Source organism: Rana temporaria, chromosome 8 (assembly GCF_905171775.1).
Source record: "Rana temporaria chromosome 8, aRanTem1.1, whole genome shotgun sequence".
NCBI lineage: Eukaryota > Metazoa > Chordata > Amphibia > Anura > Ranidae > Rana > Rana temporaria.
In genome coordinates this window covers 60,307,040-60,585,413 of record NC_053496.1, presented here as the reverse complement: position 1 = coordinate 60,585,413, position 278,374 = coordinate 60,307,040, and the positions used below count along the sequence as shown (strand labels likewise).

The 278,374-nt window shown below is 43.6% G+C and overlaps 2 protein-coding genes across 4 annotated transcripts; one reads left to right on the top strand and one right to left on the bottom strand.

The window, feature by feature from the left end:
* Positions 1-46,248: 46,248 nt before the first annotated feature.
* Positions 46,249-63,067, bottom strand: INA (internexin neuronal intermediate filament protein alpha). Its single transcript, XM_040361876.1, has 3 exons — positions 61,854-63,067; positions 51,921-52,045; positions 46,249-47,942 (listed from the first exon to the last, which is right to left on the bottom strand). The coding sequence occupies exons 1-3, from the start codon at positions 62,895-62,897 to the stop codon at positions 47,654-47,656; spliced, it is 1,458 nt and encodes a 485-aa protein (XP_040217810.1). The 5' UTR covers positions 62,898-63,067; the 3' UTR covers positions 46,249-47,653.
* Positions 63,068-114,768: 51,701 nt separating this feature from the next.
* Positions 114,769-269,899, top strand: NT5C2 (5'-nucleotidase, cytosolic II). Of its 3 annotated transcripts, none has more exons than XM_040361874.1 (18): positions 114,769-114,883; positions 157,193-157,314; positions 180,361-180,434; positions 195,465-195,582; positions 198,128-198,223; positions 206,403-206,494; positions 213,474-213,531; positions 217,894-217,987; positions 220,862-220,915; positions 224,440-224,523; positions 243,256-243,297; positions 244,474-244,581; positions 250,105-250,171; positions 250,862-251,032; positions 255,715-255,766; positions 262,853-262,913; positions 263,330-263,506; positions 266,868-269,899. In XM_040361874.1, the coding sequence occupies exons 2-18, from the start codon at positions 157,214-157,216 to the stop codon at positions 267,105-267,107; spliced, it is 1,689 nt and encodes a 562-aa protein (XP_040217808.1). In that variant the 5' UTR covers positions 114,769-114,883; positions 157,193-157,213; the 3' UTR covers positions 267,108-269,899. The 3 variants fall into 3 exon arrangements, with proteins under 3 accessions (XP_040217808.1, XP_040217807.1, XP_040217809.1); XM_040361873.1 differs by lacking the exon at positions 114,769-114,883 and adding an exon at positions 151,321-151,444; XM_040361875.1 differs by lacking the exons at positions 114,769-114,883; positions 157,193-157,314 and adding an exon at positions 158,458-158,706.
* The last annotated feature ends 8,475 nt before the right edge of the window (positions 269,900-278,374 follow it).

Below are 278,374 nucleotides of genomic sequence, written 5' to 3'. Positions count from 1 at the left end.
ACGTGGAAGAAAGGTGCTCTGGTTAGATGAGATTGAAATTGAGTTTGGCCTAAAAGCAAAACGCTATGTGTGGCAGAAAACTAACACTGCCCATCATCCTGAACACACCATCCCCACCGAGAATCTGACAGAACTTGAGCTACTTTGCTAAGAATGGGCAAAGATTCAAAGATTTCACTCTCTAGATGTCCAAAGCTGCGAAAGGTGATTCTACAAAGTACTGGGGGGGCTGAAAACAAATGTATGCCACACCTCTCAGATATTTATTTGTAAAAATAATTAAAACCATTCATCATTTTCCTTCCACTTTGCAATTATGTGTGACTTTGTGCTGGTCTACCACATAAAATCCCAATATAATATATTTACGTTTTTGGTTGTAACCTGGCAAAATGTGGAAAGTTTTTCAAGGGGTATAAATATTTTTTCAAGGCACTGTATGTTTGTCTATGGAGGCTCAGTGGCTGTACAGACACGGCTGCTCATCCATATGTGAAAGGCATCCAGGGGTGGGTAAGTGACCCCAAATGCAGACTATGGGGGTTTATTTACTAAAGCTGTAGTGTGCAAAATCAGGCTCATTTCTGCATTGAAGCCACCAATCAGCTTCTAACCTCAGCTTGTTTAAGCTTTGGCAATAAAACCTGGAAGCTGATTGGTTTCTATACAGAAGCGAGACTGATCTTGCACTCTCCAGCTTTAGTAAATAAACCCTTATGTGTATTCAGGGCTACTCACCCGCCCCTGCACACCTTTCACATTATGTGTCCCCCATAGAGCAGCATGGGCTGCTGGAACACGGCTCCCTGATGGCGGCAGAAACACCATCTATAACCAGTAGCATGTGGATAAAGGTAAACTCCATCCAGATATCTTAACCACTTCTTCAATACAGGTCACTTCCCCCCTCCTTCCCAGGCCAATTTTCGGGCACTAATGAGGTGGCCATAGGTGTGCAGACCCCCCCCCATCAGGAGGGCAGCTGATCATCTCTCCGCAACCCGTACCTTATCTGCATGAATAGAGGAACAGCCGATAAACGTTACTTCCTGTCTATGATGTGACCAGCTGTGATTGAATGGAGATGCAACGTGTCAGACTGACGCACACCACCCCCCGGCTTATCCTGCTGGACCTCGTATGACGTCCAGTCAGGATAGTGAAACCACTTTATGACCGTCGTATTGCTATATGGCAGACGGCAAGTGGTTAAACATTTAAAATACCGTATGTAGATGGTTTTATCTTTTTAAATGTTTTGTAATTTTGGCCAGATGACATTGGGTTCTCTGTTAGATTGGTCTGGACTCATCTCCCACACCCCAACCAACAGTGTTCTCACATGACATGCTAGTTGTTTATCCTCCTCTCCGGCCCAGGGTGGTCCTCCACTGATGCAGACAGCAGCACAAAATTGGTTAGTGTTGCTATCGTATTAAATATACTTTCTCTTATCGTCCATGGACGGACACAGCTCCTTAAATCTTGACAAGTGGGTTATGTTCCCTGTTTACAGGAGAGGACTAGGCAGAAACATGTTAAATAGTTAAATACATGTTACATTAACAGAGTTGAACAGCCCCGCCCAGGGGGCGGTCCCTCCAGACATAACCCTCCTCACTGCAGCTTGCAGCCCCAGTTTCGTTCTGCCTAGCAAAGGAGAAGGACGTATGGCTCCCTTTGGGCCCAGCGCCCTGAGGAGAAATTTTATTTTATTTTACTTTACTTTTTCTTGAAGAATCTTCTTTCAACTGTTGGCTGAGAGACAGGCTGGATATTATAGATCCTTGTAGTCTACTCAGTCCGACCAGCAAGCGTGGGCACACCTTTGCAAAGAGGCTTGGTCTGCCACGCCATACCTCATGACTCCTGGGGTGGCCGGTGAGCTTTGCTCCGAGGTCCACATATGACTGAGCTGTGGTGTTGTCTCAATCACAGTGGACCGGGCCGACAGCTACCTCCATTGCGGTTGTAGGTCTGTCAGGAATGCGTCAGCGAGTCCTCGCTCGGACGGGTAAGTACAGTCCCTCCTGCTTCGGTGGGTTGGTACAGCTGGGCATTCCTGGGGTTCGGGGGTCCCTTCCCCTTACTTCCCTGCTCCTTTCCCTTGCTGCATTGCTAACATTGCCGCTGTCAGGGGGGGAGGGGGCCTTCCTGAGGGGACTGTGTTATCTGGCCTGTGTTTTTTCTTTTTTGTATTGGGCTTTCCTGTGAGGTAAAAAGCCCTGTGATGAGCACAGATGTTTATGATTATACTTCAGCAGACGCTGACTGATTGGTGACACCTGTAATGGTTTTGCTTTTTATGCTGTATCTGTGACTTGTCCTTAAATAAAACAGCCCTATGAGGCTTTTCCTGTTTAAACACAGGTCCCTGCAAAAGTTACCTCACGGTTCTTTTCCTCACAGGCAGCGCTGGGCAGTCTCCTCCTGAGGGAGTCCCCTGGTTACCCCTGGTCAGCGCAGCAAGTGGGTGAGAGGCCCTGAATAGGGCTCTAGGAGCCTTTGTCTATTTGTATGGACAGGTGTGCATATTATAATACACATTATATGTAAATATTGGAGTCAGTATCTGGGTCCTTCCCCACATGCTGGTGGTGGCAGCAGGTGTTAGCACCTGTGATTCCCACAGAGTTTTTGTTAGTCCTGGACACAGTTTGTGCCAGGGTGGGGGTGGACTGCGGGCGGGCGGTAAAAGAGTGCCCCCTTCCCCCGTTATCCCCTGGGGAATGCTCTGTTATGGAGCCATGGACTAGGTACCTAGTTAAAAAAAAAAAAAAAAAAAAAAGGCAGAATAAGGCATTTATGGGTGCGCTTTTTACTGCTGCAAGGGACTCTCCTAAGCTGCATAGTGCAGCTGGGTTTCCGCCGAGGGCTCGGTCTTTTTTGGATCACACAAATCAGACCGCTGTGTAGGTTTTTTCCTTCTGTGCCCTTCTTTGATAATTTCTGAGATGCGGAATGAGAAAAGCCACTGAGGGCTTTTGTAGTCCCTCACCGCCGGGCGGGAACCCCTACTTGTATGGATCTGACTGATAGAAGATCCGAAGTACTGACCCGTTCCATGTTTACCATGCTGGGGTCTGGCTTGCGGCCTATTGTGGCCACTACACTGGGGTCTCAGTGGTCGCTGGCGCTATTTTTTTGGGAGATTTTTCAATTACATTGAAAACTCCCATTGGCGCCCATTTTGTCGTAGCCACGCTATGGCGCAGCTTACATTGTGCTGGCCTTTTTCCTGTGGCCGCGTTCTGAACGCTCGGCGGCCATCTTGGAGTAGTCCTGACCCCTAGTGCTGTATACAACTCAGAGTGAGCATTTTGCACCAGACAGTGGAGGAGCACCGACTCTCTCCTGAGGTTATTAGCCTAGCGGACCAGCTGGTCCAGGGCCTCATATAGGTCTGTGATGCTTCATTGAATGCTGCGCCCTTGTTATCCAGGGCGTCTGTTTCAGAATGGTTTTATGCACACGGTGGTGTAGTGCTTAACTCCATTACTTGGCAGCAAAAGAGTCATTGGTTCAAATCTGCACACTGACGCCAATCTGCCTGGAGCTTGCATTGTCGCTCCCTGTGTCTGTGTGGGTTTCCTCCGGGTACTCCGGTTTCCTCCAAAGACATGTGTGCATACACCTACATAATATACATACACACTATGTGTGTGTATTATTTAGGGGCAACCCTCCCAGGCCGTCAAAGGCCCAGCTGGGGGACTAATCTGTCCCTGGGTGCATAAGCCGATCACGCCGGCACCCAAATCCTGCCAATGTATATAGCCTTCCCTCCCTGTCTCTAGGTGGGAGGGGCGGCTTGCAGGTTCACAATTCAGTGAAACCTCCCTGCTCTCCGACTAGTGGGTCTGCGAGGTGGTCTCTTCGGAGTACTAGATAGGGTTTCCTCCTATCCACAGAACAAAGTTCTGTCCTTGTGTCTTCCCCTCCCGGCACGTCGGTCTGCCTTGGGCAGTGTGGGATTTGCTAAGCTGCAAGGTAATTTTACCTTTCCTGCAGGACGAGAGTTTTGGGGTTTTCTATGGGCCTCAGGCCCTAAATACCTTTGTGAACGTCGGGTAGTTCCGCATGGAATCCATTTGTTCGGTGGTAGCTGCGCTTCATCCGGGGGATGTCCTGACGTCCTCGGACATCAGGGACGCATACATGCATGTCCCGTTTTGCACATGTCACAGTTTTTTTTCTGTGCTTCGTGATGAGAGAAGGGTCTCTGTCAGCCTGTGGCCCTCCCTTTTGACCTGGCGTCAGCACCATGGGTTTTCAGCTAGGAGCTCGCACTTATTTGAATTTTGTTGGGACAGCGAGGCTTTGCCTCATTGGCTACTTTGACGACTTTCTTCTGAGAGCAGCTTCTGTCTCCGACCTAGTGGATGGGTTATTCCCATTCAGACCCTCCGAAGATTCGGGTGGATGTTAAACGTTTAGGCCAGAAAGTGTAGCTCAGTGGCAGCAAGCCTGCCCTCCATGTGTGCGACCCAGGGTTCAAATTATGGGCATGCTAGGTTCCGACTCAGCGTTGGAGTATCTAGTGTTGATCCAGACTCCTCAGTGGCAAAGGTCCTTCTTCCCCTGGAGAAATTGCAGACTCTTCAGTCTGCGGAGAAGGTATTGGCATCACGCAATCGGTCTTCTCTCCGGGCGCCTGCTGGTTCAGGGTCTGTGGGTAGCCTCCTTCAAGGTGGTACTGTATGCCCAGTTCCACACCCTGGTTTTCCAGTGGAACTACTGTCCAGGTGGTAAAAATCTCTTGTCTCTGAAATCATTAGATTCCTGTGCGCCACCTAGTCAGAGTCTCTCTGAGTTGGTGACAGAGATTCCCGACTCTTCGGTCCGGGAAGTTGTTCCTTCCTTCCAGTGGTCGGTGTTTACGACGAATGCCAGCTCACGGGTTGTGAACCTGGAGGTTCACAAAACTGGGGGGTCCAGTCGGCCCTGAGTCGCTGGACTTGCGTGGACCTATGACCACACCTCCTTGAATGTGTCTGGTCTCGGTAGCTACCCAGGGTCGGGCCTGGCTAGTGCCTGGTGGAAGACCGCCTGGGAATACCAGGTGCTGTCTACTGTTCATTGTCCTACTATTTTAGGCGATCAGGCTATGCTTCTCCTTGTGGTCGACCAATCTGGTTTCAGCCGGACAACGCCACGGCCGTGGCTTCAGTCTACCATCAGGTATGCCGGCAGGCAGACTACTGGAGTCGCCAGATGCTGGACCAGGGCGACTGGTCTTTGTGCTTGGGGTGTTTCGGCTCCCTTGCAGGAGGTGAGCCTCACATGGCATGGATCTCCTGGCAGCTTGTCTCCGCCGCAAGGGTGTCAGTTAGTGGCCAGGTCTAGTGATCTTGTACAGACGCGTCAGTCGCGCTGGTGGCCCTGTGTTGTCTGTATCGGTGATTTTTTGCCATTCCTCCATGGTAGTTGCTTCCTCGGCCGCTCCACAGAGTGGATGCTGAGGAGATCCCGATGATTCTAATCGCTCCAGATTACTCTCGGCGTCCTTGGTACGCTGATATCGGGCGCCTGGTAGCGGAGGCACCCTGGCGATTGCCAGGGCAGGAGGTTCCTGTCTCAAGGTCCCATACTTCCTCCTGTTGTACAGTCACTGACTTGCTTAACATGGTTATTGGAAGCCAGACTTTAGGTGACCAGGGTCTGTCTGACTCGGTCATCTCAACAGGGCACCGTAGTCTTCTTCCGGAGGATCTACCGTCGCACCTCTCTTGGTGCGAAGGGATGGAGTGACGTCCACGGGCGTACTTTCAATGTCCAGGGTCCTGCTGTTCTTAAAGCTTGGATTGGATCTAAAAATTGCTTAAAGCACCGTTTGGGGGCAGATTTCAGCCTTGGCTGTGTTCTTTTAGTGGCCTTTTTGCGGCCCGTTCCCTGGTGGGTCCCCTTTTTTTGTGTGCAAGGGGTTTGTCATATACTTTCCCCTCTTGGCCCATCTCTTCCCCCATGAGTTTTGACTCTGGTGCTCTCGGTTCTTCAGGAACCTTCCTTTTGGAAACATCAGAGAGATTTTCTCTTGACACTATCTCAGAAGGTGGCCCCTTTAGTGGCCTTTACCTCTGTTAGAGGGGTTTCTGAGTTGGCGGTCTTGTCTTGCAAGCCGCCATGCTTGATCCCCCATAAGGATTAGGTGATGGTGCGCCCGCGACCTTCCCTTCTTCCGAAGGAGGTTTCGGCCTTTCATACTTTAGGCGTGGTACGCGCTTTGCGGGTATACCAGCCTACTACGGCTCCATTTCGGAGCTTCTGACTCTCTTTTGTGTCGGTGTCTGGTCCACAAAAGGGCCTGGCGGTCTCGTCGACCACCATTTCTCGGTGGATCGGGCAGGCCGTCATACAGGCCTATGCTCCTAAGGGCGGGCCCCCCTTTCCGGTCACGGCACTTTTGACCAGGGCAATTGGTGCTTCCTGGGTTTTTTTTTTTTTTTTTTTTTTTTTTCCCGACATCATGCGTCGGTCTCACAGGTGTGCGAGGCGGCGATTTGCTCGTCCGTTCACGCTTTTTCCAGAATTTACATGGTTGCTGTGAGTGCATCTTATGATGTTTTTTTCAGCCGCTAGTTTTTGCCGGCGGCTGTTTAAAGTTGCACCTCCTCCGTTGAGGAGCTCTGCTTGTTTTGGGGTGAAGTTAAAATTGTTTTTACTGATATATTTCCCACCCCTCGTTTTTTGACACTGCTTGGGGACGTCCCACTTGTCAAGATTTAAGGAGCTGTGTCCGTCCATGGACGATAAGAGAAAATAGGATTTTTTGTACTCACCGTAAAATCCTTTTCTCTGAAGTCCATGGACGGACACAGCTCCCACCCCTCCTTTTTAGGTTTGTACTGCTTGTTACGAACTGAGGCTGCAAGCTGCAGTGAGGAGGGTTATGTCTGGAGGGACCGCCCCCTGGGCGGGGCTGTTCAACTCTGTTAATGTAACATGTATTTAACTATTTAACATGTTTCTGCCTAGTCCTCTCCTGTAAACAGGGAACATAACCCACTTGTCAAGATTTAAGGAGCTGTGTCCGTCCATGGACTTCAGAGAAAAGGATTTTACGGTGAGTACAAAAAATCCTATTTTTCAGGGCACAGTGGCAAAAATCTCTGCAATATGACTGAAGGACACAGTGGTGACCATCCATTTATTCATTGTTAGTATAGCCTCAGTCTTTGGGATTTGAGTATTGATACTGTGACAACAGATGCCAATATATATTAATAGTATGTCCTTGTTCTTCAGCGTTGAATGATGCAGAAGTCTGCTTCTCCCAACGGTCTGACATGCTTCTTTCTGGTGCTGCACATGAAGCAATGAACATTACTGGGTGGAACCCTGGGCAAGAAGTGTGTTGGGCTGCTTTAGATCAGGAAAATCGCACTTTGTGTTGCACAGCTCAGTTGCTGGGCTACCGGGATCATGCTGGGAAGCCTGTTTTTTGAGGACAGGTGGGGAGGGAGGTTTTTTTACTGACAGGATTGACTTGTCAAAAAAATAAAGTATAATGGCTGAAAAAAACAATACACAGCCACCACTTTTATGGTTAGATGCAATAATTCAGCATTTTTATTCTTGGGTTTACATGCACATTGTGTATTCAACACTTAATAGCCTTTGACAAATATTATATCAGTGTATGCAAGGTGTGAATTCTATATTTGCTTTATGAGGTCTAAACTGTGCAGTAACCTTGCTCTGTGTTCCAGACAGAGGATGTATCGTAGGAGGCTGTTTGGTCCGCTCATTAGTTAAATCTCTTCATGGATAACGGCAAGGACACATCCAGTATAATTTTCCTTAATGGCAACATTACTAATACCTTTTCTAATTAACACCTGCTCAGCTTTTCTTTTTTTCTTATCTTGATGCTACATAAAATTAGTTTGATTAAAATCTCTAGCAAAAAAAAAAACCCAGCTCTGCCATAGCTTTAAGCAATGAGGCAGCAACTTCATTTATATGTTTACCGCCAGTGCAGCAAGCAAACAGGACAATTGCACTTGAGTATTAAAAAATAATATAAATCCTTTACAGTCCTTTCTAATGTAATGTTGCAGAAATGTTATTTTAAATTTCAGCCTGCTAATTTAAACTGCGGCATTCCTACTTATCTGCTGTCGCTTGTTCAGCAATGGCAACGGTACTTTGAAAAAAGGTGTTCCCAGAATTTTTATTGAGCTGATTTTACCTTTGGTTTGTTTTTCTAAATGTGAGATGCATTTGAAAGCATTTATGGTAAGTGTCCTTGGGAATACTGTACTACTCCTATAGGCTACACAGTGTATCATTTATCAAAAAGTCTGAAAGAGACATATGTCATTCTCCCATAATCTACAGTAGTTTGTACTAAAACTGTGTTTTTTGTTTTTTTTAATTTATTTTTTTGGGGCAAAATAGAATGACCTTCAAATATGGATGTAATGGAAAATTGTATGAAATATTTACTGTTAAATTTCCTTTCCTGATGCCGATCCATGGCAGCATACATGTGGTAGTAGCCCCGTCTAGTTCTGCCCACAGGACCAGTGCTAAGCCATAAAATGATGATACCCACACAACAGCCCATTGCCAGTACAATACTAGGATTGAACTTAGGTGGGTTTAGTATGCTACCATAGTTTGACACCATGAAAGGAAAATTAAGGTAAGTATTTGATACACTTTTTTTCTGTTTTCCTGGCACCAACTTGGCAGCATACATTTAATAGAACAATAACTTGCTACCAGGGTGGGAAGCTTAAAGCTAATTTCCAGCTGTTGGTTAAGTTTAAATAGTTTGTGTGGACCAAAACTCCCTCTGATTGGCGGAGGTGGAGAGGCAGGCTGATGATGTCAATATCCCCAACTCAGCCAATCAAAGTAAGTTTTTTTTTTTTTATCCATTCATAAAATACAAAGCTTCCTGTGACATGCTGAGCGCTGCTCAGCCCAACTCCGTTTTGTTGCAGGAGTTGGGACTGAAATATCACAGGTGGAGCACAGTGCTGTATTTTGTATGTACTGTAGCTGAGGCCACATATAACTTATAAAGTGCACGCAGTTGCTGCATCTCTGTGTGAAGTAAGCCAAACAAATCATTTAAACTTCACTAAAAGCTGGAGATGAGCTTTAAGCAAATTTTATTTTTCAAGCAAGTGAGGAATGGGTGGTTTGGGCATAAACCCCCTTCTAGCTATAGACATGTATGCTTTAATTCAGGAAAAGAGGCTTGGTGGACTAAAAAAATGATGTATTGCGGGTGAAATCTGTCTCATTCAGCATAGGTGACCAGTACTGTTACTATTACAATTGATAAAATAAAAAACTGAGCATTAATTGGCAATACGCAGACAAATGCAGGAGTGCATGCGTTTCAGAATCTTGTGCTGACTGTTTGTCATTTCTTTGAGAAACCGTGTTTAAGTTGTTCCCTTGCCTAGACTCTGCGATGGAAGATTCCGCCAACGTATAATGAATGGCCCTATTGAGGCCAAATTACAGCAGTTGGATGGTGACATAGCAGATGGCTTCTTTTCCATCCAGCATTTTCAGCAGCTATGAAAGTGATGATACTATAATAGTTGATGAAATGTTTACTGCACCAAAATTGAAATGAACAAAGTTGTGGTAACAATAGCTAGCACTAGTCGCATGGTACACTGCTGTGTATTGGGACTGTATGATCAGAGAATTGGGAATTGACAGTCGCAAGTTGACGTGTAAATCCTCCTGTGCAGCATAATCTTCTATGACGTCCAGCTCAACCCAGATTAGGAACAATGATGCTTGTATTGATTCATTTAAAGCGGAGTTCCACCCATAAATGGAACTTCTGCTGAACCGGTTCCTTCCCCCCTCCGGTATCACTTTTTAGCAGGGAGCAGATACCTGTTTAACACAGGTATTTGCTCCCACTTACGGTATAAGATTGCTGCAGTATACGTTGCGATCTATGCCATTTCCAGCCCCTCCTCTGTCCCCCTCACTGTCTTCTGGGAGACACACAGGTCCCAGAAGACAGCAGAGACCATTCAGAATGGGCAGCATGACTTTCACATGTGCAGTAGGGAACCATCCTGCTCCTTTAAATTTTCTGGACACCACTAACAAATGGAAAATGGAACAAATGTTCCAAAAACGTAAACTGTCAAAAGAAATTCTGCTAATATAGTTTTTCCCTTGCCTATGTAATGTTTGAAGGCGGAGGGGAGTTGTGTTTGTCATAATTAACCCTTTTTGTACTGTGCTGGCATTTTCATTAGATTTGCAGGACTATCTGTCCTAACAAAAGGTTAAAAGTCTCTAGACACCAAATGTTCATTGTCTCAGGGACTTGCTCCCAGCCTGTGCCTTATCTCCACATTGCCATCTTTTCAGGGCAGTGGAAGCTGCTTATAGAATCCTATTTATAACCCTGCTGCAAAGAGACCGTTAAAAAGGTAAGGACTTTTATTTATTTATTTATTTATATATATATATATAATATATATATACGCACACTGGGTAAAATAAGTATTGAACATGTCACCATTTTTCTAGGGGAATATATTTCTAAAGGTGCTATTGACCTTAAATTTTCAACACATGTCGGTTAACAACCCATGCAATCCATACATACAAAACAAATAAAACAAAACAAATAAGTTCAGAAATTAATTTATGTGTAATAAAATTGATTGACATAGGGATAAAGGATTGAACACGCTGACTTAAATGTATTTAATACTTTGTCAGAATCTTTTGTTGGTAATGACCGCTTCAAGATGCCTGCTTTATGGAGAAACTAGTCGGGTGCATTGCTCAGATGTGATTTTGGCCAATTCTTCCACACAAACGTTCTTCAGATCTTGAAGGTTCCGCAGGCCTCTTCTATGAACTGTGATCTTTAGTTCTTTTCATAGATTTTCTATTGGACTCAAGTCAGGTGATTGGCTGGGCCATTCTATCGGCTTTATTTTCTCTCTTTGAAACCAATTGAGAGTTTCCTTGACTTTGTGTTTGGGATAATTTTTTTGCTGAAATGTCCACTCTCATTTCATCATCATCTTGGTAGATGGCAGCACATTTTTATCAAGCATGTCTTGGTGCATTTTTGCATTTATTTATCCTTCAACGATATGAGGTTGTACTGTATGCTGAAAAACAGCCCCACACCATGATGGTTCTAACCTCCAAACTTCACTGTTGGTATGGGGGTGTTTTTGGGGTGATGTATAGTGCCATTTGACTGCAAAACACGGTGTGTGTTATGGCATCCAAAGTGTTCAAGTTTGGTCTCATCAAACTAGATGTTGTGCAGCAAACTTTAAAGGAGCTTCAACATGCTTTTTCTTCAGCAATGTGTGGTGAGCATGCATACAGGCCATGGCAGTTGAGTGCATTACTTATTGTTTTCTTCAAAACAATTGCACTTGCTATGCATGGCCCAAGTGGTCCTGGGCTCTTAGTCTGGGATTACACTGATGCAACTTGCTCTCAATAGAGCCAGTTTACACAGCTTTGAGGCGGCAACGGAGCACAGTGGAAAATGGTCCTGTGCGTCTTTGGCTCAGTTTCAGGTGCGATTTCAGCCAAAAATCAATACCTCAAATGGTGTACAGGGACGCACTGGACCCTTGCTGTGAACCGTGGCCACAGCTAATGTGAACCCAGCCTTAAAGAACTTTTCTGGTGTAAAGTGGGGTTGATGGGGAAAGCAGTGTGCAGCTGAAGACGCAGATTACAACACTGCATGATCAGGAATACGGATGAGCTATGGCATGGTGGGATTTTCATGAGAACTCATCTGAATGAGCATGCCAGGAAGTTGTTACTGTACTCGGCCAATCAAAAGAGGATTGGACATGCGCCTTTTTGTATCTACAGGTATACACACTTTGTATACATACGGCTGTAGGGTGTTGAATGCCCCCGGGCTTAGATAATTGGACCAGTACAGATGACAGCCTCCTGATAGGCTCGCTCAGATGGTGTGGGCAAGGATCCAAAAATGCTTGAGCACAACACTAATCAGGAAGTGGAAAGGGGCCAATTTAGTGCAGAGCATATTTCATACATACTGGTTTTAATTAGCTATGCTCAGGCACATTTTATTATAATTTTTCCCTTTTACTGCACTCATGTGTACAGTACACATATCAATAAAACCAGAGCTGCTTGAAAATATATTGTCATTAGATTTTTCACAATTCGCGACAATCGTTTTTGTTTCTAATAAACTTTCACAAGCCACTTGTGAATTCCCAGAGGCTCATTACAAAAAGGTCTTACTAGAGGGCTAACCATTTCCGCAATCTACTTAACACTCACTAGACATCCACTAATTCCCTTCCCTGTGCTGGTTGTTGCCAATATCCTGCAGCTCTTCTGGGAAATCCAAGTGGTGTTCCTTCCTTAACATAATTACAATTGAGCTGAGCATGTAGTGTAGACAGAATATTATGATAATTCTGTCTTATCATGACTTCCTAGCACGTATTGTTTAATATGTGCAATGATTTTCTGAAATAGCTTAGGCTCTAGGTAGATACCTACAGTCCCACTAATAACACTGCATCTGCTAATGCATTTTTACAGCAAACACCAATCTAAAAGTCACTACAAGGACACCCTTTATTCTGCATGATGTACTAATACAAACTACATAATAAAACCCTAAAGTCTGGAATTCTACCTTTCACTTCCAGGTTTACGGATTCCAGTACAGCTGTGAAAAGAACCTTGTGCTGCGTTTCCATTACTGACCTAAAATTGCCTAGCTGTCTTACCGATCTTCTAACTCCAATACTTGAGTCGTTGACCTGGAACAGGCATGTGAAATGTGAATTTGTAATTCTTTTTTTGCCATGGTAAGGCATTTTGAAGGCTGTAGATCAGCATTATAAATGGGAAACTATTGCTTACAGCAGGGGCATCCCCCAAACCCACAATGCTGTGTTTTCCATAAACAGAGAAGGTCCATTCACATTAAAATATGCAACTTATGGGATAGTATATGATTGATAATAGGATACAAACGCCCTGGGTAACCTCTATCACTGCTGCGCCAATGAAAAAATTTGAAATAAACTACAGCTGCTGCTTAGTAAATAAATATTTAAACAGAAAAAACGTAACCTAAATAGGTGTAAGAAAATTGCAGCGCTAATTAATATAATACTAAATAAATAAATAACATATAAACTTAATAACACCATGTGACAAGTGATATAAAGTCCAGAAAAAATTGATGAACAAATTCGATGAGAAAATTCCTTATTCTGTGAATCTTCCACCTCACCACCGTGCTGTGATAACTCCCCACTCACCAGACGGATTTGCCTTTCACTCTCGTGTTAGGCTAAATCACTTGTGTATGATCCCACAAATGGATAAACGAATCTCAGCTGGACCACCGTGATAATCACTCAATGATGTACTGTACATGAAAACAGAAGAAGTGCTCCAATAGTGTAAAATTGTACCACCAGTTTAATTCAAAATCACAGCAACACTTCATTCATTAAACTCACATGTAAAAAATTAAAAGTCAGCTTCAAACAAATCACAGCAAACATCAGTGTTTAGTAGGCTCTGCAGTGCTAGGCAGTCACGGCGGACCTGGGGTGTGTGCTCAGTTGGTATAGGCTCATCACACTCCAGATTCCCGGCTTCCAGTAGCGGCAAGTTGTCTAAACAGCAGCGGCATCTCTAGTCAGTGAAGCTAGTAAAACTGTAGCTACATTCCCGACATGTTTCGCAGTAAATGCTTAGTCATGGGACTGGCTAAAGGAAGTGGGGGGAGCTCAGTAGCCAATCCCATGACTGAGCATTTACTGCGAAACATGTCGTACATTAAACTGGTGGTACAGTTTTACACTACTGGAGCACTTCTTTTGTTTTCATGTACATCATTGAGTGATTATCACGGTGGTCCAGCTGAGATATTTGTTTATTCATTTGTGGGATCATACACCAGTGATTTAGCCTAACACGAGAGTGAAAGGCAAATCCGTCTGGTGAGTGCGTTTTTCAGAGGGGAGTTATCACAGCACGGTGGTGAGGTGGAAGATTCACAGAATAAGGAATTTTCTCATCGAATTTGATCATCAATTTTTTATGGACTTTATATCACGTGTCACGTGGTGTTATTGAGTTTATATGTTATTGTTTATTTAGTATTATATTAATTAGCGCTGCAATTTTCTTACACCTATTTAGGTTGAACTTATGGGATAGGCAAAAATTTTAACAAATATTACCATAATCATGAATGGCCTGTTTTTTTTTTTCCTCCCTCCTTTTGTTTTTACAGCAGGGGCACTTCATCTATCATGTAGGTCCCAGTAACTGTCCATTTGCTGTTACAAAGTTTAAAGGGGGCAGTTACAACTTCAGAAATACACCCCCTCTTTCTGTCCCTCCTCCACTGGGAGATGTGTCAAGGCATACTGAACAGTAAACACATTCAGGCCTTGTGTTATTCCCGTGCATAATGGAAAATGCAGAAGTGGTATAGACATGGCTGAATCTAGGGAAAGATGTTAGCGATCGGTCACAGGAGCTGAAGAACGGGGAAGGTGAGTGATAACAAACCTTCCCCGTTCTTCACAGTGGCAATGTCACTGATCGTCTGTTCCCTGATATAGGGAAAGGTGATCAGTGACGTCACACGTCCAGCCCCGCCCCCCTACAGTTAGAAACACATATGAGGTCACACATAACCCCTACAGCGCCCCCTATTGGTTAACTCCTAAACTGCAATTGTCATTTTCACAGTAAACAATGCATTTTTGTAGCAATTTTTGCTGTGAAAATGACAATGGTCCCAAAAATTTGTCAAAATTGTCCGATGTGTCTGCCATAATGCCGCAGTCACGAAAAAAATCGCTGATCGCCGCCATTAGTAGTAAAAAACAAAATATTATTAAAAATGACAAAAAACTATCCCCTATTTTGTAAACGCTATACATTTTGCGCAAACCAATCGTTAAACGCTTATTGCGTTTTTTTTTTTTTTTTACCAAAAATATGTACAAGAATACGTATCGGCCTAAACTGATAAAAACATTTTTTTAATATCTTTTTTGGGGGTATTTATTATAGCAAAAAGTAAAAAATATAGATTTTTTTTCAAAATTGTCGCTCTATTTTTGTTTATAGCGCAAAAAATAAAAACCGCAGAGGTAATTAAATACCACCAAAAGAAATCTCTATTTGTGGGAAAAAAAGGACGCCAATTTTGTTTGGGAGTCGCATCGCACGACCGTGCACTTGTCAGTTAAAGCGACGCAGTGCCGAATCGCAAAAACTAGCCAGGTCCTTTACCTGCGTAATGGTCCGGGTCTTAAGTGGTTAAAAAGGGGTCATGCAAGTTTTTCCATGCATTGGGCGCATTAAATAGGATGCCTTTAGCGCAATACACATTAATCCATGCCATAATACTAGTGAAAAATCTGTATAGCAGGCACACTAGTTGCCAGTTAGAGAATCCACTGTTCTCAGGAGGTTGAAGTAGACTGACAGAGAAATAATAAAAGCACAGTGATTGGTCAGTACTTCTAAGCAGGAAGTGCAGCCGACATGCAGCATGGTTGTTAACCCGCATCACAGATGCAGCACACTTCACCTGTGGCTTTCCTGCAGGTTAGCTGCACTTTGCCATAGACTTCTATTATATCCTGTAGGTGTGGTGCACTTTCAGAAATCACACCAAACTCACAGGTAATAGAAGTCTATGGCTCAGTGCAGGTAACCCACAGCCACAGGGGCACTTCTCTGCACCTGTGGATCAGTTTGAAAGCAGCCCAGTAACCACTGCAGAATGGATATGCCCATATATACACTGATTTTTTCAGTAATAAACTTACCTTTAATAACAGTATTCTATTTTATTCCATCCCAGAGCAGGAGGTCGCGGGCCACTGGTTGGGCACCCCTGCCCAAGAGCAAGGGTCTCCAAACTATGGCCCTCCAGTTGTTCAGGAACTACAATTCCCATCATGCCTCATGGGATGTGTAGTTCTGCGAATAAAAATGTTATATTGCCACATATCAATTCTTAGGTGTGACCGCTACATTTGATTTGCTTTTTCCGATTTTATTATCCCCTCTTTATTTTTACCAGGTGATCCTGCCAGTAACACGCCTCTTAGAATGACAAGGCCTACTCACTGTACTGTACCAGTGGAAGAGCAGCATTTTGACCCCAAGACAAGAAGTGTGTTAGAACTACAAAACTCCTCACCCACCTCTTACCTCCAAAACATAAAGAGGAGGTGTTCTGCAGTTCACAGTGGAAAACTAGGAAGAGCTAAAACACTGCACCATACACGGAAAGATGGGAAGGAATGCCACTGCTGACGAGTTGTGTTGATCTCGGATCCACCTCTTATAAATTCATATTTAATCAGGTGGGTATCCCTAGGATCAATAGGCTGAGGAAGAAGCTTGAAAATGCATCCCTGTATCCTACTGTGCATGTGACCATCAGCTACGCCGGGCGGCCACCACTTACAGGGCCATGCATCGGTGACCTTGTTCCTTCAGTGACAGCGGCTTTATTCCATCACAAGTGCATTCAACAAGAGGTCCTGGTTCACACCTCATCACTCCCAGCAGCCCAGGCTGTTAAGCCTGGCACATGCTATCCTTGTGTATGCATTTTTATCCATTTAAAAATAGCTTTCTTTCTGCATTTCTTGTGAAAAAAAAAATATATAGCTTTCTGCTGTATACACTTGACTACACTATTGGGCTTTTTTTTGGGCTGCCCACATTTTTTTTTTTCATGCTATTGCTAGCTCTTTATTAAATTAATCTATTGACCTCAGGATCGTAAGTAGCATATGGCTGATATTGTTTTCTTTTATTGTTATTGAATATTTATTTTGTTTGTTGGTTTGGTCAATTGCTGTGAGCATTTTGATGCATTAAGAGCTGGGTAAGTTAAGCCTCATACACACGATCGGACTTCCATCGGACAAATCTGTGAATTTATGTCCAAAGGGCGTTGGCCGTGAACTTCTGCATACAGACGGCAGAACTTTTTCAGCCAACATACACAAAACTATGTGTTTTTTTTCTTTTCTTTAGCGCCACCCTTTGGGCAACTTCTGCTAATGTTGTCTGATGGTTACCATTGGTTCGAAGCATGCGTGTTTGTACTTTTGGATTTTAGTCCGACGGATTTGTGTACACACAATCGGATAATCCGACGGGACACATTTGTTGTCGGACAATTTGAGAGCATGACCAGCCAACATTTGTTGTCGGAAATTCTGACAACAATTATCTGATGAAGCATGCAGACGGTCGGATTATACATCAAAACACGTCCATCGGACAATTGTTGTCGGAATATCCGATCGTGTGTACGGGCCTGAAGACTGGTGTTGAGCCCTGTGGGTTTTTTAGGGGTCCTTCAAAGCCCAATTAATTTAGTTACATATACAGTATATTAATAACCACTTTGTGGGGGTCATTACAGAGAATCAAGCAGAATGAGAACTATTGGTCAAGGTAGTGTAAACTCTGGAGCTCTGGCCGGAAGATATGGTAAGCTAGCTTATTTCTTTACATATACAGCTGTGAAAACCAGTTTGTAAACCTTCATTACTTATCTGGATTTTTGTATGAATAACTGCTAAAATATCATCTGATCTTGATTTAATGCTGACCATAGAGCAAGAATGATGGGTGGTAAGACATTATTCTTATTTATGTCATAATAAACTCTCTTAATGGCCAGAAACAATATATATCAACTCCCAGTGGAATCCTTACATGCTCATCGATTTATATTAAGCCATTAAATCAGCACAGTGTTATACTGTGCATGGCTCCCCTAAGTCATATTATTACATTAAAACAACTGTATGGAAGAAACCGCAACAACACATCTTCTGTTGGCAAACATTTTTTGAGCATGCATTTCAGTCAACCAAGGTTATTGATAAAAACAAAAGCTATGTATTACTGAGATAATGACATCTTGGGGAAAAAAGTAATTGGGTTCAAGCATGAGTAAGTGATGAAATGCATTTAATCAACTCGTGGGTTTGACTCCGTATACTAACACAAAATCACAATTGTGTGCATCTGTTCTTCACAACTTTATATTGCTGATTCTGCGTTAGGCCTTTTTTTTCTGCAACCAATAAACTCCCCAGCATGTTATCCCATATTTCCATGCACACACATAGGATTTTATCAGTGTTTTTTGTCAGGGGTGTTCTCTGGCTGAACACCCCTATAACCCCATAAGCTTTTATGGGGTTATAGTTTTGCTAAAAAAAAAAAAGCAACAAAACTTGTGTTTTAAATTATTACTATACAGGATTTATAGAGCGTCAACAGTTTGAACAACGCTTTACAACATGGGGGCAGACAGTACAGTTAGAATACAATTTAATACAGGAGGGATCAGAGGGCCCTGCTTGTTTTTAATGCAGTGTTATACAGCTAAAGCTAGTGGCGTTTATATAACGTCCACTGAGCATTAGGCCTTAAAAGAGTTATAAAGCCTTCTGTGCTGCAGCAGCCCCCCCCCCCCCTTTTTCTTACCTGCACCCAATTGTTCCAGCGTCAAGGAGGAGCCCAGCTGCTCCAGCCACTGTCTCAGATTCTCATTGGATATGTTCATAGCAGCAGGAGCCATTGCTGTCAATCAAGTCCAGTGACACAGGGACGGGGCTGAGTCCTGTCCAAGTGCCCCCATGGAAATTGGCACACTCTGTGAAGAGGAGGGGCCAGGGGCACTGCCAAGGCACCCCAGAAAAGGAGGATCGGGGCCGCTCTGTGCAAAACCCTTGCACAGAGCAGGTAAGTATGACATGTTTGTTATTTTAAGGGAGAAAAAAAAAACTTTACAATCACTTTATGGTCCAAATGAGGTTTTAGAGGACTGGAAGGGCTACAAAGGATTCCTAATGACTTGGGTCTCTACCAGTGCCCAATCAAGCAGACTGTTTACAAAGAGAGGGAACTTTTTATTGCTACTCTTCCTAGGAAAGGGACCCTACAAAAATCTAAAAGCATGCCATACATTCTCCAGTAGATGAAAGAGAACTAGGGCAACAGCTAAGGGTCTGCAGGGATCTTTTGTACTCAATAACAACTGTGCTTATGAGCCTACCAAAAAAACATAAGTGTGATGTTAATAAGAGGTGACTACAGAGAACACCACTACCCTTAAAAAAATTGCTTTTCAAACACATTTTCTTCTCTCTTCCTCTCCTTTCTCTGTTCCTTGAATGTACAGCTGAACTGGAGATGACAGCGATGCTTGCAGCTAATAACGCAGTTTGATCTTCTGGTTACAGAAGGCCATTCTCCATGGCAGCTGATCCCCAAAGGACTGATCAGCAGCTCAGTAACAACACTCCTCAGTACTAGCCCATACCGCAGCACATCCACTGGTCTACCTGCTGTTCTCTGGTGAATAAATCTCTTCATTTGTGTCAATAAAGAAGACAAGTGGCACAGAACATTTATATTTGTCTTTGACTTGCTGAGCTGCAAGAATAAAATCAAGAATACTGTGTTTTCATTTTATAAACTCCATCTGCTTCAGACTGAAGCCACTGAGAGATGACACAATGTATTTAAGGTGCTGGGTTATTTTGATATTTTCCAATGTATGCTTACATTACCTGAAGAACATTCTGCTCCTGGTTGCCTCTTGCATAAAGACCAAGGCATTTGATCATGTGATCTCTTCTGAAAAGGAGGTTCAGCCAGTTTAATCTACTGTATAATTCTCCCTTTCAATGCATATCTCTTGACCAATTGATTAGGCCTTCACATACATGGCCAGCATAGCAGGGCGCCTAAAGCAGCATTTTCTCCAGGAAAGGGTATTTTCTATCTGTGAGGCCCCGTACACACGACCAAACATGTATGCTGAAACTGGTCTGCGGGCCAGTTTCAGCATACATGTTCGGTCGTGTGTAGGCGCGAGGGGGCCGAATTCCAGCAAACATTTGCCCGCCGGGCCTTTTCCCAGCAGACAAATATTCCTGGACGTGTTTTAAAACCGTCCGCTGGAATCCTGCCCGCTCGGACATGTACGGTCGTCAGTACAGACCTACCGTACATGTCCGAGCGCCCGCCGTCCCTCGCATGCGTCGAATGACTTTGACGCATGCATGGAAGCCTTTAAATGGCAGGCCCGCCCACGTCGCCGCGTCATCATCGCGGCGACGACGCGGACACGCCCCGCGTAATGTTTACGCGCGGACTTCTGTACGATGGTTAGTACAACCATCGTACAGAAGCCCTCTGGCAGGCATGTACGGTGGAAACGGTCCGACGGACCGGTTTCACCGTACATGTTTGATCGTTCGTACCCGGCCTTACTCTTCATTTCTTTTTTTCAACAAGACATAACATAAAAAAAATTGATGTTACTATTTGAGTATACAGTGGGTCCACTCTAACGTGTATGTAACCCCTAAGTAAATTTTTTCAGTTTGCCATCTTACTATAAAGTTTTCCTAAGCAAATTGTTGTGAATCTATGCCAGCCACTGCCTTGAAATTATCAGCAGTGTTTTCAGTTTGTCATGCAAGCTCAGTGGGTTGTTGGACTACAAGACCCGGTGTAAAAATAACACATGGCATGGTGACAATGCTACTGTTAATGTGGTTGTATACCCAAATTTTACACTTTTACCTACAGGTAAGCCTATAATCAGCGGTGCATGCACTTTGAATGCCCGGCTGCTGGACCTTGCCGGGAAGAAAACTCCACTCAGTGTCGGAGCCTCGAACCCACAATACACGTAGAGGACAAGATGTCGGCTCCCTCGGCGTGGACCGGCTCCCATATGGGGGCTTCGTTCTAAGCTGCATACCAGCTCATTATGTCTTTGCCTTTCATTTTTTTTTATTATTATTTTTTTTTATTATTGTGTGGGTTGACTACCGCTTTAAAAAAGAACTACATTTAAAACATTTTCTTTTTAATTAATTTTGGGTAGAGTAATTTTTGCAATCTGTGTTCTATTGGGGTGATTTCCCTTTACTTCTTGTCCCATAAGCAAAACGGGAAATTCCTGCAAATTAAGGGAATCCCTTGTGGCCCCCAGGTTACTAGAACTAGTGTCCTTATTAGAAGATTTCCCTTCTATTACTTTTCTGGGGACAACCCAAAATGTATGATTTTATTTTACTTTCAATGATAATGGTAAGAGTAGAGAGTAAATCTCCCTAATGATGGGGGCACAGACAGCACTAAAAACCTAATTGATGTCCTAAACCAGTGGTCTCAAAGTACCGGCCCGCGGGCCATTTGCGGCCCGCGGACCAGTTATAAATGGCCCTCAGGCAGGGTGGAAGTGAGGGGAGCAAAAAAAAAAAAAAAAAAATTTTTTTTTTTTTTTTTTGAGGTGGTGCCATCTGGTGGTGAGCCGTTGGTATTACAAGTTATTACCACCAGATGTGAGCTGGCGCCATCTGGTGGTGGCCGTTGGTATTACAAGTTAAGCATTACAAGTTAAACAGCAATTCTAATGTCATTTTACACTATTTTCACTGCCATATTCTTCCCTCCAATTAGAACCCCCAAACATTATATATATTTTTTATCCTAACACCCTAGAGAATAAAATAGCGATCATTGCAATACTTTCTGTTACGCCGTATTTGCGCAGCGGTCTTACAAGCGCACTTTTTTGGGAAAAAATTACACTTTTTTAAATAAAAAAATAAGACAACAGTAAAGTTATCCCCATTTTTTTTAATATTATGAAAGATAATGTTACACCGAGTAAATTCATACCCAACATGTCACGCTTCAAAATTGTGTCCGCTTGTGGAATGCCGACAAACTTTTTTACCCTTTAAAATCTTCATAGGCGACGTTTAAAAAAATCTACATGTTGCATGTTTTAAGTTACAGAGGAGCTAGAATTATTGCTCTCACTCTACCAATCGCGGCGATACCTCACATGTGTGGTTTGAACACCGTTTACATATGCGGGCGCTGCTCGCGTATGTGTTCGCTTCTGCGCGCAAGCTCTTCGGTACGGGGTGCGTTTTCTGGCTCCTAACTTTTTTAGCTGGCTCCTAGATTACAAGCAAATTTGTCAAACCCTGACTTACACCAGTGCAGGTGGTAATAATGCGCTCGCTGACACCAGTGCTGGTGGTAATAATGCGCTCGCTGACACCAGTGCTGGGGGTTAATAATGTGTTCGCTGACACCAGTACTGTTGTTTTTGAAGTTTGAAAGTTTGCATGCGGCCCCCCATGGCATATGAAAACTTGTCTTGTGGCCCTCAGGTAATTTGAGTTTGAGACCCCTGTCCTAAACTATCTTCACTGTCAAAAACAAAAAAAAAAAGATTTGCTATTAGGTATTCTTTAATTGCAAGGCAGTGACTTAGCATTGTCAGCATGACACATGAAGTGCTGATCCTGGTAGGAACTCCAGATAAGAAACTTTGCAATCAATTCACAAAAATCTGAAAACTGCATATAGTGAGTCATAATGTCAAACATACCAAAAAAAAATATTTGATATGTACTAGGGATGCACAGATATATCAGCCACCGAAGATCATCGCCTGAATATAGGGTTATCTTTTTGCCAATAGAAAAACAAAACAAAAACATGCATTTTTGCAGCGTTAGCAATGCATTTCAATGCTTTTCTTGCGCTTTTTTTTAATGCAAAAGCGCTTCAAAAACTATTAACTAAAAAGTCAAACTTAATACAAATATATATATAATATATATATATATATATATATATATATTTTTTTTTTTTAAAACTGTCCATATTGATTTTGGTTTTCAGTGCATCCTGAATTTTCAGTTTCGGCACAGAATTTTTATTTCAGTGCACCACTAATATGTACATAGGGCCAGATTCATGTAGACTTACGACAGGCGTATCAGTAGATACGCCGTCGTAAGTCTGAATCCCCGCCGTCGTATATTTAAGCGTATTCTCAAACTGAGATACGCTTAAATATTGCTAAGATATGGCCGGCGTAAGTCTCCTACGCCGTCGTATCTTAACTGCATATTTACGCTGGCCGCTAGGGGCATGTACGCTGATTTACGCCTAGAATATGTAAATCAGCTAGATACGCCTATTCACGAACGTACGCCCGGCCTTCGCAGTAAAAATACTCCGTTTACGTAAGGTGTTTTCAGGCGTAACGATAAAGCACAAAAAAGATGGCGCAGCCAATGTTAAGTATGGACGTCGAAACCGCGTTGAATTTTTCACGTTTTACGTTGTTTGCGTAAGTCGTCCGTGAATGGGGCTGGGCGTAAATTACGTTCACGTCGAAACCAATGAGTCTTTGCGACGTAATTTGGAGCATGCGCACTGGGATACGTCCACGGATGGCGCATGCGCCGTTCGTTAGAAACGTCAAATACGTGGGGTCAACAGTATTTAGCATAGAAAACGCCCCAACCAGCCTATTTTGAATTAGGCGGGCTTACGCCGGCCCAGTTACACTACGCCGCCGTACGTTGGAGCGCAACTTCTTTGTGAATACAGGACCTGCTGCTCTAACTTACGGCGGCGGCCTAGTGTATCTGAGATACGCTACGCCCGCCGAAATCTTTCTGAATCTAGCCCAAACTCTTTTAGCTAAGAATTCCATAAGGCCCATCAGCTTGTACACACGTGGTGCTTTCCAACCCTTGCCCAGCACTAACCTGTACCTGGTGGGCAAAAACGGTGTAAAGTTGAATAGCTCAAACACAGCTGTATTTGGTTGCAGAGAACAACATAGCAAAGAAGCTATTTTTTTCAGGTATTGTCAGCCCTATAATTACTAAGCCATGGAAAACACCAATTGGATTTTATGAACAGCCGCAGAAGAATTTTTCTTGTTGGTGATTTTTTTTTATAAATTTTTAAATTACAATTATACACTGGCAATGAGCTTCTGAGTGGCTGTTTATTCTATTACTACATGCATCTATCTTTCCTTCTGTATACTAGTTTCCATATTGAAATTGATATCATATAACCCTTAATTTTTTACCCCCATATCTTGGGATCTCTGGGTTGTTGATCTGTAAGATCAGGTTTTTATAGTTCATTGTTATTTTTTATCTGACTACACCTTGTGACATCCTTCTCTTGTCTTGAATGGACAACACGTGTCTTCTGTTCAATAATCCTTTACTTTGTTCTAGATATGTTCTGTTATGTTCATGAGGCTGGGTTCACAAAAGTGCGATGCTGGAACCCTGCAAATCCATTGTGGGTTCCCGAATCGCACCTGACTCGCACAGCAGGTCACACTGCCATATACGAACTACTCGGGAGTGTCATACAACATTAACGACACCCCCATTTCAGCTCACATATCGCGCTGCGAACTGAAAGTTCGGAAATCAATCAGATGGCATGGGTGATCCGATTTTGGTGCAGACCAAAAAAAGGGTCCTGTGTGCGTGTTTGGTCCGAATGCGGTTCGATATCAGCCATACTATCTGTATGGCTGAAATGAAATCGCATTCCACGGACATCGCATGGGATTTTCACTGCAATGCGGTACAAATCACATGCGATCTCTCAGTGTGAACCCAGCCTGACTTTTTTTTTTGTGACCAAAAGCTACAATAAAATGGATTAACATAACATTTTTAAAATAAAAATCACATTCTGAAATGATATACTCAGCTACTGCTAGGCTCCATCATCTAAGTGTGGAATTTCACTGATAATACTAGATATGGAACTTACTATTGGAAAAAAACGCTGCCATGTGACCTTTGGCTACATGTCCTTTAAAACATGTATAATTTATAAGACGCCAAACTCATTCCAACAATCACACTGCAGTGGTCCTATGGGATTCATTTATCAGTTTTTACTGGCAAGAAAGTCATAGGTCATTAATGTGTTTGTGACAACATTATTGAAAATGTGAAAAAAGAGATGCCAAAGCCTGCAAGGAAATCCCTGGATGAATGATGGTAAAAATTCAGCAGATTTTAATATTCCGCGCTGCACCAGCATTGTGTGCCAACGTCATAAAAATATTGCAGAGCATTGTCTGTTTTTCTTCCTACAGTATGATAGCAAAGCCTCTGAAAATTGAAGGATAAAATCCAAACTAATTCAAAAGAAGAACTGCCTTATGAGCAGAAAAAAAATGGGTAGGGATTTTAATGCATTTGGGTGTAACCATTTTTTTTTTCCTACAAAAAAGTCTCCTATGTAATAATTTTTTGCTGTCAGGTTCACTTTAATGAGACACCAATGGGTCTAAAAGATCCCTAATGTGTCACATGTCCTCCAGTGAATCTAATGCAGTGAAGCCCACACTGCATTCGATTCTTAACCAGCCATACAGGCTGGGGTACCTGACACAGGGACCTGGAAGTGATGTTTTACACGTCACTTCTGGGTCAGCAAGAAGAAGGGGACGAGAGCGGATTCAAGTCTGCTCAGCACTCTCCTCTCTACCCAGCAGTGGCACCTTTCATGCCAGTCCTGGGCCCTCTGGTGGATGCATTGAGCCCTGAGGTAGGGTGGGCATAGACCGGCATTACTGTGGGTATGTGAAAGCGATTGGGTGGCTGTGCAGCTGCTGGATCGCCTTCATCTAGCAGCCACAGTTGGTTTGTGTAAAACCTCCGGCTGCCAGGTCTGTACAACGTATGGACCTGGCAGTAAGGGGTTAACTCCACTTTCATGGGAAAGAAATGTATTAAATAAAAAAATATATTATAACATATACAATTGTCAAATTAGTCATATTGTAATTTAACCACTTCCCGACTGCCGCCTGTACATATACATTGTCAGAATGGCACGGCTGCGCAAAGCAACGTATCTCTATGTTAAAAACAAATAAGCGTGACCTCCTAAGTGAAAGTGAAGGTCTGGCCCAAATGCCAGACAAACTAACGTGATAAGGTATGTGTCCAAACAATTCCAAGTCCAAAAGAAAACACAAATAGTCCTGAATAATGTGAAATACGTGTCACAGTTCTTTAAAGTAAAGTAATGTAATGTATCAAAACAAATCTTCTCCAGATGATCCTCCTAATGATTAATGCTCACAGAGCGCTTACCTCACACCAGAGTACACTGAGCCTGTGTAATCTCCCAAACATCCAAGGGAACCACGGCTGGCCGTCTCCACATCCGTCCACTCTCCCGGGAGCTCGAATGGGGCTCCCCAATGGCCATGGTAGTGTTAACAAGATAACAACGTGGGCAAGTCTCCCAATATGTGGCTCTCTCCTGTCAGCAGATCAATGATCTTCTTGGTTACTTCTAGAATCTTCCACTTGTGGTGCCTCTTAAGAGTCAGAGAGTGAAGTGATGGTCACCAGCCTTCTTGACAACAGGAAAACTCCCCTCTGCTGCCAGTTCCAGCAATGTCTCCTCTCTACTTTCTCCCAACTCCCGTACCTGTATGTTGCTTTGAATTTGCTCCCGTGCAGGCGCGCGCTCCGTAAAAGTGCCCGTGGGTCCCATGGATTCGATGTCTGCCAGGTGCCCGCGATCGTCTCACGGAGAGGCAGAACGAGGAGATGCCTATGTAAACAAGGCATTTCCCTGTCCTGCCTAGTGACAGGACAGTGATCTACTGCTCCCTGTCATCAGGAGCAGTGATCACTGTCGTGTCACTTGTAGCTCAGCCCTCTCACGGTTAGAATCACTCCCTAGGACACACTTAACCCTCTCATCGCCCCTAGTGTTTAACCCCTTCCCTGCCAGTGTCATTTACACAGTAATCAGTGCATTTTTATAGCACTGATTGCTATATAAATGACAATGGTCACAAAATAGTGTCCGATGTGTCCGCCATAATGTCACAGTCCCAATAAAAATCGCAGATCGCCGCCATTGCCAGTAAAAAATAATAATAATAAAAATGCTATATAACTATCCCCTATTTTGTAGCTGCTCTAACTTTTGCCTAAACCAATCAATATACACTTATTCGTTTTTTTTTTAACCAAAAATATGTGTAAGAATACAGCTCTGTGAGCCCGACCGCGGGTCCAACGGACTCGATCGTCGCAGGGATACCCGCGATTGTCTCACGGTAAGGAAGAACAGGGAGATGCTGATGTAAACAAGCATCTCCCCGCTCTGCCTAGTGACAATGACAGTGATCACCGCTTCCTGTAATCGGAAGCGGTGATCACTGTCTTGTCACGTGTAGCTCATCCCCCCTACAGTAAGAAGCACTCCATAGGGCACACTTAACCCCTACAGCGCTACCTAGTGGTTAACTCATTCACTGCCAGTGTTATTTTCACAGTAATTTGTGCATTTTTATAGCACTGATCACTGTAAAAATGACAATGGTCCCAAAAATGTGTCAAAAGTGTCCGCCATAATGTCGCAGTCACGATAAAAATCGCTGATCGCCACCATTACTAGTTAAAAGAAAAATTATTAATAAAAATGCCATAAAACTATCCCCTATTTTGTAGACACTATAACTTTTTTGCAAACCGATCAATAAACGCTTATTGTGATTTATTTTTTACCAAAATATGTATCGGCCTAAACTGAGGAAAAACATTTTTTTGATATTTTTTGGGGATATTTATTATAGCAAAAAGTAAAAAATATTGAATTTTTTTTCAAAATTGTCGCTCTATTTATGCTTATAGCGCAAAAAATAAAAACCGCAGAGGTGATCAAATACCACCAAAAGAAAGCTCTATCTGTGGGGAAAAAAGGACGTCAATTTTGGTTGGGAGCCACGTCGCACGACCGTGCAATTGTCAGTGATGAATTGCAAAAAGTGGCCCGGTCATTTGGCTGCATAATGGTCCAGGGCTGAAGTGGTTAAACTGAAAATGTTATCATGCTTTCTTAACCCTATGGCTCACTCTCCCTCACCTTTCTCAGGCATGTGACATGGAGAAAGGCAATATCTATTGAACCTTGATGTTGCTTTATCAATCATGCATGATCAAATATTTAATTTAAAGAATCACAGCTTGTAAAATTGTCTGTCTGCCTTTGCACCAAGTGTATATATAACCTGCATAATTGTATTTAGGATCTATACCATTTCAGGACATAGGATTTTTTTTAAATTCACTTTCTGAGAAAGCCCCCCAGATCTACCAACCCATCAATCTGTTTAATCACATGGGATTCCACGTACAACTCATTTGGATTCAAAGCATGTACACATGACTTTCTGCAATGCTCTTACTGTGCGGTATTAAACACAAAAACAAACATTTATTATATTGCAGCTTACCAATTCTTAGGTGTGGTGACTGCATTACTTTACTTGTTTAGGCTTTCTTTCCTTTATTTTCATTTAATAAGCCTGCCAGTGAAGCCCTGTACACACGGGCCAGAATCTCGTCAGGAAAAAAACTGTGTTTTTCCTGACGAGATTCTTGGCAAGAATCTCTTGCCGCCCGAGTGTACAGACACTCCATTCAAAAGAACCGCAGTTCTTTTGAATGGCAAGAACGCTGTGACGTCATTGCGTACGACGAGCATGCGCTCGTCACATTTGATGCCGTCGCCGCCATCTTGCTGCATCCTACCTATGCCTTGGAGGCTACCGCGCATGCGTCAAAGTCATTTCAAACATGTGCGGGTTTCCACGGTGACAGGTAAGTATACACACTTTCGGGTTTCTCGGCAGGAAAACACTGCCGAGAATCATGATGAGAAAATAAAGAGCAGGTTCTCTATTTTTCTCGTCAAGATTTTGGGCAGTTTTCTTGATGAGAAACCCGAAAGCCTCGTACACACGCACGGTGTACTCTGCCAGCAGTTTTCTTGCTGGTTCTTGCCGAGTAAACCGCGCATGTGTACGAGGCTTGAGTCTGTTGTTTTTCAAAAGAGCAAGTATTCCTGCAGATGTATCCACTAGAATGTTGAGACAAACCATTTGCGTATAATGATCAGTTTTTATTTATTTATGTAAAACGTTTATCCCTAAAGGAAAAAAACTGTTTGCTTTAACTGCTTATAAAGTGTGAATTTTAGTTTGGCTTCAATTTGTTAGTGTAGCTATGATATGATATGTAAACTGACTGCCTCAAAATGTATCTGGATGTGTTTTTGGCATGTTAATGTTCAGTAGCACCATTCAGCATGCAGGCTTAGTGGTTAGCAGTGCTGCCTTGCAGTGCAGGAGTGTTGGTTTTAGCTCCCAGCATTGATGCAGTCTGCATGGAGTTTGTATGTTCTGTCTGTATTTAAAAAAACATTTGGTAGGTTAACTGACTTCTGACTTCTAAAGTGTGTTTATGTGTTGGAATGATGGGGCATGGAGACTGCGTGCCAGGCCTTCTGTACCTGACCTCACAAACACGCTTCTGGAAGAATGGTCAAACATTCTCATAGACACACTCCTAAACCTTGTGGACAACCTCATGGGCGGCAGCTGAAATTTTTTCAGGGGGGGGGGGGCGCTTCCGCAGCGGCAATACACAGTCACATTTAACCCTTTCTTCAAACGCTAGCAGGGGTTAAAAGCACCCTGCTAGCAGCCAAATAAAACGATGGTAAAGCGGCGCTTTACCGATAACGCAGCCAGCTGGTAGTGTGAAATAGCTCTTGAGATAATTCAGCTTCACTCCATGCCCATATAAATATAGCATAGAGAATGTACAGACCCCCCTTCAGCACAGAACCCTCATACTGCACAGACCCCTCCATTCAGCACAGATGGACCCCTGCTTCAGCACAGCCCCCCATTCTGCACAGACCCCCCCTTCAGCACAGATGGACCCCCATTCAGCACAAACCCCCCCTTCAGCACAGACGGACCGCCCCCCATCCCATTCAGTACCTCAGATCAGCCATCAGCACGGCATGGGCACAGCAGGTTCCCTGTGTACACAAACACTGAAGGGGGAGGTGGCTTCACTATGCTCGCTGTGTCTGTGTGACATCCGGCCCGGGACTGCTCAGACAGCCCACAGCCGCGAGACTCTTCAACACCTTCTTGATTTTCCAGGGGGGGTCAATTGCCCCCCCCCCTTGCCCTATGGAGCAGACGCCCATGGACAACCTTACCAGAAGAGTTGAAGCGGTTATAGCTGCAAAGGGTGGGCCAACTCAATATTGAACCCTACGGACTAAGTCTGGGATGCCATTAAAGGGCATGGGCATGTAAAGGCAGTCGTCCCAATACTTTTGACAATATAATGCTACTAGAACTATAGGTATATCAAAATAAAAAAAATAAAAAGGCTCACAATTATATTGAACGATGCATTGTTACTGTTCGTACAGGAATCAAGTAAGTGGTTTAGCCGTATTTTATATTTGCTTATCCAGAGGACATCATAGGGAGAACTATTGTATGCTTCAAAATGATCAGCATCAATGAGAGGTAGCTGTACCGCTGGAACCATGGTAGCCATGCAAGCCAGTGTGGATGTGTGCAGCACATTAGAATGTTTTTTTGATGTATACAGAAAACTTCACCTTGTTAGTCAATGAACTTATTCTTTCATCATGGGCCACCTCTGGCAGTGGGGATTAAAAAAAGTAATTTATAGAAACAATCCCAAATTGCTTTTTCGTCTGTACAGATGATGAGAAGTGTGATTTATGCAGAGATCAATCTGAAAAGATAAATCTTTGTGCCCTTGGGCAGTGTGGAGGTGAAAGGCTGTGCAGCCGATCAATACTCATTATTCACAGCTTTTCAAGATTTCTCGTAAAGATTTGGATGTCAAGAAGCAAAGATTTTAGTTAGGTAACACCTCAGCTGACTGATGAGACTGATGTGCTTCTTGTGCTATTTATGTGTTCATTGATCGAGAGCACTGTGTTTATTATTAGTCGTGTTTTTGTTCCTCTTCTCCTCTCCCTCATTGTCTCCTCCTTCCATCACCCCCCTCCCCCTCCTTTCCCCCTCTCCTGGTCCTTTTTTCTTTCTCTTTTTCCTCTTTTTCCTCCCCCTCCTCCCTCTTTTTCTCTCTCTCCCCTCTTCTTTCCCTCTTTCCCCCCCCTCTCTGCCTGTTTCTTCCTTTTCTGTTCCTTCCCTCCCTCTTTCCCTCCTACTACATTCCCCCTTTCTCCCCCAATTACCTTCCCGGGCCCCCCACAAACCCCCCCCCCCCTCCTTTCTTTTCTTTCTCTCTTTCTTTCTTTTCTTTCCCTTGGTTGGCCCGCACATCCCATTTCCAGATGCACATGGTGTCCCATTAGTATTTTGGGTGTATAATTTTCTTAAAGTGGGAGTTCACCCAATGATGTTTTTTTTTCTCTTTTACCCTTGGATGTATGCTCATTTAGTCTAGGGGAATCGGCTAGTTGTTTTAAAATCCGAACATTACTTACCGTTGTAGAGGGCGATCTTCTCCGCCACTTCCGGGTATGGGTCTTCGGGAGTGGGCGTTCCTTCTTGATTGACAGTCTTCCGACAGGCTTCCGAAAGGCTTCTGACGGTCGCATCCATCACGTCACGAGTAGCCGAAACAAGCCGAACGTCGGTGCGGCTCTATACTGCGCCTGCGTACCGACGTTCGGCTACTTTCGGAAAATCGTGACGCGATGGATGCGACCGTCGGAAGCCTTTTGGAAGCCTGTCGGAAGACTGTCAATCAAGAAGGAACGCCCAGTCCCGCAGCCCATACCCGGAAGTGGCGGAGAAGATCGCCCTCTACAACGGTAAGTAATGCTCGGATTTTAAAACAACTAGCCGATTCCCCTAGACTAAATGAGCATACATCCAATGCCGGTACAAGGCAGGGGCGGGCGGGGCGAGTGCCCTGGGCGCTACCATTCCGTATAGGAGGGGGGCGCAATTCTGACAAACAGGCAGCCGCGACCGCCGCCCGCCAGACCAGTACACTTGTGTGTCTAGTACTAGCAGTAAGCGCGGGCAGCGGCTGCCGAGTGCGCTCCTCACCTCCTGGCTCCCTTTAATCTTTGTTTACTAACTCCCCCTATGGAGTCAGTTGGTCCATTCCAGCGTCGTAAGCCGCGTGACGTCACGGCCGGAGGCGGGCTGAGAGAGGGAGGACTCGGAGCAGCACTGCGCAGGGAGCTGTGTCTGCTGAGCTGGCTGGCAGCAAGGACTAGTCACGAGGAGCCAGAGCGTGCCTAGGAACCTAGCAGCAGTGTGCTACGCTACAGTACTGCAAAGGAGACTTATTGACTACTAAAAAGTAAGCAGAACAGCACTTGTTAAAGCAAGTAATTAAATGACTGTATTGAGGGGGGGGGGGGGGGTAAGCTGACTGACTGAGGTGATCAGCACTTTGTGTTATTTTGAACCATGCCTTCTCTGACTAGCAAAAAAAAAATCATCAATTGCAGCCTCACTATGCCACCAAACGCAGCCACTGTACCATCACATGCAGCCACTGTGCCAACACACGCAGCCACTGTGCCATCAATTGTCGCCACTGTGCCAATCACACGCAGCCACTGTGCCATCAATTGTCGCCACTGTGCCCATCACACGCAGCCACTGTGCCCATCAAACGCAGCCACTGTGCCCATCAAACACAGCCACTCAGCTGTGCCATCAAACACAGCCACTGAGTGGCTGTGTTTGATGGCACAGTGGCTGCGTTTTATGGGCATACTGGCGGCAATGGATAGGGCAAACTGGCAACAATTGATGGTTACAGACTGTGTGCTGCCAGTGTGCCCATCAATTGCAATCAACGCAGCCACTGTGCCCATTACACGCAGCCACTGTGCCCATCACACGCAGCCAGTGTGCCGATCAAACGCAGCCACTGTGCCATCAAACACAGCCGCTGAGTGGCTGTGTTTGATGGCACAGTGACTGCGTTTGATCGGCACACTGGCGGCAATTGATGGGGCAAACTGGCAACAATTAATGGTTACAGACTGTAACCATCAATTACTGCCAGTTTGCCCCATCAATTTCCACCAGTGTGCTGCCAGTGTGCCCATCAATTGCCGCCAGTGTGCCCATCAATTGCAATCAGCGCAGCCACTGTGCCCATCACACACAGCCACTGTGCCCATCACACGCAGCCACTGTGCCCATCAAACGCAGCCACTGTGCCCATCAAACGCAGCCACTGTGCCATCAAACACAGCCACTGTGCCATCAAACACAGCCACTCAGCTGTGCCATCAAACACAGCCACTGAGTGGCTGTGTTTGATGGCACAGTGGCTGCGTTTTATGGGCATACTGTACTGGCAGCACACTGGCGGCAATTGATGGGGCAAACTGGCAACAATTGATGGTTACAGACTGTGTGCTGCCAGTGTGCCCATCAATTGCCGCCAGTGTGCTGCCAGTTTGCCCCATCAATTGCCACCAGTGTGCTGGTGGAGGAGGCTGACTGAGGTGACCAGCACTTTGTTAATAAAAATGGCAGATAAAAAACGGGGGGGGGGGGGGGCGCAGTTTGCCATCTTCGCCCTGGGCACCAAATGGCCTTGTCCCAGCACTGCATACATCTAAGGGTAAAAACAGCATTTTACCGGCGAACCTCCGCTTTAAGTAAAATAAATATTATCATTATTATCCTATTAGAGTTTTACCTACCTTGGTTTCCCCCCTGTTCGCCACGGGGGACCCTGGTCAGTGAAGTTGCGCTGCGGTCCTCAACTCCTGGTAAGCAGCCCTGTGGTTTGGTTTGCAATTTTTTGATCCCTCCAAGTGTTTTATTAGTTGTTGTTCTGATGTTTTATGTTTGCTAGTTTTTGATATTATATCATCTATTGTACAGACTACCTCCTGAAGAAGCGGTCACCCGCGAAACCGGTAGAGGTTCTCCTATGACTCCTCCTCACAACCCCAGATACCCCACGGTTTTCCGTTTGTAATAACAATTCTGTATCTTAAGTGAGGTTGTTAGTCCTAGTCCTGTTTTATATATAGAAAACTGTATGTTTATATGTATAATAAATGAATTTTTTACTACATTGACTCATGTTATCAGTACCGAGAAAGTCCATTGATACACTTTTGTCTGGGTAATAGTTTGTGTGAGTTTGCGGTACTAGCAGCCGCTATCCCTCTATTCCCGGTCCCCCTTTTTTTCCTAACTAATTTCGGATGATGGTACATTTTGATCTAATTAATTCAATCTGATGCTATACTCAAATTTTATGCATACTTTTTAGAGTAGTGTGACCCTAAATTATATTGGTCATTACAATGGTATTCAGCCCCTGTTTGGCAAATGCTTAATTTGCAACATTTAGATTTTTAATCTAAGACCATTAAATGATAAGTATTAAAAAATATTCTGTATAGCTGAACCTCCAAGAATATTTGGTGGAGGGATTGTCAATGTAAGCATCTAAGGGCCCTTTCACACGGGGCAGATCAGTAATGATCCGCCTCCGTGTGTCCCTAAAGCTCAGCGGGGATCCTCCGTAAAATCGCCGCTGAGCCGTCGGCTGACAGCGCGGTCCCCGCACACTGTGCAGGGACCGCCCTGTCTTTCCTCCGCTCTCCCCTATGGGGGGATCGGATGAACACGGACCGTATGTCCCTGTTCACCCGATCCGCCAGACGAAAGAAAAATAGGATTTTCTTCCGTCCGAAAAATCGGAGCTTTGCGGAGGCGGGTGATTACGTGTGTCAGCGGATGGTCATCCGCTGACACCCGTAATCATATAGGGACCAATGTATGTCCCGTTTTCATCCGCAACGGATGGATGAAAATGCGGACATACGGTCCGCACATGTGAAAGGGGCCTAATACATTTCTTCTGAGTTTCTTTGGTGGTTTTTGTACCAAAAAGAAGAAACTTAAAACTTCAGGTGTTCTCCGTAGCATGCAGGTTCTTTTATGCATTGAAAAAAAATGTTAGGAAATTTTAATGTTTTTATTATTATTTTCAGCATTTAAAAAAAAAATGCAAACATTATCTTGAAACACATACAATGAAAAAAAAAAAGTCAGGGGGGGGTTAATGGCTTTTAAGAGCAAGCCTCCATTTTACTTCCTCCCATTTTTCACATCAGAGAAGATGGGAAGCATGCGAAGATTGCATTTAATTATCTAAGAAAGCAACCTTGATGACTTGCCAGGTTTCAAGGGAATTTTCCTTGACAGTAAGGCTTTTTAAGGCTGTATTATAGTGGAATACAGCCAAGACTCCTTTTGACTTTGGAAATCTTTGAGAGAGCATGGACTTCTGTTTTGTATTTACGGCTGTCTGGCCACATTGGGGAGATTCCTTGGCTCTTGCCCTGATGGCAAACGTCAGTAGTGGTATTTTCTCTCACCTTCTGATTAAAGGGGGTTGTAAAGGTAAATTTTTTTTTCCTAAATAGATTCCTTTACCAGAGTGCAGTCCTCCTTCACTTACCTCATCCTTCCATTTTGCTTTTAAATGTCCTTATTTCTTCAGAGAAATCCTCACTTCCTGTTCCTCTGTCTATAACTTCACACAGTAATGCAAGGCTTTCTTCCTGGTGTGGAGTGTCATGCTCACCCCCTCCCTTGGACTACAGAGGAGTCAGGACGCCCACTAACACACAGCTTCTTTTTTCTATCTGCAACGTAGAGAGTGTCCTGACTCTCCTGTAGTCCAAGGGAGGGGGCGAGCAAGACACTCCACATTAGGGAGAAAGCCTTGCATTACTGTGTGGAGTTACAGACAGAAGAACAGGAAGTGAGGATTTCTCAGAAGAAATAAGGACATTTAAAAGTAAAATGGAAGGATGAGATATGTGAAGGAGGACTGCACTAAGGTAAAGGAAGCTATTTAGGAAAAAAAATTGTACCTTTACAACCCCTTTAAACTACAACTATAACTGGGACATGAACTGAATGTATTTTGGGGGTATAGCAACCAATATAATGTGATATACATTCTAATAATCACCTTTAGCCCAAGCCAAATAAAATGTAAAATCATATAATCATGAATGTTATTCATTTTTTTGCCTTTTAACAATCAATAACCTTATTAACATGGACCTGTCGTTTTGTAATAATTGTTGTGCTGCATTTATAGTTTTCCAGATTTGAAAAGGTGGGAAGCTTTGCCTCTTGTGCCATTTTTGTTCCATTTCTCTGCTGTGATAATAGTCAGAGAAGAGAACCACAAAGGACTATGAACTTCATAAATAATTCATGATCTGAGTTCAGTGCCTACCTCCCTACTCTCCTCCTTAATAGCATTACGTTCAATACTAACATATGGGGGGAGGGGGGAAGGGCTTTTGTTTAGACCAGTGGAAAAAATAACTTTAACCTGAGGTTTTAAAAATGTGATTCTTAGGTTATTCCTTGACCAAAAAAATGACATTTACTAATAGGACTTATGCCAACCCTTAGTAGCAGTAGCCTATTTGTTTCTGCCATACAGTATGTGACTAATCAGTTGCCTAATAAAAGGGTCTTATTTTTTACTATGTACTGTACCTCCTGCTCTTGTTTCCTTTCAGATCCAAGAATAAATGTTTATCCACAGCCCCACCCCTCTACATTTTGATCACTCAAGAAAACTTCAAGAAAAATACAAAATGCAATAAGAAATATTTACTTTTAATTTATATTCACCATTATATTCACCTCTGTCTGCATTTTTTGTTCTTAGGCAGTATCTGAAATAAAAAATGGTATTGACTATAGCAGTGGATCTCAACCACCGGGTTAAGATCACTGCCTGGCTGTGGTCTCCCTCCTCTGGGGCCTATAGCTAGCTGCAGATCCCCTAACCTTCCGCATTGCCTCCCAGCTCCCATAGATGCATCCAACCTCCCATAGTGGACTGCAGTGCCCCCAGATCCCCCAAAAGCCCTCAGTCCCCACAGTGCCCTCCAGCCCTTGCAATAGCCCCTACCATGCTGCCCCTAACTGTGTCACACAGTGCCCCTTAGCCCCCACAGTGCCCTCCAGACTTCTATATTGGCCCTGCAAAATCCCCAGCCTCCTGGAGAGATCCCCACCCTCCTTCTGGACCCAATCTCCCACAGTTGCCCTCACTCCCTTTAGAAACCTCATCCCCTACAGGGACACCTAAACCCTCTAGCACCTTCATGCCACCACAGTGACACCAGTGTCCTCCAGAATTTTAACACGTATTTTGTATTCCCATACATTTATTGTGTGAGTATAATCTTTACTGGGCCCTGACCTCAATAAGGTTGAGAACCATTGGACTATATAAATCTGTCTGTAGCTGGAAGTGAAGCTTTAGTCCAACCACATTCTTCTGTGAGTTCTGAACCATCCATTAACCATAGAATGCACATTGATTCAACGCTGATTAGCTAATTTGTCTATTACAAGGTACAGTTGTGCTCATAAGTTTACATACCCTTGCAGAATTTTGGGATTTCTTGGACATTTTTCAGAGAATATGAATGATGACACAAAAACTTCTTTCGCTCATGGTTGGTGTTTGGCTGAAGCCATTTATTATCAATCAACTGTGTTTACTCTTTTTAAATCATAATAGCAACAGAAACTACCCAAATTACACTGATCAAAAGTTTACATACCCTGGTGATTTTGGCCTGAAAACATGCACACAAGTTGACACAAAGGGGTTTGAATGGCTATTAAAGGTAACCATCCTTCTAGAATCCTGCAAGGCTGTCTCACCCAAACTCTCAGACAGATTGACTCAAATTTACATTATCCATCAGGCATATCTCACCCCCCTTTGGGTGGCCAGATATAGAAACACCCAATCTACACTTTGTCAGATGTGTGGGAGGGAGGTGGGTACATTCTTTCACTTACTGCGGTCATGTCCCAAGATGCAGGGCCTGTGGGCGCAAGTCGTAACCTTCCTACATGACCCCATGGGTTCTCCGGTCACACCAGACCCGAAACCATGCCTACTTGGGGTGTTCCCGGATACCATAGACAAGTACACAAAGACGTTCTTGCATGAGACATTGTTCTCGGTGCGGAAGGTAATTGCCCGACAGTGGATGTGGCACGTGCCCCCTGGGTTGGTGGAGTGGAAGATGGAGGTCAATAATAATTTACTGTATAAATAGGTTATATACATTAACAGGGAATGCCCAACCAAATATGACAAAATATGGAATCGTTGGCTACAAGACTCTGATTCTTGCACGTAGGGCACTTTGGGTCTGTATTGCCCCAAGAGTGGCCTGCCCCTGGCCGGGTATACTGTTACGGGTCGGGGGGACCCCCACGGTTGGCTTCAGATGCTGCTCTTTCTTCTTCTGTTATTTTTTATTCTTGTTTTCATAGGTTTGTTATTCAGGACGCCAGCCTTGAACTGTATGTATTCTGATTGCTGCACACCCTCATGTTATCGGTTACACTGTGGTTGTATGGAATGACATGTATGCACCTTTTGTTATAATAAATTTGTTTTAAGAGAAAGGTAACCATCCTCACCTGGGATCTGTTTGTATGTAATCGTGTGTGTTTAAAAGGTCAATGAGTTTCTGGACTCCTGACAGACCCTTGCATCCTTCATCCAGTGCTGCACTGATGTTTCTGGAGTCATGGGGAAAGCAAAAGAATTGTCAAAGGGTCTGTGGGAAAAGGTAGTTGAACTGTATAAAACAGGAAAGGGATATAAAAAGATATCCAAATAATTGAGAATGCCAATCAGCAGTGTTCAAACTCTAATCAAGAAGTGGAAAATGAGGGGTTCTGTTGAACTCAAACCAAAGTCAGGTAGACCAACTAAAATGTCAGCCACAACTACCAGGAAAATTGTTAGGGATAAAAAGAAAAACCCACAAATAACTTCAGGGGAAATACAGGACTCTCTGAAACCATGTGGTGTGGCTGTTTCAAGATGCACAATAAGGAGGCACTTGAAGAAAGATGGGCTGCATGGTCGAGTCGCCAGAGGAAAGCCATTACTATGCAAATGCCACACACTAACCATGAGTGAAAGAAAAGTTTTGGTGTCATCATTCATATTCTCTGAAAAAAGGCCAAGAAATCATAAATTCTCCCAGGGTATGTAAACTTGTAAGCACAACTGTATACAGTAAAACCTTGGATTGCGAGCATAATTCGTTCCAGAAGCATGCTTGTATTCCAAAGCACTTGTATATCAAAGCAAATTTCCCCATACAAAATAATGGAAACTCAAATGATTCCTTCCACAACCATTTATTTATAGGTCCTTTAATTTATAGTCCATATAAAAAGATTATAGCAATGTGACCAGGTTGTGTTACCATAAAATGTCCATCCACAAATGGAAACCTCCACAAGGGGATTAGAAGCAAAATCCAGCAGGAGCTACAGATTACTAACAGTTGCACCTCTACGTGTAGCAATATGTTGCTAAATGTTGTACCTTCATTAAATGTAACCATATTGCTACTAGTGATGAGCGGAACACCCCCCCCTGTTCGACGTTCGCGCGAACATTTAGAACCCCATTGAAGTCTATGGGACTCGAACGTTCGAATTTAACTACTTGCCGTCGCCGCACCGTCATAATACGTCCACAAGGTGGCTCTCCTAGGCGAGATCACGTATTATGACGTCCTACCCTTTAGCCGCCACTAGGGGCGCACGCGCGCCGCCGGAGGCGCGCGCACGCGCCCCCCGCTCGCCCCCGACTCCCGTGCGTGTGCCCGGCGGGCGCGATCGCCGCCGGGCACACGCGATCGCTCGGTACAGAGCGGGGAACGGGAGCTGTGTGTGTAAACACACAGCTCTCGTTCCTGTCAGCAGGGGAAATGCTTTTCTTCGGTTCATACACTGTATGAACCGAGGATCAGTGTTTCCCCTAGTGAGGCCACCCCCCCCCCCCCACAGTAAGAACACACCCAGGCATACTTAACCCCTTCCCCGCCCCCTAGTGTTAACCCCTTCACTGCCAGTGGCATTTTTATAGTAATCTAATGCATTTTTATAGCACTGATCGCTATAAAAATGCCAATGGTCCCAAAAATGTGTCAAAAATGTCCGAAGTGTCCGCCATAATGTCGCAATACCAAAAAAAAAAATCGCTGATCGCCGCCATTACTAGTAAAAAAAATATTAATAAAAATGCCATAAAAATACCCCCTATTTTGCAAACGCTATAACTTTTGCGCAAACCAATCAATAAACGCTTATTGCGATTTTTTTTTACGAAAAATATGTAGAAGAATACGTATCGGCCTAAACTGAGGAAAAAAAATGTTTTTTTATATATTTTTGGGGGATATTTATTACAGCAAAAAGTAAAAAATATTCATTTTTTTCAAAATTGTCGTTCTATTTTTGTTTATAGCGCAAAAAATAAAAACCGCAGAGGTGATCAAATACCACCAAAAGAAAGCTCTATTTGTGGGAAAAAAAGGACGCCAATTTTGTTTGGGAGCCACGTCGCACGACCGCGCAATTGTCTGTTAAAGCGACGCAGTCCCGAATCGCAAAAAGTACTCTGGTCTTTGGGCAGCAATATGGTCCGGGGGGTAAGTGGTTAAAAGTGCTAATTTTAAAGCATAATATGCAAGTTATTTTCGTAAAACGTCTTTGAGAACCCGGGTCTTGCCCCAGGGAACATGTATCAATGGAAAAAAAGTTTTAAAAATGGTTGTTTTTTCTGGAGCAGTGATTTTAATGATGCTTAAAGTGAAAGAAAAAAAAATTTAAAATTCCTTTAAATATCGTACCTGCTGGGTGTCTATAGTATGCCTGTGAAGTCGCAAGTGTTTAGAACTGTCCCTGCACAAAATGAGATTACTATAAGAAAAAAGTAATTTAAAACGTTGGTCCCTGCAATATGGATGAAAATCATTGAGAAAAATAGCACAGACACAGACAGTACACACACCACGTAGCTTTAGGTGCACACTGCAGAGGACACGGGCAGTACACACCACTTACCTACCTTTAGGTGCACACTGCAGAGGACACAGGCAGTACACACCACGTAGCTTTAGGTGCACACTGCAGAGCACCAGGGCAGTATACACACCATGTAGCTTTAGGTGCACACTGCAGAGGACACGGGCAGTACACACCACGTAGCTTTAGGTGAACACTGCAGAGGACACGGGCAGTACACACCACGTAGCTTTAGGTGCACACTGCAGAGGACACAGGCAGTACACACACCATGTAGCTTTAGGTGCACACTGCAGAGGACACAGAGAGTACACACCACGTACCTTTAGGTGCACACTGCAGAGGACACAGGCAGTACACACCACATAGCTTTAGGTGCACACTGCAGAGGGAGGATACAGGCAGTACACACCACGTAGCTTTAGGTGCACACTGCAGAGGACACAGGCAGTACACACACCACGTAGCTTTAGGTGCACACTGCAGAGGACACAGGCAGTACACACCATGTAGCTTTAGGTGCAAACTGCAGAGGACACAGGCAGTACACACCACGTAGCTTTAGGTGCACACTGCAGAGGACACAGGCAGTACACACCACGTAGCTTTAGGTGCAAACTGCAGAGGACACAGGCAGTACACACCACGTAGCTTTAGGTGCACACTGCAGAGGACACAGGCAGTACACACCATGTAGCTTTAGGTGCAAACTGCAGAGGACACAGAGGACACAGGCAATACACACCACGTAGCTTTAGGTGCACACTGCAGAGGACACAGGCAGTACACACCACGTAGCTTTAGGTGCAAACTGCAGAGGACACAGGCAGTACACCACGTGAGAATACTGCAGCTAGCACAATCACCTGCCTGCCAGTAAATTAGGAAATGCAGATCTAGCTAAACTATACAGTGTATAAATATATATACAACACCTGGGATGCATATATATTCTCTACACACTGTAACTTTAACTGACTAGTCTGCCTGCCTGCTCTATCTACCTACTAAAAATTACACTCTCTCTATCTCTCTGTCTTCTCTCTTTTAACCACTGCAACACACTACACAAGGCCGACCTGCAGGTGGCCTTTTATAGTGTGGGGCGTGTACTAAACCTCCTGAGCCATAATTGGCCAAAGCCACCCTGGCTTTGGCCAATTATGGCTCTCTGTTTATTGCAAGCTGTGATTGGCCAAGCATGCGGGTCATAGTGCATGCTTGGCCAATCATCAGCCAGCAATGCACTGCGATGCCGCAGCGAATTATGGGCCTTGAAACGCAACTCGAATTTGGCGCGAATGGCCCAAAATGTTCGTAATCCGACGAACGATCGAACATACGATGTTCGAGTCGAACATGATTTCGACTCGAATACGACGCTCATCCCTAATTGCTACACTGCTCTTCTCTTTTATACCCAGTTGTGAGATGACGCTACTTGTATATCAAGACATCGCTGGTATATGAATTCAAAATGTTGCTTGTCTTGCAAAATGGTCTCAAACCAAGTTACTCTCAAACCAAGGTTTTACTGTATTTGTCTTTGTAATCATGCATAGAAACTTGGTGCGTATTTCTTTGGCATACTTTTAACAGTTTACATTGGTGTTATTTATTTCAACTAGTCAAGGCAGACGGTGTAGTCTTCTGTTTTGGCAGAAGGTGGTTGCTGATTGGTCTGATAAGGAGAAAAAATATATATTGACAGACACCCAAGAGAATGTGCCAGACATCCTCCTGCTGGCCTTCTCCGCCTCCTCAATTCAGACTGGGGGCCGACTCCAGATTTCTCTATGCTCAAATCTCCAGGCAACAGCTGCACTGTGTCATTTTCTCATTAAACACCAGTGATTCCCATCTGAATACAGAACAAGAGCTGATGTAAAAGGTGTTATTGGGAGACAAGAGAGCGTCCAGCCCAAGTCAGGCATCAATAATTAGCTAATTTGTGTGAAACCCTTCTGTGACCTTGTATGTAAAGCTCTAAAACTGTTTAAGCTGCTGTGCTTTACATAATAGTTTTATGATTAAAAAAAAAATGACATTGCCCTTTTGTTAGTAGTAGTAGTATGTTTTTGGAGAGCTGTAAAATTGGTGACCTTATCACTTTACATGTGGAGTTTAATTTTCATTGTTTTAGGTGTTGGTGTTTTCCATTGCCTTTACTTAAAAAAAAAACTTGACCATTCTTGCATAAGCTGAGTTATAGGTTGTTGTTGTTTTTTATACAACATTGTACATGGTTCCAGAATAATAGGTGAATTAAAGGTTTTGTAGGTTTAGCCCAGGTTCACACTGGGTACGATTTGGTACGATTTGAGATGCGATTTGACATGTCAAATCGCATCTCAAATCGGCGGCATTTGCCGGCAATTGTCGGCAATGACACTGTCCTAATCTGTGCCGCTGCACCGATTTCAAAAAGTAGTTCCTGTACTACTTTTTGCGATTTCGGGCCGCGATTTAAATTGACATCTGTGCAGAAACCTGCACAGATGTCTCTGAAATCGTGGCCGAAATCGGGACTGCCAGCGGGAGTGAAATCGTGCGAGTTCAGCTGAACTCGCACGGCTTCACTCCCGCAGCCCAGTGTGAACCTGGGCTCACTCTCTATTCTACAGCCATGAGCTGCATAAAAATGCAAAGGGTTAACAAGGTCTATCAAGGGTTGCCAGTAAAATGAAATGGGGTTTAGGGTGAAGGAGAAGCCTTTGCAGAAGAAAAACACACCCCTAATTAGGATGCCTAACCTCCTGCTGCCCATATAACCCATATGTGCAATGGCAAAAGGGGTATGCTTTACCACCTAGAACGTGGCCCCCTGTAAGCTCGGCAGACTATGCACCCACCCGGAGGATGCGGGGGGGGGGGGGACATGTGGCGGCGTTGGGATCACTGAACAACTACAATCCTGTAATGCTGGTCTTTGTGACACATCTTCATGTCTTCATCCACACATAGGTAAATATACCTCTATGTGTATGGAGATACAATTTTGCCCAATTCGAAATGTTATACCTACATTTCCTATATTGTTCAAAGTCTTTAATTAGATATTTGGCTTTTTTTCCCAGAATATAAATCCCCCTGAAGAAACCGGAAATCGCAAGGGACGAAATGCATCAGGGTTTTTCATGTGGATATATATATCATAATTACAATTGGCAAACCATGCTTGTACATAGGATGTTTTTTGCTATGGGTGATGTTCCATGTTTGTTTTTGTGTCGCACCACCTACATGTATGCTTCATTATTGTTCATTTGAAATTATTATTGTCTGAAAAATAAATGAATTTTTACATCTACTATTTCTATACAAATTCTCTAATGCTAAAAAAAAACCCTGGGAAAATGTCCTGTTCTTTGTATGCATTTGGGTTATGCAGCTTTGGGGGGCTCCTCTATTGCGTTTTTTCTTTTTTCTGCTTTACCACTCATATGTCACACATAAGCATCCATGGGCAGCATAGGTTTCTGTACTGAGAGCATGCTCATTGCACCCTCCCAGCACTGTGACAGAGCTGTCAAAGACAGCTTACAGTCTCTTCTGGTCACATGATCCTTCCTGCCCCCTCAAGTGTAAGTGGCTTTGTTAAAGGGAAGCTTGGCCTTAGCAGGAAGGGATTAAAGTGTATATGATGCCACATTTTTTTAGCTTTAAATAGATGGAGGAGGGGTTATAGAACCACTGTTAGATTTGTTTTGTTGCTGTCTGTGACCCCACTGGGAAGATTCAAACTTTCTCTATGTCCTGGTGGCAATCTCCAGGCATAAAAGTGAGGAAGAATTTAATATTTTAAGCTGGCATTGGATCAGGAATAGAGAAGAAACCTTCTTTTAGGGACACCTGTTCCAGTTACAACTGGCTAAGAGGGGATTTACCTGATTTGGGAGAGATCTATTCTCACTTTATGACAAAAAAGCGGAATGGGACACATACAGCAACAACAACAAAAAAAAGTGTCTTAATTATTCCTTACTCTATCCAAAACTAAACTAAAATAAGTTTTATACCATCCTATTCTTTTAAGAGTAATGAATTCATGAAAACATGCAAAACAAGCAATTCTCCTCAGTTAGGGCTTGCCATGGTTTTACTATCCCTCTGACCTCCACCTAAACATAGACATGCAGCCACTAAGAGCTTTACATATGCCTTGGCCACAATGCTTTTCTTCACGGCCATGGCAAACATTAAACCCCCTATTGCAGGGTTATGCAATTAGCGGACCTCCAGATGTTGCAAAACTACAAGTCCCATCATGCCTCTGCCTCTGGGTGTCATGCTTGTGGCTGTCAGTGTCTTGCTATGCCTCATGGGACTTGTAGTTCTGTAACAGCTGGAGGTCCGCTAATTGCATATCCTGCCTAATGCGTTTGACAGGCAGTATTGCTATTAAAGTGAATAGGGATACACCACAACAGCCCTTCAACTGCGTGCAATGCAACACCTTCTAAGGGTCCTTATACATGTTACAATGTGAGTGTATAATCTTCCTTACATCTACCAACAACTATGTTGTGCAAGGGCCTCCCAGACTAGATATACAGATTGATTGTTTTTTTCGTAGGTCTTAAAAGTTTTGTTAAATCTAAACTTGATTGTACAGAGATTGTTTGGTCTGATTTGTAACGTGCATAGTAACCCTAATAACTAATGTATCTTCAGCTTATATTCCCACTAGACTATTTCTACCATCATCCAGACAGTTTCCAGGACTCACTGGGCTGTAGATCAAGCTCCGCTGCTGGTCCGTGCCTCCCGTTGAGTTCATAATAAGCTGATGTCTACCATCTTCCTGTAAGTGAACATTACTTGTGTAAAAGTGACTTTATACTACTACACTTTAGGTCTTTGTGTGTTTGTCTATTCTTGTCTTTCATTTTTACATTTACTACAATATAATACTATAATTTAAAACTGATTTCTTTCATATCAATATTTCATATGCCCTTTGCAGCCAGCAGACGATGGGTGTGAGTTTGGTACGCCTGAGTTTCAGATAACCGGTTGACTGCTGTGCTGAAAATACGGCACTGGATAGAAGATCTCATGAATTACATACAGCTCAATGATTCAGTTAGTTGACTCAGAGGAGGGTCACACCCTAATCTGTGTAGAAATTATGCCCCCTGGATCTCCAGTTTGCAGAAGCAGTCAAGAATTGAAGACATGGTACTTGGCTTTCTTTTTAGAAATCCCAGCAGACTCTGCACACTGAAGCATGTATTAAATATTTATGGATAAAATATTTTTTTTTAATGTACAGAAAATAAAAAAATAGGAATACCTTATTGTTTAGGGACTGAGCTCTGAGACTGGGTTCATTGGTGTTTGATAATTTCACAAAAATGTTGTCAGTAAATTTATAGTGAGTTAAGAGGTTTTGAATGGTGAGCTGTGGCACAACACAAGCAAAATAGACAACTTTCCTTGCAAGCTGCCTTGTGGCAAGGTTGCTCCATTCCAGGAATACACACACACACACACACACACACTCTACATGTAACATCAAAGAGGGCAATCAATTTCTTTGCCTGTGGATCCTCTGATTCACACCCACCACTAGCTCCGGATACTCTACCAACCCAAATAAGACAAGACAGTTATTAATATATTAGTCTTTATTTGTTGTTCATGTCTGATGGTGTAGTTTTCTGTTTCATTGCATTATCAATGAATAAAACATCTCATAGTATAACGTGTACACATACCATAATGCATTGGTTGTTACACATTACTGGAGGTATTTTGATAATAATAAGGCATTTTAAGATGTACTAGGGCCCTAACCTTGACACACCTCAATGAAGAGAAAAATGCCTCCTATATTGACCAGTCAAAGGTCAAGTGTGAAACTACCACCAGTAAAGAGTGTTTCTAGTGTGTATTAACCTCCGTTTTCAGCACCTAAATGATGAATGTGGTATATCTTGTTATGTAACTGCTGTGCTATCATCACTACTGTATGTTTAAGGAAACAAAGTGACTTTTCAATGTGCTTATTTTAGCTGTGTGTTCACATTTGTTATGGTACCAAGTAGTTGTACAGAAGCCCATTAGTAAACAATTCTGAAAACCTAAGATGAACTGTGAAATGTGTAGACTGATCAGCCTTAGACAGCTAAGACATTAAATGTGCTTGAAAGTTAACATGGTCCCTGTGTCACCATTGGTATTGGATACAATTTTGTTGCTATATCTAAGAACTAAGTGTTAAAATGTATTACTATCAAGAGTGGTATATGAAAAAATGAAGTGCTCTGAATGAATGGCTGCAACAATACACTATGTTCAATGCCTGATGTTTGAAATTGTGCATCATGCATCTAGCATGGTCATACAATGGAAACAGGTGCAGAAGAGTCAAACTTTTCATCAATTTGTTGTACGGTCTAAAAAATAAAGAGCTTTTGGCTGGTTTTATATTGTAACGGCAAATCCTTTTATTGCTTGAGTATGCTATATCATTCAGAAACCTCCATGTAAAGGGACTGTCAACCTCCAGAGGTTACATCTACTGATTAGTAAATTTTATTATAAACTTATGCCAAATTTTGTGTGTATATGCATTATTACCTTTGAACATTGTAAAACTTGGTTGGTTCTTAAAATTCGAAACATATTGCAATTTCCTTAAAGCAGTAAGAGTGATATGGGTAAATTACTGAAATGTGGAAAGCTGGAATAAAACCAACAATCTTGTAAAAGGGATAAGCAGGGCTGGAATAAGGTAGAAAAACACCACATGAAGTGGACAATCCCTTTAATTTGTCAAAATCCCTTCTTTCAACAATGACTCTCTGTAAATGGCCTTGTTAACCTGTGACCCTCCAACGGTTGTGGAACTAGATGGTCTTGTGATATTAAGTATTACTGCATCCTCCTAAAGAAAATGTAATGACCATGTAGAAAACTAACATTAAAGCTATCGTTCTAAGAGTGAATGGAAAAATGGCAAAGTAGAAATTCTAACTTCTAACTAATTTGTAAAGTACTAGTTTTCTTTGTTTAAGATTTCCCATTAATTCCCTCATTCTGCTCTGGCTTTTCTATTATTTTGGTTGACACTACAGTTTCCTCAATGATTTCCTCATAAGTCTCCCCTTTGCGAGCTGATGATTTAGAGATGGTTTTGGAGGCGGAATCAGCTTCGTCTTTCTTGGATGCTGCAGGTGTACCCCTGGAAGAGGAGGAACTATGAATGCGAGACTGGTAAGAATAGCTTTGAGAATGATTTGGAGGCATGATGCTTATTCCGCTTGTGCTAAACCTGGTCTCTTCACCTTCCAGCAGTTTCCTGGAGATAGTGACATTCAGAATTAGTAATGTTAATAAGAATACAATATTATTCATCTGACTTGAAAGAACATTAGTAACATAAGAAACATATGAATTGACCATAAACCTTACTTTTTCCTTCATCAATCTAATGTTACTTGAAACAAATAAAAATGACTAATGCATTCCACAAACATTGCCACCCACCATTCAGTTCTTTCAGTTTAGCTCTAGGCCCCTTTTACGCATGCGGATCGTTCATTTCATCAGTTTAGTCACATCTTTTCAAAGAAAAAACAGATGATGTTTTCATCAGTTTTTTTCATCAGCTGCTCATCAGTTTTTTTTACAATCAGTACTAATGCAAAAACGGATGGAAAAACTGACTGTCAGTTTACATCCGTTTCTCATCTGATCCGTTTTTTTCAACTGGAGAAAAATAGAGCTTTGATCCGTTTAAAAAAAACAGATGTTGACGGATGCAGGTGTAAACTGATGATCATCCATTTACATCCGTTTTTCAACAGAGATGCATTGATGTCCATTTTTCAGCTGTCAACGGATGCATGAAACACAGACAAACGGTCTGCATGTATGAAAAGGGGCCTTAAGGTACATACAGTGGGGATCAAAAGTTTGGGCACCCCAGGTAAAAATTTGTATTAATGTGCATAACGAAGCCAAGGAAAGATGGAAAAATCTCTAAAAGGCATCAAATTACAGATTAGACATTCTTATAATATGTAAAAAAAAGTTAATTTTATTTCCATCATTTACACTTTCAAAAAAATGGCGTCTGCAAAAGTTTGGGCACCCTGCAGAGTTAATATTTTGTACTGCACCCTTTGGCAAGTATCACAGCTTGTAAATGCTTTTTGTAGCCAGCCAAGAGTCTTTCAATTCTTGTTTGAGGTATCTTTGCCAATTCTTCCTTACAAAAGTCTTCCAGTTCTTTGAAATATCTGGGCTGTCTGTCACGCACTGCTCTTTTAAGATCTATCCATAGATTTTCAATTATGTTGAGGTCAGGAGATTGTGAAGGCCATGGCAAAACCTTCAGTTTACGCCTCTTGATGTAATCCCCCAAGGATTTTGAGGTGTGTTTAGGATCATTATCCATTTGTAGAAGCCATCCTCTCTTTAACTTCAGCTTTTTCACAGATGGCATCAAGTTACCATCCAAAATTTGCTGAAATTTTATTGAATCCATTTTTCCTTCTACTCGTGAAATGTTCCCTGTGCCACTGACTGCAATACAACCCCAAAGCATGATTGATCCACCTCCATGCTTAACAGTTGGACAGAGGTTCTTTTCATTAAGTTCTGTGCCCTTTCTTCTCCAAACGTACCTTTGCTCATTCTGGGCAAAAAGTTATATTTTAACCTAATCGGTCCACAGAACTTGTTTCCAAAATGCATCAGGCTTGTCTATATGTTCATTTGCAAAGTTCAAACGCTGATTTTTGTGGTGAGGACGTAGAAGAGGTTTTCTTCTGATAACTCTTCCATGAAGACCATATTTGTACAAGTATCTCTTTATAGTGGAATAGTGTACCACAACTCCAGTGTCTGCCAGATCTTTCTGGAGGGATCGTGTAGTCAAACGTGGGTTTTGAATTGCTTTTCTCACAATTCTGCAAGCTGTTCTGTCTGATATTTTTCTTGGTATTCCAGATCTTGCTTTAACTTCCACTGTTCCTGATGGCTGCCATTTCTTAATTACATTCCGAACAGAGGATATTGACATCTGAAAACACTTTGCTATCTTCTTATAGCCTTCTCCAGCTTTGTGAGCATCAACTATATTCAGTTTCAGTTTTCTACACAACTGCTTAGAAGAACCCATGGTGCTGATTGTTGGGGCAAGGTCAGATGAGTCTGGGCATTTAAAACCTTTGAGATTGAAATCACCTGGTCTTCCCAGACGATGATTGAGAACAATCCATGACACTGGCAGGTCTCAGCTTTGCAAAGGGGGCAGTGCATGCTATAAATTCTGCAGGGTGCCCAAACTTTTGCAGATGCCATTTTTTTGTTTTCTGTAATTTTGAAAGTGTAAATGATGGAAATAAAATCAAACTTTTTTTGACATATTATAAGAATGTCTAATATGTAATTTGATGCCTTGTGGAGATTTTTCCATCTTTCCTTGGCTTCGCTATGCACATTAATACAAATTTTTACCTGGGGTGCCCAAACTTTCGATCCCCACTGTACATTGTTCATAAACCAGTGCATCTAAAGTGGTTTTGGGAAAGATTTTGTTCAAGCAATAGGTGCTGAAATACTGTCAATCGTGAGAGCTAATACAACTCACTGCAAGCAATGCTACCAGAATGCATCCAGGACTGCATTAAGGACATTGATATTTGGTTTTTATTGATCAGAAGACCGCTTTATACTTGGTGGTCCTAGAGAGTTTCATAATTAGAATGGGTGCACATAGTAACTGCAAGGCTTTAATGTTCATTTTTTTCTAGGCTACTGTTAAAAGGCAGCTGACACTCTTCCCTTCAACACACCAGGTCGTGGGCTGTCCCTCTGCGGCCTCACTTTACAGTGCAGGACTGTTGGTCCTGCATTGTACATAATGATATCAGAGTGGACCTGACAGACGGAGAGCGGAAGAGAAGTGGCTTTGGGGAACTGGTCACATGGAAAGGAGACAAGTTATGGGAGTGAGAGATACGATAAGTAAAACTACGGCTGAAGGTACCCAAGATAAAAATGGGCATTTAATAGGGCAAAAAGGGAGGGAGAGGAGACCATGAATGTCTTCCATTCAGAAACTCACTATGGGAAGGCATTAAAAATGAGCTTGTAGGATTATGCAATCTCCACTCAACTCTATGTATGCAGGGATTTTATAGTATTACTTGCTGTAAACAGCTTTCCACGCCCTGTATTGCTAAATGTATATTGTGATTGCTTTTGTGGGTGCCCCTTGAGAGTTAAAAAAAAATTAAAATCCTAAACAGATCATGATGTAATTTCTGATAAACAGCAATACATTAAAATGTGACTTTTTTTATAGTTTCAATCACTTTCGGGATATTTAATTTATTCATTTTTTTGTTACATTTATTAATTTTTTCACTAGATGTTTTTATCGATTTGCATGCACAAGATAATCTAAATTAATAAACACACTAACTCCGTTCAAAGAATTGTCTTGGTGTCTTTGTTTGAGTAGTGAGCTCAAATAAATATGGCAATATATATATATATGAAGAAAATGAAAAGGAGATTGTGGATATTTTATATAATTTATTTACCTTCCATTTAAATAGTGGATTTTACACCTAACACACACTGTATATATGTAAACTATGTTTTAAGACTACATATCCCAAGATGCATAGCACCTTCCTCCATCATAGCAATGTGTTGTAGCATTATGCTGTTACTGGGTGCATTGCTTAGCACGTCATGCTTCAGTAATGCCCACGCATTACATTGCCAATGTGCTGACGCCATACATTAGAGACACTGGAGTTGTTTCTTTGATGGCCTCTGTGGCCAAGAAGAGGCTACTTGACTCTGGGTGTCCCAGAAATGGGAAAAAAGGTGCCACCTACTGAGCTCCAGGAGACGCACAGGATTGAGAGAAACTGAATGGCATGAACTATAGAGTAGCATATCTTTAGATGAGGCTGGAGTTTGTCTTTAAAGCTCATGCTAAATGCAGGCCCATGCAGATGCAAATTTGGAATAATCTGCATCAACAGACATGAGCTCTCAGCTCCAAACTAAAGTCGGCATGGGTTGCCATTCCCATTGACTTGAAGCTGAAGCTTACTTTACCTTCACTGTCTTCAATCATAAGCCCTGGTGCAGACCTTGCAAAGCCCTAAAGTTCAACATCATATTTTGGTCTCTTTTGTAGATAATGGTACATTATTACAAATTTAAGCAGTGTTTTTCACAAAAATATTTCTCTGTGTTATATTTTAATGCCAACATGAATGTATTAAAAAAATACAAGCTATATAGTTACCTGTATGCAGCAATCTCAATGTCTAGGGCCATCTTGACATTCAGCAGATCCTGATACTCTCTCAGATGACGGGCCATCTCTCCTTTTGTGCTCCTCAGTTCATCCTCTAGCTGATTGATAGCATCCTGTAATTAGGAAGGAAAGGTCTTTAGTTAACATGTCAAATACATCTAGACGTTCATTGATTTAGGCTGCTGTACATTCCCATGGTTGTAATTCTTTTTATAATGGGAACTGTAACCTTCATTATTTATCTGTAACTGATGTGGTCACGACTATCAGTATTTTCATGGTTTTATCCACAGCATAGTTACAGAGACAATTCACCATAATATTGCTTTTATTTTTAAAGTTTTGTAGTGAAATCTCAGGATGAAACCTTAGTGTTCATGTGTTCTTAATGTACATACAATGTTTCAGGGGAGTGACTATAAATCAGAGGCCTACATAAGGCAACATGGTTTCCAACCTTATCCTTAACAGAAGTCTCCCTACGGACACCTCTTCGGTTTTAAACCAATAGTTAGCACTGTAGAATACTGATTAATATTATAGCAGCTTCCATGAAGCGCCTACAGCATGTATCTATTAATTTTGTCTGAAAGTAATTTCCATTGTTGCCTGGAGTAATCATTAGTTAGCCAGGTTGTACAGGCTCCCTATGCTGTCATGGCTGTAGTTATACCCCCGGAGGGATTACTACCCCAAATCAAGGCCATGCCAATTAGTTATTGTGTCTCTACCTTAATTGGTCTTACTGCATATTGCAGCTTTTCTCAACCAGGGTTCTGTGGAACATTAGTGTGTCTCTAGAGGTTTCCAGTGGTTCCTTGAGCAATGAGCAATTTCTTCCTCCCAGCTAAGCTGCCACTGACATAAACAAGCTATCTATAAGGAAGGCAATTCTTCCCACTGACCACCAGTGTAAGGAGCATGCTTTCCACTGATCACAAGTGTACTAGGGACCTTCAGTGACAACCAGTGTAAGGGGGCACTTCTTCCCTGACCGTCAAGGGTCACATTTCCAAAGACCATCATTTTGAGGGAGCACTACAATTTTTACTCGGTTCATTGTTAATTTTTTTACTTAATTTAATTGGTCATACTAAAAATAATATTTTCACATAGAGTTGCCCTGGCTGTCAAATATGATTTCTGGTAAGCTTGCCATGCATACAGACTGTCATTCAAAAGAACTGCCGTTCTTTTGAATAACAAGAACACGGTGACGTCATCGACAACGACGAGCCTGCACTCGTCACATTCAATGCTGTCGCCGCCATCTTGCTTCACCCCACAGCAAACTTATATGCTACCGCGCATGTGTCGAACTCTTATCGAGCATGCGCGGGTTTCTAATGGAACAGGTAAGCATACAGCTGACCGGTTTTCTCGACAGGAAACACTCTGACTGGAAAATTAAGAGCAGGTTCTCTATTTTTCCCGGGGAGTTTTCCTGTCGGGAAAACTGCTAGGGAGCATACACACGGCCAGGATTCCCGGGCCAAATGCTCTTGTGGCAGTTTTCCTGCCGGGAAAACCGGTCGCGTGTACGAGGCTTGAGACCTGAAAGTTAATATGGTTCCTCCCTGTTAAAAAGATTAAAAAAGATGAGAAAGGCTGGTGTATAGGAACACTCCTTGATAATTCTCCTTGTGGCCAAGTCCAATTGCATGACTGTGTACAGTGTTTCCTGAGCGAGGATAATATTTACTGCACAGTGAAGACAGAGCCAAAGAACTAGATAGTATAGATAATACAGTACAATATTGGGGACAGGAAGGTGTCATATAGGTTGAAGGAGTTGTGAAATAAAACAATTTATGTTTATTAAAGAAAATGACAATTTGATATAAAACAGCCATAAGTAAGAAGTAAGTAATAATAATAATAATAAGTAAGAAGAAGAAGAAGCCATAAGAAGGGATCCAGAGGATAAAGTGCCCCTTTTTAAAACAATCCAAAGTTCCAGTTCAATCTGCTATAATGCTATGGTGCTTTATCTCAATGTTATGTTATTAATATTTAAGTGGCTGGGCACACCCTAATCGCCCCCTGCCAGACAGAACTATTTTCTGCTCTGCCAATGGACACTCACTGGCAGTGACAGAGCTACGAGTGGAATTATTTTGGTAATTATTTTACAATTTTTTAATATATAATTTGACCTATGAGGACTACAGCAGCGGAGTAAGCGGGCAGCCAGCCGCATTTTCTGATGCTGCCTCTATGGATCCGGCAGCAGATACCTTACTGTAGGTGGCGGAGTGATATAGCTGCACTCCGCCTGCCATCCCGTGCCTCTTCTGCTTTCACCAGAGCCAAGGTCAGCAGCACCTAGAGGGGAGCATGGCCGAATCTCGGAGGGTGGATTTTACATGTGCCCCCCTGGCAACCCCCCTCCAGCAGAGTTTGCCAACCATCCATATATGTAGAAGCTAGAGCTGCTGTCTGCACCTGTGTGCATCTGTGAATGTGACACAGTGCCGACTGACCAGCAATCAAAATCCCACTTCCGAGGGCTCCTCCCACCCCCATTCTTAGTGTCTACCCCACCCACACTGCAATCCTAGTGTGCAAAAAATGGATGTGTGGGGGGAGATTTGAGGTTCAGCAGATGGAAGATCTGTGGTGGCTGCAAGATACGAGTCTGGTGAGTGAGCAGTCCCCCCTCTCCCTCATCTGTCCCCTCCAACCCACTTCCAGAAGCTGCCCAGTCGATTTCTTCTCCAGCTAGCACTTAGGGACAACCTGGCTATTGGTGTAAGGGGGGACTCTGCCATGGATTCTGGTGTAAGGGGGGACTCTGCCAGGGATTCTGGTGTGAGGGGGGACTCTGCCAGGGATTCTGGTGTGAGGGGGGACTCTTCCAGGGATTCTGGTGTGAGGGGGGACTCTGCCAGGGATTCTGGTGTAAGGGGGGACTCTGCCAGGAATTCTAGTGTAACGAATCCTGCTGATTTAGTTCAACCTTTTTTTGCCCATACACAATTGCGTGGTCAGACAACTCTGTACACAAATTATATTTATATAATTTTTTTCCACACAAATAGATTTTTCTTTTGTTGGAATTTGATCACCTGTTTTTTTTTTTAAATAAATATATATAAAATATTTTACAAAATATGAAAAAAGACCAAAACGTTTGAAAAAAAGCCCCATAAATGTCTTCATATAATTAGACCAAACTGTATTTTCTACATGTCTTTGTTAAAAAAAATCCTGTTAAGTGTATTTGAATTGGTTTGTGTGAAAGTTAGTGTCTACAAACTGTGGTATATATACTGGAATTTAAGCAGCTATGACACTATACTGGCAATGGCGGTGACCAGCGACTTATAATGGGACTGTTATAGGGTGGCAGGCAATTTGGTGATGACGCTGGCTGGGAGGGTTGCGAACTGACACTGACGCCATTAGTGATGACATCAATACAGTGAATGGTGATAATACTGTACACCGTACTAATGACACTGGCTGGAAAGGGGCTAACTGTTCGCCTAACGTGTACTGTGTGCTGCTTTTACTTACTATTCTGGCTATTTTCTCTCCCTGATTTTCAGGGAGAAGAGCCAGATCACTGTCCATTGGACACAGAGCTCTGTGTGTGTGTGTGTGTGTGTGTGTGTGTGTGTATATATATATATATATATATATACACACACACACACACACACACACACACACACATGTGTATTTGATGTTCTGTTTGTGGTGCACACCCTAATGCAATAGGCTGCGCACGCCTATGTATGTATCACTAAATTGTCAAGGTGGTGTGGAAAAATGCAATAACTTTATGGCACTGAAAATCGCAATGTCTGTTGTTTAATGCAGTACATACATACAATACTCTTCAGCCCCCTTAATTCCCTTCTTCAAATGTAATCACATTCAAGCCACAATGTGCACAAGCATTAGGCCCCATACACACAATAGAATCCATCCGCAGATAAATCCCAGCAAATGGGTTTCTGCGGATAGATCCTATGGTGTGTACACGCCAGCGGATCTGTTTCCGCGGAGAAATCTCCTCTGGGATGGATTCCAGCAGATCGGATATTTGCTGACATGCACAACAAATCCATCTGCTGGAATCCATTCCAACGGATGGATCCGCTCGTCTGTACAGACTTACCGGATCCATCCGTCCAAAGGGATTCCCCGCACGCGTCGTAATGATTTGACGCATGCGTGGAATTCCTTATATGACAGCGTCGCGCCCGTCGCCGCGTCATAATAGCGGCGACGGCGCGACACGTCATCGCCAGAGGATTTCAGCGCGGATTTCAATGCGATGGTGTGTACACGCCATCGCATAGAAATCTTCTGAAATCCTCGAGAGGATTTATCCGCGGATACGGTCCGCTGGACCGTATCTGCGGATAAATCCTCTCGTGTGTATGGGGCCTTATTGTGTGTATCTTGTATCTTTCACAGATTGGGGTCTCCTCCATATAGATCCAGTCTGGTAATAAATATTAATCAGTTCAGCTGTGAAGTACCATTCACAATGCATCATAAGAGATGTATATTGAAATCGTACCAATAAATATCTCAGCTCTACTAAATAAACGCTCAGATGATATTCTTTTTTTTTTTTCAGATTTCCCAGACCTCTATGCTTTAGAAACAGAGAGTAATTTGCTTTTACTTTTAAGACCATCTATATGTTACTGTGGTTTGAACACACTTTTTACACTGTTTAGTTGCATAATGTGGAATGCTCAGCACAACTTAATTTTTTATTTATTTATTTATTGATACCTGCTCATGCTGGCCATACAGTATACCATTTCCCTATTCAATTTCCTTTTAGATTTACCTTCAACTATGTAGTGCAAGGGCCTGCCTGACTGCATTCAAATTGAAGGAGTTTAGGTTTGACCTCGTATTATATGGTTTTGGTAAATCTAAAGGAAAATTGTATAATGTATGGTCAGCCTTCATGTAGATAGATATACTATGTATAAGATAGATAGATAGAGAATCGAGCCAAAGTGATGTTTATAAACTGCTACTGGTTCATTTTTCAGTAGTCAATAGTATCAGCAATCATCTATGTACTAAGCAAACAATTTCTACCTTCCACATCTTTTGCATGTGCCCCAACAGTCAGGTTTTGAAGAGCAAAAGCTCAAAGTCAATAACATTAAAGGGGTTGTAAAGGTTCATTTTTTTTATTTTCTAAATAGGTTCCTTTAAGCTAGTGCATTGTTGGTTCACTTACCTTTTCTTTGGATTTCCCTTCTAAATGTTTTTTTTTCTTTGTCTGAATGTCTCACTTCCAGTTCCTCCTCAGTAAGCTTGCCCCCATCATCCATGGGGGTTAGTCAGCCGGAACAGGAAGTGAGAAATTCAGACAAATAAAATAAACATTTAGAAGGAAAAGGTACGTGAACCAACAATGTACTAGCTTAAAGTAACATATTTAAAAAATAAAAAATTTACCTTTACAACCCCTTTAATGGGCCCCTTGCTGTGTACTGCTGAAACTCACATCATCTGTCATATCTTGTAATTTATATACTTAATTACTTCTACATCTTCTGCTATTGAATGTAATGTAACAGTGGGGTTGATTTATTAAAGAAAAATGGACTGTTCACTTTACAAAATACAGTTGCACTCTGCAAGATCAGTTTCTCCAGAGTTTAGTGAATGAGCAGAAGCTCTGCTGACTTTCCATCCACTCATGTGCAAGCAAAAAATGCAGTTTATTTTTTTATTTTCCTTGCACGTGATTGGGTACGCTTTGCAAAGTCAAGCTTTACATCATTTACTAAGCTATGGAGCAACTGCACTTGCAGAGTACAAATGCACTTTACAAAGTGCACAGTCTATTATAAAGACAGATGATCGTTATTGTTACACGGTGTCTAAATCTGTCCATTGGATAGGTGTGTACTGCCATCGCAACCTTCTAAATGGCATAATAGGCAGGTGAATTCATTACTGGTAAATCTACAAACAAGCATAAGTTATGTTTTTTCCTTATACTTGGAAATGAGATTACATTTATTATGAGAGCTCTTTAGTATTTGATGCTCTAATAAACTTCAGATGAACAAGGTGCCACTCCCTAGTTAAAGATGGCGATTGAAGTTAAAATGGGCGGATCCCAGTTCTTGATTAGACTGCTTCAAATATAATCTCCCTTCCAAAGGAAATAAACATGATCTGTGGGATACTGTTGTCCTTAACTTAATATTATAAATACATGTATATTGTAGTAATCATTCTCGAGTTTATTATTTTACTTTTGTATACACATTTTCCATAAAATCCTACAAACTTTAGTGTGTGATGTTTTGGACTTCCTTTTTTTACATTTTAACAATTCTAAAGATCTGTCACTTTTAATCCTAACTTTCTGGCCTAATATTAAAGCCATCTGAGTTTTCTGTCCTTGCAACCTCACTTATGTATCTGTGTGCATATAATTCTGGATTACGCTTGGTGCATTGATTGTATTACTTTCTTAATTGCTTAACACCATGTAAAATATCCTAATAATTCTTATGTTGAAACAGCTAGGCTAATTTATTATTATCCTTCCTCCAACATACAGTACAATAAAGATGCCATTAAAAGCCTGTCACTTTAAAAGCGTATTACACTAATCAGTCTTCAGTGCCCATTCTAGTTTGTATGGTTTGGAAAGCTCCCTTGATAGTTGGATGAAGTGTCTTTGTTAGAGTCGCCACTCCCTATTCCCCCTCCCCCCCTTCTCCTTGGAGATATTTACTTTCCCTGTACCACAAAGTGCTTTAATGAAACTGTTACATAAGATGCTCATATATAATGCATCAAATGTGCCTCCCATTGCCTTTCATTGTTATATTAAAAAAGGACTTTAATTATATAGGACTTTATTATAGTAATAAAATATAGTAAAATGTAAGGTGTGTATATATATATATATATATATATATATATATATATATATATATATATATATATATGTTATCAATATTTATAATAAATACGTTATAAAGCACTGCACAATCTGTTGGCGCTATTTAAATCCTGTATAATAATAATATTGTGTGTTTGGTAATGTAGTTGTAGCTCTTTGATATATAAATCCTGTATAATAATAATAATATTGTGTGTTTGTTAATGTAGTTGTAGCCCTTTGATATATAAATCCTGTATAATAATAATAATAATAATAATAATAATAATAATAATATTGTGTGTTTGGTAATGTAGTTGTAGCTCTTTGATATATAAATCCTGTATAATAATAATAATAATAATAATAATAATAATAATATTGTGTGTTTGTTAATGTAGTTGTAGCCCTTTGATATATAAATCCTGTATAATAATAATAATAATAATAATAATAATAATAATAATAATATTGTGTGTTTGGTAATGTAGTTGTAGCTCTTTGATATATAAATCCTGTATAATAATAATAATAATAATAATAATAATAATAATATTGTGTGTTTGTTAATGTAGTAGTAGCTCTGTGATATATAAATCCTGTATAATAATAATAATAATAATAATAATAATAATGTGTGATTGTAGTTGTAGCTCTGTGATTAGGATCACCCATAGCCTGGATGTGAAGGGAGTCAGTTTCAGCACCATGGCCAGGGACCAGCATCCCAGCGCCTTATGGACAAAGGAATATACACCAGGATGTTTGGTAACACAAATCCAGATAACTCCACACTGAATTTAAAGTGTTACTTAACAATAAATGTATTTGCTCCCATCTGGTCTGTTACATACACCACCGTTAAAAAGTGTTTTATTATATCTGCAAAAATAATAGCTGTTCATCTAGCCAGAAATCTGATAACTCCCTGTGCTTACTGTTAACAGTTAGCATTGTTCCCTGCTATTCCCTGGACTACAAAACCCCACCCCCCTCTTGCGGAAAGGAGAGGGAGGTGTTATGTAGTCCAACACGCTCCCTGTCCTAAGGTGACAATGCTACTTGTCACCCTAGGACAGGAAGTGAGTTAATGGCAGGGTAATCAGGTTAAAGAAAAGAAGTGTGAAAATAGATAATGTATGCAGCTATCGCATTTAAAGACCTTTGAGCTGCAATGCTGACGCTTTGCTTGGGTTTAGATAAACTTAAGGGCTCATTTACACCATATGCATGCAAACACATTTTTTTTTTAAATGCAGTACAAATGCAAAAATAAATTAAAAATTGATGAGCCTAGTTTACATCACTGCAGTGATTTCACGTGCGTTAGAAAAAAAAAAGAAGTACAGTATGCGGCATTTCTCACACGTGAATACACTAGAATGCAAAAAAAAAAGCAGAAAACAAATGTAAATGCAAAAAAAGGGCTAATACCGCGTACACACGATCATTTTTAGGCATGAAAAAAAATTTGTTTTTCAAAAACGTCATTTAAAATGACCGTGTGTGGGCTTCACATAATTTTTCAGGTTCTGAAAAACGACAAAAAAAAAAATTCGAACATGCTGCATTTTTTAACGTCGTTTTAAACTATACTATACACCTTTAGATTAAGCAGCTTCAGTAACGTCTACCCTTTTTCACCTATTTTTCGCTCCAACACTCGTAGTAGCGCAATAGACCTTTTTTCACATATTTCGTTTTAAATTATGTTGTAAAAAATGATCGTGTATGGGCTAAAACGACGTAAAAAACCTGCGCATGCTCAGAAGCAAGTTATGAGACGGGAGCGCTCGTTCTGGTAAAACTAATTTTTTTTTTCATGCTGAAAAATGATCGTGTGTACGCGGCATAAGGCTGGAGACACACCTATGCATTTTTAATGCTTTTTGCAGATTTGTTCTTCAGAACGTCTTCTATAGGAAACCATGGTAAATGGACTGTAGTGCAAAATGCAAAAAGCACTAAAAATGCATAGGTGTGAATCAGGCCTAAGGGACCTTTCACACTGAAGGCAGCTGGCTGCATTTTGAACTGCACAATCACTGCATAGACAGCCCAAAATCAAGGTAATCCTATGGGCACAGTTCACATCATTGCAGTGCAGGTAAAAAAAAAAAAAAAGTAGAGCATGCTGCATTTTTCTGCACCGCAAATGCAGGGGACGCGCTACACCTGCACTGCACCCCTTTAAGCCAAGCCCAAAAATGTATTGCAAATGCGATACTAACGCGGCACAAAATGAATTCAAGCGTGCGTCCATGGCATGTTACGCCTGAATCAAATGCATGTAAACATGCAGTTAAAAACGCAGTTACCACCACCACCAAAAGATAAACAGGGGAGCAAAATAGTTTTTATGTGCAGTTTCTGTTGTGAATGGGCCCTAAGCCACACACTAAACACAGGGGTTGTGGGGTAAATGAGCCCCTAAGGGTGGTCTACCTGATAAGCATAGGTGTGCGCAGCCTATTGCATTAGGGTGTGCACCCCAAAGCTCAAACACACATGTATGTTTGTATATATAGCAGTATTGCAATGGTCAGTATGGTTTCAGTAGATTATTTGTATTATCTTTTTCTTTTACAATTCTTTTCTTTTTTTTTTTATTCTTTTTTACAATTTTTTTTTACAATAATTTTTTCTTTTTTACAATTTTTTTAGGAGCCCCATTGGGGGGTTTGGTGAAATTTTAGGGGCTTAAATACACCCCCAATGTCTCACTTCTGAGACAAAGAAAGGGAGTGAGGACAGAGTTTCCCCCATCCCTTATTCTGCAGCCAGGAAGCATAGGGAATCCGCGTAGCACAGGGTGATTAGGGTGTGCCCAGGCACACCTGGCACACCCTGTGCGCACACCTATGCTGATAAGGAAATAACTAGTGATCATGTCTTAGCCTGGATTCACACCTATGCATTTTTAGTGCATTTTGCAGATTTGTTCATTTAACATGATTTCCTATGGAACATGTTCTGTAGTGCAAATCTGCAAAAAGCACAAGAAATGCCTAAATGGTGCAAAGTATAGATTTTACCTGCATTCCAGAAGCCTCTGATATGTGCCTTTCCTCCATCTCCTGGAGCTGCCTTTCCAGCGATTCGTTGGTTCCTCTCAGACTTTCTATTTCGATAGTCTTGGACTGGAGTTGTCTCCTGTAGTCATTGAGCTCCTCTCTGCTGGCTCTGATCACCTCTGAGCTGCGGGACGCCTGCTCGTTGAGGTTGGCGAACTTGGACTTGTACCACTCATCGGCAGAATGCAGGTTCTTGGCCGCCAGAGACTCGTACTGAGATCGGATGTCTTTCAGAGCAGAGGTGAGGTCGGGCTTGGCCATCTCCACCTCCACCGAGACCTGAGAAGCTTGCACCATGGCCATCAGCTCTGTGATCTCCTCTTCATGGACCTTCCTCATAAAGTTGATCTCATCCAGCAGAGATTCCACCTTCTTCTCCAGGTCTAGCCTGGCCAAGGTGGCATCATCCACATCTTTCTTGTGTGCCTTCAAGGCGTATTCCGTTTCTTCTCTCATCCTGATCTCATCCTCATACTTGCCATTTAGCTTCTGCAGGTCATCCTCCAGGCTGTCCCTTTCAATGATCAGCTGGGCTTTGTCATTGCTCAGGTCCTGCAGCTGGGAGCGGAGATCTTTGAGCTCCTGATGGTAGAGCTCCCCCAGCCTGGAGGGTTCGGACTGCCTTTGTCTGAAGGCGACCAGCTCGGTCTCCAGCACCTTGTTCTGCTGCTCCAAGTTATGGACCTTCTCTATGAACATGGCGAAGCGGTCATTGAGCCCCTGCATCTGCTCCTTCTCATTGGTGCGGATGATCTTGTACTCGTTGTTCACCACGGTAGTTTGGGTCAGGTCTACGTTATCTCCATAGACAGCGGCGGATCTAGGAGACCTCCTGTTGTAGGAGGACAGTGAGGAGACATTGCTGCGGGACTGGGGCCGGTACCCTGCAGATTGGCCGGTCCTAGAAGAAGCAGAGCTTCCCCCGATGCGGGTGGCAGACCGAGGAGAGTCCCCGAAGATCTTCCTGTAGGAGGAGGACAGGTAATGGTCTGAACTGAAGCTCATGTTGGAAGGCAGATGAGGGAGGGACACCTCCGCCCAGCCTTTTATAGTGCCAGGCACGATCACTAGAGAAACAAAAACCTTCACTCTGCTGGGGGGGTCCCGGGGGGTTAACCTCTTCCTGGCCGCAAAGCTGGCATTTTACCATGGGCTGGAGATGCCTTTGTGACCCTCCAAGCCATGGAGATCAGGAGACAAGTCCAGACTTTAATGTTCTCAGATGGAACTGTCCATTTTGCCGCAGTGCTGATGTCAGCGATCCTGCGATTCCCTGTGCCTTGTATAGGGGGGTCTACCTCTAAATTCTAAAGACAGCAAAGCGTTAAATATAAATCTGCATCATAATAAAGCAAGACACCAATCCCTGGGGGTTACATAAGCAGACCTCACTGACTTTAATCTCATAATTCTTTTTTTTTTTTTTCAAACTCCAGCAGAAATTCTCTTGTAAGCGTCTATCTGGTGATAAATCCAGATGGGAGGGAATCCTCTGCCAAGTGATGGCTTACAGAGTATTATATCAGTCTGTCCATTTCCAGCACATTGGGTCTGAGCTCCTTGTAATGGCCCATTGCTTTAAAGGGAAAGTAGTGGCGGTGCGTCCATAGTGGGCGCAGGAGTGCTGCCCCCTTTCTCGCCTGCACCTCCACTGAAGTCAACAATACATAGATTTATGCATTGCAAATATTTATTGTCGCCGGCCCCCTGGTGAGCTCCGGCCATCTGAATAACAGCAGTTGGTTGGTTTTTGAAAGTGTCTATCAGAACCAGCGGCTCTGATAGGCTTCCCGATTAGAGCCTATTGGCTCTAATCGGCTTCCAAATAGTTATCCAGAGGACGCACAGGGTGTGCGTTCCCTGGTTTACACTGACACTCGTCTCAGCCAATCAGGTTCACCGGGTCTGGTTACCAGCAACTTGATTGGCTGAAGCGACATCGAGGGCGGGAGAAGACATCGAGGGATCGTGGAGGGAGGATGGCTGACCCAAGAAAGGTAAGTGCCAGATGGGGGGCAATCTGCTGGCATTTTAAGGGTCAATCTGGCGGCATTTTAAGGGGAAATCTGGCAGCAATTGATGGGCACAGTGGCGACAATGGCATGGCACAGTGGCTGCATTTGGCATTGCACAGTGGCGACAATGGCATGGCACAGTGGCGACAATTGATGGGCACAGTGGCGACAATTGATGGGCACAGTGGTGATGATGGCATGGCACAGTGGCTGCGTTTGGCATGGCACAGTGGCGACAATTGATGGCACAGTGGCCAAAATTGATGGCACAGTGGCTGCGTTTGGCATGGCACAGTGGCAACAATGGCATGGCACAGTGGCGACAAATGATGGCACAGTGGCTGCGTTTGGCATGGCACAGTGGCGACAATTGATGGGCACAGTGGTGACAATGGCATGGCACAGTGGCGACAATTGATGGCATGGCACAGTGGCGACAATTGATGGGCACAGTGGCGACAATTGATGGCACAGTGGCTGCGTTTGATGGCATGGCACAGTGGCGACAATTTTATGGCACAGTGGCTGCGTTTGATGGGCACAGTGGCTGCGTTTGATGGGCATAGTAGCGGCAATTGATGGGCACCGTGGCTGCGTTTGATGGGCACAGTGAGGCTGCAATTGATGTTTTTGTTTTGTTTGTTTGCGCCCCCCCCCCCCCAAAATTTTGAGCACCAGCCGCCACTGCGAGGAGAGGAGGGGAGGGGATCCTCTGCCAAGTGATGGCTTACAGAGTATTGTATCAGTCTTTCCATCTCCAGCACATTGGGTCTGAGCTCTTTGTTATGGCCCATTGTTTTAAAGGGAAAGTAAAGCATATGCAAAGCTCCCAACTGTCCCTGATTTCGAGGGACTGTCCCTGATTTGGAACAATGTCCCTCTGTCCCTCATTCCTCCTCATTTGTCCCTCATTTTGGTCTGATCCATATAGTTGTATTTCCAGAGATAAACCTTTCATCTGATTTTTAGATTGCTGCAGTTGTAAGCCAATTTGTTTCCAAAAGCCAATATAAAGTAATAGTAGTGGAAAAAAAAAACACTTGGGGGTTTAACCAATCTTTTTTTTTTTATAATTCTCCTTTAATCGCTTAAGGACCGCCGCATGACGATCTACGTCGACAGAATAGTACGGCTGAGCACAAGGGGTGTACAGGTACGTCCCCTTTAAGAGGGACGAGCGCTCGCGACCCGGTCCTGAGCTCCGTGACCGTGGGACCCAAGGACCCGATCGCTGCTGGTGTCCCGCGATCGAGTCAGAGAGCTGAAGAACGGGGAGAGGTGTAAACAAACCTTTCCCTGTTCTTCCTAGTGAGAGTGTCACTGATCGTCTGTTCCCTGTCATAGGGAGAGACGATCAGTGACGTCACACGCCAAGCCACGCCCCCTACAGTAAGAATCACACATTAGGGAACACTTGACCCCTTTAGCGCCCCCTACAGGTTAATCTCTTCACTGCCAGTGTAATTTTCATAGTAATCCAGTGCATTTTTATAGCACAATGACAATGGTAATTTTTATAGCACAATGACAATGGTCCCAAAATAGTGTCAAAAGTGTTCGATGTGTCCGCCATAATGTCGCAGTCATGATAAAAATCACTAATCGCCACCATTACTAGAAAAAGAAAAATATTAATAAAAATGCAATAAACTATCCCCTATTTTGTAGTCGCTATAACTTTTGCACAAACCAATCAATAAACGCTTATTGCAATTTTTTTTTACCAAAAATATGTAGAAGAATACGTATCGGCCTAAACTGAAGAAAAATAATTTTTTTTATATATTTTTTGGGCTATTTATTATAGCAAAAAGTAAAAAATATTGCTTTTTTTTCAAAATTGTCGCTCTATTTTTGTTTATAGCGCAAAAAATAAAAACCGCAGAGGTGATCAAATACCACCAAAAGGAAGCTGTATTTGTGGGGAAAACAGGACACCAATTTTGTTTTGGAGCCACGTCGCACGACTGCGTAATTGTCAGTTAAATTGACGCAGTGCCGAATCGCAAAAAGGGGCCTGGTCCTTTAGCTACAAAATGGTCCGGGGCTTAAGTAGTTAAGGGGGCGTGGCAAGGGGTGTGTCCTATGCCTGCATACATTTGCTGATAGATGTCCCTCATTCCCATCTCAAAAAGTTGGGAGGTATGGTGTATGTGTTGCGAGCAGATCGTTTGCATGATTTACAGTATCTTAACCACTTCCTGCCGGCCGTACGACATCCACAGTGTGGATTCCAATCGGGAGGCCGTCTATAGACCGCCTCCAGCCACTGGGGGGCGCGCGTGCGCCGCCGCATCACTGAGATGCCGATGCGCGTGCCTGGTGGCCACAATGTCCGCCAGGCACCCGCGATTGGCGGTTACACAGACAAGAACGTGGACCTGTCAGGGAGAGAGGAGACCGATGCGGTGTCCTTTGTACATAGGGACACAGATCGGTTACCTCCCCCAGTCAGTCCCCTCCCCCTACAGTTAGAACATTCACTAGGCTACACATTTAACCCCTTCGTCACCCCCTAGTGTTAACCCCTTCCCTGCCAGTCACATTTATACAGTAATTAGTGCATATTTATAGCACTGATCGCTGTATAAATGTGAATGGTGCCAAAAATGTGTGAAAGGTGTCCGACGTGTCCGCCATAATGTCGCAGTCCCAATAAAAATCGCAGATCGCCGTCATTACTAGTAAAAAAAAAAAATAATAATTCTGTCCCCTATTTTGTAGGCGCTATAACTTTTGCGCAAACCAGTCGCTTATTGCGATTTTTTTTTACCAAAAATATGTTGAAGAATACGTATCGGCCTAAACTGAGAAAATGTTATTTATTTATTTTTTTTTAAAATTGGGATATTTATTATAGCAACAAGTAAAAAATATTGATTTTTTTTTCAAAATTGACGCTCTTTTTTTGTTTATAGCGCAAAAAATAAAAACCACAGAGGCGATCAAACACTACCAAAAGAAAGCTCTATTTGTGGGGAAAAAAGGACGTCAATTTTGTTTGGGAGCCACGACGCACGACTGCGCAATTGTCAGTTAAAGCGACACAGTGCCGGAAGCTGAAATTTCGTCTGGGCAGGAGGGGGGTATATGTGCCCAGTAAGCAAGTGGTTAAAGAAAAAAAATAAAGGAAAAACTTTTTTGCCTTTTTTGGATAGATAATCCCTGTCAGAATTTTTGCAATTTTTCCCATTGGGGAGATTTGTTTTCCCTTCCTGTCCCACTGGCAAAATAGGAATTGAGGGAGATCTCTCCAAAGTGTTCCCATTGGAAGATTCACCCTCTATTCTTTATGTGACAACCTATAATGTGAACTTTTCTTTCACTCTCTTAACAGCAAACATGACAAATAAAAGGCGTAAATCTTCTTAACCACTTAAGCCCCGGACCATTTAGCTGGCCAAAGACCAGGCCACGTTTTGCAATTCGACACTGGCTCGCTTTAACTGACAATTGCGCGGTCGTGCGACGTTGCTCCCAAACAAAATTGACGTCCCTTTTTCCCCACAAATGGAGCTTTCTTTTGGCGGTGTTTGATCACCTCTGCAGTTTTTATTTTTTGCGCTATAAACAAAAAAAAATTGGAAAAAAATGCATTCTTTTTTACTTTTTGCTATAATTAATATTTCCCAAAAATATCCCCCAAAAATATATAAAGAAACATTTATTTTCCTCAGTTTAGGCCAATATGTATCGTATTCTTCTACACGTGTCCACAATGCTGATTTTTACAGGGGACTTAAAAATAATTGTCCTTTTGCGCAGCCGTGCCATTCTGTCAACATATTTAGTGCGTCTGTCGGCAAGGGGTTAAAGTGGAAGTTAAGTCTCCTTAAAGTGACATTAAAGGTTAATTTAAAAAAAATCATACTTACCTGCTCTGTGCAATGGTTTTGCACAGAGCAGCTCCAATCCTCTTTCAGGGGAGTGCCGCTTGTGCTGTGATTAGTCACAGCACAAGCTGATCAGCGGGTGCCAGCCAATGGATAGCTGCCGGCACCCGCTGTTTGGCGAGGAGGAGGACAGGACTGAACTCTGTCTATGTAAACAAGACAGAGCTCTGTCCTGTCAGCACGAATGAGCTGGTTTTTGTTTCCCTGCAAAAAACTGTCACTTCCCTTAGTGAAAGCAGCTTACATTACACACATAAACACTGGTTAGGCACACATTGAAATTTTTGATTGCCCTAGATGTTTAATCCCTTCCCAGGCAGTGTCATTAGTACAGTGACAGTGCATATTTTTAGCACTGAGCACTAAGCTGGTGCCATGACCGCTGCTCCAGGCAATGGCGTAGCGTAGGGGGGGCAGCTGGTCCACTCGCCCCAGGCGCAACATTTAGAGGGGCGTAGAATTGCTGGGTGACATTGCACAGACTCGGACAGTACAGCTCAGGGAGAAAGGTGGCAGCGGTGGTGCAGTGAAAAGGAGGTGGGGCTGGGGAGGTCATAATCTCTAGCAGCGGAGGACACCTGTCATAGAGGGTTCCATTCCTCCATTAACAGCTATGCCATTCTGGACATCATGATTTCACTACACTGCACAGCATACCTCCACTAAAAGGCAGGTCTCCACTTCTACAGCCAGGATCCCTGCAGGAGAGGGCATGCTACACACACATACACAATACACACTACACTAGGGACGAAACATCTAATCGATTAATCGACAACTATTCGATAATGAAAATAGTTGTCAACTATTTTCATAATTGATTAATCGGCCAGACGATTAGTTGGACTGCATACAGAATGCATTATTTGTTTACATTTCAGGAAGTACAGTGCAGCACACCGTCCATACATGTCAGTAAGTGCCTGAGAACTTGATAAGGTGTGAGGAGCAATGCCTCATGGGACATGTAGTCCTGGGCAGAAAGTGAGTGGTTTTAAAGGCTGTTTTTTTTACTTTACTATAGGGGCACTCTATACTATGATTTGTAGCTTGAAGGCAAGAATATGGACCCCCAGAAAAGAAGAATCAGGGCTGCACTGTGCAAACCATCGCACAGAGCAGGTAAGTATAACATGTTTGTTTAAAAAAATAAAAATAAATTAAAAAGTCTGTGCAGGAAAGATCAGCATCTGAACCCAAAGAAAGTGGAGGCTGATAGTCTGGGGGTAATATAAGGCATTACAATTACATTTTTACCAGTATTGTGCATTATATTTAAAATGATCATATCCATGAAAAAAAAAAAAAAGTCTCAACTTTTAGTACTACTTTAATATTTGTGTATTTGGAAATGGTTTAAGGACTTTTTTTCAACACAAAACTGTGCTTTTTTTGGGTCAATGGAGAAGCTGCAGAAAAGCATGTAGTGCGTTGTTGTCGCGATTTGTATTTTCTCTGCCCAACAACAAAATGGCCAAAAACAACCCATATAAAATGCAAATCGCCGCAAAATCACGTGTGCAAAAAGCACTGTAGAAACGGATCAAAAGCAAACTGCATAGGTGTGAACCCGAGCCTTATGCTGGTCATACTCAAAAGATTTTCGTACGATAATATTCATTACGAAAAATCTTTGTACATTCGCTGAATGAAAGAATGTTGTTTGAAAATTTCACTTGCTTTTAACATTTAGTTTTAAAATGAATATAATAACTAAACAAAAACTGCACAAATTTTCCAGTCACTGTGGTCGAAAACGACCGTCGATTTGACCCCACTAATGATTAGAAAATGAAACAAACGTTCTTAGAATATTTTTTTTTTTTTGAAGAAAGACATAGGGGTAGATTCAGGTAGATGAGCGCATCCTTATGCCTGCGTAGCGTATTTCATATGCGCTACGCCGGCGTAATCGTGTAAGGTTACCACATGATTCAGGATGCCTTTTTGCGTAACTTTGCGCCGGCGTAAGGTAAATTTGAGGGCGCAAGTGAAAGTGGGTGTGCCCCTATGCAAATGATGGGCTGACCTATCAGCAGTGGCTTACGCCCGGCGTATCCTCGACGGAGCATGCGCAGATCGATCGCTTCCATGTGCGCATGCGCGCAACTACGCCCGTCCTACTTCCTGGCATACGCCGGGCCACCTGCTTACGCTGAGCACATAAATAGGCGCAGACATGCGCCCGTCCAGCGCAAAATTACATCCGGCTTTTTTCACCCCTCAGCACGGTAATTTTGCCCAAAAATTGTCATGGCACCTCCTCAGAGGGTGAAAAAGCGCAAACACAACTTTAATGAAGCGGAGATGGAGGTCATGTTGGTGGCACTGACCAAATATGACGCCGCCCTGCATGGTGCCCAGCGAAAGAACACCAGCACGGCACAGAGAAGGGCAATATATGAGACCATCACCCTGGATATCAATGCCATTGGCAATGAAGAGAGGACTTGGGATGATATTCAGAAAAAAATGAATGATATGCGGCATCGGGTCCGGGACAAATTAGTCATTATGCGAAAACATGCCAGTGGCACGGGAGGAGGACCAGCCTGCCCATTGCACTTAACTCCGGAGGAGGAGATAATTGCGCAGTGTTTGGCGAAGGAGCAGGTGGAGGGCGTCCCAGGATACGACTCCACTGTTGAGGACTTGGGGACAGGTAAGTGTTTTTTATCTCCTATTTGGTGTGTATCATGGGAGGGGGTAGAAAGGAACACGTGACAAGTGTGTGGCTCCACCAACATGTGTTTTTTTGTGTCATCCACAGATGTTGAGGATGAAGCTGGGCCGTCGTCGGCTGCAGGGCGACCCACGCCATCCCCACAACATCATGTGGTCCAGTCGGCCCCCATGGAAATCCTGGGCATGTTGGTGGAGGAGAGCGCCCATAGGCCATCTATGGAGGTTGTTGTGGAGGAGTCGATTGACCTCCACCAGGAGGACTCCATATATCTCGAGGATTCTACCATCCCTGAACTCCCCACCACCTCCCCGACCATCAGGGCAACCCCCTCCAGGGCAGCCCCCTCCAGGGCAAGCCCCTCCAGTGTGGCCCCCTCCAGTGTCCCTCCCACCAGTGTCGCCCCCTCCAGGGCAGCCCCCTCCCCGTCTTCTCCATCAACACGGGCCCCAGCCTCTCCTCCCAGGAAGGCTCTTTCTAAGACGAGGGGTGTACCCTCAGGCCTCCAAGAAGGGCTGCAGGAGGAGCAGGGCCGGCAGACCCGCCATATAGGGGCTATGGTGGGAGACTTGTGGCGGACAGCCTGGCCTCCTCTACCAAGTCACAGGCTGCATGCGCAGCATCAGTGCAGCAGGCCCTCACCCTGCATGCTGAGCTGGGCAAGAAAAATTCTGAGAGCCTGCAGGAAGTCAGCTGCAATACTGTGGCGATGGTCACCTGTATGGTGGAGCAGCAGGTGGCCACAGCAGTGCTCACAGCAGAGGTGAGCAGGTTGGCAGGGGCGGTAGAGGCCAACACTGCTGCTGTGCGTGAGGAGGGGAGACAAACCCCGCGGCACCAGCAGCAGAACACCACACGGCAGCTTCGGATGCTGGCGCAGACGAACTCTGTGCTCACCCGCCTGGCCAACGCCATGGAGGGCAGGCAGGCACCACCTGCCAGGAGTGAGCAAGTAGGGGATGATGCCCCCCCCCCTCCATCCCCACCCCAGGCTCCATCACACCAACTGAGGAGCCGGGGCACCCGTGGCACCAGCCTGGTCAAAAGAAAAAGATGAAGATTTTTCTGTGGCTCAGAATATGATTTTTGTTGGAATATTTATGCTCAGATTATGAGCTTGTTTCTTTAATATTTATGCTCAGATTATGAGCTTGTTTCTTTAATATTTATGCTCAGATTATGAGCGTGTTTCTTTTATATTTATGCTCAGATTATGAGCGTGTTTCTTTTATATTTATGCTCAGATTAGGAGCTTGTTTCTTTTATAATTATGCTCAAAGTTTGAGTTTTCTTGTTTATTTTGTAGTCCCTACACACGGTGAGGAGTGTAAACTACTGTGTGACTGGTGTGTGAATGGGGGGGGGGGGTGTCACTCCTGCTGGCAAAGGGGTGTCACCCTCTGCCGTGTGAAAGGTGTATGAATGTACAGCGACATAATTGGAGCCTTGGCGTGGCGTTGCTGCTCCCTAGTACTGTGCAGTATCCTTGGGTCTAATCCAATTTTTGGTGGATGTGGGGTGTGTGTGCTAGGGACCACAGTGGTGTGCATGCGTGCATTCTCCTTGTGACATGATTAATGTGTGTTTAACGTGCAAAGATACGTTCCACGAGACCACTCCTGACTGCTCTTCCCTCAGCAGACCGGGTAGAGTTGGTTAGGGGGAAATTGCGTGGTTCGGGGGTCAGGTCATCACGTATGTCAATCTCCAGGCCCTTTCTCATGGCGAAGTTGTGCAGAATGCAACATGCCCCGATGATCTGGCACACAAAGTTTGGGGAATACAACAGGGTACCCCCGGACTTATCCAGGCATCGGAAACATGACTTCAGGAGGCCAAAGGTGCGTTCCACCACTGCACGGGTACGTGCGTGTGCTTCATTGTAACTTTCCTCTCCAGGGGTTTGGGGGTTCCGGAATGGAGTCATGAGATGGGGTCTAAGTGCTTATGCCGCATCACCTGGAAGGGAAAAGACAGGAGGATGTTAATCATGCATGTGCCCCTAGTGATGTCTGCATCATGGGGGGGGACAGTCATACCTGACACCCATGTCACTCACCAACCAGCCAGCTGTCCCCATACACGTTCTGTTCAAATTCTGTGGAGATGGGGCTTTGACGGTAAATGAAGCTGTCATGGCTGGACCCGGGGTGTTTGGCACGGACGTGCCATATGAGGCCTTGGGCATCGACTATCACCTGTACATTGATTGAATGCCAATGCTTCCGATTGCAGTATATGTGCTCTATGTCACGGGGGGGCCGTAGTGCCACATGGGTGCAATCAATGGCCCCCACGGTGCGTGGGAATCTGGCAATTTGATAGAAATCTGTCATTGCCTTCTGCCGCAGGTCCTCCTGGGTGGGTTTGATGAAGTGGTGGGACATGCGTCTGAGGATTGCGGGGACAACCTGGTGCACACATCTGCTCATGCTGGTTTGTGACATCCCAGCCACAATTCTACTTGTACGCTGAAAAGATCCACTTGCCAGGAAATGCAGTGTTGCCAGTACCTTGACCAGTGGCTGCACTGCATGTCCACGATGTGTCTTGCTGGTGATGTCATCATGCAGGGTTGTGGCTAATTCTAGGATGACTTCAGGGCTGAATCTAAACATGCGAAACACCTCCGAATCCCCCATGGCAATGACGTTCCTGCGCACTCGGTATATCCTCTCCTGTGCCCTCCTACGAGTCGGTTCACTCAGTAGTATTGCTAGGACCATGGCTGCCCCTGGCATGTTGGCACACAGATGTGATGTCCTGCAAGTGTGGGTGCTCTGCTTGCTCAGCTCGTCCGTTTTGGTGCTGCTGTAGTTGCTCTCTAGCTGACCTGTGGACTTCTGTTGCTAAGTTGCCCCTGCTTTTATGAGGAGCAAGTTTGCGCTGGCCGTACAACTTGCGCGATTTGCGCGCAGACTGCAGCTGACACGCGCAGGTTTGTGAATCAGCGTATCTTCCTCATTTGCATATTTGCTGAGGAAAACAGTGGGAGCGCAAGATGCGCACAGCGGAAAAGTGCGCATTTAATATGCCGGCGGAGAAAAGTTACGTCCGTAGGAGATAGCCTAATTTCAGGCGTATCTCTTTTTCTGGGTCATCCGCAGAGTTGCGTCAGCGCAAATTCTTACTTACGCGGCGCATATCGAGATATGTCGGCGCAAGTCCTACCTGAATCTACCCCATTGTTTTTGTATGGCCAGCATAAGTGACAGCAGGCGCAGGGAGCTTTTGTCAAGCCACCTGCCTATGACAATGGAGTCTGTCATATATAATATGTTACACTTCTGTCTGAAAATCGACAAAACTGTCTTTAATTTTTTTTTTCTTTAAATAAAAAATTTGCTCTCTGAGTCTGATATTTACCAGATTCAACCTCTAAGGCCTTGTACAGACGACCAGACATGTCCGATGAAAACGGTCTGATGTGTGTACACACCATCAGACCAAATTCCCCGTGGTCAGAATACGCGGTGACGTCGGGGCAACGTGGCGGCGACGATGACGCGACGTCGTGCGCGACCCAGGAAGTTCAATGCTTCCACGCATGCGTCGAATCACTTTGACGCATGCACGGGATTTCGGCCGAGCGGACATGTCCGATGAGTCGTACTAACCATCGGACATGTCCAACGGACATGGTTCCATCGGACATGTTTCTTAGCATGCTAAGAAACATTTGTCCGCTGGAAACCTGTCCGCTAGCCAAGGAATCCGGTCCGCTAGGCTGTACACACGGTCGGACAAGTCCGCGGAAACTGGTCCGCGGACCAGTTTCAGCAGACATGTTCGGTCGTGTGTACGAGGCCTAATAGTATATAACAGTATGTCTCTTCTGTCTGTTATTCCCAGAGTGGATTTGAGATTTTGCTCCCTATCCATATAGCTGGTTATTTATATTTATCACTGCATAGAGATATTTAAAGTGGAGTTTCACCCATTTTTTTATGTTTGTCTGTGCTGCATGCCCTAATCTCATAGTGTTCAGAATGGACAATTTTTATTTATTTTGTTGCTTGTAAATACCTTTATTTTGTAGTCCTTCATTACTTCCTCCTCCTTATTAGCCTAGGCTATTAAAGTGGAGTTCCACCCATAAATATAACATTACATCAGTAGTTTTAAAAAAATGTCATTAGTCCTTTACGAAAATTTTTTTTTTTTTTAGATGCCTTCAAAGTGTTGTTGCTAGGCAGAATAGTTAATCTTCCCACTTCCTGCACCTAGGTGCTTAATGCTTCCTAACCTACACCGCACAGACTCCTGGGAATGTAGTGGGTGTAACTTTCCAGGAGTCTGTGCACTCCCCAGTCTCAAAGAATCATGTGACTTGGACAGCACAGGTGCTGAAACCTGATCTGAAACCTATTGCACTGCTTGTGCAGCACTGAGCATGTGCAAGATCTGCAAGGCTGAAATCCAGGAAGTCATACAGTCTGGCTTCATGATGCCCACACTTAAGATGGCCCCAGTCAATTTCTATTTTATAAAGTGTCTAAATGCTGTAACAACCTAACAAAATGGACCTTAGTTTACAGACTAACTTTACTAGAATACATTAAGCTTGTGTATTACAGGGGTATTTATATTTAAAAAGTGAAATTGTGTCCAGAACTCCGCTTTAAGTCACAAGGCTATTCGCAAGGGTTTCTGGGATAGGCATCATGTATCCCAGTAGTCCTTGCAAATAGCCTATTTGCATAGAGAAGGGGCGGCAACTTCCTCTGACACTCCCGTTGCTATGGAAACCTGACTGAAACCTATTACATCGCTTGTGCAGCACTGAGCATGTGCGAGATCTGCAAGGCTGAAATCCAGGAAGTCATACAGTCTGGCTTCATGATTGCCACACTTAAGATGGCCACGGTCTATTTCTAGATTATAAACTAACTAAATGCTCTAACAACCTAACAAAACGGACCTTAGTTTACAGACTAACTTTACTAGACTACATTAAGCTTGTGTATTACAGGGGTATTTATATTTAAAAAGTGAAATTGTGGATGGAACTCCGCTTTAAGAAGAAATTTCCTTTTATTTTAAACTTTACATTATAACTAAATTATAGACCGCACTTTCTTAATCGGTTATTATCCGATTAATCGATTAATCTAAACAATAATCAGCCAACTAATTGATTATGAAAATAATTGTTGCAGCCCTACACTACACACACACAACACACATATACAATTCACACACACTGTACACACCCTGTACTCTAACACACACAATCCACACACTGTACACACACAAACTGTACATACACAATGCATACACTGTACACACACACTGTACAGAATACACACACTGTACACACAGTATACACACACTGTACACACAGTATACACTACACACAATACACACACTGTACTCGCACACAATACACACACTGTACACACACAATACATACACAACGCACACACTGCACACACACTCTGGACCAGTACAGCTGTATTGTTGGGGCTATGGCAAAGGCACATTGCATTCCCCCTCCCCCAAAGACAATCACTCATTGGGTGTAAATACATATATACAGGGCTCAAAATTTCAAGTCCTGAGCTACTAGCCAGGTCTCAGGGCTTACTCGCCACCAGTTGCCCCGCCTAACCCCTACCATGCCCCGCCCCTAATCCCATCCCTTAACCCACCCTCATAAATTATCTCATGAAATTACACTACATTTATGTTTTGTTTTGAATAACTTAATTCTGTTTTATGCAGAATTAAATTATAAAAATATTAACAACTTTATCCATGCCCACCAATGCCGTCTGCCTGTGCCCGCCAATGCAGCCTGTATCCGCCAATGCAGCCCGTGCCCAGCAATGCAGCCCGTGTCCACCATGCAGGGGGAGAGGATAGGGGGAGGAGAGGGGGAGAGGATAGAGAGAGGTAGGGGGGAGAGGATAGAGAGAGGTAGGGGGGAGAGGATAGAGAGAGGTAGGGGGGAGAGGAAAGAGAGAGGGAGGGGGAGAGGAAAGAGAGAGGGAGGGGGAGAGGAAAGAGAGAGGGAGGGGGAGAGGAAAGAGAGAGGGAGGGGGAGAGGAAAGAGAGAGGGAGGGGGAGAGGAAAGAGAGAGGGAGGGGGAGAGGAAAGAGAGAGGTAGGGGGAGAGGAAAGAGAGAGGGAGGGGAGATGATAGAGAGAGGGGGAGAGGATAGAGAGAGGGAGGGGGAGAGGAACGTTTGAGGGGGAGAGGATGGAGGAGGAGAGAATAGAGAGAGGGAGGATATAGAGAGGGAGGATCGAAGGAGAGAGGGGGAGAGAGGGGGAGAGGAGGAAGAGAGGGAGAGAGGGGGAGAGGAGGAAGGAGAGGGGGAGAGGAGGAAGAGAGGAAGGAGAGAGGGAGAGGGAGGGGGAGAGGATAGAGAGAGGGAGGGAGGGGAGAGGATAGAGAGAGGGAGGGGGGAGAGGATAGAGAGAGGGAGGGGGCAGAGGATAGAGAGAGGTAGGGGGGAGAGGAAAGAGGAAAGAGGGAGAGTAAAATGTGGACAGAGGGAGGGCGGAGAGAGGACAGAGGGCGGAGAGAGGACAGAGGGGGGGGAGAGTACATAGGGGGAAGGGAGGAGAGGGGACATGGGAGGGGGGGTTGATGGAGAGAGAGGAGGGAAAGGAGAGGGGGAGGGGCTGATGTGATAATTAGAATATGTGGGCAGTGCCGTCCACGACCTGACGGGATGGGGGGGGTTGATTTGCGGGTGCTGGCAGGGGTGGATTGTTTGCCACACACCCCCAAACAAAATACCAGCCACCACTGATTGCAGATTTATATATAGGGGTGTTCTGAGATACTCCTCCTGCCACCCAGACACATGTGATCTCACCTACATTGCAAGTGAGACTTATACACCATGCTTTCACCTCCAGCCTAATACTAAGTGCTTCTCCTCCATAGACATTGCTGGGAATTGTAGTCCTCCTCTATCGCACAGCCTCTACTCACCGTGCGTGTACTTCTTCCAGGGCTCCCGAGTCCTGCTACCTCCGCCCGGCGCCCGCAGGTCTTGTTCCGTTTTTATCAGCAGCACTTGATGTGATGTGTCGGGCAGTCTGGGCAGAGAAGAAGACTCCGCCTGACACAAGACTTTGACAGAGACAAGGCTGCGGGGAACAACTACAGGAACCATAACCTGTATCTGAGACTGTGTCTGTCCAGCAGGAGGGGGGGGCATCCGCAGGTGGCAGGGCTTTCAGCTGCTGGACGGATACAGATACAGGGCATGGTTCCAGTAATTGTTCCCCGCTGCAGCGATCCCCCTTACCTGTTCAGTGCAGGCAGTGCAGTTAGAAGTGTCCCGATTCCCGCGGCTGGTTGAGAAATCGAACCCAGGAACAGCGCGGGTCCACCAGCTGCCCACGCTACGCCAGTGCTCCAGTTCTTTGAGTAGGCAAATTAATTCCCTGCTCTGATCGTCCCCTCTGATTGGCGGTGCTCGCCCCCCCGGGCTACCTGGCAGCCCTTCTAGCCAGCCCTCAAAATCCACTCGCAAAATGACGAGTGGGCGAGTGGATTTTTTGAGGGCTGCATATATATATATATATATATATATATATATATATATATATGTATATATATATGTATGTATATAAATACATATAGCTGTAAATATATACAGTGCATTTGTGTGTGTATCTATCTATCTATCTATCTATCTATCTATCTATCTATCTATCTATCTATCTATCTATCGTAGCCAGGGTCAGATATTATACTCATCATTTGGTGACATTTTCTGTTTTGTTAATGTGGGGTTGGCTCCCTCTAGTGTTTGCTGGATGTAGAGCAAAGCATCATGGGACATGTAGTTCAGAATGCTGAAGTGCCAGTGCCAGCAGGACTGATCTGAACTACAAGGAACAGAATGCTGAGTGGACAGAACAGACTGCTGGGAGAGGATATAAAACGGGTTGGCGCAGCCTAGATCACCCTCTCTGGACACCATTTTGACTTTGCCAGCAGAAGGTCTGTGTGACAGGGAGTTTGCTGATGGTTCAAGGCTTACACAGCGGGGAGCCGGACAATTATATCCAGATGGATCTCTGCGGACAGCTTGGCTTCAGTGCAGGGGACCCTAGGGTGTTCCAGGTCATCCAGAGGTGCCTCATCATCTGCATCTAATCCACCTGAGTTCCAGAGTGGTGAGTGGGCATAGCCCATGTTATAGTTAAGGACATGGGCGTCCGCTCCATAGGGCAAAGGGGGGCAATTGACCCCCCCTGGAAAATCGAGAAGGTGTTGAAGAGTCTCGCGGCTGTGGGCTGTGTGAGCAGTCCCGGGCCGGATGTCACACAGACACAGCAAGCAGAGTGAAGCCGCCTCCCCCTCCAGTGTTTATGTGAACACAGGGGGAGGGAACCTGCTGTGCCCTTGCCCATGCCGTGCTGATGGCTGATCTGAGGTACTGAATGGGATGGGGGAGGGGGGTCCGTCTGTGCTGAAGGGGTGGTTTGTGATGAATGGGGGTCCATCTGTGCTGAAGGGGGGGTCTGTGTTGAATGGGGGGCTGTGCTGAAGGGGGGTCCATCTGTGATGAATGGAGGGGTTTGTGCAGAATGGGGGGTCTGTGCTGAAGGGGGGGTCCATCTGTGCTTATATGGTCATGGAGTGAAGCTGAATTATCTCAAGAGCAATTTCACACTGCCAGCTGGCCGCGTTATCGGTAAAGCGCCGCTTTACCATTGTTTTAGCTGCGCTATTGGGCCGCTAGCAGGGTGCTTTTAACCCCTGCTAGCGTTTGAAGAAAGGGTTAAATGTGACTGTGTATTGCCACTGCGGAAGCGCCCCCCCCCCCCCATAAAAAATTTCAGCGGACGCCCATGGTTAAGGACACTGCTGTTAAATATCACCCACACAGTTTAGCTGGTGGTACTTGTAGTCCCACAGAAGTTAAAGCGGGGGTTCACCCAAAAAACACATTTTTAACATTAGATTGAGGCTAATTGTGGGAAGCACAATCGGGTGTTTTTTTTTTAAAACAATGCAGTACATACCGTTTTAGAGATAGATGTTCTCCGCGGCTTCCGGGTATGGACTGCGGGACTGGGCGTTCCTATTTGATTGACAGGCTTCTGACCGTCGCATACAGCATGTAACGTCGGTGCGCAGGCGCCGTATAGAGCCGCACCGACTTTCGGCTTCTTTCGGCAACTCGTGACGCGTTATATGCGACGGTCGGAAGCCTGTCAATCAAATAGGAACGCCCAGTCCCACAGATCATACCCGGAAGCCGCGGAGAACATCTATCTCTAAAACGGTATGTACTGCATTGATTTAAAAAAAAAAACACCCGATTGTGCTTCCCACAATTAGCCTCAATCTAATGTTAAAAAAAAAATTCGGGTGAACCCCCGCTTTAAATCCTATTCTATAATGGACATAGCAAGTAGATACCTATGCTCAGTACATATTACTGGTTTCAGTAGCCACATCAGATGACATCTTTAGGATCATAAAATAAGGAAGTTATAGTACTACCAGGATAAATTACAGTTTTGCCAACTTTGCTACACCTTGCCATTTTGAATTACTTTAATTACAACTTAAAGAGGCTAGCTGAAGATATCTGGATTTCAAGGAATATCCTTTGTTCACCTTTTTATCATCTTCTCCCCTCATCTGCTCTAATTGCATTGAACTGCTAAAGGGAGCAATACTATTGAATATAATATCGTTTATACTGTTTCTCCACATTGTGCAGAATTTGCTGGTCTATGAGTTGAGGAGGCAAAATGGAGAGATCTGACACATAAGATAAAGTGTCGGGTGTCTAATCTCATGTTAACCTGTTCACATAGGTTTCTGTGATTGAGTTAATATTTGTGTTCATTCACAACTAAGGGGACTTTACACCAATATTTTGGGGGTTATTTGCGAAAGGCAAATCCACTTTGCACTGCAAATGCACTTGGAAGTACAGTCGCTGTAGATCCGAGGGGGACATGCAAGGAAAATAAAAAACAGAATTTCCCCTCATTTCAGATCTTCCCCCCCAGATCTACAATGACTGCACTTCCAAGTGCACTTGTAGTGCAAAGTGGATTTGCCTTTTCGCAAATAACCCCCATTGTGTTTATTTGATAAGTTTGAGATAAAGGGTGGTGTATACAGGAGTTGCTGAAAAAGTTGATAGACAGTAAAACCTTGGTTCGCCAGCATAATTTGTTCCAGAAACATGCTTGTAATCCAAAGCACTTGTATATCAAAGCATTTTTTTACAAGGAATAAAAGAGAAGAGAGGCACCTCTAAGTGTAGCAATACGTTGCTAAATGTTGTACCTTCATTAAATGTAACCATATTGTTACACTTGGATGCTCCTCTCTTCTTTTTTATACTCAGTTGTGACATGACGCTACTCTTATATCAAGACATCGCTTGTATATCAAGACAAAATGTATTAAAAAATCTTGCTTGTCCAGTTGGGGTAGACTGGTCTAGGTCATCAAGGCCCGTACCATGTTTACAAGCACAGCCTTTACAGATCTGATTATATCTCTGCTGTTTTGTTTGTACTGCAACTCTGTCATTTATGCTTTTGCTGTATGTATGTACTATTTTATTGATATAATAAAAAATCTTGCTTGTCTTGCAAAACGCTCTCAAACCAAGTTACTGTCAAACCAAGGTTTTACTGTATACATGTACAGTATTGTGTGTTTTAATAATACAGTAAACATATTTGAACTGTTTCCTTAATACTGTGTGAGTCTCTATTTACTATCACAGCTGATGACATGATGGAACCCAGGGTGTCAGAGGTAAGGGAGGATTTGCAGAGTCGAGGTAATTAGTGGGGTACAGAGTCTTTTCGCAGCCCTTCTGGGGGTACTGCTACACTATCTATCTATCTATAGTGTATGGTTACTATTTTATTCAAAAATGCAATAAATGGTCATGTTGCCATTCACTTCCCAGAGAGAAAGAGCAAAGGGGTGGGGAAAAGGAGATAAGAGAGAAGGAATAAAAATATAGAATACATGGAAGAGAGAGGAGAAGAGGGGGAGGGGGAGAGGAACAAAGAAAAGGGGAGAGAAAGAACAAAGAAAGACTGATAGAGAGAGCAAAGGGAAAGATAGGAGAGATGGAAAAAAAAAGAAGAAAAAGAAAATAGGATAGAATGAGAAAAAGGGGAAAGAAAGGAGAGCAAAGAGAAAGATGGTACATCTTAGAAGGTACACACAGGGTAGCACCGCTCTAACTGTGAAAACCTCCAAATAGGCATTTTGGTTACTGGTACTTTCTCTCCAGGTGCCAGGTTCAGACGACCTCCTACTCGTCACAAACTCGGAATATGGATATATGAAAAGAACCCGCACTTTAAAATCCATGCAAATACTTTATTCAATAATCACCAAAGTACAGAGTAACTACTAACATGTTTCAGCGAAGGGGTGTGCAGTGCAAGTCCCACAACCAGAGAAACCCAGTAAAGCCCAAGTTATTTCAGTGCAGACCTGCTGCACCTCCAGACTTCCGCCCAATAGTTAAGTTCCGCATCCTTTACCGCTGTAATTTGACATACAGCCAGGGCTCAAGTCCTGCGGGAACGCGTGGGAACGGAGTTCCTGCACTTTTTTCACAGCAGGAACTCGGTTCCCTTTGCAGGACGAGAGCAGCCGAGCCACCCGAGCCAATCCTTCACTGAGCGGCGATGCCCAGCTCGAGTCACTGTCGGGCAGGCGAACCTTGGTAATCCTTTATGTTACTGGCCGCTTCCTGTATATGGATTCATCGGGTAGTGTGCGGGTATTCCGTCACTTCCTCGATGCCGCAATATCTCCTGGGAGCTTTTGTCATTGTTCCCAGGAGACATTGCGGAGGTCTGCCGCAAGTTATCACGGGATTTAGAAAGAACTTGCATGCAGTCAAGTAATTATGCATATGAGCGTATCTTTATTTTTTTTGGTGGGTGAGGGGATCTTGGGTGGGAGTTCCCACACTTTTTTTCCCAGGACTTGACCCCTGCATACAGCGGCATGGGAGCCAGGAAGTGCAGTAGGTCTCCACTAAAGCCAGCCCTTCATAGGAGCACTACATCGGTAATATAAACTGATCTACAGGGGAAATAGAAGGAGGTGCAGGGAGACTGATAGAGAAAAAAATGTGCTGGGGGAGGGGGCTTTGATGGAGGGCACTAATGTAGGGGGGGTGGCTCGGATGAAGTGTGCAGGGGGGGGCTCTGATGGGGATACAAGTGTGCAAAGGGGGACTCTAAAGTGGGACACAAGTGTGGGAGCTCTGATGGGGACACAAGTGTGAGGAGACTCTGATGGGGAAGAGGGGACTCCGATGTGGGACAGAAGTGTGCAGGGGGGACTCCAATGCGGGACAGAAGTGTGCAGGGGACTCTGATGGGGAACACAAGTATGGGGGGTCCTCTGATGGGGGAAGCAAGGGTGCAGGGGGGCCTCTGATGAAGACAGAAGTGTGCAGAGGGGACTCTGATGTGGGACAGAAGTGTGCAGAGGGGACTCTGATGCGGGACAGAAGTGTGCAGGGGGGACTCTGATGCGGGATAGAAGTGTGCAGGGGGGACTCTGATGCGGGACAGAAGTGTGCAGGGGGGACTCTGATGCGGGAAAGAAGTGTGCAGGGGGGGACTCATGTGGAAGCTCTAAAGGGGACACAAGTGTGAAAGGGGGGCTCTGATGGGGACACAATAGCACAACAGGGGAGATTGCTGTACTGCATCTATCTTTTTTTTTTCCATTCAGCTTGCTGGGTTGAACGAAAAAAAAAACGTATAGTGTGTACCAGGCTTTAGGTTCAGATCTAGGCTACTGGGAAAGGGACTGCGACTGGTCCCCTGCAGTTGCCTCTGTAAGTTGAGACTGGCCATGGTTGCACTCCAACCTCCCCAATGTACAATACAGTGTTAGAGAGAAAGTAAACCCTCTGAAAATTTCCCCCCAAAAAAAACCTGCAAGAGGAAGGCATAATGAGCTAGTATGCATAGCATACTAGCTCATTATGAATTACTTAATTGAGATCGAAGCCCCCGCAGCGACCCTCGTTCCTCTCCTCCGCCGCCGCCATGATACCCGGAGTGACTTTTGGATATCGCTGCTCCGGCGCTGTGAGTGGCCGGAGCAGCGATGACGTCACTACCGCGCATGCGCGTGGGAGCCATCAGGGAAGGCATGGTCCCATTCATTAACGGCACACTTAGTGCGCATGCACCGTAGACATTGATGCAGACTTTTCTGCAAATATCTCCTTAACCGTGTAGGTTAAGGAGATATTTAAGCACCTACAGGTAAGCCATAATATAGGCTTACCTGTAGGGCCAAGTGGTCTGTAAGGGTTTACAACCACTTTAATGCCCCTGTGCCAAAGTGCTAGAGCTGGCTCGAGCAGGGAGGCAGGTAAGTAGCACAGTACCCCCGTAGACATTATCAGTATCTACTGCAAGAGTAAATTTTTTGATATTTTTAGTTAGGCCTTCAGCCTCTTCTCTGGATAGTAAAAGAGGACTACAGAATTAAAACAAGCGAATTGTGTAGCACTATTTCCTAGCAAAGTATATGTAATTAGCAAACCAACATTTCGTTTTTATCTATCAAATCCCTCTATAGTCTCATCCTAAATGATTGAGCCCTTGAGAATATCCATAGGATTAAACAAGCCAAGTAGAGCGTCATTACTGGGGTTACTAGAACACATCCATGTTTGATTCCTCCGCAGTTTGGCCAAACAGGCTAACATTTAGCAAAAACCCCAAACCTGAATCAGAACACTAATGAGGTCAATGGTGACGGAATTTGGGTTAGCTGAACACGCCGCATTCCCGTCACTCGTGACACATTCCTGGCTGAGGTAATACTGTGGCAATTTTGGTTGATATCAATGACCAAAAATGAGCGAGGGTGTTCGATTTGCGCCTTTTCAGGTGCTCCCATTTAACACTATAGGGGCAAACATGCCCAATTCTGCCTAGAAGTAGATGTGTGTAGCTTCTGAAGTGTCAAGTATCGAGCTACAGGCACCTGAGTGCTCATATGTGAATGACCACCATTGAAATCTATGGGATATTGGATGTTGAGCATTATGGAGCCCTGAGCTACAAAACACTCAGGTGTGAATGGTTCCAAAGGGGGAAAACGTCTTAGAGGAGCCTTAACCACTTAAGACCCGGACCAAAATGCAGGTAAAGGACCAGGCCCCTTTTTGCGATTCGTCACTGCGTCGCTTTAACTGACAATTGCGCGGTCGTGCAATGTGGCTCCCAAACAAAATTGGCGTCCTTTTTTTCCCCACAAATAGAGCTTTCTTTCAGTGGTTTTCGATCACCTCTGCGGTTTTTATTTTTTGCGCTATAAACAAAAATAGAGCGACAATTTTGAAAAAAATGCAATATTTAAAAATTTTTGCTATAATAAATATCCCCCAAAAATATATAAAAAAAAAAATTTCCTCAGTTTAGGCTGATACGTATTCTTCTACCTATTTTTGGTAAAAAAAAAACGCAATAAGCGTTTATCGGTTGGTTTGCGCAAAATTTATAGCGTTTACAAAATAGGGGATAGTTTTATTGCATTTTTATACATTTTTTTTTTTTTTACTACTAATGGCGGTGATCAGCGATTTTTTTCATGACTGCGACAGGCGGACACTTCGGACAATTTTGACACATTTTTGGGACCATTGTCATTTTCACAGCAAAACATGCATTTAAAATGCATTGTTTATTGTGGAAATGACAGTTGCAGTTTGGGAGTTAACCACAGGGGGCGCTGATGGGGTTATGTGTGACCTCATGTGTGTTTACAACTGTAGGGGTGTGTGGCTGTAGGTGTGACGTCATCGATTGTGTCCCCCTATAAAAGGGTTGACACGATCGATGTCAGCGCCACAGTGAAGAACGGGGAAGCCGTGTTTACACACAGCTCTCCCTGTTCTTCAGCTCCGGGGACCGATCGCAGGACTCCAGCGGCGATCGGGTCCGCGAGTCCCGCGGTCCTGGAGCTTCGGACCTGGTCGCGCGAGCGTGCCCGTGACCCACGGCTGGGTACTAGTACAGGACGTAATTGTACGTGGATGTGCCAAGCCGTGCCATTCTGCCGACGTATATGTGCAGGAGGCGGTCCTTAAGTGGTTAATGCAGCAAAGTAGCTTTACATATGTTTGCTAATATATGCAACTTTCCATCCTCAAAGATGGCCAGATATAGATGAAATGCGTTGGAAAGGGCTATTGGTCTGTGACGTCATATCCGCCTGCGTCACTTCCATTGCCTGGAACTACAGGAAGTCAGGAGGTGCAAGGCATTCCTTCTATCACTGGTGAACATACAAATATATTTAAGCTTGGCATAGTTTTACAATCGTGAGTGCTCACTTTGTGGAGTGATTTTAATATTTTTAAATAAACATTACAGCACAATATATTCTTTCTTATTGCTATTTATTTCCTCAGGATGGTGATGTTGGGGATGGAGTATGCTACAGTCCTGAATATAAGTGTAACATGTTACGGAAGGTGAACTTATCCTTTAAGAAAGGGTATCTTAGAAGTTGAGTAATACTCTCTAAGATCAGTAGGTGTCACTGTAGCTGCCTGTAACACAACTGCGGGACCTACAAATGAGACATGCACAATGTTCAGTTTTCCCCATCTGTGTTGTTTACTTTGTATATTTAAAGTGATACTAAATTCTGGTTTACACAAATATCCCTTCTAGTATGTATTCTTAAAGCGGTATTAAACCCAAAAGCAAACCGCAGCAATACCCTCCGCAATGCGCCTCTGCAGAGGCGCATTGCGGGCGGTATTAACCCTTTATCGGCCGCTAGCGGGGGTTAACCACTTCATTACTGGGCACTTAAACCCCCTTCGTGCCCAGACCAATTTTCAGCTTTCAGCGCTGACGCATTTTGAATGACAATTGCTCGGTCATACAACACTGTACCCAAATTATATTTTTATCATTTTTTCCCCCACAAATAGAGCTTTCTTTTGGTGGTATTTGATCATCTCTGCGATTTTTTTTTTGCGCTATAAACATAAAAAGACAGAAAATTTGGAAAAAATAACACAATATTTTTTACTTTTTGTTATAATAATATCCCAATTAAAAAAAAAAAAAAAAAAATCCCTTGGTTTAGGCCGATACGTATTCTTCTACATATTTTTGTTAAAAAAAAATCGCAAACGTATATTGATTGGTTTGCGCAAAAGTTATAGCGCATACAAAATAGGGGATAGATTTATGATTTTTTTTTTTTTTTTTTTTACTATCAATGGTGGTATTGGCGTATAACATGCACACAATATTTGCAACCGATTTGCAGGGTAAAAAAGTGAGTGTTATACGCCAATAAATACAGTAAACACTATGGGCCGGATTCACAAAGGACTTACACCGACGTATCTCGAGATACGCCGCGTAAGTGTAAATATGCGCCGTCGTATCTATGCGCTGGACTCTGAAACCAAGATACGCCTGAAAATAGGCTTCATCCGACCGACGTAACTTTCCTATGCCGGCGTATCGTGGGCGCATATTTACGCTGGCGCTCCCATTGATTTTCGATTCAAATATGCAAATGAGTGAAATACGGCGATTCACGAACGTAGATGCGCCCGGCGCATAATATACGCGGTTTGCATAAGACTTACGTCCGGCGTAAAGTTATTCCCCATATAGGAGGCGCAACTCATGCAAAGGTATGGACCAGGGAACACAGCCGTCGTATTTTACGTCGTTTACGTAGTACGTGAATATGGCTAGGCGTAGGTTACGTTCACGTCGTAGGCAGTTATTCGACGTATCTTAGGCAGTTGTTTCGACGTGATTCTGAGCATGCGCACTGGGAAGCATCCACGGGACGGCGCATGCGCCGTACGTTATTCGTATCTTTATGACACTCAGTCCATCATTTACATGGGGTCACGCCTCATTAGCATGGCTCACGCCCACTTCCACCTACGCTGGCTTACGCCGAGGAAACCCAACGTAGATTTGAGAGCGAGTGGGGGCGAGTGCTTTGTGAATACTGTGCTTGCCTCTCTGCGCTGCGTCGGCGTAGCGTATATTCGATACGCTACGCCGGCATAAATATGCGCCGATGTATGTGAATCCGGGCCCTTATTTATACCAGGGTCATGTGTTTTCTCCATTGAATCTTGATGAGCTTGAAGTTTTTCTTTCCAGGACCTTCTTGTGTCACTGCGGGTCCGGGATCAGCAAAAATTGTCCAAATACAAGAGTCATGTGAATTCCTTCTGGAATCTTGGTGTGTTTTGTGTGTTTCTTCCAGATCTGTGCAGTAATGCAGTGTGAAACTTTGGCCTTGTGCATGAACTTCCTGTAATGAAGACCGGTCATTGCTGCTCTCTCCTTGTACAGGGTGACCGGTCTTGTCTCCGCCCCCTCCTGTAGATTTCTGAAGGCAGCCTGTAATGGGTGGGGCCTTCTGGGTACCTCCCACATCTCTAATATCTGCACAGTTCTTTTACAAAGTGATACCTGAGTTTGTAAAGGTATTTGGTGCACGCTGAGTGAATTAATATCCTTGTGGCTATTGAGGAAAATATTTAACTGAAAACTTTAAAAAATTTTGCTCAGTTTAGCTTTAAAGGCATAGACTACCTTTGGGGCCATGTTTCATGGTATTCCCATATCTAGATAAATATATAAAACAGACTGGCTAATTCCTCCCACTGACACCAACTGTGAGGCACAATTCCTTCCATTGATGCCAAAGATGGGGCACAATTCCTTCTATTGACACCAACAATGGGGCACAATTCCTTCCATGGACACCAATGATAGGGCTCAATTACCTCCATTGACACCAATGATGGGGCGCAATTCCGTCCATTAACACCAACAATGTAGCATAATTCCTTCCATTGATACCAACAATGGGCTACTATTCCTCCCACTGACACCAACAATTGGTCACTACTGCTGCCACTGACACTAATGAAAGGGCACAATTCCTCCCATTTTCACCAACAATGGGGAAGAATTTCTCACACTGACACCAACAATGGGGCAGAATTTCTTCCATTGACACCAATGATGGGACACTATTCCTCCAGCTGACACCAACAATGGGGCACTATTCCTTCTACTGACAACAACGATGGGGCTCTAGTCTTCCCACTGACACCAAAGATAGGGAATTGTTTACTCCCACTGGACACCAGGACATTTTCAACTCCCACTGATCTTTGTCCGACCCCCATAAAGTCTGAAAAATAGTTAACTGGTCCCTTGTTTAGAAAGTTTAGAGACCCCTGGTCTATAGCAATGGGAGCAACACTGGCCATTGGGATGAATCGCCAGCAACATGATCACTGACAGCAAAGTTAACCACGTGTCTTCAGCCTAAAGGCTCCTGTATGACAGTGTAAACAAGAGCCAATTTCACGATACAAAGCCCCAGGCTGCACACTGTGTAATCACAACTTGAAAGTATGGGTTTCAGCTACTATGTTACACATGCAGTGTATAACGAAATACGGGTTTCAGCTATTATATTACACATGCAGTGTCTGTTTGCCTATAATTTTGTCCCTACCTTACGCCGTAGCTAGGGGATGTTGTGTGGTGTTAGTCCCACCCTTCTTCATGCTTTAGCCTCCATTCCCAACATGTACTGTATTCTGCTGGAGCTAGACCAGTGTTTCTCAACTCCAGTCCTCAAGGCGCACCAACAGGTCTTGTTTTCAGGCTTTCCATTATTTTGCACAGGTGATTTTATCAGTTTCACTGCCTTAGTAATTACCACAGCAGTTTCATCTGAGGGAAATCCTGAAAACATGACCTGTTGGTGCGCCCTGAGGACTGGAGTTGAGAAACACTGAGCTAGACACACTATAATTTTTTGAGCTATTTGATGTTCACCTGTTGTGATCTGCACATGTTTTTCAATTAAAGCTTCCTATTAAATGCAGGATGTCACTTGGATCGGGTCATTGTCTGCTAATTCTACTGAGACTGTAAGGTCGCGTACACACGGTCGGACAAAACCGATGAGAATGGACCGAGGTTCAGTTTCATCGGTCCAAACTGAAAACCGTGTGTATAGCCCATCGGTCTATTGTCCTTCAGTCCAAAATTTTAAAACATGCTTTAAAATCGACCCGATGGAGCGCTGCCCGATCGGTCCAAACCGATGGTTAGTACAGAAAGCATCGGTTCAAAACCCGCGCATGCTCAGAATCAAGTCGACGCATGCTTGGAAGCCTTGAACTTCGTTTTATTCAGCACGTCGTGTGTTTGACATCACCGCGTTCTGACCCGATCGGTTTTTGGAACGATGGTGTGTACGCACATCAGACCATCAGGCCACTTCAGCGGTGAACCGATGGAAATGGCCCGTGTGTACGCGGCCTAAGTTACAGCTATTTTGCCACAACTGGATCAGTTCTAGAGATCACACTTGCAGTGCTTAGAACACGCCCCTCGGATGCGCTTCACTTATATTGGGCTTAATCAATGTTTTAACCCAATCTGGGTGAAACACTTTAGGGGGGCATGGCCAACGGGGGAAGACTGCAGCTGAAGCCTGTACATGAATTTAAAGATTTGGTTGTTACACAGAGTGTGTGGCCTGGGGCTTTGTATCATTGTGCATGGATGGAGTGGGACATGCTCCTTAACCAGCATCTGCAGTGGAGAGAGGGCTGACAGGATTATATGCAGAAGGCTTTGAGCAGCGCTGTATCATGAAATTTGAGCTAGGCACATATATCTGCAGTGTTTTGTTATCTCTTTTCAAAGCACTATGTCCCATAGCTGTCTCCTGCTCCGTTCCTCTGTTTTCATCCCACTGTAGTGCAAGCAGCCTATATGAGAGTGAGAACTCTGCTTGTAATTCAGGAGCAGTGCAGCATTGTTGCCACACCATCTCAGGAAGTTGCTTCAGGTAGACTTCACTGGCAGGATCAACAGGTATTTGTGGGAATTTTCAAGGGACTAAGAGAAATCTGAAAGAGCAGTTGTACTTAATAAAGAGGTATCATTAAAAATGTATTTTTCATTATTCTGTACACTGAGACAAAGTACAAAGTAGTACTTTCTGTTAAGTGCTTCCTAAGTGCAGGTATAAGGGCTGACTGCGAACCCCCCCCCCTTTTCACCCACAACAACATAGCTGGTGGTGGCGGCAAGGGGAATGCATAGGGAGAGGGGTCATGCGATCCTTCATTTTGGAGGGATTTTCTCTCCTTTCCTGTTGTGGCTATGGGAAAGGAAGTGAAGAGAAATCTCCCCTATGGAACACCGATGGCAAAAATAAAACTGACAGGGGTTATAACCCTCCCTTACTCTATCTAATATGAAAAAAGGGGAGGGCCTTCAGTTCTTCTTTCAAGTTTATACTGTAATAAAAATAGAGAAAACAAAGTATTTAAAAGATGACAAATGCTGCACTGCAAGAGACAAACACTACCATAATAACTTAAAATTTGTGCTCACTAAAATATGCAGACTAGAAGTTTAAAGTTCCTCTATGTTTTTGATCTGGGGTTCCCACAAGAGAAGATTGCCGGAGAACTAGTTTGTCTATGCAGATGAATCTCTGCTTACTAGGTAAGCATATTTGAGATAAAGGCCCGGATTCAGGTAGATCGGCGCATCTTTAGAGCGGCGTAGCGCATCTCATATGCGATACGTCGACGTAACTCTGAGAGGCAAGAGCATTATTCACAAAGCACTCGCCCCCTACGTTGCGCCAGTGTAACGTAAATTGGCCGGCGTAAGCCCGCCTAATTCAAAGTAGGAAGGAAGTGGGCGTAATCCATTTAAAAGAAGCTTGACCCCATGCAAATGATGGGCCGAACGAACGGCGCATGCGCGCGCATGCTCAGAATCACATCGAATTTACGCCCTAAGATACGACGGCTCTATGCCTACGCCCAGCCCCATTCACGTTTGACTTACGTAAACGACGTAAAATTCGACGGCTGTTCTGTCGTCCATACCTTTGCATGGGTTGCGCCTCCCTATAGGTGTTTTATCTTTACGCCGGACGTACGCCTTACGTAAACGGCGCAAGTACGTTTTTTTCAATTACTTTTATCTGTATTGCCGGGACCCGACAATTCATTATAGCCACGAGTAGTTTTAAATGACTTTTTTTCCCTTTAGAAATGTTATTTTGTGCAGAGACTGTTCTAAACGCGGGGAAAATGTGCCACTTTACAGGCATACTATAGACACCCCCCAGGTACGAAACTTAAAGAAATATTTCACTTTTATTGTATCACTTTAAGCATTATTAAAATCACTGCCTTTGCGATGGTATCTCCCTTAACCGTCACCCACGCTTCCCTGCTGGGTCCCTAGCTTGGCACTTCAGATACCTTCAAGCTTTACCCCTGCTGACCAGCTCGGTCCCTAGCTTGGCACACAAGGCTGCTCTGCAAGCATCACCTCTGCTGGTTGGGTCCCTGACTTGATCACCTCCTGAAGTTTCCAGATTCTCCACTGTGCCGGTTCAATGAGACTACTGCTCCGATACTTGCTTCAGTTACTCACTGTGGTCCCTAGTAATGGTGATTGGTCCCTTAGTGGCGACAGATTCCCTTCTACCTTTGACCACGACAGGTTTCCCGGCCGGCAGAACTATCACCTCTGGTTGGACTGCAAGCCGCAGTCCCAACCCTGCGCTGCCCTCTTACTTCTGGATAGGCCCTCACACAGCCTGGCAGCCTGATGGCCTTGGGATAGCCCCAATCTCCGGCCTAGCAGCCTGGGGCATACGATTTGTGATCACCCAGACGGCGGTCCGGGTGGCACACAAGAACCTGGATCACCTGACCTCATCCGAATATATAGGCCCTCCCAGCAGGCCAAGGGATTAAACAAAATCCCTACCCATTGGCTGAGATACCCTACATACCCATAGCCTGACCTTGAGTTGTCCTTCTCAACCTAATACCTCCAAGTGCCTGGCCACCTGGTGGTAGAAGAGGAAAAAACTGGCCAAACAGGGAGAAGTCAATGGATCCCCAATAATTAACTACAGTAGCTGCTCCTGACAAGAAATTTGGCGAGGAACTCCCTGACTAAACCCCAGGGCTCAACACGAATTACAGAATTTCTCCAAAAGGTACTCACCCCAGGCCTCCCCCATCCCTGCATGTCATTGTGAAGCTGGTCACACATGTTACAGTCTGATTGGATGACTCTCTTTAGATTTACTGACAGCTATGTAGTACAAGGTCCTGGTCGATTGTATAGCAATTGAATGGATTATTCAGGTCAGGGGTCTCAAAACTGCATCCTGCTGCAAGATTATTGCGGCCCTCTGATGTAAGAGAGGATTCTGATAGGGACCCTGATTTAAGGTGAAACTCTGATGGGGACTGTCGTGTAATGAGGAACTCTGATGTAAGGGGGTCGCTGATGTGAGAGATATTTTTGATGGGGACTCTGATGTAAGTGGGGTCTGATGGGCTCAAGTTTATTGTTTATTTACAATGCCTTTGCTTTGTTTTACTGAAGTATTTTTATTCTGTTGTTCAAAATCAAATGCTTATTACAAAAAAACTCTAAGTAAATGATATCCATTTATTACTTTTGATTCATACATTTATTAAAAAAAAAAAAATTCTTTCCTGTAAATATTTAGAAAATAAACAATGTGACCCTCATACTGAAAATTTTGGAGACCCCTGGTTTAAATCATCCTTCAGATTCCATAGCTTTAGTGAATTAGTAAGAGATTGTACAATATGACTGCATTGCACAGTATATGCTTACAGAGAAGTTATTGGGACTAGTGGGTGGTCTGATGAGTTTGTACAACTGTGAGCAGTATTCCTTACAGCTTATGTACTGCAATCTGGAGGAAAGGGAGAGAAGCAAAAAACCCTCCGGGACTTGGATTGCCAATGAGATGTGTATGTGTGATCTAGCTTTGCTTTACCAAGGCATTTATTTCTGTTATAAGGCATCTAGTAGTAAAGGTTGATTTTCTCAAAGCATTGCCCCTGATTCATTCCTGGGACAAAGGTGGCTCTGTTTATTCTGCATGGCAACAGGTGTGTGCCTCAGTTCCCTGACTTCCTGGCAACCTAATCAATACAATAGTATTCCAGTGCTATCATGTTTTTGGTGAGAACAATAAATAGTCTGTGAGGCCCAAGCAGAAAAACGAATGCCTTGCACAGTCCGACGGAAAGAAAGAGAACAGGTTCTCTATCTAAGGTCCGTCGGACTTCCGATTTTTTTTTTATCACGATCGTGTGTTTGCAAGGCTGGCTTGAGAGGAATTACGTTGAAAGTCTTGTGTATGCGGCATAAGTCTTAGGCCCCGTACACACGACCGGATCTATCCGCTGAAACTGGTCCGACAGACCAATTCTAGCGGACAGTTTGCAGCGGACAAAAATTGCTTAGCATGCTAAGCAATCTGTCCGCTGGAAACCTGTCCGTCGGACGTGTTCGGTCGTCTGTACAGACTCGCCGGACACGTCCGACCGACCGACATCCCTCGCATGCGTCGTACTGATTCAACGCATGCGTGGAAGCTTTGACCTTCCAGGGCCACCCACGTCGCCGCGTCATCGTCGCGACGACAGCGCGGCCACGCCCCGCGTATTGTTTACGCGTGGATTTCTGTCTGATGGTGTGTACAACCATCAGACAGAAATCCGCCAGCGGACGCAGCGCATCTGTCCGCTGAAAACGGTCCGGCGGACCGTTTTCAGCGGACAGATCCGATGGTGTGTACGCCGCCTTAGCCTTATAAATCCACTGGGTTTCCAATTTAGACGCCTCCCTAATCACATTGCAGACACCTCTCCAATTACTGGTGAATCTATCTATGGCCAGAAACACAGTTCCCTCAGAATTTCAGTTATGATGTGTGTCATAGTGTTTGGATAGGCTATATTTAGGGAAGCCCCTTTTTATATTTGCCACATGTTCATTTAGCCTGGTCTGAAGTTTACAGATAGTGTGGCCAATATACTCCAGGCCACATGGACACCAAATAAGATGAATCATGTTCTTAGATGTGCAAGTTATAGAATGCTTACTGGGGAAATGTTCGTGGGTAGAGTTAGACTCAAAAGAGTCAATCCTCCTACACCTCTGAGCATGAAACTTACAAATTGGACAATTTCTACAAGGACAGAAACCACCCAAATTTAGATTTGTATTTTATCCTTTTGGGAGGCTCTATTACATTGGGTGCTACCTGTAGAAAACCGCAGTTAACTCAGTGTATGGGGGTCCCAAGATCCTATGATTCCATAGACTTTTCTCCTGTGGGGAGAAGTGCTTCTTCCTCTTATCCTTCCTAGAGGCTGGAGCAGGCATGGCACAAAGCAAAAGTACTTACACCACAAACAAACAAACGGGTGTACTTTTGCACTCGACGGGCGCATGTCTGGGAGTATTTATGCCCTGGGCGTAGGCGGTGGGCCGGCGTGTCTCAGGGGTTACGCTGGGCGTAGTTGTGAGCATGCGCAGAGGGGTGCGGGACATACGTCCACGTCACAGCGCATGCGCCGATCGTTCGGCCCTTTATTTGCATGGGGTCACTCTTCATTTAAATTCCTTCCTACTTTGAATTATGCCGGCTTACGCCAACGAATTTACGTTACACCGGCACAAGGTTGGGAGCATTTGCTCTGAGAATACGGTGCTTGCCTCTCTAAGTTACGTCGCCGTAGCGCATATGAGATGCGCTACGCCGGCATAAAGATGCGCCGATCTACGTGAATCTGGGCCAAGGACTCTTTTTAGTAATCAAAATTAAAACCAATTCGTAACCATCCTTTTTTGTTTCATTTGCTGCAGGTGTTTTAAAGCTGAAATCTGATTGCTGTAGGGGTTAATGCATGCTATTCTTCTTTACACTCATTGAATAATCCTGCAAGATCCAGCTCTGGAGAAATTTCGATCCATCTGCTCCTTGGTCTCAAGGTCAGGCTAAATGGATCAGTGAAGGAAGACAAGCTACAGCATGAAGCTGAAAATTGAGAATCTATTATGCCCCATACACACGATCGGAACTTCCGATGGATTTTTTCCATCGGATATTCAGAGGAATTCCGTCGGAGTTTCGATAGAAAACATGTTCTCTTTTGGAATTCCGATGTGAGTTTGGTCGGGCAAAAGCCTGATTCGTGTGTACGGGGCATTAGAAGAAACTATTTGTGCAGCTGATTCACTAAAAAAGAAATTGGTTTTCTAAACAGATTTAATTTAAAAAATGAAATAGAATGAAATGCTTCTGACAATTCTTGCTCTAGTTTGTATAGCAAAACACCTAAAAAATTTGAATTACAAATTAACCAAGCAACACCTTCATACCACCTCTAAAGAAATATGTAAAAATCAGTTAACAACTAGCACAAAAAGGCAATATCTACATACCTTTAACAGACAACCCAAAAAACACAGCGCTATCATAAACTTAAAGATAAAACTGTAATACAATATACAATCTAGCTAATAAAACTAGAATGAATCCAATGTTAAATGTTACAAACATAGGGGCAGATCCACAAAGAAATTACGCCGGCGTATATATTGATACGCCGGCGTAATTTCAAAATTCCCGCGTTGTATCTTTGTTTTGAATCCTCAAAACAAGATACAACGGCATCTCGGCTAGATCCGACAGGCGTACGTCTTAGTACGCCGTCGGATCTAAGCTGCAATTTTTCGGCGGCCGCTAGGTGGCATTTCCGTTGAATTTCGCGTTGAGTATGCAAATTAGCTATTTACGGCGATCCACAAACGTACGTCCGGCCGGCGCATTTTTTTACGTCGTTTGCGTTCGGCTTTTTCCGGCGTATAGTTAAAGCTGCTATTATGAGGCGTACTCAATGTTAAGTATGGCCGTCGTTCCCGCGTACAATTTTTGATTTTTTTTACGTTGTTTGCGTAAGTCGTTCGCGAATAGGAATTTGCGAAGAATGACGTCACCGTCGCAAGCATTGGCTGGTTCCGGTTTAATTTTGAGCATGCGCACTGGGATACCCCCACAGACGGCGCATGCGCAGTACAAAAAAAACTTAGTTTACGTCGGGTCACAACATATTTACATAAAACACACCTCCATTACATCCATTTGAATTCCGCGCCCTTACGCCGCAAGAGATACACTACGCCGTCGTAACTTACGGCGCAGATTCTTTGTGGATTAAAAAAAAAAAGATAAGTAACGGCGGCGTAGCGTATCTTAGATACGCTGCGCCCGGCGCAAAGGTACGAGGATCTGCCCCAGTATATGTAAGTGCACACAATCATAAAGTCCCATTAAGGTGCATGAGTTACTGTTATATATAGAGGGCTAGATTCAGTAACACTTACGACGGGCGTATCAGTAGATACGCCGTCGTAAGTCCGAATCCGCGCCGTCGCAACTTTAAGCGTATGCTCAAATTGACATACGCTTAAATGTTGCTAAGATACGACCGGCGTAAGTCTCCTACGCCGTCATATCTTAGGGTGCATATTTACGCTGGCCGCTAGGTGGCGCTTCCGTTGATTTCAGCGTAGAATATGCAAATGAGCTAGATACGCCGATTCAGAAACGTACGTGCGCCCGGCGGATTTTTTTACGTCGTTTACGTAAGGCTTTTTCCGGCGTAAAGTTATGCCTGCTATATGAGGCATAAAAAATGTTAAGTATGGACGTCAGGACCGCGTCGAATTTTACGTCGATTACGTTGTTTGTGTAAGTCGTTCGCGAATAGGGCTGTGCGTAATTTACGTTCACGTCGAAAGCATTGAATTTTTTGCGGGTTAATTTGGAGCATGCGCACTGGGATACTTTCACGGATGGCGCATGCGTTGTTCGTTAGAAACGTCATTTACGTGGGGTCATGTTTTATTTACATAAAACACGCCGACAGATTTATGCTACGCCGCCGTAACTTAGGGCGCAGGTTCTTTGTGAATACAGAACCTGCCTCACTAAGTTACGGCGGCGTAGCATATCTGAGATACGCTACGCCCGCACAAAGTTACGGCGGGCTATCTGAATCTAGCTCTATGTGTGTAACATTTAAATTTGAATTCATTTGTGTTGTATTCACTTAATTGTATATTGTATTACAGTTTTATATGTTGGTTTATGTTAGCGCTACACTATTTGGGTTATTTGTTTTCCTAAAAAATGTCTCCACTAAATCTTAGTGACAAGGAGAGGTAAACTTTGGGGATATTTACATTTGAATTCAGTTTTAAGCAGAACTCTAAGTAGATCCAAGAGACACTTCAACCCTTAAAATGCCGCACCACCGCGCTGCAACTGTGTGGATTGCATGTGGTTTCAGGGTGGTCCTTTCACTTGAATGGGTCACATTCTGTGGCAGTATCACTGGCCGAAAGCCGCATGCCATTTAACTTTTGCTGTGGTATGTCTTAAGCCCTGAGTGGCTGTCCAGGTGGGCAGTCGGGGGGCAGTAAAACCTCAGCTCAAACCCCCTGTTGTTTGTGTGAATGAGCCCTTAGAGTGGTTAAAGATTTTTGCAACGTGCAAAAATTAAATCTTTAGTGATGACACCTCTGAGTGTGCTATCAGCTCACCTCACGGCTGTTTGGGGGACATACAGCCGTGAGGTGAGCTGATAGCACACTCAGAGGTGTCATCACTGAAGATTTCATTTTTGCACGTTGCATCTAGGGTGGAGGTGTTTCATCTAAACACTGTTCCGTGGAGGAATTACTGGATTTCTAGATCTGACCTTTATTTATGGACAGGACTTTATCACATGTGTGATTTTTGACAGTTTTGCCACTTATTTTATACTAGTTTCGGTGTTTGTATATGAAGTAGCAATTTTAGGGCCACTGCAGTCAGCGGCGCATTGCGAGGGGAATATCTCCTAAACCTTACAGGTTTAGGAGATATTCTTTATACCTACAGGTAAGCCTTATTATAGGCTTACCTGTAGGTTAAAGTGGTAGTACAGAGTTTACTACCACTTTAATAGTGTTTCTTCATAAATAAAGTACATTGAATGTGCATTGTCTCCTTTAGGACAGGATATGTGTTACTGCCAGCACCAAGTGAAAATAGCTAGAAAAAAAAAACCTAATGAAGCCATATCTAAAAACTGGTAAGCTGCAAAATATTTTATTTTGTTTTTTGGAAATAGAAACATGTTGATCAATGTAGGAAACAGAACCATCTTATCTATTGAACAAATATGGTTGTTGTTTTTTTATTAACACTCAATTAAAGGGGTGTTCCAGCCTTTTTTTAAGTTTATTAAAAGTCAGCAGCTACAAAAAGTGTAGCTGCTGACTTTTAATAAACAGACACTTACCTGCTCCACGGCTCCAGCGACGCGCCGGCCGGGGCTCCGCTCCTTGCCCCCCCTCGCCGGCCGGCGTCTTCATTCTTAGTGTGGGCACCCGGCAGTGACAGCTTTCGGCTTCACGGCCGGGCACCCACTGCACATGCGCGAGCAGCACTGCGCATGCGCGAGCAGCACTGCGCATGCGCGAGCGGCGCGGCGCCGTCCGATTGGACAGGCGCTCGCCTACAGGGAGGGGCTGTGAAAAGGCGATTAAGCTAACCACCTTTTCAGCCCCTCGGCGGAAGGAGGAAGTGGGACAGGAAGTCCCCTTCTTCTGAAGCCCCCACTCCCCCCCAAAAAAATTACATGCCAAATGTGGCATGTAAGGGGGCGAGGAGTGGGTTAAGCGGAAGTTCCATTTTTAGGTGGAACTCCGCTTTAACTCTCAATGATAGTATTATTATTATTATTATTACACAGGATTTATATAGCATCACAATTTGCAAAACACTTTACAAAATGGAGAGAGACAGTACAGTTACAATACAATTAAATACAGGAGAGATCAGAGGCCTTGCTCATTACAGCTTACAATTTAAAATTAACATCGAGTTGATCTCTTTTATTCATACAGCAAAGAAATGAGTATGAAAAGACAATGCTTGGCCTTTAGGCATATAGCCTTATTACTAGTTGGGATGGTAATGACGCCAATAGACCTTCTTCTTATATCCCATATGTTTGGGTAATCTATAAATGTCACATTGGCAGACTTCCAGTATTCCATCTGATAGCTACTGAGAATGTGCTGCTTTTTCCAAGCCAATAGATTAGCAGCCAGGAAAAAAAATAAAGGTCTGTTTTATCTTTTCTTCTTCTAAGGTTCAAACTTCCCTTGGTTCAATATAATCTGCTGAGTTGGACCAATCACAGAGAGCATTTGAAGCAGTGCAAGGGATCAGGGACAAATCTCACTATCCTGGCAAATGAACACAGACTCAGTTTTCTAGATATTACTATCTCTTCCGAAATAATTGACAGCACTAGTTCCAGGAAATAGGCTATCAGTAGATCTTGCCTATGTAAGTTATTACGCTTTATCTCAGTGCTCCTCAGTGTGGTTTACACTTCCCCCCTTCTGGGTTTATTTATTATATTTTTTTCATAATTTGTAGATAATTGGTCATCTTGTTCCCCCTGTGACCACCTGGCACGACTTGATGGTTTGGGCGTGAGTTGCCGCTTTTGGGGGGGCAGCTGCCTGGGCTGGCCATAGCAGGGAGAGGTAAGGGGCTGCACTTGCGGGGGTGGGTATGACGCATGCATAGAATTAGATTGATGTTAATTGTGGCACATTTTCTTCTTCTTTTTCTGTATCTTGATGCACTTATATTTGTTTTGTATTTTCTAGGTTTGTACCATTCACTGGACAATTTCCCTTTGAAGAAGCCCGATCTGTGGGCAAAAACATGTCGGAAATATATTCCATTTGACTGTCCTATCAACTGTTATTTTGTACTTGCACTCTCCATCCAGTATTATCCCTTTTTTATTTTGATGTTCAAAATATTTTTTTTTCCAATAATTTATTTGATATATTGCTTTTGTGCACCCTAAAAATCCCATTATCTCCTCCTTTTCAAATGAACACAGCATTGCAAACAGACACCTCAAGTGTCAAGATCATGGGATCATTTTCATTGAGTACATAAACTATTTCATATGTGGTGGTTCATTGAAACCAATATGTTTTAAGCCTCCTTACTTCAATTGAAAATCATACTACAAAAATCTTTTTTTTTAACCATTTCTATACCGGGCCTATTCTGACAATCCTCTCCTACATGTAAAAATCATATTTTTTTTGCTAGAAAATTACTCAGAACCCCCAAACATTATATATATATATATAAAATATTTTAGCAGACACCCATAGGGAATAAAATGGTGGTCGTTGCAACTTTTTATGTTACACCGTATTTGCGCCACAAATTTTCAAACACTTTTTATTTGGGAAACAAAAACAGTTTCATGTATTAAAAAATAACAAACCGGTAAAGTTAGCCCAATTTTGTAGTATAATGTGAAAGATAATGTTATGCCAAGTAAATTAATACCCAACATGTCACGCTTTAAAATTGCGCACACTTTTGGAACGGTACCAAACTTTGGTACTTGAAAATCTCTATAGGTGACGCTTGAATTTTTTTTTTTTTACAGGTTACCAGTTTTGAGTTACAGAGAAGGTTTTAGTGCTAGAATTGTTGCTCTTGCTCTAACACACGCAGCGATACTTCACATGTGTGGTTTGAACAGCATTTAGATATGTGGGTGGGACTTACATGTGCATTTGCTTCTGTGCACAAGCACATGGGGACGGGGGTGCTTTAATTATTATTATTTTTTTATTGTTTATTTTACTTTAATTCTTTTATTTTTACACTTTCTCTTAAAAAAAATGTATCACTTTTATTGCTATTATTGTAATAGGAATGTTGTGTGACAGGTCCTCTTTATGGAGAGATGTGGGGTCTATAACTATAAGACCCCACATCTCTCCTCCAAGCTAATAAGGATCAGATCTCCCAAAAAAAAAAAAGACAGATCTGATGCTTTCCAACCAAGATCTTGACTCTGTTTACATCCGCAGCCTGGACGTGACATTATAATGTCGTGCCCATTCCTCCGACAGTCATAGAGATTAAATCTCTATGCTCTTCATCCAGTGGCGGTGGATTTCTTCTCCGGGTCCCCGATCGCACGGGAGAGCCCAGAGAAGCACCGGTGGGCTGCGGGAGGAGACGGGGGATGTCCCCTTCTGCCGCCTGTAAGAACGATCAAGCAGCTAAACTGCCACTATGATCATTCTTACGGTGCACAGAATCGCCGGCTGAAAAAGAAGATGTCTAAATGATGCCTGTAGCTGCTGGCATTATTCAGATATCACCACTGAAAGTCAAAGACATCATATGACGTCCTTGGGCTGGAAGTGGTTTTTAATCATGTTGGCATAAACACAGGAATGGATGCTCTTACATGGTTCACAAATGTAAACAAATTATGAAAATGAAAATTAGGGAAATAATGTTTTACAATCAGACAAGATAGTGTTGCCCTCTAAGGATCTAATCTCCGGGGATCACTTCTTAGAGAGCGTTTGACAGTAGGCTGGAAGGTGTTTTGTCACGGGTCCTCTGCCAAGTGGCTACCCCACTGCACCTGACCACAGGGGCTTGCTTGCTTAGCACCGCCACCATTCACAGAACACCTGTTTATTTTTCATTCAATACAATATATTACCTGACTAGATGAGGTGAAGACGAGGGGTTTTGACATCATGATCTCCACCTCTCTCCACCCAATCAGAGGACACCTTGTGTATTCAATGAAAGATTTTAAGGAGTTAGGCTTCATGTACACTGCTGCCGATAAACGGACATTTAGGACTAGTTGGGCATTTTTTTCAGCTGCCCCTGAACTCTCCTCTGTTATCTTATTAGTACATGTACACAGGGTCGTTTATAGTCGTTTCTAGGCAGTTGAGTTTAGAGGCATTTTTTGGCATTCAGGACAGATGTTCAGAGGCATTTGAAGCGCCAAACACCTGTAACAGCTTGTAAACGCGGTAACTCACATTTAGCCGCGTTTCATTTACAGCCATTTTTAATTTTGGACTATATAAAAAAAAGTGTTTCCAAACGCGGCTAAACGCGGCATGTAAACACATCAAAACTGACGTTTTTAAATGTTGGTTACTATCTGTCAAGTTAATTAGATCAGGAGAGGTTGTAAAATGTCCCGTGTACATTAAGCCTAATGCCGCATACACACGGTCGGACTTTCATGTCACTGTGTTCTTGACGGTCAGAATTTTGTGTGTCCGTGTGTATGCAACACAAGTTTTAGCCAACATTCCGTTGGAAAAAAATCCACGGTTTCCTTGTCGGAATTTCTGATCATGTGTACGTGGCATAAGGGTTCAGAATGGTGGTGGTGGTGAGTGACTGCTTGTTATTAAGATCATATCTGGAATCAGGGCTGCCATCAGGGGGGTTCAGGTATTACACCTGTAAGGGGCCCAGCTGGGCCCCCTCCGTTTTTTTTTTACATTACACCTGTAAGGGACCCGATGGTCCCCAGGGCCCCTTACAGCTGGCTGGCTGGCTCCCCTTCCGTTTTATTTTTTATTTTTTACATTACACCGATGGGCCCCTTACAGGTCCGGCTGGCTCCCCTCCCATTTTTTATTTTTTTGAATTTATTTTTGCATTACACCTGTAAGGCCGTGTACACACGGGCAAACATGTACGATGAAACCGGTCCGCCGGTCTGCCCGGGGCTTTCTGTTCGATGGCTGTACTAACCATCTTACAGAAAGCCGCGCGTAAACAATATGCGGGGCGACGTGGGCGGGCCTGCCAGTTAAATGCTTCCACGCATGCGTCAAAGTCATTCGACGCATGCGAGGGATGGCGGGCGCTCGGACATGTACGGTAGGTCTGTACAGACGACCGAACATGTCCGAGCGGGCAGGATTCCAGCGGACTGTTTTAAAACAAGTCCAGGAATATTTGCCCGCTGGGAAAAGGCCCGGCGGGCAAATGTTTGCTGGAATCCTGCACGCTCGGGCCTACACACAACCGAACATGTCTGCTGAAACTGGCCCGGGGACCAGTTTCAGAAGACATGTTTGGTCGTGTGTACGGGGCCTAAGGGGCCCGATGGTTCCGATGGGTTCTCTGCTCCAGGGGGGCCCTGCCTAAAGCTGTGTAAGGGGCCCAAAATTTGTGATGGCTGCCCTGCCCAGAATTCAGCTTTAAAGCTGAACTCCTGGGTTGGCAAATATCCAATCCAAGAGCCATGTGTATTCTAGGTGTTAACCTATCCTAAAGCCCACCTTGGGACAATTTTTTATTTTACATTTTTTTACTTTTGGACGGAGTTGAGAAAGTATACAAAACCCTGTGGAGTTTTTACTGCAGCCTTTGTCTCCGGAGAGATTTTCTTTTATTTCCTGTTGGGGGAGGAAGTGATGGGAAATCTCTTCAATTGGGACATCTGTTCAAAACACATCTGTTTCAGTAAAATTGGAAATAGTAGGCTGGCTATAGACAGCAAATTTCCCCATCAACACAGACAGTGTTGCCAGGGGAATCCCTCCTGCGAAGCCATTGTCCTCTTCCCACTACACTTGCTACAGGAAAATAGGGAGGGGGGTCTATGCTGACATTGGCCAGGAAAGGAAATTTACGGTAAGTAGTGAATAACAATTTTCTGCTTTCCTGATCTCCTCCTGTCAACATACTGTGGGATATAGCTAGAAATGAAACCAAAAGGGTGGGAATGCAAAACCGCTACCGGACCTACCAAACATAGAAAAAGGTAGATACAACAGGTAGATGCTCAGGAAAAAAATGGATTCAGAAGAATGAGAGGCTTGTGAAACATCTGAAAAAGAGGCCCTGGCCAATACATCCACCAGATGATAAACACTTGTAGCCAACTCCAGTTGACACCTTTACAGAGTTCTTCAAACAAGACCTTGGCAAAGGAAGCCCATGACACCAACATCCCTGAAGAGCCTATAAAAAGAAAAAATGATGAAACCCAGAGAAAACATAAAAGTCTTTGAGTGAGGATAACAAAAGAACAATGTGTGGGGGACTAGGCTAAAATTTAGAGGCCTATCAGTGGCCCTATAGGGGGTAAGAGGGCAGAGATGACCCAGTTTGCTGACATGAGGAGGCAGGAAAAATATTTTGGTCTCAGTTGGTTTTTAAGGTATAAATGTTAAACCAAGGACACACAGGTTAGGCATTAGATCAAGCCACGTTCACAGTTAGGCATGACCTTCATGTCAATGTGTATAGATACAGTATCTTACAAAAGTGAGTACACCCCTCACATTTTTGTAAATATTTTATTATATCTTTTCATGTGACAACATGGAAGAATTTACACTTTGCTACAATGTAAAGTAGTGAGTGTACAGCTTGTATAACAGTGAAAATTGATGTCCCTTCAAAATAACTCAACACAGCCATTAATGTCTAAACCACTGGCAACAAAAGTGAGTACACCCCTAAGTGAAAATGTCCAAATTGGGCCCAATTAGCCATTTTCCCTCCCTGATGTCATGTGACTCGTTAGTGTTCCAAGGTCTCAGGTGTGAATGGGGAGCAAGTGTGTTAAATTTGGTGTTATCGCTCTCACTCTCTCATACTGGTCACTGGAAGTTGAACATGGCACCTCATGGCAAAGAACTCTCAGAGGATCTGAAAAAAATAATTGTTGCTCTACATAAAGATGGCCTAGGCCAGTGATGGCGAACGCGTGCCGCTCCCGGCACGGCATGCTGTTTTGTGAGCACGCCATGACAATGCAGAAATGTCAAAGAAAAAAATACTGAAATCGTCAAACCGCAACTAGAAACTACATTTCGCACACTTCCCTGTGCTAGCGGTGACGTGTCCGAGTGGGCGTAACATAGAATGAGCACCCGGCGGTCACGTGCTAGCTTGCTACCCAATGAAAGCTCTCAGATCATCCACACTGCCTGACGTGCTGGGCGTGACTGGGAGCATGAGGAGAAGACGCGCGGCAGGAAAGAGCTGCAAGACTCGTGAAGCCATCTTTCTTCTTCATTGCGCAGTATTGACGTTTGATTCAGCTGCAGATGAGACAAAAGTAAGAATACTTATTACTCGAATACTATTTAGACATGGGATACCTGGGTGTTTTCATGACGTTTATTATGGGTTGCCCTGCCAACATCACCCAATCTAAACTGTAAAATGTTGCTTAACAATGACTTCAGCTAATCTCCTGCAATCGCTGGTGGGTGTTCTGACAGTTGCTGATGCTGACTGACTTGGGAAACATTGTTGTTCATGTATCATTACCCCCCTCATTGCTGTTATTGGGCCTAGGTGTCATTTGCAAACATATTACCCCCCTCATTGCAAATGACACCTAGGCCCAATAACAGCAATGAGGGGGGTAATATGTTTGCAAATGACACCTAGGCCCAATAACAGCAATGAGGGGGGTAATATGTTTGCAAATGACACCTAGGCCCAATAACAGCAATGAGGGGGGTAATATGTTTGCAAATGACACCTAGGCCCAATAACAGCAATGAGGGGGGTAATATGTTTGTAAATGACACCTAGGCCCAATAAAAGCAATGAGGGGGGTAATATGTTTGCTGTTATTGGGCCTAGGTGTCATTGGGAAACATATTACCCCCCTCATTGCTGTAATTGGGCCTAGGTGTCATTTGCAAACATATTACCAGCCAGGGCATCTTTACCAATGCCCAGCCAAGGCATCTTTAAAAATGCCCAGCAATGGCATCTTTAATAATGCCCAGCCAAGGCATCTTTACCAATGCCCAGCCAAGGCATCTTTAAAAATGCCCAGCAATGGCATCTTTAATAATGCCCAGCCAAGGCATCTTTACCAATGCCCAGCCAAGGCATCTTTACCAATGCCCAGCCAAGGCATCTTTACCAATGCCTAGCCAAGGCATCTTTACCAATGCCCAGCCAAGGCATCTTTACCAATGCCCAGCCAAGGCATCTTTACCAATGCCCAGCCAAGGCATCTTTAAAAATGCCCAGCAATGGCATCTTTAATAATGCCCAGCCAAGGCATCTTTATCAATGCCCAGCCAAGGCATCTTTACCAATGCCCAGACAAGGCATCTTTGAAAATGCCCAGCAAAGCCATCTTTGGAAATGCCCAGCAAAGCCATCTTTGAAAATGCCCAGCAAAGCCATCTTTGAAAATGCCCAGCAAAGCCATCTTTGGAAATGCCCAGCCAAGCCATCTTTGGAAATGCCCAGCAAAGCCATCTTTGAAAATGCCCAGCAAAGCCATCTTTGGAAATGCCCAGCAAAGCCATATTTGGAAATACCCAGCAAAGCCATCTTTGAAAATGCCCAGCAAAGCCATCTTTGAAAATGCCCAGCAAAGCCATCTTTGAAAATGCCTAACAAAGCCATCTTTACCAGCGATCAGCAAAGGCATCTTTACCAGCGATCAGCAAATGTATCCTTATCCAAAAAAATACATGCACAAGTACAGTTGTTGAGAAAAAATTGTTTAATAGAAAGCTCTGTTATTGTGTTTTTCTTTTAAAACAAAAGCTGTTAATTAGTTTGGACAAGTGTACGAGTTGATTTTTCTAAACGAAAACCTTGGTATTCATGTTTAATTGCAGTGTTGGCACTTCAAAAAAAATTATGGTTTTGTGTTGCAGTTTGGGCACTCGGGCTCAAAAAGGTTTGCCATCACTGGCCTAGGCTATAAGAAGAGAAAATCATGAAAGAGAAACTAGATTGAGCTTCGGTTAATCCTGAGACTTGCTGCCACATCCCAAACTAATTTGAGAAAACAGAAAGAACCCCAAGGGATAGTGGGGGCAGGAAGCCAAAACAGGATACTGTGAAAGAGTACAAAAAGTATGTAAAACTATAGATTTTATTTGATTATAAAACAGATACATATTTTAAAGCAATTGTGGAACAGCATAATTCAAAATATAGGTACAGCTACTCGATTGCCGCAACTCACAATTGTACTGCTAGACATAAGTCAAAAAAACAGATTGTGATTGCAGTACCAACTAGGCTATAAGAAGATTACATAGACCTTGAATCTGAGCTGCAGCATGGTGACCAAGGCCATACTGTGCTTTAACAGGACAGGTTCCACTCAGAACAGGCCTCGCCATGGTCGACCAAAGAAGTTGAGTGCACATGCTCAGCATCATATCCAGAGGTTGTCTTTGGGAAATAGACGTATGAGTACTGCCAGCATTGCTGCAGAGTTTGAAGGGGTGGGTGGGGGGGGGTCAGCCTGTCAGTGCTCAGACCATACACTGCACACTGCATCAAATTGTTCTGCATGGCTGTCGTCCCAGAAGGAAGCCTCCTCTAAAGATGATGCATAAGAAAGCCCAGACAGTTTGCTGAAGACAAGCAGACTAAGGACATGGGTTACTGGAATGGATGTCCTGTGGTCTGATGAGATCAAGATAAACTTATTTGGTTCAGATGGTGTCAAGCGTGTGTGGCAGCAACCAGGTGAGGAGTACAAAGACAAGTATGTCTTGCCTACAGTCAAGCATGGTGGTGGGAGTGTCATGGTCTGGGGCTGCATGAGTGCTGCCGTAACTGGGGAGCTACAGTTCATTGAAGAAACCATGAATATACTGTGACATACTGAAGCATACTCAAGCAGAGCATGATCCCCTCCCTTTGATAACGACCCCAACACACACCTCCAAGATGACCACTGCCTTGCTAAAGAAGCTGAGGGTAAAGTTGATGGACTGGCCAATCATGTCTCCAGACCTAAATCCTATTGAGCATCTGTGGGTGAGTGAGTAACTTACAGTATATAGCGCTGCAAATGTGAACTAAATCGCCTCAAGTGGCTTCGCATCCAGTGTCGTCCTGATCCTTCAGAAGAGGTGGGTCTTAATATTTTCCTTAAGGCCCGATTGGTTTTCTTCCATGCGGATGTTCGTGGGTAGAGCGTTCCATAGCCGTGGTTCTTGGACTGCAAATCTTCATTCTCCCTTAGATTTGTAGCGGGTCTTGGGGATGTGGAGGAGGATTTGGTTAGTTGACCAGAGTGAGCGACTAGTGTGTAGTTTTTTATTTTCTTGCATAGGTATTGAGGAGCGTTTCCTTGTGTGCATTTGTGAGTGAGGCAGAGGGTCTTGAATGTAACCCGATGCTTTACGGCTAGCCAATTTAGGGACCTCAGGGACGGGGTGATTGATTCCCAGGGTTTTTTCCCATTACCAGTCTGGCTGCTGTGTTCTGGACGACTTGTAGACGCAAAATCTGGTATTTGGGTAGTCCGAGGTAGAGGGAGTTTGCGTAGTCGTGTCGGAAATTAATGATTGTTCCAACTACACTGCTGTGTCCTCTGATGAAGGTGATGAGTCTACGCAGCAGGCGTAGAAGATGGTGAGATCCGCTGACTACTGATCCTATTTGCGTGTCCATAGTCATGTCAGAGTCAAAAATTACTCTGAGGCTTTTGACTTTGGTGGAAGGTGGAGGAGCTCAAGGTCTCTTAGGCCCCGTACACACGACCAAACATGTATGCTGAAACTGGTCCGCGGGCCAGTTTCAGCATACATGTTCGGTCGTGTGTAGGCGCGAGCGGGCCGAATTCCAGCAAACATTTGCCCGCCGGGCCTTTTCCCAGCAGACAAATATTCCTGGACGTGTTTTAAAACCGTCCGCTGGAATCCTGCCCGCTCGGACATGTACAATCGTCAGTACAGACCTACCGTACATGTCCGAGCGCCCGCCGTCCCTCGCATGCGTCGAATGACTTCGACGCATGCGTGGAAGCCTTTAAATGGCAGGCCCGCCCACGTCGCCGCGTCATCGCCGCGTCGACGGCGCGGACACGCCCCGCGTAGTGTTTACGCGCGGAGTTCTGTACGATGGTTAGTACAACCATCGTACAGAAGCCCTCTGGCAGGCATGTACGGTGAAAACGGTCCGACGGACCGCTTTTATCGTACATGTTTGCTCGTGTGTACCGGGCCTAACATTCACCAGCTCTGTGATGTCGTCATGGAGGAGTGGAAGAGGACTCCAGTGGCAACCTGTGAAGTTCTGGTGAACTCCATGACCAAGAGGGTTAAGGCAGTGCTGGGAAATAATGGTGGCCACACAAAATATTGACACTTTGGGCCCAATTTGAACAATTTCACTTAGGGGTGTACTCACTTTTGTTGCCAGCGGTTTAGACATTAATGGCTGTGTGTTGGCTGTTGAGTTTTTTTGAGGGGACAACAAATTACACTGTTATACAAGCTGTACACTCACTTCTTAAAGGAGTTGTAAAGGAAAAAAATGTTTTGCCTAAAATTAATGTCTGCAAGGTACACAGACAGAATAGTGTAATGATTCTGTTAAAAAACGAGTAAATGCCTATTAAATCCCTTCATCTATATCACCTCCGGCGTTCTAGTTTCTGTTCTCTCATTCACTTCCTGGTTTGCATCGCTCGTTCATGTAAGAACTACATTTCCCAGTATGAATTGCGGCACGCCCAGTAATTCACACCTCCTTGAAGTCTCTAACACGTAGAAAGCGTCCTGCCGCACAGAGGTAGTTCCCAGGTGGGGGCGAGCATGTTACTGACCACCGCAGTAAAGCCTCCCTTCACGGTGGTCAGTAAAATCAGACAAGCGAAGTGAAAAGAGGAATGTCTGCAGGTAAAGGATGCTTATTATGAAAAAAAAAAATCCTTTACAACCCCTTTAAGGCTGGGTTCACACCTATGCGAATTTGATGCCAATTATACCGCATCCAATTTGCATGACATTTTAAACTAAGTTTATTTGAATGAGGCTGGTTCACATATCAGCAGTGTATTCACACTCCGCATTGCACAAAAAAAGTGTGCATTTTCTAGGCAGTGCGGTCCGGCTCAGGTGGAAATTCAGGCCCATTATCTTCTATGAGAACGCATCTGATTCGCAGATACGTTCTGTTGTGAATATGAATTCTCTTCCCCTCCTCACTACACCTCCCCCTCTCCCTGCTCAGCCGATCCGCAGCTACAATGGAGATGCACCGATGAACAGCTGCCTTTCCTCTTCGCACAAAGAACGGAGCTGGTTATTCGCACCGGACCCGTGTGAATCCAGCCTTACATTGTAGCAAAGTGTAATTTCTTTAGTGCTGTCACATAAAAAAATATAATAAATATTTACAAAAATGTGAGGGGTGTACTCACTTTTGTGAGATACTGTATATACTCAAAGGCCACTTTATTAGGTACATCTGTTCAATTGCTTGGTAGCACAAATTGTTGATCAGCCAATCACACGGCAGCAACTCAATGCATTTAGGCATCTAGACATGGAAATGACGACTTGATGAAGTTTAAACCGAGCATTAGAATGGGGAAAAGAAAGGATTTAAAGGGTTTGAGAATGGAGGGCTGTACTCTGACCATCTGACTATCCCACTCTCTGTGGTCAGTGCAGAGAGTGGGATACGGGAAGTGGCAGGTTTAGGAAGTTTTTTTACAGTCTAGAGGGGGGCATATTACATAGCACTAGCACTGTGCTGTTTAATCTGCTTTAGGGGGCCAGGATATGATTTTTATTTATTTTTTTGGAGGTTAACAAACGCTTTAAAGGGGGTTGTAAATAGGTTCCTTTAAGCTGGGGCATTGTTGGTTCACTTACCTTTTCCTTCGATTTCCCTTCTAAATGTTTTTTTTCTTTGTCTGAATTTCTCACTTCCTGTTCCTTCTCAGTAAGCTTGCCCCCATCATCCAAGCTGTTCTGGCTGGGGGTTAGTCAGCCAGAACAGCTTACTGAGGAGCAACAGGAAGTGAGAAATTCAGACAAAGAAAACAAAGAAAAAAAACATTTAGAAGGGAAATCGAAGGAAAAGGTTAGTGAACCAACAATACACTAGCTTAAAAGAACCTATTTAGAAAATAAAAAACAAACCTTTACAACCCCTTTAACTACTTCCATACCAGGCACTTTCCCCCCTTCCTGCCCAGGACAATTTTTAGCTTTCAGCGCTGTCGCACTTTGAATGATAATTGCGTGGTTATGCTACATTGTACCCAAACTAAATTTTTGTTATTTTCTTCCCACAAGTAGAGCTTTCTTTTGGTGGTATTTGATCATCTCTGCGGTTTTTAGTTTTTGCGCTATAAACAAAAAAAGACAGTCAATTTAAAGAAAAAAAACTGATGGGCACTGATAGGTGGCACTGACGGCACTGATAGGCGGCACTGATAGGCAGCACTGATGGGCACTGATAGGGGGCACTGGTTTGGCAGCATTGATGAGGAGCTACTGACAGGCATTACTGAGTGGCACTGATTGGCACTTTGATGGGGCACTGACAGGCATTACTGATAGGGCACTGATTGGCACTGACAGGCTTTTATTGGGGGACAGTTGGCAGGTTTTGGGCAGTGATTTACAACTGATGATGGGGGCTGTGCTGATAATCAATGTGCTGATTATCAGCACAGACCCCCCCCCAACAGGGGGAGCCACCGATCGGCTCTTCCTGTCAGCGTGAACCGAGGAGAGCCGTTTACTGGCACTTTCTGGTTCACGCTGTGATCAGCTGTGATTGGTCACAGCTGATCACGTGGTAAGAAGCCTCTGTCAGAGGCTCCATACCACGATCGGAGTTGATGTGTGTCAGACTGACACACAGCACCTCCGATTGGCGCGCGCCGGCTGTGATATCCTGATCAATGTAAAAAACATAGTTATTGCATATATTCCAGCATGGTAAACAGTATAAAAAGTATTGTATATGGATAACTACATACTCCCTAAATAACATGGACAACAATTGTGAGAAAAGGTGATTGAAATAAAACACCTCCCCCAAAAAGAGGATGGCGTAAGTAGATGATAAATATAGATGATGGTGGTAACATCGCATCGTGAATGGGCTCAACGCGTTTTGTGGACACCTCCACTCAACAGGAGCCAATGCGGAATACATCTGAAAATAAAATGCATGGCCAAAAAGGTCCAATGCTCAGCCATGAATGGAAGGGAGGAAGGGAATGGGGGAGAACTAAACATCCAATGTAAATCACCTTTGAGAATTCCCAAGGAACACCGGGAGCCCAGGGCATGGCAGGGTGGTCACCCCCAGGAGCTGTGGTAGTGGGGTCCTGCTGCGCCCCCAAGCCCACCCTTTATTTAAGCCTATTAGAGCCTCTGGCTCTAATCACATGCTTAATCCCCCCCTCCATTTGGAATACATGCGCCGGGCGCCCTGTATGTAGATTAGGGGGCCAGACGCAGAATTAGGGGGGAGGTGGCTCCTAATAGACGGGCCACCACTGCAACCAAGGTATGCAAATTACCTTCTCTGAACGCACAACACATCGGACCTTGAAGCAGATGGGCTACAGCACACGCTCACCAAAAATAGACAATAGGAGATTGGAAAAACATTGCGTGGTCTCCATTTCAGCTGCCACATTCAGATGAGATGGTAGGGTCAGAATTTGGCGTAAACAACATGGAAGCATGGATTCATTTCTGCGTTGTATCAGGGGTTCAGGCTGGTGGTGTAATGGTGTGAGAGATATTTTCTTGGCACACTTGGGGCCCCTTAGTACCAACTAAGCATCGTTTAACCACTTCCATACCAGGTACTTACGCAGCTTCCCGCCCAAGCCAATTTTCAGCTTTCAGCACTGTCGCACTTTGAATGGCAATTGCGCGGTCATGCTACACTGTACCCAAACAAAATTGGCGTCCTTTTTCCCCCACAAATAGAGCTTTCTTTTGGTGGTATTCGATCACCTCTGCGATTTTTTTTTTTTGCGCAACAACTAAAAAAAGGCTGAAAATTTGGAAAAAAATTTACGTTTTTATTTTTTTCTGTTAATTTTTTTGTAAATAAGTTTTCTCTTTCAATTACGGGCACTGATATAGCGGCACTAATGGGCACCGATGAGATGGCACTGATGGACATCGATGAGGTAGTACTGACGGGCACAGATGAGGTGGCACTGATTGGCGGCGCTGGTATGCGACACTGATGGGCACACATAGGCGGCACTGATGGGCACACATAGGCGGCACTGATGGGCACACATAGGCGGCACTGATGGGCACACATAGGCGGCACTGATGGGCACACATAGGCGGCACTGATGGGCACACATAGGCGGCACTGGGCACTCATGGGCGGCACAGATGGGCACTCATAAGCGGCACAGATGGGCGGCACTGATGGATACTTATGGGTGGCACAGATGGGCACTGATAGGTGGGCACTGGGCATGGATGGGCACTGTGGGGTGGCACTGATGGACACTGGGGTGGCGCTGATGGACACTGGGGTGGCAGCACTTATTTTTGCCAGGTTGCCAGTCAGTGCCCATTTGTGGGCACTGACTGGCATCTTTTTTCTTTATGCTTTTTTTTTTTTTTTTTGCCATTTTTTTTTTGCCCACCCTGGTGCTCCAGGGTGGGCATCCCTGGTGGACCAGTGTGGCGATCCGAGGGGGGGCTGCGCTGATAAACAATCAGCGCTAACCCCCCCTGTCAGGAGAGCCGCCGATCGGCTATCCTCTACTCGCGTCTGTCAGACGCAAGTGAGGAAGAGCCATCGACGGCTCTTCCTGTTTACATCGTGATCAGCCGTGGTTGGACACGGCTGATCACGTGGTAAAGAGTCTCCGCCGGAGGCTCTTTACCGAGATCGGAGATGCAGGGTGTCAGACTGACACCCCGCATCACCGATCGCCGCGATGCGCGCCCCCACGGGCACGCGCGGCATGAAATCCTGCAGGACGTTCTAGAACGTCCTGTCAGGATTTCATAACCACTTCCCGGACGTAAATCGGCCATAGGCCGGGCGGGAAGTGGTTAAACACCACAGCCTACCTGAGTATTGTTGCTGACCATGCCCATCCCCTTATGACTACAGTGTGCCCATCTTCTGATGGCTACTTGAAGAATAAGCCCTTGGTACTGGCACGAAGTTCTGAAGTTTCGGCACGGTATGTCGGACAATCAGAGTGCATGCGCCGGGGGTGTCACTGGTATGCAGGGTGAATATCTCATAAGCGGTGCACGTTTAGGAGATATTAAATTTACCTACAGGTAAGTCTTATTATAGACCGACCTGTAGGTAAAAATAACAAAGCGGGCATTACTACTGCTTTCATTTGCAGGTATCTCCATTCACTTCCTGTTTTGGCTGTAGGACAGGAAGTGAAGGTAAATCTCCCCAACAGGACACAGATGTCGAAAATAAATATGATAGGGGCTATAACCCCCTTATACTATCCAAAATGAAGAAATACGTTTTGCCTATAACTTTACTTGAATCTTCCAGTTTTCCTGCAAAGAGATAGACTGAAGGAGAGAAGCGAGTGATCTTTTATTTTGTCCTATTTTCTACGTAATGCCATGCATTCTGTATACACACTACATGCAGTGCACTGCTATGGAGAGGGGGTGGGCTTCGGGGATCGCAGCAGTGACGTGTAGCGATGACGTTGTGTAGAAAGTGTACGAGCTCTTCGTTTTCTAGAAGAGTGGAAAGTTGTCTCCCAACCCTGAGCTTCGGGGATTGGCGCATGCGTAGTGTGGCTTCTATTGCAGTTTGCGGTGGCAGAAGCGGAAGGTGAGTGAGTGACGGGCACTGTATTACTGAACCGGGGATGGCGGGCACCGGGCATTGTGTGTGGCCGGGGTACTGCACGGGCACTGTCACCCTGGGGGCATGATATGGTTAATATACAGAGCCACATACATGGGTGTACACGACTATGTGGAGGACTGGACACTGTGGTAGATATACATTCATGTACCCGTCACAGGAGTGTACAAAGGGCTCTATATACATTATATACCTCACAGGTGCGTACACAGGGCACTATATACCTCACAGGAGTGTACACAGGGCTCTGTATATCTTATATACCCCAGAGGAGCGTACACAGGGCTCTGTATACATTATATACCCCAGAGGAGCGTACACAGGGCTCTGTATACCTTATATACCCCAGAGGAGCGTACACAGGGCTCTGTATACATTATATACCCCAGAGGAGCGTACACAGGGCTCTGTATACCTTATATACCCCAGAGGAGCGTACACAGTGCTCTGTATACATTATATACCCCAGAGGAGCGTACACAGGGCTCTGTATACATTATATACCCCAGAGGAGCGTACACAGGGCTCTGTATACCTTATATACCCCAGAGGAGCGTACACAGGGCTCTGTATACATTATATACCCCACAGGAGCGTACACAGGGCTCTGTATACGTTATATACCCCACAGGAGCCTACACAGGGCTCTGTATATATTATATACCCCAGAGGAGCCTACACAGGGCTCTGTATATATTATATACCCCAGAGGAGTGTACACAGGGCTCTGTATACATTATATACCCCAGAGGAGCGTACACAGGGCTCTGTATACCTTATATACCCCAGAGGAGCGTACACAGGGCTCTGTATACCTTATATACCCCAGAGGAGCGTACACAGGGCTCTGTATACCTTATATACCCCACAGGAGCGTACACAGGGCTCTGTATACATTATATACCCCAGAGGAGCGTACACAGGGCTCTGTATACATTATATACCCCACAGGAGTGTACACAGGGTTGTATATACATTATACACCTCATAGGAGTGTACACAGCTATGTATAGGACTACATACATGGATGAAGATAGATGGACGAACATGCTATGTATCAGACTGGACACAGGGGTATAACAGGTGTGTACATACACAGCTACAGTATCTCACAAAATTGAGTACACCCCTCACATTTTTGTAAATATTGTATTCTATCTTTTCATGTGACAACACTGAAGAAATGACACTTTGCTACGGTGTGCTTGCAGGACGGGAAAAAAAAGTCCTGCAAGCAGCATCTTTAGGGCAGTGCGGTAGCGCCGCGGTGTATACACCGCCCCTGCCCATTGAAATGAATGCACGCTGCTTTCAAAGTGCCTTTAAAAGCAGAGATGAGCGGGCACTTTTAACCCCTTCTGGGTAGTTAAAAGCACCCAGCTAGCAGCGCCAAAGCACCGCTATAACAGAGTTAAAGCGTCGCTAACGCCTGCACCCCAGTGTGAAAGTGGTCTTACAAAAGTGAGTACACCCCCAAGTGAAAATTTCCAATTTGGGCTCAATTGGCCATTTTCCCTCCCCGGTGTCATGTGACTAGTTAGTGTTACAAGGTCTCAGGTGTGGATGAGTAGACTGTACGCAGTTGTGCTTCAGAGTTTTCATGGTCCAGTAAATGTCATTATATAGGCTTTGCATGCTGTATGGCCATAGATTGTATATTGGCCTGCCTGCTTAAGTGGTAGAGGCGGCATAAAGGGGAATATTTATAAAGCAGTGCACTGGGGTAGATTCACTAATATTTATTGCATGCGATAAAGGTATCTTGTTAATCATTTACATAAATTTATCGAATGCGGTAAGCTAAGTCTAATTCAGAAAAAAAAAAAGATTTTGCGATATTTACCGGGGAAATAAATAAATAAATGTGCCGGTATATATCTCAATTCACAAACGCACCAGAGCGTTAAAAAGCATGCGATAATTACCCCCAGAGTTAAGCTGGTGGTATTTGTCCAAAAAAACAGCCTGGGATTTCGGGGGACTTCCAGGCTGTTTTTTAACCAGTTAAAGACCGGCTCACGCACATCGGCAGAACGGCACGGCTGGGCAAAGTGACGTATATAAATACATCACTTTGAATTTGCGGGCACGTGTGCCCCTGCCGTGAGCTCCGTGCCCGCAGGACCCACGGACTCTATGTCCGCCGGTGTCCCGCGATCGGGTCACAGAGCTGCAGAACGGGGAGAGGTAAGTGTAAACAAGTATCTCCCTGTTCTGCCTAGTGACACTGTCACTGATCGTATGCTCCCTCTCATCGGGAGCAGCTATTAGTGACGTGTCACTCGTAGCCACGCCCCCTAACAGTTAGAATCCCTCCCTAGGACACACTTAACCCTTTCCTAGCCCCCTAGTGGTTAACACCTTCACTGCCAGTCACATTTATACAGTAATCGGTGCATTTTTATAGCACTGACGCTGTATAAATGTGGTCCCAAAATAGCGTCAAAAATGTCCTCCACGGAAAAAAACGCTGATCGACACCATTACTAGTAAAAAAAAGAAAAAGAAAAAAAGATTAATAAAAATGCCATAAAACTATTTCCTATTATGTAGATGCTATAACTTTTGCGCAAACCAATCAATAAACGCTTTTTTTAAAACAAATTTTTTAACAAAATTATGTAGAAGAATACGTATCATCGGTTGTTAAGGATGCACCGTCAACTTCCCGGCCTGCTCCTTAGTAACCAGCTCAATGCAGTGAATTAAAAGGATGCACAGACAGAATTCTCACCGCTCCAGGTGAGCCTCGTGATGATCAGGGGTTGTTGAACCACCAGGGTGCTGGCAATGCGGTAATGGCAAAAAACAAAAGAACAAAAGCTGGACAGCCGCACTCCAAAATTTTCTTTAAAGGAGATGTCTTTATTTTCAACTGTGCATACAGTCACTGCAAGCCCACAAAAATCAGTATGGCCAACGTTTTGCACTGGCGTCAGTGCTTAGTCATGGCCATGACTAAGCACTGACGCCAGTGCGAAACGTTGGCCATACTGATTTTTGTGGGCTTGCAGTGACTGTATGCACAGTTGAAAATAAAGACATCTCTTTTAAAGAAAATTTTGGAGTGCGGCTGTCCAGCTTTTGTTCTTTTGTTTTTTGCAATTAAAAGGATGCGCCGTCAACTTCCCGGCCTGCTCCTTAGTAACCAGCTCAATGCAGTAAATTTAACTAATGCGGTAATTATTGCTAAATCGAACAAATACCGCATTCGATATTTAACTACAATTTCTTAGTGAATTACACAATTGTTACCCCATGCATTATCTTACCGCATAAGATTAGCCGTTATTTAACTCTTAGTGAATCTACCCCACTGTCGCCAAGCTCTCACTGGTGGTAAATCTGTCATTAAATGATGCTTTTTATTTTACATCTATAGCAAATAAGGGCTCGTGTACGCATGTATAATATACTAATATCTATGCAGGATCTTGCTGGCAGAAAGATCCCATGTAAAAAAAAAACACGTTACTGTATTTTACTTAGACATGCAAACATTCATAAAACAATCGCATCTGAAAATTCCTTCTATTTTTCTAGTTCAGTTTTCAGTCCCATTATTATGTATTTACAAAACCTAAAATATACAGAAATACTCTAAATTACCATAGCACAGCATGTGTGGGCCCATAATATACAATACTGTCTTCAGATCTGTTAAAAACAAAACAAAAAAACAAACACAAAAAATATATACCCTGTATGTATATAAACGCAATGCTTTTAACAGGCCCTGATTAAAATTATACACCCATGAATATGCAACAGTGTCTGTTACAGAATTGTGAAAATCTGATCATAGAACATAGCCAGGTACAGAAGTGTACACTCCTTAGTATGTACCTTCATACACATGTAGCCAACTGCAGAAGTGTAATGTGTAGGTAGACGGGAGGTTATACGTTTTTGACTACAGGTAAGTAAAGAATATACATAGTTTAATTTAGATTAGGGGTGTCAAACTCAATTTCATCGTGGGCCACATCAGCATTATGATTGCCCTCAAAAGGGTCGGTTGTATCTGTAAGATTAGATGTCCAGCGCATTCCCCTCCCCTTACATTAGATGTCAAGAGCCACCCCACCATCAGAAGTTGAGCCCCCCACTCTCCCTTACATCACAGTGCACCCCCCTTTCCTTATGCTGCTGCTGGGAGAAAGCTGGATGCATTGCTTAAAAGCAGAAAGTAAGGGGCTGAAGGTGCGAGGGCCACATAAAATGGCCAGGATTTGCGGGCCTTGTGTTTGACACCTATGATATAGATCATCATGTAGTAGTATTATGTTCAGGCATAAATAATAATATTGATGAACCGATCTCCATCTTTCTAAAACCAAACTGTTTTTTTCCATCAAGATCAATAATACGATTATCAGTCTCTCCCCTCACGCCAGGATACTAGATGTAATTCTAGACCCTAACCTGGGGAAAGGCAACCTCGGCTTTCCAGCTGTGGTGAAACTACAAGTCCAATGAAATATTACAAGACCCTGACAATCGCGGCTCCTAGAGGCATGATGGGATTTGTAGTTTCACCACAGCTGGAGTGCCGAGGTTGCCTACCCCTGCTCTAACCTGTCCCGCGGCCCCAAATCTAATTGCTGTTAAAGGGGTGGTTCTCCCTAAAAACTACATTTTCTTATTCCACTGCCCCCCCACATTACAATCCGATTCAGGCTCTTATTATTTTTTTCATGCTGTACATACCTTAGTACAGCATATTCACCCGTGCATCCGGGTTGCGAGTCCCGCGGGAGTGGGCGTTCCTCACATGCCGGTGATTGACGTTTTGCCCAAAATGTCAATCACACACATGTGAGGAACGCCCACTCCCGCGGGACTCGCAACCCGGATGCACGGGTGAATATGCTGTACTAAGGTATGTACAGCAGGAAAAAAATAATAAGAGCCTGAATCGGATTGTAATGTGGGGGGGCAGTGGAATAAGAAAATGTAGTTTTTAGGGTGAACCACCGCTTTAAGCTTGTAGGTTTCACCCACATAACATCTCTAAAATGTGCCCCTTTTTAACTAATAAAGCCACCAAACTACCCATTCACTCCCTTGACTATTCCAACTCTCTTCTAATAGGCCTGCCTCTTCCTTAGTCTGCTGCCAGACTTCACTAACTTACCTACTGCTCAGTGTCTGCCAATCGGCGGCTGTTCCAGCACAGTCCCACCGCAAGGGAAGGCAAAATGCCTGGTAGTGTGCGCTGAAAAATGTACTGCATGTGCTACCCTCCCCCCCCTTTTTTTTTTTGGTGCAGCGCAACGCAGTTCACTCCCTCACTGCGGCCAATAGAACACCATTGGCTATATTGTAATGCAGCTGCTGGAGGGAACCAGCCCTTAATTGGTCACTAACATAAAGTCCATTTAAAACTACATGTTTATCAAAACCTACGCAGCAATGCCACCTTGTTAAAGAAAGTGAGAAAATAAAGTAGCCTCTGGTATGGTCAAAAGATCATAAAACTATTATACAGGGTAGGGTTGTCCCGATACCACTTTTTTAGGACCGAGTACAAGTACCGATACTTTTTTTCAAGTAGTCGCCGATACCGAATACCGATACTTTTTTTAAATGTGTCCCCAAATGCAGCCATGTCCCCCACATATGCAGCCATGTCCCTCACATATGCAGCCATGTCCCTCTAGCCATGTCCCTCACATATGCAGCCATGTCCCTCACATATGCAGCCATGTCCCTCTAGCCATGTCCCTCACATATGCAGCCATGTCCCTCTAGCCATGTCCCTCACATATGCAGCCATGTCCCTCTAGCCATGTCCCTCACATATGCAGCCATGTCCCTCTAGCCATGTCCCTCACATATGCAGCCATGTCCCTCTAGCCATGTCCCTCACATATGCAGCCATGTCCCTCTAGCCATGTCCCTCACATATGCAGCCATGTCCCTCTAGCCATGTCCCTCACATATGCAGCCATGTCCCTCTAGCCATGTCCCTCACATATGCAGCCATGTCCCTCTAGCCATGTCCCTCACATATGCAGCCATGTCCCTCTAGCCATGTCCCTCACATATGCAGCCATGTCCCTCTAGCCATGTCCCTCACATATGCAGCCATGTCCCTCTAGCCATGTCCCTCACATATGCAGCCATGTCCCTCACATATGCAGCAATGTCCCTCTAGCCATGTCCCTTACATATGCAGCAATGTCCCTCTAGCCATGTCCCTCGATGCGGCGGCGCGATGCGGCGGCAGCGGCGGGGGGGGAAAGGGGGGGGAAAGTATTCTATTTAGGTATCGGGGGTATTTGCGCGAGTACGAGTACTCCCGCAAATACTCGGTATCGGTCCCGATACCGATACTGGTATCGGTATCTGGACAACCCTAATACAGGGGTAGCAGAAAAACAAAATGTTAATGCGAGTGTCAGATTGTATCACATATGCCACTTTTGATTTTACTTATGGATGCACTTTAACACTGGAACATACTATACAAATATGGAAGAGGACCAATATAAACTCTAAATCATTTGGTGGAGGGGGGATTATGGTGTGGGGTTGTTTTTCAGGGGTTGGGCTTGTGAAGGGAACTCTTAAGGTGTCAGCATGCCAAGACATTTTGGACAATGTCATGCTCCCAACTTTGTGGGAACAGTTTTGGGATGACCCCTTTCTGTTCCAACATGACTGCACACCAGTGCACAAAGCAAGGTCCATAAAGACATGGATGAGCGAGTTTGGGGTGGGGGTGGAGGAATTTGACTGGCCTGCACAGTCCTGACCTCAACCCAATAGAACACCTTTTGGGATATTTTAGAGTGGAGGCTGCGAGCCAGGCCTTCTCGTCCAACATCGGTGCCTGACCTCAAGAATGGTCAAACCTTTCAATAGACACACTCCTAAACCTTGTGGACAGCCTTCCCAGAAGAGTTGAAGCTGGTATAGCTGCAAAGGGCAGGTCAACTTGAACCCTAGGGACAAAGACTGGCGTGCCAATACAGTTTGGGGGGGTATACACACTTTACCTTGGTAACAAAAGTGCTAAAACTTAAGGCGGTTGGTCTTTTACATGAAGCTAGGCTCTCTGAACTAAGTAATTGAATACAGAATTGGGATATACACTTTTCTAGCACGAGGGACATGAAACACATTGGTTGGATATGCCATGCTGGGCATACAAAAAATCCACTAACATTTGTAAAGCTTTACATTCACACTGGAGTGGGGGTCCACAGGTGGTAAAGCACTGTTAGTTTTAGTGGCGCTTTAGCATAGTTTTAGTAGCGATTTTTCGACCGCTAGCGGGGCCCTTTTAACCCCCGCTAGCGGCTTAAAAAGAAGTTAAAGCGGATGTCCGCTGAAAAAAAAAATAATAAAAGTCAGCAGCTACAAATACTGCAGCTGCTGACTTTTAATATCTGCACACTTACCTGTCCTGGAGTCCAGCGCTGTCCGCAGCAGAAGACGAGCGATCGCTCGTCACTCTGCTGCCCCCCCGCCATCCTCGGTGAGGGAACCAGGAAGTGAAGCGCTCCGGCTTCACTGCCCGGTTCCCTGCGGCGCATGCGCGAGTTGTGCTACGCCTGCTGATTGGCTTCCGCTGTGCTCTGGGAGCCGAGTGTTCCCAGAGCACAATGGGGGGGGGGGGAGGATGGGAGGTGACGTCCTGCCTGCAGACTGTGGCCGGAAGTGGGTGCAAATACCTGTCTTTAGACAGGTATCTGCACCCCCCTCCCCCTGAAAGGTGTCAAATGTGACACCGGAGGGGGGGAGGGTTCTGATCAGCGGGAGTTCCATTTTAGGGTGGAGCTCCGCTTTAAAAGCACCTGTGTTGCGGCACTGCCAAAGCACTTTAGCAGCGCTACCCATTAATTTCAATGGGCAAGGGCGTTATGGGAGCGGTGTATATACGGCTCCCAAAGATGCTCCTTTTTTTTTTTTTTTCATCCTGCAAGTGCACCGCCCCAGTGTGAAAGCACTTGGGCTTTCACACTGGGGAGGCATGAGAGGTGTGTTTTTATTTTTTTTTGCGCTAAAACACTTGAAAAGCACCTCAGTGTGAAAGGGTCTAACTGAATTTATTATTTTTTTTTTTTTAATAGTGACTGCGACATTATGGTGTGTTAGGGGAGCAGACGTACAGGCTCGCTCTCGAGCCAGGCTGTGTGTATCCATAGCCTAGACACATAGCACAGCTCAGGCCGTCCCCCTCACATAATTTGACTCACAACAGCAGGCACCAATGGCTGTGAGAGCTGGGGCAGAGGATCCGAAGTCGAGCACAGTACTGGATCGATATAGGACTGCCATTGAAGGGTTTCATTTTTTTTTTTGTTTTTACTTTTTTACTTTAATGCATTAAGGCAGGGCTCGACAAATCCCGGGCGCCAGGTCGCCATGGCGACTAGAAATAGGGTCCTGGCGACTTGGCTTGGAAGGGGGGGGCAAAAAAAAAAAAATATTTTTTTTATTTTTTTATTTCTTTATTTTTTTTTTGTGAGCTGGCGCCATCTGGTGATGAGCCGTTGGTATTACAAGTTATTACCACCAGATGTGTAAGCTGGCGCCATCTGGTGGTGGCCGTTGGTATTACAAGTTAAGCATTACAGCAATTCTAATGTAATTTTTCACTATTCTCACTGCCATCTTCTTCCCTCTAATTAGAACCCCCAAACATTATATATATTTTTTTTATCCTAACACCCTAGAGAATAAAATGGCGAAAAATACTTTCTATCACGCTGTATTTGCGCAGCGGTCTTACAAGCGCACTTTTTTGGGAAAAAATTTCACTTTTTTTAATTAAAAAATAAGACAACAGTAAAGTTATCCCCATTGTTTTATATTATGAAAGATAATGTTACGCCAAGTAAATTGATACCCAGCATGTCACGCTTCAAAATTACGTCCGCTCGTGGAATGGCGACAAACTTTTACCCTTTAAAATCTCCATAGGCAACATTTAAAAAAATCTACAGCTTGCATGTTTTGAGTTACAGAGGAGGTCTAGGGCTAGAATTATTGCTCTCGCTCTACCAATCGCGGCGATACCTCACATGTGTGGTTTGAACACCGTTTACATATGCGGTCGCTGCTCACGTATGTGTTCGCTTTTGCGCGCAAGCTCGTCGGGAAGGGGTGCGTTTTCTGGCTCCTAACTTTTTTAGCTGGCTCCTAGATTCCAAGCAAATTTGTCTACCCCTGCATTAAGGTAAATAAACCTTTTTCCTTTGCAACCACTTTAATGCAACTTTTTTTTTTTTTTGAGTCTCTCCATAACATTGTTTTTATATCTGTTCTGTCAGTACATAAGTAATTTTCCAGTTCCTGTAACAGAATGACAACACTGTCCGCTCTGTGCCATAAAATCACTGCAGTGTTGTCACACTGTGGGTACTTTTTAAAGTGATTGTAAAGTCTTGTTTTTACCTGCTCTGTTGCAGTGGATTCTCTTCTGTGCTTCAGACTCCTCCTTCGTTCTGAGTGGCCATTCAGACATGGAGCTGCAGTTCAGCCCCGCCCCCTTTCTCTCTCTAGATGTGCTAACTGACTTTTGACAGCAGTGGGACCCAATGCTGTGTCCAAGCCAATCAGGAGGGAGAGTCCCGGACGGCCGAGATGCTCATGAACAGAGATGGGGCTCAGGGAAGTATTAGGGGGACTTTATCTTAATGCATAGGATGCAGTAATATAAAAGACCTTCTGACTTTACAACCCCTTTAAGCTCGCCATATACTGATAGAAATCTTTGAAGCAGCCACATTTTGATCTATGTGTGTGTGTGTGTATGGGTGTGGACTCTCCCACTCGACCAGAGGACAATTTGTATATTATTTTTTTATCAATCAGCTACAACCAATCGCCTGCAGCTGCTGATCAATGTATTCTGACAGCTGCAGGTTGATATTTTCAGAATATAATGGTAGGGCTGAAAACTATCAGTGTTGTGCCAGCTTTAGACATGTATTTTTTTCTTTTTGATCCTGCTTCCAGGCAGTCATGTTTTTCCAACACATGCACATGGTGAGTTGCATCATCCAGGCACTTGCTCTCTTCTACCATAAGTACTATACCTACTTTTTCACTGAAAAAGTGTCTAAGCCCAGCTGCCGCTTTAATCAGTCAATGCAACACAGAGTGGTCGTTCATTCTGTACAGAGCTCTGTGTTTTATTGTCAACACAAGGCTCTGGGCTGTGATTGGACACAGCTGATCAGTAGGTCCCGGCCATGCATCATTTGCTAGGACCCAAAGACAAACTCCCGCTGTTTACAATCACGGGGGGGGGGGGGAGGGGATTGGCGCCCGCTCTAAACACAAACGGGGAGTGACTATACCAGTATGCACCTCTTGTTCACAGTACATTGCGGGGGGGGGGGTGGATCGGGAGCGGTTAAAAGAATGATAATAATTCTAGAGTTTAGGTAAATAGGAGGTTGGGGATTGTGACCATGTTTCATGTGAAACATGGTCACAAAGGTAGAATTGGCCTATAATGTGCTGCTGTTTCAATTTTTTAAATCCTAGTCTTGAAAGTAAAAAAATAAATAAAGATGCATGAGTAGTAGTCGAATCCTGTATGTTTTCTACATCTGTGTTTTTTTATTTTTTTTTATTAAACTGATGTTGAAATGTCTATTGTTCAGTAAAACTATGTATGAACAACAAATGAGACAATACATAGATGTACAAATAGTCCAGGGAAGGGGGAGCACACTAATGTAAACAAGATGATGGTGTGTGTGGTTCTAGAATAAACTCTGATGTACAAGGTATTGCACTACCGTTCACACAACTAGGTGTCAGGATGAGTACAAATGTTACTCAGCAAAGTTTGAAAAGGTATGAGTATCTGCGAGAAAGTACTTTAATCTGCAATGAAGTATATATGGCCATACATGCAAAAGGATACAGAACTAAACATAACAGTCCCTGCTGTGCAGAGATCTAAGTGTAATAACTCGCCGACATTAAGTGCCATATATTGAGAGGAAACGTATGTATTGATTTGGAGGGAGAGAGACGAGGAAATGTGGACAGTGATCAGCTGAACGCTTGTGTAAATAGAAAAGTGTATTTTCTTTGGCAGTCCTAGTCGTAGATCTTCTTGATTGATTTTTTTTTTTTATGAAAAATACTTTTATTAAACAATGCAATACAACAGATACAAGGTATCAGGATGCACATGGATACATACATGGATACATAATTTTGCTTCTTGATAAAGCTGAGAAGCGAGTTAGAGCCATATATAGGGATGTGAACATATAATGTATACAGCTGAACCGTCTGATAGAAACTCATTCTAATGTACTCAGCATGTTGGTAAAACAGTAAAACCTTGGTTTGAGAGTGTTTTGCAAGACAAGCAAAATGTTTTAATACATTTTGCCTTGATATACAAGCAATGTCTTGATATAAGAGTAGCGTCATGTCCTAACTGAGTATAAAAAAAGAAGAGAGGAGCCTCTAAGTGTAGCAATATGGTTACATTTAATGAAGGTACAACATTTAGCAACTTATTGCTACACTTAGAGGTGCCTCTCTTCTCTTTTATACTCTGTAAAACAAAATGCTTTGATATACAAGTGCTTTGGATTCAAGCATGTTTCTGGAACGAATTATGCTCGCAAACCGAGGTTTTACTGTATTCACAATGCTGGGCACCAATTTATTCATATTGACAAATTAGGGGGACGGCTAGTAAAAACATGTAATTGAGGACATTCTGTAAAAAAACAAAAAAACTTGTGCGATAATACACCGATGGAAGATGATATTCTGCAAATCTTGTGCCACATACTAGTTCTTAGGCCATGCCTCAGTAAATAAGTAGGTTATCGCCAATGTTCTGAAGGTTATATGAGTCACACAAGTCCGGGAACAGCTGTTTCCAGCAGAGACCTTTTATACAGGTATTATGCTTCGTGACAAACCTTTCCTTTAGTATGAAATGTGTTGTGTACAGCCTGGCCTAGGTGTAGAGCTGTAAAATGAAATCTATCAGAGCCTGGAATTTACTGTTAACCCACCTTAAAAGATTTCAGTTTGTTTTTTTTCAAATGAGTTTCAAATGAGTTGTACAGTTTGTAGGTCAAATTTAAAGGTGGAAAAAGTTATGAAATGATTGATCTTTTCTCCTTTTTTTATTTTTTTTTTTATTTTTATTTTCTTGTGTGTAGAATAGACTTTTTTTATAGCCACTGTAGGGTGGGTGGTTGGGACGGTAAAACACCAATTGTAGAGCAGTGTCATACACAACACTGGCCCAGACAGTGCTAATTGTTCAGCTAAACCATCACTCAACACTGAGGGGCAATGTCGTCCTCCTGTAATGTTTACAAGCAGCTGCAGATACTGTAGATCACACAGCTCATGCAATGCTAAATGAACAAGAAGTGCTGTTGGGGCTGTGTGATAGACCTGCCGGTTCAATGTACATTTACTAACAGCCAGCAGCTATACAGTATCTTACCCTGCAGCACAGTTTATTCATAATAGTATAACACTCCTTTATTTCTGAAAAGTACAGGCAATATAGAATCATCTGGGAAAAGGAGTCCTGGAAGTGATGGTTTGGCCCCCACAGAGCCCTGATATCAACATCGATGTGTCTGTTTGGGATTACATGAAGAGATGGAAGCATATATGACGGAGATAATCCACCAAATATTGATTTAATTTAGTTTGATTATGAATATTGTAGGTTGCTATAAAACTATTACAATATTTTGAAAGCATCCTTACTTTACAGCGTTTTTTACACAAGTGCCTAAAGCATTTGCACAGCTTTTTATTACAGTGAGGTCACACATTAATGTGGTGTTTTTTTACATTGCTCACAGACAAAAGTACGTCACAGTTTTTTAACACTGCATGAAAAAGCACCAGTACGTTTTCTGCTTTGTGGAGTTTAAATGCACGCACTTTTTATGTTGGGACTCCTGTTGGCATTACATTTTGCCAAGTGTGGGCTCTAGTTGCCTAATGATGTTAGCTCTGGTTTATATTGATACTACTTTGAAATTGTGCTACTTCCTTTGCAGGTGCTACTTGAAAGACATCTGTGCGCCTTCATGCACAGATGTCTATTGAAGTCGCACCTGAAATCGGCAATCTGCTAAATTACACCGGTTGGAACCTGTTAAATCGCATGACAAATCGTTCCAACGTGAATGAGAGCTCACCGTGGAAGGTGTACTGTGGATTGATGGAAGATCACCATCTATTCGCTCTGTAGATTGGTGGGGGATTAAATAAACTCTTCTCACAATGGAGAACATGAGTTTCTATTCCATGGTCATTGGAGCTGGGAGATGGCATCCTAGGACCCTGCCTGCCTGCCTCCATAAGTCAGAAGTAGCCGCACCTTGTACCCCTCGGTTGCTCCAATAGTGCTGCTTTCCTGACATGCACAAAGCGCTCCCCGATGTGTTGATGCACATTGATCATGTTGAGCTAAATATCTCAATACTAGTTGTTGGTGTGTAGTCAGTAAAGGGTTTTGCTCTCTTGGTTGTATGCCGCATCAAAATGAACGTACGCTGCAGTAAATCTGTATTGACATTGCAGTCCTTGTTTGTCACTAGATCCCTTGGGTGACCAGGAAAGTGTTACATTGCACTTCATCACTTAAGGAAAAATCTGCTGCGTGTTATGCAGTTATATTGAGTTGCCTAATGCTAGCTTTAAAGGAGTTCTCTGACCTAAAAGTTTTAACCCCCGCTGTGCCCGGGCTGTAAAAAAATAGAAAATAAACTGTCGCTTACCTGCCTACGATCCCCCGTTGTTCCGATATCGCCGTCCCGTTCTCCGGTCCCGGGCCCCTTCCGCTTCCTGTGTGTCGGTGACTCATAGTGCGCTCAGCCTATCAGCGGCCGCAGCAATGTCCCGTCACGGCCACTGATAGGCTGAGCGCACTATGAGTCACCGACACACAGGAAGCGGAAGAGACCGGGACCGGAGAACGGGACGGCGATATCGGAACAACGGGGGATCGTAGGCAGGTAAGTGACAGTTTATTTTCTATTTTTTTACAGCCCGGGCACAGCGGGGGTTAAAACTTTTAGGTCAGAGAACTCCTTTAGAAAATAAATCTCTGATTACCAGTTAGCAATGGACATTTAAACCCCTGTTCATTATACATCATGGGGGAGATTTACTAAAACTTGAGCGTGCACAATCGGCCTCCAGGTTTTATCGTTGAAGCTTAATTGAACAAGCTGAGGTTAGAAGCCGATTGGCTACCATGCAGAGCTGCACCAGATTCTGCGTGCTCCAGTTTTAGTAAATCTCCCCCATTGTCTTATTGCAGTACACAGAAAAATGTGCTTTTGTTTGTTTGTTTGTTTCCTCTATCTATCGGTATAATGTGTTTATAGATGTTGATTAGGAGTTGCAGCCCCTGTTGCAATGTGCTGATGTCAGTGTCCTTGTGTAATTGCCTATTTCAGCTTGTTACACACAGATAAATTAAGATAGGTGCCACCCTTCTCATTTTACATGCATCAACGAGTGGTGACACCCCTTGTAAGTTTCAGGAAGAGCACTGGAGTTTTATAATGCAGTAATCAATGAAGGCTGATACACAACCATTCCTGTTTTCCATGTGTACTTCTGCATGTGCAATTTTGATGCATTTAAAGGAGTTGTAAAGGAAAACATTTTTTTTTTTTGCTGAAATTACTGTTTACAGGGTATAGAGACATAATAGTTAACTGATTCCTTTTAAAAATAGATAAAAATCAATCATATAGTGTACCTGTAGTTTCAGTTTTGTGTATGCTTCTGTGAAGTACAGAGACACAGAGCCAATAGAGGGCAGTGATGGTTTGTAAAACGAAAGTGATTGGTTCTGACGGGTTTAAGACACACAGTAATCGCACCTCCTTGATTAGTGCCACAGAGAGAAAGCTCCCATGACTTTTTTCATCAGGAAACAGACTGTTCAGAACAGAGAAGGATTACAGCAATATCATAGCAAAAACTAACAATGAGGACATAAACAGGACTGCAGTAAGGTAAAGGAAGCTATTTAGCTAAAAAAAAAAATTCCTTTAGTGACCCTTTAAGTATGTCCTTTCTTTTTTTCCTCATTATCTCAATTAAGGACATATGCATTTGTATGTGGCCCAGTGCGTTTCTGATGCATCTTGCCACTTTCCAGATGTGTTAAATTCAGAAAAAGTGCCGCATGTAATACTTTTGTTGACTGCACTGCACTAGTGTGCGCAAGGGCCATTGGAATCCATATAAATCACCATCCATGGTGTGTGTTTGTGGTTTGTGTGTTTTTTTGTTTTTTTTATTTTTTTTATGCAGAATAACTGGCCTGCATCTAGAGTAAACTAAAAGCAAAACTCTATTTTTTTTTTTGTTTTTGATTAGGGAGGGTTATAACTTTTGCTGGGTTTTATTTTGCCATCTTTGTCCCATTTGGGAGATTTTCCTTTTACTTCGTGTCCCATAGACAAACAGGAAGAGAGAGGAAATCAGTCTAAAGTCAGGGAATCCCTAGTGGACACCAGTGTTGCTAGAACTCATGACCCTATTGGAAGATTCTATCTTACTGTTCTTATCGCAACCCCAAATTTTAGGATTTTCACTTACTTTTGGTGATAATGATAAACAGGACAAATAAAGCGGGTAAATTTCCTTCATAGGGGCAAAGGCAGCAATAAAAACCTGACAGATGTCCTAGTCCCTCTCCATTCTACCCAAAACAAAACAAAAAAGGTTTAGCCTTTCATTGTATCTGTAAATATACCCAACACTGATATCAAGCAAGAAGCCCAGCGGGATGTGAGGTGGTGAGTAAGACTTCTCTTGAAGATGTTGACAGCTTCACCCTAAAAAGTCTGGTATCTTCTCTGCTTCACAGATGTTTACGAATCATCATCACATACATAATTAGTGTAACTGTGAGTCATCCCAGCATGTTTCATAATAGTTGATTTTGTCCTATTTGTTTCCAACTGAATTACTTTTAAATAACATCAGCTCCATAGGGCTGCACTCACACCGATGTGGATTAAATGCGGCTTACTACGCATCCAATTCGCAGAACATTTTAAAATCTAATACTTTCAATCAGTCTGGTTCGCATATGTGCGTTGCGTTTGCACTTTGCATTACCAAAAAAAGGAGTGCGTTTTCTAGGCAGTGCTGTGCAAATTGCAGGCACATATTCTTCTATGGGAACGCATCTGATTTGCGTTCCGTTGTGAACATACATTATCTCCCCATCCTCACTACACCTCCCCCTCTACCTGCTCAGCTGATCCCCCAGCTACAACGGGGAGGAAGCGCTGAACAGCAGCTTTTTCTCTTTGCACAGAGAACGGAGCTGGAATTCACACTGGACTGGTGTGAATCCAGCCTAAGCGTCTGATCAATTTTCCTATTGCACACGTTCCTGGTAAAAATGGCTTATAAAAATGGTGGGTGCTGCAGGGATTACCAGTTGGGTCTTGGAAACATCAAGCAAGTGTACATATTCGCCAGCACACCAAGGATCGTCAAACTATGTCCAAAAAAGTTTTAGGCATGGTTCACACTGGTACGATTTGAGATGTCAAATCGCATCTCAAATCGTCGGCAATGACACCGTCCTAATTGGTGCGATGCCGCATCTGCGGCGCTGTTCCGATTTCAAAAAGTAGTTCCTGTATTTGTGTGTCCTGCTGTTTGGTGCTTCCCCGTTCCTCACAGTGGCAATGTCACTGATCGTCCGTTTCCTGATATAGGGAAAGGCGATTAGTGACGTCACACGTCCAGCCCCGCCCCCTACAGTTAGAAACACATATGAGGTCACACAACTCCTACAGCGCCCCCTAGTGGTTAACTCCTAAACGGCAATTGTCATTTTCACAGTAAACAATGCATTTTTATAGTACTTTTTGCTGTGAAAATGACAATGGTCCCAAAAATGTGTCAAAATTGGCCGATGTGTCCGCCATAATGCCGCAGTCACGAAAAAATCCCAATCGTTAAACACTTATTGCGATTTTTTTTTTTTTTTTTTTTTTAGCAAAAATAGGTAGAAGAATACGTATCGGCCTAAACCTGAGAATTTTTTTTTTTTTATATATCTTTTTTGAGGGTATTTATTATAGCAAAAAGTAAAAAATATATTTATTTATTTTATTTTTTTCAAAATTGTCGCTCTATTTTTGTTCATAGCGCAAAAAATAAAAACCGCAGAGGTGATCAAATACCACCAAAAGAAATTATTTGTGGGGAAAAAAAGGACGCCAATTTTGTTTGGGAGCCACATCGCACGACCGCGCAATTGTCAGTTAAAGCGACGCAGTGCCGAATCGCAAAAACTGGCCAGGTCCTTTACCTGCATAATGGTCTGGTCTTAAGTGGTTAAGTGGGATACACACTTAGAAAATTGGGTGAACGTTTGTCTGTTTTTTTTTTTCCCTCTGTTTTTATAGCAAATAAATATTCTCGGACGGAAAATGCTTTTTGTTTATTGTTTCTGATCATGCGCAGTCTTTCTTTTCTGATTTTTCTTGTACGAAAACTGTACACATTAAATGAAAATTGTTCGGTCTGTTCCTGTATGAGAATTTTTGTAGTTCGTCTCTTCGGCTGTCCAATGTTGTGTACGCACTGTATGAAAATTCTTTGGATGAAAATGTTCGCCCGATTTTCGTATAGTGTGTGTGTGTGTGTGTGTGTGTGTGTGTGTGTGTGTGTGTGTGTGTGTGTGTGTGTGTGTGTGTGTGTACGGCGAGAGTTGCTTCCACCACCAAGATCATATTAGTGAAGTAAGGCCCAGTTCACTATTCCATCCAATACATATTGCAACAAAACAGTTCAAATTCAACAACCAAGTAAAACTCCTCCATTTTATTTTATTTAATTTTTTTTGTTAGAGTATGTGATCAAAAAAACTATTACTTCTGTATTTGAAACCAAAACAACAACATGGCCTACATTCTTTGTGTCATGTTGGCAGGGCATGTCTGTTGTAGACTATTACTGTCGTATGTCATTAAAAGTAGTATTGTCACATTAGTTTGTGTCTTGTAAATGAGAAAGCAGGCCTATACATGATTTAAACCTATGTACTCATAGACATGTAGCACAAAACGGTGGTATCGGGTTATGTTTTGCATGAGGAAGCAGGTAATGCTGTCTGACAATTCTAACTGCTGGAGCCAACAGTTATTCCTGGTGCAATGAGATTCCCTGTGTCCCCGCTGATAAGCTGACCTCTGACTTGTCTGTCAGTGACTGTGTATACTGCCTCCATAGCATAAACATGCTGGTCCAGCTGAGTCTATGGCTGGTATCCTCCCTGTAAATGATGTGTCTGTCCTCAAATGACTTTTACCAACACTGATACGAATTCTCTGCTGCCTGTAACGCGTGTGATACTTGCGATTCTTCACTATCCAAGTGTACTTCTAGGGACAGTTTCCAAATGTTAGAACAACAACATTATTTTAAGGACTTGTGGCTTGAGTCTGTTCATTTTATACTTGAGTGTTAGATTGTGTTCTATAGTAATATGGCACCCATCAAATATTGTCTAATGGCCTGTACACACAATCTGAAAATCAGACGAAAAATACTGCTTTCAAAGCAATCGTACGATAATTGGGTTGTTGGAACAGAGATTTCAAGAGCCGGTCACGGCACATTATTAGATCGGACAAGTGCAAAAAAAATACTTGTATGTCCATATCGTATGATTTTCGTTTAATCAGTACAGTTGTCCGAAAATACAAAAGAAATGCACTACAACACATGACCTCACTTCTGATTTTTTTTTTTTTTTTTTATTTATTTCTGTCGTACTAGAATTTTCGTAACGTTGGTAACCTCTCCATTTTTGATATACGACTAGCATGCAAACAAAAATGGACGATCTGTTGTCCGATTTTCGGTGTAGACGGTCATATAACTTCCAGAGGCATGATGTGATTTGTATTTAGACCACAGCTGGAGTGCCCGGGTTGGGAAGCGTATTAGAAATGTTGGAAGGCTCTGAGCAGTGCTGCCGATGTTCACTATTGTAACACTTTAGGAAGAGTGTAAATGCAGCCAAGGGATGTTCTTTGGCTTAGTATGCAAAAGATATAAATTATTTCTGACTGAGATTCCAAAGTCGCTTAGCTAACTTGCACTTCTGTCAAGCGCGAACATTTTGAAACTAGGTCAGGCTCTTTCATTTATTCTGCTAAGTCCTGGAGAGTTATAAGAACAGACTATATATCTTTCTGGAATATTCTGACTAGCAATTCTAGATTTGTTTTGGAAGCTCGAGGTGCCCTTGGACATATTTGAACTGTAACCCTGCCTTCCCACTGGGTAAACACACAAACTATCCTCAAGTGATTTCTTCAGCTTGCTCTTTAGCTATGTTGGGTTTGGCCTTAAAAATAGTTTTGTTTTTATACAATTGCATGGGGCTTTATCTGAGGGTAGATGTAGTGCTGAGATATACTATAGAAGGTGTTAAACAAATTTGTATTTAATGTGCTGTAATGTAGGAAAAAAGACCAATAAACCTTTCAACATTCAAAATGGAAAACAAATAAATGTTTTCAGTCTGCTCAAATGTAGTATACTACATGTTGGTGCATACATTTTCAATTTTCTTCCTAGGTTTCTGTTTGTATCCTAAGAGGGTGGTTGGGGGGGGGGATTTTTGTTATGGTAAAGGCTTTTAGGGCCCTGGTGGAAAAGTGTATGCTCAAAAAAAAAAAAAAAAAAACGATGCAGGCAGAACATGTCTTCCATTATACCTGGAAACAAAAAATTGCCCTTTTTACTTACATTTATGCACCCTTATGTGGGTCAGTACAATTATGGGCCAATTATGAGCTGAATAGAAAAGATATGGTAGGAGGTGTTCCTTCGTTGTAAACACAATTTTCCCTCCCCTAGGCCTAAAGGAGTATATATCGATGCTAAAGGAACAAATAAGTACAGTTATCAATAGACAGTTAACAGACACCTTAAGTGGACCCCCCCACCAACATGACAAATGTCTGGTGCATTAAGCTGTGCATGCTGTTCTTCAACTGTCCCCTTTTTTTTTGTTATTGTTTTTACATTGCCATGGCTTTAGCAATATGAGTGTTGGGTAGCATAATGCCACTTTGCTGTAGCCATGGAAGTGTATCATTGTAACAAACAAGGCTACAGCACATGCATGAGATCTGGTGCTGATGTCATCTGTGGGCATATGCGAGTAATTAACATTTTACTAATTACTTTTCTGTGATAATGGTGGCAGGTTCCTTTTTGGGGGGGTGTGCGCTTTAAGCAGAAGGATGCAGCCTTACCTACAGTATTAGCTTTTGACATTATGTGACTTCAGACATCGGAGGAAGTTGTTCTGTTGGATGAATCCTAGAGCAATTGATTTGCCAAGACGATTGGGCTCCATTCACACTTGTACGACTTTGGAGTTCATTTTTGGAGTTGACCACTGATAATGAACAACTGTTGCACTGTGACTGTATTACATTCAGATAGGTCTTTCATGCAACTTGAGGGCCATAGACTTTAATGTTAACCCTCAAAAGTTGCATGAAAGTCAGATCAAAGTAGTGCATGAACTACTTTGAAGTTGCTGCAACTTTAAGTCACACATATATAAATGGCTATCATTGGAAAACATGGGAAATTACTTGTCATGCGACTTTGATGTCCAAAGTTGATTGATAAGTCAAACACGTGTGAATCGAGCCTAAACGGTGACTAGTGCACACAGTACACACAGGTGTGTTAGCATTGTGTTTTTAAAAATGAAGCAGCATAATGCTTTCAGGGGGTGTTTCTGTTTGTTCGCCATGCGCGGGAGTGACGTCACGGCACATATGTGTGAAGAAACCGCACGAAGGTCCGTTTTCTTTACAGCGCATGCATCGATGACATTGGTGCAGTGTACAGGAAATATCTCCTAAACGGCACACGTTTAGGAGATATTTCCACTACCTACAGGTAAGCCTTTTCTCCTCAATCACTCTGGCACAGGCAGTATGGGGTAAGGCAAGTAAAAGTGGCTGTGGGGCTGGCATTGGCTATAGATTTAACCTGTTGCTTTGTCAAGCCATGATGTCGGGTCTTCTTCAGTTTAAGGTGTAATATTCTGCGTCCTCTATTAGCAGCAGTAAAGAATTGGTGAAGAATTTTCTTACCTTTTTTTTTATAAGTACATAAAATAATGTTAAGACCACCAGCTTTATGGCTATCCTCAGAACTAGGAAGCTTGTGAACTGCCCAACAGATTTGGCTGTAACAAATATGACAGCTATGTTAGGTAATTTATAGATTCCAAATTCATTATTATTTCTACCCTCACAGAAATTTGCTTGCAAATGGAGAAAAACACGATTAGTAAAGGAAGGTTGGTTTGTTTGTCCTCCACCATGGGAACATTGGTCAGCCATCAGTTGTGCACCACTGGTGTAAACAGTTGTATTCAATAATTCAGAAGGCATAGTGCAGAAATAATTAGCCATTATTTTGGATAAATGATACTGGTGAACTCCCTTTGATCCTGTAATCCAGACATGTTAATTGGACTTGGCAGAGCAAATGTCACATCATTTATACAAGCAAAATTTAGAGCTGCACAGCATTAACCCACAAGCGCCTCAACAATGTGACTTGCTATGATGACGGAAATGAGTTTCTATAATGTTACCAACCCTGGCATTCAGGCAGAACATTCTTTTGTCACTACTGTCAGTGCAGTAATCTAAAATATATGTGATCAGGTGATGGTTTTAGGGTGGGACATGTTGCATAACTATGCAGTAATGATAACCATTTCTTTCGGTTTTTGTCCTGGATAAAGAGCAGTCCGACCTGTTTTATAGGTGAGACAAGTTAGGCTTTGTTCCCACTATTGCAACCCCAAAGTCACGCGGCATTGGAGTACGACTTTGATGCGATTGAGCGCATGATTTGATCCCATTTTACTCTCTGGATCAAAGTTGCATTAAGTAGTACAGGAACCTTTTCAAAGTTGCTGCAACTTTAAGTCGCACAGATGGGAACGGGTGCCAGTGGTATCAATGGGCTGTGACTTGTCATGGAACTTTGTGTCCAAAGTCCCATGACAAGTCTCACTAGTGGAAACTGAGCCTTCCTCTTCAAAAACTGATTGACCTGGGCGATATCGGGGAGAAGTTCATGAGCATAGTCTGCAATTCTAGGTGTTTTCAGCATAATCTTAAAACCATCGACCACTAGGAATATCCAATTAAGCCTTCTGAGATTCGTGTTCACAACGACCACACATAATTTCACTAAAGCCTGTTGGTCTTCCAACCCTTCAATCACACACGAACAGCAACTGCCAAGTCAGAAAATGGCCTCCATCCTCAAGGGTTGCATACAAATATTTAAACGAGTTTGGACTCTTTTGGGCGATCACTGGGGTTGATTTACTAAAACTAGAGTGCAAAATATGGTGCAGCTGTGCATGGTAGCCAATCGGCTTCTAGTGTCAGCTTGTTCAATTAAGGCTGGCCATACACGTACAATTTTTCTTTTAGATAAATTATAATATTAGGTCAAAACTAAACAACACTTTCAATTGTATCCAATTAGGCAGGCCCTATTGAGAATGTTTGCTGCATTTCGACTCTTCCTTAATGGGATAATAATGAAACTGATTTGTTGGTGATACCAATGTAGTTATGCCAAACATATTTTAAAAGGCATTTGGTTTGTACAATCCTCAAGCGAATCAACGCTCGCCAAACTTTTACTAACCCTATATTAGCAGAAGAGGCCCAAAGAGTGGCGCTTGAGAAATTACCTTCCTCTTTATATTCTCGTAGTACGTCACTACATTCGTGTTTGTCAAACGACAATTTACGGAGAGTTGGTATGGTAGACAAAATCCTGCACGCGCTTTTGACAAAAATCAGGCGCTCGGTCATACAACAATCAAACCGTGTGTACGAGGCCTTAGTCCATTCTACTTAATGTAATGTTGCAAACTCTAAAAATGTCAGAAACCTTCATTCGCTGCTGAAAAATTATATCGCTGCTACAGCCTGAGTGGAAAATAGGTTTGAGATTGGTATACCACAGGCAGATCTGGAATAATAAAAATGGTAAAAAGTTTCTCATTCAACCTCCTTTTTTTTTTTTTTTTTTTACAAAGAGATGATGTTGGAGCATACCAATATTTTTGCATTTCTTGTTTTCTAGTACCAACAGTAGCTGCTCATTCTATAAAGATTGTCAGGGGTATTCACCATTTCAGTAACAGTTGTGAATGGCCATTTCTGACTGTTTTTTATAAATGTGCAGGGCCCAGGTCCTTGCTTTCCTATTTAGTGAGCCACTGAGGCATGCATCCACTGATGTGTGAACCGGCCCTATATATATTATATATACATATCTCTGCAACTAACGATTATTTTCATAATCGATTAGTTGGCCCAATTTTTGTTTCGAATTAATCGAATAATAGCCTTAAAAAAAACACAAATTGCTTTTCTGCAGCTTCTGCATTGAAGTATATTGAACCAAAAAAAACAATAGCACCGTTTTGCGTTAAGTCCTTGCCCTTTCCAAATACGCAGCAGCTGAAAAAAAATCATGGATGTGAACGTGTCCCATAGGAAAACATGTAAATGAACTGTAGTGTGTTTCTACAAAAAGCACCAAAAAACAGAGGTGTGAACCCAGGCCTGAGATGTTTAATAACATAATGGGGTTAAAAAAAACAAAAATAAGTACAAAAAGAGCAAATAATCGCTACTGTAAGGGGTTCATTCTTTTACTGTGGGACAGTGAAAGTAATATTTTTACAGTAGCGATTTGCTTTTTTGTATTTTTTTTTTTTTTGTACTATAAAGTTAGTTTTTTTTTTAACCCCATTATGAAAATTGTAATCTATTAATTTCATAACCGATTAGTTGTTTCGGATATATATGTGTGTGTGTGTGTGTGTGTGTGTGTAAATAAATTAGAGGGCATTTCTTTTCATTGGTTCACTAATGGTGTTTTAGTAGGTCATAGCAGGCATTTTAATTAGCCTGCCTGACTGCAACAGTTGTCTTGCTATATTTGTACCCTAAATAAAAATGACTTCCTCTGTGTGCTGGTGACAAATATATCTGTGTTTGTGTTCTAAAACAAAATCTTTTAAACCTTACACAAAAGCCCTGCCACAACATCAAGTCATTTCAGAGGCTTATACAGCACAAGCTTATAAGACTGGAGCTAGTCCAATGATTGTCTCCTCAGATCTCCAAAATCTTTTATGTGGTTACAAGATAAACCGGTAATCTCTGTACCTTTTTTAGTTATATGTTTGGGGCCAGTAGAGTACATATCTAAAGCCAGCCCTTTATTCCTGTTTTGGTGGGAACTCAAAATGTTGGGTTTTCCCCTTAGGTTTGGTCCTAGGTGTCAAACGTCACCAAGACGCATATATAGTGTGAATCTTCCAGTTCTCTTAGGAGGCTTTAGCAGTAATAATAAACCTGGGATTTTCTGCTTACTTTAAAAAAATGTATGTTTGTTTCATTGGTAAGAATAGGTAGCGTTTGATAACAATTCTTTAAAGTGGAAGAAAAACCTAAAGCTGGCCATACAGTGATTGAAATATGGCCAGTTCAGCAGGGAATGGCCAAATTTTGATTTATGTATGGGCACTGTGGTTTAACACAAGCTGATCTAGCGATCAAATTCTGTTCAACCAACCTGTTGGGAAATTTCCTCCTCGATCATTGCTGCAGGTAATACGCTAACCAGTGTATGGATAGATTCTACCATCCACCTCCAGTGTGTGTTGATGGGGCAATCGGGTCAATTTTGTACCGTTCAACCCGCTGGTTGAATGAACAGAAAACTGACTCGTCTATGGCCAGCCTAATGCTAACTGTTCTCAAGAACATTTCCTTCCCCCATCCTACCTTGAATAATCTGTGTAAAATAAAAATAAAAGATAATCTGTGTACTTGCAGTGCATAGAAAAGGTATTCATACCCCTTGAACAATTTTCACATTTTGTCATGATCCAGCCAAAAACGTAAATGTATTTATTGGGATTTTATGTGATAGACCAACACAAAGTGGCACATCATTTTGAAGTGCAAGGAAAATCATAAATGGTTTTTAATTTTTTTAAATATGTAAAAAGTGTGGCATGTATTTGAGTCCATACTTTTGTAGAATCACCTTTCGCTGCTATTATAGCTGCAAGTCTTTGGGGATGTCTCTACCAGCTTTACAACTCTAGAGAGTGACATTTTTGCCCATTCTTTGCTCAAGTTCTGTCAGATTGGATGGAGAGCATCTGTGAACAGCAATTTTCAAGTCTTGTCACAGATTCTCAATTAGATTTAGGTCTGGACCTTGCCTGGGCCATTCTAACATATGCATATACTTTGATCTAAACCATTCCATTGTATCTGTATGTTTAGGGTCGTTGTCCTGCTGGAAGGTGAACCTCTGCCACAGTCTCAAGTCTTTTGCAGACTCTAACATGTTTTCTTCTAAGATTGCCCTGTATTTGGCTCCATCCATCTACTCTGACCAGCTTCCCTGCTGAAGAAAAGCATCCCCACAACATAAAGCTGCCACCACCATGGTTCACAGTGAGGATGGTGTATTCAGGGTGATGTGCATTGTCCACCACACATATCGTTTTGCTTTTAGGCCAAAGAGTTACATTTTTGTCTCATCTGACCAGAGCACCTTCTTCCACATGTTTGCGGTCTCCCCCACATGGCTTCTCGCAAACTGCAAACGGGACTACTTATGCCTTTCTTTTAACAATGGCTTTCTTCTTGCCACTCTTCCATATAGCCCAGATTTGTGGAGTGCATGACTAATAGTTGCCCTGTGGACAGATTCTCCCACTTGAGCTGTGGATCTCTGTAGCGCCTCTTGGCTGCTTCTCTGATTTAATGCTCCTTGCCCAGCTTGTCAGTTTGGGTGGATAACCATGTCTTGTTAGGCTTTCATTTGTGCCATACTCTTTCCATTTTCAGATAATGGATTAAACAGTGCTCCGTGAGATGTTCAAAACTTGGGATTTTGTTTTGTAACCTAATCCTGCTTTAAACTTCTCCATAACTTCATCCCTGACCTGTCTGGTGTGTTCCTTGGCCTTCATGATGCTGTTTGTTCAGGGTTCATTAGGGTTCTCTAATCTCAGTATAAATACTGCTGTTCTGTGAACCCCTTAGAGGTTTGTTAAATTGCACACAGGTGGACTCTATTTACTAATTAGGTGACTTCTAAAGGGAATTGGTTCCACTCGATCAGGGCTTGACAGATTTGCTTGGAACCTAGGAGCCAGCTAAAAAAGTTAGGAGCCAGGAACGCGCCCCATCCCGCGCAGAATCGAACGCATTCGTGAGTAGAAAGCGGTGTTCAAACCACACATGAGGTGTCGCCGCAATGGGTAGAGCGAGAGCAATATTTCTAGCCCTAGACATCCTCTGTAACCTCTGTATAATTTTTTAAACGTTGCCTATGGAGATTTTAAAGGGTAAAAGTTTGTCACCATTCCACAAGCTGATGCAATTTTGAAGCGCGACATGTTGGGTATCAATTTACCCAGCGTAACATTATCTTTCACAGTATAAAAAAAAATTGTGCTAACTTTACTGGTGTCTTATTTTTTCCCAAAAAGGTGCGCTTATAAGACCGCTGCGCAAATTAGGTGTAACAAAGTATTACCACGACTGCCATTTTATTCTCTAGGGTGTTAGAATAAAAAAATATATATTATGTTTGGGGGCTGTAATTGGAGGGAAGGAGATGGCAGTGAAAACACAGGGGAAGCTCCATTAGCATTGCTGGTTGTCTTGTCATACCAACAGCCACCACAAGGTGGCACCAGATCACAGAAGGAAGCATAGGCCTGCAGAAGGCCACAAAGCCGCGGCCTCAATTACCGGCTGGAGCGGCCCGACGCGATCGCTCAGTGAGGGAGGTCGGGGCGTACGGAGACACAGGATACCCCAGCTGTGCCGCGCCAGGTCGCTAATTCTAGTCGCAATTGCGACCTGGCTCCCGGGGTTTGTCGAACCCTGCACTAGATTTTAGTTAGGGGTGCCAGAGTAAACTAACTTTCAATTATGGTCAACTTCGCAAAACCAACATTAAACGGACCGCAAATCTTTCTTGATTGGGTAAGCATTTCCAAACATTGAGCATGTTAAAGTGGTTGTAAAGCTGTAAGGTTTTTTATCTTAATGCATTCTGTGCATTAAGATATGAGCCTTGTGTGTGCAGCAGCCCCCCTAATACTTACCTGAGCCCCATCTCTGTCCATCGATGTCCACAAGTGTCTCAGCCGTCCAGGACTCTCCCTCCCGAATCCCGATTGACTCTCGCTGTGGTCAAAGTCGGTTAGCCAATTAAGAGGGAGAGAGGACAGGGCCGAACCACAGCTCTGTGTCTGAAAGGATACATGGAGCTCCAGCTTGGCTTGGGTGCCCCCATAGCTGCTTGCTGTGGGAGCACTCAACAGGAGGAAGGGGCCAGGAGCACAGAAGAGGCACCTGAGAAGAGGAGGATGCGGGCTGCTCTGTGCAAATCCACTGCACGAGCAGGCAAATATAACATGTATTTATTTTTTTCTATTAAAAAAAAATAGGAAAAAAATTAGACTTTCCAATCGCTTTTAAGGCTTCAGAACATCAAGTGTGCAAATGTCCAGAAAAGACCATAGGATGCATTCAAATACATTTACAAAGGTTTGCTTTGTGGATCTCAATGCTCCATTTGTGCATGAGGATGAGGCCTTGATGGGAGCCTAAGCCAGCCTGTTTCTAGGGAGAAGAGTAAGGTTTTACTGTAGCATAGGCTTTTGTAAACCAGTAGTAGTTCACATCTTACATGGCAATCGAGTTAACGTTCTGGTGGCCAAACGTGTCCTGAAATACTGGTGTACAGAACAGATAGAGCCTGAATATAGAGCATGGCTTTAGCTGTTTCAACCTTTTTTTTTTTTTTTTTGTCAACCACGCAATAAAGGGTAGGCTGATTTTATGGTCCTGGGTAGTATAATAGGATTTAGTGATAATGGGTGTAGTAGTTTGTCAATATGCCTATGTTGATGTAGCCAGTGGTTGGATGGGTTGGTTAAACTGGGTAAAACAAGATGCTGTCAGAGGTGGGGGCTTTTGATAATGTTCAAGCTTACCTGTCCCTACCAGAAGTGTGGAAGCATTGACTGACTGTCAGAATGGCCTGACATATATTTTTTTAAGCCAAAAAGGGAGTGTTTTACATAACTTTGGTATTTTAAGTTTACAGACACTTTAATACTTTCCGAGCCTCTAACCTGGAGCAAATGGGGAGAGGCAGAAAAGGCATTGTAAAATATAAACACCTAAACGCCAGTTCCTATGAATGGCTCATTATTGGGAGTAACCGGTGTTTTAAAAACTGCACATAAATTCTTTACAAATGTCCTCTACAAATGCAGAGAGATTACGGACACTGTCCGATGGCAAAAACAGGCAGTTTAGGTCTTTTTTTTTTTTTTTTTTTTTCTCAGCTGGCTGTCAAAAGACTTTTCAAGCAGGCATGCAGTAGACTGTATATGTCTTCCTGGTAACCGCTGCCAAGCTGCTTCTGAAGATCTGCTGAGGATCACAAATCGGAAGCGAGGTCCATGTGAAGCGGTCTAAGGGCTTGTTCATCCCATCTCTGTTGAGCTGTGTTTTTCTGCACACCACCATATATGTATGGTGTGAAAAGGACACCTAGAAACACTGTTACAAATAGGCTTCTTTAAAAATAAACTTGTATTCAGGGACATTCCCCATTCTGACCTTCTGACTAGACTGTGTAACCATCTCAAGTTTAAGGTAGTTTTTGGGGGATATCCACATAGGATTATGGTCCACAGTGAAAAAAAATACATTGTACTGAACGTTCCTTATCTGTCTTGTTCACCATACAAAGGTTCAGCTTGCGTGTTCCCTGTGGAAAAGGGAATACATCCTCTATCATAAAAGACTTTCATCAATGCAGGGATATGCCTTTGGTTGACCCTGCACTGTGGAGCTACCCAGTACCCGTATGTTATGCTATTGCTCAAAGCTATACTAACTTCAGTCATATCCTTTTGTGATTATTGCTTAGTTAGGACTGCCCAATAAAGTTCCTACTGCTACAAAAAAAAACGGATTTTCACTGGAGAGTTAGGACTATCTTTATATTCAAAGTGGTTGTAAACCCTTTACAACCATTTTTTACTACAGGTAAGCCTATAATGAGGCTTACCTGTAGCTACCTCGTATATCTCCTAAACCGTTTAGGAGATATCCCCTGTATCTGCATGTGCCGACATCATCGGAACATGCGCACTGAAGCAACAGCTCGTACTTGCCGTTGATTCAGTTAGTGTGCTCTGGCCAATCACAGCGCCAGAACCCGCGATACCCAGAAGTAACTCCGGGAGCGCTGTTGCTGGCCGGAGCGGGGGCTTCGATATGAGGTAGGTAATTCATAATGAGTTAGTATACTATTCATACTAGCTCATTATGTCTTTTGTCTTGCAGTTTTTTTTTTGTTTAGTGGGTTTCCAACCACTTTTTAAAGGATTAAAAAAACAAAACCATAACAAACATGTTATACTTACCTGCACAGTTTTGCACAAAGCAGCCCCGATCCTCCTCTTTTCAGGTTCTCTGTCTGCAATTCTGAGTCCTTCCTCTTGCTGGGTGCTCCCATAGCGAGCAGCTTGTGCTCGCTCCTGAGCCCCACTGTGTTTTTTGACACACAGAAGAGGGCTCAGCCCTGTCCCCTGCTCCCGCCTCATTGACTGGGATTAACAGCAGTGGAAGCCAATGGTTGTGTCTGAGCCAATGGGGAGGGAGAGAGTCATTGCTCTTGTACACATTGCTTGTTCCAGATTGGGCTCAGGTAAGTGTGAGGGGCAGGGGAACTGCACATAGGTTTTTACCTTCCTCCATAGAATGCATGAGTTTTTCTTCACACTGATGCGACCTGGATGCGGTAAAAAGTCTGCATCCAATTCGCAAGACAGGAAGGAGCCCGTTCACAGAGCTCTGGGGTGGCTGCGGTACGAATTGCAGGGTCCTGCGTGTCTTCTGGTCCGTTTCAGGTGCAAATTCAGGCCTGAAAATGTGAACAGACATGCCCTGGCACCCCCTGCTGTAAGCTGTGGCCGCAAGGGTGATCCCAGCCTTAAGGTAAAAAAACTTTTTGAACCCCTTCAATACCAAGTATAGGTCTGACATTTGAAAAGCAAGTGCTCCAATCAATATTTAAAACCTAATCCGGGGGGCTGTCATCCTAACCCTAGCTCCGTAATTAGTACTTAAAAAAACCAAAAAAAAAAACCTGTCTTTCTGCATATTTATTCAAGGGTCACCCAATTGGGTATTAAATAAAGAGGTAAGATGGTAATCCTTTTGGCATGCAGCTTTAAAGCAGGGTCAGCAATTGCAGCACCCATATTCCTATCTTCACAGGTCCACTTTAGAGCCAATAGGTCAAACTGATCATGTACAGTGCCTTGAAAAAGTATTCACACTCCTTGACATTTTCTACATTTTGTCATGTTTCAACCAAAAACATAAATGTATTTTATGTGATAGGCCAACACAAAGTGGCACATAATTGTGAAGTGTAAGGAAAATAATGAACGATTTTCAAAAATGTTTACAAATATCTTAAAAGTGTGGTGTGCATTTGAATTTAATCTCCGTTTACTCTGATACCCCTAACTAAAATCTGGTGGAACCAATTGCCTTCAGAAGTCACCTAATTAGTAAATCGAGTCCACCTGCATGTAGTTTTAATCTTGGCTGTTTTGTGAAGCCCTCTGAAGTTTATTAGAGAACCTTAGTGAACAAACCGCATCATAAAGGCCAAGTAACACACCAGGCAGGTCATGGAAAAAAGTTGTGGAGAAGTTTAAAGCAGGGTTAGGTTATTAAAAAATATCTCAAGCTTTGAATGTCTCACGGAGCTCTGTTCAATCCATCATGAGATGGAGAGCATGGCACAACTGCAAACCTAGCATAACATGGCCATCCACCTAAACTGACAGGCCGGGTAAGTATGTATTTTTTTTTTTTTTTTTCAGCATTTAAAAAAAAAAAAGCTATCCTTGGTGGATCTCCGCTTTAAGAAACGCTGACAGTAGCTTGTTCGCATATAGGCTTCTCTGACATGATGATCTTGCTATACAGTTGTAGGCAGATGTTCTGTATCACTCCTCCTTTGTTTTTGCTGAAACTAATGTGATGGAAAATGTAACCACAGTTACCAGGTGCTGGTAAAGAACTGCAAGGAAGTAAGAACCTTTCAATGAAAAGTCTAATAAAATATTGAATTTTAATGTTCTATTCCTTCTCGGATGATAACATAGGCTACAAATTATATTATTACACACACACACTATATCTAGCAACTTACTAGTTGCAGTGTACAGTGACCTTTTATTTTTATAAACTGTGTGCAAAACATACGGACGGAGGGCACAGGACTAGTCACTATTCGGGCCCTCCACACCTGTACGTTTTCGGCACGCTACAGTGCGTCTACTCAGTGCTTCCAAAGCGCATGAGAAATGGTTCCCTTTCAATGATATGATACTGTTCACATCTATGCACTGCGTATGAACTGCATGCTTTTTTACTTTTGAACAGTCCTACTTGCTTAATCTTGAGTGTTTGCCTAAAAACGCACCTTACATTAGTCAATGGTAGCACACCAGCAATGCAACACTTTTGTGTGTTTTTTTTTGTGTGTTTTTGAGTCCCATGTCCATTTTTCTTAGGTGGCTGAGGGAGCAAGACTGCACCATGCACGGTCTTGATTTTAATGCAATGGACATTAAAGCACAATAAAAACATGACGTGCATTATTAATTAAATAATAAAATAAACACGCATATCGTGTGGCTGCGCTGCTCTCAATCTATTCAATAAAGAACCGAGAAGCCTGGGCAATGATCGAACGCGTTCGTGATGCAGGACTTTCCAGGGCTCAGGTAAGTAAAATGGGGAGGGGGGGGGGGCTGGGTTGGCCTGGTAATCATCGGATGTTTTTTCACCTTAATGCATAGAATGCATTAAAGTGGAGTTCCACCCATAAATATAACATTACATCAGTAGTTTTAAAAAAATGTCATTAGTCCTTTTTATGAATTTTTTTTTTTTTTTTTTAGATGCCTTCAAAGTGTTGTTGCTAGGCAGAATAGTTAATCTTCCCACTTCCTGCACCTAGGTGCTTAATGCTTCCTAACCTACACCGCACAGACTCCTGGGAATGTAGTGGGTGTAACTTTCCAGGAGTCTGTGCACTCCCCAGTCTCAAAGAATCTTTCAGCACCTGTGACTTGGACAGCACAGGTGCTGAAACCTGATCTGACACTGCTTGTGCAGCACTGAGCATGTGCGAGGTCTGCAAGGCTGAAATCCAGGAAGTCATACAGTCTGGCTTCATGATGCCCACACTTAAGATGGCCCCAGTCAATTTCTATTTTATAAAGTGTCTAAATGCTATAACAACCTAACAAAACGGACCTTAGTTTACAGGCCAACTTTACTAGAATACATTAAGCTTGTGTATTACAGGGGTATTTATATTTAAAAAGTGAAATTGTGGCCGGAACTCCGCTTTAAGGTGAAAAGACATGAACCTTTGCAAACCCTTTAAGTATTCTCACATACCAGGAAGTGCACTGCTGTGTTTCAGGGGGGATAAAAACGTTTTTTTTGAGGCCCACTTATAGCTGAGCTCCAGGAATGTTATGTATTGCATAGTTATAATGGTCCAGCATGGCACAATGTTTGTATGGATATATTGTACTTGATGGACCACTGGGGAGGCTGAAAATAACTAGTAGTTGACTTTACTACTGTGATGGCTGCAATGTTCTTGAGTTCTGTTTAAGGCTGGGTTCACACTACTACACTACTTTCATCCTACTTTGCTCTGCTACATTGGTCCTACATTGGTCCTACATCCATCCTACTTTCATGAACAGGATACTACTTTGGTCCGACTTCAATGATATTCAATGGGCCTGAAGTAGGATCAATGTAGGACCAAAAGTAGTACAGGGAGCATTTTCAAAGTTGGACCGACTTGTGTAGGACGCTACAAGACGCTCTCATAGGGAAACATTGAACACAGAGCAAAGTAGGATGAAAGTAGTGTAGTAGTGTGAACCCAGCCTAAGGGAATTCCCCCTATGCACACTGACCACAGGGGGTTATTTTCTCTGGACCCCTTCCATTCATAGAACTCCTTGTATTTTCAAATAAAATGATGTACTCTGGAGGAGGTGATGATTGTGACATCGCTGCCCCTCCTCTCTGCCTTGTCCAATAAAATAATACTTTGTAACATAAGGTGGTCTGTGAATGGCAGTGGTGCTCCTATTGCTGTCAGAATAACTGAACACTGACTGACAGTCTTCCAGCTCATCAAAGTTTATTAAACATGGTGATGCCAACAGGGCCCCCCATGGTTCAAATTTTCAACATCATATAGCATACCATAATGATGTTGTAGTTGAAAGGATTATGTACAGTATGTTCGCTTTTGAATTTTAAAGGATAAAAATATATATATATATATATATATATATATATATATATATATATATATATATATATATATATATATATATATATATATATATATTTTTTTTTATTGTTTTTTCATAAACTGTATATGATGGTGTAATAACCACTTAAGCCCTGGACCATTATGCAGGTAAAGGACCAGGCCCCTTTTTGCGATTCGGCACAGCGTCGGTTTAGCTGACAATTGCGCGGTCGTGCGACGTGGCTCCCAAACAAAGTTGACGTCCTTTCTTTCCCACAAATAGAGCTTTCTTTTGATGGTATTTGATCACCTCTGCGGTTTTTATTTTTTGTGCTATAAACAAGAGACAATTTAAAAAAAAAAATTCAATATTTTTTACTTTTTGCTATAATAAATATCCCCCAAAAATATAAAAAAAAAAAATTTTTCCCTCAGTTTAGGCCGATACGTATTCTTCTACATATTTTTGGTAAAAAAAAAAATCGCAATAAGCGTTTGATTCGTTTGCGCAAAAGTTATAGCGTTTACAAAATAGGGGCTAGTTTTATGGCATTTTTATTATTTTTTTTTACTAGTAATGGCGGCGATCAGTGATTTTTTTATTTATTTATTTTTTTCTTGACTGCGACATTATGGCGGACACTTTTTTGACACATTTTTGGGACCATTGTCATTTTCACAGCAAAAAGTGCTATAAAAATGCACTGATTACTGTGAAAATGACACTGGCAGTGAAGGGGTTAACCTGTAGGGCGCGCTAAAGGGGTTACGTGTGTCCTAATTTGTGTTTCTTACTGTAGGGGGGTGTGACATCACTGATCGTCGTTCCCCTATGACAGGGAACAGACGATCAGTGACACTCTCACTAGGAAGCACATTCTTTCTCTCCGTGACCCGTTCGTAGGACACCGGCGGCGATCAGGTTCGCGCGGTCATGGACCACAGGACCGAGTCATGAGCACGCAGCTGGCGGCATGCTCGCGACCTATGGCTGGGCTTCTTAAAGAGGATGTACCTGTAGTCCATATGCCCAGCCGTGGCATTCTGCCAACATAAGTCGTGCTGCGGTCCTTAAGGGGATAAACGATTTTCATGCTATATACAGTATATTATTGATGATTTCTATTTTATCTAGTTATTAGCTTGTTCAATAAAGGTAGAAGTGACATTTGAGCCCACCATGAGTATGGGGGGTTACTTGTCCCACACTCTGGTCCATAAACATGCCCACATGGTTAAATTGCTTTTTTGTGACGTGACTGCAGCCCCTCCAAACTTCTGGTCAACCATAGTATCAAAGACAAACGCTCATTCTTTGTAACGTATCTTGGCATATCCCAAAGTCATGCTTTTACTTTGCCAAATAGAATTGATCTGCTCTTTCGTATTCATTGACAGCCAGCATCATTCAGCCTATTTCTTCTGAGCCCAGGCTGTCAATTGCCTACCTCCAGCCTGTAATTAGAAACTCAAGGAAAAAGTAGCAATGTGATGAGCTAATTTCTCTGTTGAGCTCCATGCACACTGGTCTTGGGGGGGGGGGGGGGGGGGGAGTCTGTTCTCTTGGGAGTATAAAATGCTCATATAGAGCATTTTTTTTTTTTGTACAACGTTAAGAAGAGTTTTACGTTTTTTTTTTTTTTTTTTTTTTTTCTGCCAGTAATGTAAAGGAGTCCAGAGGTGCAGGGGGTTGTGTAATGTAAAGGAGTCCAGAGGTGCAGGGGGCTATGTGATGTAAAGGGGTTCAGTGATGCAGGGTGCTGTGTAATGTAAAGCGGTCCAGAGGTGCAGTTGTGGAGAGAGGGTACACAGTAGTGACAAAGAGATATTGAAAGATGCAGGGGGCAGGGTCGGGTAATTTTACATTTTAACGTGTATCGCTGCTGCCGAAGTGCCCCCCCCCCGAAAATTCAGCGGACGCCCATGGTGACAGGTTATTTACATATCTAGCTTGGACATGTTTATCATATGTTATGTTATGTTTATCATAATATGAGGTGATCCACAGTATAAAAAGTGAGAAATCCACCCCTCCCCCACAACACATCCTGGTAATATACAATGAACTTTGAATCACCTCATATTATGATAAACATAACATATGATAAACATGTCCAAGCTAGATATGTAAATAACCTGTCACTCAAAGCAAGGAGGGAGGAATGGACTTTTTATTTAGACAATGTTTTATCGGGAAGTCTGTTCATTTTCACTGAACAATAAAATAGGATTGCTCAGAGCTGGATTAACTTTGTGTGGCAAGACTGGGCACAGATGATAGGAAATCTTATACTCTACATTGTGACATAAAAAAAAAAACATCCTTTTTAACAAACAATTAACCATTGCAATGTGATGGTCTATGGCCATGGATGTGTGTAATTAGTTTGTAAAGTTGATAAGTTCAGGATGTATGCAGATAACTTTTAACAGGTTTTTATACCTAAAATCATTTTTGAGTGCATCTTTTAAGCAGTGAGCATGTACCTGGGGAACAGCAAAGGAAGAAACAGATTTTGCCTGAGCAGCTGGGTATGAATTCTTTCTGTAAACTCTGCAGCCCTTTGTCATTTTACAAGCTAAATTTCTACCCTAAATGGTTCTCAGTCAGCAGATGTTCATGTCTCGGGGAATTCATTTAGGTTGGGTATTTTTTTTTTGAGATTCAGAACATTTCCATGGATGGCCAGCATTTGTTCTATTAGAAAACTTCAATAAACAATGGAAGGTTATATTTCTTTTCCCCATATCCTTGCCCAAGCTACTAACACCACTTCTATTTTTAATGAAATATTGATGGAGTTACCGCTGCTTCTATTTTAAATGCTTCGTGGCTCCCCCTGCCAGCACGTCTAATTTAAAGCTGGCTCTTGTAGCTTCAGTGCCAGCTGTAGAATGACCGGTGTCCTTTATCTTCATAAATAGCCTGTAATAAGGAACCGCAACCCTCTCAACAACATTGTCAGCTGGATTATCAAGATGATGAGACGCAGCTATCCAGTGAGTCTAAATCATTTGTGTTTTTCACCGTTCTTCAGTTGGTGAACTGTACATAAGTTACTCTTTATGAAGGATTGTCACAAAAATAGATTATGAATGAAGGATGGGGCTTCACATTACTGCTCTCGATCTGATTTTCTCTGACTGCGTGCCCAGTCTGGTAGGAAATGTCTCCTCGTAATTTATGAATGTTCTGTTTTCATTCCTCCACTTCCAGCTTTCACTCCTATAACCAGCAAAAGGAAAGGATCAAGTGCAAGAATGGTGGCATTTTGTACTTTATTGATCGCTTTTTTTTTTGTGTGTGTGTGTGTGTGATAACATTAAAAGGACAGCTCTGCAAGTGACCTGTATGTGTTACTATTTATAGTCAAATCGGGAATGATTTTCAGGAACCCTTTGTACTTTCCTAACTTTTGTGTCAAAATTAAATATGCATAGGACAGTAAGGTTATCCACATGCGTACAAGATATTTATGGGTTTTATTTAATATAATATATAGTATAAAGTACTACATTTTATAGCAACCCATTTGATCAGCTTTCAGCATTGGATTACTATTTGAAGTCGTCTTTTGGTCCTTATTAAGACACAGTGTTATTCTTGATAAACGGTTTCCAATCCAGTCTTTGCTTTCTAACCCAAAATTTCAAAGGAAAGCTATAAAGGTGAAGGCTGTCGTCATTAATGATTTCAGCACTTTGTGTGTCAACACAAAATATTATAAAGCGAATTCAGCAATGATCTACTATATATTTTTTTTCAGTATAGGTTTTCCTTGAAGTAGTTGTAATTATTATTATTTTTTTTGCTTTTTAAAACAAACATAACTGCCTGCTCTGTGAAATAATTTTGCACAGAGCAGCCCTGATCCTCCTCTTCTGGTTCCCTGCCAGCGCTCCTTGCTCCCCCCCCACAAGTTTCCCCATAGCAAGCTGCTTGCTATGAGGGGTACTTGTGCTGGCTCAATTCTGAGCTGTGCTCTGTGTGTCCATTGACACACACACACAGCAGGTCTCGGCCACGCCCCATCCCTGCTGCTTCCCCCATGTCCAGGGAATAGAGAGAGAGAGAGACTGCTCTTGGGCACAGCTCTGAATCAAGATCAGACTAGTATAGTATAAGGAGGGCTGGGGGAGAGGCACAAAGGCTATTTTTTACCTTAACGAAGAGAATGCATAACCTTTACAGCCATTAAAAGAGTGTGTTTGTCCAGTTAAAAAAAAATTGATTTATTTTTTTTGTCTTGTACAGAACTGTTTAACAGTTTTAGGCAGGTGTGAAAAAATGCTGTAAATGAAGAATGCTTCCAGAAATAGAAGTGGTTAAAAGTTAATTGATAAAAATAAACCAAATGTAAAATAAATCAACAGAAAAGATATCCAAAAAATATTTGGTGTGACCACCCTTTTTGCCTTCAAAATAGTATCAATTTGGAACCTGGCTGGTAGTTTGTTCCAAACATCTTGGAGAACTAATCACAGATCCACTATTGATGTAGGCTGCCTCAAATCCTTCTGTCTCTTTTATGTAAATTCAGACAGACCCAATGATGTTGAGATCAAGGCTTTGTGGGGGGCAAACCATCACTTCCAAGACTCTTTGTTGTTCTTAACGAAATTGGCTGTATATTTGGGGTCATTGTTCAGCTGCAGAATAAATTTGGGGCCAAACACATGCCTCTCTGATGGTATGGCATAATAGATACGTATCTGCTATTTAAAATATTTGGCTGTAGCAGGAGGCAGTTTGTTTGTGGTACAATAAAGAGTGTCTGCCGGCAGCAGTGAAGCATGGTAGAGGTTCCTTGCAAGTTTGGGGCTGCATTTCTTCAAATGTAGTTACCGATTTGGTTAGAATCCATGGTGTCCTCAATGCTAATAAATTACAGGCAGACACTTGATGCTGGTTTTGAAGCCATAGGGTAGCCACACCAAATATTGATTTTGATCTTTCTTCTATTCACTTAATTTGCACTTTGTATTTTTTTCTAAAAATAAACAATTAAAAAAAATAATAAAATATATATATATATATATATATATATATATATATATATATATATATATATATATATATATATATATATATATATATATATAATATTATATAAATATTTTAAGCATTCCTGCTTTTACAGCATTTAGTCACACCTGCCTAAAACTTTTACACGGTACTGTACATGATGGAGAAGAACAATTTTTTTTTTATGATTGCCAGTGTTTAGCCACACACGTGCCATTTTATATGGGGGGCTTGCAACAAGTCTAGGTAGTATGGTTTGATGAACTTTGGGGGTTTCCCTTTTATTCAGGGCACCCCCTTAATTTCTGTCATGATGATCAGACAGAAAAAAATCTAACAGGTAAAGCAATAACAATAATACAAAAAAAACAGTTCTAGACTCTATATGCTGCTAAAAAGCATTTTTTTTATATTTGGGGCTACACTGTTCAGATGTTGCATTCTCTACAGGCTCTATTGTGAATTAAATGTTTTTATATTAAAGAAGTACATTTAATAATGATAAAACCCACACACAAAGTCTGCAAGTGGCTGTCTGAACTGGTCAGTAGGGAAATTTGTCAACTGTGCTTGCTGCACTGCTAGTTAGTGTACATGGAATGCGGTTTAAGAGGCAGATTTACTGTAAGTTAAATATATCTGCTCATTGGTGTTTTAAGGCCATTCCACACACACATCCCATAGACCAAAGGTCAGAGTAGTACATGGCAACCGAGGTACCAAAGTAGATAATAGTAATAAAGTCAGCAGTCCAAAGGCAGATAAAAATTGTTTATACTCAGAGAATATTGTTGATGCAAAGCCTTGGGGCTACACAGGACCCCTTTCTCAAGACATGAATAAAACTATTTTATTATCTTGAAAATACCTGCCTAAGCGTAGCCTGCTATTATCATCTGTGTTTTCCTCCAATGTTGGTTTCATTTTGTTACAAAGAGCTTGAATTCTGACTCCCGGCCTAAGCCCTGGACTGACTTCTACCTGTTTTAATAAGTTCACCCTTTACCAGCAATGAGGTGTTTTCAATTGGCAGAATTCAGAAAAGTTGGGCCCCCTGAAGCAACATTAAAGTGGTTGTAAAGGAAGTTTTTTTATTTATTTTTTTATCTTGATGCATTCTTTGCATTAAGATAAAAAGCCTTCTGTGTGCAGCAGCCCCCCTAATACTTACCTGAGCCCATCTTGATCCAGCGACGTTGCACAAGAGACTCGGCTGTCTGGTACTCTCCCTCTTCATTGGCTGAAACATAAGCAAAGTGTCATTGGCTCCTGCTGCTCTCAATCAAAGTCAGTGAGCCAATGAGGAGGGGGGGGGGCAGGGCTGGGCTGTGGCTCTGTGTCTGAATGAACACAAAGAGCTGTGGCTTGGGTTCCCCCATAGCAAGCTGCTTGCTCTGGGGGTACTCAACAGGAGGGAGGGGCCAGGAGCACCGAAGAGGGACCTGAGAAGAGGAGGATCTGTTCTGCTCTGTGCAAATCCACTGCACAGAGCAGGTAGGTATGACATGTTTGTTATTTTGAAACAAAACATTTCTTTTTTTACTTTTAGTATCACTTTAAGTTAAATCAGAAGTGCACACAGAGCAGGGCTTTCTGGCTGATGTAGACTTCAACATAAAACTTGTGATGCCTGTTTTTAAGGAGGACTGTCTTGAACTTAAGATGTTTCAAATGTAACAGATTAAGTCTTTGATTTAATGGGGAGTTGTTGACAGTGTAAAAAGCATTTATGATGATTCTATATATAAATCAAAGCAGTCCTGTTTGTTAGAATTTCAGCTTTCTTTTCTTCTTTTATATTGCTGCACAGTAATTGTGTTTTAAGACTTTTTGATCACAAGTTTCAGCTTATATAAAGCTGGCCATAGATGGATTGAAATTCTGTCAGTTCAGCAGGGACTAGCATCATTTCAACGCATCTATGGCCATTCCCGTGGAAGAGAGTCAACCTATTGATCAACTCCTCTCCAACAGCACTGTTGGAAAATTTGTGTTCCATCAGCGCATGCAGCCAAATGGCTGCAGTGCTGATCAATGTATCCTGGTAGCAGAGGAGTCCCGCTGTCAGAATACAGTAGCGCAGTGGGGAGGAATCTTTCATCCACCTCGAATGTGTGGATGGAGGAATCAATTAAAAAAACAAAACAAAATCATCTATGGCCAGCTTTAGAAACTTCCCTCATCCTGTTGGGGTAAAACAGGAATCGGATAAGGTTTTCTTTCTGTTCAATTGTTTTTTGTACACAAGCCGATTTCTTCTTTTATTTGCAGGCAACTCATTGACATAAGATTTTCACCCCATCCATAAGCTGTCACTTTAGTGTTATTTATCTCGCCCTATATTTTATTTGATGTACCCTGTAATATCTTTCCAACAGACATATCAGTATGGTGTGGTAAAATAATTTACAATGGATTCTTTACAATATGCAATAAATTCTAAAATATTACGAGAAGAATTTACAAGAAGGTGCTAAAGGGTTACATGGTAATATAAAAGTGCAAAACATAGGCCTAGTGTTTTTATAGAGGCCTCATAATTTTCAGAGACTTTGTATTTCATGCTAGAATTGAGCCTTACTCTATTTTACAGAAAACTGAAATCTTTGATCCATACCAAACACCCACCTGTCAGCCCACATCCACCAAGACCCAGGGGGGACTCCAAATATTTTCCCTTTTTATGGTCCAGCACAATTCTAATTGTATACTTCATATAGTTTGAGTCACTGTCTTTCTCTAAACTATTTACGAGCTTCTAATGACCTTGTCGCCTACAGAGTCACTGCATTCTACAATCCATGAAAAGCCACCCTTCCATCACCCCCCACATTGCTAAACCATTATTTGAGAAAACTAACCTTGACACGTTCATGTGAAAACGCATTCAAAGCTGAGAATTGTGGTCTTTTTTTTTTTTTTTTATGGGATAAGAATGCTTGCTTTTATAAACCATATCTCTTCATTATCTGAAGAGCATGATGTTTAAGCAAAGTGCTAATGCATTAAATTCTCTTATTCACTGAGGATGTGCATAGAATAGCAACAACATTCAGCAACACACTACAACCAGAAGTTTACCTTTTAGTTCAGTTTTAGAGTATATTTGAATGGTTGTTATGGAATTGTGCGATGCAGACTGCCATATTGAAAAAGCCTTTAACATGGACTTTTTGTGGTAAAACCAATTTGTAGTTGCAGGAATTAAAACTACCTTTTCTGCTGATCGTTCTCATCATCGATTTGTTAGTTGAGTAGTGGTGGTGTTTTTTGCAGATCAAATTTGCTTCATGAATCTTAATAACTGCTTGTTTTTCGGTTTCATTGAGGGAACATGAAAAGGAAGAGTATCCATTCACTTTGAACTAGTGACACATAGCTGGCATCTGAGTTAAGTCTGTATACGAGATAAGAATAAAATTAAGTGGGTGAAGAAGACGGCCGCTGTTTAATTTTAGCGTGCACAATAAGATGTTGGATGTTTGAAGGCTGTACAAAGTTTGTACCGGGAGCTGTGCATCCTGTAACAAAATCCTTCGGAGCATTGCAGATCTGCAACTTTACCCCTTCCTCATAATGGCTCCGGAGAGTGGTCATTTGGATTCATAGTTGGTTCCACCCCAAGCCCAACTTTGTAACCATTTAGATGAATTGTAATTTTTTTTTGTGTAATTCTTCCGTTCATTCCTGATTTTTTTTTTTTTTTTTTTTTTTTTTTGTAGAACCAAGGACTTGGCTTAAAAATGACAACATCATGGAGTGATCGTCTCCAAAATGCAGCAGACATTCCTGCAAATATGGATGGCCTTGCAATGAAAAAATATCGGCGTGAAGCTTATCACAGGTAATTCATGTTGTGTCTTAGCTTCCTGGACCCGCAGTATGATGTTTTTGGAGGTAGATGGAGCGCACCTTGTTAGAATGTAAAATCTTGGAAACTCCAGCTTGTTGGAGAACAATGATCACTTTGTTGGTGTATGACATTAAAAATATCCAGCGTGTGTTAAGGGCTTATAGCAAAAGGTGGTTTTGTTTGAGTGTATTTAATACGGGGGTCTCAAACTGATGACCCTCCAGCTGTTGCGGAACTACAATTCCCATCTTGCCTCTGCCTATGGGAGTCATGCTTGTAACTGTCAACCTTGCAATGCCTCATGGGAATTGTAGTTCTGCAACAGCTGGAGGGCCACCAGTTTGAGACACAAATTTAAAAGAACCTCCGAGAGGGCTACTGAATTTAGTCAAACATGTTTAAGGAAAAAGGTAAAATGTGGAATTTGCCAATGCTGTGTAGTCCATTACTAGACTTTGTAAAGGGCTTTGATAAAGGCTAAGTTCATAAAGTCTCCCTAAAATGTTTTTAAAATGCTGAAACACCTTTCTTTGATCATGTGAGTTTGTCCTGCAGTAACCACACTACAAAAGCCCCTAACGCCTTCTTTTAAAATCTTTAGTGTAAGTATAGCCACAACTTTCTGTACTCCTTTCACAAAGTAGGCTAGAGTTAAACCCTGTCAGGTGTGTATGTGTGTATATATATATATATATATATATATATATATATATATATATATATATATATATATATATATATATATATATATATATATATATATATATATATATATATATATATATATAATTTTTTTTTCTGCATGTGTCCTGTTGGGGAGATTTGCCTTCACTTCCTGTCCTGGAGATGAAAATGTAAGTGAAAGCAAATCTCTACAGATTATTCTATTTCCTGTACTTTTTGTGGTCATGTATTCATGCATTGTTGTATATTAAAAATTAGTAGGCTAATTACATATTTTACTATAATCCTAGTCATGGCATAGAAGTTAAAAAATAACACTAATAGTAACTTTGATCTGTAATTTTTGGATTATTGTATATGGTGTCACTTGCATGTAATGAAGCAATGAATAACATGTTTGGCACTGACATCAGGAAGTTTAATGGCTCCACCCTCATTTTTGACATACTGAGCTGTCCGATCCACAAAACGTGTTCTTCTTCTTCACTGCTATTAGAGCCATCATTGTATTGAACACATCAATCTGTGCCTAGTTCTGCTGAATGATCCCATCACATCTACCCCATCAAGTGTCATCTGACCTTCCAAAGAGGACAGTGAGGACTTGTGTCCTATATTTATAACTTACTGGGTATATGCCAACATGGACCAGCCACCATCCATGTATGTGGAGTGCAGGGGTCATGATGCAGCCCACAGGTATTGTGCCTTATACTGTCATGTTCATCTTCTTCAATGACTGCTGTAGTTATTTTCCATACCTGAATGTCATCTATTTTACATAACCTCTTGAATACAAATTAGAAATTCTACCGCAATTTGTAACCGTTGGGCCACGGATTACTGTCCTTATGTTGGATTTCTGTTTTCTATAACAGTATGCTTTGTTTGCCAAAGTGTACAAGAGGGGAATTATTTCAGTAATTCTGTATTGCCATATAGCAGCCAGTAAGATGCAGGCCCCCATTTTCCAACCGTCATTTACAATTGTAGATTTGAATCTGATTGGTATAAGGCAAAACAGCAGGCAGATCTTCCCTCTGACACACTGATAAGTAAGAGCTAGTAAGTATGTTTTTTCAATTTGCTTTAGACCCCTTTCACACTGGGGTCAGGTGCTTTAGTACTGGAAATGGCCTTTGCTAAGAGCCTGAAAACCGCCTCCCATTTATTCAAGTGTGACTTTTAACACTGGGGGCGGTGCGCTTGCGTGACGTTCCGAAAAGTCCTGCAAGGAGCATCTTTGGGGGTGCTGTATTTAGCTCTTCCAAAACACCCTGCCCAATGGAATCAATGGGCAGTGCTTCGGAAACACCGCAACACTGGAGTTTTTAACCCCTTCTTTGGGCTTAAAAGCTCCCCGCTAGTGGCCGAAAAGCGCAGGTTAAAAAGTGCTAAAATGAGCAGCGCTTTAGCGCGCCCACAGTCCCAGTGTGAAAGGGGTCCATGTTGGTTGGGTTTCACAAGCGAAAAATACAAGTAGAGGATCCTTCTTCTTTTTTATTTAATTTTTTTTCTCTAAGTTTGGAATTTTTTGTTTACCAACTCGTGTGATATACTTAGTATGATTATTATTACAATTATGAAACAATGTTGACGGACTCGTTATTTTTCTTTTACTAGCCTTCCTCTTGCATATCATTGTAAGTGGTTTCATACATTCCATTTTATATTTACTAAATTGGGCATAGGCCAGCCCCAAAGATCTTAGTGATATAGCAGTACTTTTTTTATTTACAAAAATAAAACTGAAAATGTTTGTATACAAAATACATAAAGTGGTAAACACTATTTTGAGATGTCCTTAACGTGCTTATAAAATATGTATGCATTTACAGGATTTGAATAACAGAGGGGGGGGGGGGGGTTACAGTTATGGTGGTAAGAACCATTGAATTGTATAAAGATCCCATTTAATGACATTCAGGTAATTAATTGTTTTATTTTTAGATGTAGAAAATAAAAGCATGTGATTGTTCATATGTACTTTGTACTCCTCCTATCTACTGTCCTATATATAAATATGTGTGGTAAGATGCAACATATAGCTTTTTGCCACCCCTGGATGTGATTTTTATGCTTCGGGAACGTGTACCACATTCAGCTTGTACCAGACTTGCACACTTGGCTGACCTTAGAGGAAGTCCTTAACGGAAGCCTCAAGTGTTGTATAGATCACCTAGTGTCCCTTTGCCATTATTAGGGGGCTCATGACATTTCCAAAAGGATTTAACAGAATCCTTTTACATTTTAAATGTAGGGACCTAAATTGTCTGCTGTAAGAACTTCTTCTTTTGCTTTGAGTAAAACGGGAAGCCCTAAATTCACAGTAGATTCCAAGCTTGTACACAAGGAAATACGATGTTTCCAGAATGTATGTTCTATAGCATTACTTGATGTTACTGGAATGAGTGTGTGTCACAAAATCATAAGAATAGTAATTATGAATTTCTTTATCCTCCTAAATATGTAAATATTTTTGTGTAATGGCCCTTAACCCATTAATGCATCTTGTTCCAATATTGGAACAGTAGTGATGTAGGAGTTATTTATATCCCACGGCTCTAGGTAACATTATTTTTTTTGCGCTAATACATTTTTTTTAACCTTTTAAAATGCACATAATGTTAATGCACATACAGAAATTTAGAAATGAACCAGTGCTCGAATACCATTTTTATGTTCTTATGTTTTCTCTACTGCCTTTTTGTACAAATCTGTTTTTTTTTTTTTCTTTGACCACCTGCACACTTTCTTAATTTATTTTAAGTGATGTTTAGCATCAGGTATTCTTTACAAATAAAAACTTAAAATAAAATTATCCTAAAACCATAATTTCTTTCTCCGTCCATTGATGAACACAGTTTAACCTTTTAGGTTATGCTGTTGCCTAAAGAAGAATTAAACACTGGCAAAAAAAAATATCCTGTAGCCTTGCCCAGGGTAACCCCTCTAACTATCGGTATCCCTCAGTTGTTTGCTAGTGCCTTAGGAAAATTACATATATTTTTTTACAACTCTGCTGTTCTAGGACTAACTGATTTTTGATAGCATTTTTTTTTTGTCTTCTATTAAGACTTGTCTACATTGCCACTGGAGCTTTGTCTCTACAGTTGCAGGTCCCCATCATGGTTGTCCTCAGCCTGGCTTTTGAAGTACCTCATCTGGACATTTCCTAAACTGGATAGGTGAAAACAGACTGAAAGTGACCTTTAGGCACTGGGTTCCACTTAGGGCACTTTCTTGACTTCCATATTTTCCACGCTTAGTGAGTAGACCACTTGGGCTGGGTCTTGTGAGCTGCTTCAGTTAGCTAGGTCTTTTGGGTGCCATTTATTGCCTGTTTCTGCTGATTTTTAACACGGATGGGGTTAACAATGGTACTTTGCACTGCATTCTATTACAATGTCGAGGAACACATCTCTCCAATGCTGTTTCTGCTTGAAAAGGGCCGCATACATCTTTGATTTGCTCCTGCTCCTTGGTGTTTTTTGGTCACCTACAACTATCCAAACCCACCTGCTACTAGCTGTCTGGGTTTAATTAGTATGCAAAGCCTTGCCTCTTACTCTTTATCACAAGACGGTCTGATTCCAGACATGGAGGAGACAGTTCCACTGTGCCGGGTTCTCCCTAGCTTGCATTCTACTAACAGTTTCCGAGGCCACTTGCAGCATGCCTACTATCAGTTTCAATGTCTGCGCCCTGGAATTACATTATACTCTGCTCTTTAGAGTCTGTTCCATCCTCCTGAGGCCTCCATGTCTCTGCCCAATGTTTCTGGACACTCTTGTTTGAGGTTTTCCACACTTATGCAATATTTTATGACTCAAATCACCCCGATATTCGCTGACTTCGATTTAAGGAGCCACAAGTTCACTCCTCTGCCCTCTTATGCAAATTCTTTATTGATTTGTTCACAGCTATAGAGGCCATTGAGCCATCAGATGCATCAAGACTGTCTGAGTCACTACAGTCTTTGCCTTGTGCATAAGGTCCTTTTTCTTGTGCTTGTTGGCTTTTGTTTGTGGTGTTGCCCCCCCCCCCCCCAGCCCCTCCACCCAGTTGGACTGCTTTTGGGCTTAACAATGCTTCCTGTGTCCCTTAGTGGACAGGAAAGCAACTGGGATTTGTGTACGCACAGTAAAATCCTTTACTTGGGGTGATTAAAGGAAAGATGTCCCATCTCTGTTTCTGATTATGCTCTTGGTACAGATTTGCTAGAAAAGCATGCTGGTATAGTGAAATAGGTTTTACTGGGCTGGCCTACAGGTTTTATGTTTGCCAATTGTCTTGTAAGTGGCAGTAAACCTAATATTTCAATTTAAGACAGGCTTGTCTACAATTAAGAATGATGTGAAGTGCAGTATCAAATCAGGCAGCATGTATGTCTATTTCTTTCTTTCTCCCTTCTCTTCCCATCCCCCACTCTCTTCTCTTCCCATCCCCAGTACAGGTGTCCTACAATGGATGAGTGGTGATTTGAAGTAGGACCAGTGTTTGAGTGTCTGGAAGCATGAACATAAAAAATGATACCTGTACCTGTTGTGTTTTTGGCCATGTTGCTAAACTAAAGGATTTAAATGCTCTAAGTTCTTCATTGCCAGGATGAGCTGGTTGTTTATGATCCCTTGAGGCAGGACTGCAGCTTCTTTTAAAAATTTCTGTGGCATTTAACCTCTCGTATTGAGATCCTTGTGTGTGTCCACATAACAAATTTCTATTTGAATAATTGGCTATATGCTTTCTTATGCTATTCAGAATCACAGGATCCAGGCCAGGACTCTCTGTTCCAGAAAAGCAGGGTACATTCAGTTAATGACTGCAGCCCTCTGTCTATCCCCTGATCCCTCACCTGCCACCTTAAAGGATAAGTTCACCTTTGTACAAAAAGTAATAAATGCACATCTTTTTGCAGGTAAAGAAAAATGTGAATTTATTATTTTTTGTATTAGGAGCCTGTAAAGCATTGCACCAGCGATCAGAGAATCGCTGATGCCATGCAGGTCTCCTCCACACTTCGTGTCACTGCTTACCTCTACATCCTATACGGGTAAGCTGAAATTTGCTGACAGGAAGACTCAAACTACCACAGCGCTTTACAGCCCACGGTAGTTCATTGACCGAGCCCTGCGTATGAATGATGCGCCTGTGTGGGCAGAGCCCCGAATGGCTGCGCTGCTTTTAAAAACTGGTAGTTGGTATGGGAAACTTCTCCCTGTACTGCTGCCACAGGAAGGGTGGGCAGCAGGTGGCTGCTGTAGCACTGGGAACAGCAGGGAAGAACAGGCATGTCTAAAGGGATTCCAGAGATTTGTTCTTTCACATAATGCTCTTTGAAAGTTGATTTGAAGCAGGAATCTGTAATGTTTACAGGATCTGGCTGGCCCTTCCTGCTAAAGTCGAAGCGAAGACCAGCAAACCAGACCCAGTGATGACATCAGTGGGTCGCAAAAGAAGTATTGAAAATAAAATATTTTGTTGACTGTCCCAATTTATAACTAGCCTTGCAAAAAGGGACACTTGAAAAGGGCTATGCAAATGGCAAAAAAAGCTAAATGTATTTCTCAGCACACGTGCCAGCTAGCTTGCAAATTACACCGTACAGCAATTTGCATTAAAACAGGTTTTAGTTGCAAATTTGCAAAATATGTGGAAGCCTCGTCAAGGCCCCCTTTTTTATAGCATGATCCTAAATCTGAGTCACTATAGTGGAGAATATATAACAATGGATAAATAAAGTGCAGGTGTGCTTGAAGGGAGACCATTCCTCCTCAAAGGTACAGGGACATATCTGAAGCCCAGCAGAGCAACAATAGCAACTAAAAGTAGCTGATGTGTCCCCACGCCATATCCAGCAAGGTAAATAGAAATGGTGACTGCTCCAATTTACAACTGGCCTTTAAAGCAAAGGGGGACTTGAAAGAGCTATGCAAAAAAAAAAAAAATATTTTCAAACACACTTACCAGCTAGCCAGCAAAAAAGAAAAAGGAAAAAAAAAAGAAAAAAATGACACCTAACAATTTGCATTTAAAAACAGATATTTTAGTTGCACAAAATGTGTAAATATATATATATATATATATATATATATATATATATATATGGAAACTGCACTGCCTTGTTAAGGCCTCTCAGACTAGTGCAGTCCTAAGTCTACTCTTTAAGGGGCAGATCCACAAAGATCTGCCCCGGCGCAGCGTATCTGAGATCCGCTACGCCGACGTAACTTACTTCAGTTTGGTTTGAATCCATAAAGAATTTGCGCCGTAAGTTACGGCGGCGTAGTCTATCTCTCGCGGCGTAATGGCGTGTAATTCAAATCGGCAAGTAGGGGGCGTGTTTCATTTAAATGAAGCGCGTCCCCGCGCCGAACGAACTGCGCATGCGCCGTCCCTAAATTTCCCGCCGTGCATTGCGCTAAATGACGTCGCAAGGACGTCATTTTTTTTGACGTGGACGTAAATTACGTCCATCCCGATTCACGGACGACTTGCGCAAACGAAATACATTTTTTAAAATTATACGCGGGAACGACGGCCATACTTAACATTGCGTACGCCACCAAATAGCTTTAACTATACGCCGAAAAAAGCCAACTAGAGACGACGTAAAAAAATGCGACAGCCGCGCGTACCTTCGTGGATCGTCGGAAATAGCTAATTTGCATACTCGACGCGGAAAACGACGGGAACGCCACCCAGCGGACGCCGAAGAATTGCATCTAAGATCCGAAGGCGTACGCCTGTCGGATCTAACCCAGATGCCGTTGTATCTTGTTTTGAGGATTCAAAACAAAGATACAACGCGGGAAATTTGAAATTACGCCGGCGTATCAGTAGATACGCCGGCGTACTCCTTGTGGATCTGCCCCAAAGTGTATGCAAACCCGATTCATGAAATTTGAGCTGGGCACATATATCTGCAGTATTTTGTTATCTTTTTTCAATGAGCTCTCTTCTGAACGGTTCTTCTGTTATCAGCCTCAGAACTCCTGACAAATTCTCAAACTTTTTAGAGAAAAGCGGCCTGAATCTTTTGTCGGAGGAGGTTGCTAAAATAGATTAGCAGAGAGCAGGTCCTATTACAAAATGGCTCTGAGTCTCTGCCCATGCTGAGAGTGGGTTTGTGACTTTTCTCCAATCGGTAAGTTTCGATATCTTGGCTGTATGCCCAGACATCGCACTCTGTGTTAACCAGGAAGAGAAAAATTCCGAACACGATCTGAACTTTCTAAACAGTATATAAATGTGAAGACCGCAGATATACATATAAAACCTATGTAGGGAGATATGGTTCATCTCTGTGTATAATCTGAGGATGTTAACTTCACTGGGTGTATGGAGGGTTAACATCTACGTTAAGGCTTTATATGCTTACATCACACCTTACCTTTAAGGGCCCATTCACACTTGGTGCAGTGGGACTACCTTAGGCAGCTTTTCCAGTGCAGTCCTACCGCAAAACAAGTCAAAATGCCTCATCTGCTGCATAGCCAGTTTAGATGCGTTGTGGTTATTTGCACTGAAAAAAAAGGCTGTACCTTTTTCCCAAGTCAGCACAGTACGAGGCAGTCCACCGCCTTGCATCTTGTGGTGGCCAAAGGTGAAATGAAAAAAAGTGGACAGAGCGATGCTCTGTAATCAGTTGTAATGCAGCGGCTGGTGTGAACAGCCCCTAAGGCTCTGTTCATATATATGCAAATTGGATGTGTTTTTGAATTAAATCCGCTTTCTATGGAGCCAGTTCATATGTGTTAGCTGGCCGCAGTGCATTTTTCAAAAAAGTCCTGTATGATTTTCAGTCTGGTGCAGGTACTATTTCAAGCGTCAAGACCCCTTTCACGCGGGGGTGGCGTCGGCGCTATTCGGCTCCTACCGGGGCGGCTTTACCCCCGCTAGAGGCCTAGAAAGCCACGCAAAGCACCTCTGCAGAGGTGTCCTATTGATTTCAATGGGCAGGAGCGGTGTATACACACTGCTCCTTCACTGCTCCAAAGATGCGGCTGGCAGGACTTTTTTTACCGTCCTGCTAGCGCACCACTCCAGTGTGAAAGCCCTTGGGGCTTTCACACTTGAGACACAGCAGCGGCTGTTTAGCGTCGGTTTGCAGGCGCCATTTTTAGCGCAGTAGCGCCTGCAAACCGCTCCAAACAAAAACACACCAGACTCCTTTGAAAAATCGCACTGAAACCTGCCCGCGCACCTATGTGAACCAGCTCTAAGTGTACTTACAGTTGCTTCACACAAGCAGTTAATACCTTGTTGATACATTGCAGCATGAAACTGTTTGTACAGGGTTTTTAAGTTACAGATTTTCTCCTAAGCAGTACAGGAAATTCTGCAATTCTACAATTTATGTGTCCATTTGTTACTGACCACAGACAGAATACATTATCGCATGACATTGTACATGTGAAAGATTTGCATTCTAGTACAATTTGTGTTAAAGCATGAATATTTACACTTAATTTTACTAGCTAGTTCACTATACAGCATGCCCCTGGTGACCTCCATTACATGCAAGGCCACAGTAGCTATAGACTGTGTAATTTACTCATATTATGGGACAACCTTTTCTGTTTATAACACCAAAACAAATTACTAAGTAAATAATTCATTGATAAGTGAGGAAAAAATACAGACGTTCTTGTAAACAAATGACCCCTTTAACCTTTTTAAAGAAGAAGAATATAAAATGGCATTACAAAGACCTGTAAGGGGTTGGATTTAAAAAGTAACTGCACCTTCATAGGAAAATATTATTAGCAAATGAATACACGGATAGATAAGGGAAAATTTATACCAAATACTTACCGTAATTTTCCTTTCCTGATGGACTCCATGGCAGCCTACGTGTGGGTTAATCCCGCCTCTCATACCTCATAGGACCCTTCTCCCATAAATCTTTGCTTCTAGCCAGAGACCGTGTTCCGTAATATAGCCTACTCCAGCAAGGGAGGGAACTCCTGCTGCCATGGAGTCCATCAGGAAAGGAAAATTACGGTAAGTATTTGGTATAAATTTTCCCTTTTCCTGACAGACTCCATGGCAGCCTACGTGTGGGAAATGACTAGCCATACACACCCGGGTGGGCAGTTGCTGGTTAAAGAAAAAAAGATTTAATTGACATTGTCAAACAGATAAAACATTTAAACCAAAATTAACCGACGATAAGGAGGCTGGTTCTACGCAGTAATGCGTCATGAAAGTATTTAAGGACGACCATGCAGCCGCTTTACAAATCACTTCCGGGGAGACGTGACGGGCAGCCGCCCATGATGTGGAGATGCCCCGAGTGGAGTGAGCAGTCACCACTTCTGGAGGAGCCAACCCCTTTGCTCTGTAGGCCATTTGGATGGTTTGGACGATCCACCTTGCAATAGTCCTGGAGGAAGCACGCATTCCTTTATTTTTCCCTTGAAAGGTGACAAGTAGATGATCTGATTGCCGGAAAGAAGTAGTAGCTTCAAGGTATTGTTTCAGAACTTCTCCAACATCCAGAGGATGAATACTAGAGTCCTCAGATGAACGAAAGGTTGGAAGGACGATCTCCTGATTCTCGTGAAAGACAGATGTTACTTTGGGGTTAGAACCCAACATAGGAATTAACACAACCCTATCAGGGAAGAAGGTGAGAAACGGTTCTTTGGAACCTAGAGAACCAATTTCAGATACTCTCTTAGCTGATGTGATGGCAATAAGGAAGGCAACCTTGAGGGAAAGATCTTTGACCGACAGAAGATTCACATGACTTTCTGAGAAAAAATCCAGAACCATAGGAAGATCCCACTTAGAGAACCTTGGTTTTCTTTGAGGTCTAAGTCTCACAGCACCCTTAAAGAATTGCCTGACAAGGGTGTGTCTTGCCCAGGATATGCCTGTGAAGGCGGAAATGGCTGAAATCTGTACTCTCAAAGAACTGACAGATAAGGGTAGGTCAAGACCTGTCTGGAGGAACCCTAGAACATCTTGGATTTGGGGATCATCGAGAGAGCCATTCACAGAAGAAATGAAATCTGAAAATTTAGACCAAATTTTCTGATAAACTTTATTGGTGCTTGATCTTCTGGCATTCAACAAAGTTGGAACAACTTTACTTGGGCACCCTAGTGCTTCCAGCCTTGCCCTCTCAAAAACCAAACCATCAGATGGAGGTGTGTTGGACAAGGGTGAGGAGTTGATCCTTGAAGTAGAAGATCTGGCCTGGATAGAAGCTGAATTGGATCCCGGAAGCATAGTTGCACCAGTAATGGGAACTATGGTCTGTTGGGCCAGTATGGAATTATTGCTACTATCTCGACTTTCTCCCATCTGAGTCTCGATAGAAAACGAAGAATGACAGGCGTTGGGGGGGAAAGGCATATGCTTTCTGGAACCTCCACTGGTCCGTCAGGGCGTCCACGCCGAAGGCTTGAGGGCAACGACATCTCGTGTAGTACCTCTTTAGTTTGAAGTTGCACGGGGACGCGAATAGATCTACCTCTGGTGAAATCCCTAGAGATAGAACCCAATTGAAGACTTCGCTGTGGAGAGACCACTCGTTGTTGTCGAGCGTCTTCCTTGAAAGGAAATCCGCCTGAGAGTTCTGAACCCCGGGAAGATATACAGCTTTTAAGTTCATTAGATGTTTTTGAGCCCATGACATGATCGGGTCTACTTCTTTCAATAGGGAGAGACTGCGGGTACCCCCTTGTCTCTTTATGTAAGACACTGCTGAAGTGTTGTCCAGTCTCAGGAGGACTGATGACCCTTTGATTAAGTGGAAGAAGGCTTGTAGAGCATGAAAGGCTGCTCGAAGTTCCAGGACATTGGAGACTACCCTCTGGGACGGGAGGACCCACTTCCCTTGAGCTACTTCCTTCAAGCAGAGTGCCCCCCAGCCTCTGTTGCTGGCATCCGTTGTGATTGTGATCCATGAAATTGGGGCTATCGAATGACAGTTGAGAAGATTTTCTCGTAGGAGCCACCAAGGGAGACTTTCCCGCATAGATGGTTATCCGAACAAAATGATCTCGGGCCTTCGGATCCCATTGCTGGAGAAATCCCTTTTGAAAGGGTCGCATTTTCCACTGTGCCCATTTCATCATGGGGGCTGTAGATACCATGGTGCCTATTATTTTGAGGCACTGTGAGGCTCTGAGGAGAGGAGAAGACAACGCCAGGCGAATTCTGTCTCGGATTATTGGAATCTTCTCCAGTGGCAAGGAGATTGTGCTCTCTATCGTATCGAATTGAGCTCCAAGAAAGATTAGAGTTTGAGTAGGCTCTAGATGACTCTTCTCTAGGTTCAGAAGCCAACCAAACTCCGTCAGGGTAGAAATGACTTGAGACCGATGTAGCAGTAGCTGATCCTTGGACTGGGAAAGTAGCAGCAGATCGTCTAGATAATGGTGTAGACGGATTCCTTTGGTTCTGATCAGGGCGACAATGGCCAGTAAGAGCTTTGAAAATACTCGAGGCGATGTCGTAAGCCCGAATGGGAGACATGTAAATTGGAGATGAATATTGTCTACCGCAAACCGGAGATATTTCTGGAACTCTGCTGCAATTGGAACATGAAAGTACGCATCCTTCAGGTCTATAGAGACTAGCCAATCGCCGGGTTGAACCGTCTGTCGTATTGTAAGCAATGACTCCATCTTGAACCTCTCCTTTTTTATGAAGGTGTTTAGGTACGTAAGATCTATTACTGGTCTCCAAGAACCGGACTTCTTTTGAACCATGAACAAGGGTGAGTACATCCCTTGGAATCTCTCGGACATTGGAACTTGTATAGCAGCACCCTGGGCTATTAGGGAATTTGTGTAAGACAGAAGAATTTGTTTCTTCTCTTCCAAGCAGGGTAGGACTGTGGGAAAGAACTGAAGCATGGGAGGTTTGGTGAACGTCCATGAATGACCTAAAGAGACTGTTTTGACCGTCCAGTAATCCTTTACCGAGGCTGCCCAGACATGTCGGAACCGAAGTAACCTGGCCCCGACTTGAACTGTCTGAGCCAATCCTGTATCAAGAGGATTTAGGGGCTTCACGACCCCCAGAAGAAGCTGTTTTAGAGGGCTTCTGCCCTGACGGCTGGTTTCTTCTCCAATTTCTTCTGAAGTCACGACCGGGCCTATAACTACGAGCCTCTCTTGCACGATCCTGATTGTGTCTGGGTTGAAATTTTCTCTGACTCATAAGGCGACGATCTTGGGGAAGGAAACCTGACTTACCGCCTGTGGCCCGGGTAATAGCACTGTCAAGCTTATTGCCAAACAGGGAAGAACCCTGAAAGGGAATACGGCACCAAGCCTGTTTAGAGGCTGGATCAGCTAGCCAAGGACGGAGCCACAAGGCTCGTTTGGCTGTAACAGAGGAGAGCATGACACGAGCCACTAAGCGAATAATGTCAAGGGAAGCTTCTCCCAAAAAGACTGATGCCATTTTCAGTTCATGAAGCGGCATGCTTCCGGCTAGATCCTCAGAGATACTTGACACGGAAGAATCTATCTCTTCTGACCAAATCTCCATTGCTTTAGATAAAGCTGCGAGAGAGCCAGGGCCGGTTTGCAAGTCATGCCCGCTGTGATATAGATACGCTTAAGGTCCGTATCTATCTTCCTCTCTAACCCATCTTTAAATGAGACGGAATCCTCCAAAGGAAGTGTGACGTGTTTTACCAACCTCATTAGGGCTGCATCAACCAGAGGGGCAGACTCCAGATGCTTAACATCCTCACTCTTAAATGGATACATTTTTGCCACCTTAGAGAGTAAAGAATTCTTTCTTTCTACTCCAGTCCATTCATCCGAAATAATACCCCCGAGTTCTTCCAGAAAAGGAAAGTTTGGGCGCTCCTTCTGAAGTTGTTTAAAGAATTTTCTCTGTTTTGAGGGTGCCTCAACAGGCTCTTCCCACTTTAAGGCGTCTTTCACTGCCTTTACTAGATTTGGAACCAGAGAAAAATCAAAACCAGAGATATTGTTAGAATCCTCAACTTCACAGAGAGAGGTTTCACTAGCGGAGCGATAAAGTCTAGAGGGACCTGGAGCTTCAGACTCCAACTGCATGGGAACTGGTAATGGGTCAGATGGAGGAACCACTGAAGCCGTGGGTTCAGGTTTGTTTAAGGACTCCTGTACCACCTTTCTGACCATCGCTTCTATTTGAAGACCTTCATCCCCATTCTCTCTTATGGCCCAGGCATAGCATGGTTCACACAGAGATTTTCCATCTGGCACCTGGGATTTGCACCCCCAGCAGACTCTGCCTCTAGAGTGGCTGGAATGACCATGAGAGTGGTGCCCGGACCTGGACTCCCTACTACGATGTCTAGAGGAGGATCTCGGACGTCTAGAACTCGAAGAGGAATGACGTTTAGTTTTATCATCTTCACGTGCTGACTGTCTATTTTCAGACCTAGAAGGACTGGGAAAGAAAAAACATATAAAAAAAAAAAAATCTTGTAAGAAACAACAAGGCACCCAAACTAAGCAGAAGGAAAATAATTCCTACCTGCAGAGCAAGGGTTGGCCACTGGGGGGCGATGACACGTCCATAGCTAAGACTTGGCAGCTGAAAGCAAAGTAAATCCATCAATACCAAAATAGCAGAGTAAGCCAGTCATAGAAAGGAGTATCAATCACTTCCTACCTTGGTAGTCACACGAGCAGACACCGGGAAGCTTGCTGTCAATCCGCAGGGCAACCCAAAGAAAAGCTGAATCTGACAGCTTTTTAAAACTTGGCGCCGCTGATGACGTCACCGCGCCCCCCTGGCGGACGTACGGCGTAGCCGACGCCGCCCAGCAGAGCCCGCGCGCATGCGCCGCTGTGTCCGGAACTGCGCATGCGCGAACCAAGCCTCGATCTCGGACAAGGCTCGCAGCTGCGCAGACACCCGGAAGACGCGGCGAGCTGAAACGCAGATGCGCTCCAGCCGCCATGGACCAACAACACACAAAAACTGCTGCCATGAAAAGGTAATAAATCTTTCATACGATACCGCAGCGTGATCCTGATCAGCCTGGAACCATGGGGACAACCGTCAGTGCACGATCTGGGTGACCTGGGCGAATCTTAGTCAGAAGGGCCTCCTGCTAATAGTCAGGACGTTTGGCCAAATTGCCGCTTGCCTGCCAATGGCCAGGCTAGTAAGCTCTTCATGGCACTGCAAATATCACCCGAATCCACCCTGCTGAAAGCTGGGATTGCTGGAATCCATAGAGGAATAAATCATCAAAACTCGTGCGTCAGGCTGAACCGTATTTCAGAATTTTAAAAGTAATGACAAAAAAACATACTTTGGTCCTAGGAGGAGGACAAAAAAAGGAACACGGTCTCTGGCTAGAAGCAAAGATTTATGGGAGAAGGGTCCTATGAGGTATGAGAGGCGGGATTAACCCACACGTAGGCTGCCATGGAGTCTGTCAGGAAATAGGCTATTTCTTCAGAATGGCTGAATCTGCGACAAAGTTTGTTAAAATCCTTGCAATGGATTCCCAGAGGGGGATGTTACGGGGCTGAAGTGGTTAAGGATAGTACACACACTTCAGTGGGCTGAACGATATAGAAACGAAAGAACTCGGGAGGAGCAGCTGTACTAACTAACCGATTTTTTTTTTTTCTTTTAGTACAGCGATCGCCCTACTGAGCTATTGTATTCTGACAGAGGGATGCCTCCCCCTCCCCCTGCCAGAACACACCGGCCAGTGCTTTCATCCTTTGGCTGAGAGCACTGATCGGCTGCTGATAGACAGAGCTTTTTAGGTCATGCCTGTTCGGTCGGCTTCGGTAGCAAATCGCAGCATGACAACTTGCAGAACTCCCTGTATTACCTTAGGAATATTGCATTCCGTTCTTGGACAGATGTTGGCATGAATATCTTTCACCCTCACACCTTTTTTTTAGATGAAGAATCACATTTTATTGAACTAAAAATTTACAGAGGGGGTAACAAACTCCTAACAAAGCACTTTGTACCATATGTTTACACTAGGGCATACAATATATTATATCTGCATCTATAGAAACCTGTACTGATGGGTCCTGCATAACCCAATCCGATATTGTTCATTGGCTCAAAATTTCCCAATCATTCTCCTTCTCCATGTTGGCAAATGTTTGCAGTATTTATTTAGCTTCTGTTGAAGCAACTGAAAAGCTTGCATCATCCTGCACCTATTTACCCTTTGTGCCAGAAGTGCCTCTGATATCTGTTACAAATCGGATATCTGCAGTTGCTCTTATGGAAAACTTGTATATTCCCCTGTGTCATCAAAGCCATTCCCTTTGTTCGTTATCTGTATCCTTGCTAAGCAAACTCTGCCTGTGCATTTTAGCTGAGTGGTCTTTACTCGGTTAAATTCTAAGCATGGATTTATTTAATAAAAATATCCTATGTTTTTGGTCTTGTGCATACGTTCTAAAATAAACTACAATAAGTCAGTTCTGGTTGCTTATGGGAAAATACTATACTACCCTGTTTCCTGAGCACATTCACATTATTTTACACATATCGTATGCTAAATATTTCATAGGCTAACAAGGCACTGGTTGACTTAACTGTGCCAGCGTTCAGAATGGCAAGTCATGGAGATGGACAATTCATTTACATTTGATTATCCCTACCATGTAATGTATACTGACAAGTTGTTACCAATGTGTCAGATGACTACTTTCGTATGGTGAGTGATCTGGAATAAAACACTTTTTTTTTTAAACTTTTTTTGTATTTTTATTTCTGTCTGTGTTGCAGCTTTTTCTTCACTTTCAACACTGTTTGGAAAAACTGTTGTTACAGGGACAAAAAGTAAAGGTAAATCCCTTTAATAAAGTCTAGATAGCAGTAGAAACCTAATGAGGTGTTCTAACCCTACCTTGCCCTATCCAAAGCTACAACATTTGCCTTAAAGCAGAGCTCTATCCAAAAGTGGAAGCTCCACTTATTTGCCTCCTCCCCCTCTCTGGTGCTACATTTGGCACCTTTCAGGGAGTGGGTACCTGTTTTTGACAGATACCCGCTCCCACTTCCGAGTCGATCTCACTACGGCCCCCTCCTTCCCATTCACAAAGCACAGCATGCTCCGTGCATGCGCAGTAGGGGACAGTAGGGTAAGCCTTGTGGCTTCACAGCCAGTTTCCCTTGGAAGCAATGGCGGTGGCAGCACCGTATAGCCGATGGAAAAATCAAGTGGGGTGCTGATATCGCAGGATCCCTGGACTGGTAAGTGTCCTAATAGTCAGCAGCTACAGTATTTTTAGCTGTTGACTTCTTAGTTTTTTCCTACTTTACAACCACTTTAAAAAGTGGGTTCAAATGATCACTTTGTAAAACAACCCATTCAGTTTAAATAGAAATGAAAGGCAAAACATTTGTGTGTGTATATATAGGAAAAAATACAGTGTGATTTTATAAAGTGTATGGTTTCAATGCATTATAAAACATGAACAATGTAAGATATATTTTGTTACCTGCAACAGAATTGTAGGGTAATATTTCATTTTTTTTTTTTTTTTAACCACTTAAGACCCGGACCTTTAGGCAGCTAAAGGACCCGGCCAGTTTTTGCGATTCGGCACTGCGTCGCTTTAACTGACAATTGTGCGGTTGTGCGACGTGGCTCCCAAACAAAATTGGCGTCCTTTTTTCCCCACAAATAGAGCTTACTTTTGGTGGTATTTGATCACCTCTGCGGTTTTTATTTTTTGCGCTATAAACAAAAATAGAGCGACAATTTTGAAAAAAATTCAATATTTTTTACTATAATAAATATCCCCCAAAAATATATAAACATTTTTTTCCCTCAGTTTAGGCCAATACGTATTCTTCTACCTATTTTTGGTAAAAAAAAAACGCAATAAGCGTTTATCTGTTGGTTTGTGCAAAATGTATAGCATTTACTAAATAGGGGATAGTTTTATTGCATTTTTATTATTTATTTATTTTTCGTGACTGCGACATTATGGCGGACACTTCGGACAATTTTGACACATTTTTGGGACCATTGTCATTTTCACAGCAAAAAATGCATTAAAAATGCATTGTTTACTGTGAAAATGACAATTGCAGTTTTGGGAGTTATGTATGACCTCATGTCTGTTTCTTACTGTAGGGGGGGTGTGGCTGTAGGTGTGACGTCATCGATTGTGATTCCCTATAAAAGGGAACACACGATCGATCACGGCGCCACGGGGAAGCTGTGTTTACACACAGCTCTCCCTGTTCTTCAGCTCCGGGGATCGATCGCTGGACTCCAGCGGCGATCGGGTCCCGCGGTCACGGAGCTTCGGACCGGGTCGCGCGCCCGCGACCCATGGCTGGGCACTTAAAGAGGACTTACCTGTACATGCTTGTGCCCAGCCGTGCCATTCTGCCGACGTAAATGTGCAGGAGGCGGTGCTTAAGTGGTTAAATGGTCATAGATGTTCTATGTGTGCACCCAAAGTCACACAACGCACATCGAGCCGGTAATCCATTTCTGCCCAAACGCTAGTTAAGATATCTGAATCAAGTGCAGTGATAGTGGCTATGATGCACTGTTTCCACACCACTAGATCAACAGGAAGGGGAGGGTTGAATAACTTTTTGTCCTTTTACGTACTCCCACAGGAAAGTCACAAGGTTTTAAGTCAAGACTTCTGGGTGGCCATTGGATCAGTAGTACGTTGTAGTCTGCGGCTCATCCAATCCATCTGTGAGGTAATCTCGCACGTCGCCTGACCAGTATGGTGGTGCAATAAAGTTGTCACTGTCCTCCTGCAACTGTAGCGTCAACAAAAGTCTTAACCTATCCAGAAAAGCACCTCCCGTGATAGTTTTATCATTTAAAAACGAAGGGGGCCGCACACTTTCTTTTTGGACAGAACACATTTACTTTAGGGAAATCTCGCACATGTGTTGCACTGTAAGCCCAGGTTCACACTGGGCTGCGGGAGTGAAGCCGTGCGAGTTCAGCTAAACTCGCACAATTTCACTCCCCACTGGTCAGTCCCGATTTCGGCCGCGATTACAGCGTCATCTTTGCAGGTTTCTGCACAGGTGTCAATGTAAATCATGGCCTGAAATCTCAAAAAGTAGTACAGAATCTACTTTTTGAAATCGGTGCAGCACCGCAGATGCGGCATTGCACCGATTAGGGCGGTGCTATTGCCGGCAAATGCTGCCAGTGTGAACCAGGGCTAAATCTGGGATTCTCCATTCCCCAAAAGGCAACATTTTGCTTGTTTACCTGACCGCTCACGTGAAATGCATCAGTGAAAACGAATTGATTGTCAAAATCATTATTTTCAAAACTATGCTGCCTTTCAGCACAAAATTCAAAGCGTTTTGTCTTGTCAAGGTCAGTGAGATTTTGCAACATCTGTATGGAATCATTTTCAATTCTCAAAATTCTCCAGACAGTGGGCTGTGAAATCTGCACTTAAAGACTCATCCTCCGGGTTGATTTTCCCGTGCTTCGTTGAATGACGGTGCAAACACTTTTGACGACCTCTACCGAAATGCACGCGGTCGTCCAGGACTTTTAAGTTTGCAAAAACAGCCCGTAGTTTCAAATGTTTTATGCCAATCGTAGATAGATTTTTGTGGTTTGAGGTTTTCTGAATCGTGATCAAAAATATCCACTGCAGATGCTGCCATTTTGACGGACTAGTCACGTGACAAACGCACCTACGTGCTATCGCCTATGTTGCTTCCCTTGGTAGCGGTACACAAACTTTGAGTACATCTACCTAACGGTTCGCAGTTGTGCTCTGTGTCTTCAATTGTTACTGTTTTACAGCATCTGGAAACTGTATACTTCTTTTATGAATCCCCTTGTATATACAGTTGTGCTCAAGAGTTTACATACCCTGGCAGAATTTATGATTTCCTGGCCATTTTTCAGCGAATATGAATAACACAAAATCTTTTCTTTCACTCATGATTAGTGTTTGGCTAAAGCCATTTATTGTCAATCAACCGTGTTTACTCTTTTTAAATCATAATGCCAACAGAAACTAATGAAATGACTTTGATCAAAAGTTTATATCCCCTGGTGATTTTGGCCTGATAACATGCACACAATTTGACACAAAGGGGGTTGAATGGCCATTTAAAGGTAACCATCCTCACCTGTGATCTGTTTGCTTGTAATTTGTGTGTGTGTGTGTGTGTGTGTGTGTGTGTGTGTGTGTGTATAAAATGTCAATGAGTTTCTGGACTCGTAACAAACCCTTGCATCTTTCATCCAGTGCTGCACTGATCTTTCTGGATTCTGAGTCATGGGGAAAGCAAAAGAATTGTCAAAGGGTCTGTAGGAAAAGGTAGTTGAACTGTATAAAACAGGAAAGGGATATAAAAAGATATCCAAGGAATTGAGAATGCCAATCAGCAGTGTTCAAACTCTAATCCAAAAAGTGAAAAATTAGGGGTTCCGTCGAAACCAAACCACAGTCAGGTAGACCAACTAAAATTTTAGCCACAACTGCCAGGAAAATTGTTGGGGATGCAAAGAAAAACCCACAAATAACATCAGGTGAAATGCAGAACTCTCTGAAAACATGTAGTGTGGCTGTTTCAAGATGCACAATAAGAAGGCACTTGAAGAAAGATGGGCTGCATGGTTGAGTCGCCAGAGGAAAGCTATTACTACACAAATGCCACAAGTATCCCGCTTACAATATGCCAAACAGCAGAGAGGCAAGCCTCAAACCTTCTGACACAAAGTCGTTTGGAGTGATGAGACCAAAATTTAGCTTTTTGGTCACAACCATAAACGCTACATTTTGAGAGGAGTCAACAAGACCTATGCTTAAAGGTACAGAGTTGTATCGCTGATGTTTTGGAGATGTGTGAGCTACAAAGGCACAGGAAATCTGGTTAAAATTGTTGGCAAGATGAATGCAGTATATTATCAAAAAATACTGGAGGAACATTTGCATTAATCAGCCAGGAAGCTGTACTTGGACATTCGAACATGACAATGATCCAAAACACACGGCCAAGTCGACCTGTCATTGGCTACAGCAGATTAAAGTGAGGGTTCTGGAGTGGCTATCTCAGTTTCCTGACCTCAATATCATTGAGCCACTCTGGGGAGATCTCAAACATGCAGTTCGTGCAAGACAGCCCAAGAATTTTCAGGAACTGGAGACTTTTTGCCAAGAGGAATGGGCAGCTTTACCATCTGAGAAGATAAAGACCCTAATCCTCAAGACTTCAAGCTGTCATTGATGTTAAAGGGGGCAATACACAGTATTAAGAACCGCGGTATGTAAACTTTTGATTTGGGTAGTTTCTGTTGCCATTATGATTTAAAGGGTCACTAAAGGAAAAACATTTTTTGCCTAAAATTAATGTCTGCAAGGTAGACAGACAGAATAGTGTAATGATTCTGTTAAAAAACTAGTAAATGCCTATTAAATTCCTTCATCTATATCACCTCTGGCATTCTAGTTTCTGTTCTCTCATTCACTTCCTGGTTTGCATCGTTCGTTCATGTAAGAACTACATTTCCCAGTATGCATTGCGGCACGCCCAGTAATTCACACCTCCTTGAAGTCTCTAACACGTAGAGAGCGTCCTGCCGCACAGATGTAGTTCCCAGGAGGGGGTGAGCACATTACTGACCACCGCAGTAAAGCCTCCCTTCACGGTGGTCAGTAAAATAAGACAAGCAGGAAGTGAACAGAGAAGAAATAGAGCAAAAACGAACAATGAGGAAGTGAAAAGAGGAATGTCTGCAGGTAAAGGATGCTTATTATGAAAACCATTTTTTTTCCTTTACAACCCCTTTTAAAAAGAGTAAACACCGTTGATTTGTAAATAAATGGCTTCAGCCAAACACTAACCATGAGTGAAAGAACACGACTGTATAAATACCTTGTTTCACTTTTTTCAGAAGTTCTCACATTCCCTCTGTTCCCAGCTGCAGAAGAGCTGGAGGAGGAGGAGAACAACAACAGCACACGGATTTGTCCAGTAACGAATGACTGTTCAGGGAGGGGCGTGCCAGGCCAAGTCTGATCATTGGAGGAGATCAGGCTGAGTTCCCAGCCTAGCTAGAGAACTGACTCAGTGTATTCTCCTGCTTAGTGTGGTCAGTTTTTGTTGTCAGATTCTGCATCGGTCCCCCACCGGCTCGAACACTGAGAACCGAGCGATTGGTTCTTAGAGCTTATTGAGCAGAGAGCTGGTGACTGTGGCTAAACTTGGAAGGCGTTTTTGCTTTAATGCAGAGAATGCATTAAGGTAACAAAAAACTTTAGCCTTTACAACCACTTTAAAACTTTTTTTTAAATGTGTCGGTAAACTCTGAGCCTAAACTTTTACCTACAGGTAAGCTTATCATAAGTACCATACACTGTTTAGATATTCACATAGGCTCCAGCTCATGATGTCGCTGTGCATGCCCAGTATGCTCTGCATTCAGGGCATGCAGAATGAAGAGAGTCCTGTTCTGTAATGGTGACTTGCACTTGCTGGAGTGATGTCATTGTGGCCCAGCCATTCAAACCGCATTGGAGAGCTTCATTTGAAAGTGCATACTAGCAAATTATGGCACAAACTTGCAGGGGGCCCATTAAAAAAAAAAAAAAATAAGTGGAGTTTACTACCACTTTGAAGATAACTACAAATGGCATTACAGGTAAACTATATTTTTCACAATTGGCAATATATTATGTGAACAGATGAAAGAGTCCATTACAAACCATGTTTTCTAAAGCTGAAATCTTTTGCTAAAGCCCTACTTTGGGAATTACAGAAACATTACAATTTGCAATGGGCCCCCTTCTGCACTGTGAGGGGTAAATGTCCGTTAAATCTTGGTGAAGCGGAATAAGCTGTAATATTTGTAATACTCCTCGTGTCAGCAGGCTCCCTCCACCTGAGGGGGGCTGGTCTCATCAAGTACAATGCAAGGCCAGAAGTCCTGCAGTGATGCATGAGGACTGCAAGAAACTGTCCTCAGCCTGGAGCTTCGGGGAGAAGAGGAGAGCACCGAAGCCTTCCGGAGTGAGGTATAATATAAGTATTATACCTCATTTCTCTACCCATTAGCTTTGACCCCTTCCATTTTGGGAAGGGTGCTGCTGCAAGGGTAATTTATGTGCATTACCTGGAGTTGTGTTCTACAAAGTTGGTTTGTTACATTAATTTAGTTTTGCTGTGTGTTCCTTGATAATTGTATTACAAAATGTGGCAGGTATGCCTTTTGAGAGAAGTGCTGAGGATCGCCGAACAATTATGTTTTGAGGTAGTGACACTAAAGCAGTTATCGGCCCAGGAGGAAATAATATCCTGACTGCCAGTTGCTTCCATCAACAGTTAATAAGGTCGCATCACCTCATCCAATCATCTCATGTGTAATTTTCTTTTCTTGTCCTCCAGGGTCTTTGTGAACAGAAGTCTAGCCATGGAAAAAATCAAGTGCTTCGGATTTGATATGGATTATACACTTGCTGGTGAGCATGGAAAGAATTCTGAAGCCTTACAAAGAATCTATTTATAACTTTTTTTCCTTTTACCCTCAGCATGTTGTCACCCTTTCTTAGAACAATTTTTCAGATATTATTTAGGTCAGCTAAGCCTGGGAAACCTTTGAGAGAACAGGGAATGACATAAAAGGCATACCAACGCATCCCAGTCCAAACCAGTGAAGGTATAGGATTAGGATTCTCCTGATGTTCTGATAAACATGGACAAGCTGCATCTTACTATTATAGAAAGAAATAATTTGGCCTACACTCCAGCACCCTCTTTCTCTGTATAGCAGTATATTTAGAGCAGTCATACTCGAGTATAAACTTTGAATGACTGTCGTCTGATTGATCTCATATTGGGGGGATCGTGCAACGATTGGGAAGTGAACACTTAATATGGTGACTGAAATCCATCAATACCTTTTTTGTATAGTGGTTTTTGCTGTCACATTTGTAAACTACCACTACTACTTCTGTAAAAAAAACAAACCTACCTGCCTGTTTGCAGACTTCTTTAGAATGTGCAGCTCGGTTCACATTCCGGCACAGATTCTGTGTGCTAGGATGACTGAACTCCTGCATATGTGCAGGCTAATGAAGATGGGCACAGCCCAAGACCCAAAAGAAGCCAGTAGAAGGTACCAGCAAAGGACTTTGGACAGTTGAAGGTGAGGTGAGTATTGTGGACTTTAGTTCTGCTTTACGTTATTAAAGATGCACGTTTTTCGAGATAACTGGGATGCTTTCTTCAGACTTTATAGGTTTCCAAACTCCAACCCCCAAACTTTCTGCATTAATTTAATGGCCAACACATTACTTCTTCCATCACAGCAGTGGTAGAGTATTGTAAAGGGTAAATGCATAGCATTCTTATAACATTCCCATTTACTGCATTCTCTGTGGTGTCAACAAGGCATTTCTCTTTCCAGTGCACTCATGCTTTGGGAGAAAGTCTATTTCAATCCTTCTGTATGAAGTTACTTGGGTCCACTTAAGCTCATCAAACTTCATGCCTTAGCATTCATTACATTAGAGAGATAGTACAGTGGTTGCGTTACAGCATGGGTATTGAATGGCAGCTTATGGAAACATCAGCGTGTCAGGGATGAAAATGAGCCATCAATCAGGAGTGTTTACTTGTAAACAAGTTTGGGTGCGCTCATGACCATGCACTGTACAAAACCTGGCTATCGTGGTGACCTTTGATTTTGTAGTAGGAAATCTTACCCTTCCCAGGTTTGTCCAAATTAACCACTTGACCTCTTGAAGATTTGAATTACTTTAACTGACAATTGCACGGCCATACAACGCTGTGCCCAAATATAATGCATGTCATTTTTTTCCCACAAATGGAGCTTTCTTTTGGTGGTATTCGATCACCACTGTTTGTTTTTTTTGCGCTATAAATAAAAGACAATTTAAAAAAATATATACTGTATATACTCGAGTATAAGCCGACCCGAATGTAAGCCGAGGCACCTAATTTCACCACAAAAAAAAACTGAAAATATGACTCGAGTATAAGCCTAGGGTGTCCATCTGCATGCCTCACTGTGCCTCACTTTGCCTCCACTGTGTCCATGTGCATGCCTCACTGTGCCCATGCCTCACTGTGTCCATGACTAGACTGCCCGTTTAACATGGGAGTCTATGGAAGGGGTGCCGGCTTTGAAAAATCGGTGCTCCCTGGCCGTAGGTCCCCCGGACAACAAACTTTGCACAATTGTAGAGGAAGAGTGGGGCCAGGGGACCTACGGCCGGCCAGTACTGGGTCTCCAAAGTCCGGGAGATCAGGCGCAAAAAGATGACTCGAGTATAAGTCGGCTTATACTCGAGTATATACGGTGTGTGTGTGATATATATATATATATATATATATATATATATATATATATATATATATATATATATATATATATATATATATATATATATAGCGGGACTGCGATATTGCGGCGGTCAATCGGACACTAACTGACACTTCTGACACTGACTGGGAAATGGTTAAAAATCTGGGGCAATCAAAGCGTTAACTGTGTGCCTAGCCAGTTTATTTGTGTATACAGTATGGTGCTGCTTTCACTAGGGGAAGACAGAGAATCTAGTCCCTGCTTTGCGGGAACACAGACTACCCCCCCCGTCAGAACAGAGATCTGCCTTGTTTACATAAACAGATTCCTGTTCTGTGTGGTTTACCAACGATCGTCGGGTGTCAGAGGACACCCGCAGGTCGGCTGTTGCTGTGAATAATCGCAGCCCACGTGTGCCCCCTGCAGACGGAGGTGCAAGATCACATGTATACACGTGATCCTGCGCAGAGCTTCTGACCCTGTAGCAGTAAATCTGGTATAAGGCGGTCAGCAAGTGATTAAAGTAACGTTTTAGAGTACAACTTAATTAATTTATCAGGAAAATTTTTCGTAACTGGTTGGTACTTTGGCACACAACAAAAAGGTTTAAAATATGAGTTTATTTTAGGGGTGCAACGGATCACAGTTGATCCGTGATCCGAACGGGTCACCCCCTTCGGATCGGAACACACTGTGATCCGCGGATTGCCACGGCTCCGGAGCTAGGCCGAAGCCGCGTCCTTTCCTAATGTTACGGCGGCGGCTCCGGAGCTAGGCCGCAGCCGCAGCCTTTCCTAATGTTATGGCCGCGGCTTCGGCCTACCTCCGGAGCCGCGACCATAAAGCTAGGAAAGGCCGCGGCTTCGGCCTAGCTCCGGAGCCGCGGCCATCTTGGTACACCCGGCGGCGGCCCTCCTCTGTTTACACCCACAGAGGAGGTGCCCGCACCTCGAGCAGGGGGGTCACTGTCCTGAGAGCAGGGGGGTCACTGTCCTGAGAGCAGGGGGGGTCACTGTACTGAGAGCAGGGGGGGTCACTGTACTGAGAGATGGGGGGGTCACTGTACTGAGAGCAGGGGGGGGTTACTGTACTGAGAGAAGGGGGGGTCACTGTCCTGAGAGAAGGGGGGGGGGGTCACTGTCCTGAGAGAAGGGGGGTCACTGTCCTGGGGGTCACTGTACTGAGAGAAGGGGGGTCACTGTACTGAGAGGAAGCTCCAAGATGTATAAAACGCCATGTGGATTCAAACATATAGGGCCAAAAAGGAATAAAAATGCACATGACGTGAATCCGCATAACACAAAATGTATTCATAAAAATACATTTGGAAGAGGTAAAACAAGCGCTTGTTAATCAATAAAATGACGCAATGGGAACAGCAGGCTCGATCCGACGCGTTTCATCCACAAAGATATCGTCTGGGGTTAGACGATATCTTTGTGGATGAAAGTTGTCGGGTCGAGCCTGCTGTTCGTATTGCGCCAAGAATCACCGACAAGTCTGTTTGATTCATAGGGCGTATGTCCTATTGAATCCACACTTTCCGATAAGCCTCAGTGTTATTGGTGGCGGTGCGCCATCTCCCCCTTTTCATACACGTTCAGTGGTGGCTTGAAAATTACCATTTGGGGCGTCAAGATACATATGTTTTAGACACTTCCTTTTCATCAAACATTCTTTCTCACTCAGTGGACTTTTTCTTTGTTTTATTTTCTTTATTATTGCTTTTGAGTTTATAATAAGTTGTTCACTACATTGTATGGGTATGGTGTTCATTGGTTTAATCACCTAACATCACTGCATTGTATATGTATGGCATACACTGGTTTAATCCCCCAATATCATAGCAATTTATATGTATAGTATACATTGATCTAATCACTTTTTGTTATTTCAATACTGCACATGTATATTGTCAGTTTGACATTATTCTAACTTTGATATATTTAGATGTGTATCAGGTTATCTATGCACTTTAGATCACACATTTAAATTTCAAATTGTCACTAGCGCTGCACCAACACTTTCCCCACTGCTACTTTTTGCAATTGTCATTTGCGGTGCTGGCAGCTTCCTCCCTTCTTTGGACAGCACGGTATTTAGCACACATTATTTTCACTGCGAAATTCTTAGAACTTGTTCACATGGGGGCGTACTAAAGTGTCATGCCCATGTAGGGCTGTTTTTACCCACATGGGGATGCCCAGGTGTTTCATGTATCCCCATGCAGGCAGTCCCATTAATGTAATTTGGAATGCATGGGCACAGCTGCTGTGCCCAGTCTGACATCCATGTGGGTGCACGGCCCTAACGCAGACAGTATGAGCTCATGCACTGGGACATGCACTTAGACCCACGTGTAAATTTGGGTGCAACAGCTGTATTTGTGCAGAAACGTCATCCCAGATGACACAGAACACCTGTGCATCGCTGAGCAAGTAATCGCAGCCTTGCAGGGGCGTATGCTGTAGTATGCCCTTTGAACAAGGCCAAAGGCACCTTTTTTCATGGGTGCCTCTATTTGACAGACTAAACTTGCTTAGCAGGAGATCGCTCCACTGTCCGATCGTATATCGGCGGATGTCAGCAGACATGTCACCGCTGATATCCGCCGCTCCATAGGGATAAATGGAGGGTCTGATGTGGTCTGCCTGAAAAACTGACAGGCAGACATGATCAGACAGCCTGTGTGAAAGGGGCCTTACTATGGTGTTTTATTTTTTACAATTTTAAAAATTTTCAATATTTTGTACTTTGGTGAGATACTAGAGGACTAAAGAGACCCCTCATGTCTCTTTCTATTTATTTATTTTTGAGACCGAAGACTTTTTTTGCATTCTGAGAACTGCACTGTACTTGAATGATTCAATGGACATAGGAACGATCAGGACTGATTGCTCACTATGTCCATCCAAGGAAAGGAAGGGGGGTGGTGAACACATGTTTACCAAGCCCCCTCCCCCACACTCCGATCTCCATCCTGACAGGACAGTTTCGATTTGCCCAGCAGAAGCTGCAGCCAGCGGGAGGTGGAGGGGGAGGAGGGAGAGCTGGCTGCAGTATTTTGGGGGGAATTTATGTTTTAAATGCCATCTGATACTAGTTCATGAAACCTGATAAAATGTTATAGCGACAAAATAAATTATAATTGTTTGAGGTCAACATACATAGTAAAGCATGAATTATTTTATTTTCTGTTTGTGCGAAGGGCTTTCAATTTAAACCGGGCCTTTTAAATTTTACAGGTATAAGAAGGGATGCTAGCGTGGCGGTACTACAAGTAGTAGTAAGTGACAAGTGCGTCTTATTGCTGATAGGCAGAGCACATGTTGCGGGCCAGCTCACACTGTTAATCAAGATGGCAAACCATGTTAGTGCAGTGACAGTGTAAAGCAGTGGAAGCATGTGGGCTCACTATTGGCAAAAAAATGTTGAACAATTTATGTCTGCAGGTAAAGTGATAGCAAGTGTTTTCTGGGACAACCCTGATGTACATTAATGTCTGCAGGAAAAACTGCCCAGTTTGATCTCTAAGGGGGGACCTGTTTCTTCAGGACAACGCACAAGCTCATACTGCTCACCACACATTACAGCAACTCAGCTGGAAGATATTGCCACATCCCCCTTTCTGCCTGGACCTTGCTCCGAGTGATTTTCACCTATTTGGTCCCCTAATAGAGTTCCTCGCTTGTCAGCGTTTCAGCACGAAGGATGGGCTCAGGCGTGTTTGGAACCCGTGTGCGCAGAGCCCGCCAGGAAGTTGGCACTGCGCTAATCACAGGCAGTGTGATATTTCCCGATCTCTGCAGCCACGGATCGGGAAAATTTCTTACTGCCTGCAATTAGCGCAGTGCTAAATTCCTGGCAGGCTCTGCACCTGCGTGTTCTGAACACTCCTGAGCCCATCCTTATTCAGCACTGATGACAAAGTGAAGCAGGGTATCCTAGGATGGTTCAGGCATACTGACAAATCTTTCTAAGCCAACGATTTCCAGGCCTTGGATGCTGGTATAAGTGTATGAATGTACCAGGGGAGTATGTTAAAAAATAAAGGCAGTTTCCACTCCTTGAAATTCGTTTGTTTATTATATAAACTCAAAAGTCTCAGTTTGACTTGAACCTCCATTGTATAAAGCTACGGATTTGTCAGTGTAGAGTTAATTTTTTTTGTGCCCCTACTGCTCTCACAACATTTTAACTATAACAACTTTCTCTACCGCACTGTTACTAATTTCCATTGAGAACATGCTGTTCTGTTGCAGCAGCTGAAGAATCCCAATCTGTGAAATCTAAGGGTGGGGGAGGAAAACCTAAAATTAATACACCACTGTGTTTGGTGGACTAGTGCCAGATTGTTGTGTGGCCTTCAACTAGACTTGGCCTGGGGGAAGTATGTGATCTGTTTCACAATGGCAGACAGCACAAAGTCATATAACTAGCAGTATGACAGCAGGTCTTGTTAAGTCATGAGTGCGTCGTCTCTGCTCAACCGTTGCAATGATTACACAGCAGTCAGGCGAGACCTCTTAACTCAGGAAATCCTCTCCAACAAGTCCGACTTACTACCGAGTAACAGCTAATTAAAAACTAATTGCATGATTGAATTCTTTTAAGCATCTTGAATGCTATTCAGAATATTTGTAGAGTTCTGCATATGCTTTCAGTTTTGATTACTTGTCTCAGTAGCTGCATTCCCACCAGATTTAGTTGATTGGATGTTCACTTGGAGCTGCTATGAGTATAATAAAAGTACCAAAAAAACAGCAAACACTGTGCAGAATGTTTTTTTTTTTTTTTTTCTTCTGTCTGGTTCTGGAACAAAATTTGCACACTTGAGGCTAGATGTATCATTAACCACTTGCTGACCGCCCTATAGCAGTTTTACTGCTACAGGGCAGCAGCTGTGTGCCGGATCACGTGTGTGTGTGTGTGTGTGTGTGTGTGTGTGTGTATATATATATATATATATATATATATATATATATATATATATATATATATATATATATATAGATGATTCTGGACTTCCCCTGTAGGGGGCGTGCACGCACAATGCACAAAATTAATAATCACAGCAGAAGCCGATCTGCAGGTGCTAGGCACTCAATGTTCTCTGGCACCCATCGAACGTTGGTAAACAACACAGAACTGGGCTCTGCCTATGTAAACAAGGCAGATCACTGTTCTGACTGGGGAGAAGGGATCGATCCTGTGTCTCTGCAAAGCAGGGACTTGAATCAATCTCTTCCCTTAGACAAAGCAGCACATACAGTACACCAAAACACTGGTTGGGCACACATTCAACCCTTTGACCTAGAAGTTTAACCCCTACCCAACCAGTGTCATTAGTACAGTGACGGTGTATATTTTTAGCATTGATCACTGGTTCCAGGCAAAGTGTCAATGTCAGTTAGTGACCAGTTGTTCCCCGCAATATCGCAGTCCCTCTAATTCGATGATCGCCGCCATTACTAGTATATAAAAAAAAAAATCCAGTATATATCCCGTTGTTTTTGTAGACGCTATGTTTGTGTGAACCAATCGATATAAGCTTATTGGGATTTTTTACCACAAATATGCAGCAGAATACATATTGCCCTAAATTTATGAAGAAATTATTATTTTTTCTTTTTTTTTTTTTTTGTGGGTGGAAAAAATGTAAAAAAAATTGAGTACAGTGTCCGCAATTGTCAGTTAAAGTCACTGTGTCATATCGCAAAAAATGGCCTGGTCATGAAGTGGGGTAAATCTGGAGGTCAAGTGGTTAAAGGGTATCTCCATGGGGAAAAAGTAACAACTAAAAAAAAATAATGCGGGGTATACAATTGCTAAACAAGCAAGATTGTAATTGAAAAAAAATTACCTTTCCTTTTCAATCTGCAGTGCTGTAATTTTCTGTAAAATGCAATATGGCTACCTGGAGGTATTCTGTACACAGAAGGTGTACTGAACACCCCCCAGAAATGTTATAAAAAAGTCATTTGAAGAAAGGCTCTGTATGATTTTTATCTAATGATCGGAAGCACTGTAGGGGACCTTTAGCTATGATGAGCAAGTAAATACATACAGTATAAAGCTGTACAGGTAGATGCACCAACTGAAAAAAGGGATTTTTAATACAGCTTACCTGTAAAATCTTTTTCTTGGAGTACATCACGGGACACAGAGCGGCATATTCATTACTATGTGGGTTATATGGAGTACCTTCAGGTGATGGACACTGGCAATCTCAAACAGGAAGTGCCCCTCCCTATATAACCCCCTCCCATAGGAGGAGTACCTCAGTTTTGTAGCAAGCAGTATGCCTCCCAAAATGGTCCCCATAAGAGGGGTGGGAGCTCTGTGTCCCGTGATGTACTCCAAGAAAAGGATTTTACAGGTAAGCTGTATTAAAAATCCCTTTTTCTTTCTCGTACATCACGGGACACAGAGCGGCATATTCATTACTATGTGGGATGTCCCAAAGCAATGCTTACAATGAGGGGAGGGAGAACATCTTCCCAAGACAAAAGGATTTAATTTAGAGATATACTCAAATCATAATAAATCCAACTTAGTTGAGAAAAATAATTTTTAAATTTAACTCAAAAGGGAGCCCCCGGAATCCGAGGGTCTCAAACTGCAGCCTGCAGCACTGCCTGCCCAAAGGCTGTATCAGTATTCCTTCTTACGTCCAACTGGTAGAATTTTGTAAACGTGTGGACAGAAGACCAGGTTGCCGCCTTGCAAACTTGAGCCATAGAGATCCGGTGGTGTGCTGCCCAGGAGGCACCCATGGCCCTAGTAGAATGAGCCTTTAATGATAACGGAGGAGGCAACCCTTTCAAGCCGTAGGCCTGAGTGATTAACTGTTTAATCCATCTCGAGATGGTGGATTTTGCAGCTGCCTGCCCCTTCTTGGGCCCATCCGGTAAAATGAACAACACATCTGTTTTCCGGATCTTCTCTGTAGCTTTAAGATAGGCCTTCATGGCCCTGACAATATCCAAGGTATGCAGCAACCCTTCCTTTCTGGAAGTAGGTTTAGGGAAGAAGGATGGTAATACCAAATCCTGGTTTAGATGAAAACTGGATATAACCTTCGGTAGGAAGGAAGGATGAGGGCGGAGAACGACCTTGTCCTTATGTAAAATAAGATATGGTTCCTTACAGGATAAGGCTGCCAGTTCCGATACTCTTCTGGCGGAAACTATGGCGACCAAAAATACTAACTTACTTGTCAGTAAAACCAAAGGAATTTCAGCCAACGGCTCAAAAGGTTGTTTCTGTAAACTTGACAGAACAAGATTTAAATCCCACGGACAAAGCGGGGATTTAACTGGAGGATTAATACGCAAGACCCCTTGAAGGAAGGTCTTAACCAGCGAGTGGGTGGCCAGCAGCCGCTGAAACCACACTGACAAAGCTGAAATCTGTCCTTTGATTGTGCTTAATGCCAGTCCTTTATCCACTCCTAGCTGGAGAAAACTTATTACTCTATCGATGGTAAACTTGCGAGAAAGCCATCGCTTGGACTCACACCAGCCTACATAGGCCTTCCAGACCCTGTAATAAATCACCCTAGAGACCGGTTTCCTGGCTCTGATTAGGGTAGAGATTACTTTCTGAGACAGACCTCTACCCCTGAGAATCAGGGATTCAGCTTCCAGGCCATCAAATTTAGATGCCGTAAGGCAGGGTGGAGGATCGGACCTTGCGATAGCAGGTCTGGCCGTAGAGGAAGAGTCCAAGGGTCTCCCACTACCATCTTCAGGATTAGTGAATACCATGCCCTTCTAGGCCATGCTGGAGCTACCAGGATGACTGGTATGTGCTCCACCCTGATCCTGCGCAGCAGGCGGGGTAGTAACTGGAGCGGGGGAAATGCATAAAGAAGTTTGAACTGATGCCAAGGGCAAACTAACGCATCGGTTCCGCAGGCTCTGGGATCCCTTGTGCGGGACATGAACCTGTCTAGCTTCTTGTTTAGTCTCGATGCCATGATATCCACGTCCGGCACTCCCCACTTCTGGCAGAGTGTCTGAAAGTCTGGCGACTTAAGAAGTCCGCCTGTAGGTTGTCCACTCCGGGAATGAATATAGCCGATATGCAGGGCACATGGGCTTCTGCCCACAAGAAAATCAAGCTCACTTCTTTCTGAGCGGCTTGACTCTTGGTTCCCCCTTGGTGATTTATGTATGCCACCGCCGTGGCATTGTCCGATTGTATTCTCACCGGGAACCCCTGCAGTTTGGACGTCCAAGCCCTGAGGGCTAGTCGGGCAGCTCTGAGCTCCAAGATATTGATGGGCAACTGCTTCTCTGCCGCTGCCCAAGTGCCCTGGCGAGTGCAACCATCCAAAATTGCTCCCCAGCCGAACAGGCTGGCGTCTGTGGTTAATATCTTCCAGGTCACAGGACTGAACGTCTTTCCCTTCAGGAGATTCTGAGGGTTTAACCACCAAGATAGACTTTGCCGGACTCTTGGTGAGAGTGGCAAAGGAATCTCCAAGGCCTGAGGCCTCTTGCTCCATGCTGACAGGATGGCTGCCTGCAGGATGTGAGTGTGGCTCTGAGCATACGGTACCGCCTCGAAGGTGGCCACCATCTTGCCTAGTAGCCGCATACATAGGCGAACAGTTGGCTTTCTCTTGCTCAGAACAATTTGTATTAGCTCTTTGATGGCCTTGACCTTTAATAGAGGTAGGAACACCTTCTGTTGTTCTGTATCCAATCTCATGCCGAGATATTCCAGCTGCCTTGTGGGCCGAAATGCTGATTTGTCTCGATTTAGGACCCAGCCGAACCTCTCGAGGTACTGAACCGTGAGGGCGACTGCTCGTTCCAGGCCAGGAAACGAGTGGTCTACGACCAAGAGGTCGTCCAGGTAAGCTAGGACCGTGACCCCTTGGGTCCTTAGATTGGCTAGGATTGGGGCTAGGACCTTCGTGAATACCCGGGGGGCCGTAGCCAACCCGAAGGGGAGCGCCACAAATTGGAAATGACGCTGAGCCACCGAGAAGCGTAGAAATACCTGATGTGGCTGAAAAATTGGCACATGAAGGTAAGCATCCTTTATGTCTATAGACGCCATGAAGTCGTCCTTCTGGAGCACGGCGACAGCTGACCGAATAGTTTCCATCCGGAATGAGCGGACCTTTAGGTACGCATTTACTCCCTTTAAGTCCAAAATTGGCCTGACATCGCCGTTGGGCTTTGGGATGATAAACAGGTTGGAGTAGAACCCCAAGCCCTGTTCCTGGACTGGTACTTCTACTATCACCTTCTGGCACAGCAGATGATTCAATGCCGCCAGCAACGCGGCTCCCTTCACCGGGTCGCCTGGTACTCTTGACTCCTGGTAATGAGGAGGAGGGAATTCTGAAAATTCTAGTTTGTAGCCCGTGGCCACGGAAGACCGTACCCAGCAGTCGGGAATGCTGGCCTCCCAAACTTCTGCAAAGAGACGTAGCCTTCCCCCCACCATCGTGGGTGGGGGCGCCCCTTCATAAGGCCGATTTGGGGGCTGGCTTCGCAGGCTTGCGGTACCACTGCTTCTTGCCCCCAGTGGCTTGGCCTTGTGGCTTATTGTTAAAGCCTGATCTTGCAGGAGGCCGTCGATACTGTCTGGTATTAGAGGGCCCCTGTCCCGGGGAGGGCTGGCGCTTAAACGCGGGCCCTCTGGCTTTCTTCTTGACTGGCAAGAGAGTGCTTTTGCCGCTTGATATAGTCTGAATATATCTATCCAGATCTTCTCCGAAGAGTCGTCCTCCATGGAAGGGAAACCCTACCAGGAGCTTTTTGCATGGGGGCTCAGCCTCCCAACTCTTCAACCATAAGAGCCTTCTCATATGGATTAGAAATAAGGATAAACGTGATGCCTGCTGGATGGAGTCCTTGATAGCATCCACCGTAAAGCGTATAGCCCTCGGTATATCCGAAAATTCCTCTGCCTGCTGGGCAGGGATAAGTTTAAGCATTTGCTTAGTCTTATCTGATAATGCTTGGGTAATTCCAATAGCAGCCACAGCGGGCTGAACTATCGCCCCTGCTGAAGTAAAGGAGGCTTTCAGTAATGTTTCCAAGCGTTTATCAACCGGATCCCTAAACACCTGTACGTTTTCCACCGGACAAGTTAAAGATTTGTTCACATAGGAGATGGCTGCGTCCACCGCCGGGGGCGCCCATCTTTTGGAGAATTTCTCCTCCATAGGATATAAAACAGAGAATTTTTTAGGTGGTAAAAAGACTCTATCTGGCTTAATCCAATCCTGAAACATGACCTCCTCGAGTAGAGGATGGATCGGGAAAACTGCGTTGCTTTGAGGCGTTCTTAAAGAGCCTAAAGCTGAAACCGCCGATACTTGAGGTTCTGGTATGGGTAACTTAAATGCCTCATGGACCATGTCCGTTAAGGCCTGAACCCACAAACTTTCCCCTTGGGAGGCTGAACCAGACCCCTCAGTATCCAGATCCTCGATCTCTGAACCACCCTGGTCCAAAGCGTCAAGTCTATCCAATTCCCCTAGGGAAAGGATTTCTGTGTCTGAGGGTTCTTGCTCGGGTGACGGAGACCTAGTCCGCTTTCTACCCGATATAGCTTTAGCTATCCTTTTTGCCATTCTTTTCTCTAGTTCACCTAAAGAAACAGCAAGAACTCTCTCAGTGACAAAGCCGGGGTTGGACTGACCTGGATCAGCCCCAGCACCAGATCCCCCAGGTCCCATCAAGGCGTGCCCTGATATGTCCTGTGGGGAGAGCAGCGGCATAGCCGTGTCTGAGCCCTCGGATTTTGCGGGGGAATCCCCACCCTTTGTACCCTCTGACCCAGAAGGCATGGTACAATACCGAGGTACACCTGCTATCACCCAGCCACAGACGTAGCTAAGGGGATCTGTCGGTTTGGGAGCGATAGAGACTAACGCCCAAACTGAGAAGGGAGATCAGCAGTTCTTTCCCTTCTTCTTTTTCTTTTTCTTTTTTTTTTTTTGAAGAGGAAAAGAAACCACTCTGTCTCCCACTAAGTATTGCCAATAGCCATCTGCTGAAAAAAGGAAAAGAAAACCTATCTGTAGGTTTGACAGTCCTTAGAAAAAACTGCAATTCTTCCTTTCGCCACCGGGTGTCCTCGGCGTGCTCCGCTCTGTGTCCTCCTCTCCTCTAGCTCAGGATGACACTGAGCTCTTGGCAGCTAATGGAAGGACCTCCCCTTCCTTTATTTGTGATTCGCGGCCCACCGGGACGCGCTCCCACCACGGAAACCGCGCGAAAATCGTTTATATCTCGGGCACGCGCGCGCCCGTCGGCGGGGGCCATCACACATGGAGGAGGACGGAGCAGCGCAGGCACCCAGGCAGGTAAGCCCTTTAGGTAGGTCACAGACCTCCTTTTAGCATGGGAAAAAAGACTCCCCTCTTACAGAGATCCCACACCTAGCGCCAGCAGCCCAGCTAAACAACACTTACCAGGGAGGTCACATATTACTGGGGAAAAAAGATTGAATCATCCTGTCTCTGTCATAGACATAGTGATTCCTTGCCAATGCAGAGCATACCCAGGCCTGTCCCCCTGTGCACCCCCTGTAGGGAACCTGCTAAGAACCAAGTTCCGCAAGCTCCCCCAATACTTACCTGCTCCATGCCGCAGGACTTTTGCACAGCAAGAGGTCCAATCTTCCCCCATCTCCGTGGGTGGCGTCTAGACCTTCAGGCCCTGGGTTCCTATGAAGGAGCCACTGTCCTGGGCCCATATAGCACCCTGGCAACAGAAACATTAGGCCCCCAAAGGTTTCTAAGTTCTGGGCCCAGGGTCCAGCTCTCTGAACAGAAAGCATTATGGGCTACACCCCAATGGTTTGGGGTCCGGTTGCTGACCACTTTAGCACTGAGGCCTTTGGACAGAACCGGTTAGCCCACCTTAATCCCAAGGATGTGGAGGTAAGCTAAACCATGACCAACACCTAAGACACTGGCGAAAAAACTGAGGTACTCCTCCTATGGGAGGGGGTTATATAGGGAGGGGCACTTCCTGTTTGAGATTGCCAGTGTCCATCACCTGAAGGTACTCCATATAACCCACATAGTAATGAATATGCCGCTCTGTGTCCCGTGATGTACGAGAAAGAAATAACATTTTATGGAGACATTTGAGGCAAGATTCATTTATCCTGTTATTTAGTTGAATTAAACAGGTTTATTTATGGAAATGTCTCAGAAATTGCTGACCAGTGGAGGGCCAATTATTTCCATGTAATGTTCCCATAAATGGAAAAGGAATTTGGTTATTGTGAGACAGCACTGAACTCCTGAAACTAATTTGCGCTCATATTTCTAAATCTGCCACCCCTATGTAGTCCAGCTATTTACCATTAAGTACTCATCTGTGTCAGACTGGCTTCATCTTTTTTTTTTTTTTTTTTTTTTTTTTTTTTTTTTTTTTTTTTTTTTTTTTTTTTTAGAGTAAACCTGTCTATTTTAAAGTGATTGTAAAGTCACATATATAAATTACTTAAATCCCCTCTATTTTAGGAACATATTAAGTATAGTGTGTGTTTTTTTTAATTGTAAAGCTAAATACCTTCTTTGCCCAGCTCTGTTGTGTGGTCACGTGTCCTCCTGTCACTCTTCTTCCCAAACTAAGGGAGTACAGTGATTTAGGCTAAGATTACCTTCTGACATATGCATTTCCCTCTGACATATGCATGTTAGCAGAGGGAGGACACGTGACCCACACAGCAGCACTGGTCAAAGAAGATATTAGGTTTTGGAATTAAACAACTCACACACTGTATTTAATATGTTCATAATACAGAGGATAAAAGTAGTTAATATGTTACTATACAGCCACAAGGGAATAGATGCAGGAAGGGAGGGGGCAGAGCAGACTACAGAAATGACAGGCAGGGAGGAAGGGGGAGATGCAGAGACTGAACACAGCAGGATGACAGAGGCATGTAATCTGACCACTCTATCATGGATCAACAGCCATGATTGGCATGATCAGCACACAGGAACAGGCAAGATCATCCAGGTATTGTAGAACATGTATTGGGGCAAATGACACTGCAAAAATGCTATATATCGTGCATTAAAGGAACAGGAACACTTTTTTTTTGTGTTTTGTTTTGTTTTGTTTGTTTTGTTTTATGGTTGCAACCACTTTTAATGTAATCCTTTTCTCTTCAGTATACAAGTCTCCAGAATATGAATCTCTTGGTTTTGACCTGACAGTTGAAAGATTGGTGTCTATCGGTTATCCTCAAGAACTTCTAAGTTTTGTCTATGATCCAACGTTCCCCACCAGGTGTGAAATTATACTTAATGTGTGTAATATATGGGCTGTTTCGTGAGATAATCTTTTAATGCAGTGGTCATCAACCCTGTCCTCAGGGCCCACCAACAGGCCAGGTTTGCAAGATAACTGAAATACATCACAGGTTATATAATTTGCCGCTCAGTGATTGCAGCATTCTAGTCTGCATCTCCCCAAGGTAATACATACAATTTGGCCTGTTAGTGGGCCCTGAGGACAGGGTTAATGACCACTGTTCTAATGTATTCGACCCCTTTCACACTGAGGTGCTTTTCGGGGCTTTTTTAGCGTTTTAAAAAAAGCATCTGAAAGCACCTCTCATGCCGCCCCAGTGTGAAAGCTTTCACACTGGGGCGGGGCACTTGCGGGACGGGCAAAAAAGTCCTACAAGCAGCATCTTTGAGGCGGTTCAGGAGCGGTTTATACACACCGCTCCCAAAACTCCCTGCCCATTGAAATAAATGGGCAGCACTGCCGTAGTGCTTGCAAAGCACTTCGGTAGCGCCACAATACTGTGCTTTTAACCCTTTATTCGGCCGCTAGCGGAGGTTTAAATAAGTCCTGCTAGCAGCCGAAAAGCGATTTTCTTAAGTAGCTTTAAGCTGAAATCTATATTTTGTTTGAAAGTAGAGCTGCAGGTAAATATTTAAGACCTACTTTAATCTTTGTCTGGAGTTCTACTTGTGTTTTTTAATCTTTTCCTGTAATTATATACTAAGAGTATTAAACCCAAAACCAAAAGTGTAATGTATTACAGTTTACCAATCATTCCATATGGTGGCTGCATCTGATACATTTTTTAGGCTTTTTTCCTCCTCCTGTTTTACACCTGGTGATCTGGCCAGTAACACTCTTACTGTATTAGAGTCCTCCACTCTGGATAAACGATAACACAGCAGACCGCAGCATTGTCAGTCTGGGGGGAGGGTAGTGTTAGTACTATCAGATTTAGATACACTAACAAATTAAAGCCAAACTCCAGCTCACACTTTAAAATCAGTCACAGCAAACAGTTTTTTTTTTTCTTTTGGGATAAAAGTTTTACATAAATTAAAGACAAATCATTGGAAGCACCTCTGTCGGTGGTAAATGGTTTGTCTCAGCACTCTTAAAGAATAAATCTGCAGGTCAGCTTGTTCTGTTGAAAACAGAATTTCTGGCTGGATCACGTGGTAAAAAGGAAATCACGCCTAACAAAAGAAAACCTAAAGCAGCCTTTACAACTGAGAACTGGTAAGTGCAATATAATTGCTTTTGAGTTTAATACTGCTATAAATTTTTATGCATTCATATTTTTTTTTTTTTATGTTTTTACTCATTTCTAAATAGTTTGTTCAAATACCTTCCCTATAATCCTTGTACAGTAGTGCTAAAGCCCCGTGTATACACACACACAACCCGACATTCAGACCATGTGTATGTTGGTCTGCCCGACAGAAGCCAGACGTGCATGCTGGAAAACCAATACCGGACCCACTCCCGATCCGCACTCTCAGCCAATGACAGAGAGCGCTGATCTGTGTGTTCTGGCGGTGGGGGGCGTCCCACTGTCAGAACACAACAGCTCAGCGGGGGAGAGCGCTGTACTAACTTTGCATGGTTAGTACAGCGGCTTCGACAGGTTTTTTTTTTTTTCGTTCAACCCCACAGGGTTGAACGAAAAAACAAAAAACAGTGTGTACCCGGCATAAGGCTGGAAGAAGGAGGGGCAGCACACAAGTTCATTAAGACTCTATTGCTTTGCACAAGTTCAGCAGCTTTTATTAAACATGGTCACCCATTGGTGGTGATTGTATCCTTAACGTTATTTAGGGAAAATGGTTTTGAACTGTGCAGATGCTTGCAACTATAAGGCCCCATACACACGATAGAATCCATCCGCTGAAAAATCCCAGCGAATGGGTTTCAGCGGATAGATTCTATGGTGTGTACAATCCAGCGGATCTGTTTCCGCGGATTTTTCTCCCATGCGATGGATTTCCAGCAGATAAATATTTGAAGACATGTCTTCAAATCTATCCGCTGGAATCCATCCCAACGGATTGATCCGCTGGTCTGTACAGACTCACCGGATCAATCCGTCCAAAGGGATCCCCCGCATGCGTCGTAATGATTCGACGCATGCGTGGAATTCCTTATATGACTGCGTCGCGCACGTCGTCGCGTCATCATCGCGGCGACGGCGCGACACGTCATCGCCAGAGAATTTCGGCGCGGATTTCGATTCGATGGTGAGTACACTCAATCGCATCAAAATCTGCGCAAATCCTCGAGAGGATTTATCCGTGGAAACGGTCCGCTGGACCGTATCCGCGGATAAATCCTCCCGTGTGTACGGGGCCTTAGAGTAAATCAGGACATATTGTATATGTGGGAGATATAATTAGGATTATAACTTTTACCAGAGGTTCTACTTTTAGATCTTTCTCAGCATATCTGTGTTTTAATGAGCTGTTTAGTTCAAGCTTTACATTTGTTTTCTAGTAATAACTGCATCTTAAGGATGTGTGTTTCATAATCTGTTTTCTTCCCCCAGAGGTTTGGTGTTTGATACAATTTATGGAAATCTCTTGAAAGTTGATTCCTATGGCAATATTCTTGTTTGTGCACATGGTTTTAACTTCATGAGAGGGTAAGTCCTAGCTTTTATTTGTTGAATTTTTTGTGATGAGGCAAATCTTGTTTGTTGTTTTTATGCAAAAATACAGTATGTACTCCTTTTTTTTTTTTTTAACAGACAAAGATGTGAATTTATTCCTTACATATAACACTGCTCAATGTTAAAAGGCAATTTTGTTGTCCTTACAATGAGTTTCCACTTTCCAACCCGGAAAATTCGGAGTACTCCCTATTTATCGCTACCCGCTGAACTCACCCCTGTAGCCAGTTTTCAATCCATGTACCCACCCTATGGTCCATGCCAACGGAACTTACTTTGTACAGTAAGCATTTATGGGGAACTGTATCAAACGCTTTTTCAAAATCCAGATACACCACATCTACAGTCTTTCCTTTTTCTAGATGGCAGCTTACCTCCTCATAAAAGGTTAATAGATTGGTTTGAACGATTCTTCATCAATCCATGCTGATTACTGCTAATGATGTATTTTTGTCATTACTAAAATCTTGTGTATATAGTCCCCTAACATCCCCCTCCAAGAGCTTGCATACAATTGATGTTGGGCTAAATGGTCAGTAATTCCCAGGGATGTATCTTGGCCCTTTTTTTAAATATTGGTGCTACATTGGCTTTTCTCCAATCAGCTGGTATCATTCCAGTCAGTAGACTGTTCGTAAAAATTAGGAACAATGGTCTGGCAATTTCTTGACTGAGTTCCCCAAGGACCCTCGCGTGCAAGCCATCTGGTGACTTATTAATATTAAGTTATTAAAATCTAATTCTGTCCTCTGTTAGCCATGAGGGTGCTTCCTGTGACATGTCATGAGGGTAAATGTTGCAGTTTTAAAAGATGCTGCTTGCAGGAAAATTTGCATGTATTGAAAATGTGGAGTGGTGTGTGTGTGTGTGTGTGTGTGTGTGTGTGTGTGTGTGTGTGTGTGTTTTTTTTTTTTTTTTTTTTTATTATTATTATTATTACCATACATACCCATTAAGTTTACCTTTTGGAAAACATGTTACATACCCGTTTTTAGGGTGGAACATACAACATGTTCCCAATGCTGCAGCCGCTACCCGATTCTCCCCTTTCTGTGACAGTAGCAGGGAGAAATTTCAGGTACTAGCTTTCACTTTTTGAAATCCGGGCAGACGTGCGAGGCTCTGCCCACACGGCCTCGTCATTCATTCACACAACTTTGTGTGTGAATTAACAACTACAAGCCCTGACATTCTCTGCGGCTGCCGGCTTGTAGCTCTCAATAAACTATTATGACGGTGTGGAGCGCCATGGTAGTTCATGGAATCTTCCTGTGAGATTGGATCTGCTTACCGAAACAGGGATGTATGGGTGCACACACACATTGACGGATCTGGAGGAGACCTGCATGGCATCAGTGATCTTCTGATTGCTGGTGCAATGCTTTACAGGCTCCAAAAAAAAAAATATTAAAAATGCACATTATTTTATTTTTTAGCTGCAAAAAAGTGAGTTTTGTAAAAAAAAAAAAAAATAATCTACTAAAGTAAGCTTTTTTTTTTTACAGAAAATGTAAAGCAAGTAGCTATAAATAATACAGCTGCTGACTTTTAATATATGGACACTTGCCTGTCCAGGGAGCCAACGATGTCGGCACCCCAGCCGATCTTCGGATCGGCTGTTGGGTGCAACTGCCCCCATTCCTGGTAAGGGAAACCGGCAGTGAAGCCTTTTGGCTTCACAGCCAGTTCCCTACTGCACATGTGCCATTGACGCTGCGCTTTCTACTTAAAGGGGTTGTAAAGGAAACATTTTTTTTCCCTAAAAAGCTTCCTTTACCTTAGTGCAGTCCTCCTTCACTTACCTTCGATTTTGCTTTTTTTTTTTTAACAAAAAGCTTTTATTGAGCAAAAACAAAAGAGAAAGGAGACAATACATACAAAATAATGTCCCAATAAGCATGTAGCGGCAATTTTCTAGTTACATATGCAGCATCATCTCCTGACTATACATACATAATCATGGAACTGCTATGTCCTTACCATACACATTTAATCACTTCAAGGGGTTAATATGCTGTGCCGAGACGGCCCTCCCAGTCCCTCACTACCCACAATCCTTGGAAACCACCCTGGGGCCCGAGGACATAGCCGCGACCAGCCCCCTATTACGTGCAGGATGCAGGTGTTTCAAGCCATTTGCCTCAAATCTTGTCATACTTTGATGGGCAACCTCTATGGGAGTATACTAGTTTCTTGTAAGGTAAAATGTTGTTCACCTCCGCAACCCAATGTGAGAATGCTGGAGGGTCAGTTCTCATCCAGACCCTAGCTATAACCTTCCTAGCCGCAAAGAGTGTCTCAAGCAGAAAAATTTTAAGAACATTTTAAGAAAAGTTCCGTGTCTGGAAAAATGCCCAGAAAGCACGGCTTTGGCTGCAGGGTGATAGGAGATCCCATAGTATCATGTAGGAATTTCACCACCTGCTCCCAGAATGCCTGGATCTTGGGACACTGCCACAGTAGGTGAAAGAAGGTACCCGTATCCTGGCCGCACATTTGACAGGTAGCTGGACAGTCCCGCCTGTATCTGGATACCCTGAGTGGAGTGAGGTAGGCCCTATGGATAATAAAGGTTTGCGTGAGTCGGTCCGAAAGCTTAGGGGATACTAGTTTGCAAGCATCCAGGGCATCGCCCCACTCATCGTCCTCCACCGGACCCACCTCCCCCTCCCATTTTGATTTCAGGGCATATCCCGACGTGGTTGCCCTCGGGAGAGTCAACATGGTGTGAAATTGGGAGATCAGCTTTTTGGGGTCAGGGTATTTAATTGCTGTCATTAAAGGATTGTCGGCTAAGGAGAGATCGTTCAAAGGGAATTGGGCTCGAAAGGTGTGACGTAGCTGGACATATCTAAAGAACATATGGTCTGGCAGGCTAAATTCAGTTTTAAGGCTATTAAATGGCTTCAGTTTCCCATCCCGAACGACATGAGTCAGGTAGTATATTCCCCTGGAGCACCACACCCCTCTGTCTTGGAGTAGATTAAACTCGGGCAGTGCCTTGTTATACCAAAGGGGGGTGTATCAGTTTGGGGACTCGATATGGAGCCTGTCCGAAGCCACGCTCCATACCCTTCTGTAGTGGTACAGCAGTGATTGACGGTCCGTCAGCGGCCCCTCTCCTCCCGTCCCGCCCACTATCGCCACCAGGGGGTCCTCAGTCGGCTGTGTCCAAGTAGGGCAGAGGAAATGGAGAAACCTATCCCTGTCTATCTTGTCAACGTGAAACAACTGTGACAGCTGAGCTGCTAGATAATAAGCGTTAAAGTCAGGGAGCGCCAGTCCGGCGAGATCAGTAGGGTTTTTCAGCTTGTGCCATGGAAGTTTGTGTCTGGCGGTGCCCCAGATGAACGGTTTAAGAAGAGCTTCCATTGTCTTGAAATGCCGAAGCACAAGATATACCGGAGAGTGCCAGACCATGTAAAGAATTTTGGGCAACAATACCATTTTCACAAGGTTTACTTGGCCCATAACCCCCAGTGGGAGTCGGGCCCAGGTCTGAGTCTTTTACATTCAGTGGGACATAGTCTGCCGGATCTCGAGTGGTCTGAATACCTAGGTATTTAATCTCTGCGACCCTCTGAAGCGGGAGAAGGGCCCTATCTCTAGGAGGCGGGTAACTATCAAGGGGAAGTATCTGAGATTTATCCCAATTGATCCGGAGGCCTGACAATACCCCGAAGCGCTCCATCAGGTCCAGTGCCAGCGCAAGAGAATTATTGGAGTCATCCAAATACAACAGGGTATCCTCTGCATAGGTGCTGATCTTCTCCTCCACCCCCCTTTCCGCAATCCTTCTATTCCAGGGTGCGATCGAATGGCGACTGCAAGGGGCTCCGCCGACAAGGCGTAGAGCAGCGGCGACAGGGGGCATCCCTGCCTTGTGTCTCTATGCAGGGGGAACTGCTCCGATAGCCACCCATTGGCCAGGACCCTGGCCACCGGGGCCTGATATAGGAGTTGCACCCATTTGACAAATCGGGGACCGAGACCAAACCTGTCGAGACAGAACCAAAGGTACCTCCACTCCACTGAGTCAAAGGCCTTGGCAGTGTCCAAGGCCACTATTATCCTGGATGCCAGGTTGTCATGAACCGCCTGGAGGTTAATAAAGAGTCTCCTAAGATGGAAGGAGGTATTCTGGCCCGGCATGAAGCCTGCCTGGTCGCTGTGAATCAGGGACAGAATTACTGCGTTAAGGCGGAGGGCAAGCACCTTGCCCAGGATCTTGACGTCCACCTGAAGCAGAGAGATTGGGCGATATGATTCCGGCAAATGGGGGTCTTTTCCGGGCTTGGGAATTAATACTATAGTGGCTTCTCTCATAGAGGGCGAGAGCTCTGAGCTTTCAAAGATGGAGTTGTACAGTGCTAGGAGCCTTGGGACCAATACATCTGAATAGGTAGAGTAAAATTCCGATGGCAGGCCATCAGAGCCAGGAGCTTTGGATTTGGGGAGTCCAGCCAGTGCCGCGGAGATCTCCTCTGCCGACAATGGCTCCTCCAACGCCCGGGTTTGCTCCTTGGAAAGCCGAGGTATTGCTAGGTCGTTGAAGAATGCTGCCATCGGGGAGTCATCGTCCGGTGCCACTGTGGCATATAGGACGTTGAAGTCTCGGAAAATGTACGTGACCTGTACAGGTTCCGTCACCAGGTCGCCCCCGGATGAGCGTAGTGAGATCACAACTGGGGGTCTTTCCTCGCAATGCACCAAGTAAGCTAACAATTTCCCGGCCCTTTCGCCATGTTCGTACGACCTTTTGACTATGGAAAAAAGTTTACGCTTTGATTTTTCGTAGTGGAGTTGATTAGCTGTCCTGGAGCATAGTTTAAATCTAGCGGCTGCGTTAGCCGTGGGATTCTCCGCCAACTCCCGCTCCGCCTCGAGAACAAGTTCCGTGGCCCTGTCTAGAGCCTCAGTAGAGGCCCTTTCGAGGACATTTATGCGAGTCGAGAGTGACATGCGGGCATGCATTTTGAATGTTTCCCAGACTATGTGTGGCGATGCAGAGCCAGAGTTATTGTCAAAGTATTGTTCCCAGTCCGCAACTAAGTCACCGTCTTCTGGGAGCAGATTGAGCCAAAAGGGGTTTAACCGCCAGGAGGGTGGCGGACGGGCCTGGGGAAGGGACAGCTCTGTCCAGCACAGGCAATGGTCCGATAGGGATCTGGGGGAAAAGCCTGCACTCCGTAGCCTAGGGAGGAGGGATTTAGAGATTAGTATTAGGTCTATACGGGACATTAAGTCATGGGATGCTGAAAAACAGGAGTATGCTCTGGACGTGTATGGAGAGGGGGTAGGGGGTAAGCATTAGAAGCCACTCAGGTGTCACAAAGGATGCCTCATGTTAGTAATAAACAACTATGTATGATCACCTAAATTGGGTGCTTTTCATCACAAGGCACATAGAAAACAATTGTGTTTTATGGGCCCTGTTCACACTATACAAGTGTGCTGCAGAAAAGTGCAGCATTCCTGCATTTTTACATGGCTCAGTGCATGTAAACGCATATGACAGCACGGAGTTGAATAAAAACAGTAGTTTTGTGACGTTTCAATAAAATATAAAAAATGGGGTAAGCAGTGTGATGTCTTTTTTTTTTTCTTTTCACCCAGCACAAAGCACAGCTTAATGCACAGCCACTGGTTTGAATGAGCCTTTGGAGAGCTATACATTTTTTCCTTCTAAAGGGTTGGTTTAATCATAAACCATATCACATCTTTAATTTACCTGTGAGAGCCTGGCGAGGGAACAATTCTAGATATGCCTTTATATTTTGCTGGCTGTGTAGGTCACCAATACCCAGGGTGAATAATTATATTTCCTAAATAATTTTGTGTGCTTTCATCAATGCAGACAATACCCTGTAAAACTTGTCTCTAACACCTTTTCTGAATTTCAGCATTAAAAGCCAGTGTTGGGAGATAAAGAAACAATAATTGCTCTCATTGGAAAGGTCGCGTAGAGCCATGAAGAATCAGTCATGTAAAAATACACCATAGTGAAGCAAACAGATGTTCCCTTTTATGTGGTCACGCTTTGTGTCTGCTAAAGTGATCTTTTGTTTGCAGACAATGCCTCACCCTATTTACCTACCACGTCCTTTGTTTTCTTGCTGCATAGGTTCCTGCATGAGAATGAAACTTGCTGTATCAGTCTCATGCACAGACATATGTTTTTATAGGATAACCTTATTACTAAGCAGTTTTTTTTTTTAAGCATTTTTTTGAAGCTGTGCATCGACATCATGTATTGCTTCATTCAAGGCTTCATGACTGAATTACTCAGTGTGCACGTATCTGGGCAAACCAGTCTGTGTGTTTTCTATAAAACAAACGGAGAATACAATCATTATTTGTGTTTACGAATCTGTTGATTCTCATTTGTAATTATCACCGTTTACAAGCCAGGGCTTTATATGGAGAACTCTGCCAGATTGGGTTTGTTCTGGCTCTATACCCAGAATGGGAAATCAATAGTAATATCCTTGTTTTGAATGAGATAATGAAATCAACATGTAATTTTAGTATACAGATTGATGGCTTTACTTAAAGTGAACAAAATGTATCATGTATCAAATTCTGACCGTGTGTATACCCCATCGGAGAAATTCTATCGGAAATGTTCTCTTTTCCTCCGATGGAAACTCCGTCCGAATTCCGATGTGAGTTTGGTCAGGCTAAGCCTGATCGTGTGTACAGGGCATAAATGAGGTCTAATGAAAGACCTATATAAGAGAATCTGAAGGAATCGGGGCCTTCATTCATTCATTTATTCATTCCTTCCTTTCTTCCTTCCTTGTGACCTCTCTAGTGATGCGCCCTAGAATTCTATTTGCTGTTCCAACTAACAGTGCACTTCTCTTATTTGCTCCAATTAGGTTTGTTCAATATTTAATTGAATGCGTTTTATTCAGTGGGATCTCTAACAGACCTAATGGGAGTTGATATACCAGAAATTCAGAGCACATTTTCTTGTTCAGCTGTTTTCCAATTAGCCCAGTTAGTTGTATTAGGACTACAAAATGATTGCTGTCTATGTTGTGTACAGTAACATAGATAATGGGACTAAGAAGTTAAGCAAAAGACTTTGGTCAGGGCTGACACCACAAGAAAAAACTGTTCATTTTTGGCAGATCAACGCCTATTCTTCTTTACTTGCAAAAGGAGAATAAATATGGGGAAATGTGCATGTATTGCCGATATGTACTCCGTGTGTGTTTTTTGTTTTTTACCTTGACATACGCTTTGTAGTTGTAAAGGACATATTATTTTTTATTTTTTTTAAATAACGAAAATCTCTTAACTTGCCTGCCCTGTGCAATTGAATTGCACAAAGCGTCTCCGAACCTCCTCTTCTTGGGCCCCCCACCAGTGCTCCTGGCCCCTCCTTTCTGTCCAGTGCAGAGTGAGGGCTCAGGTAAGTAAAAAAGCGGGGGGGGGGGGGGGCACGGTTGAGAGGCCAAAACCAATGCCTAAAGATTTTTTTACCTATTTAATGTAAGAAATGCGGCTTTAGAACCACTTTAAGCAGAACCAGTCACAGTTGAGTTTATGCATAGATGTGCATGCTAAGTCCTAAATTGAAGGTGCACTTATTTTATAGAATGTAACTTATGGAGAATCTTCTAGTGAAGCAAACACCATACCATAGAACTGCCAGACCATGTGGCTTTGCAATGTCCTTGGCACTTGGGCAGAACTGGAAATTTTGAGGAACATACAATATCTCACCTTGGAAATCTTTCAGAGATATTAGAATCCATCAAGTCATTATGCTTGTAAGTGAAAATGGAAAGCTAACATACTAGTTTTGGGTGACCTTTACGCTGCCTGAATATTGCTAGTAAAGCATGTAATGATCGCAGCTTTAACCAGTTCATGTCTGGAGGGTCAAGTCACATGTGCAGTCTCACTGCCCTACGGTTAGGTTTATGAAATGGTTTTTATTGTTGGCTGCATTTTTTTGTGTTTTGTATTTCTTGTGAAGAACAATGTATAGCTTGTGTATTGTTTCCAAATGGAAGTGTGATAGCGCTGTGAGAATGTGTTCCTTCCCCTTTGATGTCACTGTTTCCATGAACGTGTAGCTAGCAGCAAAATGTGTTACAGTGTAGCCGGTGGAATCGTTAATTTTTTCCTTTCTCCACAGACCTGAAATAAGGGAACAGTACCCAAATAAATTTATCCAGAGAGATGACACAGAACGCTTTTACATTCTCAATACCCTGTTCAATTTACCAGGTAAAGAATATTCCACTGTTTTAAAGTCCAACTCCACTAACAATGTAAAGAAAAAAAAATCCCACCGCCTTTCTATTTAAACAAAAGGTCCCAAACTCTCTCCATGCTTCAGTGCTGCACATTGCAGTCTCATTCAGTTCCAGCCACCAGCCATCCTCTAGGAAGTGGCCTACACTTCCTTTGAGAACAGAGTGTCAGACACCCTGGGTGCATTATAAAGCCGCACATCATGGTTAAAAAGAGACTGATGCAGAAAACTGCGTCCATGTGCCTACGTGACATGACATCATACCCCTTTTCTCTTTGCATTATTGAAGACCGTGTGCTTCTGATGCATGAAAGTCAGGACATCATGTGATTGTACCAAAGACAGCTCCAGAAAAGGTTCATATACAAAAAAAATGTTAGTATGTTGGGGGCTTCTCCAGTGCAGTGTCTATTATACCTGGAGCTTGACTTTAAGGCCCCTTTCACACGATAGGACCGTTCAGGTCTGCCTGTCAGTTTTGATGGCAGACATGAACGGCCGCTCCATGCAGTCCTTTGGAGCGTCCGCTGACATCCGACCCGATCTGGCAAAATCAGACGGATGGCGATACATCCCCATCCTTCCATATCGGATCGGGTGAGATCTGAGGAAAATGGACATGCTGTCCGTTGTCATCATATCTCCCCATAGGAGACAGCGGTGCTGCACAAGCCCCTCCCCACTTAGTGAGAGGGTCTTGCCATCCGCCGGCTCAGCGGAGATCAGCAGAGAGATTTCCCGCTGAGCTGGAGACTGAGTCCGCCTGTGTGGAAGAGGCCTAAAGCCTCCTGTTTGCCTAAAATCTGACCATTTGTATGTTCCATCAGACAACTGTTGTCAGACTTTCCACTGATGTTGGATGGCAGGCTTATAAATTTTCCGTGGATAACGGTCTGTTGTCAGATTTTCCGATCACGTGTACACAAGTCCATCAGACAAAAATCCAAAGTACAAATACGCATGCTCGGAATCCATGCTCCCAAAACACGACATTAGCAGAAGATGCCTAAAGTGGCGCTCAAGAGATGACATTTTGCATAGTACATCACTATGTTCGTGTTTGTTGGTCGACAATTCTGTGCCGTTTGTATGCAAGACAAGTTCCTGGCCAACGCCCTTCAGACAAAAGTCTGACGTTTTGTCTGTGGAAAATCCGATCATGTGTTCGAGGCTTTACACTTGCAAACATAAGCTGTCTGCATGAACTGGCTTGTTATGATCAGATTAGGAACAAATCATATGTCTAGGCAGACACTCCACACACCCTGGATAATCGTTTATGGGAGAAGAATCAATCTGCTCAGTTGGTAGTTCTCTCGACATCTCGTCTGGTGTTCACATCTCTCTTGGGGCTCTTTCACATGGGTGGTCCGATCGGTTCCGCCTGTCAGTTTTTTAAACGGACCTGATTGGACCATCTATTGCCCTCTATGGAGCGGCAGATGTAAACAGACGTGTCTGGCAGATTGGACGTCAGTCGGATGTAAACGGACAGGAAGTCTGTTTACATCCGACTGCCCATAGAGGAAAACGGTCTGTGTCCTATTTTCCACCTGCTCAGCAGGGATCAGAGGACAGACCCCCCCCCCCCCCCCGTTGTGAAAGAACCCTTATTTAGATCTTGAAGACTATGGTGTTAAGGAAGTAAGGAAGACCTTTACAATGTTGTAATTAGGAGTGGCCTAGAATAACCGTGGTAATGTACACTGTGCTCTATTCCGCTCAGAGACTGTCACCGGTCACTCTAATTTGCTCACAGCTTCCGCTCCCTATACCTTTAGCTGATCCCATAGGCTGAATACTTCATATCAAACCATGCAGGACCAATGACAACCCCGTTTTCAAACCAGGATATCTAGCCAAGGGCTTCACACAGTCTGGGTTCCTCGCAAGGTGCTTTACATCTTACCATTGTAGAATTTTTCCTTAGAAGATGCTCAAAGAAACTTTATCATAAGTAAACTGTGCTTTTGCCTTTTTAATAAAGTTAATGCGGGGTCTTTCCTTGCAACCATATACTCTCCCAGGCATCCACCACTAACAATCTGCTTATGCTAAAAAATCGCCAACCATTGAACATTACCACTGTGCTCTTTACGGATTTACTGGTGCTTGCCTTACATAGTTGACTGAGTCAGAGGCCCATCTTTTTCAGGAAAATTTAAAATAATTCTGATGAATAACAAATAATATACAAGATAAAGGGCTATAGAATATGACTTACCGGTAATTACACAGGCTTGTCCTTAATTTCGATGGATTAAGCAAGATGAACTTTCATCTTGCATCGTATTTCTGCACATGACATAACAAAATCTCGTAGTTGCAGCTCAATCTGTCAGTATTCTGGTAAACAGAAGGTTATATAATATGCATCATGTGACCCACTTACAGATTTCTAACTTTGCATCTTGGCACAAAGAAGCAACAACAATGCTGTATGTACATAAATGCTAAAAAGAATCTCATCTGTAAAAAAATATTTTCTTAGCACAAGAATACATTGGTACAAAGACCTAAGAACCACGGCCCAGATTCACAAAGTACTTACGCCGACGTATCTAGAGATGCGCGGCGTAATTGAAAAATGCGCCGCGCGTATCTTTGCGCCATATCCTCAAAACGAGATACGCCTGAAAACCATTTTTTTCACTCCGACGTAAAACGATTACACCGGCGCATCTTGGAGCGCAAAATACGCTAGACACCCCAATGTTTTGATAGGCAAAGATGCAAATGAGGGAGATACGGCGATCCACAAAATTAAGTTTGTGCGGCGTAGGCTACGCCGTGTGCGCATCTGCTAGTTTTCCCGGTGTAAAGTTACACCTTATAAAAGGTGCCTTTAATTTTGCACCAAGGTCAGCTAAAGCAACACCATTAAGGAAGAGCTGAGCACACACACTTGCCGGACTACAATCTGTCTGCCAACATGCCAGGGGCATCCATGCTCATAACTATACTAGTGACTTTAGAGGCACGCAGAAGGAGGAGGGAACGGAGGAGGGCACCAGGAGAGGATATTCCGCAGACGCCTAGATGTCTTTGGCATGTGTGATTCTGAGGTGTATCGCAACTTCAGATTCAACCGGTGAAGCATCATGGAATTAACCAGAACCCTGCAGGATGACATCACCAGCCCAACACACACCGCTCACATGCAGTGGAGCCACTGATCAAGGTCCTGGCAACACTGCATTTCCTTGCCACTGGCTCTTTTCAAGCGCACAAGTGAGCAGTGGCTGGGATGTCACAATCCTCCATGAAACAGATGTGTGCACCAGGTTATCCCTGCAATCCTGAGACGCATGGCCAACCAAATCATCAAACCCACCCAGGAGGACCTGCGGATGAAGACAATGACAGATTTTCTACAAAATTGCCAGATTCCCACGCACCGTGGGGGCCATTGATTGCACACATTGGCACTACAGGCCCCCCCCCCCATGAGACAGAGGCACATGTACAGCAATCGGAAGCATTGGCATTCAATCAATGTACAGGTGATATCCGATGCCCAATACCTCATATGGCACGTTTGTGCCAAACACCCAGGATCCAGCCATGACAGCTTCATATTCCGTCAAAGCGGACATCCCAAGACAATTTGAACAGAACATGTATGGGGACAGCTGGCTGCTTGGTGAGTGACATGGGTGTCAGGTATGACTGTCCCCCCCCCATGATGCAGACATCGCGAGGGGCACATGCATGACTAACATCCTCCTGTCTTTTCCCTTCCAGGTGACTCTGCATATGCACTGGGACCCCATCTCATGACTCCATTCCGGAACCCCCAAACCCCAGGAGAGGAAAACTACAATGCTGCACACATACGTACCCGTGGAGTGGTGGAACGCACCTTTGGCCTCCTGAAGTCCAGTTTCCTGGATAAGTCTGGGGGTACCCTGTTGTATTCCCCAAACTTTGTGTGCCAGATCATCGGTGCATGTTGCATGCTGCACAACTTCGCAGTGAGAAGGGGCCTGGAGATTAACATACGTGATGACCTGACCCCCCAACCAGACATCCCCCCCCCTAACCCAGGGTACCCCCTCTTCTGAGGGAAGAGCAGTCAGGAGACGCCTCGCAGAAGGCATCTTTGCACAGTAAACACACACATTAAACATGGCACAATGAGAATGCATGCATGCACACCACTGTGGTCCCTAGCACACACACCCCACATCCACATCGAATTGGATTAGACCCAAGTAAACCACATGGTATTAGGGAGCAGCAACGCCACGCCAAGGCTCCAATTATGTCACTGTGCATTCATACACCATTCACATGGACCTGGGATCACTTCTCCCTGGTCCTGGGGATCCCTACTCCACCAAAAATGAGGGTGACACCCTTTTTCAACAGGAATGTCACCCCCACATTCACACATCATTCACCATAAAGGGAACAAATCATAATCGCATAAAAAAAAAAAAAAAACTCAAAAGCACATCCCTAGCGACGGCGTGAGCTATGCCTGGGGCCGGCCACGGCCCTCAGGGGAGACTCATGGGGGGAAGCAGGGGAAGGAGGAGGCCTCCCCTGGGCTCTGCCCACCTGCTGGCCTGCCCTCCAAGGCTACGGCTATCCTGTTAAGGCCCACAGTGAGGGCTGCCGTATTGGCCTGGACAGCCTGTGTATTGGCGTTGACAGCCTGGGTCAGGGCACTCGCCTCCAGGGACACGCCTGCTGTGGCGGACTGCAGGTCGCAACAGCACGTTATTACCGCCAATGAGTTTGTGCTGACATCACTGAGCGACTCCTTAATGGAGACCAGCGCTGTCCTCCATCTGGGCCAAAGTCCGGTTGACCTGACCCAGATGTTGGGTCTGACGAGCCTGGTCCCTCTGCAGATTTGCAGGCAGGAACTCGGCCACCCCCCTGGTCTTCTGGGTGGCCTGCCTGCCTGCAGATGAGTCTTGTGGCCTGCGAGGAGGGGAGCCCCCTGGGGGGGAGCCATGTTGGGGGAGGAGTGGGAGGGGCTACCCCTGATGGAGGCCTGACTGCTGGCAGTCACAGGGGGAGCCACAAGGGGATCCTCCTGCAAACACAGCAGAAATTTCCCTGGCAAGGTCCATCTGATCATGCACAACCCCCCCCCCCTCATCCTCCTCCCCCTCAACCTCCCCATGAGGTGAGTTGTGTCCACTCCCCTGCCCTGGGACTCCTGGCTTTCTTGGGGCTCTTCAGCAGCCTGTTGTCCGGGGGGTTGGTGCAGACTTGCCTGATGGCCCAGCAAACCTCCTGGCTATCTGTGGATGACACACAAAACATACACAGGTTGGAGGATCCACACACTTGGCACATATCCCCCCCCCACACATGCTACTGGCCAGATAGAAAAAAAAAACTTACCTGTCCTCATGCCCTCCTCGGAGTCAAAGCCAGGCAGGCCCACCACTTGCTGGCTGTGGAAGCACTGGGCCACCGCACGCTCCTCCTCTGTCCACCTTACGGTGCAGGGTGGTCCTCCTCCAGTGCCCCTGGCATGGGCAGTTACCTTGGCCAGCTTCTCACGGACCAGGCTCCTCAGGTCATTGATGTTCTTAGAGATCCCACTGGGGGTCCTCGCCTCCCCCCCCCCTCCGCATTGATCTCATCTGTAATCTGCTGGATGATCGCCCTCTTCCTGGCCGGGGGGATGTCCCGGCTCTCAGGGCCATGCAAATATCGCCCAAATCGGGTGATGGCCCTTGCAAGTATGTGCTTCTCACGCACCGAGAAGTTCAGCTTTCTTCTCTTTGGTGCCATCTCACCACACAGCACTCAGCACCAAACAGACACAAAAATCAAACAGAACAAACACACACAAAAACACACAGAACAAACGCACACAAAAAGACACAGAACAAACAGACAGAAAAAGACACAGAACAAACAAACACAAAAATCAGACAGCAAAAACCAAACACCAAAATCAAACAACACAAGCAGACAGCTAATACAAAATCAAAAAAACACACAGAAAAAACACACAGCTACTACAACCTCCTACTACAATAAATCTTTAATCTAACACTACTACACTAACCAACAAACACCAACAAACAACAGAACAAAAGCACGTTGCTTTAGGAAGGGGAACACATGGATGTACTTTTGCAATGGAAGGGCATTTGTCTGGGGCTATTTAAGCACAGGGCGTATCTCACTAAGTATGCTTGGCCTATTTCCTATCTCACTGATTGCGCCGGGCCGAGTTCTGAGCATGCACAGTGCTGGATCTATTCCCCCCTCTCTAATTCCTTAACACAGGGAAGGGGGGGGGGGTCAGAGAAATAGAAAAAGTTTTTTACCTTAATGAAAGGAACGCATTGAGGTAAAAAAACGTTTTTAGCTTTTAGTATCACTTTAACATGCAGTTATGTACTGATTGTATGATATCTAATCCCATATAATGAACAGTTTGTTTAAAAATGTCACCCCTACGTGTAGAGTACTAACTGTAAAAAAAATTGCACATCCATTCAAAGAGTTCACTATAAACTCAATGTAAAATTCAAAGTGGTGCCTCTCACACACTGTGGTTAGGACAGACTGTGTAAAATTCATTCCCACTTTCCACGAAATGTTAGCAATCTCTGATCCACATATGTAATGGCTTTTTATGGTGTAGGTGTATGTATTATATTACTGAAAATTATTTTAATCTATGGGTGGGGGTTTCATAAATGTTCCACCCTGGATGTCGAATACACAAAGTTAGTGACTACTTGTTAGCAGCTTCCTCATACTCCTAATGAGTTGGCTCTTTTATGGATGGTCTATCTGTGTCTGTCAAGTGAATGATAGTAATGTCCTCCTTTTTTTTTTTTTTTTTTTTTTTTTTTTTTTTCCTGTGTAGTTATCGATAAAAAGCACAATTCATAGGAACTCATTTAAAGTTGTTATGCAGTTTTGTTATTCCATTATAGTTACCACAATGTTTTTTTTTGTCCATTTTAGAAACCTACCTACTGGCCTGCCTGGTAGATTTCTTCACTAACTGCGACAGATACACGAGGTACGGGTTTATTTAATTTTTTTCTCAAACAAAAGTTGTTTATTGAGCATAGAAAGTAAGTGCACATACATGGTTCAGAGCAAAATAAGTACACAAGATCTACTGTAGATTTCAACATACACCGTTTCAATGTAGTATACATAACATACTGCAGATTGGCCCACTACTCTCCCATGCAAGCATCCAAACCCACACTGCAATTTGTCATATATTCAAATAGGGAGGCGAAAGGTGTAAATATGTGCTAAAACAATCTGTCATATACCAAATCTACTGGGGCTAGACCCGGAATATCCAACCATGGGGCCCACAATCGATTGAATTTTCCTCTAATACCCCTGTTCTGATAGATGAGTTTTTCTAAAAGGATAGTATCGCCCATTTGAGCAATCCATTCCTGTAACGTGGGGGGGGGTCTGTGGATTTCCAGTATCTCGGGATCAATTTGCAGGCCTGGAAAAGGGCTCTCGCCACAGCCTGTTTAGGGATGTCCTCCAACAGGAGTGCATCTAGAATGCCCAACAAACAGTGCTTAGGGTCAGCAGGGATCTTGGTCTGGAAGACCCTAGTGAGAGTGTCCAAGACCTGTTTCCAATACCGATGGAGTTTCGGGCATCTCCACAGGAGGTGTATTAAATCACCATGATAGTGAGTGAGAAACTTATATAGCGCAACACATGCGAACTGAATCGCCTCTGGGCGCTTAGTATCCTTTCCCTACTGTACTTTTGGTGTGATGCTTCCAAAGGGAAATCATGTCTAAAGGGATGCAGACCCTGCCACTTTTCATAAGAACAGTAGAGAGTGCTGCAGCTAATGGAAAAAAAATGCAGCTAATGAAAAAGTCACTTCCATTCACATTCACTTTGAACATGGACAAACGGCTATTTCTTCATGAATAAAAAAAGGTAGGAATCTGCAACAAAGTTTGTTAAAATCCTCGCAATGTACATAGATCTCACAGAGGGGAATGTTTTTTTTTTTTTTTCTTAAAGGGGTGGTTCCCTAAAAATAAACTTTTGACATCGCATTTAGCAAATAAATTACAATTAGAATCGGCTTGTTTTATTTAAAAAATACCTCCGTACGTATCGTTTCCTATATTCGGTCCCACCGCCACTTCCGGGTACGATGCAGGCGGTGGGCGTTCCTAATTGATGGACAGGCATCCGACCGACGCATCCATCGCGTCACGAGATGCCGAAAAAAGCCGAACGTCGGTGCGGGCTCTATACGGCGCATGCGCACCGACGTTCGGCTTTTTTCGGCATCTCGTGACGCGATGGATGCGTCGGTCGGATGCCTGTCCATCAATTAGGAACGCCCACCGCCTGCATCGTACCCGGAAGTGGCGGTGGGACCGAATATAGGAAATGATACGTACGGAGGTATTTTTTAAATAAAACAAGCCGATTCTAATTGTAATTTATTTGCTAAATGCGATGTCAAAAGTTTATTTTTAGGGGAACCACCCCTTTAACAAAATTGGACTCTCTCAGCAAAAAAAAAAAGGCTGTAAATGGTAACTAAAGGTAAATACAGTCCTTTTTTGGTGAAAAGGATTAGAAACACATGTCAGGTTTTATTGCTGTCTGTTACCCTGTTGGGTAGATCCATTCTCTCTATTTGTCTTCTTTACTGGCATCATCAAAAATTAATGTAAAAGAAAATTCCACATTTTGGGTTGACATCAGAACAGGAATACAGGGGAAATCTTCCAATGGGGGCACTAGTTCTGGTGACATCCTGGGATTCCCTCCCTTTTTTGAAGCGATTTCCTTTAATTTCCTATTTTCTGCAGTGGGACACAAATTACCAAAAAAAATAATAAAAAAAACTGACAGGGGTGGTAACCCTCTCCTACTCTATCCAATAAGAAAACAAACAGTTTGTCTTTAGTGATGCTTTAAGCTTAAAATATATATTGGGTTTTGTTTACATTCACGAGAAAATTGCACTAATATGGCTACAATCACGTCAAGTTTACATGCAAAAAACCTAAGCTGTACAGGTTTTCCTGGGTATTAGTCATGTGAGATTTATGGCTTTTTATGGCTTTTTAAACTTAATATGAACTTGACCCTCTGGTAGTTTAACTTGGCACCGCACTACTTTTTAAGGCTGGGTTCACACTATGGCGAATTTGATGCCGAATATAGCCAATAATTCGGACTGAAATCGGAGCTGAACCGGTGAATGGAGATGCTCCGTGCTGTAGTGTGAACCCAATCTAACTGGCAATTGTGCATTCATGCAACACTGTACACCACCCTTTTTCAACCAGGTTCTTCAGGGGTGCCTTGGGTGGCTCAGGCTTCCCTTTTTGTTAATAAGCCAAAGGTTTATTCTGCAGCACTAGAACCTTGGGCACTGTGAAGACCGAATAACAGCCTCTAAGAACCAACGACCTCATGGGTTGAGAAGGTAGTCATCGGGCGCCTGAGGGCACCCTAGCTTGCCCATACTCTGCTCTACTCTTTCAGTGCTGGGGTCAAGTAGGCTAAGTGAGAGAGAAACTGTGAGAGAAGAGAAACCCTAAATACTCTTTATTTTCAATGTGGACAGGTATATTTGCTTTGTAGGAATAAATCGCCTCTAATGTTGGGTGTCCTACGTGCTTGCTGCGATATGTAAAAATATTAGTTTTGTTTTTTAAACTTTAGAATTGGGCGCCTTGATGCTGTGCATAATTTTAAAGGGTGCCCTGAAAAAGGTTGAGCAATACTGCTGTACACAAATAAAATTGATGTCATTTTTTTCACACCAATAGAGCTTTCTTTTGGTGGTATTTGATCACCACTTTTTTTTTTTTTTTTTTGCGATTTATAAGCGAAAAAAGGCGTAAAATTTGTAAAAAAAAAATATTTTTAAATTTCTGCTAAAAAACATATCAAATAAAAAATCTAATTTCTTCATGAATTTGGGACAAAATATATTCTTGTAAGTTATAGTAGTTAAAGTTATAGTGTCTGGTATAAATACTGAAATTTTATATTTATTTTATACTAGTAATGGTAGTGATCAGAGACTTACTGACATCAATAGTGACACTAATTCAGTGATCAGTGTAATTCTATACACTGTCATTGTACTAATGACACTGGCTAGGAAATCTAGGGCAATCAAGGGGTTAAAGGTGTTTTTTATTTGGTGCTTTTACTACTAGATCTTGCTGTTTTTTCCCCTGCTTTGCAGGGAATAATGAACAGGTGAGATAGTCTGTCACTATTTGGAGCTCTGCGTTGTTTACATCAGAGCTTCCTTCTCTGAATGTTGGAGCCGATGGTCATTCATTGGCCGGCACCCGCTAATTGACTTGTGCTGTGACTAATCACAGCACAGCCGGGGTGGCGTGCTCGCGCCCCCTACCCAAAAGTGCTGGATCACTTATCAGATAAGTGATCCAGCACAGCCTCTTTGCCACTGTACTTCTAAGTGAGGTGGTCAGCAAGCGGTTAACCATTAGCTGTCCGGGTCAATTTTGAACCTTTTTACATACATGTTAAAATCTAAAATATTTTTCTTTGCTAGAAGATGACTTGGAACCCCCAAACATTATGGAGTTCATTTACCAAAACTTTTTTTTTTTTTTTTTTATAGCATAGAACTTTATTTTTTATTTAAAAAAAATTGAAAGTTAAACAATTAAAGAAGAAAGGACAGAACACTTGAAGAGAAACATTTAAAAAAACATTTACATGCAAGATTGGACCAACTTGAGAGTGCAAAATCTGGTGCAAATGTGCATGATAACCAATTGGCTTATAAACTCAGCTTGTTCAAATTGGCTTTTGACAAAAAAAAACTGTAAGCTGATTGTTTTCTATGCAGAGCTGCTCCAGATTTTGCCCTCTTCAGTTTTAGTAAATCAACCCCTACATGTTTTCTGAAAGCAAAGGCCCTGGAGAAAAAAATGGTTATGGTTGCAAGTTTTTAGGGTGCACGTTATTTGCACAGCCGTTTATCAAACACAATTTTCAGGAATAAAACCCAATTCCATTTCCAGTTAGGCTTCCAATTGGGCAGACATTTGTACTATGTAGTTGTTCGATTTAAAGCAGATTCTACAGTCAGATTTTTACCTGTGTGGTAAACATTGGCATGTGAAGCCCAAGGGAAAAAAGTTGAGACGTGTAAGAAGATCTACCTTTGGGATTGATGGAGTGGTTAGAGTGTGGAACTGGCAACTTAATTTTTTTATCCAGATTGTCTTTAGTGCAGGTAAGAAGGTGTCCACTATGGGGCATTGGTGTGCTATGGCAGTTATAAATCTGCAGGTTTCAAATCCTTTGGTTAGTATATATTGGCAACCTAACCTTCTAACTATTCATATATTAAAAATATCCTGTTTTTATACTGCAGCTGTGAAAAGGGATTTAAAGATGGAGATCTGTTCATGTCATTCCGGAGCATGTTCCAGGATGTCAGAGATGCTGTTGATTGGGTTCATTATAAGGTAACACTGGCTTGTTCGTGTTTAAAAAAGATTGTTCTGTACAATGAAGGTTGCAGGATAACTCACCATATTGTCATTGTTAAAAGTCTTTAATGCACATCCATTAAACTGAGCCAGCACAGAATTGTAAAACCCTTTTCCATTTATAGCACCATGACCTCAATCCTGGGAAAAATTGCTTTAAAGCAACAAATCTGTGCAAATGTACATAGATTTGGATAAAATTACTTTATCTAGCTGTGCATCATTGTCTTAACATGACTTTGTGACTTTTGGGTTACCCATCATAACCTTTCTGTTATCTTGAAAAACATTTAAAGCTCAACTCCAGCTTTACCTTCAGTCCTGCGCAATTGTACAGTCTCTTTTACTGTACTAACTTACTCTGCTTTTACTGCACACGCTGAGGTTTCCATAGTGTGCATTAAAAGCTGCAACAAGTCAGACAAAGCATGACCTAAAATGGTTCTAAAGGCTCAAGGTTTTTTACTTGCATGCATTCTAAAAAATACCCTCTGTGCAGCAGCCCCCCTGATACTTGCCTGAGCCGCATCAGGATCCAGCAATGTGCATGAGAGCCTTGGCTCTACGGGGACTCTACCGCCTTATTGGCTGAAACTGCTGAGAGGGGGCGGGGCAAAGCTGTGACTTTGAATGGGCACACAGAGCACCGGCTCGTGAGCCCCCCATTGCATGCTGCATGCTCTGGAGGCACTTTGCAGGAGGGAGGAGCCAGGAGCACCGACTGGGGACCCAAGAAGAGAAGGATCCGGGCTGCTCTCTGCTAAACCGCTGCACAGAGCAGGTAAGTATAACACATTTGTTATTTAAAAAAAATGCCTTTTAAATGACTCTAATTCCAGGCTGGAGGGTCCATCATCGTCTAGCAGCCTTACTGTCCCTGGCCTGCTTGTTTCATAATAGATTATGAATCTATTCTACTATAATAGATTTTTAGTTCAGATTTCAGTTCTTTTTAATCATAAATGCTCAGTATAAGCTGCCTGTCTAGGAACACACACCTGACAGATCTCCACACGTCACTGCATTTTGAGATGTCCATTACTCCTCCTAAGATCCAACAAACTGCTTGCATCAGGGCTAAGCACACAAAACAGGGATGTGTGATGTTTTCAGAAAGCTATTTACAGCGCCATGCCAGCCCATTGCATTAGTTATAATCTTTCTATATTGCTTAGAAAAGACCAAGTGATGTTACAGAATCTCTAAATAGGTATGTAATGAAATTGGAAAGCTTTTATTTAAAAATGTCATTAGCATATTGAGGAGGAAAGTAGAAACTAGGAGGGCAAAATATATGTAGGTAGATTCAGGTAGAGTTAGGCCGACTTATCAGTAGATAAGTCGACCTAACTCAGAATCTACGCCGACTTATGTTTAAGCGTATGCTCAGTCAGAGATACGCTTAAACATATTTAAGATAGGACGGCTTGCGCCGTCCTATCTTAGATTGCAATATTTCGGAATGGCCGCTAGGTGGCGCTTCCATTGCGGTCGGTGTAGAATATGTAAATGAGGAGATACGCCGATTCACGAACGTACGCCCGGCCGATGCAGTACTTTTTACGCCGTTTACGTAAGAGATAGGCCGCGTAAAGTTAGAGCTGGGCCCTAGTTGGAATAGTAATGTTAAGTATGGCTGCCGTTCCCGCCGGGAGATTCGAATTTTTTACGTCGTTTGCGTAAGTCGTCCGCGAATCGGGATTTACGTTGTTTACGTCCACGTCGAAATCAATAGGCCCGTGCGGCGTACTTAGCCTCAATGCACACTGGAAATGTAGTCGCCCGGCGCATGCGCAGTAAAAAAAAAACTTCAAAAACGTAAGGTCAAGCACAATTGGCATACAACACGCCCCCCTAACACACATTTGAATTAGGTGCCCTTACGCCTGCCGATTCAGGCTACGCCGACGTAACTTAGCAGGCAAGTACATTGTGAATCATGTACTTGCCTCGCTAACTTACGGCGGCGGAGCTTAAATTCCTTAAGATACGCCACCGCAAAGTTGCGGCGATCTTACTGAATCTACCCAATATTTTTTAATTAAAGAGGAAGTAACCTTCCATCTTTACCTATAGGTAAGCCTATAATGGGGCTTACCTATAGGCATTGTAAATATCTCCTAAATATGCACAGTTTAGGAGATATTTACTGTAAATGCAGCCAGTAAAATCACTGGCACAATGCGCTCTGAAGGAATGGCCGCCCATGCTGTTTCTTCACAGCCGTGTGCCGTGCATGCGGGAGTGACTCCAGCCAGTCACAGAGCCGGAGTCCGCGAACCCGTAGAAAAAACGGGTGAAGTAGGATGCTGTCTCCAGTGATGACATTGCATCGCTGGACTGCTTCATTTTGAGGCAAGTTTCACATAATGGGCTAGTATGCAATGCATACAAGCCCATTATGCCTTTGCCTTGCTGGTAAGAAAAAAGTGCAGCGGTTTACAACCACTTTAAAGCAAAATTCGATTGGCCGTTCTGGTTTCTTGGAACATTGAAAGTTTCTCTTCTTAAACTTAAAAGCAGCGGGGTCTATGTAAATGGTTCTTAAATCAATGGAGAGCGAAAAGCACAATTGAAAAGTACATTGCTGTGATTGATTTCTATATAAATAGGCTTTATGCAGCCATACTTCATAAGCTGGCCCCCTACATTTCACTATTTTAATAACTCTGAAGCTGCTTTTGTTGTGCTGTGGGTATACGGAATCTGTATTCATTTAGGAATGTAAAGCAGATTTAGCTGTGTTTTTTCAGTCTATCTATGACTCAGAAACAGACTTTGTTTTTCCAAGATTTTGCATTGAATGTCTGGCGTGCAGGACACTTAATTCCTGTCTTTTTTCTTTTTCAGGGATCTCTTAAGGAGAAGACCGTGGAGAACTTCCCGAAGTATGTTGTGAAAGATGTAAGTATGTTTTTCTGGGCCCTGAAATCAATTTGGCAGGAATAATATTGATGTGCTGAGGAGACGCATGTATTTTTTTCCCCTCTTCTTCTTTTTATTGAAAAGAGGCTGCATAGGTGGATTTTATTAGTGGTTTATTTTCCCCATTTTAGTTAACTTAGTGTTACTAAACCCACAACAGTAAAATCGGTCTGTATATGCAGTAAAGATTGCTTGTTATACTCACTGTGAAAAGGGGTTAATCCTCTGCATTGTGTAAAAAGGCTCTTTGATCCTGTCTTCTCTGATCCTCCCCTTCTTCCACTGTCATCCTCTCCTGATAGAACAGCTTTTGGAGTCACTCTGCACATGCTTAATTTAGTGTGTATTGCTAGAGTTTTTTTTTCTTGCAAGGGTGCACGTGATCAGCTCAGGGCCAATCAGCACTGTCCAGACAGAGGGTCAGTGGTTATGCAGACTCATAGGACAGTAGGAGTAGAATGAAAACTCCTCCCACATGCTTTAACCAGACACTGATAGAAGTCACTAGACTGCTATATACTGCTGGTGAGAAAAGATATTTAGCAGTTTATATTTACTAAAATAATTGTATTTCCATGTTCTGCACACTGGGAGATGAGATATAGTGAATGCAGAGTCCTGGGTGTAGTAACACTTTAGGAGGCCTATACCCACACCTACAATTGGATAAAAGGTTAAGTAAAAAGGCACTGCATGGAGGCAGGAATAAAGCCAGCCATAGATGGATAGATTGAAATTCAGTGGGGACTAGATGAATTTAGATCCATCTATGGCAGGCTGGTTGTACAGAGGTCTATTTCTCCAACGACTTCTGTACAGCCAGCCTGTTGGAAAATGTTTAATTGATTAGCGCTAATGAGTGTATTCTGATGGAGGGGAAGTCTCTCTGCTGTCAGAATACAATAGCTCAGTAGGAGGGATTTCACTATCCACCTCAAATATGTGGATGGGGAAATCTATTATTTTTCTTTTGTTGCAAAAAAGAGAGTCGTGTATGTCCTACATTAGCTTCAAATTATTGCCATGGAGTAAGTCCCATGGGCTGCCATTTTGGAGTCATTTAGAGAACTTATCAGTGTCACATTTTACAGTCGCACATCTTTCCCTCGAATTCATATATTCATAGACGTGAAAGAAGAAACCTAAGGGGTCTACAGGCTGCTCTCTCTAAAGCAAATGGCTCCTTTCCTTTATCTTGCTCACTTTTTTTCCTCCACTCCTAGTTGAAGCTGGCTGCATTTGTCACGTTATGGGAGAGTGTCAAATGTTCTACCAAATACAGTCATGTAATAACTTTTTACAAAAGCAGAGTGATTTTGAAGGTGGAGTAATAGATGGCTGCCAAATCTAGATGGACAAATTCACTTAACCCGACCATACACAGTTAAAATCTCAGCCGGTTCCAGCATACTGTTAATGTGCAGGCTGATATTACAAACGTTTGATCAATCAACTTGGGTACAACCAGCCTGCCGGATTCTCCTTCCCTCCCTGCCGGGAGAAGATAATGGCTTGGCAGGAGGGATTCCATCATCAACACTGTATTGATGGGGGAATTAAGTGAATTTCTTTCCTGCAACCAGGAAAGAAATTTGCTCTGTGTATGGCTGGCCTTTGCCATTACTGTTTTCAGTAAATCAAACTCTAGGCAACAAATGAATTATCCCTTGCAGTGTGTTGTGCCTGTTCATGAGGAAAAACATACTATTTACATGTGTCCCCAGAGCATGGGGGAGCATTATCTGCCAGGGGATAGGAGGATCAGGTAGGTAAAATTGTTTCTCCTCTTCACTAGACAAAAAAGGTTATTAACCATTGCATGAAACAGAAAATAAGTGTAGCATTAAAGAGAAAAATGAAAAAAAGAATAAGTGAATAAATCTTATGGCAGGTACCATAAGAACACCAAAAGTGCTCGTACAGTCAACTGAGCACAGTGTGAATATATTGAAACAATCCAAATGATTCAGTTGAAAGTGACTGTGTGGTCAGATAATTGATAGAAGATCCATCACCAAATAGTAATATTGAGAGGCTTACCGGAGGGATCGGACCCAAGTAAGTATACACTTATCAGGCCGATCAAGTTTATAACGTATAGGTGCTACCACCCCAATAGAGTATTTGAAACTGATTTTATGATATTTTCATACCAATACATTTTCTAGTTTTTTCATACGAATTGTACCGTGTGCCTTTAAAGCCCAAACCACTAGTTTTCATTCAAATTCCTATAACGTATAGGTATCTAGGATCCCAATCAACTCCAATGTTGAATAGGTCTATGGAACTCCTAAGGCATTCATATGGATATTACTCAATACGAAACCAATTCATAGGAAGCCCGCCAGATGGTAATGATGGACACTTCCAAAAGATGATAAATCATCCAGGCAATTCAGGATGTGCAAAACAAGAAAAAAGAGACAAGGGTGCACATAGCGTAAATCCGTAAAACGTTACCTTGCAGTATTAAAAGTTTACACTCTCATTTAGGTGAACATAACGAGCGCTTTAAAATAAGTCCAGCAGTGGGGTCAATGTTCTGTTCCGACCCGTTTCGTTCCCTTGAACCTCATCTGGGGCCGTCATTGCAGAGGATAATTGTAAATTTTCCCACAGTTGTGCTTTAGGCCAATATAACTTTAAAAACGGCCACAGAAATCCAAAATGGTGTCATAAATTTTATGCAAAAGCAACTAATTGGCTGCAGATTAAAACCTACACACAGAGAGGATCTTGGCAGGAGCTGCATTAATATCTGGCAGTAATACCTCATTACAGAGATTTTTAAATAAGTTGGAAGAAAATAGGAGTTTGCATGGTGGGACCACTCCTGTACTCTTTACATTCCACAACACCAATGTTTAAAAACGTAGAAAAATGCTGATTGAATTCTAAAATCAACTCCATAGAAAATTATGCATGAGATACGAAGAGAGGAAATGGATAGCCGCACTCCAAAACCAAAAAGGTTGTCTTTTTATTCAAACGAACAGCAAGCTAGCCATGATTAAGCACTAGCTCAGTGCGAAGCGCGTCGGCTGTTCCCCTGTTCCTTTGCTGTGACCTTGTGAAGTGATGTATTTGCTGTTCGTTTGAATAAAAAGACAACCTTTTTGGTTATTGGAGTGCGGCTATCCATTTCCTCTCTTCGTATCTCATGCATGGTCAGTGCATTGCCAGCACCCACGGTATCCTGAGTCAGTCTACTCTACATAGCGACCCACCTGGAGCGGTGATCCTCTTTTTTCTCCATAGAAAATTACAAGGCAAATCCAAACCTGAACTACAGCGTGGATTCAGCTATTTTAGTTGTTTCTGCACAAATTTGAATAAACTGACACCTGATTGGTTGATGTGAGTTGTGTTCTTTGTATATTCTTACGACTGGTTGTTGTGGATTGTTGCACTTTGCATATTGTCATTAATTTTTAATGGCTTTACTGAAAAATACTTATTATTTTTATTGTGGCGTTTTTTACATCTGTCTTCCCTTTCAGTCCAAACTGCCTCTCCTGCTGAGTCGTATGAATGAAGTGGGGAAGATTTTTCTGGTCACCAACAGCGACTATAAATATACTCACGTAAGTGCTAATTAAATATTCACATCACTGTATGTTGCCAGGGTGCTAGAGAGCATGCAGGCTCCTCTGAGATGAATGTGGCAACAGCCTAATTTTTTTTTAACCCCTTCCTGTGTAACATTGGTAGATCTAGTCCCTGATGAGGTGTGCATTCACACTTTAGGGCATAGACTGGAGGTTATGACACCTGCAGTCATAATGTGGGAGCTAGGAGCTGATCTTTTCGGCATCTGGGCAATAACTGTCATTTAGCATGGTTTACCTAGCAATAATATTTTGCTTAAAGATTGCCTTGTATCAGAAATCTTAAGCATGCGATAATAGGCCTTGGGCACACAGGCATACCAAAGCATATATCTGTGTGAAGGATCACGCTTGCCTGCATGGGATGTCCTGTGCATCCCCATGCAGGCAATTCCATTCATGTCATTTTGGGACATGACGGCTGCACGGACACAGCTGCTGCTCCCAATTTGACATCTGTATAGGTGTAGATGTGTGTCCACAAACTCACACTGTCTGCATTCATAGCCACGCACCTGCTTCCTCACGGATGTCAAATTGGGAGAAGCAGCTGTGTCCGTTCAATTTACATGACACTGATACTAAGGAGTAAAAAATCGTTGACATTTGACCTTAACACTAACCCTGGTGCTGACCTCAAGGAAACCTTGATCCAGGCATTTTTTTATATTATTATTATTTAGTTGTCTTTTTTATATTTTTTTCTACGCACACTCTTTTCTCTCCAAGTAGAGATACAAAATCTCTCTCCTCCATTCACAGAGAGAAAACATGGGGTCGGGCTTCACAGTGACTGATCACTATTATAGCCAATCAGATGCGATCAGGTGACCCGTAATTGGGAGATCCGGGTCCCGATCGTTAGTACAGGGTTCTCGGTGAGACCCCAGTCTCTGAGCTGGGAGCGCACCATGCGGGAGATGTGCAAATATGCAGCCCCATGGAAAAAAGCCAAGTCCAGTGGGGCCACATATTTTTGTACGGTTGGTGTGAAGGGGTTAAGGTCTTATTCACACCATTGCGTTGCAATAACACATGACAAGACTCTAACATGCATTAGTGTTCTGCAGTGCCATTTATGGTGAATGCCAGTCAAACACACCTCCAAAATGCGTGTGTGCTATAGCACCAAAATGCGTGTGCACTGTCATAAATCCTGCCACGTTTTTGCATGCATTGCTGTTGATTTCAGCTCATTCAGCTGCAGGAACATACGCCAGTGAGCCTGAACCAGCTGTGACGCCAAGTAGTACAAACGGAGGTCAGGAATTGCCAGACCTCCCCTCCCCACCGGTAACTGCAAGACGGTCAGTGACACCCGGGCTGCCCCGCTGCCCCACAAAAATGAGGTCAACAGGGAGTCAATGTATCTGAACGTCTTCCTAGGAATGTATAATGGGGCATTAGAAAGAATATATAAAAATTTCGGGATAAAATCATTTTAAACAAATTAGCTGTACTCTGTCTCTGAAGTCCTTAATCGCAGGCCATAGGTTCGCCTCAGAAAATGTTTCTATTGGCAATTTTATATGTATTCCCAGATATTTAAATTGGGTTGTCACCGTTAGAGGGCATTGAGTGGGAGGAGTCAAATTTGGCTGTGGATCCAGAGGAAACAACGTCGACTTAGACAAATTGATCCGAACTCCTGTATCAAGGTAAATGCATTAGACAAGGAGACGTTCGGATCTCCCAAATACAGCAGCATATCGTCTGCGTATAACGATACACGTTCCTCCAAATCCCCAACCAACAGCCCCTTAATGTCAGCCCGACTCCTAAGCTTCGCTGCAAGAGGCTCTATGGCCAGCGCAAATAAGAGTGGAGACAGGGGACAGCCCTGCCTCGTCCCTCTACCAATCCTAAATGAGTTTGATACTAGCCCATTGACCCTGATACTAGCCTGAGGTTCATTGTAAAGTGGCCTAACCCAGTTCACAAATCGCGGTCCGAAGCCTAATTTTAGCAGTAGGGCGAAGAGATAATTCCATTTGACCGAGTCGAACACTTTTTCGTATCGAGTGACACTACCACTCGCCTACCTGTATTGACGTGGGGTGTTTGTAAATTGACATATAGCCTTCTAAGGTTCAATTGGGTACACCAGCCCGGTATAAAACCGGTTTGATCCGAATTGATCAATTTAAGTATTACCGACTGCAATCTACTGGCTAAAATTTTGGCCAATATTTTGACATCAGTATTGATCAAGGAGATTGGCCTGTATGATTCACACTCCATCGGGTCCTTACCAGGTTTTGGAATTACTACAATCAAAGCTTCACGCATTGAATCTGGCAATATACCCTCTTTCCGCTGCTATAAACACTTTTTGAAGACGGGGAACCAGGCTCTCCTTATGTAGCTGATACCATTCCGCCGGGAAACCATTCAGGCGACTTACCCAGTTTAAAGGAGGAAATGGCATCAGCTATTTCCTCAGGTGTAATGGAGTGTTCCAGGGCATCGCCATCTCCTGAGGCCAGGGATGGGAGAACCAGGTTGTCTAGATAAGAGGAAAGTTCCTGATTAGTGCACCCAGACTGGGATTGATATAGATTGTCAAAGTCCAAAAACATGGATAGAATACTTTGGGAATCATTCACTAAGTCACCCTCTGGGCGTCTAAGTCGTAGTACCGAAAGTCGGGGCATACATAGGTCTTGCCAAAAAGACCAGCAAGCGGCCACCCTTGTCACCAATTTCAAATATGGATCTGGTCTGTTGCAATTGTTTCTTCATAGTCTGATCAGTCATCAGTAACTTATATTGTCTCGTCAGGTCCTGCCACGAATGATAAGTATCAGGGGATGGGTTTTGTACATAATTCTGTTCAGCAGCATCACGTTCCACCCGTTTTATGTCAGAGTTCAAGGCGTTCGCCATATCCCTCGTCTCCTTAGTGAACACCCCCTCATGGTGGCTTTAAAGGCATCCCACTGATTGTGTACCGTAGTGTCAGAACCATTCTCCCTTCAATAATGGCTAATAGCCGTTTTACAGCCCAGTGTCACATAATCCTCCTCTAACCACTGCGTCTTCATGCGCCACTGCCGTCTCCCAATGGGCACATCCAAATTCAATGTGACTTCCACAGGAGAGTGGTCCGACAGGGCTCTAGGAAGGTACCCAACCCCAGATATAATAGGGAGGCAATCTACAGAAGATATAAGCATATCTATTCTAGACAGCGTCTTCTGCGTCCCCGAGTGGCATGAGTATTCTCTGACTCCTGGATTGTTACGGCGCCACACATCAATGAGAGCATAACTGTCCAACCAGGACGAAAGGGTAAGGTGCGAGCCAGTCACAACCCATGCCTGTCTAGCACCCCATCCTACGCCACATTGAAATCGCCCATCAACAGTAACGGGCCCTGCGCTATCATCACTGCTTCATTCAGAATGCCTTCTAATACTTGGAAGGAGAATGGGGGTGGGATATAGACACACACTGTTATTTAAATGAATGAGAACAAATGTATCATCACACAGAGTGGTACTGCGGATACATTGAGATAGTGAATGTGCCACGTCCTAATATAAATGTTAAGGGAAAAGAATATAAAGGGCTATTCAAGGACTTTGTAGGCACAGTAATAGACCATATTTTATCAAAAAATATAAAAATTGTTTAATACAATTAGCATAGAAAAACAGTTCCCAAAGAACTTAATGTAGCATCATACTTAAACACCATTCCAAAACCAAACAAAAATAATAAAATTAGTGGATTAAGCCATGGTATAGACCCTTCCGGGACAAAAAATCGTGTACAATTAATCTTGGAGGGTTGGTTAACCACTATACTATGGCCCGGATTCACATACATCGGCGCATATTTATGCCGGCGTAGATACGCTGGCTTTCCTCGGCGTAAGCCGGCGTAGATACACTGGCTTTCCTCGGCGTAAGCCAGCGTAGGTGGAAGTGGGCGTGAGCCATGCTAATGAGGCGTGACCCCATGCTAATGATGGGCCGAGTGACAGACAAGTACTTAAAATGAACAGCGAATGCGCCGTCCCGTGGAAGCAACCCAGTGCGCATGCTCAGAATCACGTCGAAACTACTCCCTAAGATACGTCGAATCACTGCCTACGACGTGAACATAACCTACGCCCAGCCCTATTCACATACTACTACGTAAACAACGTAAAATACGAAGGCTGTTCCCTGGTCCATACCTTTGCATGAGTTGCTCCTCATAAATGGGGAATAACTATACACCGGACGTAAGCCTTATGCAAACCGCGTATATTATGCGCCGTATATCCCTCATTTGCATATTTGCAATGAGGCAGCCAGCGTAAATATGCGCCCACGAAACGCCGGCGTAGGAAAGTTACGTCGGTCGGATGAAGCCTATTTTCAGGCGTACCTAGTTCTGTGGGCAGGGCGCACAGATACGACGGCGCATAGTTACACTTACACGACGTATATCGAGTTACGTCGGCGTAAGTGCTTTGTGAATCCGGGCCTTAATGTAGTTTGGAGTTGAAACTGTGTAGGCTTGACATGTTTCGCTTGTCGCCACGCTTCTTCAAAAGTCTTTGTTAAGTATGCTATATAAAAGGGGAAAAGAATTTATAAGACATACAGATATGTTACAATGGATATAATATATGCACTACTAAGCATGCGGGCCAATGAAACACGGAGCAGATTGTTCTCAGCAAGAGAGAGAAAATGGGACCAATAGAGGTGACATCCAAGTCACACATAGCAACAGAGGCGCCAAACTGAACATTGTGGGGACATGAAAGATATCATACCAGAGGTTATATAGTTAGTGAATTGAAAAATTGTTTAATAAAATATTATTAAATATACCCTTATTTAATAGGTAGTAGCCACAACAGACAGTCTTGATAAAACAAAACCGTGAAGTAATGGTAATAGTGATAAAAATCAAGGAGTACTCACTAAAAGTATGATCGGTTTTAAAAGCACCCCATCCGACACCACATTGAAATCACCCATTAACAGTAACGGGCCCTGCGCTATCATCACTGCTTCATTCAGAATGCATTCTAATACTTGAAAGGAGAATGGGGGTGGGATATAGACACACACGAATGTTAAACACACGTTAAAGAGCTGACTCACTAGTATAACATATCGCCCATTGGGATCTGATTTAACCTTTAGAATATGTGCTGCTGCTTTCTTAGTGACTAAAATGGCAACCCCCCTAGAATAAGAGTATTCAGCGTGTATGACCCTCATAACATTAGCTTTTTTCAATGCCAGAACTTTAAAGCCTTGGAGATGTGTCTCCTGCAACAGAATAATATGGGGTTTGTACCTCCGTATAAAGTCAGACGAGACCTCTTAACCTTCGAGTTCATACCATGGACATTCCATGATGGTATATTTATCTTACCCACAATTGAGTGAGCAAGTGTACCAGAGCTCCATATCCGGGGGAGCATCAGCTAACCGGTTCATGGCCAGCCCCTTCAATCTGTGGGGGTCAAAACAGAGAGAAACAGCACATGGCACTAACCAACAGAACATAACAACCCTTCCCTTCCCACCCTGCACACAGCCCCAACATGCTGAGTGCCCGCACCCATTACCATAACCGTAAACGACCTCAGGGGGTTATAAGGCCTCCGCCCCCTGCCTGCAGAGAGGCAAAAAATAGGGGGGGGGGAAGAAAAAAAGGGGGGGTGGGGGGGAAGTTCACCAGTGAACCAGACAGGAACTTTTGAAGAAGTTAGTTCAATCTGCAGGTAGATCCGTGCAGGACATGTCTCAGTGGAACTGGAACATCAGAACAATGGAAAGCATCTGTCAGCCGCAGGACAAACAAAACAGCAGCAAGTCCGTGGGGTTTGAAACAGATACTTAGACCAAGGAGTGCGACACTCACTCAGTGTCCATCTTCAGGACTAGGGCGCCCCCTAGCATCCAGCCAGCGCAAAGCATCAGTAGGAGAGTTGAAGAAAAAAAACTTTGCCCCCTTCGACCACTCTGAGCTTTGCTGGGTACATCATACTGTAAGCCATGTGTAAGTCTCAGAGTCTATTCTTAACATGCACAAAGCTGGATCTTTGCTTCTGCGTAGCTGCAGAGAAGTCAGGGTAGATAGAAATATGATTCCCATTAAATTGCAGGTCACTCAGAGTGCGGGCTGCGCAAAGATTTTTTTCTCGATCTCTGAAGTGCAGAATACGGGCTATCATCGGGCGCTGGTGAGAGCCGGGGGGGGAGGGGGTTATGACACCCTGTGAGCCCTCTCTATGGAAACAAGCGTGAGAACGTAGTGTCCGCCATATTATCTTTGAGCTCAAGAAAATCTTCAGGCTGTTTGCCCTCTGCTTTTTCAGGGAAGCCTAACAGGCGGATATTGTTCCTCCTCTGACGGTCCTCCATGTCCCTGAGCTTATCTGTATGAGCGATTGCTTCACAGTGCACATTCTGCAGTTTATTCTCCAAAGGACGAACCACATCCTCCAAATCGCTAATTCTCTGCTCAGCTTCAGCAGCCCTCTCTCTAATAGTCTGCACATCATGTTTTAGAAATTACATCTTAGCCCTTATGCCATCTATATGTTCAGTTAGTGTGGCCTGGTAGGTGCAAATGGCTTCCATAATATGCTTCAGGGAGGGCTTCCCCTTCCCCCATGCCCGACTCTGCTTCCCCCTCCTCCTGTGGCGGTAGTCTGTCCAGGGACGATCCCTTCCTCAATTTCTTAGTTCTGGGGGGCATCGGGCTTACCTTGCCGCTGGGAAGGGGAGGCCAATCAGTGGCACTTCGCTGCGCAGAGCTGGGGCCTTGTTCTTCTGCCGCATGGCCGCCACCATCTTGAGATCCCCAGGCAAACTGAGACAGGCGCTCTGCGGGAGATTCCATGGGCGCCCGTCCGTATTTAACCATACCTCCGTGATCAGCGCGGTCTCCGGAGCCAGGGAGTGCCGTTGCTGCGGAAAACCTGTGACTCTGACGCCCAGAATGTCTGAAGGATTAACTGTCCTGCATGGAGCTCCGGTTCATTGCTGCTCACATGTCGGCCGCTAGCTCCGCCCCCGCTCATAGCATGTTTAATTTAAACTTGAACCCAGGACAGCAAAAAAAACTTTGGACACATAAACCTTGCTAGTTAAAAAATGTAATAAACTTTGCTGGGAGTTCCCTTGTATCTTTAAAATGGTGCAGCACAGTCTGCTGATAATGTATTTTCTGGCAGTCTGGGTTTGGTTCATGCTGATAGGTCACATTTAAAGCAGAGTATTGGGTAAACAGCATTGCTGTATATAACAGAGCTGCAGAGTGAGAGGTCACTGAGTTTACATAGTACACAGACGTAAGCCAGCTGGTAAGACAAATCATTTTACTACACAAAAATGCCCAGTCTTCAGTTTCAATACATTGAGTTTTTATAACTTCAACATTTACTTTTCATAAACGTCAGTACATTTTAATTAGTGCTTTTTTTCAGTTCACATGTGCCTTCAGTGTATTGATCAAATACCTTGTGACCAGGGTTAACCTGTAGCTAGAGAGCAAATGTGCATTTTTGCAAGAGTTGTACATAGAAGAAAGCTTATCTAAGTTACTGGTATTAGGAAGGTGTTTGGGGTTTGTTAAAAGTGTATTATAACCAATTTTTTTTTTAAATATTGCAACTTGCCAGTCCTTAGGAGTGGCTGCATTTGTTTTCTTTTATAGCTTTTTTTTCTTTATTTTCACCCGGTGATCCGGCCCATAACACACTTCCTGTGTAGGGTTAGGTGTTCTAAAGTCCACAGGCTGGATTGGCAGGGCTGATAACAATGTTTAGGAATTTAGTGCAGCAGAGTTTTAATTTCACATTTAAAAGATATAACAAATTGCTTCTGATGGTAGCTAAGCACAAGAACAATTGTATTGTATCTATTGTAGCTACCAGACTTTCTAAATGGTGGCAGCGTTATTTTTTTTCTGTATTTTTTCATTTTTTTTTTTTTACTTGGTGATCCTCCTAATAAAACACATCCTGTATTTGGGTGACAACGCTCACTTGTACTGTATCTGTGGATTTTATCACCTTTCTGATTTGGACTACAGCTCATCCTCCTGTCTCCTAAATGTAATAACACCGTGGAAGGTTGTCCATAGTTCACCATCTGAATTGAAAGGGTGGATAACATTGTTTAGGATATCAAAGTGATAGTAACCACTTGCTGCCCGTATAACTTATACGGCCGTAAAGTGACACTTCGGTGCCAGATTATGAACCTAGTACATGATGTGACCAAAACTAGAAAATGTGATCTATGTCAGTGGGCGAGAAGGAGCACCTCCAGCACTCAGCTGAGACAGAGTGAAAAACTTTGGCTAATCTGGCCTGGGGTATAGTAGCACCTGTAGAAATTTTAATTGGATCAACCGATCTCTAGCTGATACAAGGTGTTGAAAGGGTCGAGTCCACAAATCGTCCCAGTCCTCCCCTTGCATGTCAGGAACCTCAGCTTCCCATTTTGCCCTACATCTGACTAGGGCCTGAGGCGTCCTGATAAAGAATTCTTTATAAGTCACCAAAAAAGACTTGGAAAAAGACATGGTGAGTTCATCTCGCGTTAGTAGGTTTTCAAGATCTGAGGGCAGGGATTCCACCCTCATCTCCCGAAACTGTACCTGGAAGTTGGAAAAATCTAAGAGTTAGGAAGATCATGCCTTGCTTTCATTTGTGTAAAGGTCAACAACTCCCCATAACTAGTTATGTCCTTAAATGTTTTAATTCTCCTAACCGTCCACACCATAGGATCCGGTATGTGATAGGAATAGGACAGTGCAGAGTTCATCCACAGAGGGATAGAGGGGGCGATACCCGTATAGCTAGGACACGCTAGCTTGGTTGCAGTTTCTCAGGCTCTTATAGTTACTTTCATTGTGAAAGTTAACGGGACGTTAGATTTGGATCTTCTATAAATGGCCATTCTCAAGCTTTCGTAGGACCCTAGGTGAGCTGCCTCCAGAACAGTGGCCGAATCCCAATCATCTGCCTGTAGCCTCCAACGGACAAAGACTATTTGGCCAGCCAAATAATATTTCTGCCAGTCGGGCAAAGCCAAACCCCCCTCATCCCCTGGTTCCTGGAGCACCTTGATTACTATTCTAGGAGGGTTGAGAGCCCATAGGAAGGAACTGACTATGCCATCCAACTTTCTAAAGTAGGATTTAGGAACCCATGTTGGAGCATGTCTCAGGAAGTAGAGAATGACAGCAGGGGCGGACTGACCATTGAGTCACTCGGGCACTGCCCGAGGGCCCCATGCCACTAGGGGGCCCCATCCGGGTTGCCAGGCTCAGTAAAACCAGGGACAGTATGTAAAAATCTGTGTTTTTTTTTAGATCTGTCCCTGATATGTCCGAAAATGACATGCTTTTAATGTGAATATCCCAAGATTTTAGCTGCCCGCCTCTGCACTACCTCCTAGCGTGGTGGCCATCTGTAAGCCAGAGGGGCCCCATACTCTTCTATTGCCTGGGGGCCCCATGAGTTGTCAGTCGGCCCCTGAATGACAGTGAGGAGTTTTAACTTTAACCAAGCTAATCTGGCCTGTCAAAGACAGGGTCAACTTGGTCCAGGCCAGAGCCTTCTGCTTAACCACTAGCCGCCGCAGTTATACGGCGGCAGGTCGGCTCAGCTGCGCAAAATCACGTAGATACGCCCCTAGTGCCGACGCGCGCGATCACCGCCGGCCACCCACGATCGCTCATTACAGAGCGAGAACCGGGAGCTGTGTGTGTAAACACGCAGCTCACGGTCCTGTCAGGGGGAGAAATGACTGTTCGTCCGTTCATACAATATATGAACAGCGATCTGTCATTTCCTCTAGTCAGTCCCACCCCCTTCAGTTAGAACACACCTAGGGAACATAATTAACCCATTTTTATAGTAATAAATGCATTTTTATAGCACTGATCGCTATAAAAATACCAATGGTCCCAAAAATGTGTCAAAAGTCCCCGCCATAAGGTCGCAGTACCGATAAAAATCGCTGATCGCCGCCATTACTAGTAAAAAAAAAAAATATATATTAATAAAAATGCCATAAAACAAACCCCTATTTTGTAGACGCAATAACTTTTGCGCAAACCAATCAATAAACGCTTATTGCGATTTTTTTTTTTTTTTTTTTTTACGAAAAATATTTAGAATAATACGTATCGTGCCTAAACTGAGGAAAAAAAATAGATTTTTTATATATTTTTTTGGGGGGGGGGGGGGATATTTATTACAGCAAAAAGTAAAAAAAAAAAAAAAACATTTTTTTTTTGTCAAAATTGTCGCTCTATTTTTGTTTATAGCACAAACAATAAAAACCACAGAGATGATCAAATATCACCAAAAGAAAGCTCTATTTGTGGGAAAAAAAAGGATGCCAATTTTTTTGGGGAGCCACGTCGCAAGACCGCGTAATTGTCAGTTAAAGCAACGCAGTGCCGAATCGCAAAAATGGTCAAAAATCTCAGTGGTAAGATGTGGCATAGAGACTTATCCAAAGCGACTTGGAGCTGTGATAGCCGCAAAAGGTGGCTCTACAAAGTATTGACTTTAGGGTGGTGAATAGTTATGCACATTGACTTTTTCCTGTTATTTTGTCCTATTTGTTTGCTTCACAATAAAAAAGAAAACATCTTGAAAGTTGTGGGCATGTTCTGTAAATTAAATGATGCCTCACAACCTGGTTATTTCCAGGTTGTGAGGCAACAAAACACAAAAAAATGCCAAGGGGGTGAATACTTTTGAAAGGCACTGTAGCACCAATCGAATTAATTAAAAGTATTCTCTGTCTATTGATACCACTATTCTAGTCTCGGAATCCATAGAGGGAAGATTTGTATCTGTAGATTTGCCTGGCATGAACCCTGTCTGGTCTATATTAACTATGGAAGGGGTGACTGCAACTAACCCAGTCGCTAATACTTTGGTCACAGTCTTCAAATCCATGTTCAACAGAGCTATAGGACGATATGATGCACACTCCAACGGGTCCTTCCCAGGCTTAAGTAAAAGGGTCATATAAGCATCTGGCAGAGTATCTTTTTTTCAGGGTAATGTTCCAGGAGTAGACCCAGTCTGGGGGCCAATTGATCTATATGGGCTTTATAGAAATCTGCCGACAATCCATCTGGACCAGGGGTTTTATGAGGAGGAAACGGAAATATTGCGGTTTCACTCTCTTTAATGGTAATTTTAGCATTTATTGCAGTACTATATTCCTCTGACAACTGGGGAAGGGATAGGCCTTCTAGCAACGAGTCCAAAGCAGACACATCATATGGCGGTATGGGGGAATAAAGGGAAGAAAATAAGTAAATAAACTCAGTCAATGTGGACCGTGGGTCAATGACCAAATCAGCCCTCACCCCCTCTGTTTTTGCAACTGGGATGTTTGTGATCAGGTAATAGTCCGCAACTAGCATAGCCAAAAGTTTCCCATTCTTATCTCCTTTGGCATAGATTGTTTGTTTCCCTTTTAGCCTCTGAATGTGCTAGATCAGTAAAATGTAGGGACAAGAGGCGCCTCCAGCAGAGACCCATACAAAGCCCCTGTGGTGGACCTCGTGTGAGCCTCCACACATTCCCTCTCATTACTCTGCAGCTTTTGATATTCTTCATTATTATTAACAAGGGCTGTTTTGATGGCAGATATACACTCCCCCTTTTTTTATAAAGGAAAATGACTCATGGGCTAGTCATGGACTTTATCGGCATGATAGGTTGGTAAAGATAGGAGTCGCCACCAAAAAGGTAACTTTATATATAAAAAATATTTATTACAAAAAGGTATATAATTTAAAAGTTTTTTCTCCAAGAAATACACATGATATCTGACAGACACAGCGTTTCACAGTGATTGAAAAGACTTATTCATAGACAATTATGTATGATTGTAGTAAAATAACAGCCAATGTATCTACAATTGGAGAGAATAAATAACGTCCTAATACGGACTAGTACTGTTAAACCATAAATGAATAGAATGGCTTCTGAAGAAAAGTTTTCAACAACTGGAGATTTTAACACTTGCGCTGAGTTGATCGGAGTCCCGACATGTTTCGCGCTAACCAAAAGCGCTTCCTCAAAGGGCCTAAAAACATCAATGTGCTGTATTGAGGAAGAAGGAAGAACAGGAGAGCTGGCTCCATCTAGTGGCACAAAATTATAACATTAGAATCAAAAACTTAGTAACTGAAGGGAATGAAGTAATTTCCACATGGCTGGACGGGTTATCAAAGAAATTCACGGCCTCCCTGTGCTGAATGCGGAGCTTGCTTGGGTAAAGCATGCTATATTGGATCTCCTTTTTTCCCTCAGCCATTTATGAATATCATTAAAGGAGTGGCGTTTCGTCTGGGTTTCAGCCGAGAAGTCAGGGAACAAAATCCATCTGGTTTTTAGATGGCGCAGATCTTGCTACTTTCTGGATTGTGCTATGATCATGTCCTGATCTCTGTAGTTCAGGAACCTAACTAGAAAAGGCCTGGGAAAGGCTCCAGGGAGACCAACACAGTGGGCTCTTTCCACTACATAAGTGGGGGGAAGCCGCCGGGGAGCTGCGGCCGGCGCCGTTGATATCTGGAGGGCGGATCGTCTGGCTCCACGCAGTCTGTCACCCCTTCACATCCCTGCCACGGCCTGGAATGCTGCCGAACAGTGACTGCTTATTTGAGCCTGCCCTGTAATCCTGAGGCCTAGTATCTCCTGTCTTCTGCCACCTCTCTGCCTCAGTCATTCTGCTCTGGGCCTTTCCCACTGGTGGTCTCAGCGTCCATCCACCAGCCCGGTTGTCTGGGCACACCCCTGTCGCGTCCTGGTGTGCTGGCCTGTAGAGACTGCCTGTGTTCGCCGGCTGTGGCACCCTGGGACTTAGAGGCTTCTGCCATCTGGATACCTCTGCTCCACTGCTCTGGGCCTCCCCCTCTTTTGTATTTCTAGCCTCCCATCCTCGCTAACCTGCCAATTGTGTGCCCTCTTTGGGATATACCAGATGTCCTCCTCCTCCAAAAAGGGAAAGGGGAATTCCAAAGCCGCTAAGGCCAATACACCGCTCCGACCACTGCCGCCCTCTTCCCCGCAAACGGACCCCATACTGGTCGGGCGCATTTGGGCCTTGCTGGCCGACCTGGACATGGATCCTAGTGAGGCCTCAACGGAGGAGAGGCCGGCTCCAACATCTCCTGACATCACGGCCGCAATCTTGGCTGCGATAGAGCAGAGTAAGACCTCGCTGCTGGTACGCATTGATCACCTTGCTATGGAGTGTAATCTCATACGGAATGACCTGGACAAAATAAGGGGGAGGATGACTGAAACAGAATCCAGGGTATCGGCCACTGAAGATCTTACGGCTACCCATGCCACCTCCATTGCTGAGCTACAACGCACGTGCAGTCCCTTGTCGCAAAGTCAGACGACGCTGAGAACAGGCTGCGGCGCAACAATGTCAGAGTCCTCGCCCTGCCCGAGGGAGAAGAGAGGGATCACCCTGCTGTATTCGCAGAGGAGTTCTTCAAAAATCTCCTGGGCTTTACAGATGTTTCCCCTACCTACGTGGTTGAAAGGGCCCATCGGGTGCCTACGGGCCGAGCCGTCCCGGGGAATCCTCCCAGGCCTTTCCTAGTCCGCTTTCTCAACTATCGGGACAGGGACAGGATTCTCTCTGAAGCCCGCAAACATCCCATACTCAAATATTGCAACACCTCTGTTCTTCTTTTCCCTGATTTTTCAGCTGAGTTGCAGAGGAAGAGAAAAACCTTCAATGATGTCCGCAGACGTCTCAGAGATAAGGAAATTAAATATAGCATGCTTTATCCCAGCCATTTGCGAGTCCAGCATGCCGGAGCGGTCTGCTTCTTTGACAATCCAGCGGATGCTGATGATTGGCTGACCACCTTGCACTGAAAGAATCTTCTCACTAATCTATCTCATGCACGGATCTTCCACATCCTTGTACTCTATATCCTACTGAACTCCTTGCAAACACCGGAGATACCCAAATTGTATTTCCTTGGAGGTATTCCTATAGCTGGAGGAACTACACCACCGTTCCAGACTGCCCAGTCCTTCTCGATGTGTTGAGATACACATCCCCCACCCCCCTTGCCTACTGTTGTAAGTTGAACACGAGTTGGGGTCACCCCAGGAATTGGCAGAGTTTTTGTCCCGCTATTCTCCACTCACCTGGAGGGACGTTAAAGCGGATGTTCACCCAAAAAACAAGTATATAACATTACATTCTGTATACCTCCAAACATGTACAGTATGCGTTTTTTTTTTTTTTGGGGGGTGTACATACGGTATTATCGCTATTTTTCACCTGGCTTCCGGGCACTAGCTCCCGCGGGAGTAGGCGTTCCTATGCAGTGGCGCAATGTCATCTGGGACTTCGCCCAGATGATTGACGTGCCTGACAAAAACTTCCCCCCGGCGGATAAGGGGCGTCACGAGTTTCCGTAACTAGCCGAACTGCGAGTCGGCTCTATACGGCGCCTGCGCACCAACTAGGAGCCGTGTAGAGCTGACTGCGCAGGTGCCGTATAGAGCCGACTCGCAGTTCGGCTAGTTACGGAAACTCGTGACGCGCCTTATCCGCCGGGGGGAAGTTTTTGTCAGGCACGTCAATCATCTGTGCGAAGTCCCAGATGACATTGCGCCACTGCATAGGAACCCCTACTCCCGCGGGAGCTAGTACCCGGAAGCCAGGTGAAAAATAGCGATAATACCGTATGTACACCCCCAAAAACAAACCAACAGCATACTGTACATGTTTGAGGTATACACAATGTATTGTTATATACTTGTTTTTTGGGTGAACCTCCGCTTTAAATTGGCCTTACTTGAGCCTGCAGCTTCAGTTCAGTGCTGCGGAGGACTGTAGTGGGGTCTAGTTTTCGGGTTACCGCTTTACAATGTTATGTTCAGTTTTGGATACAGACCGGCTCAGGGCAGACTCCACACACATTGCGTGAATTTTGGGAACATAACGCAGGGTCATCCTCTCCTCCCACAGTATGGGACGCATTCAAGGCGTTCACTAGAGGACACTATATGTCAGCAATTAAGGCAGTGAAGGTAAATCAACAAGCCAACACATCGCAGTTGGAAGGGGAGATCGAGGAGGCGGTGGACACTTAGGGGTCTGACCCCTCGGTCTCCAATTTCGAACGGCTGCAGCCCACCAGGAGGGATCTCCATCTCCATCTCAGTGAGGTCGCTCGTTTAGAGATGTTCCACGCAAAACAAAGATACTTTGAGCAGGGGGATAGAAACGGTAGGCTACTAGCCATGATGTCCCATCACGACACCCCTATGACTCTGATCCCTGAACTGGTTTCTCCTACAGGTGAGCCTATTACATCCCAGGAGAGTATCCTGAGGGAGTTTCAGGCCTTCTATCAGACTCTGTACAGTACCACGCTCCCTCCGGTTATGACTCCTGGCGAGATGGCGCCTCTCCTGGACCCCCTGGCTCTGGGGTGGCTCTCGGATGAGGAGAGGTCCCATCTGGACAGGCCTATCACTGCAGAGGAAGTACATGCTATTATTAACACATTGGCACCTGGGAAGTCCCCGGGTCCTGATGGTCTACCTGTCAAATTTTATCGGTCTCATGCGGATCTCCTGGCTCCCCTGCTGGCTGACCTGTATACCCACTGTCTGGAGGAGGGAGCGCTCCCACCCTCCATGGCAAACGCGGACATTATTCTAATCCTTAAGCCCAATAAAGATCCCAAACAGCGCGCCTCTTACAGGCCCATAGCACTTCTTAATATTGATTTAAAAATGTTATCTAAATTGATCACCGTTAGGCTCAACCCACTACTGCCCTATATTATAGACTCTGGCCAATAAATCCATGGATATTAACCTCCGCAGACTATTCATGAACTTGCATGCCATACATGACAATGTGGGCACTAGAACGATTGCCTCCTTCGACATTGAAAAGGCATTCGATTCGATTGAGTGGCCATTTCTCTGGGAAACTCTGCGGAGGATGGGATTTCCGTTGGTTTTTATTACCTGGCTGCAAACTCTATACAAATCCCAGAGGGTGGCTGTCGGACTGGGGGGTGGCGTCTCTCCCCCCTTTCCGCTTTCCAGGGGTTCCAGGCAGGGCTGCCCTCTCTCTCCAGCATTGTTCGCAATTGCTATGGAACCGGTGGCGGAGGCCTTGCGGGTCTCGCCCCACATAAAAGGACTAAAAATAGCGTGGCTGGAGGAGAGGGTAGCTCTGTACGCAGACGACCTCCTACTATAAAGGAGCTTTGCAAGTATTTACTGACTTCTCTAAAATACCAGGTTTACGGGTGAACTGGGCGAAATCCCAATTGCTAGCTATAGACCCTGAGGCTAAAAGACTAGCCCGCCAGATATCCAACTGAAATGGGTAGACAAAATGGTGTTCTTGGTGGTGCGCGTCTGGAGGGACGCGTCCAGCTTTATACCCCTTAACCTAGAGCCGGTGGTCCAAGCACTCAAGGCCAAACTAAAGGCCTGGGAGAACCTTCCTCTGTCCTTATTAGGTTGCATTAACTTAATTAAAATGAAAATCATACCTAAATTTACCTACTTATTCTGTAACTCCCCACAGTGGATACCTTGAATTTTTTTTACGAAATTGAACCGACTCTTCTCATTCCTCTGGGGCTCAAATCCTCCTAGATTTAAATTATCCACACTGATGTGTCTGGTGTCGCAGGGGGGTTTGGCGTTTCCGCACTGCCAGAAATATTTTCTGGCAGCCCAGCTGGTCACGGCAGTTTGGTGGCTGGTGCCAGACGCGTTCAACCCAGCGTCAGTTCTGGAGGTGGCGGCAGTCCGTTCTGTAGGGGCCCTAACACATTTACCCCTTTGCGGTCCCAAGGCTCCATATGATCTGACCATCCCCATGCACACGACTCTGAATGCCTGGGGGGGTGGGATTATGAATTGAGAAGTTCCCACGGAATGCAGTCTCCCCACATGCCCCCCATGGAACAACCCTACACTGCCCCATCTTTTCTCGTTACCGGACCCCAAAATATGGGCCAAATGCGGTATTAAACTGTTATCTGACCTTGCCACCGGCACGGCTATACGCCCCTTCAATCATCTGGTATCCCACAACAATATGCCTTCCTCATGCGTTTAAATCCCAAATAACACCAAATGTCACGCAAATAGTGCAGTCTGATCTAGAGAAGGTCATTCGATATGAATGTACCAAGAGACCGACCTCGGTCCTCCTATGCACATCTCCTTAGAGTTTCCTCTCCAGATTTGTCTAAGGTCCGTCAGCGATGGACACAGGACATTCCGGGACTGGACTCCGAGGATTGGGAGGACATGTGGGAATTCCCCTTCAAAATCCTGATCTCACTCCGAGACCGTCTCATACAATATAAAATTCTACACCGGGCTTATATTACCCTGTATAGGATGCATAAAATGAAAGCCTCCCTGTCAGTGGAGTGCTGGAGGTGTACTGGGGATCCGGGCAACTTTATACACATCTTCTGGTCCTGCCCAGTAATTAAACACTACTGGTCACAAGTACTATTTGGAATACAAGAGGTGGTGGGAATAGATGTAGCCCCAACCCTGCAGATATGCCTTCTAGGCTTAGTAGAAGAATTAGCCCCCAGGGTGGCGGAGAGAACTCTGATAGGACTTCTGTTATTCTATGCCAGGAAAATGATCACTCTCTGCTGGAAAAAACGTGCCCGCCATCCATATTGCTATGGAAAACACATGTCAATGGAGTACTGCCACTCTATAAGGGAACCTACCAAAATGGAGGATGCCCCAAAAAGTATGAGTGTGGGCCAAATGTCTAGCGGAGGCCTCCAGGGCGACCGCAGACTGACTGAGCTTGTACTTGGTACCACTCCACGGGTGAATGTGATTCTGATACACTGGGTGTTTTTTTTTTTTTTCCTCTCTGTATTATAATCTCTGCTATGGGTTTACTGGATATAATTTACTGTCCCTTGGGTCTTGACTGAAGAATTTGATACTTGGACATTTTAATTGAGCAGGAGCCACTGATGCACTAGGTTGTTTGTTCTTTTCTTGTAAACGTGCTGCAGCTGTATGTTACTAATGATGGAAGCAGCCTATGGCCGGCTGGTACTGACTCCTGCATGGGTTCAGTCCCAATGCTGTGGCGGGTTTACTGTTGTGGTTTGTTTGTATATTTTATACTCGAGAAAAAGATTTAAAAAAAAAAAAAACAGTTGGACACTTGTATCTACAGGTAAGCTTATAATAAAACTTACCTGTAGTCACAAGGAATTTCTCCTAAATGTGCACCGTTCAGGGGATATTCACTGTTTCAGCAGTCGGTGACGTCACCGGCGCATGCACTCTATAGAGACATCTCTATTTGGCCCTCCCTTTGTAGCTCTATGTCACGACTCCCATGAGCTGTCACGCTTGGCCCTTCAAACGGTCAGAGCCTGTGAACCTTGAAGGAAGACTGGATGAAGATGGAAGCCCTGTCGGTGGTGACAGTGCATCGCTGGAAGGCTTTGTTTTAAGGCAAGTCTCTTATAATGTGCCAGTGTGCGATGCATACTAGCACATGATGACATTACCTTGCAGGGAGAAGTTGTTTTGTGTTTTTTTATGCAAGCCTTTACTACCACTTTAAGGTAATTTTGTTTGGTTTGTATTACCAAACCTGGGTTTAAAAATTTAAAATTTTGCACTTTTCATTTATCTTGCAGAAAATAATGACTTACCTGTTTGACTTCTCTCATGGACCAAAGGTATAGTATTGCCATGAATTTTGATATTTTTTTTTCCCCTGTAGATCAGATATTCTCTAGTGACCTCCTCTAGAGAGTTGTGCTTATGTGTTTAAACAAGACTCCTTACAATATATTTCTAGCCCAAACTTTATGTGGATGAAATGACATATACAGCCAACTTAAACAAATGTATAAAAATTTACTTGGTAGGAGCCAATTTGACTATAATGTTTATTGTTGAGAGCGTTATGATCAGGACCGTTCCTTCCCTGGGGTATCTGCCTCAGGCCGCTCTCTTAGAGTGCCCACATGAACATTCCAGTCTCATCACTGTTCAGTAACTGCGATCCAGTGCGAACAACAAGCTTGTGTTACTGGGCTCCCTGCCCAGCCACTGCAACTTTCACACAGGTAGGTGTGATGTCTGAGGGTCCTCAGTGATGCTGAGACTTATCAGTTTCACAGAGCACAAAGCACAGTTTTGCCGGCTGGGAGGAGACTTTTACTCTGTGACACTAAAGCCTAGTACACACGGGCCAAATGTCAGACGGCATTGGCCGGTTCTATAGAAACCAGCTGACCAGCAGCCGGCCATCGAAGGTCTGCCGTCCGGCTGCTGGTCGGTGCTCTCAGCTAGTGGCTGAGGCACTGAGCAGAGTGTTCTGGCGGCGATGGGGGCTGTCCCCCTGTCAGAACACAATAGCACAGCAGGGGAGATGGCTTTACTAATATTGGATTGTTGGTACAGCGGCTCCGACCTGAGCTATCGGTTTGTTTAAATTAGTAGTAGGCTTAAGCCTGCAGTTTTAACAAGCTTGACGTCACTGAGCTGACTGCCTGTTTTGACGCCAAAGGTGGCCATTTTTGCAACAGAAGGGAGGAGGCTTGAAGTAGGGCCTTTGGTGGCAATTGTCTCATCACGCTCATGGCTGTGGTGATAGACATATTAATTTGACTCTCCTTCATGCCACTGGTTTTGTCACTTGTTAATCAGAAAAGATCTGTGACAAATTTAACAAACCAGCCAAAACAAATATAATTTCCAGGTAAGTGGCTGTAGTATTGGATCCCAGGGAAAGAAGTGAGGTGTAGAGTATTTTATAAGCGTATTGCTGTACCTCTACTATACATTTGTAGCATTTTGCTGGTCAGTAGCACTTTACATTTTAAGAGATTTTATTTTATTTTTTTCAGCCTGGGACCCTACATCGGCCATGGCAGTCTTATTTTGACTTAATATTAGTGGATGCACGGAAACCACTGTTTTTTGGGGAAGGAACTGTGCTCAGACAAGTGGATACAGTAAGTAATGTTTCTGTTTCTAATATTGTATAGAACACTAGTGATAAACTACATGAACAGTATTCAGTGATGTGAGCAAATGTACACATGAAAGCTGCAGTGTCCCATACGTAATCATTGGTTGTGAGGATTAACCTGCTGTTTACAATTGCATGTAGCTGCAGTTGTCCTTGCAATTGCAACATAATGTGTGATTGGATCTGGACAGCCACCCAATCATTAGCAGAGTTGAGGACTCATCAGTATGGTGCTGCTAATTCATTATCCAGGCAGTAGGCTGCAGTTAGAGAGGTGACGCTACTGTATACTTTACCTTTTAAATGGATGTAAACCTCAGACATGAAATATGAACAAAACAAATCCATCTATATACAGTGTGTGCGCTTGTCTCAAGTGTCTTTTATGTCTGAAGCCCGTTCCTCTATCAGCATGAATCAATTCTGAACAGTTATCCTGACACCAAGATAAAAATGGAGACGGGAAGGTGCTTCAGCTGATTGACAGTCATGAGAGCTGTGTGAAAAGGGGGGGGGGGCTCTTCTCTCAAATTGGCTCTCACTGATGTAACTTCAGCTCTTTGCCCCCTTCTTTTCAGAGCTGAGAGATCCTGTGCAGGTTCTGCATTTTGAAAGGATGTAGGGGAAATACAGCACTAGATAAACAGGGAGTGGGTGGTCATGGCCTTCTGGCTTAGTCCGCCTGCTCTCATGGGGTCTCCCTTCGGGGGGTGCCCTACCTAGTACTGGGAGGGTTCTGTTTCGGCAGTCCCTCCGAGGAAGTTGGGTTGGTGTCGGCTTCGGTTGCTCGGACCACAGTACCTCAGTCCCCGTCTGGAGCCTAACGCCCCGGGGGATCAGGGTTTTGGGTCCCTTCTTCACAGGAGGACCACTTGACGTTGTACCCCTCTGCACGTTATTGTGAATACTCTCTATGTGTGTGCACATTTTTTCTGCACCGGGTGGCGTTTTTTGGGCGTGTAACACGCCATAGGCTTTTAAAAAAAAAAATCTAGATAAACAGGTACAGCTTATGTAGGAGGATTTGTTCCATCTCAGGGTTTCATCTGAGACTAGTGACTTCACTGGGTATATGTGAGGTTTTACAACCAGTTAAACTGTGATAGTGGTGTCACCCTTCTTCTGTGCTGACTGACAGAGCTGTATAAATCCCAAAACTGGTTGGACAGAAGTCATTTAGCAAATCTGACAGCTGACAGTTCACATACAGTGTGTGTGTGTGTGTGTGTGTGTGTGTGTGTGTGTGTATATATATGTATATATATATATATATATATATATATATATATATATATTCGGTTTGTGGAAGTTCATCTTTAAAGTGGAATTCCAGGAAAAAACATTTTTTAGAGGGTAGATTGGTCCTGCTTAGTTCTATCCAATGATTGTTAACTAAGGTCCAGAGTGCTGCTGGAGATGCTAAAATCCTCAATTCTTAAAGGGTTCACATCAGGACCTGACATAACACAAAGTTGCTGTCACATAATCAGTTAGGGTACATAAAGCCTTAAGGCAGACATGTCCAAAGTCCGGTCCGCCTTCTGGTTTGATGTGGCCCCCACTTGGAATTTGCATGCATATTATATATATATATATAATGTGTGGCCCGCCAAGTATATCCATCTGTGGCCCCCCAAAGCTCAAGCAAATATATCTATCTTCTTTAGCCTGACAAATCCCGAGCGCCGCACTCATTGTTAGTATGAGCCAGGGTGTGTGCCTGGTCATGTTCAGAAGTCGATGTGCCAAAGCCGCTATGAAGCTGAAAGCACGAAGAGCCAATCACAGGCACTGTGACTATTCTCGATCTCTGCATCTGCGGACTGCACATGCAGAGATCGGGGGAAATGTCACAGTGCCTGTGATTGGCAGTGGCGCTGCATGCTGTCAGCTTCCTTGCGGGCTCGGGCACTAAGACTTGCAAACACGCCCCGGGTCATCCTAAGAATGAGCGTAGCGCTCAGGGATTTGTCAGGCTAAAGAAGATGGATATATTAACAGCAAAAAAAAACATAACACGCTCGAAATTTGGGGACAACAGATGGATATACTTGGGGGGCCACATCAAAACTGAATGCGGTTCCTTTCCTTTTGAGAGAGAAAGAGAGATTTATATATTTTTAAACGTAACACGCCTGAGCTCATCTTGCCCTGAGCGGAGAAGATATATATTGTATATCATCATATATTGTCATCAATGTTATGAAATGAATAAAATGCCATTTGCAATAAACTTTGCATAAAATATTTAATTTGCATTTAATTTTAATGGCTCTTTGAAAAAAGTTTGGACACTCCAGCCTTAAGGGGTTGTAAACTTGCCTGAGCCCTGAAACTTCACCCTGCGGAGAGGCACTCTTCCTCTGCCCGGGGTTCTCAGCTCTCGATTGGATAGATTGATAGCAGCGCAACCATTGCTGTCAATCAAATCTAATGACGTGGGGGGCGGGACAAGTCTGCATTCGTGTTTATGGACGCAAATGCTGGACTCGTGAGCGTGCACGCAAGGTAACCCCCCCGAGAAGAGTGCTTTTCTTAGGGGGTTATCTGATGTGGGGAGGAGCCACCTGGGGGACCCCAGAAGTTGAGGATCGGGGCCCACGCTGTGCAAAACGAGCTGCACAGTGGCGGTAAGTATTAACATGTTTGTTGTTTTAACAAAAACAAAGCTTTTTAACCACTTTAATCATATGAATATATACACAATATATACACAAGGTAGTATTCTTGTATTCTTGTTGTGCTGAACATCAAATACTACTGCATACTCCTCTGTAAATGCGTAGAAACGTCTGAAACCAAAACCGTAGACAAGTCACCAATTCATTTTATAATTTTCTGTTTCAATATTTTTATTGAAAATGTTTTCAAAAATAGTGTTCATAACACAGGTGGAGTATATCAAAACATTAAAGCGGTAGTTCACCCCCCCCCCCCCCCCCGACACATTTTACCATCGAGACAGGCATTGTAGCGCGAGCTACAGTATGCCTGTCCCGATTTTTTTAACCCCGTACTCACCTTGTAGTCGTCCATCGTAGATTCCGGCTCCCGCGGGGAATGGGCGTGCCTATGGAGAGGGAGGATGATTGACGGCCGGCCCTGGCACGTCACTCTCCCCGAAGACAGCCGGAGTAGGTCTCGGCTCTTCACGGCGCCTGCGCACAGGCTATGCGCACGCGTCGTGAAGACCGAGCCTATTTCGGCTATTTCCGGAGAAGCGTGACGCGCCAGAGCCGGCCGTCAATCATCCTCCGTCTCCATAGGCACGCCCATTCCCCGGAATCTTCGATGGACGACTACAAGGTGAGTACGGCGGTAAAAAATTCGTGACAGGCATACTGTAGCTCGCGCTACAATGCCTGATTTTAAGGTAAAATAAAAAAAAAAAAAAAAAATTCCCGTCGATAGGGTGAACCCCCGCTTTAAGAACAGGTATAAGAGAGAAATCGCTTATTATACCACCAATTATTTCCGATACAAAAGGGTGCCATATAAATTAGAGATTCAACATAAAAACATTTTTGGGGAATTTTGTTGGTTAAAGTGGGGAGAAATTTGTAGTGTTAGAAAGTTGTAGAGAAAAGAATTCAGAAAGTGTAGAATAAAGGGAAAAAAATGTTTATAGGGTGAGGGAGGTCCGAGACCGTGTCCAATGGAATTCCACCAGCATGCTAAAATTCTCAGTGCTGCGTTCAAACCTCTTCGTAAATTCTCAATTGAATATATAAAAACACCAGAAAATGAAACAAAAATTAAAATGTTGCAATCACAATACATAAATGTGTAAGTAGTAAAACAAATGCATGTTTATTAACGGCATGAATCAAAAGGTGAATCTAAATAGTGAAAAATCAAAACTCTGTGTTATATGTAAAAAGTCTAAAATGATGTAACCCCCCTTGAGGTCAGAGCTTAATTTTCTGCTTTGGAGCTGGAAGGACTATAGCACTTTTCCTGGACAGTGTTGTTCCTCTACCTTATGTCAGTAACTCATGAAAGCATGTTTTTAATGTGTTTGGAATGTAAGTGCACTTTTGTTATTTTTTTAATAAAATATTTTTTGAGCAGTGAACACTATGGTCCTTTTTCGGTTTCTTTGAGCATTATCACTGGAAGTCTCCCCCTGGACAGTTTACCCTGCTGGATTACTGAAGCTGCTGCTAGGGTACCTAATGCAGTCATGCTGGTAATACATGTTGGCTGAAGTGGACTGGAAGGTTGCCATTTATTTCTGTGTCCTTTCTAAGTACCTTGCTGGCTCCTAGTTATAATAAACAAATGTGTGTTTTGATCTTTGCGATGGGGGTCAGCTTTTAAAGTCAGCATTAATCCTAAAGGGGGCGGTGGCAACTATTCACCTGGAGCGCACCATTACACAGTGTTTTGGATATTTTGAACTTTTCACAACTCTCCTGCTCTGGGATGGAAGGTACAGTATACTGTGTTGCACCCACGGTGTGGGTAAACCGCAATGCATCAGTGTGAAAGCAGCCATTCACCTCTGATTGGCAGATGTAAATTGACTTGTGTCCTACCTCCAATCCGATCAGGCTGTGTCCGTATCTGCTCTGCATATGCAGAGCAGACACGGACCTGCCATCTGCTTGCTCCGCTGATTGTGATCAGCGATCAGTTACCAAGTCGCTTAGGTGGCCCTTGTGCTCCCCTGCACCCCTGCCCTAGGGGGTCAAATAGTGATTTGCCAGGGGTCACGAATCATGAAGCCCGCACCGTTCTACCAACCTTTTTGCGGCAGCCCAGCTGGGCCTGTTCCTGGAGACCGCAGCCACCCACTCAGTTTATGGCATGACTGGGGATACATGGAAGGGAGGGGAAAAGAGGGAGGAACAAAAAAAAAAGGTAGAGAAGCCGTGCAAAGTGAAGCAACCAATAATATTTTACTGATTTCTGTACAGCAAACTAAAATCTGGTTGCTTTGATTTTCTGGAATTTTCAGTGGTTCATTGAAAGACTGAACTGGTCACCTAGACCAGTGCTTATCAACCTCTTTCCTGAAGTACCCTCAACGGGCCATGTTTTCAGGTTTTCCTTTACTTTGCACAGCAGCTCTATTTTATCTAAGTGAAGTTCCCAAAACATGGCCCGTTGGGGGTACTTGAGGACTGAGGTTGAAAACCACTGACCTACATAATGCACCATCGTAAACAAGAGCATGCATTCAACATTATTTATACATTTCATTGTAGACACATTAGGGGGTATTAATAAAGAAAAAATGTGTCTGAGACAAACTTTGTCTTTACTGGAGCACAGCCAATCGGCTTTTAAATTAGAATTAGAATTTTCTACGCTTTGCGGAAAAAATTTAAAGAAAAAGCTGATTGGGTGCTATAGGCAATATCACAAGTTGAGATAGAACAATTGTGTTTAATACTGTACGAAAGCAACAACTGCTCTTATGCTCAACATTTTAGAGTTTATATCTCTGCTGTGCTATGCTAAATATAATGGATTCTTATTTCTTTATTTTTTTTCCTAACAGAGCACTGGCAAGCTTAAAATTGGGACCTACACAGGACCATTGCAGCATGGAATTGTCTATTCAGGAGGTATGGAAAATCTGTGGATAACAGAATTAGCAATTTCCTATGGTGATACAAAATATATATTTTTTGTGGAGGTTTACATAGTTAGAGCCCCTTTCGGGTTTCCTTCGACAACTATAGCCCCCCACTAAGGAGATGTGCCTTACTATTAGCCTTGTGACCCCTGTCACTGGGAATAAAACAAGGAAAAGTCAAACATTTTCCAGTGACAACTGTCTAAAGGGATTTGACGCACCTTGGAAATATTTCCTCTATTGTGTGTACAAGACAGGAAGTAAAGGGAAATTTTTCCAATTGTACATAGAAATAATAACCATTCCCTACTTCATCCAAAATAAAAAAGTAAAGTTTTGGCTTTATACTGTATATCCTTTAATGACACAGTGGTTCGCACTTCTGCCTTGCTGTCAGAGCAGGGGCGGTCCCTTCGTAACATGAATTTATGCTTTTAAGTCTTACCTTACCTAGATTTATAGTCTCCTTTATTCCCACAGCTGTAGTTTGCCACATTTTATAATCTCGCAATCAAACTTTTTTTTGCATGCTTATCGGTCCTGTGCTGTTGATCCTTGTTGATATCCAAGACACACGACATACAAATGAGACTCTGAAGCCATTGTTTCGAGATGTTGATGAAAATTATGAACATATTTAAAGCAATTTTACAATGTTTTTTTTTTTTTTTTTTCTTAGGCTCTTCAGACACTGTGTGTGACCTGTTAGGCGCTAAAGGGAAAGATATACTGTATATTGGAGATCACATCTTTGGTGATATTTTGAAGTCCAAAAAGCGTCAGGGGTGGAGGACGTTCTTGGTCATCCCGGAGCTGGCACAGGAGCTTCACGTTTGGACAGACAAAAGCTGTAAGAAGTCTCAATCATTCTGTTAATAGAACAGTACTTAATTATAGTAAAATATGGAAGATGGTCTTTAGATACTACTTTAGGACATAAAGTAATAATAATTGTAATCATCATTTACCTAAAATTTTCCTAACTGCTTAATGCAATAACAATGTAATACAATTAATCAAGGGTAATGAGTATATTAGGCTATTATTTAGGGAAAAATGGATAGCTGAAATAATTTAACCTGATTTGTCTGTGGAGAACTGGCAGATTTAGCATATTTAATTAGAAAATATCTGTTTCAATTTCAGACAGTTATTTGTTAAAACAAATGGTTATTATTTTGTGTTAAATGGTCAGTCAACTCAATACTGATGTTTCAGTTTATAGAATATGCCTGTTTATTAAATTATCTCCCCTGATTATATATGTGAATGACGGTACAATCCCAGGTCCACCCATTTGATGTGGCTATAAGAAGAAAGTCTCAGTCTATTGGGAGTCTGAGACATCTCTGTAAGAGACATTATTTAGCAGCAGGAGTGAGTGAGACTCTATGATTGGGTGTTGTAGAGCCTGGTGGTCTCTAAAACGTGTGAGAACTTCTTCTTGGGGGTGTTTCAGCCTAGAGTTGTACACTGACAACTGAAATATCTGTTTTGGGTGGACTGACCCTTTAAGTGCTCATTGATGGAGTCCTATTCTTTTACCAAATAATGGTCAATAACTTACTTTGGTACATTGATACAAGCTTTATGAACTAATAAAGGAGTCTGAGCAAAACATTTCGGAGTATTAGCATGGCAAAAAAAGTAATCCATACCTGTGTCTTAGAATTTATCTTTTGCTGGTTTAAACTCAGCAAACTGGAATCTTTGGCTGTTCTGGATCACTTTGCACAACATAATTCCCCGTTGTCTCTTTCTCTGGATAAGCCTGTAAGGCCCCATACACACGAGAGAATTTATCCGCGGATACGGTCCAGCGGACCGTTTCCACGGATAAATCCTCTCAAAGATTTCCGCAGATTTCGATGCGATGGAGTGTACACACCATCGCATTGAAATCCGCGCGGAAATCCTCTGGCGATGACGTGTCGCCGCGATTATGACGCGGCGACGGGCGCGACGCTGTCATATAAGGAATTCCACGCATGCGTCAAATCATTACGACGCGTGCGGGGAATCCCTTTGGACGGATGGATCCGGTGAGTCTGTACAGACGAGCAGATCCATCCGTTGGAATGGATTCCAGCAGATGGATTTGTTGTGCATGTCAGCAAATATCCGATCTGCTGGAATCCATCCCAGAGGAGATTTCTCCGCGGAAACAGATCCGCTGGCGTGTACACACCATAGGATCTATCCGCAGAAACCCATTTGCTGGGATTTATCTGCGGATGGATTCTATCGTGTGTATGGGGCCTAAGAGAAGAAGTGGATTTGGGCTTGTTTTTCGAATGTACAAGCTCCAGATGTGGTATCCTGATCCTTCACTACTATGGCTCAGCTCACATTAGCCCGACTCCAAAGTCATGCTACTTTCAGTGCAGCTTTCGATTCAGACTCTAATACGCCTTTGATGTGAATTTTTACTCTCGGTGTAATTGAATTTGTATTAAAGTCAGACCAAAGTAGTGCAGGAACCTTTTCTAAAGATCGACAGATTTGTGTAGTATCAGTTGAGATAAGGGAAACATTGAATTTCACATGTCATTCGACTTGGGGTCTCACAAGCCAGATCCTATGTCGCATCAATGTGAACCAAGCCTTAGTGTGTTCTGGGTCTGGAACAAGCATGCAGCCACTGACATCTGAAAAATATGAGCTTCAGTCCTTTGTTCCAGATCAGTGACCTATTAGATACTGAGATTTGGATAAGATGCCTGGAGCTGCACCCTAAAAAGTTGAGTGAACCATGGCAGACATAACGTGGACATATTTCATATTTCTGTCCTTTGCTGGTTTACATAAAGATTTATTTAAAACTAACATTTTTTTCTTTCATTTGAGTTAGGCCCCTTTCACACTTGTGCGATTTGTCCTGCGACTTGGAACTGCAAAGTCGCATAACAAGTCGTTCCCCATAATTTCTAATAACCATTCATATATGTGCGACTTCAAGTCGTGCCCACTTCAAAGTAGTCCCTGTACTACTTTGGTCTGACTTTCATGCGAGTTGAAGTCCATAGACCTCAAGTTTACGCAGGCATTCCCTGAAATCGCAGCAAAATCAAGCAACTTTTATGTCATGGCAGTGTGAAAGGGGCCTTAGAGAGCAGAAGGGTTAGCAATCCTGTGATATTTTTATTGAAATCTTTGTCCCCGCTCGGGAGATTACCTTTGTTCTTTGTCTTGGCGGTGTTTGTCACTGGGACGAAGGGTGAGGGAAAATTCAACATTTTTGTGCTGTCACTGATGCAAGAAGAAATGGGAATACTTGTTATGGTGGCAACTGTCTAAGGCTGAATTTACATTGTTCCATGTGTGTGAGAGAGCATGGGAACAACCACATTTAGATGTGAATGGACCCTCCTAGTTTATTTTTCAAAACGCACATAGATGTGAACCAGCCAACATAGGAAACCAATAGGATTTCTACGTGTAGTGCATTTTCATGCATCAAAAAACTATTTTTTTGTTGCATGAATATGGACAACCTTAATAGGCCCTAGGACAAGATTTACTTTACTTTGGAGAGATTTATTCTCTCTTCCTGCTTCTAAAAGGAGAAGTGCAGCCAAAACCCATTTTCATCAGACAGCGGGCTGAAGTCGCTATGTAAAGCATGTTCTTCTTGAATGTGACAGCAGTGTAGAAGCAGCTTTGAGCCTTTGATGGATACAGTAGTGCGTTGACGTGGGTTACTGCGCCAGGCCCAGTATTTATGCGTTGAAAAAATACCTCACTTGCAAAGCTGCTTCTAATATTAACACTTCTCACAAATTCTCTTCTAAAGCCGCGTACACACGACAATTTTTAATGTCCTAGAAAAAACTATTTTTTTTCGGCGTGATTCTTGTCAAGCCTGCCTTGCATACACACCATTGTGGGGGGAAAAAATGCTCGAGCAATGCGTGGTGACGTACAACACATACAACGGCACTATAAAGGGGAAGTTCCATTCAGATGGCGCCACCCTTTGGGCTGCTTTTGATGATTTTGTGTTAGTAAAAGTTTGGTAAGAGACGATTCGCGCTTTTCAGTCTTCGTGCTTTTGTCTGTTACAGCGTGATGAATGTGCTATCTCCATTACAAACGCTAGTTTTACCAGAACGAGTGCTCCCGTCTCATAACTTCTGAGCATGCACGTTTTTTTCACGTCGTTAAATCCTTCACACGCATGTTCTAAATTTTTAATGCCCTTTTTTCACGTTGAGAAAAATGCTCTGGAGCATACACACGATGGTTTTTAATGACCATTTTAAAAAATTGCATTTTCACGTCCTGAAAAACAGTCGTGTGTACGTGGCTTAAGCCCCAAATATGACTAAATAGAAAGTTGCATGAGCTAATAAATTGTTTTAAATCCCACTGATCCACCAGGAGGAATTCATATGAAAGCTTGTATCTCTTACTGAAGGTTAATCATTGATTGACCAGGCATCTGATGCCTCTGGACATTTTAGTGTCAATCCATCCACAATATCTCCTCTTGTTCCCGTTATCCTGACTCCTGCCACAGCTTCATTCAGATCACATGCTAAGATGGGGACTGAATCCTTCTGTAGTTTTGGACAATGAGGAACTGTATTGCTTAGCATGTGATGTGACGGTGGAGGTCAGGCTGCCAGTTGGTTGAGCTGGCTTGTTTTGGGTGGACTTACACTTTAATGTACTTTGTGCAAGTTTGAAAACTCCATCTCTGAATAGTGGACAGGATAATAGCCTAGAGAAATATATTGGTAAGCAGATGACCCCAACTGGGCTGTTGTAGATAAGTGCAGGTGAGGGTTAAAAATCGTTATATTGTGCAGGACATGTTTTCATGTCACCCAGAGGACCTTTAACCCTACATAGGATTGCAGAAACTCATGTGCATGAGGTGCCTCATCAAGAGTCCACCATCTTTTTTGCTGAGTGCCAAAAGTAAGATTTAATTTTTTCCCCCCCTTTAATCCTACTCGAGTGCTGCTTCAAATAAAATGTATCTTTTTTCCAATGTGTATTTAAACACGCACACATACGGTGTATTTCTTCTCGCTTATTAGTTTTCGAAATCCATCCCCAGGTCGTTCCCACCTTGCTTTGTTTCCTTCCTATTCTGGCTGTTTCCTGGCATCCCTCCCGTACCCATGTCCCGAGTGTCACATGACACTGCTTGATGTCTTCACTATGTCTTCATTCTGTGGGTGGCATGCTAAGATTCGGGCAGGCTTGCACAATGGCATTTTTTGACACTTGGCTGCCATAGGGCCCTCCAGCGTGGCAATAGACCTTGTGGTAGTGAGATGGGTCAGATCTAGTTATAGTGCTTGTTATACTTCGGGCAGTTTTTCTCTTCATAGTTTTTCTGTTTTGGGTGTCTCTATTGTCACTCCCATGCCTAGAAATCTCTGGCTTTGGTGTTCCTGCTTCCGCTTTCTTTTTCTGTTATCAAGTGTTTTCCTAAAATAGACACCAATTTATGTTGTTTTGTTCTTATTATGACTTCCATGTTAAGTGCTTCATCTACTTCTGTTATTTTATTTAATTCAGCACTTTTTGAGGAGCTTCAGAGCTTGGATATCTTCTTGGCAGAACTGTACAAGTAAGTAGTATGTGATTCTTTTGTAAAGTGTACAAGATGGGAGGAGTAATAGCTTGATTTGGTCTTCAGAGCTGTAGCAGGAATATAAAGCTACTCTCGTATTTTTGAAACCGTTCTGAGGGCCTGTGTATCTCTCCTCCCTCCGGTTTGAGGTGCTGGCAGCCTCTGGGTACCATCATCTCACCACACTGTATGTGAAAGTAGCAAAGCCGCACACCATTGACCCCTTGCATGCAAAAAAAATTCTGTTTCGTTCATGGACGGACACAGCTCCTTTATTCTTGACAGTAGGGTTATATGCCGTCTATTAGGAGAGGACTAGGCAGACATGTTAAACCGTTAAAAACATGTAACAGCAAGGCTGAACAGTACCGCCCAGGGGGCGGTCCCTCTGGCTATAACCGCTCACACTACATCTAGCAGCTCAGTTTTTTTTCTGCCTAGCATAGGAGAAGGACCTGGTTTCCGGTTGGGACCATTGGTCCTGGAGATTTTTTTTACTTTTTTCTACTTTTTTTTTTTTTTTTTATCCTGTGATTTACTATGAACTGCTGGCTGGGTGACAGGCTGGATAATATAGAACCTTGTAGTCTCCCCAGCCCGGCCATCGAGCGTGAGCACACCTTTAGCTACACGCTGGGTCGGCCACGACATACCTCATTTCTCCAGGGGTGGCCGATGAGCTATATGCTCCGGGGCACACATATGACCGGGCTACTGCTGTTCGAGTCACAGTGGGCTGTGGCCGACAGCCAATCCGTACTGCTTGGGTGATGGGTCTGTCCGGAATGCGTCCAGCAGTCCCCGCAGGATGGATAAGTAGGGTTTCGGCAGGATGGAACGGCTGGGCATTTCTGGGAGGTTACTCTCCCTCTCTTCTCTCCCTGTCCCTTCCCTCCTCCCCATGAATCGATAGGCTGGGCCTGCTGTGTACCTGTCCGGGGGGGGGGGGCTCCGGGTCCTGACTGGGGGCTGCGCTGGGTGTCGGGGGTCCATGCTCAGTTGTGGGTTGTTGCCTGGTCTGCCATGTTGGGGGGCCTTCGAGCGTGTTCACGGCCTTTTCTTTTACCTCAGGAACGATCGCCGGCCATTTTGGATGAGCCGGCGCCATTTTCTTGTAGCCGCGCTGGTTCTAATGCTATTGCAGCTGGCGCCGATTGTCTTGTAGCTCACGCTCTTTTTTCCTGAGATGTCTGACAGCCATTTTCTTGTAGCCCTAGCTTGGTTTTGGTCTCTAGCGCTGAAAAATGTCTTTCTCAACGGCGCGAACATCACAGAACACCTCAGATGCAGGAGAACACCTCGAACAGTCAGTACAGGAGAGAGAGAGCGGACCACGGTGCTGTGCAGTACCTGGGTCAGGGTGGTGAGTCCTCTGGGGGGCCCCTCGGTCTATAGCGGCTAGGAGGGTGGACCTTTTGTGTACCTTGCCTTTAGCCCCTAAGTGGCTGTCAGGCGAGTGTGGGTCAGTATGGCATCAGAAGCTTATGCTTCTTCCCCAGACATCCCTGTAATAGCAGCCGGTGCCCTTGCACCTGCGGTGCCTATGGACGCTTTGTTGGCAGTCCCTGGAGTCTTTTGTTGCCAAGGTGGAGGCGGTGTGTGGGCGAAAGGGGGGTAAACGCCCCTCCCCCCACCATCTTCTGGGGAAAGCTCTGATTCAGACTCTGGCCTGGCTGTAGCACACGGCCCCTGTTCTGACGTGACCATTCGGACAGGCGCTTTTTGGAGCACTTATCACCACAATGCAGGAGCCTCTAAAATTGGAGGATACAGCGGGGGGATCTACTGAGGTGTCGGCCCCTTTTGGGTCCCACAAGCCGGCCCGCACTGCTAAGGTGATTCCATACCTAACTTATTTTGATAGGTTTATATACAAAGAATGGGAACGACCGGAGAGGGCATTTTCGGTCCCAAAATGCGTGGCAGTCCGTTACCTCTTTAAAGAGAGTCTCCTGAAAAAATGGACATCTCCCCCGATTGTGGACCCTCTGGTATCCAGGTTAAACAAGGTAATCACGATTCCGAAAAAGGGGACCCCTGCTTTTAAGGACCCTGCAGACAGGAGGGCCGAGGCGGTGGCCTGGACCATGTTCACGTTGTTGGGGTCAGCATTGCGGCCAGTGTTGGCCATGGCCCTGGTGTCACAGACACTTACAGAATGGGCTGAATTGTTGCACCATGAGTTGGTAGAGCAACAGGCTTCTCCAGTCTGCGTGGAACTGGCCGACCAGTTGGTGCATGGCCTTTAAATATGTCTGCGATGCAGCCTTAGATACGGCCCCCTTGCTTTCCAGAGCCTCAGTATCTGCTGTGGTGACTATGTTGCCTGATTTGGCTAAAATGCTGGTCCGCGGACCAGACTTCCAAGAAGGCTCTGGCGAATTTGCCCTTCCAGGGAGAGAGGCTTTTTGGAGCCTCGCTGGATGACATTATTAAAAATGTCACTGGGGGTAAGAGCACGCTGCTCCCACAATCCAGAAAAGGTAAGGAGCCACACCATTGGCCAGGGCCCCCCTTTTGCGCTCAGAAGCGTTTTTTTTTTTGTCAGCCCGGGCCCACAGGTAAGCGTTGCCAGGCCGAAAAGGGGCCAGCTGAGGAACAAAAGCGTCCCTGGTTTCACAAATCTGCGACAGCATGAACGTTTGCCACCACCCGACTCACAGGTGGAGGGTCGCCTTCGTGAGTTTGCAGCTCGTGGACCTCCCTGCTTTCCGACCAGTGGGTTTGCAGTGGTTTCATCAGGGTACAAGATGGAATTCCTTTCTTGTCCACCAAACAGATTCCCCCCCCCCCCAACCTTCATCTTCTTCCGGCTCGTCGGAACGCCCTGTTTGGGGCAGTGCAGGACCTGCTGATGCGTGGGGTAATAGTACCTGTGCCGCTACCGGAAAGGTTTCAGGGATTCTACTCCAATATGTTTGGAATCCCAGGGTTCCGTCCAATCCTGGATCTCAAGGCCCTTAACACATTGTAAAGATACAAAGGTTCAGGAATGGAATCCGTTTGCTCTGTGGTCTCTGCACTCCATCCGGGGGATGGCGTCCTTGGCCATGAAGGACGAATACTTTCATGTCCCCATATACGTCAGGCATCAGATTTCTGCGCTTCGCAGTCTGGGATGATCACTACCAAAGTGTAGCTCTCCCTTTTGTCCAGGCGTCGGCACCAAGGGTTTTCACCAAGGTGCTCGCCCCGATTCTGGCCTTGCTGAGACAGCGAGGAATCGCTATCGTGGGCTACCTGGACGACCTGGACGACCTCCTTCTGAGAGCTGCTTCAGACTCAGAATTAGAGGAGGATGTGGCTATAGCCAGTCAGGTCCTTTGCGAGTTTGGTTGGGTACTGAACCTCCAGAAGTCGGTGTTGGTGAATTCTTGACTCCTCCAGAGGCGAGAGTTTTTCTCCCTCTGGAAAAGTTGCAGACTCTTCGGGCTGCGGTGAAGCTGTTGGCATCCTGCAGGTGGTCGTCGCTGCGCTTTTGCATGCGAGTCCTGGGTCTCATGGTGGCCACCTTCGAGGCGGTACCGTATGCTCAATTCCACACTCGAGTCTTGCAAAAGGAGATCCTGTCCAAATGGGACAAATCTCCGTTGTCCCTGGATTGTCAAATCTGAGTGAGTCAGATAGTCGGGGCTTCCCTGGTCTGGTGGCTGAGATCTCCGGCCCTTCAGTCCGGGAAGTCGTTCCTTCCCTTTCACTAGACGGTGATCACGACGGACGACAGCCTGACCGGTTGGGGGGGAGTTTGGGGCGTACAGTCGACACAGGGTCGCTGGATGCGGAAAGAATCCCGCCTGCCGATCAATGTGCTGGAACTTCAGGCGATCAGGCTGTGCCTCTCCACATGGTCACAGAGGCTGCAGGGACATCCAGTCAGGATCCAGTCAGACAACGCCACGGCGGTGGCGTATGTCAACTATCAAGGAGGAACCAGAAGCTTGGCTGCAGCATTGGAGGTCGCTCACATCCTGAGGTGGGCAGACAGGAGCGTGCCGGCTCTATCGGCCATATACATTCCGGGCGTAGATAACTGGCAAGCGGACTACCTAAGTCGCCAGATGCTGGACCAAGGAGAATGGTCACTACACCCGGATGTGTTTCGAGATAGGGCACGCCAGACGTGGATCTCCTGGCTTCTCGACTCGATCGGAAGGTATTGAGGTTTGTGGCCAGGTCCATAGATTGGTGGCTCCGTGGGGACAGTATTGACTAATTTATGCCTCCCCCCGCCCTGAAGCGCATTCCTCGTCTGCTCTGCAGAGTGGAGACCGAGGGAATTCTGGTGATTCTAATTGCCCCAGATTAGCCTCGGTGTTCCCTGGTACGCCGACTTGGTATGCCTGGTGGGGGATGTTCCTTGACGACTACCGATGTGAGAGGACCTTCTGTCGCAAGGTCCTATACTTCATCCTGCTTTACAGTCGCTGGCTTTAACGTCATGGCTGTTGAAAGTCAGATACTAAGGAACCGAGGCCTGTCGGATTCAATAATTTCCACCATGCTGAGGGCACGGAAGTCATCTTCTCGGAAGATCTATCATCGCACGTGGAAGGCCTGCATCTCTATGTGTGAGGAGATAGATTGGCGTCCACGAACATATTCGGTTTCCAGGATCCTGCTGTTTTTACAGCGAGGAGTGGATCAAAAACTTTCCTTAAGCACCATTAAGGGGCAGATTTCAGCCTTGGCTGTTTTCTTTCAACGACCCTTGGCGGCTCATTCACTGGTTTGTTCAAGGGGTTCAACATGTGGCCCCTCCGGTTCGACCACCACTGCCCCCGTGGAATTTGAATCTGGTGCTCTCGGTTCTTCAGAAACCTCCGCTTGAGAACATCAGAGAAATTTCCCTTTTGACACTCTCTCAAAAAGTTGCCTTTCTGGTGGCTATTACATCATTCAGGAGGGTTTCTGAATTGGCGGCCTTGTCTTGCAAGTCTCCATACTTTATTCTCCACAAGGATAAAGCGGTGCTACGCCCGCAGCCTTAGTTTCTTCCAAAGGTTGTTTCAGCTTTTCATCTAAATGAGGACATTGTGCTTCCATCCTTGTGTCCTCAGTGGTTACTATACATTCCTTGGATGTGGTCCAAGCTCTGCGGGTGTATCTGTCTGCTACGGCTCAGTTTCGGAGGTCAAACTCGCTGTTTGTGTCGGTGACTGGTCCAAAGAAAGGCCTGGCAGTCTCATCGGCCACCATTTTTCGGTGGATCAGACAGATCGTGATTCAGACTTATGCCCTAAAAGGGCGGGCGCCTCCCTTTCCTGTCACGGCGCATTTGACCAGGGCAATAGGTGCCTCCTGGGCTTTCCGACATCAAGCGCCTGTCTCCCAGGCGTGTAAGGCGGCGACCTGGTCGTCCGTTCACACTTTCACTAAGTTTTACAAGGTTGATGTGCATGCATCTGCGGATGCTTGCTTTGGCCGCAAAGTTTTGCAGACGGCTGTTTTAAGGTTGCAACTCCCCCGTTGAGGAGCTCTGGTTGTTTTGGGTGGAAGTTTGTTTGCTTGCTGTTCCCACCCCTCGTTTTTTTTACACTGCTTGTGGACATTCCTAAGGTCAAGAATTAAGGATCTGTGTCTGTCCATGAACGAAAGAGAAAATAGGATTTTTGTACTCGCCGTAAAATCCTTTTCTCTGAAGTTCATGGACGGACACAGCACCCACCCCTCCTTTTTATGTTTGTACTGCTATTTGACGAACTAAGCTGCTGACTGCAGGGTGAGGGGTGTCTGCCTAGTCCTCTCCCGATAGACGGCATATAAACCCTAAGGTCAAGAATAAAGGAGCCGTGTCCGTCCATGAACTTCAGAGAAGTGAGTACAAAAATCCTATTCTGTCAGCAATGACAGAGACACTACATGTGACATTGTTTATTGTAATGTGTCAGAGGGAGGATATGGATGGAGTGTCTATCATTGCTGACGGAAGAAACCTTTTGCACACAAGGAATCGGAGGTGTGACGTTTCACTACATTTTCATATGCAAGTAGGAATATAAAGCTTTATTTAATCTCATGAACATATTACCATACCCATAATAAGGTGTTGTGTAAAGCTAGGGCAGTATCCTATATTTCTCCTTCAGCAGCTGTTGAGGTGCAATATTAAATTCACATGTACCTGTGCATTGCAGAGCAACCTGAAGACCAATAAAAACACCAATACGTAATTGCCTTTGAAGGACAATTTCACTTTTTTTTTTATATATAAATAAATGTACATTTTTTGGCAGGCAAAATAAAGTGCATTTATTTATTTATTTTCTAAGTGGCCTGCAGAGCATTGCACCTGCAATCATCTGATCGCTGGTGTAATCCCATAATCACAGAGAGCTAGGGAATAGGAGGAGAAGGATGCAGATGCTGGAACATGTTCATTGTTCCACCCTAAAGATGGGTGGAACATGTAACATTTTCCAAAGGTAAACTTATCCTTTAAGATGGCCATAGACAGATGTTTGTTTCAGATTTGATTTGTCCAACCAATGATTTACCAACAGCTGTGTAATGTTGGGGATTGCTTAGGCATGAACACTAGGCAGATAACATTATTTGATCGTGGAAAATCATGAAATATATTTTACCTATAATTAGGATAAGTAAATGAATCTGTCAGGGCATTGTAGTTCCGTTTTAAATAGTATGTTCAAAGCAGACTACTGAAGCAAGAACTGCCCTGTCTGTTCAGTTGAATGGAAAAGAAAGGGTGCTGGCAGGAGCAGGAGGAATCTTGGTACTTAACCTAAAAACTGGAGTGTGGTGAGGTTAGAACCTCTGTCAGGTTTTCATTGTTGTTTGGGTTAATGCTGGGTAGGATTTCCCATCATTTTTGTACAGCTACTGGGACAGGAAATGAGAGGAAATCGCAGAAAGAATACAGATGTCAATAAAAGCCTGAGAGGTTGTCCTTTTCATACTCCAAACAAAGCTGGAAAAAAAAAAAGTTTAGGTTAGAGTTCAGCTTCAATTCAGCATATGGTTCAGTAGTTGGCATGATTAAACAGGCTGCTATATCTTTAGGACATCTGTTTTACGAATTCTTCTTTATGTGGATGAATTAACACACAACATTATATATTCTAGACACCTGGACAGTAGCAGTAATGAGAGGCCAGACATCAGCTCCATCCAGAGGCGAATTAAGGTATTACAACCATGTATTCTCAGAAGTAATTTTTCTCTCGTTGCACAGTATATCGCATCTCGTTCAGTTTTTTGTTAATATTAAATACATGGTGAAGTCACTGTATATAATAGTCAGCTGTGTTTTGTAGATTTCTGAAATCTCAAGGGTGTAAAATCAGGCTTCTCTGTGCTCTAAATAGTATTGTCAAGATAAAATCAAATGTAAAGTAACTGTCCTTCTGACGTATTTTATTATACAATCACCCAAACTGATCTATTCACTATACATTCAGACTATGTGAAGGAATCCTTTATGCTTTTATTAGATTCTTGCAAAACTTGGTTTGGAATTTTGATTGGGATACACAATCTACAAATTTCAGAAATGCAGATGTTAAACAATAACGATCATTTGTCTCTTTATGTTTTCTTTAGAAAGTCACTCATGACATGGACATGTGCTATGGGATGATGGGAAGCCTTTTCCGCAGTGGATCCCGTCAGACATTGTTTGCCAGTCAGGTTATGCGATATGCAGATCTGTATGCAGCCTCCTTCATCAATCTCTTGTATTATCCATTCAGCTATCTCTTCAGAGCAGCACATGTCTTGGTAAGTCTCTTCACCCAGCATCTGCTTTGATGTCCGTGCCTCTCTGCAATATGACTGCTGGACAGTATACATACATTTTCAATAAGATCAGCCACTCTGTTACTAGCAGAGGAATTCCTTTTTGACAGGTGTAGAATTTATTTATTTTTTTATACAAAAAAATATGGAGCATGCTATTTCTGATCTATTTTTAAGAAAAGCTAGATGCCTGGCTTTCATTGATTCAGCATTTTGAGTCTGAACTAGAACAAACATGCAACGTCCAAAATTCTAATTCAAGCTCCTGATCTGCATATTGTGAGGTGGATCAACATGACACCTATACAACTAGCATTCTCAAAAGGAAAGGTTTGTAAAGGCAGGCTCCATATTTTAACAGCACACACTTCAGTTGTAATCATTGAACTAAAAATAGTGTTTAGTATAATTACACATTCATTAGACAATGAAGGATTACCTTTAACTCTTAAAGGCGTTGTAAACCTTCGTGTTTTTTCACCTTAACGCATCCTTTGTATTAAGGTGAAAAAAGACCTTGCAGGCACTGACCCCCCCCCCCAGCCCCCATTTAACTTGCCTGAGCCCTGAATTTTCAACGGCGCAATCCCGCGTCGTTCTCTCCATGCCTGATCGGCTCTTCATTGGATAGATTGATGGCAGCGCAGCCATTGGCTCCCACTGCTGTCAATTAAATCCCATGGCAGAGAGCTTCCCAGAGGGGGTTAGCTCTTGCAGGAGGAGCCACGAGATCCGCCGTGGGACCCCCAGAAGAGGACGATCGAGGGGCCACTCTGTGGAAAACAAACTGCATAGTGGAGGCAAGTATGTTTGTTATTTAAAAAAAAAAAATCGAAGCTTTAGTGTCACTTTAATAATGTCACAGATAATGTGTATTGGATTGCTTGTAAAATTTGAATTTGTTGAATAATCCAACTAGGGAGATTTGCATGGATTAGGGATTTTACCAGATCAATTTATTTCAGGGGTACGAGACTCTTTGTGACATTGGGGTTGATTTACTAAAACTAGAGAGGACAAAATGTGGTGCAGCTGTGCATAGAAACCGATCAGCTTTCAGCCTGGTATTCTGCTTTCGGCCGGGTTCACACTGGTACGACGCGACAGCCGTACTACTTTGGATCCAACTTTGTCCTGCAACTTGAAGTCCGACATGCACTTGACTTCAATGAACAGGGATCCGTCTTCGATCCCCGACAATACCAGGCAATGTGTCTGGTATGAATCTTTAGGAAGAACTCCACACCAAAAAATAACGCCATGGGTTCCCCTTCTAAGAGCATACCAGGCCCTTTGGTCTGGTATGGATTTTAAGGGGAACCCCCTACGCTGAAAAAACGGCGTGGGGGTCCCCCCAAAGTCCATATCAGACCCTTTTCGAGCACGCAGCCCGGCCGGTCAGGAAAGGGGGTGGGGACGAGCGAGCGCCCCCCCACAAACCATACCATGCCACATGCCCTCAGCATGGGGGGTGCGCCCCCCACCCAAAGCACCTTGTCCCCATGTTGATGAGGTCAAGGGCCTCTTCCCGACAACCCTTTCCCAGTGGTTGTGGGAGTCTGCGGGCGGAGGGCTTATTGGAATCTGGGAGCCCCCTTTTAATAAGGGTGACCTCAGATCACGGCCCTCTACCCTATGTGAATGAGTATTGGGTACATTGTACCCCTACCCATTCACCAGGAAAAAAAGTGTAAAAAAAAAACACACTACACAGGTTTTTAAAGTAATTTATTAGGCAGGTCCGGGGGTCTCTTTCGACTTCTTCTCCCCTTTCCGGTTCTTCTCCCTCTGTCTTCTGCCCATTCTTCGGTGTCTTCCCTCTGCTCTTGCTCTATTGCCACAGAGCAAGGGTTGTCGGGAAGAGGCCCTTGTCCTCATAAACATGGGGACAAGGTGCTTTGGGGTGGGGTCCCCACCCCCTTTCCTGACCGGCTGGGCTGCGTGCTCGGATTAGGGTCTGGTATGGACTTTGGGGGGACTCCCACACCCCGTTATTTTGGCGTAGGGGGTTCCCCTTAAAATCCATACCAGAACGAAGAACCTGGTATGCTCTTAGAGGGGGAACCCATGCTGTTTATTTTTTGTTTGTCTTTTTTATTTGGTGTGGACTTCCCCCTCAAGATAATCAGAGCACAAGTCGCAGGCCAAAGTCTGCTCAGGCAAGACAGCGATCCGACTTTGATCCGACTTCAGTGATATTCAATGGGCTAAAGTAGGATCAAATTTGAACCAAAGTAGTGCAGGGAGCATTTTCAAAGTCGGACCGACTTGTGTCGCACCAATTAAAACGGCTCCCATAGGGGAACATTGATTTTCACACGTCATGTGACATGAGCTTCCAATGTCGGAGAGTTTGTCGTACCAGTCGAAGCTCAATTGAACAAGCTGAAGTGTGAAGATGATTGGCTACCATGCACAGCTGCACCAGTTGTAGTAAATCGACTCCATTTTAACAAAATACAGCTTAAGGTGACCAACCTGTGGCCCTCCTGCTGTTCCAGAAGTACAAGTCACATGAGGTATTGCAAGGCTGACAGTTACAAGCGTGACTTCTAAGGGCAGAGGCATGATGGGATTTGTAGTTTCGCAACAGCTGGACGGCCACAAGTTGAGCACCCATGGCTTAAGGCGTGATTCACACTAGTGAGAATTGTATGCAGGTTTCCCCGCATACAATTCGCATGGCAGGAGAGTGTGCCTGGCTCTCAATGGCGCTGGTTCACGCATCTCCGTGACGGCCGCAGAGCCGATTGTCCTGTGCGTCTTTGGCTCTGTTTCAGGTCCGAATTTTAGGCAAAAATTTGGGCCTGACTGGACCCCTGCTGTGAACCACGTCCGCACTAAGTGTGAACCCAGTGTTAAGCATGTAAACATCAGGCCTGGTTCATTAGAAAATACTGAGCAGACGTGCAAGGTGCATCATTAGAGCAATTAAATAGAAGACATTTAGAAATGTTTTGTCATATTTCCAGATGTCTGAAAACAAAAAGACCTGACACCCATAGTAGCCAATCATCTTTCTAACATTACCTAAAAGCTTGATTCGATGGGCAAATGCCGCTCACATTTAGGTGCATTCTGCTTGCATTCGGGATCAGTCGGAGATGTTTCTGAGATTTACGGTTCATTGACCTGTATATTTTACCTGCATTTGACCTCCTAAGCTGCAGTATTTTTCTTCAATCTGCTTTTGCATCTTCATTGACTTGTATGAGTTAAAAAGCAGTAATCGACACACTCCCCAATACAAAAAAGGTGAAAGTTGATTGGCTGCAACACAGGCATTTCTATGAGACATTTTTAGTAAATAATAAGTTTAAACTTTCAATCTGTTTGTTTCCAGATGCCCCATGAATCTACCGTGGAGCATATTCATGTAGATGTTAATGAATCTGAATCCCCACTGGCAACGAGAAACCGCAGTTCCCTCGACTACAAAGACTCTGAATTCAAGCGGCATCATTTGACTCGCTCCATCAGTGAGATCAAACCTCCCAACCTCTTCCCACTGACCCCACAGGAGATTACACACTGCCACGATGAGGATGATGATGAGGAGGAAGAGGAGGAGGAAGAAGAGTAAAATCCTGCAAGACAAGCATTATCCTAAACAGGATAAAATATCCCCACAAGTCACTAATATTTTACAAAGAAACATTTCCTTCCATGAGAGAATTTTCCATTCACAAACAGAAAGAAACATACATTTTTCTCTGGATTTAATTTCCTTTTGGTTTTTCCCGTCCAAAGTTCTGAATGCAAGTTGGCATTTGCACTCTCTTCCTCCAGGTCGTACATTTCTGTCAGAAAGTTCCATGGACCTCTTCTGTGAGAGATGTGGCACAGTATTTACTACATTCTGTTTTCTATTGTAGTTTTTATACTTCCAAAACCATCCCGCAATGTGTTGTCTGCAGAGCTGATGGATAATGAGGCACGCAGCTCCTTTGAGCACATAGGTTTTGTATATTACAGATCAGCACCTTCTCTATTGGTGCTGTAGCTAAAGAATTATTTAGCACGGGCAGTGGAGCGCTTGATGCGTTCCATTTCGGTTACCAGTTAATGGTTCTCTTACATGACGTCCGTTCAGATATGTTGGGGATTTGCTGTGTTTCTCTGATCTGGTAATGATGTGAGCGCCCCCTAGTGGACATCAATATCCTGCCAAAGTTTAATGGACAAGATTGCCAAGGGCACCTATGCTCTTATGCAGTGATTGTCAGATTTTCCAGTATAGTGCTTGTTTTGCAACTTGTCACTAAATGTGCTGCAGTGGACTCGACCCTTTTATGTTTCTAGAAAGGATTGATTTAAAAGGGACTTTGCATCAAAATATAAGCTCTGCTTATTCTTGTGTGCCCCAGCTCTCTATGTAATAAGATGACAAAAAAAAAAACCTGATAAAAACTGAATTGCCTTATCGCACCATATATTTCACCCTTAGTACTTAGAAGGGGGTGATGTCTTGGTCCCTCCTGTGAGATCCTGGGAAAGTTGGGGATCACAGATCTCAAGAGAATGTTCTGGCAGATTTCTAATCCTTTCCTTTCTCAGGATTCTGCCAAATGTTGCCCACATTTAGGCCTCACAGGCAGAACAGTTGTAAGATAGGTATTAATTCTTTAAAACATTCAAGTCCACATTTTTACATAGGTGGGCATAGATCTAAGGCATAGCCATTCTGATGCAGGGTTTGCAACCAGTCAGATTTCCTCTTTTCTCAGTGGATAGCAGACTGTAAAAAAGTGTCTTCTGAATGGCTGATTGGGTTACACTGCTTTTTCATTCTTATAGTTTACTGATTCCTGGTGAATTGATAAAAAGTTAAATTCACACATGGCTGCCTTCACTGTATTTGTAATTCAAGCTTGCACAGTGTTGCAAAGTGTAAGTTTTTTTTGCTGTGATTTTTATTTTTTAATATCCAAAAATCACCTATTGGGTGAGCATTTGTGGCCTCATAGACCACTGCTTTCAAATGCATTGCTTTGTATTGCTCTGGAAATACTGTAAGGGTTGACAATATTGTTTTAGCTAGTGCTTTTCTTTCGTGTTTAGCGATATATACAGTGTTGTTACAAAGTTTTCTAACTAGAGGAGCACAACACAGGATAGCACAATGCTGCACATTTGTGTTTGTCGTGTATCTGATCACTCATTTATTGCGTGTTCATTCCCTCCATGATAGAAGGGAAGGCAGCTTTATGTATATTGCAGCATGGGCATCTCCATTTGTCACATCTATGCTTTACATTAGGCGGTACACACAGGGTTGTCATTTCATCCTGCTAATGTTGTTTCTTAGCAGGTGCAGACATTGAGGTGCATGATAAGAAAATGGTGACAACCAGTGTCTGGTTGTCTGTCTCTGTGCTGTGCATTGTAAGCACTTCACGCCAAGAAGCAACATTTGAAAGCTGGATTAAAGGACCAATACACCTACAATACAGTTTGCCTTATATAAAAGAACTGCTCATAAGATTCACAAATATGTATGTAAGAATGTAGATATTTACTTAAAATGAACACGTGTTTTACACATGGAGAGCAGAGCAACATGTTCACTTTGTTAAAGCCCTCCACAGCATATACTTCTATTCCTTTGGCTCCATCACTACTCCATTCAACCACCAGAAGTGAAAGAAAAGCTCTATGTATACTACAAGTTTATCGAGTGGAAGCTTACAAAGGGGCCCAGTTCTGTAACATGCTCCTCCACGCTCGGAAGTAACTGTTTTCTTTGGCTCCCGAAGCTGATTGGAATGGAGGGGAGATGCAAGTAAATGCTGCTGGGAGGGTGGGGGGTGAGGGGTCAAGCAAACCTGTTTAGCCCTGAATAGGAAAAGGCATACGTTTGTAGTAAGGAATTAAAAATGGTATTTACGGTTAAGGAACCTCTGATTTATCTATCATTTATTTATTCTTTTCTGGTTGACATGTTTCTTAATAGTGTAACAGGAAGTCGGCCATTTTTATCAAAACCCCCTTTCTCTTCAGTACCTACACTAAGCGTGGAAGGACCAGATCCTCTGGCAGGTTTTTACATTGGGGAGATCCTTCACTTTCTGTCCCAATGATACCCAGGTCATCTCCCGGAGCTGAACAGGTTATCCCTTTTTATAAAATCCTATGGAGAATATGCTAGGAAGCCAGTGACACCATCACCAGCCCCCTAGTGCATTTTCCCAAGAAACATATGAAGAATGCACTGGAGAAAAATGGAGTTCAGATCACCCCATTATCCTGCTTTTCAGTGAAGGGGAAATCCTCTCAGTGGGAAAAACCTGACAGGGGATCCAACCTTTTACTCAGAAGAGATATTTAGCGTTCAGATTTAAAATCAACCAAGATCAGAGATCGTAAACTGGAAAATATATATATATAATGTGTGTGAGAACATTATTAGCAACAGATCAGATGTTGATAAATGAACATAATTTATGTTTACTGGACCATTTGAGGAGTGCCTGTTGACATGCAATAGCCTGTACGTTGTTCCAAAGCACAATATAGACGGCACACATATCTATGTATTCTGAGCGAAGTCTGGTCAGAGAGAATAGAGATCTCTGGGTGCTGTCCATGTTGGAAAGTAGGGATGATCACTTCCCTTTTTCTGCATTATAGAATAAGTTTTATCTTCAGCAATCCTGTACTGATTATATTCAAAATACAGACAAACTCACTTGTGAATACTGCACAGATCTTTTCAAAGTCATGTGTGTAGAAGAAACATAGGGAACTTTGTTATTTCAGAATTGAACATGTTGGCATTGTAATGCAGTGCACGGCTGTGTTTTCAGGTGTCGTAGCCCCAGCCTGAAGCTTTCAGGGCATACTGGGACCTGTAGTGATAGCACAGACAAACAGGTCCTCTCACTGATGCCCATGTGCAGAAACCAGTATATTGTAGTAGATCCACATACAGTACTGCTGCAGTTTGGTATTTACTAATGTCAGTAGTTGTAGAATCATTGCATTTATGCTATCTACAAAAAACATATTTTGAAAGAACTCCTATGCACATCTTATTCTCTAACCTTCCATATACATAGTCCTTGCTCTATTCCCTTCAATGAATGTGTATGTTGATCTTTTCCTTTAAGATTTACATTTTTATTAGTATACGATTTTAGTTTCATTTCGTAGTTATTTTGTGTGTTTTATAGATTTAAAACGAGCTCTGCCATTACATCTGTTTTTTCCAACAGGGCATTTGTGACTGATAACATATTTATCCTTGTGTGACGCATTATTTTGTGTATTGAAAGTGACCAATATAGTGTATTTCTGCTTTTCTTTTTTCTGTTAAAGCGGATGTGCCATGAAAAAAAAATATTAAAAGCCAGCAGCTACAAATACTGCAGCTGCTGACTTTTAATATTAGGACACTTACCTGTCCTGGAGTCCAGCGCCGTCCGCAGCAGAGGACGAGCGATCGCTCGTCACTCTGCTGCTCCCCCCACCATCCTCAGTGAGGGAACCAGGAAGTGAATCGCTCCGGCTTCACTACCCGGTTCCCTACGGCGCATGCGCGAGTTGTGCTGCGCCGCTGATTGGCTCCCGCTGTGCTCTGGGAGCCGAGTGTTCTCAGAGCACAACGGGGGGAGGACAGGAGGTGACGTTCTGCCCGCAGTTTACCTGAAACTGTGTGGCCGGGAGTGGGTGCAAATACCTGTCTTTAGACAGGTATCTGCACCCCCCTCCCCCTGAAAGGTGTCAAATGTGACACCGGAGGGGAGGGGGGGTTCCGATCAGCGGGAGTTCCACTTTAGGGTGGAGATCCGCTTTAAGATTGGAAGTTTTATTAGCCCCAGAGTAGGTGGGTGGACTACTATGCTTTCTTTTGCCCCAGTTACCTTTAATTTAGTGTTGATTATCATTCTTATAATGTATGAATAGTTTAAGAAGTGATTAATAAGCTCCAGTTGTATCGCCTCTCCTGAGGCTTGGTCCGATGTGTGCTTTCCCAAAATATGGTCTCTGATTGGTTGAACAGCATCTGCGTGCAGGTCCGTGTTCAGTGGTTCCTGGACCTGCACAGAGTACTTTTCAACACATTTCATGAAAAGTCCTATACCAACTGGAGAAAGGAGTCAGATTCCCACTCTTCTTTTCAACAGGTAGACTCGAAAATGAATCCTGAAATCCAATAGAATACAATTGCCAGCGTTTCCACTTTTCTATTCTTCATTGTTCATGAATCAGCCTTACAGTAAAGTCATTAAATACAACTGTGTGATGGCTTTACTGCTGCCTCTGGTGCATTAATTGCTTTATTGATCTATGCATTCTTACTGTAGTTATGTATCACTTCATTGTTTTGATAGATCCATTCACTCACACACACATACTTCTGATTTGTGTGGATTCAATTTGAATTTATTCTTTCATACTGTGATTTATTGGTTATTTGTTAATTTCGGTTGATACAAAATATAGATGATATTGGCAAGACCTTAATAGCCTAATACTAGTGTACTGTATATACTGTGATTTATTGGTTATTTGTTAATTTCGGTTGATACAAAATATAGATGATATTGGCAAGACCTTAATAGCCTAATACTAGTGTACTGTATATACTGATCTAGGATATTAAATCTACCATGTATAAATCATCTCAATCGTGATTTCAGTATAGTTAGTGGTGTTCCCATTTATACCCCATAAACATTGGCATAGACTTGGGGTACAATTGGACTGTGTTGGGGGTTTACAGAAACCTTGGACAGAATTAATTGAGACAACCCAACTTAACCCGTACACCTCATTCGTGTCCTCTAAATTTCGATGATCATCTGTCTTCTTTATTTTCACAACTCCTTTGTCTTGAAAGCCACTAAATAAATTCAAATATTTACTGCTAAATGACAGCTGCTGGGCAACAAACCAACCATTTTAAAGCCAACTCCTGCCAATGCTTTTTCAAAGCTGAATAGGAAAATTTCAAAACTATCCTTGCAATGGGGCCTACATAAGTTAATAGCTCATTTTGGTCTAGCATTAAAATTTGACTTGCCTTATTCCTCACTCCCCCAGCAGCCAGTGCTTTCCTGTTCCCTCCAACACTTCAGGTTGTTGAAAGCCCCCTAAGGTCCTTGCAGTACAGGACTGCTGGTCCTGCATTGTATGTTATGATGTCAGAGTGTCTGTGACTGACAGAATATCAAAGAGAAGAGGCTATAGGGGATCGGGGAAACAGGAAGCCTGTGGGAATGAAGGGTAAGGTAAGTAAAGTAGCTTTTTAATGGTACCCTAGATAAAAGCGTGCACTTAACCCTTTCAGAGTGGTGGACGGCCCCTCTGTAAGGGTAGCTTTGCATTTTCCCCATAGTTTAGCTTTTGAATTTTTCCCCATAGAATAGCATTAGGAAGGGTTAGAACATCTGGTTTTATGTGTCACACTTTAGATTTCCCCAATGCCATCAGTGGCAGGAAACTGTCCCTGTTGGAGGGGAGATCCCCTGACTTCTACAGGGGATCCCTGAAATCTCAAAAAAAAAATGGACACAGATGACTGAGGTTCTAACCCTTCCAAACTGCCCACAACAAAAACATGAAATGTTTTTCCTTATGTTGGGGCCTACTGTTGCAGGTGCTTCAAAAAGGAAGAAACTTATTCCATTAGTACATGGACAGGCCTAAAAGAAAAGTGCACAATCCCATGGTGTCTTGTGGGTGAAGTTCTTGTAGAGTCTGGGAAAGGCAATTGAGGCATGTCAATAAATAAAAGACTGATGATTTTAATGCAATACAAGTTACATCGCGTGTGCAGTTTAGTTCAATTTAATAAAAATCGCACACATTAGGGTAATTGTGGGTTGAGTATTCAGCATATCCACAGATGAATATTAACAGGATGTTTATCAGCTATGTCACCATTTCATAATAATATGGTTGGCTGAGTGTTGGGTAAAGGTGTGCATATGCTGGCTAATTGCAACAACAAATGAAACCATTTTAGACTTGATCCAATCTAAATGCATATGAAGTGAGAACAACTCCAGATTATACACTACGATCTGTTTATCAAAGTTTTTATCCATGATTCACACAACGTTTATGTAAAATTCAGTTTTCACCCAAGATTAACATAGATAATGTGTAAATCTTAGGTATAAGTTGTGTGACACCCCTCTAAGTACACCCCTTAGAGTCTAATGAGCAACTTATCTGATATTCAGTAGTTGTGTCGGCATATACATTTGGGGTGTATGATGAGGCATTTGTTAAGTGGACCATCATAAAGTCATATATGTCACAATTTTTAGAATGGGACAAAATCACTCAAATCCAGAACACCTCATCCCGTTTAATTGGAAACAAAGAGAGAAATGGACAAAGGGTAAAAATACCCTGGGATTTTTAAACGGTGTTCAATTGGTAAAATGAAAATACAAAAGTAATACGTTTATAAGTTTATTTGAAAAGATAAAAAACACACAAGCATTGATAAAAGAACCATCCATATTGGGTACATGACATTTGGCCATACGTATACACAGCTGCCATAAGATCACTCTACTAGTTTCGCTCGGATGAGCTTCTTCAGGAGTTTTTTTGATGTTGGAGCAGGTCATACATAGCAGCTAGTTTCAACCCACAAAAAACAACAAAGAGGAGGCCATAAAGGGTTAATCACAGACGATCCTATAAGTAGCCTTATGCCGCGTTCAAGATCATTTTTCGGGTTGTAAAAATTTTTTTTTTTTAATGTCATTAAAAACGATCTTGTGTGGGTTCTGAAAAACGGGCAAGAAAAAAAATGCTCTATTTTTTAACGACGTTTTTAACGTTGTCGTTTTTCGGGATGTAAAAAACGGTCGTGTGTGGGCTTTAGCGACGTGTAAAATCTGCGCATGCTCAGAAGCAAGTTATGAGATGGGAGCGCTCGTTCTGGTAAAACTACCGTTCATAATGGAGTAAGCACATTTATCACGCTGTAACAGAAAAGCGCAAATCGTCTTTTACTAACACAAAATCAGCTAAAGCAGCCCAAAGGGTGGCGTCATGCGAATGGAATAAGGCCAATAGAGTTAATGCCGCTAAATCAAGAGAGGTCAATAAAGACCCCAATGCATGGAATAGGTGATAAGGACAATATCCTATGACTGATGTTTAATCAAATGGTCCGGTGTTGGCAGTTCTTTTTAACCGCTTAACGACCGCCGCATGTATATGTACGCCAACAGAATGGCACGTACAGGCAGATGGGCGTACATGTACGTCCCCGCCTTTCCGCGGGTCGGGGGTCTGATCGGGACCCCCCGGTACATGCGGCGGTCAGAAATCGTCGGGGAGCGATCCGGGATGAGGGGGCGGCTATTCGTTTCTAGCCGCCCCCTCGCGATCGCTCCCCGGAGCTGAAGAACGGGGAGAGCCGTATGTAAACACGGCTTCCCTGTGCTTCACTGTGGCGGCTGCATCGATCGTGTCATCCCTTTTATAGGGAGACACAATCGATGACGTCAGACCTACAGCCACACCCCCCTACAGTTGTAAACTCACACTAGGTGAAACATAACTTGTTCAGCGCCCCCTGTGGTTAACTCCCAAACTGCAACTGTAATTTTCACAATAAACAATGCAATTTAAATGCATTTTTTGCTGTGAAAATGACAATGGTCCCAAAAATTGTCCGAAGAGTCCGCCATAATGTCGCAGTCACAAAAAAAATCCCTGATCGGCCTAAACTGAGGGGGAAAAAAAATGTTTTTATATATTTTTGGGGGATATTATAGAAAAAAGTAAAAAATATTGCATTTTTTTCAAAACTGTCACTTTATTTTTGTTTATAGCGCAAAAAATAAAAACCGCAGAGGTGATCAAATACCACCAAAAAAAAACTCTATTTGTGGGGGAAAAAAAGACGTCAATTTTGTTTGGGAGCCACGTCGCACAACCGCGCAATTGTCTTTTAAAGCGATGCAGTGCCGAATCGCAAAACCTGGCCTGGGCCTTTAGCTGCATTTTGGCCCGGGGCTTAAGTGGTTAAGGACTGACATACTCGGTGGTAACCAAAAACTGTACAGACCGAATGGGGAGAGATGTTCACCTCTCCCTCTACAATTCAGTGGTCATCAACCTTGTCCTGCAGGGCCCACTAACAGGCCAGGTTTTCAAGATAACTGAAATACATCACAGCTTATATCATTTGCTCCTCAGTGATTGCAGTATTCTAGACTGCATCTCCCCAAGGTAATACATAAAACCTGGCCTGTTAGTGGGCCCTGCAGGACAGGGTTGATGACCACTGCTCTATATGATGCGTCCTGACGTCAGGATGGAACTATCTGGATGGCTGGGTCTAAGGCTACTTATAGGATCGTCTGTGATTAACCCTTCATGACCTCCTCTTTGTTGTTTTTTGTGGGCTAAAATTGGCTGCTATGTATGACCTGCTCTAACATAAAAAAAAACTCCTGAAGAAGCTCATCCGAGCGACACTAGTAGAGTGATCTTATGGCAGCTGTGTATACATATGGCCAAATGTCCATTTCTCTCTTTGTTTCATATATGTCACAGTGCTGAGCTACAAGCCAATCAGATCTGTACAGCCTGGCCAAGACTGTATATGACCATATCTGTTAAACATGATTTGTATGTGTGCCAAGACCTTCCAACATGGTTTCTTCTCCTGCCTGGATCTAGCAGTAGATCTAATTTTCCTAATGTGCTTTTATTTTGTAGCTCTATTTTACATGTATTAGTAGGAGTGCAGAGACATGCCCATCATGTAATAATAGGTGGGGTTTCTTGTTGTTCCTTTACTTTGCTAGATGAAGTTTTGGTTAGACTCGTAGCTACAAAAATGTTTTACTGACTGAAATTTGCACAGTAAAAATATTCAGGATACTGTGTTGTGTATAATTGCCTTTTTTTCCTGTGTTTAAGAAAAACCAGATGAACCATCCATTTCTCTGCAAGATGCTGGACAATAATTTCCCCACATGTAGCTGGAAGCATGCTTCTTGTGGAGGCTCTGCTTATTGGGAATGTGCATTCACCTTTCCCGCTAGTTCCATACTCTGTTATGAAATTAGTTAATTTCTTTACTGGTTTGTAAATTTCACTATACTGTACAATCAATAAATTTTAAGCATATGTGCTGTTTGTGTATGTTCCTTTTTATTGTGTGCATGTGTTTATATTGAACTTTGTAAAATAATTTTGAATAGTTTGACTTTTGCTGTCAGAGCACTATGCTTTGCCCTAAAAATATTTCGATGATAAGATAGTCTGACAACTATATTTAGAAAAACATAAAACGAAAAAAACCGTTTTCTCTGATGCACAATTTCCATTACCAAAGTACAAAACTGAACATCAAATTTACCACAATGAAGACTGTGCAGAACCTCCTGCCCCTCAAACAAAAGCAAACCCTCCACCCCCCTCTCTCTGTGGATAAGAAGACCATTCCCAACCATGCAACTAAGTACCTACATCAACCCAGATGATGGTTGTGCAAACAGAGTGGACATTTAGGCTTGAAGAGTTATGCGAGTCCCAAATAGGGCCAGGCCCCTAACAAACAGCACTACTCACTAAGCTCTGATCACTCTTAAAACAGCTGTCAAGCCAAGAGTTTGGAACAGAACACATGCCAACCATAACTAATCTATTTATTGTTCTGTCCAGCAGCCACTCGGGGTGAAAGGGAAGCCATGTAGGATCACCTGTTTGTGTCCGTTACTGAAATCCAGAAACCCCAAATTTGCTAGGACATCCCCAAGATAGATATGTAGCCTTTTAAAATTAGAGTGCTGTATTCACCAATCCCTTCCCGGTGTTCACCGTCTGGATAAATGATCGCTTTTTGAGCATAGAAAATAGTATGCTCAACAGTACCTCCTATAAGGCCCATCAAGCTTGTTTAGCTGGTGTATAGTAAATGCGATGAAGGAATTTATATTGTATCAAATGGTCTCTCCCCAAAATCAGATGTTGAAAAGGGAAATCCCACATGTCCTTACATCCCACATGTAAATTAGGGACATCTCCTTCCCATCTGTCTCTCTCTACATCTGACAAGGGGGTCTGTTAGGGAAAAACTAATTTTAGATGTTGCAGACACACTTTTAGAGTAACATGTCATAAACAATCATTCAAGCGAGTCATTAGATCGGCCAAAACAAATCGGGAGACAAAGGCTGTAGGTAGCAAAAAATAAATAAATTAGGGAGATCAATTTTTCTATTTTTAATGGTCAAAGGTCAACAGTTTGTTTCAAGAAACAATGGGGGTTATTTACGAAAGGCAAATCCACTTTGAACTGCAAGTGCAGTCGCTGTAAATCTGAGGGGAAGATCTGCTGATTTTATCATCCAATTATTTGCAAGCTAAACATTTTTTTTTTCCCTTGCATGTCCCCCTCGGATCTACAGCGACTGCACTTCCATGAACACTTGTAGTGCAAAGTGGATTTGCCTTTAGTAAATAACCCCCCTTGTCTCTTACAGTCTTGATCCCTTTGCCTGCCCACAATGCTGGGCTGGGAATACTCATTGGGTGGGGATCCCAGGGGTTCATCCATAGAGGGGAAGATGGTGAAACTGCTGGCATTCTCGAGGGACATTTTATGGGCCAGTACCCAATCATGCCCAATCATGCAGTGTTGTTTTCATTGGACCTATGATTGTGTGAGGTGCTTGCCCCCCCCCCCTGTAAAGGAGGAACTTCAAACTCTCCTAAGACCCCACTATTGCAGCCTCCAAGATGTGGCAACGTCGCTATCAACCACCTGTGTGCAAAGACCAAATAAGCTGCAAAGTAGTATCTGTATTAATCAGGGAGTGCCAAGCCTCTCTGCCCTGCAGGCAGCTCCTGGTGCACTTTAATCCC

Excerpts from the sequence above, each read along its gene's own strand:
- INA (XM_040361876.1), bottom strand. The coding sequence starts at position 62,897 with ATGAGCTTCAGTTCAGACCATTACCTGTCCTCCTCCTACAGGAAGATC. Across the intron at positions 52,046-61,853 it reads CAGAGGCTTCTGGAATGCAG|GATGCTATCAATCAGCTAGA; the intron begins GTAAAATCTATA and ends TCCTAATTACAG. Across the intron at positions 47,943-51,920 it reads ATTGAGATTGCTGCATACAG|GAAACTGCTGGAAGGTGAAG; the intron begins GTAACTATATAG and ends CACTATCTCCAG.
- NT5C2 (XM_040361873.1), top strand. The coding sequence starts at position 151,424 with ATGATGAGACGCAGCTATCCA. Across the intron at positions 157,315-180,360 it reads CGGCGTGAAGCTTATCACAG|GGTCTTTGTGAACAGAAGTC; the intron begins GTAATTCATGTT and ends CTTGTCCTCCAG. Across the intron at positions 213,532-217,893 it reads AACTGCGACAGATACACGAG|CTGTGAAAAGGGATTTAAAG; the intron begins GTACGGGTTTAT and ends TTTATACTGCAG.